The sequence below is a fragment of the Gastrolobium bilobum genome, unplaced genomic scaffold (assembly GCF_033153095.1).
Source record: "Gastrolobium bilobum isolate Gb01-03AN ecotype WA unplaced genomic scaffold, APGP_CSIRO_Gbil_v1 utg4519, whole genome shotgun sequence".
NCBI classification, from domain to species: Eukaryota; Viridiplantae; Streptophyta; class Magnoliopsida; order Fabales; family Fabaceae; genus Gastrolobium; species Gastrolobium bilobum.
Window position 1 is genome coordinate 322010 of NW_026898712.1, and position 254325 is coordinate 576334.

A 254325-nucleotide genomic window follows, 5' to 3' on the forward strand; every position below is an offset into this window, starting at 1 on the left:
AAAAATCCATCTATCCAATTTGTCTGGATTTATGAGAAACATAGATATTCGCACTGTTTAGAAACCCAATTTGAAGGTGGGATTTTTCATAAAATCGGTTATCTGGCTTTTAATGCACTGTTGATTTCATAAAGTTACCTAATTTTCCCAGTAAAGTTTTTCCCCACCAAACAACTTTTTTTTACATTTTTCTACCTATCTCACTTTATCTATCTTTCCAATCATTTCTCTATCTATCTCATTTTCCTACTATTCCAAAAAAAAATTCTGAACCAAACGCCCCCTTAGGGTCTGTCCTGCAGTTGGACCTTTTTTGGGTTGATGCTAAGCAAGTATCTCACACAGTCAATAAACATAGTATCAGTAACATGTAGGTGCTGCTCCAGTGAAAGACTTCTCTGGAATTATGTACTTTAGCTGATCAGTCTCCTGTGTACATTACCAAACATTAAATAAAATTGAAAACAAGGATTGCATTTTTGTCATGAATGTAAAGCCATTTTTTTTTTTGGGTGCTTAGTAAGTGAAAATATATGTATAGACACCCCTTTCAATTGCTCTATTTCCTTCTCATCCTAAATGCATGTACATATGGCTAATTCATCTGTATTACAATTTTTCTTCACTATGTCTCTTACCTTTTTTGATAATATAATTAAAATGATCTCTCTCTTTTTCTCCATGAAATGATGGTGGATCTTTATTGACTACAGCCACGGCAAGATTAGAAGTTTAGCACCAGTGGCGTAGCCACTCTTATGCCAGCAGGTGCCTTGGCACCTGCTTGGTTTTAAAAATATTTATTTGTTATATATAAATATATAATTAATTATAATTAACTAAGATTAAATTTGTAATTTGGCACCACCTAAATAAATATAATTATATTTATGTTTTTCAATCAGAAAAATAAAACCTAATACCCAAACCTTTTTACCTAACCCATCAATTAAAATTACTTTCAAAGCCTTAATTTGTGACTTATAATTGCAATCATAATAAAGGCTCAAATTATTCTCAAAGAGGAGATGCTACTTACTTAAAATAATTCGTAGTGAAGGCTCAAATTACTCTCAAAGAGGAGATGCTACTGCAGCTTATAAGATGATCACTTCCTTTAAATTTATCTTTAATTTATTTTTGATGAAAGAGATAATGAGCATCACTAAAATTCTTTTTCAAGCATTACAACAAAAATCTCAAGATATTTTGAATGATATACAATTAGTTTCAAGTACAAAGTAACTTATTCAAGAATTACGATATTCTATCCTTGAAGATTTTGTCAGTTTAAAAGAGCGTCGTTTACAATTTTAGGTATGCATTTTTCTATTATATTTTAAATTATTTATTAAATGTTATTAAGCATATATTTATTATATTTGTGTGTTTTCATATCCTTAGGACAATGCTTGGTCCATTACTTATTGGGATAGATTATTCTACCTACCATTTTTCTGCCTACCTTTACTTACCACTCTTCAATACCATTGGATCATAATCTCAATTATATTTATTATTTCTTTCTCTTATTAAGATTCTGATCTAACGATGTTGGAGAGTGATAAGCAAAGGTAAACGAAAAAAATAGTAGATAGAATAACCTATCCTCTACTTATTATGCTGTGAGAGGAAAGTGAAATTCTTATGTTTGAAATGCTTATTGAAAAGGTTAGTGCCTTTTTATATGTTTGCTTTGATATATTATCATTGATAATTGTTCATTTGAATTTTCAATGTTACGTGATATTATTTAATACATGATTTAGATAACTATGTTAGAATTTATAGTAAATTTTTTTCCTGATTAGTTTGTGTAATTATAATAAATATTTTAATAATTTAATATGTCAAAAAAATTTGGCACCACCTAAAATTTTGGTGTGGCTCCGCCACTGTTTAGCACAATGCGAATTAATAAAAATTCCAGCTGTAATAAAGAAAATGCAGAAATGTGTACTTGACTATCAAATTAAGATTTTAATAAACTTAAATTTTTAGATAAATGAGTCAATATGACATGTTTTCGGCTGCAACAACAAAAAAATTTACAGCTAAGATTTCATTAAGATCAATATTGAATAATGGTTCTTCCAGCTCACTAACTGAAAGTCGTTACAATTAGTTCAAAGTCATTGCAGTTGGTTCAAGTGGTTTACATTTTTGTTAGTCTGTTATAATGTATTAATAGTGCTACTTACGTCCATTTTTAATCATTACTTATCTGAAGTCAAGTGTGACTTTGGAATATAAATAAAGTTTGTTGTACAATCAAGATTCCTATTTCAAAAAATTCAATTACTCAATTACTCTTCCTTTCTGTGTTTCTCTCCTTCTCTGTTTCTCAAAATTCTTTATGGTATCAGAGCTTAAGTGATCACAAGGTCACGAGTTCGATCCTCACCGCCCCCACTTTCTGGTGGAATTAAAATAAAAGCACAAAAGGTAAACCGAAAATTGGGCATGTACAATATCCACGCTTCAAGCCCAAAGGCTCTTGTGTGAGGAGGTGTGTTAAAGAATAATATAAACCATTAAAAAAGTCCTCACCCAACACCTTAAGGTTTTGGATTGAAGTGGTTCTTTACATGGTATCAGTCATCTTTATGGTTCTTTACTGTTAATATCAAAGTGGTTCTTTACCATGTGATATCTGTCATCTTGCTAAACAATGTAAACTGCCTTTTCCTGTTAGTTCATCTTTCACAAACCAACCATTTGAACTTTTACATACTGACATATGGGGACCTTATTCGATCCCTTCCTTACATGGGCACAAATATTTACTTACCCTTGTTGATGATTATAGCCGTTATACATGGGTGATCATGATGTGTGCAAAGTCAGAGACAAGAAATTTGTTACAAAATTTTATAGCACATGCTGAAAAGCAGTTCCAATACAAAGTGAAAATTATAAGATCAGATAACGAGCCCGAATTCATCATGACAAAATTTTACCACAAAATGGGCATCATTCATCAATGCTCATGTGTAGAGACTCCACAACAAAATGCAGTGGTAGAACGAAAACATCGCCACATATTGAATGTAGCAAGAGCACTCAAATTCCAAGCCAATTTACCTGATAAACTTTGGAGTTATGCTATCACTTATGCCACCCATCTTATAAACCGAACCACTACTCCAACCCTAAAAAATAAAAGTCCTTATGAAATGTTATATAAAGAGCCACACATTCTAATCCATTTAAAGGTATTTGGCTGCCTTGCATATGCCAGCACCTTAGCTGCCAATCGGACAAAATTTGACCATCGTGCACGCAAATGTGCATTTCTTGGCTTTCACCCACATACAAAAGGCTATATCCTATATGACCTCTCCTCTCACTCAATTTTCATTTCACGTCATATTTTATGAAACCCACTTACCATTTCCACAAACAACAACCACAGATAACACTTTGGTACAACTGTGTCCTCCTTACTTCCCTGCCACCCATGAACACAACCTCATACCACAATATCCCACCACTGACACTGGTTTATCAAACGCACCAACCATTGCTCCTTCTGTATCTGAAGCTTCTGATCCTATCAGATTTTCCTTTCGCACCAAACAACCCCCTCAATATCTCAATGACTATCATTGCAGTCTCTCTGTATCTTTGTTTGGCCATCATTCATCAGGTATTTTTCACCCCTTAGCTTCTGTTTATTCCTTTGATTTCTGTTCACATAAGTATAAACATGCATGTTTGAATCTGAGCACACAGCAAGAACCAAAATCTTACTTAGAAGCTTCAAAACAAATCTGTTGGCGTGATGCAATGCAAACTGAGCTAGATGCACTGGCTTTAAACAACACATGGTCTCTGGTTGATCTTCCAAATAATGTCAAACCCATTGGCTGCAAATGGGTGTATCGTATCAAGCATCGTGCATATAGCTTTATTGAAAGATACAAGGCCTGTCTAGTAGCAAAAGGATATACACAACTCGAGGGGATTGATTACTTTGACACTTTTTCACCTGTGGCCAAGCTTACCACTGTTCGTGTTCTTTTTTTTTTGGTTGCAGCACGTGGTTGGCAACTTGAGTAGCTTGATGTAAATAACGCTTTTCTCCATGGAGATTTGCATGAGGATGTTTATATGGTTCTCCCTCCTGGCCACCCTTCTTCTCATAACAAAGTTTGCAAGCTTCAAAAATCTTTATATGGTTTAAAACAAGCAAGTCGCCAATGGTATGCAAAACTTTCATCCGCTCTGATTTCTATCGGCTACCAACAATCTCAGGCAGACCATTCACTTTTCATTTGAAAGACTATCTCGTCATTCACTGCCTTGCTAGTATATGTAGATGACATATTACTTGCAGGTAATGACTCCTACTAGTGATCCTTCGATTTTCGTGTAATATTTTCTTTTTATTTTTTATTTTTTAATAGATATGAGTTCCACATAAAATATGTCTAAAAAATGAGAAGATTTTCTTTACCATGAAAAAATCGAAACCCATAAATTAATTATCCAGGCCGTTTTGTTTGAACTTGTAGCTTTATCTATGTAATCACATACTGTATTCTGCCTCCTGAAACGCTTATGGGCCTCAAAGCTTCGAAACTCAACTCAAGTATTTTTTGGCCTTTTATGTTTCTCATCTGGAATAGTGATAAGGTGAGCCCAACTAGTGTGTTGACCAGCTTTGTGCATACTTTAACTTTGTGCATAGTGATAAGGCACTTTAAGGTAATATATTTATGGTCACTCTTGCTCCTATTTGTCCAAACCCGGTCACTATGTCCTAATTTTAGGAACTAGCCTTTCAATTTCAGGTTGGGTTTGTTTGGGCACAGCCCATCGGTTATTGCATCATGGGGAATTTGAAGCAAGTAAAAATACTACACTATCCGTGGATGCCCTTGATGGAAAAGGATGCAATGTAATGACTTCAACTAGAAAGATTCATATGTTACGAGTCATTCTTCACATTCAAATGATAATTCTTATGGACCTATGAATCATTATATATTTTTTTTAGTAGTTTGGACTTAACTCCATAAGTAACTATTAGTTAGTATTTTTTAAATCTTATTTATATTCCCTAAACTAAATGACTTGTAACGAGTGTTGGAGTTGCGAATATAGTACAGACAAATTGGACATAACTTACATTGGATGAATTAAAATAAATCACTCTGTCATTTTTTCTCTTCCCTTTCTCTTTTCTATTTTGGTTGTGTGTCAATTTCTAACACTGTAACCTTTTTTTTTATTCTTCTTGTTACCAGAGGTTTCCCCGTTTTTTTTAATTTGAATACTAAAGAGGCGTTTGGTAGAGGAGAAATATTTTTGTACCAGAGAAATATAATTACTAAGAAAGTGATAGAAAAATGAGTTTGGTAGGAAAGTGAATAAAAAGTTGTTTGGTAAGTCAAAAAATTACCAAAAAATTGATTTAAATTTTCTAAGTCTATGTTTAGTTGAAGGAAAAATATTGATGAAAAAATAAAGTTAAATTACCACAACAACGCTTAAATTACCATAACAAAGGTCAATGCCTTGGACCCTCTTTCCACAAGATGGCAAATGTTGCCATTAAGAAATGTCATTTTTCTCTCTTACTTGTCGTTTTTCGATTTTTCTGATAAACAAGTAAATACCACCTAGAAGGTGGTATTATTCTACAGTGTTTTTTACACACACAAAACAATTACTAGGCAAATCATTATTCTACTTAAATTTTTGAAAACTTAGTAACAAACATAGACATATAAAATATCACATCCATTTGCCTAGGGATCTTCTACAAAACCTTCTACCAAACACACCCTAAAATTATTTATCTTTATATGTGGTTTTTTGTTAGTTTAAACTTTTGACCTTACAAAGGCACCATAAACTCTTTATTTAAACTTATTTATAATTCGTACCAAGTTATATGAGTAAAATATTAATAAGCTTATTTGGGTTATACAAAAAAAATTCTTTTTTAATTTTCTTTTTTGAATAAAACTAACAATAGTAATACTATCAAACCATATGTGACTGAAAAACAAAGTAATTACAAGGGCGTGACAATACAATAGAAAACCTTATATGGCTTATTAAATATTTTCGTTGGAGCTAACAATAAATATTTTAAGAAAATTGTTAAATGATAGGGATTATTTTTTCACAAAAAAGGAGGTATGAATTAGTGGGTACTCATTTTTGCGATTATATTTTAAAGTTTGATTACCTATGTATGGTCATCAAAGAATCTTATTGTTCAACCACTTCGTAACAATCCTAATTAAAAGGTCTAAGATACTCAGAAGTTTAAGATAGCAATTAATAATCACGTATATAGAACTCACTAAATCAGACAAATGAAGCGTGGTGTGGATTGTGTGAGTTGAGAACATAGATGAAAATATAATTAGGTGCATGCTTTTTTATGATTAAAATATTCTTATAATAATTATAATTAGAAAGTCTTTCTAACGACTATTTTATTTTTATGATTCAAATTTTAATTGCCTTAATAATGCGGCCTGTGTTTAATCATTGCTGATAGATGGCTAATTCATTTTCAGCATTATTATTAAAATTAAGGATTCAAAACATAGGAGTGCTACGAAGTTATTATAAGCATAAGAAATAAATTAAACTATAATAAGCTCAAATTACAAATAAAAAAATAAAATCGGTAAACAAATATCATGAATTATTATCAGTAAGAAAATATCATGAATTATTATGAAGCAAAATTATGGATTATTTTATAAAATAAAAGTAGCAGATATTAAAATTCACAATCGGTTATTTTGTTTTTTTAAAATTAAACATAAATATAATACTAAATTTAATTTTGAAGATTTGACGTTAGTAATGTATTAAAAATAAATTTATAATTACGCGATAGAAATTAAAGTCTTTACATAATTACATGTTTACTTTGACGCCAGAACAATTTATTTTTGCAGTACAAATATGATATAATATTGAATTATATTTCTTTTATATTGAATAAAAGAAATAATTTTTTTACGTACGTAAAAAGGGATAAATCTCACCTCCATTTTTCTCTGTCTCCTGTATATGAATTTTATTTATATTTATATTTTTATTATATGAGATAATTACTTTTCTACGATATAAAAAAATTGTTTTCCTATAACATTTTCCGTCGAAAGGAAAATTGAGTTTCACATTTTCGAGAATGGTAAGAGAAAAAAAAATAAGGTGGAGAGAGAATGGCATATGTATATTATATGAGTTTAATATTTTAGATATAAATTTATCTTTTATATATATATAAAAGTAGGAAAAAATATTTATACTTTTAAATAATATAATTTTGTGATAATTTAGATCTTGACCGTTAATTTTTGTCAATTAATGATTATAATGTACTAGGTCAAACTTATTAATTAATTAGTAATTCACAATAAATTATAATCATTGATTAATGAAAATCAATAGTAAGAATCTAAAATGACACTAAGTTATATCTTACAAAAGTTTTTCCATAAAAGTAAATAGGGCACATTTTTTTTTCTTTTCACATTGTGGGCCCCGTATATTTTTATGTGTATGTAGAAGATAAATTTATCTCGTAATATATGAGAAACATTGAACCCATATTATATAGAATTTAATGTTTCTAAATAAGTTATCTACATTCACTCTCAAAACATGTCGTTTTGGGTTAACTATGTATGAAGTAGGATATTCTTACTACCAAATATTATTACTACCAATTTAATATAACTATGTATTACCGGTAATATATTAAAAGCTATTTTTTTTTTCTCTTCATAAACTTTTCAAAGATTGTTTGCTGAAAAAGGGGATTCAACGGCTAAAAAGTGATAGGTTACTAAAAATATTTGATAATAAGAATATCTTACCTCATATATATATATATATATATATATATATATATATATATCATCTTATATTTTCTACAATTAATTAAGGGATTAGTTTCCCAATGATATGAAGAAAAGGGGTCAACTAAAAAATATATAGCAATAAAAATTTAAATGCACAATAATTATAAAAACTATTTTTACTATATAGTGTCTAGACTAATTTATATCTATATCGATTAATTTATTTATTTAGTCTTAAAAAAAAATTATAACTGGAATTCGAACAGATAACTTTATGTATACTGAGATATCATATGCATGTACCTTATTCATTACAAAGTCAATTATTGAGGTCAGGACCTGTCTTGTATTTTAACCCATGCTTTTCGACTTAAAAATCTTTGGGAAAGAAAAAAACAAGAAGGGGGTTAAAGAGCAAAATTTGTCACTTCAAAAGTAATTGGAAGGAGGGAACAATGTTCCCCAGCAAGGTATTTCTCAACAAACAAATAATTCCTATTTATGGTAAGACATTGGAGACAGTACAATCATGTAGGCCACATAACGACACCATTCCACAGCTCACTTTACTGTTTCACCTTTTTCTTTCAAACTACCTTATTAATTATTAAGTAAATATCTTTTAGGTACTTAACAAAAAATATAATTTTTATTTTAGTCTCTTATAAAAAAACAATAGTCTCGAGTTTTCTAAAAAATTTAAAGTGGACTCATTTTAGTCTTTTGAGGAATTAATGTGAGCCTTTTTTTGAATTTATGAGGTATTACGATTTTAACTAAATTGATCTATTTTAAATTTATTAAGGACCTCGAGATTATTTTTTTTTATAAGGGATTAAATTGAGAACTGTGTTTTTTTATTAAGAGTATTACAACTTTATACTTAACACAAAAAAACAATACTTAATTCGGCTTACGCTAGGTTGAACCTGTACTAATATATTTAATAAAATATGTTTGATTATTAAAAAAACTTGTTTAGAAAATAAATAAATCTACAGACCTTCATATTATATATTTTAATTAAAATAAATAAAACAATTATTTAAATCATGTTAATTAATAAAAAAATATTTTATATATTTTTTTATTCTTGATAGGTATTAAAAGTTTAATAAACTTAAATAAGTTAATAGGTCTAGGTCAGGCCTTTTGATTTTTAAATATAGGCCAAATCAAGTTTATAATTTAGTCTATATTAGACTAATAGGTCAAGTCAGATTCAAAATATTTTGTATGAGTTTAATCTATTCAGACTAAAGTCTTGTCTAATCTAATTCATATATACATATATATATATATATATATATATATATATATATATATATATATATATATGATCCTTTGATACTTGTATCAAATTTAAAGTTTGTTACCTTATCTGAGAACTGTTAGATAAAAAAGATCAATGGTATCACATGCTTATAAATCAGAGTCGTTGATCTTTTTTGATCTAACAGCTCTCAGATGAGATGTCAAACTTCAAATTCGACACCGATGTCAAAAGATCTTACCTGATATATATATATATATATATATATATATGTATATATATATATATACTTTTCTCTAGCCGCTTGACGTTCATCAAATAAATTTGGAAAATCATAATCATAAAAAGGTGGGTGAAAGCATTAAATGCGAAAAATTATAATTAATCAACGGTGTAATATTTATTATTGGACGTATAGAAGCCAGAGAAATATATGTGTGTGTATAGGAGTAAACATTTCTACAACCACTTTGGATAAGATTATTTACAGCTACCATTTATAATTATATATTATCGGTAGTACATAGCTACAACATTAAAGTTGTTTTTTTTTTCTCTCTTCTTAGTCACTTTTCAGAACCTTTCTGTTGATGTAGAGAGAAAAAAAGTTAACTTTAATGTTATAACTATGTATTACAAGTAGTACATAGTTATAAAGGATAATTGTACATAACCTTATCAAAAATGATGGAAGAAATATATATGGGAAAAATGTTTCAGCAGTTAATGCAGATAAGTTATCTGTATTTATTCCCAAAATGACGTCGTTTTGATATTGAAATCTTAAAAAATTATAAATATAAAGACTATTATAACTCTGAAATAAATTAAAATTACAAATACATCATGATTTCCGCCCAAAAATGACGTTGTATTGGGCTTACTGCACATCACTTATCTGCAGTAATTGCAGAAAAAACGAACCCAATATATATATATATATATATATATATATATATATATATGATCAAGATTATTTTACAACGGTACAAGATCAATAAGTCTTATTTTAAACTTGTGAGAATGATCAAACTCTTGATCATTCATGAAAAGACTCATAAATTGGCCAAAATATCTAAGCCATATCAAGGAAAAAGCTAAGAATTGTTTTAATTTATATTTTAGACATTCTCCGTTTTCCGTATACGCAATTTTCTTCTTTTCATGATAAAGAAAAACTTTTTCCACAGTTCAAGGATCGCATTCCTCTGCTTGGACATGATCCCAGCATACCAAAGAATAGGAATCGTCACAAAGTGAACGGATACAATACAACTACATTCTCTCTCTATTTTTATTCTACGGAAAATTATTGATGTTGCTTGACTTTAGTGATTATATTATAAAGTGTGACAGTGGGGACAAACAAGAAGCACTATAAAAATTTCGATCCTACATATATAGGCAAAAGAACGATGGAAGATACTACTAATAATAATCAATAAAGTAGGTTCTTCACAATTATGTAGCTGAGTATTGGCGGCCCCCAGCTGCAAGCCCTAATAATATAGGGTAGTGGATTTGTTGGCTAATTGTTCTGGTCAAGTGGGGGTGCCCTGTCTGGTGCCCTTATCAAACTATTAGTATTGGTGTCATATCTTCCTACGCTTCATATTGTTGAGTTTCTTTTTGGTGCTTATTTCAGGGTCATATCACCACTAAGGGATCCACTTTTGCCAAGAAAATTTAAAACGAGAAATGAGATGAATGCCTTAGGCCTTAGCATTAAAAAAAAAAAAAAAAACTTTCTTCATTATGAATTACTGTTAGTTATAGGAAAGTAATGATCTGATTTCAAGATATGGTTGAAACGTATCAGGGCAAGTTTTGGAGAACAGCAAATGAAAAATTTGAAAGAGAAAGAGTGTGGTCATATCTCATTCACCCTTTATGCGACAAGCATGTTGTGCAATGAAGCTCAAGGAGTGAGTGAGATTATTCAATTGGGGTAGTGAGAGTGATGTTGAATATATTCGTGGTCACTTTAACACGACCTTACAATTACGATCAATAGCGGTTCATTTAGCGTATGCTATTTGATTTCATTTAGGATGGTTGTTGGCCTTAGAATAGACCAATCTTCACTTTTCGTAACATTAATATTTTTAAGCTTCGATTTTGTTCCATTGATAAGATTTTTGATTTATATGATGATTAGATTTGAGTCTTAAATCAAATATTTTATTTTATTTTATTTTATATCTTCGAGGGGATTATATTTGAGTCTTTTTATTTAAGATTTATATTGTAAGAAAAAATGAGGTAATATTCATGTTAATAAGGCTAATGAACAGAACAAACACTTAATTGATTAATTTGCTTTCTGGTCTGTTAGGATTGTTGAATTGAAGCATTAAGAGTCGCTTCAATTTGGAACCCCATCACCAAAGGCAGTGGCATCTATGGCCTACCCCACTACTTTATGGTGAACGTATTGCCACGAAGAGGTAAAACTATAGCACATCACGTTCAAAAAATATAGAAAATCCTTAGTGCGACCGAAACGTCAAAGTCTAACTTTTTCTTTGCTAATACACACGCACACACCTTTTCTTTAAAAAATAAAATAAAATAAAAATTAAACTGTGCCTTATTAAAATCTCACCGTCTGAATTCTCTCATTCGGTTCAATTTGGGTTCAAAAGTGCTACCCTCATATATATAGAAGATAAAAATTTTATAAAAAAATATATTAATCTTATTTTGGGTTTAATACTTCTCCTATAAGAGATAACTTTATTTTCATCCATATATATAAGAGTGTATGGAGCCTATACAAGGAAAAAAGAGGAAAAAAAAATGAATTTCACTCACTTTTGAATCTCTTAATTTTTTGAGTTTTTTTTGAGAATATTCCTCTGCCTATAGTCGAAGATTAATCCCTTTCGAAGCATAGATATCATCAAAACAAATTTTGTCTCTGTCAATAAAATCTTTTATATACACGTAACCAGAAATTGAACTCTATCAGCATGCTTAAATCATCGAATCCCTTAATTTTTTTGAATTGATTGGTTGTTTCTCTCTCTGTTAAATATCTTAATAAATATTATCCTTTTATAGAATTTAATGAATTAGTATTATCTCTCTCTCAAGTTAAACTTTATTTATTTTAGAATTTCATCCAATTCAAAAACCATTTCCATAAACTAGTTTACATATGTTGTGTCAATTATATTACAGATATTTCATATTAACTAACTGACTTTAAAACTTCACGAAAAAAATCATGGGTGATAAAATTTAGATACTTATAAATTTTTATATGTCTAAAATTTTTTATTTATTTATAAATAAAATTAGTGTATCAATTTTTTTATCAAATTCTAATTCTGTCAATTCAAAATAATAATTTATAGTTAATCACATAAATAAATTTTTTATTCAATACAATAATGCTATTGCAGAAATAAGGAAACTAGCAGGTAGAATCATTATACAACTTCCCTTTCTTTTACAAAGCATTTAGGAGGCGTTTGATTGAGGAGAAATTTTTTGAATATTAGAAAAATGTAATTACTAAGGAAATGGTTGGAAAATGAGTTTGGTAGAAAAATGTAAAAAAAGTTGTTTGGTTGACCGAAATATTACCAGGGAAATTTATTTAAATTTGCAAAATCTATGTTCGGGAGAAACTTCGCACCTGTTTTTTCACTTCTCTAGTTATATCAAAATACCACATCTCAAGTGGTATTCTGTAACATTGAATTTCATTCAAAAATCAACACAAAAGTCATTTCCCCGTCTATCTTATTTGCCTAGTATTTTTTTCAAAAACCTGAAACAAACGTAATATTTTTCAATATCCTCTTACACTTTCCCATCAATCCCAAAATAAATCTTCTACCGAACACTACTACCTTATAGTAAATTATTTATGTCATTTGATTCTATCAAAATTGCGTATCATTCACTGACGTATCTTCTTTTGCAATTTAGTTGCTCATTCTTTCAGTAGAAAACTATTCTCTCTACACTGCTGAATTGAAAATAGAAAAGAAAACATTTGTTGGTCAAATTGATTAAATTGTCCCCAAGAAAAGTCAAATTAATATATTGTGCAGAGTAAATCAATAATAATAAAAAAAGGAAATGCATGTTTAAATATTTTATAATATTATGTAATAATTAAAGGGATAATGAAAAAAATGTGATTTGAAAATATTATATAATATCTTGTACTGGAATTGTTTCACTTTATAAGGGCATAATTAGGATAGTTAGCTTTCTAAGTTCATTAAAAGAAAATTAGAAAAAGAAGCACTGCTTTAGTGGTGGTTCATTGCTTCAACGATTGCCACTGATAATGTGGAAGCAACAACATAGGATTGGGGTAATGTGTTATGATTATGGCTTTGGAAAAGCATAATAGAGTATTAATAAAGCTGGAAGAGCAAGAATTTTACGTCGTAACAAAAGGGAAACTTAGAACTCTTCCACACACTCCTCTGACTTTGGATTTCCTTTGGAATAATAATCAGTATCTAACATTAAATCCTTCTAACCATCCAACAAGGGAATTTTCCAATTCATAAAGAATTTTCTAAAAAAAAAAAAAGATACACAATAAACGATTCAAACAACTTTCATATGGAAGAATAAAAGTCATCAGAGAGAAAGCTTAGGAAAAGGGATCAAAATTGATTAAAAATAAAGCAGAAAGTTCTGATGGGAAAGGGCATATATAAGAGAAGGGGATTGGTTCAAATAATACATGTTTGATTTCGCTTGATCAAGGTTTTAGATTTAAGTTTTTGTTAATGTAAAATTTTTATTTTGGGAAAACTAACTTTACTGTAATATGGATGTTTCCGACTCAAACATAATTATCTCCCGTAAAAAATATTTGTGATTAAAAAAAAAAAAAGAGGACAAAGGACTAAGAATATAATTCATGCGCACTAGCCACTAATAAGAGATGGTCCATGCCCATATGTACCAGGAAAAAAATGAAAGTCAAATATTATCAACTTTATATGAAAAGTGACTCAGGAATGCAACTGAACTGGTTTCAACTGCAAGGCAGGAGAGAGTGGACTTGTAAAGCAGTCTTTGTATTCTTTATTTTTTTTTCATTTTCTTATTTTTGTGTTTAATTATTTTGTTCAGTTGGTGACTCTCCCACTTGAAATTGGACTTAGATGCGTTTGGTTCGCCGAATTCTTCAGGATCTATGAGAAAGTAAATTTTTCTAAATTTTGTATTTTCAGATATTATCATAAACTGAATGTAAAAATCATATTTTTGAAAATCGAGATTCCCGGATAAATTTTTTTTCTCCTCTTCCAAAACATAGAGTAGAACTTAGAACTTAGAAGAAGAAAGCCAGAAATGCAGATAGAATGTTATTTATTGCAGTGTAGGTCTTCTTCAATTTCATCATTATATCTATTATATTTCCTAAATTTATTAAAATTCCATTGTATTATTCACTTAAAAAGATCTCAATTTAGGATATTTACAATAAAGGGTAGAGTAAATTAGAATAAGAATTACCAGCACAACTAATATAATATGAATATATGATTAAATATGTTTAAAAGGTAGACAATAAAAGGGTTGCACTTTATTCTTTTTACTTTTTGAGGTGGAAATACTTTAGCAGAATTTGAATTTTCTTATATAAAATATTAGTTAAATACCAAATAACAATTTAAAAAACATATAGAGATGGTAAATAAACGCTCGTCTAAATGTATAAACAAACTGAAAATATCGTATTAATTTGGAATTCTCATCAAACTCAAAAACAAGATCATTAACATTCAATTAAAGCTCGTGGACAAATTGAAATCCTAAACAGATGTATTTGTGTTGTTGAGAATTGGGCCCTTAGCTCAGCTCTTGAAGTAGGCTACATATGTATCTGGCACCTCCATAACGTAAAGGAGTTCAATCCAAGTATAAAGAAGCACTACGCCAAGAGGCGAAACTAGAAAAAGATGTTTGGTGGAAAAATAAAAATTGCAAGGGGTTAAAGTTATTGAGTTTAGTGTGTCTCATTTAAAAGGATAGAAATCGTATACTTTTAGCGGTCATACTTTGAGTAAATCTAAAAAGTTACTTTTTTTTTACTTTACACGTTAACGATGTGAATGGAGTGAGAAAAAAAAAGCTACATTTTAGATTTATAAAAAATATGACCGATCGTACTTTGTGTAAATTACCTAAAAAGATATAAGCTTGTATCATTTAAAATGATACTTCTTTTTCCCAAAGTTATTATATTTAAAAAAAGTGTTTCACCTTTTAAACGACACAACTTGTGTCATTTTACTCTCATAAAAAAGTGAGATTCATATCTTTATTTTTTTTTGTCCTCTCCCCCCATGATTTATCTATTTCTTTCACTTAAAATGACACAACTTTACATCTTTTAAAATTGGAAAAAATGTGTGTCATTTTAAAAGATGTAAAGTTGTATCATTTTAAGAGAGAGAGAATGAGATAGATAAAGAAGGAGAGAGAGTTGACAAAAAAAAAATAAAGGTGTGGGCTCCACTTCTTTGTGAGAGTGAAATGATATAAGTTGTGTCATTTAGAAGGATAAACACTTTTTCCTTTAAAATTACACATACTTTTTCCATATTCTATAAATAAAACTAGGGTTTCATAAGGGTTATGTTGTAGGAAAAATGATTGAGTAATGTTATAGAGATTCGTTTTGCATGCCATAATTTTCTTTTTTTCTTTTTTCTTCAAAAAATGTAAGCCCCATAAAATATTATATGTGTAGAAAAATTTGTTATATCATTTTAAACGACAAATGCAAACCCCATAAAATTAAAACCCAATGGTATGTTCTCAGGTTTTCATAATGCCCCCTCATGTTAAAAGTAGTTATGCACAGTGCACTTACAGGGTTATAAAAATCGACCCGGATGATTCTATCAGTTGACCCGTAAATTGGATCTTTAATTGGTCCACTTTAGGTATTAGACTGATTATATATTTGACTTGATATGTTCAACCAGTATCCTTTTAAAAAAAAAAATCAATTTTGTGAAATTTCGGTGAATTATCTTATATCCCATACCATTAAACCAACTCTAATTATTAACTAAAATATTTCACGTTTTATATTTATTATATATATTTAATTCATATTATTGAATCAATAACCTATTAGTTAAACTGATGATCTATTGATGTAGTATTTTAACCGAGTCGATAATTGGTCAGAATTTGATAGCAGTGGCACTGACTACACCTCAACACCTTATTTATAAATTAAAGCGGATGCATGATTGAAATATTCAAAAAAATTAAAAAAAATTTAAATGAAATTATGATGTCTTTAATACTTCAAGATTAGTTGTTTTAATTCTTTTTCTGTATTATTTTATGGGTTTAAAACATCTGCTGTCAGCAGAAGTTTATTTCTTAAAGCAGACACAACACTTCAGTGGGATCCGTCATTACAAAAAGCAAAAATAAATAAAGGGTTTTATTAATCTCCTTTCACATAAGATAGTTATCTTATGTGGTAGAGAAAAAATGGATGGGTCCCACCATTACAAAAAAAAGAAAAAGAAGAAAAAAGTGGGGTGCAAAAATCGAAGTGAGAGAAAATGAGATAAGTTACCTCATGTAAAAGGAGATTAATATTTCCCATAAATAAATTAAGCCAGCTCAATTTTTCATGGGTCTATAGCAGGAGAAGTAAGCTTTTGCTATCACAGTAGAAGTTTTAAACCCTTCTTTTATAGGCATATATTGATTTGTATCACAGTCACATATATATATATATATATATATATATGTGTTTTATAATTCTCATTTAACATGAGAATTCAAATTTTTCTACACACCCTTCGATTTCCGTGCTGACATGGGTCCTATATATAATTTTTTCTAACACATGGGTCCCACATGCTTTTTATCTCTACAACATGAGAATTGAATTCTCATTTAACATGAGAAAATCAAACCCCTATATATATTGACTATATAATTTAGGGAAAACATTTTCTCCTTTTAAAGGAGAAAATTTTTCTCATGTTAGTGACACATTGTATAAGTGGGTCCCACAAAATAGTAGAAAGAGAAAAAAATTAAAGGTGGGACCCACATATGCTTTGAGTCACTAACATGAGAAAAATTTTCTCCTTTAAAAGGAGAAAATGTTTTCCCTATAATTTATTGGTTTGATGTTTTTATTGTAAGAAGAGATAAATTTATCTTATGTGATTTTAACCTGATGTTATTTTGGAGTTTAGAAAAAAAATTTGTCATGATAACCATTAATATAATTTTAAAATTATAAATTATAAATATCTTTCGCTCAATTATTAAATAATATTGTTGTGGGGTCACATGAGTGTTTTTTTTTCTCTACTAGCAATTAATTCGGTCAAATCGGGCATGAGCACTGCGGCAGCAAAGCACTCCTTTTTTAAGTTTTTAACACATCTATCTATATAGAGCTCAAATTATATATATATATATATATATATATATATATATATATATATGGAAATATTATTCTCCTTTTGCATAAGATTACTTCTCTCCTACTCTCTCACTTCAATTTCCGCACCTCACCTTTTTTTTTTTGTCATGGTGGGACCCACCCATTTTATCTCTACAACATAAGATACTTATTTTATGTTGAAGGAGAATAATAAAACCCATATATATATATATATAAAAGGAAGATTATATTTATAAATTTTTTATTCAGAAACTCTTACAAACTACACTAAGTATGACCGGTCATACTTCAATCAATAGTGTATGATCGATCATACTTATTGTAATTTGTAAAAAAAAAATTGTAAACATATCCTTTTCTTATAAGAGTAAATATCCTTTTTAATTCTCAGCAAATTTTATGATGCCCGTTTTAGTCCCTAGCAAATAAAGCGGGCATTTCGTGGTCCATAATAAATTCAAAATGGGCTCATTTAGTTAAAATCGTGATCTTTCATAAATTCAAAAAAAGATCTATATCAGTCCCTTAAAAAGATTTAAATGGGTCCACTTTAAATTTTATAGGAATCACGAATAACCTTTTTATTTGCTAAGAACTAAAGCGGACATCGTAAAATTTGCTGAGGACGAAAAGATATTTACTCTCATTATAAACTGCTAATTCATTAGAACTCAACATTGATTACAAACACGCACGAACTTTTATTTTAGTGTGAAAAGCAAACCATCAACATTAGAGATTCGTGAGCTGAGAGATCTTCCAACTGCTGATTCTCTACTTTTTTACTTTCTTCATCAGAAAATTATGCAAATCGTTTGTTTCCCCAGAAAATCTTAGCCAGTTATATTCGGTGGGACAAAAGAATGTATGTCTTTTTGGTCCCCACAGATGCCACGAAAATGACAGTGCCAGGAGGCTTGTACTAAACCCTATTCTGATATTATATTGCTCGTTTTGCCATGTGTGTGTATAAATTTTAGTGTAATAAAATATAGCAAACGACCAAAGATAATTGGTTCAAGTAGTATATATTTGATTCCGTTTAAGTAAAATTTTGAGTTCAAGTTTTTGTAAATACAAAAAAATCTCTTTAAGAGAATTAGCCCACTATAATGTGGATGTTCTCTGTTCGAATAGAATTATCTCCCGTAAAAGATATATAGGGTTTATAAAAAAAAGAAGAGCAAACGTTTTAGCGGACGCAAATTGTTACACGTACCTTACGACCTTTTATTTCATTGTTTTATCCTATGCAAAAAAAAATATAGTGCCCATTTAATGGACATTAGACTGATTCTGATACAGATGGCAAAGGATATGTAATTTTCATCATGATAATAATTTAATAATGACATATGAAATCGATCTTTTCATGTTAAATTTTCATATGTGAAAGTGTGACCTCTGTTTTTTTTTCATTAACATTAAATATGTGAGATTCAATTAAAATTTATTAAAAGATAGATACAAAATTTTTATATCACCGGTTCATATGATATTTCCTTAAACATAAAGTATACTGGATACATATTCTCGTGATGTCAAATTGTCAATTAACAAATAATCAACTTTACTTAAAATGTTAAGCACTAGAAATCAACTTTACTTAAAATGTTAAGCACTAGAAAATCAACCTCACTAAGCATTCAAGGATTTTCAAATTGAAGAAGTAATCTTCAAAGAGGATAGTCTTACCTCATTATTGAGTATTGAATTTCCCTAGCCAGTTGGAGAGAGATGAGTTCTACTGCCTATCATAATAGCCTCGGTTCTAATTGATGGGCCAAAAAGAAAAAATTAAACAAAGTAGAAGTATTAGGTTCTATTCTCTTACTAGCAAATAAAAAGTTAACATTTTCACAAGAAAAGAGCATACGAAGCATTATGGAGTATAAAAGTTCGAACAAAGGACCCAGGCCTCTCTCGTTTGTATCATTAAAAATAAAATAGTTGTATTATTTCACAAAAAGAACAAAAAATAAATAGTTTTGGTACTAATAAAGTTTGGCGTGGCCGCGTGGGTATACTTTCTAATACACACTGATCCAAAATTAAAATAGAGGCGTGCTTTTTAGTATGGAAAATTTAAACGGAAATATAAGTATTGTTATAGGAATGAGTTTTTTTTTTTGTTTTGCAACCGTTTCATAACTATATACTAAGAGTAATATATAATTAAAATGTTAAAATTGCTAACATGGATAAGAGAGAAAAAAATAAGTTTGATATTATAACAATCTACTATCATTAGTACATAATTAAAAACGGTTGCAGGATATCCTATAACAGAACATTCGATGGACCCAAATTTAAAAGGAGAAAAGAGAGTGTTGCGCTGTTCCATTGTTAAAACAATTTGGTGGGAGTCACTTGCTAGAGCATCAAATTTATTTATTTTTTAATTATCAACTGGTATTAGAAGTTTCAATTAATTTGATTTTGGGTTTGAAGCTTTCCATCCTTTCGGAAATGGTGCAATTTTTACTTAGAAGAATTTAGTGCCTATTTGTCATGTCTATTTTTTCTTCTCTTCTCCTCAGTAAGCTCAAATTGGGTCAAACAAGATTTTATAAAAACTCTTATAACGAAAAAAGTTTTTTTTATAATGAAGAAAAAGTCAAAAGTCAAAAGTTTCTAGAAGGATTTTTTTTTTTTTAAATTGTATCAATTTTTTTAAATAAACAGATTTTCAATAACTTTTAAGCAAAAATGTTTATATAATCTTCAAATAATTTTTAGTTTTAGTTTTATTTTATTTTTTTAACTTTATCTTAAACTTTTAACTTAAAAAAAAATGTCAAACAGAATCTTACTCAAATCAAATCAAAATAGACTTGAGTTATAAGTATCTCCTAATTCTCATTCTTATTTTTATTTAAAAGACAATTAAATTTTGGTAAATTTTTTTGCTAAAAAGGAATTGGGATGGTTGCTGACGCATGTCATGGATAGGCCGATTCATCCTTAAAAGGATGTTATCATTTTTCGGCATATTTAAGCTTAAAAAGGAATTGGGATAATTGATGAGTTAGTATAATCTTCTTAAATAAAATTTGTTTGAAGATCAAACTCACGCCCTTTTTTCAAGGTAAGCAACTCATTTTCATTGCTGATCTTACATGTGTATTAAAAATGTAATTATAAAAAGGGTAAAGGATTTCTCCACGGGGATAAGTTATCTCCGGTGAATTCAAAACGACGTCGTTTTGAGGCGAAAATCAAAGTATTTTTGTAATTATAATATATTACAGGGTTATAGTCTTTATCATTATAATTTTTTAATCTTATAACTCAAAACTATGTCGTTTTGAGCTCACTGGAGATAACTTTATCTCCGGTGATCGGAGAAATACTTTTCCTTTATAAAAATAACAAATTTACAAATATCAATGTTGATAACTTTTAGGAAAACGATAAATCATATATCATATATCATTATGAAAATATTTGCATAGCTTTTCTAATTTTATTTTTCGATTTTGATGTTGGATCAACAATTTAGCTCAAATAATAAAGAGTTTTATCTAATGGCGGAGTCGGGCTCAATTTTGAGCCTTGTTCAAAAATTTATATGTGTATTTATTTTTCTTAACTTTAGTTAGTTTATATCATAATATATTTAAATTATATTAAATAAAGAGCACTTGAGCAGGCAGCATAAAAAAGAATTATAATTTTATTAAATATTTTTTAATTTACTAAAAATATTTTATTTTTTATATAAGGAAAAATTGAACACATAACTTAATACAACTTATCCAAATCTCTCCCAAAAAATATTTTAAGTTTTAGATCGGGCTAAATTACAAATTATTGTCCGGACCAAATTATAATTTTAACCAATATCAAATTATAATTAATATATAATTATATGGGAAAAAAAATTCTGCAGTTAATGCAGATTAGTTATCTGCATTTATTTTTAAAATGACGTCATTCTGGAATTGAAATCTTAAAAAATTATAAATATAAAAACTATTATAACCCTGAAATAAATTAAAATTGCAAAAACATCATAATTTTCGCCCAAAAAAACGTCGTATTGGACTTACTGCAGAAAAAACGAACTCTAATTATATATAATAAATATAATTTATTGAAATTTGGTCCGGACCAAAACCATACTCAAATTGTATGTGATTGTGCCATTGGTTTTATCAATGGGTAAAACTAATCTTATATTGCATAAGATAGTGTACTTCATGTTGTGAAACAAAATCAAGGTGTGACTCACTAAGAGCTTGTTTGGATACTCTTAATTTTAAACTAGAAGCTACTTATAAGCTAAAGTTAAAAAAAGAGCTTAAAAAAAAAGCTAAAAGCTGTTTGAAAATTACATAAAAGTTTTAGCTTAAAAATTACTTAAAAGCACATATTTCAAGAAAATTATATCTCTCTCTAGCTTTATCACTCTTCATTTAAAAAAAAAGCACACAATTCAAGAAAAATAGATAAGAGCTTAAAAAAAGCTTCTCCTAGGAGCTTTTAGTTTTCAACTTTTTTCTTCATTATAAAAAAAAGAACTTTTCGTTATAAGAGCTTTTCCCAAAACCTGTGTGGCCTAGCTTATGCTTATAAGTAGTTTCTAATTTAAAAAAGAGAGGATCCAACAGGCACTAAAAAGAAAAAAGAAAAAAAATCAAAATGAGACCTATCTTGATTTTGTTTTATAATATGAGGTACATTATCTTATACAACATAAGATTAGTTTTACCCTTTATCAATAGCCTAAATAATCTAAAGTCTAAAGTTAAACTGTTCGTGGGTGCATGACTGCCAACAAAATTAAATATCAATATTGATGCCATTATGTGAAAATGACTATTCATGTTATTACCGTACATTTATTTGCATCGAGCTTGTTGGCTCTTTATCAACGACTTAACCCAAAGCAATCCGCAACAGTACTACAATGTTTGAATTGCAGCATGATGAGAAACCATTTTTTATTTTTTTCTACATGAGATATATATCCTCTGAGAACAAAAATTTGAGACTATGCTAAGCAAGGAAATGATTAATAGGGGAAGATAAAGGTATATACCTATCACTTAATTGATATTTGAAATATTATTGGTTTGAACATGGGAAAAATAATAATAAGCATAGAAGAAAATTCATCTACTCCTAAACCATTGATTTGGTTCTGCCCCCCACAACTTCTTGTTTCGTTGAATGACACTTGGATCTTTTGGTTTGTCTTCGTATATATGTTGTTCTTTCTGAAACCAATCTCCCTCTCATTATCAAACACTGTCCTGCGAATCCTATGCTGCTCACCTTTCTCTATCACACTGTACATCTCACTTGATTGGCGTCAATCCTATCGGAGTTTCTTCACTTGATTTAACATTATTAGCTGTATGTTCATATTTTGTATTTTCTCTAAACATGCATGTCCCAGCTTATTAATTGTTCATGCACATGTGAAAAGAAAAGGAAAGTTCAATATGATTTGTTTTTGTTACATGTGTTTAATTGATCTAAATGGAGTTATGAACTTATGATTAATACGAGTAGCTTTCACCTAACGATTAGGAAATTTTATTTCTTAATAATCTAAATCCTAAACTCTAAACCCTAAATAAAAAATAAATTACAGTAAAGAATGTCTAGCTTTATGAACAGGGCTAAAGTAAGAAAATTACGGTCATTTTATTTTCAGAGGGTGAGACTGAAATATAATAAAATCATCCTAGTCCAACTTCTCTAGAGAAAGGTTAGCTAGTTAGTCTGCACAAACATTACCTTCTTTGTATGTATGTATGTGACGAATGTTCCAAGGTTTTGAGAGCCATTCTTGTCAGTGGCGGACTCAGAAAATTATTTATGTCCACACATTTCGTGACGGGGGTTGCCCCCAAAAAAAATTTTTAAATAAAATTTTAAATGCATTAAAAAATAAAAAATATAAATAAGAAAAAAAAAACTTCAACTTAACATAAAAAATTATTCTCAACACCTTTTTTTATCAAGCTAATTTGTTATATGACATCATTAAATATCCAATAAAATATATGTCATCCTATTTCATCCCACCGTATTCCATTCATTTCCATTTCATCCTTCATTATATATCCAAGCAAAGTCTAATCTAACCAACATTATACTTTACTACTATACTTAAAAAAAATAATTATGGAATTCATGTCTGCACTTGCAGACATGGGCTACTAAACAGGCCTGCCTCTAATTCTCGTATACGAGTCACTTATAGGATCATCACCTAACTTGATAGCATATGCTGAATCAATTTCTAAAATTACTTCCCTCTAACCACCTTCTCAAGCCGGTTCAAGCCCTTTCAGAATTTCCCACAGCTCAGTTGTAATTGCATTGCAGTAACCCACTTTGTAAGAAAAAGCTTCCAACCACTTACCATCAGGACTTCTAATTAAACCACCACAACCAGCCCTACCTCGATTACCTCTAAACTCTCCGTCCATGTTAATTTTGATCCACCATCCTCAGGAGGAATCCACATATCCACGGGTAAAGGTCTGCAAACATTCTCCCTATCATCTGTTGTGTAAGTTGAAATTACTTCCAAAGTTGTTGACTTAGTCATCTTAGGCTTGTATCTGTTATTCATCAAACCTGAAGCGTGATTATTGGATAAATTAAATGATTAGCCTAATGGTACTCCTAATTTATAGGCTAATTAAATGATTGGATACTTGATATTGATCCAATTAGGTATAATGGGTATCTAATGAGGCAATATATAAAGAAACTAATAGTTAGGGTTATGACCACCGAGCATGTGAATCAATGGTAAAGGATTATTCCAACTTAACTAGTGATCTCAAGTTCCAGTCTTTGGGAACATGGCTATGCTAAAACTTGGTAGGGAGAGTTTTACTGCCTAATATCAAAAAAAAAATTAGGATTATGATCTCTAACATATAGCTTCTTTTTTCCCATCTAAAGAGAGATTACATGCTAAGAAAACAAGAGTTTGATTAAGGTAGATCAAAATTCGGAAAGGCTAAAAGCACAAACAAGGGTCAAGGACAACTCGTTGTTTCTGTTGGAATTTATGTTGAAATTGTGTAGACAATCTATTGGTTATAAATAAGAAGTGGGTTAAGAAAGAAAAGAGAAAAGGGAAGTTGAAGGGGTGTGTGGGTTTAAGAAGTCCAACATTGGACAATTAATAGGAGGTGAAAGAGTTTATAAGCTCCCACCTCACACTCCTAAATTGGCCCTTGGGTCACTACATATTTTGTGGAGGGGGAGGATCTAGGTGGACTTAGGTTCACCACACGCGCGCCGCCGTCCGTCCGGTTCGGTTCGTACGTGTTAAAAAAATATTTTTTTTGTCCAAAATGCCCTTATAACTATTCGTTGCTTCCCTCAAGTTTTTCCAAAACCAAACGTTTCTACCCATCGGTTTTTTTAGCGTTTTGAACCGAACCAGATCTTTACCTTTCACGAACCGGTCACCGGTTGTATCTGTTCACCGAATCAGTTACCGTTCGCGGCCGTCAGTCACGGCAGTTCGCCGCCAGCGGCGATTCATCGTGACCGGCCAGTATCTATAAGTAGACACTGACCCCCAAAAATTTTATCCGATTTTCTGCACTGTTACTCTGCCAGAATTTTTCCTTCTTCCAGTTTGCATTTTCCTTTCATACTTTCGGTGTACTTCCTGTGGCAATTGTTGTGTTTGTTTGGGCTATTGACTGGTAGTGCCACCACTCTTCAGACGAAATTCGTTCTATCTTGGGAGACTCTTGTCAATCAACCTTTGGCATCAGTGAGAGGACAAATTGTCTTAAGTAGACACATTCTATGGGCTCGAATTTAATCCTTTAATTCTGCATACGTTATTTATTCTGTCTCATCATCTGACATCAAGTAAGTCTGTTCTGATTTTTATAATTGCACTGTGTTTGATAATTCTGATAATTATTCTCTTCTGTTCTTTACATGGGTTCAAACCTCTTAATGATATAATATCACCCACTGTCTTCTAAATAACAGTTTCCATATGTGTTTATTGGGTGATGATTTTCATCATAAAGTTTTAGAATTAATTTTTCATCATTAACAACGTATAGATTTTTGGGTTGAAATAATTTCTTTACGTGGCATTAGAGTTTACGTGACCAAGTGGTCATGAGTTCAATATCATTGTCTCCCATTTTATTAATAAATAATTAAATATTTTAAAATTTCATAACATATATAAGTAAACTTGTGCATTATTTATCTTTCGAGCCTAACTGCCTCTTTTATGAGAGAATAGATTAGATTAATAATTAATATAACATAAAACTATGAAAAAAATATTTCACATATCACAAGAGATAAACTTATCTTTAACAATCCCAAAACTATGTCGTTTTGGGGATTGAGAGAATTAGTAAAGAATATTTTAGAAATTTTGTTTGTTTCTTTGTTGTAGAAATTTTACGAAAACACCCATCATTAATTTTTTCAACTCTCAAAATGATGTAATTTTTGAGTTAGTGGAGATAACATTATTTCCTATAGTAAGAGAAATGACAAACCCTAAAACAATTAATATAATATGTACTTAACAGTTTAAACTTTTGGATTAATTCATATCATCATAAATCTTAATTTTAAAATTACATGCAAACTTAAATCAACTAAAGTAAACTTTAATGGAAAATAATTAAGATAATATTTCACTTTTCCTTTTGTATTCTCATTTTAAATAAAATAATTAACAAGAAAAAAAGGAGCACACAGTTTGATATATTTAATCCAATTTTTGTTAATTATTAAAGGGAAATCAGCTTATCATAAGATTACTGTTCATATATGCTGATAGAAAATCATGATAGAACCCACTAAAAAAATTAAATAAAAAAAGTAAATAAATACAATCTCCAATATCGATTTCTCTGGTATAAACAGTAATTTTTCTAAGACATGATGAGTTGATTTCCCATTATTAAATAGTTTGAAGTAATTAACTAGGTGTAAAAGCAGGAATTGACTGATGGAGTCAACTGTGATATAACAAGGTGCAAGGAATGAAAGAATAGCAGGAAGGGTGGTAGGGTGGTGGGCACTATGCAAAGCAAATTCATATCAAGCTGAACCTGTTTGGTATTTTGTAGTAAGGAAAGAAAAAAGAAAAAAGAAAAAAGAAAAAAAAGCAGCAGAAGACGTTGGCCAGAGCCAACACACAAGGTAACAACAAATTTGCATGTCAAATCCATTGCTTTTTTTACCTTTCTCTCTCTTTGCTTAATGTGGGGTAGGAGAGAGAAAGTGGGAAAAGAAATGTAAAAGCAATGTGATGCTGATGGGGGATTCTTCTCCAGGCAACAGTGGTTTCATACCCTGCCAATATTGTGGTGATGAATGATATATGTGCGGTGGTGGTTGTAGGAGTGTTCTTTCCCTCTTCTTTTTACTCAACCCTTTTCCAATTTGAAGGGACCTTTGACCCTTTCTCCTTTTTTTTTTTTTAAGTTTTTATAAATGATATTGGCATATGACCAAAATATTAAAAAAATAAATAAATATTCTTTTGGATCCCTAACAAATAATACGGTTCCCATTTTAGTCCTTTATAAAAAATAATTAGTCGATTGGTCCCTATGAAATTCAAAGTGGACCTATTTTAGTTATTTTGAAGGACTAATATAGGTCTTTTTTGAATTTGTAAGGGATCATGATCTCAACTAAATGAGTCTACTTTAAATTTCCTAGAAACCTCGAGACTAATTTTTTTTGTAAGGGACTAAAATGAGGATCGTGTTTTTTGTTAAGGACAAAAAAAGATATTTACTCTAAAAAGAAATGATATTTTCATATTATATATTTTTACATTATTTAATTTAAATTTAATTTATAAATAAATCCATAAATAAAAATAAAATATTAGGTTAGGTTGCATATAAAAATAAATCCAAAATAAAATAATATGAAAATCATAACTCAAAAAATTTAAGGCTCTGTTTGATTTCTGTTTTCGAAAACAGTTTTTTAGTTTTCAGAACAAAAAAAATTAAAAAACTTGTTTGGTAAGACTTGTTTTGTAAAAAATATTTTGAAAACTGTAACTATTTTTTTGTTTTTAAAATCAAATTTAGAGAACATGTCTGAGTTGTTTTTGTTTTCTGTTTTGATTTTTAACTTTGAAAAAGAAAAAAATATAGAAAACAACTGTTTTCATAATTATTTTACAAAACAGTTTTAAGAAAAAAAAAACCATAACAGAGTCCCTTATATTTTTTTTTCCGTTCTATTTGTTTCTTTTCACTCCCCACTCCCAAAAGTTACACATTGACTATTTGACTTGGACCCCTTGACCCTTATGAAAGCTAGCTAGCATTTGACTCGATGATTTCATTTTGTATTATTTCGGAGACTCAAAACACAAGAGGAGAGTGGTGGTGTTAACAACTAAAAATAAAGTTGATTGGCTTTGCAAACATTATTGAATCAACATTCTTCTTTCAATTATTACATTTGAATTTAATTTTTTTATTAATAAGTAATATATGTGATTTTGTTTTAAAATTTTACTAAAATTAATAATTTATCATAATCTTAAAACAAGAAGAGTCTTCCTACACTTTAAACATATTGACTTTTGCTATCAAGGAACACTGATTATAGTGGACAATAATAAACTCAACCGAATCAATTATGCACTCCCACATAAAAAATCTCCATTATCTCTTGGTAAACGCAAATGGTAAGTCAGTGGTAGCAGTAAAAAAAACACATCTTAATGCTTAAACAATGGATTTATTCACCACTCCTTAGATAGCAAGGTGCTATGAATTCTAGATGCATTCATTAAGATTATGACTAGTCCCTACACAAATTTACAAATAACTACTTTACGAATTTCGTTTTTCCATGTCTATCTCAATATTTGAGGGCAAGGTTTCTATTTATAAGTTTCCTACATTCATAGGGACTGAAACTCAACAAATATGTTGAGGGCAATATTATACCATGCGTAATATTTTATACCAGATTTTATTGTAACTTCTTTTTTTTTTTTGTTGAGTTTTAAAAATGAAATAATTAAAATTTGGGTTGTTATTTTACCGAAATTATAACTATAACATGTTATTAATAATTTTAAAAAAGATTGGTGCTGAATCTTCTTGTATTCGTATAAAAATTATTTTTAATAAAATTTAGGTTGTTAATTGTTATTCATTTTAACAACCATAGTTATTACTATCGCACAATACACGATGTGATTCAGAATTTTTGCAACACATATCGATTGATTGTATCGAAATAAATCTTATATCAATTGTACATTATTGTATCGAATTGTGTATTGTACGATGCAATATTGAATTGTGTATCGTATGACGCGAAAATCAAACCAAAATTGACAATTTTCATATAAAAAATTCTGAAAAATTATTATTAATAAGGGGAAAAAAGATTTAATTTGTAATTAAAATATAAAAATCAACCAGCAAAAATCATTTATAGATATTGATAGTATTAGTCTTGATAATTAATGAATGTTGATTGAATTATTTTTAAAATTTGAATTTATATAATATTTTATGAGTAAAGTCCATTTTGGGACCCTAATAAAAAATACGGTCCCTACTTTTATCCCTTACAAAAAAAATTAGTCCCAGGTCCTTAAAAAATTTAAAGTTGACCCATTTAGTTGAGATCGTGATTCCTCGTAAATTTAAAAAAAACTCATGTTAATTCCTTAAAAGGAGTAAAATGAGTTCACTTTAAATTTATTAGGGACCTCAGAACTAATTTTTTTTATAAAAGACTAAAATAAGACCATATTTTTTGTTAGGGACCAAAAAAATTTTTATTTATATTTTATGTTTATAAATTATTTTTTATTATATTTTTATATCTAATAATCTCATCCCGTTTACAATATACAATACAAAAAAATCAATCAAACGATACAGAATAGGTATTTTCCATTCATCAATCTTATTGACAAGCCTTAATTCATAAGGAGGGTGACTTTGGTGGTTGGGCCAGTGAAAGTAAGTGGAGGCGGCATCTCTCCCTATCTCTGTGAAAAGAAAAGCAACCATAAACATGATGATGAAGACGACGAGGACGACGCTGACACTTTGATACTCAACTCCACCCTCCCCCAGTCTCAAACACCAATTACAACAATCAACATTATATAAAAGATCTCCCTCAACTCAACTCAACTCAACTATCTGTCACAAAATAAATAAAATAATAATAATAATCTCATGTCGACTATACTTTATAGTTTATACTATACACATAGTAACAGAGAGAACAAGAGAATATGTGCGCATTGCTCAACACTCACTACTAAATCAATCTCACAATCTTCTCTGGGTCCCACCATTTTCATACCCAGTTCTGTTATTCCCGTACCTCTCTACCTACAATTTATCTTTTCTTAAGGAGTTTTTTTTTAAGTGTCATTAGTTTGTTAGTTAACTAATAATTAATAAGAAAAAAATGTTTCTACAGATAAATTATCTGTATTTATTTTCAAAACGATATCGTTTTGTGGAGAAGGTTATACTTACAACCTATTTTCTTTACAACCTCTTATAATCATATATCTTAATCGTTGATTTTCGTCAATTAACGGTTAAGATTTTCGTAAATTAAATTTATTAATTAATTATTAATCACAATAAATAATAATTGTTGATTGGCGAAAATTAAAGGTTAAAATATATGGTTGTAAGAAGTTGTAAAGAAAATAGGTTGTAAGTATAACATTTCCCTCGTTTTGTTATTGAAATCTTAAAAAATTATAAATATAAAAAATATTATAACTCTGAAATAAATTAAAATTACAAAAATACCATGATTTATGTCCGAAAATAACATCGTATTGAGCTTATTGCAGATAACTTATCTGCAGTGACGGCAGAAAAAACGAACCCAATTAATAATTAATAGATGGATGTGTATGTGGGTAAAATTAATGATGTAAAAGAAAAAGAAAAAACAAATTTGTAGATAATTAATCAAATAATAAATATTATTAATCAACAATTAGTTCTGGTTAACCAGGCAGATAGAAAAATTCTGTTCACACCCAACGCAACCCCACACACACACACACTATGTGTTGTCACTCCTCACACTAGCTAGCATGAGTATATTTATAGATGCACTGCAAAATGCAAAATTGGAGTCACCACTCCACAGACCACAACACAAAACCCCTTTTTCTAATTTCTAAATTTCGCTGAAAAAAAAAACACCTCTTGTTTATTTGTTGTTCCATAATAACGAAATTTCACCCACCCCTCCAAATCATAATCAAGTCCAATTCTATATTTTATATTATTATTATTATTATTTTATTTTATTTAGTATTTAATTGTTTCACAAGAGAGTGAGAGTGAGAGTCTCATAATTTTATGACCGCCGGCGACGATGCCAACGCCAGTGGGAGTAGCCAGGCAATGTTTGACGGCGGAGGCAGCACGAGCACTTGACGAGGCGGTCTCCGTCGCCCGCCGCCGTGGCCACGCGCAGACGACGTCACTTCACGCGGTGTCAGCTCTCCTGTCGTTGCCGTCTTCCTCCGTGCTACGCGACGCGTGTTCACGCGCACGAAACTCCGCGTATTCCCCACGGCTTCAGTTCAAGGCACTTGACCTATGTCTCTCGGTGTCACTTGACCGTGCACCTTCTTCCCATAACAACCTCTCCTCCGACCACGAACCACCCGTTTCTAACTCCCTCATGGCCGCTATCAAACGGTCACAAGCTAACCAACGCCGTCACCCTGATAACTTCCATCTCTATCATAACCACCCCCAACAACTCCAACAACTCCAACAACCACAACAACCACAACAACAACAACAACAACCGTTTTCAGTTTCATCCGTTAAGGTCGAGCTACAGCATTTAATTTTATCAATCCTTGATGACCCGGTTGTTAGTCGGGTCTTCGCAGAAGCGGGTTTTCGGAGCTCCGAAATTAAACTCGCCATCCTCCGTCCCCTCCCTCATCTTTTCCGTTCCCGCGGACCTCCTATTTTCCTCTGCAACTTGCCGGACCAGCCTCGCCGGAGCTTCAGCTTCCCGTTCTTCTCCGGCTTCGGCGAGAAGGAAGTGAAAGAGGAAGATGAAGAAGAAGTGGACGTTAACAACTTCAGGAGAATCGGTGAGGTACTTGTTCGGAGCAGAGGGAGGAATCCCCTGCTTCTCGGTGCATGCGCGAACGATGCTCTACGTAGGTTCACGGAAGCCGTGGAGAAAATGAAGGGTGGAGTTTTGCCTCTGGAGTTGTGTGGTTTGCGCGTGGTTTGCATTGGGAAAGAGATGGAGAATTTGGACGGTGATGTTTTGGGTTCGAGGTTGAAGGAGGTTGCTCTCATGGCGGAGAAGAGTGTGGGACCAGGTTTGGTGGTGAGTTTTGGGGACTTGAAAGGTTTTTTGAACGATGGGTGTGTTAATAAAGTGAGACTTGTTGTTGGGGAATTGGCCAAGTTGTTGCAACTTCATTATGACAAGTTTTGGTTGCTTGGTGCTGCGGCTAGTTATGAGAGCTACTTGAAATTCGTGGGTAGGTTTCCTTCTATAGAAAAAGATTGGGATTTGCAGCTTCTTCCCATAACCTCTGTTAGGGCTTCTTCCTTGCATGCTGAATCATATCAGAGACCTAGGTCAAGGTAAATAAATACCCCTACCCACTTCTTTGTGTCAGTTTTGGTGCTTTGTTTATATTCATCTCTCTGATATGTTTTGCTTCCAAATCATAATTGTCAAGTTCCATTTCTTTATTATTATTATTATTTTTTAATCCAGTTCTTCAAATTTGGTGTCTTATTATGTTTGTGACATGCCTGCCCCTTGTGTATATTTATTGTTTATTTTAACATATTTAAATTTTGAAGCTCTGTTGCTAAGTTAATATTTTTATTTATTTCTTTTGTGTTTTTCATAAGCGAGACTTTGTTCATTTGAATTTGATGTTTATCGGTTCTTTAGTTCAGTAACGTTTATCTATGTATCTGATCGCGCGGGTTATCCCCTTATTGTATATTATGGTATTTGAAAATATGAGAAGAATATGGATTTATTATATTACATGCCACTGTATTTATTTGTTTGTTTGAGAAAACCAATAAGTTTAAGATGAGTGGAAATTTGTTCTAGTGTTCTTCCATGAAATTCCTTTTGGAGGCCTCTTCATCACTCCTTCCTTCAGTTTTATTTGTTTAGTGCCACTTGATTCCTTGCGGTGGCACTGTGAATGACTAAGTTTCTTCATATACAGGAATTTAATATTTCTGTTTATGATGTAATTTCTCTTATAAAGTGTTATTGACATGTACATGAAGCAACAGCCTCCCTAATGATTCCCCCTTCAATCCCTGATTTATGTTCGTAACTTGAGTTTGATGACAACCGTATACGCATTGGGTTTCCGTTAAATTGGGGTCTTGCTGTTACCAGAAGAATTGATATATTGTCTTCTGGTAATGACATTTAAAAGCACATAGTTGGGTTGTTCTGTACTAAAAGCGATGCTATGGTGATCACTTTATCGTTATTATGAATTTCAAATGGTTGTAAACTCTGCATCTTTCTCATAGTAGTTATTTGTCTAAACTAAGTTTTCTCCTTTTACAGCTTAATGGATTCATTTGTTCCATTTGGTGGCTTTTTTCCGTCACAGTCTGATTTGAAAGGTCCCCTAAATGGCTCACTTTATTGTGTTCCCCACTGTCATCAATATGGTGAAAGGTGTGAACACGAAGTCCTTGCTGCTTCAAAGGAAAGATTTACTGCTTCAGCTGCTGAACCATACCAACCTAACTTACCTCCATGGTTGCAGATTGCAGAGTTTGGCACAACAAAGGGATTGAATGTTAAGGTGTGTAGCACTCAGACACATCCATTAAATTCAGCATAAATTATTTTGTATAAAGCTGGGGAATTTTTTTTATTGATTTTGGTTATTTACAAACCCCAAAGTGAAGAAAATTGAAAGAAACAAGATTTAAGATCAAGCTATGGCCTGGAGGAAAAAATAATTTAAGGGCAAGCGGGATTAGGGAAATGGACTTTTTTCAGCCTTGTTTCTCGGATTTCAAAGAGTTATTTGGGCTTACTGATTATTTATCATTTTCCCCTTCCCCCCCCCCCTAAAATACAAAGAATGTGCAATTCTTGAAATGACAAGCTTTTCTTTTCCTAAAATAACTGTTCACTCCAGCAACATGTGCTTAAATTCAGTATTTAAAAGGCTTTAAAAATTTCACTAGCTCTTTTCATTTGTCCCGACATATGTGGCCCTAGTACTATATTAACAGCGGATCATTGAAAATTTAACTGTTGGTTTTTGTTTGAAAGATGCAATATTATTTGATTAAAAACCGATCCACATGACAAGTTATAAAATAACAATAACAATTTTTGTTTTACTGTTGTGATAAATAAATTTTAAAAATTTCGTTAAGGAAATGTTTAAAATGGGTTGACACTTGGCAGATCCATGCCTTTTATTGCACAGGAAAAGAGAATAAACAAGTTGCTGTGTGTTGAAGTACAAATTTCAGATTGTCTTCACTGATTCTGCCAGTAAATCTAATGGCTCACATTAGCATCTGTAACCTTGCTGCATTATAATCTAATTTACTTGCTCGTGTCTTGTTTCGGTAGGTGGTAAGTTAGCATATCGTCAACCAACTTTCATGTCCTATAAGACATCCTTGCAGAATTATTAGTGAATGTTACTGTAATTCTGTTGATCGTATAGTAAATTATCTACAATTTTAATTTATACTCATCAATGAAGTCCTCTTCATTTTGTTTGTGTAAAAACCACTTTTCTTTTATTCAGTGCAGACCAAAGATGATGGTGTTTTGCTGGATAGTAGTGAATCTGGGCCACCGCATAAGAACTCGGAGAAGACATGCCAGCATCTGCACCAGCGATCCCCTGATGCAAATACTTGTCCAACTGTTGTGGGGTTTCATTGTACTGACAACAAAAAGGAAGATGCTGACAACCGCAGCAGCAAAATTAGAGAAAAATCGCCCAGTGAATGCATCGATCTCAACTCCCATGTACCTGTTGATGTGCAAATGATGTCCACATCACAATCAAGCAGTCCTTTTCCTGCGGTTTTCAAGGAAAAGCAGGAGAAATATACTTCAAAACTAACTGACATGTTCCAGAAAGTGGATGATCTTGAGTCAGGTGATGGGAGATCATGCAACTTGTCCAATTCAAGTGTGTGTGATGGTAGTCAAATGTCTCCCACATCTGTGACTTCTGTAACCACAGATCTAGGCTTAGGAATATGCTCTTCTCCCACCAGCAACAAATCTAACAAACCTCCTGTTCAATATACAATGGAACCTCCAAAGGAAATCCCGAGTCGATTTTCTTCAAACTTTAATTCGGCTGATGGGAATATCTTGAAGCATCCATCCCAGTCTTCATCCTGCCTAAGTTTTGACCACTGTGGACAAGTTGATGCAAGAAATCCCAGAATTCTTTTTGAAGCTCTTTCTAAGGAGGTAAGCTGGCAAGATGAAGCCTTACGTGTTATCGTCAAAACAGTAGTTTACAGCCCAACAAAAAGGGTTAAACACCACAGAGCAAATCAGCGTGGGGACATATGGATGAATTTTGTTGGACCTGATAGGCATGGTAAAAAGAAAATTGCTGTTTCTCTAGCTGAGTTATTTTTTGGAAGCCGGGAAAGTTTTATCTTTGTGGATCTAAGTTCTGAAGAAATGAAAGGATGCAATGTGAAATTCAGAGGGAAGACTACCCTTGATTTTATTGTAGGGGAGTGTTGCAAGAAACCCTTGTCGGTGGTTTTCCTTGAAAATGTAGACAAGGCGGATGTGGTAGCTCAAAGTAGTTTGTCACAAGCCATCAAGACAGGAAAAATTACAGACTCACATGGACGAGAAGTTAGTGTAAACAGCACAATATTTGTGACTTCCTTCTCAGGTTACCAAAATAGTTCGATGCCAACAAGAGGGGAACCTTCCAACTATTCTGAGGAAAGAATACTAAGGGCAAAGGGGGGAGCTATCAAGATAAAAGTTGAACATGTGATTGGAGACATCAGAAGCCAAACCATCAGCGTAGTTAACAGTTCAATAGGTGCTATTCCTAATCTGATTTTCATGAACAAACGAAAGCTGATTGGTGAACATGAATTTCATGATCCGCATTTACTCTCAGATACGGCTAAAAGGGCACATACAACATCAAGTTGGCTTTTAGATTTGAATCTTCCAGCTGAAGAGAATGAACCGAAACAAACAGATGATGGAAACTCTGAACATGTCTCAACTGAGAACCAAAACCTTTGGTTGCAAGATTTGTATAATCTGGTTGATGAAACAGTTGTTTTTAAACCTTATGATTTTGATGCACTTGCGGATAGAGTACTGAAAGTGATCAGAAGTAACTTCAAACAAATTCTTGGATCCGAGTGTTCTTTACAGATTCAGTCAGAAGTCATGGACCAATTACTTGCAGCTGCATATGTCTCAGACAGGGATATGGTGGTGGAGAACTGGGTGGAGCAAGTTCTCTGTGGAGGATTTACAGAAGTAAGGAGAAGGTACAACCTCACTGCCAGTTCTATTGTGAAACTTGAGACATGTCCACAGCAAGCTTCATATGTACACCTTCCCCCAAGGATAATTTTAGACTGAGTTCCAACTAGCTAGTGTTGTCTTTACTATTTGGATGTATAATTTAGCTGTAGCATATAGTGAAACTTAAATCCTATTATTTTGTTGGGTTTTTGTCTAGGTTTTATTTGTGTATAATATGTATCTGCTGTTAGTGCTTTGTGTGATTATCATTGCATTTTTAAATCAAATGTCTTCTTTGTTTTCTAAGTTGTTGTTTGATGTAATTGATTAATACATATACTGATGAATCAATTTAGACTAAAAAATAAGAGGTCTTTATGGGTTGTGATTAAATCTCATACAGACCAGTTCACAATCACACTAAAACTAATACAACAATTACACCAAAGATAACTAAACTGATTATAAATGGACCAGAAACAAGATTACAATGACCAATTCACCAAGTTCAGCAATAATATCAAATAACAGGGAAATTACAGAGTCATATGATTCAGCTCCTTCATTACAAATTTAACCAAATGGACCATTTTAGTTCTAGTGGTCTGGACATCGTGAAATTTGCTGAGGACCGAAAAGAGTATTTACTCTTAATTTTTTTTTTCTCAATATATATTCGCATCGTGTTCCTATAAATAAAAAATAAATACAGAAAAATATCGTGTCATGTTGGTATTAGGAATATTTATATTTATGTAAATCTACAATTGGTCTATCTAAAGGAAAAAAAAATATTTAATATTACTTTAGACAACTTTGTCTAATGTTCATCGAAATGACGTTATTTTGGGATTAAAAAATTAAAAAATTAGAATGATAAAGACTATTATAACCCTGAAATAAATTAAAATTACAAAAATATCATGATTTTCACCACAAAACGATGTCGTTTTGGTGAACATTAGATAAAATTATCTAAAGTAACTTTAGAAAAAATCCTTATTTAAATTAAATAATTATGAAGTTATATATTTATCCTCCTTACATTCATATAAGAAACGTGGTCGCGTTAATGAAATAAAATATCACATAATATGTGTATTCTTTTTCCTTCCCTCGAAACCCTAAATTTCAATGCTATTTGATTTTTGAGGCAAGCTTTCTTGGTCTCAGATGTCGACGAATTCTATCCCTTTGTTTGAGAACCGGGTAAAGTTAATCTTTTGTGAGTTATTTGGTACTTGTTCATTTTGTGTTCCAATGGAATGTAGAAGGGTAATTTCATCTCTTTCTCCCTTTTTTCTCTCCGGGGTTTTGGGCTTCATCCAATAAAACGTGAAGTAATGAACTTGGAGTTGAAATTGGGTAATTGTTACTCATTGTGTTTAAAATCAAGATTACAAGATGTTTCATTTGTTTCCCTGTAGAAAAAGAGAACTTTTGCTTGTATGTGCACCCCCCAATGAGTCATGGGTGGTTGCTCTATCAGCAGAGGAAGTTCCATACAGAACTTGCGGGTGGGATCAATTCTGCAAGAGATGGAATGAACAGTATTTTGTTGCTTGGCTAAGTAGGAATGACAGGTATTATGTTTTTGCTCTAGATGTTATTCTAATCAGAATTCAGTTATGTGGAAGAATCTCCTAGCTTCTGAAGGATTTTGTATTGATGCATTTCTTTATCTCTTAATTATGTAAAAACCCTGCCTTGAGGTTGTGGGACATATATGTTTCTCACCCATTTGCTTGAGATTCAAAATGCTGCGGGTTAAGTAGCATAATGTTTTTTGAATGACTTATAACCCTATCTTTTGTGCAAGATCAGAATTTAGAAATGTTTCTGAAATATTGCTATGGAGTAAATTTGGTATGTAAATTTGGTATGGTGATGGATGAATGATAAACTTGGGAAATGGTATCACTGGCTTGTGGTTACTATGCATCAGTTGTCATTCTTATTTTGCTGTTCAGTTTGGTGCATTATGTTTGGATGGAGGTGTTTGGAGAGAAAGAGAAGGAAGGTGAATTTTTCATTTTAAGTAAATATTTTCTTATTTGAGAATCTTTTCAAAAAATGAAAGGAATAGAGTAAGATTTTATCATATTAGCTTCCAATCATCCTTCATTCATTTACATTTTATAACTCTTTCAATTTAAAAATGAAAAATCAACCTTTCCTTTCCTTTCCCTCCAAACCCCTTCTCCATCCAAACATATTAGGAAACACCCAGAGAGATTGGAGGGCTCCACTGGGTTAATGGTAATGACATTTTCCCCCCTTTGTTTTTACTTTCTTCTATGAGAATTTCTGAGCTGATCCTCTTTATGTCTGTCTTTCTTTTAGTAATTTTTCTCTTTTTCCACTAACAGAAAACTGCATCGGAAGTAACCCTCTTGCATTTGTCTTATGGCAGTCATTTCCCTTGTTCCTCTTTTGTTTAAATTGGCATTAAGTCGGTTCTGTCAATTTATTATTGATTTTTATATGACTTCTGCGAGGATTATTTTTACTTTTATTTGGAAAAAAATATATTTTTTGGGAAGGTGGGGTTATAAAGTGCATTATGCATGTGTGTTGTATGAAAAGAAATGTAAAGAATTTTAGCTACTTAGGGTTAGGGACATAGGGTCATGCTAATTGTTTTCTGAAAACTAGATTGGTTTGAGGCATACCTTGGATGTGATAGTTTAGCATGATTCAGAGCAAAAGGGAGATAGTCAAGGTAGAAAACAAGGTTGTTCTAGGTGCAGAGTTGGCAGAATTTGAGTGCATGTGGTCGTCCCTCCTGAATTCACACCCACAGATCTTGCTGACACTCCTCGGTGAACTGACTCTATTGTTAATGTAATTATCATTCTTTCTAGTATTTATCATAATCAAAATAAAACATTCTTGCAGCTTACTGAACTAAATCTCAAACATTCCCCAAAGTAAATCATACTTTTGAATGTGTCAAACATTCACTGTCTCTCATTCTTTCTCATCCTTTTTCTAGTAGGCAATAAGGGTTGGCTCAATTTGTAGGATCAAACTGCACCAATAAAATGGTCTCAGGTTCGATTCCTGCTAGTAATCTTTCCTATATAGGTCATTTGTAAGTACTATTGTAAGCTCTTGTGGCTTGTAACATGCCCTGACCTTGGAATGTGTCAACCTCCCCTCCCCCTAAACTTTTTCCATCAAAACAGAAACCTACTCTCTTTTTTCTGAAGAAGTTTTTTCCCCGCTTGTAATAATTGTTATTCGTTCAAGGCATGAATAAATTTACAGTTATTGTTAACGGCAAGAGTCTATTCAGCCTGATGAACGATCTGCCAACTGTCTTAGAAGTTGTAACATAAAAAAAGCCTACAAAAGTCAAGCCCGCTGTGGAATACTTTCAGATCAATCGTGGATGAGAGTGATGCAATTTTTATATTTCTTGCAAGACATTCAGTTTCTTACCTACATTTGCTTTGCAGAGATCAAATGACGAACACATCAGAAGCAATTCCAAATCACTCGATGAAAGTAATAGGGAGGATGAGAAGGAGTATACTGAAACCCTATGTGGGAGTTGTGGCAGCCGGAATTACAACTACGATGAGTTCTGGATTTAGAGGTACTTAAGGAAGATGCTTTTAGATATTGGGATCTATTTTGCAAAAAGGTGGAGAGATTGATGAGGATGTAAATCATAGTATCATAGTAGGGTGAATGAAATGGCGTAGTGCATTTGGGTTTTTACGTGACTACAATATTCCCCTTAAGTTAAAAGGAAATTTTTATAGAACAGTAAGGCCTGCAATATTATATGAAGCTGAATGTTGGCCAGTACATAGGGCAACATGAGCATAAAATGGGAGTAGTATAAATGAGGATGTTAAGATGAATGTGTGGTTATACGAGGATGGATAAGATAAGAAGTGAAGATATTTGACGAAAGATAGGAGTAGTATCGGTGGCTGAAAAGATGAGAGAACATAGATTGAAGTGGTTTGGGCACGCAATGAGAAGGCCCCTGGATGCTCTCGTAAGAACAAAAGTTTGTTACCAAGAGCTCGACACAAAGAGAGGTAGAGAGGTAGACCAAAACTTACTTGGGGGAAAGTAGTAAAACAAGACTTGATGGAATGAGATATAGATTGATGGTCGGTGTGTCTTAAGACAGAATGGAGAAAAACGATAAGATGATGGAGGGTTAGACTCGTTATTTCTATGTTCCAGATGGGCCCTTTTTAGTTCTTTTTCTCTTCATCTTCCCCCTCTCCTTATTTTTTCCTTCTTTTCCTTTATCTTTTTTCCCCTTCTTAATAATTTTTTTTTTTTTTACTTATTTATTTATTGCACAACCTTTTATTTTTACTTATATATATATATATATATATATATATATATATATATATTATTTTATTTTTTTGTCTTACTTTCTTACTCTTTTTTTGCCTCCTATATATCTCTATCTTTAGTTTACCTTTATTTTATTTTTTTGTCTTACTTTCTTACTCTTTTTTTGCCTCCTATATATTCTATCTTTAGTTTACCTTAATATAATTTTCTTTTTATTTGTTTACCTTGTTATATATATAAATATATATATATATACACACACACACTTAAATGTCATTTTTATCTTTTTTCAATTTCTTCATATTTTTCATTTAGTTTCATCTACTATCGACCCCAATTAGTTTGAGATAAAAATGTTGTTGATGTTGATGAGTTTTGGATTTGTTGTGACATGTGACAAATGTTGATGTGGAAGAACTTATCCTAATCCGATCTTTCAATTCAGGTTTAGGATGAACTTTTTACACCTTGGTGATTGTTACAATGACCTTTATTCGCATAAGAAACAAGTAGGGGTGTAAATGAATAATGCGACCTACGGCATGATTTGTATCATGTCAGACTTGGCCTATTATATTCTTGTAAAATAGAACAGGCTCAAGCTTTTATAAAGCTTATTTAGAAAGCTGGCTATAGATTTCTTTTACAAAGCATGATCTATAAGTCTAAAAGCTTCTCATATTGTTTATTTTAAATAAAATAAATAAAATTATGATTTAAACAATTTTGAATAATAAAGTAATGTTATTGTATTTTTTTTTTCAATTCTTGGATGTTTAATAGGTTTAAGCAGGCTAACAAGTTTAGGTTAAGATTTTTGTTTTTTAAATATAAGTTGGGCCAGATTTATAATTTAACTTATATCAAGCTAAAAATCCAAGTCATACTTTTATACAAGTTTGATCTATCTAAGTTAAAGCTTAACCCAACTACTCAATTCATTTACACCCTCGGAAACAATAACCAATGCCCTAATTAAGCTACGTTGTCACAACTAAATTACCAACTTGATTGATAAGACCTTAGTTTATGGGTAGTTAGCCAATGCAAAACTAGTTCAACTAAGAAAACGAGAAATGAAATAAATCTCCAAATTTTATGAATAAAAGCCAAATCTGTTTTTCTAATTGATGTACTCCTTTTTAAAGAGGCAATTAGAAGTCAATCAGAATTTAAAATTCTGAATATAAAATAAAAGATAAACATAACTACAGGAAGTAACGGAATTTTTTTTTTTTCTAAAAAAATATGAAGTTAAGGATAAGAATGAATCATTCAACATTTCAAAATCCTTATAATATATGGTCTACATCTACTATGGGATTAAGATGCAATTTGCTCGGGTGAATTAAGTCCTTCAGCCACACCAATGATTTGAAGGATATTTGAGACTTGTATTGGATCTCTCTATTCTACGTGAGGTTGTAGGTCCTGAACTAAGTTGTTCAAGTTTTATTTGAAATGATTGGCCGTGCTTCGTGATTGGTCCCCTAGAAAGTTGTAACATATTTCTTGGGCCATCTCTTCTCCCGAAATTTTTTTGTGGACATCATATGTATCTAATTGGATATATTTTTTTTAAAAGAAAATAAAAATTCAATGTAATGGGAAAATAAATTTTCTAAAGTGGTGAAAAATTTACCAAATATGAAAAAAGAGAGTACCCATTGTAGTGCTAAAGTTTTACTTGTCTCCCGGGTTTGGACTCATATGGTTTCATGGAAAGTGTGTGAAGATCACTCTAAGCAATACAAGTAACTTTCTTTTAAAGCTAAGAGGGGCAGGAAGTAGAGATCTACTTTAGATGATTGTTTTGGTCGCTGATATTGTTAATATAATGCATTTGAGTTGTTTCGGTGTAAGGAGCAAGAGTATCATTTTCTGTACAGTAGTGCTTAGCTGTTTCTTCAATGGCTGATTGAGCATTAAGAGTCCGTTTGGATGGATTTTTTTTTTCTTCAAAAGCTGTTTTTTTTTTTAAGAAAAAAAAAATTCTCGAAAAAAGTCTGTTTAGACGTCTGTTTCTAAAAAAAGCAGAAGTCATAAAAAAAAGTTAAAAATCTACTTTTATTCGGAAGCTAAAAATGTTAACTTTTAAAAAAAGCAGAAGTCAAAAGTCAAATATTTTTTAAAAAATCTAAATAGCTGTAACTTTTATTGAAAGTACTTTTAAAATAAGAAAGTGATAAAAAGAACTTTGTTGAAAAAACCAGCCGATTGTTCTTTTCTGACAAAAGTTTTCCTCAATTTTTATAGAATCCGAACTCAAATGACGGGAGCTGAACAATTTTGAATGTAAAAGTTCCAATGCAGTAATACTCAAAAGAGTTAGGGAATAACTTTTTATGTATGCAGCGCACCAGCGCGTTAGTCCATGCCTGTACATGTAACTTAGAGTTAGAGTAAAAGATTTTGCCAAAACTTTAGTAATCTCAACTGTAAGTTGTACATATGAGGTGATTATATTTATTATCATTTTGGGCCTATTATTTTTATTATCTTATTGGTTATTGATAGATCAATTTGAAATTAATGGTTAAAAAATAAAAAATAAAATAATTGTCGCTGATTTCAGATTGATCCAATGGTAACCAATCAAATAGTAACAGTAGTAAGAGTAGTAAGATTAAAATTATAGCAAGTATAACTTTTTCCATAATAAATAAGATTTTATTTAAGTTTTATTAGCTCAACTTATTAATGTCTAATGAAAGATGGGTTAGTTAGATGTAATTGTCAGTGTGCTTTTAAAAGATGCCCTTCTTACACTTCCATCTAATAGATACCATCAACTTATTTTAACAATGTGTTAATGTTGCATGACCATCACGTCACAAGCATAATTTTTTTTATATAAAAAAAAAATTCTTCTCCTAATTTCTAATTCTTGAAAGCTAACTTTCCCCTAACTTAACTAATGAAAAAAATCGTTGTCATTTGATGGAGAAAAGAACATAATAAAGAAAAAAAAAGTAGTTTATTTTTATAGTGTTTATCTCAGAAGCACCGATACGTAACTTTTTACAGAATGTGCGTGTCAGACATGTGTCGGACACGTGTCTGATATAAGAGTGTTTGCGGTCTGGATTAGATCGATTTTGGAAGCAAAAATCATCTGATTCAATCCCTTCGTTTGATCATGTAATTATCCATTCGGTTTTAATTTTTTTTTAAATCTGATCCGATCCAATCCAATTTTTTTCGGTTTGGATTGGATCGGTTTTCGGCTTTTTAAAAATCCTAAAATTTGTTTCATGATTATTATGCAAATAACATCTTTTGTATATTTTTGTTGATGAGATGTGATTAGGTTTTTTCTTGAATTTAGTGGATGAGTTAATGGATCTTGGGTTTAGAAATTTTTGGGCTACGATTCAGGAAAGACCCAAGTAGGTAGAGGGAAATTAATATATTGGATCGGTTCTCATCAACCAATTTGAAAACCTATCCAATCCAATTAAAATTTACGATTTTTTGTCGGTTTTTGGTTTTTCGATTTTCGTTTTATTCGGTTATCGATTTTTCAGTTCGGTCACTGCGGTTTGAATTGGTTTAGATCGGTTGATGAACCCCCTAGTCCGACATGGACACGCTCCGACACGTTCTCAATTTTTTTCGACACGCATTCAATTTTTTCCGACACGCGGTCAACTCTTCGACACGTTTTTTTTTACTTCTTAATTTTATTTTATTAACTAAAAAAATTTATAAATAAATTTTTTTGTTATGAAATTTACATGAAAAATTAACAAGGTACGCAAAATTATTTTTGTTTAAATTTATGTTATGAAATTTGAATATTTGATTGGTTATATGACTTATTATAAGCTGTTATATATATCAAATATAAATTATGTTATATATATTAAAAATATTATTTAATATCAAAACGGGTCCCAACGTGTCAAAATATGACATTTTTTGGAATTAACGTGTCGGCGTGTCATGTCTCTTGTCAGTGTCGGTGCAACATAGGTGTTTATAAATAATATTTTGAAATTTTCTCAAAAAAGAGATCAATACAAACATATTCTACCAACTTTTTTTTGTCTATCTTTGTCTACCATCCTAAAAGATCATTAGATCAAAATTTAAAGAGGAAAGAGAAAAATAAATGTTAATTAAGATTCTGATCTAACTGTCTTTTAGAGTAGTAGGCAGAAAAAAAAGTTAGATAGAATAACGTATCCTTGCAAACAAATAGTTATTTTACATAGACAAAGCATATTCAAACCTTAAAAGATTTAGAAAAAAGAATATGTTAAATCAGAATCTCGAGAGGAGAGAAAAAAATAAAAACTAATTGAGTGGTAAGCAAATGTATGCCCAGAAAGAAATAGGTAGAATAACATATCCCTTATATATTAAAAAAAATAAAATAACGTATCCCTTAGAAAAATTAAACACTATCACTCAATGACATCATTGAAGAACTTGCTGTGTTACACATGTATAAAATTACAAATTATTTTAGACTGTGTTTATTAAAAAAATTAAATAAATATAATGTATCAAGTACATGAACAATTAATAGATTAAATAAACGTGCTACTGTCATTTTTATCGCACGTGGGATTTGACTCTGTTTTTCCAGTATAATAGATACAAATGTCTCCAAAGTAAGGGCATTGGCCCCACAAAAGCAAATCATCAAACCTTTCGGCAAGAGATTAAATTTAAAATTCTCACGTTATCTCACAGAACCATCTCCAATGTTCTATTTTATCTATTGGTTTAAATAAATCTTTGTTCGATAATTTCATTTGTTTAGATTTTATTTTTGCATATTTTTTATGTTACTCCACCTATGTCCTCTACTTTAGGTTTCGATTTTTCAGAATCAGTACTTTAACAAATAAAAATTAAATGAATAAAAAACATAAAGATTTATATATTAATAATAGAAACCAAAACTTAAACTAATAAAAATATATGAATCAATATTCAAACATTAAAATTTAAATATTCAAAAAAAAACATTAAAATTTAAATAAGTAAAATTAAGAACTAAAATAAATTCTTTTCTAAGATTCAGTGCATTAAATAAATACAGTTAAATAATTTCTGGATTAATTTGTACGTCTTCGTGTCCTTTATTGGTATTACTTTACTTCACGGCGACTTTCTTGTCATACTTGATTTCATCTTAAAATGTCAAAATAATATAATAGAACTAGTAAAAGATAACGAAAGTATTTTAAAAAAAAAAGATAACGAAAAACATGTAAACATGATTGCTCTTTTTAATGAAAAGAATGAAAGAAATTAATGGAAGTAGGAAAGCTTTCTTTCTCACTTGTTTGATAAGAGGGAGAGAAGGTTCTAGTATCTCATTTTAATATAGAATTTACACATATGAGGTGATGTGAAATTTATAATAAGAAGATCCATTATCAGTTTAGTCATTTATAAATCTTCAATGATAAATTAACAATTAAATTAAAATAATATTTTTTATTTTTCATTTTATGAGCATGTCAATTAAAAATAAGAAAAAATTGATCATTTCAATAAGATTTAATGTTTTGAGTGAGTGAGTTTTATTATAAAGAAAGAACACAGAAAAAATTAGTAGAACCTATTTACTTTTATATGTATGTGACAAAAGAAAAAACATTTGGCAGAAAAAACAAAAATCTTTTTCCTTTTCAATAAATAACCATTAATTTTTTATTAAAAACATATAAATGGCAGATATTTTCTCAACCTGGTAGCATTACTAATAGGGCTGGAAGCAATGTTATTAAACCTGATTCAAGCATCGATCAAGTCGGGGTACGGGGTCACTGGTCAGACAGGTTGACCCGAATATATAAAAATTATATATAAATATGAACATATAAATTTAATTATATTTTTCATATCTAAAATGAGTTAAACAAGGTTCACTAAATAAGCTCAAAAATTACATAATCACACTTTTACAAGTTCATAAAGCACAAATAAATGAAAATACACACTATTACTATGTCAATTTAAATTACAACTCAGAATTCCCATAAACATATCTCTCAATGACATTCAAAAGGTCAGATGTTGTGAACTTATATTTTTTAAATTCATCTATATTGAAATGACATATGTGATATTCTCTTAATTTATTGTTCTGCAAATTCCTTCAGTATTGAAAGCTGAAATTTGAGGTCATTGTATAAGAGTATACTATTAGCAAATAAAAATATAAAAAAATTTAAAATGAGTTTTACATTTTTGTTGGACAAGATGAAATAATTTTTTTTATTATAAAAATACATGACTCAACCGAGTTACTAAATTTGTCCGAATTTTGATCGAATTCGATACATGACCAATTCAATAATCAATTCACCGAGTTCAGGTCGAACTCACTGGTTTCACAACAAGGCTTAAATAATGGCTTCAAAGGCTTCAAATTTTACCAGTAGGCTTATGCATATTTTGATGGGACAGTTTTCCATTTTGTTGTGAATAGGTGTAGTTTATATCTGGTCGATCTCTTCCTCAATAAATTTACATGATTAATGTTTAAAAAATTTTATTGATAAATGGATGATTTATCTTAACTTTTATAGTAAAGAAAGTTGTTTTTCATCTTAATAATAATAATAATAAATTTCTCCTCTCCTCTAACTTCAATGTTTAAAAAGAAGTTGCATATCACTTCATATTTTAATCATCAATAAAGGTCAAAAAATTAAAAAATGTGTCTTTTTTTTTTGGTGGGCAAAAAAAAAAGTGTCTAGTTTATCATATCATCTCTAGGAGGATATTTTTAATATTATGGAGCAGGTACTCTTTTATTAAAAATTAGAATAAAAATGAAATATATTTGACATATTAACCAAAAAAATGAATGGAATAAGTACAGTTAATTTGTATTTTTCTTTCTAATTTTAACAACTGATATATTAAGTTGAGTCTTCAGTAATATAATTGAAAATATTTTCCATCTCTAGGCTTTCCTATTTCAAAGAGAATGAAAGGTTACCCAAATCAGCAACTGCTTCCACCACTACAGATTTGGATGGTTTTTTTTTTCTTGAAAAAAAGAACTTTTCAATTTTAGTTCATTTGGATATATGTTTTTTAAAAAAAACAGGAGTCACAAAAAAAGTCAAAAATTTACTTTTTCCAGAAGCTAAAAATTTTAACTTCTAAAAAAAGTAGAAGTCAAAAGTCAAATATTTTTTTTAAAAAACTAAATATTTTTATAAAAATATAAATAACTTTAACTTTTGTAAAAAAATTTCTAAAATAAGAAAAAAATAAAAGTTACTTTTTTTGAAATGGAAAAGAAACGGGCTCTTAATATTAAACAACCAGTGTAGTTTACGAAATTCGAAGTTTCAAACCATCTAACTTCTAAACTACCCTATTACCCCTACATAATGGACAACGTAAAACTGTTCATATCAAAGTTAAGCAATGTTGATTAGGGCGTGATTCATTTCACTACGAGACAACATGATTAGCATTTTTAAATAATCCGACGAAGATCCACTTAATATTTAATAGGGAAATAATAATCTCATGCTACATGAGAGTAAATCATTTTCCTACACAAATTCGTTTTCCGTGTCAATTAATTTTTCTTTTTCTTTTTAATATAAAATATGGGACCCACATTTAGCTTCTCTCTACTTTTTTTCTCTCCTACAATCCTACAACATAAGAAAACTTAAACCCTATTTAATAATATCTGTGCAGTTTCAATTAAGCACGTGATAAAATTCAGTTTTTGAATATGTATATATATACTCAGACAAATGATGAGCCAAAACTTAATATATAGGTGACAATACTGACTTTCGACCATTATTGGTGTTTACAAAATTGTGCGAGATAAATTCCAATGGTGACATGAATATAGACAGCATGCGTGGGTTTTAATTTAAGAGTAGTTTTTCCGATGATTAAGTCAGGAACAATAACTTCCCTTGTTTTTTTTCCTTTTTTTGGGGAAGAAACAGGAAAGAAATAACTCCCCTTGTTGAACTACTGGGCGATGATCATTAATATGAATGAGTAGGATGTCTATGTAAATGTTTTTAGAATCATGTTTGTTATGAATAAGAAGTTTGAGTTAAAAAGATACGTCTTTTTGTCACCAAATAAATATCATTCAAATCGTGACCTTTCATTTTTTATAAATATGAAACGAATCATAATTTTCAGTTTTTTTTGACTTTTTCTAATATTTTTTTGCATATAAGTATACATTTGCATCTTCTTATTCCATCATGATTCTTCAAGTATTCAGTTGTGTTCGAGGTGGCTTTTGATTATTAGTGTCATCATTCTTCAGACAATTTTTGTTCTATTCTAAGAGACATTATCCAACGTCCTTAAGTCCCATTAGAGGGGACAAATCATCAAGAAAACAACTTTGATTGGGCTCATAATTATTTACATTGATCATTCAATCTTAGTGTGAAAGGTCTTGTATTAAGTAAATTAAAAAAAAAATGTGGGCTTAAATATTAATAATGCAATACATATAATATTCGATATTTATATTAATCTGTATTTATATAACTGTGAAATCTCTTTGCAATATAATAATTTAGAACAAAACTAACTATAATTTCTTATTGCCAAATTTATTATATTTGTGTAACACAGGTTCATCATGAATGGTGACAAATTTATTATATTTGTTGTCATATGACCATAACGACGTCCGTCAACATCATATGCACGACTCCATTTCTCCTTTGATGTTATCAATCCAATTTGCCACATCTTCATTATGGCTACGAAATTCCTCTAACTTAACATCAAAGTTGATTTGGGAAGGAATATAACCTGCATGTAAACATGGTAGGAAACAATAACAACCAGGTTAACATAAATTGCATTGGTTGTATATGATAGTAAAGGTGATACCTATGTTCATCAATTGTTGCTTCCATTCCACATTTTTTAATCGTTGGTTGAAGTTACTTGCAACATGTCTAAGGCAAAAAACACGGTATGCCTTTGGAGGCTACCAATCAAGATGTGGGTTTCCAACTGCCAATAATATACTTCGGTGTCGATCCGAGATTAGGCAGATACCAATTTTTTGCGTGACATACAAATGTATACAAGCCAAAAAGTATTCACATGCTTCCTTTGTTTCACCTTCTACAACTGCAAAAGCTAATGGTAAAACCTCATCATTTCCATCCTGCGTTGTGGAAATCAACAACGTACCTTTGTACTTCCCGTATAAGTGTGTGCCATCGACTTGTATAATGGGTTTGCAAAAGTTGAACGCAGCACGACACTGCCTGAAAGTCCAAAAATCCCTGTCGAAAACTCCGTAACCATTAACAACCCGATGATTAACCACATGGTCATTTGTTGAATATGATAAACAAAACCCTCTGAAAAACGTAACATGTAATCAAACCATCTAGGCAAATAAGCATAAGATTCGTCCCAGTTGCCGTAAATCTGCGCCATGACTTTTTGTTTAGCCTTCCATGCCTTCTTATAAGATATAGTAAACCCAAAATTGTTTCGGATTCTTTCTTAGATCAACTCAACTGATACATGTGGTTCTTCCTTCACCATATCTGCTAAAACATTACATACATAACTTTACTTAACAACCGATGGACATAAACCCTAAAAAAATACACTTACAGAAATAAAATATCTCACCTAGGATAGTTGAAGCAATAAATGTCGCATCAAGTTGTCTGTGATCTTGGGACAGATTACTGCTGGCACAATTATGAGGTCCCTCCCATCTAATCACCACCCATACAACTCCATTTTTCGGTTTTATTGCTCTCATTCATCACAGACAACCTTGATCGTGGCTCCTGCACCTCATAACTAGCTTTAGAGTTGTACTCTCAACAACAACAACTTCTTTATTACTTTTCATGCAATAAGACTTCATTGCTATTTGCACTGCTTCCTTAGATTCAAATTCTTGTTTAACAAACAACTCATCCCTAATGGTCCATTTATTAATATAGACCCCCTCATTATATTCTTGATCCTCATTCGGAAAATCATAATTAATGTATGAGTAATGTGAAATGCCACTCAAAACGGATTCGGGCTACCATCACCTACACAACATAAATAAAAATGAACACTGTAGTGAACACAATAAACCTTAACTAATAAGGAAAAAATTGGTTAATAAAGCATGTGTTCTCTAACCTTGAACCATGTTTTGAAACCCTTCAAAACCTATTGATGACAATCCTTGACTGCTATTTCCAAGTATCGTCGGAACTGTGGATGAAAATCCTTGAGTGGTGTTTTCGACTATCGTCAGGGTTGTGGATGGATTACCTTCATCATCATCTTCGTTATTTGACTGATCGTCATCAGGCTCAGCAGCTAGACACACATCCTCATTTTCTTCTTCTTCATAATCGTCGTTATGGTCCCATATTGGAAACTCTTCATCCTCAAATAAAACATTGTTGCATGCTGCTAGAGGTGCAGAAGATGACACATTCCGACAAGGGATTTCCGCGTCTGCTGTTATATTCAGATCAAGTGACCGAATCGGTATTGCCAATTCCTCGACATTTTCAACATCTACGTATAGCTCAATAAACTTTCTTGCATTACTCTGATCGGAACTTATTTCTGATTATTCCACAAAGATATCTAATTTAATATCGATGGAATCATCATATGTAATTGATATTGATGTATACTCATTATTGCCAGCAAGAGCTCTTACAGTCACTTCAGAAATAAATTAATTCCCATGTAACTTTAATTTTTTATGTATGTTTGTCTTTAACTGCTCAAAACTAGTACCACGTGTAATTCACATTGTTCTTTTTTCACCTTCAAAGGTTACACCACGACAACACAGTACCTTTCTACCGTTATAGTATAGAAGTGCACAAACTGTTTGTAAATTTGAACTCATTTTTTGTGATAGAAGTGCACGAACTGTTTGCGTAATTTGGTAAACAAAATCTGTGATAGAAGGTGAAATAAAAAAAAATTACATAGACAAAAGAATATAAGGAACAAAACACAGTTATTATCAGAAGAAGAAGAATAGACTCTGATAACAAAAATATTTCAAGATCATAACATTAAACCACATAACAACACCCTAGCCAGTTATACATGGGAGAAGAATGTAACACCCCGTGTATACCCGGATTGTTAACATATCATCGTATTAAGCCACTCTTAATTAAAAATGCAGAATATCTTTTTATTTTCAATTATGACGTCATTATACTTAGCCAAGTTGATTACTTAATCATTTTCATAAAAGCCTCGCCTGTATGTAAATTGCAAAAGACAGCTAACGGAAATACCTCAATAGATAAATAAGTGAATATCTAAGTCGCGGATCTACGACACGTAGTCCGGACAATATCCTAATACATTAATACAACTCGCATCTAAAAACATAAAGTCAAGTCAATTTGGCATGGACAAACCTCATGCTCACCAAATAGACAACATAACCAACAGAGTCTCAACACAGTTATCCATAATGCTAATGACATAAACGCTACAGACATAATCCAGCATCCAAGCATAGTCAGCATACATAAGTAGATAAACATCAATCAACTAAGCTCCGACCTCTTGCCGCTAGAGGTCTCAACCCCTGGATTACCTGAACCTGAAATAAGCGCCCCAAACGTGGGGTGAGATATCTAAACAGAAATCTCAATAAGACAAGGGGTCCTCAAGGATCTTCCACCCCAAGCTCACTTACATGTGCAATATAAATTCCAAAAATAGTTAAATAGTATAAGTTCCAAAATAGTGCAATGCAGCATATAATCATGTCATGTGTGTTATAACTAATCTACTGGCCAGAGAAATGCAGGAATACGTCTATTACCCACACTAGTGCAAGACGCCACTTGCACCCACCCACAGTGTCACCGTCTTGTATGATGCCACATACTCAGGCTAACCGTCCAATCAGAACAACACATACATATTATAAGCAATTGCACATAAAGCTCAACATCATTTTCAATTATCAAAGCATGTAAACACATTATGCATATAAACCATTCCCCCATGGGGTATGGTGGAACCACACAATGGCTAAATCGAAGAAACAAAAGCTTACATTGCAAGCTACCAATCCAAGCCAATAGTCCAACCAATCTCAAAGCCCAAACACAGCAGAATCACAATCTATTTTGGACCAACAATCATATCAATAATCATACTCAACAAGTATAAGACACAAAGACAACGTCTTTCCTTTACATTTCATGTCTTAAGGCTTCTCACAAAGCCACAAGCTCTTAACCACTTGATTCTAACTTAGATAAGTTATTACATAAGTCGCATTTCATCAAACTAGGGTCCACAAACCCATAACAGCATTCTGTATGAACAGTGCAGCTACTATTCTTCAAAAACCTATAATATCCGGATATATGTCGGAGGCATATCCAGATATCAATATCCGGATATCTCAAAGACCATATCCGGATATCAATATCCGGATATCCATATCCGAATATTTTGCGACAGAATGCAGTTTCTGCATTTCGCGAGATATCAATCCACAGGTGGTTCATTTCACGATTCCAGAGGCTTAAACATGCATTTTAAGGTGTGTTCAAGCTTACCCAACCACAAGTTATTAACTTTAATTCAATACATGCATCAAGATTCCATTTTTAACCATTAAAACTCATGCTCAAGGTTGATGATACTTACCCAAGCTCAAAATAGAGCAAGAAGGAGCTCTTGGAGCTCTCTCAACAGCTCCTTAAGTCTGATTTGCAAGGAGAACAAAAATGATAACAAAGCAAGGTCCTTTCTTCCCAAAAATTGCTTCTTGAAGCCACCCAAGCAAGGGACAAAGGCTCATTCCCCACAAACAGAGAAGTCAGCCCACAAAACACTCCCAAGTAGGGCCGGCAAAATGGGCTAAGCCCGCCGGGCTAGCCCGCCCCGCCTGCCAAATGGGGCGGGCTGGGTTGAGTTTTTAACCCACCAGCCCGTCAAACCCGCCCCGCCAAACCCGCCAGCCCATATGGGTCAGCCCGCCAAGTCCTTTTTTTTTTGTAGGTTACCCAATTGTTATGTAGCTCTGTATCTTAGATTTCTCTGCATGCAAGTGGCTTTTTTGAATTGTTGTGGACTGCTCATACAACACTTTGTTACTTGTTTTGTTACTCTATTTTATCCTGATATGATTTTATTTTTTTATTATTATTTTTGGAATGAAAGATGCATATTTATATGCAGATTATTAAACACTGATCTTCTTAGTTTCATAAGCACATTAGGATTTTATGCAGATTTTTGTATGCTTTTATGCAAAAAAAATTATGTGATTTTATGCAGAATTTAATTTTTTGTATTTTATTTTTATATTTTTTTTATTTTAGGCGGGCTGGCCCGTAGCCCGCCAGCCCACTCATAAAACGGGCCGGGTTACTCCTTTCAACCCATTTTGTCAAAACGGGCCGGGGCGGGCCAGCCCATTTTGGGCGGGCTAGTGACGGGCCGGGGCGGGCTGGCCCATATTGCCAGCCCTACTCCCAAGCAGCACCCTCAACTCAGCAAAAGCTGAACTTCATCCTCACAAGGCACTCACTCTAGTGTTTACAAGGTAAAAGAGGAAGAAATCAAGTGAAAGGTGACAACTTGGTGGTTTTCCAATGAGAGGAGAGCATGAACAGAGAGGAGGCTGCTCACAGCTCCAAAAACTCACGTAGAACTCAGATTATGGCCTAGGGTTATGTGCCAAAGTTCTATTTATAGTCAGTTTAAACTTAAACACACTTATTAGCGCTAATTGTTACGCTTAGCAATTTAATCCCAAACTTTGAAATCTGACCTGCTCATTTTTCTAAGATTTTTTATATTTTTATTTTATTTTTCGCAACAACTTTTCGGTACGCGCTTTTTCATAGACAATATCAGTTCTAGCACCAGTTCTCATTATTTTAACTTGAAACTTGTTTTATAAGTCCTATATATTATTCTAGTGACATATACACACTTTTCATAATTTTCTGGGATACTTCACCGGTACGCATTTATACCGAGTAGTAGAACCGGTATCTGCACTTTTCGTCTGAAAAGCGACTTTCAGCATTATTAATCACTTACCATAATTATTTAAGCCTTATCATAATGATTAGGGTCAATTATAGAATTATGTCCTAATTTCTCATAATTAATTAATTAACTTCCTTAATTAACGGTGCAGGTTCTTACAAGGAACACAACCGATATTAACTAAACAATATGGGTATTTATAGCTGCAGAATAGCAAGAAAATTTTACAAATGATAACAACACTCACTCAAAATGTGACTTGTTTTGTGTGAGAAAAAAATTTATTTACAAACGTTATGGCAGGTACCATTTTCAGATGTCAGTTGTCTTACTTGCAAAATGTTGGTTGAGCTACCGTTTTCATAAAGGGGCATGCTAAGTGATGCGTTCAGACGTCCGTTAATGTAGTTGTCTTACTCGGAACACGGTTCTAAACGTACCGTCTCTAAACGCGTCTTAATCAGTACCCTTTTCATATTGTCACATCAACATACACGGTTGGTGCAATGCTGTTTTTAGGCAGACCAAAAACGTTAGGTCTCCTCTTGTTTTACACACGCGTCTAGTGCAGGGACGTCTTACGTACTTCCTGACACCTACAAACAGTCCTATGCATGGCGCGTTCTTCTCAAATGAAACACGATAGGAAGGGTGACATTTTCTTAAACTTTTTTGCACCTAACGAGTCTTAATACGGTGCCTAACATAGCACGTTGTCATGCATTAGTATGGTTAATAGTATCCTGATAGGCTTATTCAGGTCAAATTTTTGAAATTTAGAACTATATAAGTCAAAAAGTCGTTAAATATGCTATATAAAATAATTAATATTTAATTAGGAGAATTAATTTATGACATGATATCAAAATGATCTATGATCAATTCCATCATTAGCGTCCCAATTTTTTTTATATAAAAAGTTAAATTTTAACACAAAGTATTAAGCTCAAAAGTTCTTGTGTGAAGAAACGCTTAAGTTTTTGAAAGAGATAATTCATTACAACCATATAATTATATTTTAAAAAAAAAATAGGTTGAATTAATATGTAAGATTTGGTTAATAATTTTTAATTTTGTTCTTCAATTTTAAAAGTTCATGATTAGATTCATATATCTTAAATTTTTTAATTAAGTCCTTACTGTTAAAAAACATCATTATAAGTTTGTAACAATAATAATTAATGGACCTTATTAAAAATTCTTAAAACTACGAGCACCCAAAAAGTTTGTAATATGTGGTCCGTAGAGTTTTGAAAATCTCTACATGGAACCCTACTGTTATACTATAGGCTTATAGAGTTATAGCATTGTATAATTTTTTAATAATACTTTAACTGGTAGGACCCAATTGAAAAAAATTAAAATTCTAAGGACCCAAATGCAAACTTTGAAGATATATGAATTTAAAAAAAAAATCAAATAAAACATGGACCTACATGCTGAATAGTGTCTTTTAATAAAAAGTTATTCTTTTTTCGCTTTACACGCCAGTGATGTGATTGAAAAAAAAAAAAAAAAACTAACTTTTCATATTTACATAAAATTATACCAGTAAGACTTTGTGTAAAGTCACTAAAAAAATACAAGTTTATGTCCTTTAACAGGACGTTTGGTAAAAGAGATATTTTTTTTTACCGAGAAAAAAAGATTTCCGAGAATATAGTAGGAATTTTTTTCCCAGGTAAGTTACAAAAAGATATTTGGTAGGTCCAAATTTTTTTCAGGAATGTTGAATTAATTATACTAATTTCCTAGGAAAATAAAAATATCATGTATCAGATGGTATTTTATTTGAGATTCTATAATTAAAACTAAAATAATGAGGAAAAAAAATTCAGAGAATATTTTCACTTTCCTCGTACCAAATATTAGAAAATAATTTGCCTCGTCCTACTTTCCCAACATTTCTAAACAATATTCATACTAAACAGTCATAAGGTGGTGTTTGGTAGAGGAGAAAATTTTTTTTATTCGAGAATCTCGATTTTCAAACATATGATGAAAACATTCAGTTTACGATAATATCCAAAAACTAAAAATTTAAAAAATTTTGTTTCCCAAAAATCTTAAAAAATACCATCCATCAAACGTTTCCTAAAAGGATACTTTTTTTTTCCATAAATAAATGGAAACATCTTTTTCATGAACAGAAACAAACAAGGGGCAAAGAAAAAGAGTGGAATTCGTAATTATTTTAGTAGTACAGAGAATGAATTTGACACGGGCCTTTGTTAAGTTATTTGTCATATTAAATACGGTAGATATGATGATACAAAAGATCAACCTTCAACCCCCTATCTTTTGTACTTAATTGTCACCACAATTGTCGGTTGGGAAATGGGGACAAAACAAAATCTGTATAATATTCACTCACCTAGGAAGAATCTTTTTTGGTCCCTCCAAATTTAGCCATTACAAGCCAAAGAAGTAAACAACTTTTTTTTTTTTTTTTTTGGAAAGTTTCTAAAAACAATTTTTTATTAAAAAAAATTAAAAATTAAAAAAAAATTAAAAATTTGTAATAGTTGTTTTTATTTTGTGTTTTGATTTTTAACTTTCAAAACAAAACAAAACAAAAAACATACAAAAACACCTATTTTCATAATTATTTTACAAAACAATTTAAAGAAAAAAAAGAACACAATTAAACAGTAATTTCTAATCAATTTCATATCTAACTATGTATATACATATAGAGGCAGGATCTTTTGACACCGGTGTCAAATTTGAAGTTTGACACCTCATCTGAGAGTCGTTAGATAAAAAAAGATCAATGGTGTCACATGCTTACAAATTAGAGTCGTTGATCTTTTTTGATCTAACAGCTCTCAGATGAGATGTCAAATTTCGAATTTGACACCGGTATCAAAGGATCCTACCTATATATATATATATATATATATATATATATATATATATATATATATATATCCAATTTAACTATATATATCAACGATAGATACTGTTCGAAATGGAGTTATTGCAATGTAAGCAATGAATGCCCTTGAACATTTATCATCTTGGAGATTTTAAAGATTCAACTTGAGATTTGCCACGAGGTCCTCTCATTCTAATGAAGAGCCTGTATTCATCGAAGGTCATTGTCGGGTAGAGTGCTGGCCTGCACGGTGTTACCAACTCTTTTATTGGTTCTATGGGTATATCACTTTTGGGGTTGTAGAAGAAGGCCAGGGAAACTCTTTCTTTATCTGAATTTACTATCACTCTGTGCTCCACACTCTTGTAGATTGCATTGCTTAGAACCTAATCAAACAAAAAAAAAAAAATCAAATTAACCAATACAGTTTTGTGATACTCATGTTAAAATTAAAGCTGCAAAAGATATATACGTTCATATTAAAAACCTACACTATACAGTTTTGCTAGCAACCCTTAGTCCTTTCCCTTGTTTCTAAAGTAGGAGGATCGTGTACATAAGGTGTTAGAGAATAATATAAACTATTAAAAAATCTATCATCTAACAGCTTAAAATTTTAAGTTGAATTGCTTCTTTACATAATATAAGAACTTCAGTGATTATAATGTTATAAATTCAATCCTCATCGCTCCTCATTTATGAAATTAAATAAGCACAAGATAAACCAAAATTTCAAGCCTAAAAAACTCTAACGTGAGTAGTACGTTAGAAAATAATATAAATTATTAAAAAAGTCTTCACCAACAACAAAAACTTTTGAGTTGAATTAATTTTTTAGCTAAGACGCACTATTGGGTCTCGTTATCACAAGGTGCTCTGTTAACATTGTGAAAGATGATGCAAAGTGGTATTGCAATGATTGGTAGAATTTGTTCTAGTTGCACATGATGAGGTTATAACAAGGGAATTTCAGAGTCACAATTTAGCTAATAGCTAGTATAAAATGATTCATTCAATAATGTCATGCCAAGAAACCTATGACTTCATCCTTAACCCTTCGGCCAAATGTTCATCTACTTTATGTATATGCGCTTAACTTTCAATATTGAAATGATATTTTATTTTTATTTTTAAATACCATACTACTTTTAGTGTTAAAAAACCAAAATGAACCCTTAAAGAAATATCTTTAATGTTAAACACTATGAAGGCCACTTATCCACCGAAATGAATGACCAATAAAAATAAAAACAATAATAGCACTTCACATGTCTTCCCTCCACGTGGAAAGATCCATGTGTCATGAATCATGGCCAAGCATTCCCTCTATATGGATAATTGTGTGTGTGAGAGAGAGAGACAGAGAGATTAATTACCTGAATTTGATCACCAATATTGACAATGAAGGCATGGCGAGCAGGCTTCACAGTAATCCAATTATCACATTTTCGGACTTGAAGACCAGGTACTTGGTTATCTGGAAGCAACATAGTCATACCTCCTGGGTCTGAGTGTGATGACAAACCCAGTGTCAGCTCTGGCCTTGGACACTTTGGATAAAAATTCACTCTTAGACACGACCCAATATCCTCACCCCCAAAAGCTTTTTGAAGAAACCCCTCTTCCAATCCAAGGTTTATTGAAAGAACCTTCATCAACCTCCCACCAAGCTTCACCAACTCTCTCCCATACTCATCAAACACTTCCCTACACAAAACCAATATATATATACTATTTATATATAAACTAATTAAATGAAAAATTCTTCATGATGTTTGTTTATTAATTGTGTCTATATATTATTACCTGCAAGAAGGAGGCATAGCTGGCCATTTGTTGTAGTCCTTAAGTGATAAGGGAAGGTAGTGAAGATAGTAATAATCACTCCAATCAAGAATAGCACCTTTCTCAACTCCAAGCCTGCTACCATACCCTTCATAAGTTTTTGGTGAGTTTGCATATTGCTGCTTCACCTCCATAGGCAAGTGAAAAAATTGACGCCATGTTTCCCTAGCCTTGTCCATCAAATCAGGGCTAACACCATGGTTTATGATTTGGAAGAAACCCCACTCATTGCAAGCGTCTGAGATTTGCTTAAGGATTGAGGCTTGGGTATCTTGGTCACCATATAGACCTCCGAGGTCTATGATTGGGATATTGGCATCAACATCATCACAAGAAGAAGAGCTTATTGATGGCCTATCAGTAGAGGGCTTGATATACCTTTCAGGGATTGAATCTTTGCAACTTTTGGACAAAGATTGAACCCTGATTATTGGTTCAGGCCATTCTGGTTGGTTATTGGACATTGTTGCTACTGCTTCTAGTTGATTGGTGGGCTTGCTTTTTACAAGGTAGGAGATACACACTTCATGTATCAATAAATAGTAAACTATGATACACTTGGTGTGGTGGGAATGCAAACAATTCCATGTGAGTTAGTCCTACTATAACGTGGATGTTTTCAGTTCGAACAGGATTGTCTTATGTAAAGAATACACGTGGTTTATTAAAAAGGAAAAAAAGTAAACTATGAAACATGTTCATTGATTTTATTCAAACAATAGGGCCAGTTGTGTTTGTGTCAAAGACAAAGAGTTGGGTTTAAGCCAGAAGAAAAATTTAAAAAGGAGAAAAAGATGGATGTGTTTTGGGATGAGATTGAGATGTGGTGCAAGTTAAATGGAGATTATGGCATGGGAACTGAAAAGGGCATGAACAAAACGTGAAATTTGTGGGGTTTTAAAAAGGTATAAATGCTATGCTAGTGAATTCCAATATAGATAGAGACACGAAACAATTTAGTGGGATTTATTTTTGCATAAGGTGTTTGTAGACTTATAGGCGGAGTAGGTTGTGATGTCTTTGATGAAGTTGACAGAAAATAAATGCATATTTAAGATATTTTTTAAGTATGATAATTAAACAATTATTTAGCTTAAAATAAATTCAATAATCACTTATGGTTATGGTCAAAGTGATATATATGCTGACTATGTCAAGTATGTGGGGGAATCCGGGTTTAATCTTCAATTAGTTAATTAATTGGTATTCTTTAAAGATAAACGCATTTACTTTCCTTTTGAAGTGGGACTAATGATAAGCTGCACATTAATCTGAACATCAATTATGCATGATTTGGGGTCCAATTAATCTGAACATCTCACGAACAAGCGATAGTTTACTTCTGGGGTCCAGGCCACCACCCTGTAATTTTATTATATGAGTAAAACAAAGAAAATCAAATAATCAATTATTAATTTTTTTAATTATAATTATATATTCAAAAGTTCTTAAAAATTCAAGTTTTGCTTCCTTCTATAAAATTTATGAAGGCAATAATCATTGTCGGCACCAAGTTTCGTTAAAGAAATAAAATAAAATAGACATCAAGCTTGTCGCCTTTATTTCTTAGTACAAAAAGTTACAGGCTTGGATTTAAGTTGTGCCAAAATATTTGGTGGGGGCAGAATGGCAGTGTGCAATTTTATAATAGGTGCATGCATAGACTATGCTCTTTTTAATTGTTTTTTTATTTTACTTTTTGCACGTTGTTTTAGATTTATTATCCAAACTTTTTTTTTGAATTAAGTTAAGGTTTTAAAATTAATAAACTAGTGACTTGTTCAATAATTTTGCTTGAGAGCATTAGTTAGAATTATGAATCAATCTTGTCGCATCCCACAATCACAAGACAAGCCACTGTGCCATGATAAATAAAACTGTGAGGAAAGCATAGTTTCACCCACACATTAGATTTACATAGAACTAATTACAACTTGACAAAAAGAACATAAAGTTTACTAAAACTAAAAAGGGAGTTATTAATCTTATGTCACATGAGATAGTTATTTTATGTGAGTGAAATAAAGTTGTGGGCTCATAATTTAAAAAAAATAAAAAAAGAAAAAAAAATGGGCACAAAATTCCATGAAAGTGCAATATAAGATAGTTGTCTTATGTGACATAAGACAACTATTTCCCAACTAAAAAACTAGAAATCTAGTGTTTGTACTTAAGATACCATTTTAACAAGATGGATATAATATCTTACACATTCCTCGGTGTGTTTAGTACAAGAATTTTTTTTTAATATCTGGGAATTTTGATTATTGAAAAAACAATAGAAGTTGAGTTTACCCCGAATGTTACAAAAAAAGTGTTTGGTTCGTCAAAATATTATCGGGAATATTGGGTAAAGATTATTGTTTTTGTCTCAAAAATTGTTGATCTCCTTTCCCTTTGTGTTGGAATCATGATTACCATATTATTTTTGATAATCATAACAATAAATTTTCTTTGTATACGATATTACTGGTAATTTAAGGATATTCGAGAACTGGGTTTGTTTACTTCTACCACACATGACAATTTACATTTAGTAGAGAAGATGTATCACTAATCTTTCAAATATCCTTGTACCAAACACATCTTACATCTATAAATTTCGATAAGCAAGAGATAGAGAAGAAGGGAGAAGTGATATTTATTTGAATTTTTCTTCAAAAATAATAGGTGTATAAATTTAGGTGCTCAAATATAATTGCTATATATGTTCGAATTGGCTTTTTATCCTTCCAAGGCAAATTTCAAAAAATATTTATCGATTAAAATATTTACCAATTAATGTGAAAAGAAGGGCATCCTAAGCATCTTCAAATAAATAGATAAATAGTTTGTCAAAATGTTTAACGTCATTCATTTTCTCCTAAGATTTTTTTTTTTCTGGCTCTTTGAACTAGGGATTTTTTGAGGTTTTAATATACCAATTTGGTATTTGATTCATGGTATTTATTAATGGGAGTTGTTGAGTGACGCAAGGGGATCCAGTTGCACTGAATGTCGCGATTCGCGAACCACCCTCCGCGTCACTCACACATTCTTTTTTCTTTTTTTTTTCAATTGAGTGATGTCTCTCTCTCCCCACGTGGCACAATCTCATTAGTCCTGTTACTCTAAAATTTTGGAAGACAATAACTTTTGACTCGGATATCCAAATTAAATGATATTTTTTTTGATTTCACATAACTTTTCGAGATCTACGCAATGACACCTCATTTGACATATTTTATCTTCCATTAATATAGTTCAAATTTGCAACAATAGTTCTACATTTTTATAAATTTGAACTATGTTTGTGAGAAATAAAATATGTCAAATGAGGTGTCATTGCGTAGATCTCGAAAAGTTATGTGAAATAAAAAAAAATTATTTGATTTTGATACCCGAGTCATTGTCTTCCGAAATTTTACGGTAACGGAACTAACGAGATTGTGCCACTTGGCACAATCCTATGAGTTCCTCAAAGAAGTGGGCGTCACTCAATTGAGAAAAAAAATGAATGTGTGAGTGATGCGGGGGGTGGTTTGCTGCACTCAGTGTCGCTGGTCGCCCTCGCGTCACTCAACTTAGGGGTGACAATATGGGTTGAGCCCGGCGGGTCAACCCGCCAAAACGGGGCGGGTTGGGTTGAGATTTTCAACCCACCAACCCATCTCAACCCGCCCCGCCTAGAAGTGGGTCAAAACGGGTTCAACCCGCCGCGGGGCATGTTGACTCGCCGGGTTTTAAATTTTATTATTATTTTTTTTAATTTTTTACAATTAGGTAGTATTTCATTAATACTTAAATTTTTGTGATATTCAATTTTTTTTATCTTAGTACTTTCTAGAAAAAATAAAGAATAACAATTTTATTTATAACAAATGTTATCTATTTATAAATTCCTAAAGAATGTTTGACAAATATTAGTATACATTTAAGATTGAGACTAAAAAAAATATAGAGAAGTGTGAAATAAAATAAAATAATATTAAAAAAATTCATAAAATATAATTTATTTTTGAATTTTAATTAAATTTTTTTAAATTGGTGGGTTGACCCGTCAACCCACTATAAAACGGGGTGGGTTCATTTTTACAACCCATATTTTTTGGCGGGTCAACCCGCCCCGCCCCGTTTTTGGCGGGTTGGTGGCGGATCGGGGCGGGTCAACCCAAATTGCCATCCCTACACTCAACGACCTCATTGGTAAATATCGTAAATCGAATATCAAATTAAAAAATTAAAGGGGTAAAATTTTCAAATGGGTCAAAGAGCCATTTTTTTCTCCTACTAATGACTTGTGGTATAGGTGGATCCTACTTTGAATATTTTTTTCTCTACTATTTAGTAGACCCTATTTATGTCATGAGTCATTAATAGGAGAAAATATTTTCTCAAAGTTTAAATTGATAAATAATTATAAAATTCATATTAAAAGGGTAAAAAAGACTTTCGATTTAGGATCCCGTTATTATTTGGAACATGTGAATTTGGTAGACGAAAAAACTTTTAATGCGATAAAAACACTGAATATTAGGTGCAAAAATATTATTATGCAAAAATATTATTATAATCATGTACTAATGATATTACATAATTATAATATTAAAGTTATATATTTTTTTTTTATTTCTCAAAAAATCATGTAAGCTAATATATGCTCTTCCCATTAATCGATTGCACTCAGTATTCGGTGCTTCCAGCAAAAGCTTTCTCTTGGTAGACGGATTATCCCTTGCAAGAAGTTCTGCTGAATCTTTTTGGGGCTTCCAAGGAGGGGATTTTTTAAAGTGACCCGGGGCCAATATTTTTGAGTGGTCACTTTTCTTCTTTTGAAAAAACGTGCTTTTTCCAATTCTTCACTTTTTTTTTAAATTTCCTCCCACTTCCTTGATCTTTACTATTTTGGATAGGGACCATGTACAGCGGTAACACTAAAACAAATCTCTCCAAGTAGCAATTGGCCATTACGGCATTACCACTACTTACAACCTACGAGAATGTTTGGGTTGTAACGTGGTCCCCTAAAACCAAAAAGATATAGGTAGTGTTTAGTAGGGTTTTTTTTTTAAGATATTCATGCATTTGAGATTGGTATTTTATATTGTTCTTGTTTGGTAGAAGATATTCAAAAAATTTGCCAGCAAATTGATTTGCCCAGCTTTAGACAATTATGAGGAAATTGGGATCAAAAATATTGTGCAACAATACCATTTCCAATATGGTATTCGAAGATAACCGGTTTATGGAAGAAAGATGACCAAAAATATTGTGCAATAATATCACTTTTCCCGTAATATTTTGGTTAATCAAACAATTTTTTTTTAACTTTCTTATCAAACTCACTTCCCATCATATTTCTATTAATTGCATTTTACTGATAAAAAAAAAAATTCCCCTATCAAACGCCCTCGTAATGAATTATTGATATCTGGCTTGATAATGAAAATTATATTTTATGTAAAATTTAGAAAATATCATATTAAATTTTATATAGGTATAAATTAAGGATAAAAGAGTTCTCCAGTGAATGAAAATAAGTTATTTTCAGTGAGCTCTAAACGAAGTTGTTTTGTGGCAGAAATCAATGTGTTTTTGTAATTATAATATATTGCAAGGTTATATTAGTCTTTATCATTAAAAAATTTTAATTTTATAACCCCAAAACGACGTCATTTTGAGCTCACTAAAAATAACTTTATATCGGGTGACTGCGGAAATATTTTTCACATAAAATTAATTATTTTCTATAATGTTTTTTCTTTTTTTAACTTCATGATAACATATAAAGATAAACATCATCTCACTTAGCCGTACTTCGCACCGCCAATAGCTTCAGCACCACTCTCTTGCCATCATGGGCTTTTGGAAATTTTTTAAGGTGCACTTTGATAAGGACAGAAAAAGAAAAAAAAATTATGAGAAAAATATTTATTATTTTAAATGACACAAAATTATGTCATTTTGATAAGTTTTTATATTCTCTTTTCTTTTTATTTCAAATTTTATAAATAAGAGAAAATGACAAAGCATATCAAAATAATATAATTTTATTAAAAATGACTTAAAATTATGTCATTTAAAATGATAAACATTAATTTATCAAAAAAAATTGCCAAACACTAAATTCAAAAATTATATATCTGTCATATTTTCAAAGGACGATGCACGATACATGGAAAATTAATTTAATTTATTTGCTTTATTTTGAAGTTTTTATAATGAATATTTATTTAAATTTTAATAGGACATAAATTTAGTTTTAAGAAGTATTTTTTTTATTCAAAAAACTAGAGCATGATTAAATTAATTATTAAACTAATCATATTTTTTAGGTATTAATTATTTATTATATATTACTATATTTCAAATTATAATGTGGTACTACTAATCTAAGTATATTTAAATAAACAGTTTTACGAGTAATTGTTTCTTTTATGAGCTTTACGTATTATTTATATAAAATTAAGAAAAAGTGTTTGTCATTTTAAATGATAGAAAGTTATGAGATACAGACACAGAAAATTTAAATTTTAAATAAAAAAAAAATCACTCACTTTCTCTCTCCCATGATTTCCGTTTTTTTGTGTCTATCTCTCTCCTAAAATGACATAACTTATATCATTTAAAATGACAAACACCAAACCCATAAAATTATTTGATTGAAGTCACAATAAAAGTTTTCAGCATAAACAACAAGATTAAAAAAAAAAAAAGATAACAAAACGCACAGCCGTTTAGCAGTTTCTGCCTGCGCTTCTTTGTTCTCTGTTGTGCTTTCCTTCACTGGCTACCTTACTTCTCTTTCTCACCGGAAAGCAATAACGACGGTTCTATCAGTTCCAAAGTTTCACTATGCTTTCAGGTTTCTCCTTTTACCTTTTTCATTTTACTCTTATTTCAGGGTTTGTTACCTGGTACTTATGCAACCTAGTTGTTTGATGAAATTCCTAGCTGACATGATTTTGTGATTTTCACTATTCTTTTTTTATTTTTTTTATTCTTTTATTGTTTTTCTTTTGTCCATCTTCCAGTTTTGTAATATGCATTTTGATAAATCAAGCTATTTATCAAGAATTAACAGTAATTCTGCATTGGCCCTGCTGGGGAAGCATTACCCAATCAATCTCTTTGTTCTGTTAGTTTCATAAAAGATCCTAAAACAGTAGTTTATTGTGCTGCTGAAATTTGCAAACTTGTAGAGTCTTGTTTTAACAATTCATTTATACAGGAGGTACTGCATACATTGCATAAGGTTTTGTTCCTGCAGATTATTTGACTGGTTTCTCTGGAGATAACAAAACATTAGTTCTTCTGATTGACCCTCCCTTCCGCCATTGATAGTCACTAGAATTTTTAGGAATTGCATACCCCCAATGTTATTCAGGTTTTATCAGAGGAAATTGCTGTTTATACTTTATAGCGGCGTAGTTCTCCTTAAATATCATAGCGCCTGTCATAAACTCATATTCAAATTATTTTTTATATTGCAGTCATAGAAAAAGAGTTTTGTAGTCTCAAACGTCGTTCTTAATAACGGCTCAGTTTTTTGACAATTATGTCATGGCTGGTCTAGTTCTACATATTTTTCAAATGTATCTTGAATGCATGTAACTATCTTGCATTTTCAAGGTATTGTCAGTGACAATAAATTTTCCATGTACTTATATCTAACTCTGCATGAACTTTTTTATTCCTCTGACCCGGCAATATACGTTGTTCTTTTTGTATAGGTTCAACCACTGGGAGTTACTCGCAACTTAGAGTCGCACATTTCCACAAAAGGCCAGTTCCAGGTAGTCTGATTCTTTGTTAACTGAGGATATTGTCTTTCTTTTGGTATATGTCTCAAGTTTGCTGGAACCAAACTGGCTCCTCATGTAGACTAGATTTCATGTCTTAGTTTTCATTGAATATGCAAGGGGACTAGGTCATAATTCATACATGAGCCATTATTTAAATGTTTTAACATATGATGTCTGTAGGTTTGAGAGGAGGGAAGCTGCAACCTTCTAATGCAAGGTTCTCTCTGAAGTATAAAGTTTCCTGCAAACTTACTGAGTTGGGAGATGATTCATGCTCGTCAAAGGAACTCGAAAAGAGTAAACCTTTGGTTAAGATGTGTGGCATTACATCAGCTAAAGATGCTGCTATGGCAGCCGAAGCTGGTGCAAATTTTATTGGAATGATTATGTGGCCAAACTCAAAACGTTCTGTTTCACATTCTGTTGCAAAGGAGATATCAAAAGTTGCAAGAGATTATGGAGCAGAGCCTGTGGGAGTATTTGTGGATGATGATGCAGACACAATATTAAGAGCTTCTGATGCATCGAACCTTGAATATGTGCAGGTATATTTTTGCCTGACGTTTATGTATGTTCCATGACAATTAAATGCTTGATCTCGTAATATTTGGACAATGCAGCTCCATGGATATGGTTCTCGGGTAGCTTTTCCATCTTTAATTCAGGAAAATCATGTAATATATGTTCTACATGCAAATGGGGATGGGAGCCTTTTAAACACAATTTCTGATGAAGAATGTTCTCTAGTTGATTGGCTTCTTGTAGATAGTGCAAAGGGTGGCAGGTAAAGGCATGCTTCTTATATAGCTTAATGCCCATCTGCTTGTTAGATTATCTCTTTTTTCTGCACAGTAATATCTTAGAACACATGAGACGTCTTTGCAGTGGCAAAGCATTCAATTGGGCCCAGTTTAAACTACCAAAAATCAGAAGCAAGTATGGTTGGCTCTTAGCAGGAGGGATCAATCCTGAGAATGTTTCTGAGGCTCTATCTACTCTCAAACCTGAAGGGGTGGATGTCAGTAGTGGCATTTGTGCATCAGATGGCATCCAGAAGGATCAATCAAGAATAGCTTCCTTCATGAATGCAGTGCATTCTGTTCAGTATTGATTCACCTTAAATTATTATGAACCTCGAGAAAGGAAATGTTGTAATTAACCACATAATGTCTTGTTACAGTTTTCTTTTCTTGTACCAAAAATTGAGATCTACATCAAACTTAAACCAACAAAGCTGAATTTGAAAACAAAAACTGGTGGACATGAGACACGAGTTGTGGCTCATCCCATTGCATTACCTGATCCACAATCTTTCATTGTTTATATTTCTATTAAACAAAATTGGGTTATCATTTTCCATATATTTATCTAGGGGGGGTCGTTAATCCTACTTTTGGGATCGGCTATGTTTGGCTTTTACACAGTGAAGTTGCCTCTTAGCTCTATTATGATGTGTACATCCGAAAATTGATCAGATGGTGAAAAGAGGTTGAAAAATGATAATGAAGATGAGGGGGGAGATTTGGGGAGAGAACCCGACGTTGATGCTCTTTGTAGTTTGCCTTTGAAAATAAAACGAGCTCCTATATATATATATATATATATATATATATATATATATATATATATATATATATATATATTTCTTTTAAAACTTACCACTTTTTGTAGCTATTCATCCATATTGCCTTAACTTGGAAAAAAAGCCACGTCCCCACCATCAAACCAACAACCAATGGAAGTGAAGTTGGCAAGTACATAACAATAAACAAGAGGCTGGTGTACTCAATACCCTTAAAAAATCACAAAGGATTCCTTAGCTCTTACTTTTCTCCTTCATAAAGATACTAATAATTTGAGAGTTGGTTTAAAAATGTATTACCAATTAATTAGCCTTAACAATAATTGTTATTTAGGCTTGGTTCTAGTTATGTCAAACACAACTAGTTGAATGGCTAAAGAGTGATAATCCAATAGTCTCGAAAGGAGCTTCATCTCCAACCTTCAAAAACGGAAAAGAAGCTTATATGGTTGCACCAACTAAAAAGATGAAATATCCACAACCATGATGAGTAGGTGAGGTTGAGCAAATCAGGGTTTCTGAATGGGATCCACCGAGATAGAAGTAGACCTAATTAAAATGTTATGTGTCCTCTCAATGAAGGTAAAAATTAAAAAGCTTTTTGCAATCATGCACATAAAGGTGGAAATAGGAGGCATTATATAAGGGAATAAAAACAATGGTGATCAAGCATCTGCATATCACATATCACAAATGTTAACATATTGAGGTGTATTTTTATATGATGGCTAAGCTGATCTAATTTATGCAAAGTCCATTACTTAATTAAGCTCCCTGTTTATAATACCTTGCCCTTAATTAGGTAAGGTCAACAACAACACCCCCTCCCCCCCCCCCCCCCCCCCCCCCAAAAAAAAAAAAAAGTCTCTGACCATCAATGATCAAAACATAGCCTTGCAATCTGAGACTGGTAGACAACAACATTCTGTCTAACAAAGAACCTGAACTCCATCACAAAGTGCACCCTTTCAACTGACTTAGACTAGGACCAACTCTTTAAGGCTTTAAGATCACTCCTCAGCATCCCTCTCTCTCAAGTATTGTCCTGAAAAAGAGTGAGTGAGAGATGTTGAAAGCAGTTGCAAATGGATTATAGGAATTAATAATACAGAAACAAAGAACTGGATAATGTGAGAATGACCAACTCTCCTTCACCAATTCTCTCTTCTGTCCCAGTTTCTTCAAAGACAACACCATTTCACCAAACCCCAATTAAACAAACACAGCCTAACACTAAATTATTCAAAAAAAAAAAAAAGTTTCTTTATCCCAATGTGGTTCATTTATTTCTTTATATTTCTCTTTCTCCCAAGTCCTTGCACAGGCTCAGACAAGGGCCTTCTGTTATTCACTCTTTCTCTCTCTGTCTCACACACACATGCAGCCTCTTCGCCGTAAGAACCATCTTTTCAACTCAGAAACTGTTGTAATGAAAGGCAGAAAGAACAACAGCATCTCCATTTTTGTGGTGGTCTTCTCCATGTTCCTCTTTGGGGTCTTCATGTACAACGAGGACGTTAAGTCAATAGCTGAGTTCCCATTCTCAAGGCCCAAAGCTCAAGAAATCCAAGAAGGGAAATTGGAAACAGACGATTCTGTTCAAAGGGATAACAAGAATGAAACTGTCACGGTAACGGTTACCAAGAATTCAAGTGCTCAACTTGAGAAAAACCAGGATGAGGATTCTGAAGGAACCCAAGAACCGATTGATTTGAAGTCCATTGTAGCAAAGGAGAAAGAGGAAGAAGAAGAACAACAACAACAACAACAACAAGAAGAAGAAGTAGAAGAGGTTGTCTTGCCTCCAGAAGAGTGTGACTTGTTTACAGGGCAGTGGGTTCTTGATAACGTGACCCGTCCTTTATACAAAGAAGACCAATGCAAGTTCCTCACTGCCCAAGTGACATGCATGAGGAATGGAAGACGTGATTCTCTCTATCAGAATTGGAGATGGCAACCCAGAGATTGTTCTTTGCCCAAGTAATAAGCACTTTTGTTCTTTCACTTTTTTTCTTTTCTTTTCTCAATGTTCTTCAGTTTTCTGTTTTACTTTAATGATAATAATAATAATGGTCTTGTTGATTTAAATTAGTATTAACTTATTTAAGGTTCAAACCGAGACTTTTGCTTGAGAAGCTTAGAGGGAAGAGGCTTATGTTTGTTGGAGACTCTTTGAATAGGAACCAGTGGGAATCAATGGTTTGTCTGGCCCAATCTGTTATTCCTCATGGCAGAAAGAGCTTGAACAAGATTGGTTCTCTTTCTATCTTCAGAATTGAGGTTTGTCTTTTTCTTCTCTTTTTTTTTTTTTTTATTGGTGTTCAAGTAGGGGAAATATGGCTGGCCATTCTTGTCCACATAATGATTAATCACAAGCAAAATAATGAGACTGATAAAGTGATGATGTATTCTTCTTCATTAATTATGACATTTATTGGATAGAATCAGTGTTAGACACTACTAATTTGATGACCAATTTGGCTTATTTAAATACCAAGTCACTTATTTATACTAATTTGCCTTTTGTCTGCGAGCTCTGTCTTTGGAATATTGTCACAATTTCCGGTAGTTAAGGAGGGGCAAGCTGTGTCCAGGGACAAGGAATACCCTATATAATAGGATAAATTTTTTGCGGTTCCATATTACACACTAAATTGAAATGTATATGGTCATGTATTTATGTGGCATAAGAAAAGAACAAGTTGTCAAAAAAATGGGTGTAAATATAGTTATGATTGATTAGCTAGCTGGTTGTGTGTCTGCAGGATTATAATGCTACAATAGAGTTCTATTGGGCACCATTCCTTGTAGAGTCAAATTCAGATGATCCAACGATGCACAGCATATTGAACCGAATTATCATGCCTGAATCAATCGAAAAGCATGGAGTGCACTGGAAGAACGTGGACTATCTAATCTTCAACACCTACATATGGTGGATGAATACTTCAAACATGAAAGTTTTGTAAGCACGACATCATTTTATACTCCAAATCTATATTCTTTCTAAGTATGTTATTTTTGGGAAAATTTCACTCTCCTATGAGTTTTGTTAATTATCATTTATCCCCTTATAAAATTTTTGAATCATTTACATCCTTATTTAAATTTCTTTATCATTTATCCCTTGACTTAAAGTTTCTTTATCACTTACCCCCTCACTTAGGAGGGTAAACGATAAACAAACTTTAAGTCAGGGGATAAATGATTCAAAATTTTAGAAAGGGATAAATGATTATAAAAAAAGTTACAGATTTTTTTAAAGTTTTTCCTTTATTTTTTCGAGCAAATTCATGAAACTGATTTGTGTTTGTTATGTTTGTGGGGTGACATGCAAAAGACGAGGTTCGTTTGATGAAGGATCTACGGATTATGATGAAGTTCCTCGGCCTATAGCATATGGGATGGTCCTCAAGACTTGGTCACAATGGGTGGATGACAACATTGATCCAAATCGCACCAAAGTTTTCTTCATGAGCATGTCCCCTCTTCATATCAAGTAATGCTAAACTCTTAATTTCTGCTTTTTCATTCTTTTTTTTTTTAAAAGTGATTAATTCTTGGGTCAACAACCAAACATTGCTTTTGTAAAAACCAATGAGTGTCTAATTTTTAGCTCATGCTTTTACATCACCTTTAATGGGTTAGTTTTCTTTGCTGTCCCCCCTACCCACTTTTTGGGGTATACTATTGGGTTATCAAATTTGTCTTTTTATGAAGAGCTTAACTACTAACAAATCCTTGCTGTGATCCTATTTAATAACATGGTTGGTGTTTTAACATGAGATCTTTGGTAGTTTGGTTGGTGACCCACTACTCCTATCAATACTTTTATGTTTGCAATCTTTATAGAGTGGACTTATAGATTATGAATTTTAACATTTTTAATTTATGCATATATGAATTTGTAGGAGTGAAGATTGGGACAATCACAATGGTATAAAATGTGCAAAGGAAACCATCCCAGTTCTCAACAACATGTCCACCCCATTACAAGTTGGCACAGATCGTAGGCTTTTTGTTGTTGTCAACAATGTGACACAGTCAATGAAGGTTCCAGTGAACTTTCTTAACATCACCACCTTGTCAGAGTTTAGAAAAGATGCACATACCTCTGTTTATACTATTCGTCAAGGGAAGATGTTAAGTCCAGAGCAACAAGCTGACCCGGCTACTTATGCAGATTGTATTCATTGGTGTCTACCTGGGTTACCTGATACATGGAATGAGTTTCTTTATACTATGATCATTTCTCGATCTTGACCTACAATGTATAGATATCTTCACATATTCCCCCTCCTTTTTTTCTTCCTCATTTTCCTCTTCACATAATTGTTATTATTTCTCTTTTTACTTCAAAACATTTGTTTTTTTCCCCTTCAATGCCTCAACTTTTGTTAGTGTTGTCTCTGTGAAGTTCTTTGAGACATTTCTTTTAGCTTTCTTTTCTTATAGATTGAGAGACCTAGGATTATTGCCTTTTTACCCTTTTATTTCTTCCTCATGTTTCTTCATCAAGCCAATTGTACACTGAATCTTTGAAGAGAAAATAAAGTAATTACACATTTTACGTGATTGCACTTAGTCACATCAATATTTTTGTATAAAGGTTTTTCTAATTTATGTTTCAAGTAAACAAAAAATGTATATTAGGATATCACGAAAAAAGAATTGGCAGAATTATAAATCAACAAGATTTTGTCATGTAAGAAAAAGAAAAAGAAAATTAGAATCTGTTTCAGTAGTTACAGTGTTTGTTTTTAAAGAATTATGCAGTTGGATGCGCGGAAGCGTTTATACCGTTGCGGTTTGGGATGTAACGAATCATCATCGTTTTATAGTTATAGATCTTCCAAACTATCTCTCAAGGGAGAATAGGGTTGGTGTGTGGACATTCTCACTATCATGAAGATGATCTTATCTCAACCATAAAGTAAAGACCCTTGGAGGGTGACGACTATAAATGTAAAATATATATAAGTTACAAGAAACTCTAACCCTAAGTTTGGACTCTTAAGTTTTTTTTGGCTCTTTTTACATATTAGGTCCAATTGAAATTAGGGTTGGCAAAACGGCCCAACCCGGCCCAACCCGCATGCAACCCGAAAAAAACGAGTTGGGTTAGGGTTGGCTCGAAAAAAAAAACTAGCCAGAAAACCCAAGGTTTGGCTCGCGGGTTGGCTAAAAAATATGGCTCGTGGGTTGGCTTGAAAAAATAGCTCGCGAGTTGGTTCGAAAATTGCTCGCGGGTTGGCTCGTTTTCAGCCTATTTAGATGAACTTGTAGTATTAATGCACCAGCTGTGCGGCTTCCATCAGCTTAATTAAACAAAGGGTTACAAGATAAGAAATAAAAACAAAATATTCTAGTTTTGAATTTTCTTCACAACAAATTTGCACCAACATCAAGAAACAATCAGAACTACTTGCTACCAAGTGTTGAACCAAACAGAGCCAACACAGCCTAACAATATAAAAATAGCAGGGATGTGAGAAGATTAGGGACATAGGTTTAGAAGAGGAAAAAGGAAGATGACATCATGTGTGGGTTTTGTTCATTTTTGTATATTATATTTTGTATTTTTTTATATAAAAAAATAAACTCAACCCGCGGGTTGGCTCATTTTTTTCAAGCTGGCTCGGGTCGGATTGGCAGCTCATTTTTGCCAACTTAATCTGACTCATTTTTTACGGGTTACGAGCCAACCTGACAGGTTGACTCGTTTTTGCCAACCCTAATTGAACTTTAGTGAAAGAGCAAAACTCAACATCTAACACATAAATTTTATAGACATTTCATAATATAAAAAAGACATTGCCAAGTGCCAAAAGCTAATAGGAAGGTTAGCGTTCCTATTAGCGATTGTGAAATTTTTGGAACAAATAATCTCATCGAAATTTATATAAAATTTTACAAAAAAAAAAAGTGTAAGAACTTATAGAGGAAAAGAGAGTATTAAAATATTTTATCAGAATAATATTTTTGCAGTTACTGTAGATAAGTTATCTGCATTTACTCCCAAAATGACGTTGTTTTGGGATTGAAAAATTAAATAATTATAATTATAAAGATTATAATAACCCTGAAATAAATTAAAATTATAAAAACACCATGATTTTCGCCCTAAAGCGATGTTGTATTAGGCTTACTGCAGATAACTTATATGCAGTAACTGCAGAAAAAGCGAACACATAGTTTATTTCTATTAAAAAAGCATATATTAGGTCAATAATGTACTGGTTCTTAATATGAAGGGTATGTGTGATAAAAGAATAATATTGAATGAGGTAGTGTTATGATTGTATTTAAAAAAAAAAAAAATATTTCATTAATGGATAAAGAATTTTTCCGGTCAATGGAGATAAGTTATCTCCGGTGAGCCAAAAACAATATCGTTTTGGGACAGAAATCAAAGTGTTCTTGTAATTCTAATATATTACAAAGTTATATTAGTCTTTATCATTATAATTTTTTAATCTTATAATCCCAAAATGACATCATTTTGAGCTCACTGTATAACTTTATCTCCAGTGATCGGAGAAATACTTTTTCCTTTATTAATTATTAAAATAATTTAAAAATAATATAGATAGAACTGCAAAGCCCGTTTAATCCTTAAAGTGAGGCCCGGCCCATTCTATTTTCCATTACATCGCTTCACCAGCCGCGTTAAACTTAGTTAGGGTTTTTTCCTGCGGTACCTTCTCTCATCAGAGCTTTCAGCTATTGGATTTGTCTTCCTTCTCAGCTCGTAACCATTGTTGTTTTCTTGTTTTGTGCAGAATTATTTTTTCACAGCTGATTCGAAAAAGCCTAAGTTTCCAATATGAGGTGTTTACTTTCGTTTCCTACTTGTCCCTCTGTTCTCTTATTTTAGCGTGTTTATGCGTTTTGCTATTCATCATTTTTCATTGATGATTTGTGTTGGTTGCATTTCGTATGGTGTTTCTGATGTTGAGCAAAATTGTTCAGTGCAATGACGCGCTTGAAAATCTAGGGTTTCTGATCTGTTTTTGTCTGTTGACTGTGCAGTAAGCTTCAGAGTGATGCTCTAAGAGAAGCTATCTCAGGAATCATGGCTGATTCCAAGGAGAAAAATCGTAAATTTGTTGAAACCATTGAACTCCAGATTGGGCTGAAAAACTATGATCCACAGAAGGATAAGCGTTTTAGTGGCTCTGTCAAGTTGCCCCACATCCCTCGCCCCAAAATGAAAATTTGCATGCTCGGTGATGCTCAACACGTTGAGGAGGTATCTATCTGCTTTCAAACTGTTCTGTGGATAGGATCTTCAATTAGGTGCTTTAATGAACCCGAGTTGCAAATTTGAATCTTCAATTAGGTGCTTTATTGTATTCCATTTAGTGGTGTGCTAGTTAATTTTTTTAATTAATGATTCTTAGTAATGTTTCATTTTCTTGAAATGATACAATGCGTATGTAATTTTATGGCCCCGGTATTTGAGAGCAATGTCATTCATTTAGGTTTTATGGTGGTGATTTTATAGTGTGTGCTTTAGAGTTTTCTTAAATAATAATCATTCAGTTGTTGCCAATTTTGTTGTGTTAATGTTTGTTTCTCTAATCTGCAGGCAGAGAAGATAGGATTGGACTACATGGATGTTGAAGCTTTGAAAAAGCTCAACAAAAATAAGAAGCTGGTAAAAAAACTGGCTAAAAAATACCATGCCTTTTTAGCTTCTGAGGCAGTCATAAAGCAGATTCCCCGTCTTTTGGGTCCTGGTCTCAACAAGGCAGGCACGTTTTGGTTTTCTTTAGGATTTTGACTTTTGAGCTTTTTGCACATTCCTATTGTACTTGGTGATTTGTTTCTGTTTTTATCATTTAAAATGAGGCATTGCAGTCTTTTTATTAATCTCCGGCCACTTTTGTTCTATATATATTTTGTTTTGAAGTACTAACTGCATAAAAATCTCTTTAATGACTTCTTGTATCCTCTGGTTGATGCACTATCCACCCGCTTCCCTTGCCTGTAGTGAATTGCTTTGTTTGAAAGAATTTCTGTATTGTCTGTTTCTTTCACATTTCAATTATTGCTTTAGCTGATTTTGATATTTTGCATGACTTTCCAGGGAAGTTTCCTACACTTGTCACTCACCAAGAATCTCTTGAGTCAAAGGTTAATGAGACTAAGGCCATGGTAAAATTTCAGCTAAAGAAGGTGCTCTGCATGGGAGTAGCAGTGGGCAATGTTAGCATGGAAGAAAAGCAAATCTTCCAAAATGTGCAACTGAGCGTTAACTTCCTTGTCAGTTTGTTGAAAAAGAACTGGCAAAATGTGAGTAATACACTCTCATGACATATAGTAAAATCATTAAAGCTTTTATTTTACTGTGCTTTTTTTTAAAGCTATATACTTGTATGTTCTTAGATTTGGTGTAATTGAGGATTCATCTAGTATAAGAATAGTCTTCAATATTAGATGAGCCTCGGTTGAATCCATGCTTTTAGCTCCTGGGTTTTACCTTCTGGTTTAATGGTTTGTAAGATAATACTCTGCTTCTTTGGCCCCTACCCTGCCCTTCTGCTTTCGACAATAAGCTAGCAATAATGCCCTCAACTTCCATTCCTAGTATATCACTGTACATAATGTGACCTCAAATCACCGGTTTGGCAAATTCTGTTTTAGTTTGCATCTCTTTGTTGAATTTGTTGCCTCAGATAACTTCGGGAATGCTTGGCAAGACCTGATTTGCGAATAGTGCTGCGTGTTGAATTGTTTTCTGCTGTTTCATGTTCTTGGAATATTCAATCTGGTTGAACCTGTCAATCATGTAATGCAAACTATTGTTGGTTTCAGGTTAGATGCTTGTATCTGAAGAGCACCATGGGGAAATCTTACCGTGTATTTTGAGGAAATTTTTTTTCTTTCCAGTTCAGTGAATTTGTAATCGCGCTTAATACATTACCTTAATAGCTGGATAGGAATTTTCTTCTTGTTACAGTTTTGTTGGATGATTTTTATGATTAGTGTTCCGTGATCTTCTTCTTTAAACGTTGGACAATATAGGCGTGCTATTTTCGGGCTACCCGTCTTTACTTGCTAATTGCTATAATAACTCCTTGCCTACTGCTTCTGCTCTTAATTGCATTTATCCATTTTGGTGTGTTCAATGGCCTGTTATTTTGCTGAACTAATGCTAAAATCGGGTTGAAGTGTCAGTTGTTCTCATGTTGTTAAGAGATAAAAACTTGAATTTAGTAGGTGATGGTTGTATTAATGGGTTTATATTATGTTTTTCTAATGCCTCTTTTTTTCATTAACTTGAAGGGTGGATATTGTGTATTTGTCTATCTATGTTAAGAAGTTTTTTAATATTTAATTATTTATTAATATAATGTGGATGTGAGGATCGAGCTTTTGAATATTTGATTACCAACTCAATCCAAAACTTAAAGCGTGTTAGATGATGGTTAAATTAATAATTTTATAAAAATAATTTAAGCGTATGTCAATCAATGCTAGACATTTACTATTGTTATAAAAAAATTATTAGAAGGTAATTTTGTACATAGCTGATAACTAGGCAATATTTATTCCATTAATTTCGAAAGAGTTTCTTTTATAAAAAAAAAAAAGGTACAATATATTTGCTCCTTTTATATTGTAATTTTGGCTGGAGCTTAAACTTTGCTTCATTTAAGATACCTTGTTTCTTTACCCAAAAAAAAGATACCTGTTTCAAGATATTTGTGAAAAAGTTTTATTATTCATTTTTTACAATTTTTTTCGTCAATATGTATTCATATGAAATAAAATTAAAGTATTAATAAAGTAAGAAATTATTTAAGATTTTAAGTGTACTTATACTTTTTAATAATTGAGAATATTGACTTTAATAAGTAAAAGTTTCAAGCAATTAGTATTTCAAAATAAATAGAGGTTTTTTCCCCATGTTTATTTAGGGAGTGGATTCTATTGTATGCTAATTAGCATGACCATGTTACGTGGGACAATCATAATTATACATGAGTGAGAAAAAATATAAGGATAGGAAGTTACACAATTATAATTATTGATTTAATTATTAATGGTTAAGATCCTCCCATATGACATTATCATGTTAAATTACACGTGAGATGATCCATTTTCGTTTATTTATATATTGAGGCAAGACAGTTAGTGATATCATGAATGTAAAGATTCCTTTATTTTAGTGATACGATTGTTTGGGGTTAGACAAAAGCTCCTAACTTCCTATGGTTAACAAATATAAAATAAGGGTTATATTTATCTTATGTTAATAAGATATACAAGTTTTTTACATACACAAAGTAAAGGTGAGTCTCACATCTATTTTTTCTCTCTCCTCTTACACGTGGATTTCACTTGTAATTTTATTTTTATAACATAAGATAATTAATTTTTTACAACATAAAATAAATACAACCCATAAAATAATGTTGTCATAGTAAGTTCCATTGTGTCTGTCTTTTTTAAGCACTCAGATCATATCCCTTGTCCTACTGTGTGCAAAGAATAAAATGAATTAAGTTATAATTAAATGGCTAAAATTGTATAAAAGTACGGTGATGTGTTGTAAGTATACGTGAATAAAAAAGATGTATTAGATTAAGATTTTAAAAAATTATTTTGATTAAATTTTTTTAAAGATTTTAAAAGATTATCTAAAATTGTAGTGACTTTAAAGACTTTTTTTAAAAAAAAAATTATAATTAAAATTTATAAAATTAAATTTTAAAGAATTTTAATAGAATTTATAAAATTCAAAAGCACAATATGAATTCATAAGATTTTAAAAATTCATATAAATTTTTAACAAGCATTCAAAATTAGAGTTAATAACAAAGAAATATTTGGTTGTGCTAAAACGACAGATGAAGACATGACAGAGAAGATTGCTTGCAACAACATTATAAAAAAAAAAAAAAACGTTTCAAAAGAAGAAACTAGGGCTGGCAATATGGGCCAGCCCGCCCCGGCCCGCCACTAGCCCGCCCAAAATGGGCTGGCCCGCCCCGGCAATCCTAATGTGCTTATGAAACCAAGAAGATCAGTGTTTAATAATCTGCATATAAATATGCATCTTTCAATCCAAAAATAATAATAAAAAAATAAAATCATATCAGGATAAAATAGAATAACAAAACAAGTAACAAAGTGTTGTATGAGCAGTCCACAACAATTCAAAAAAGCCACTTGCAAGCAGAGAAATCTAAGATACGGAGCTACATAACAATTGGGTAACCTAAAAAAAAAAAAAAAAAAATGACTTGGCGGGCTGACCCATATGGGCTGGCGGGTTTGGCGGGGCGGGTTTGGCGGGCTGGTGGGTTGAAAGACTCAACCCAGCCCGCCCCATTTGGCAGGCGGGGCGGGCTCAGCCCATTTTGCCGGCCTTAGAAGAAACATGAGAAAATATTCATTCTGATTAGCCAAATTAGTCCTTTCTTCTTTCTTTGTTTTTTAGTAATCACTATAGGTATCTTTTCTTTTTCTTTCTTTTTTTTGGTAAGTCTATAGGTACCTTTTCAATATGGGTAGCGTTGAACTCCGATGTAATATAAAACTAACTTTTCAATATAAAATGTGAAGTTGTTTTGATTTTTGTGTACTGGCACAAAAGTGTAGAGCTCATTTTTTGCGGTCCCGACCTTGGTGGGACTTGTCTAAAAATGAAAACAAAAAAGGACTGGAAAGGAATTTAAACAATCAACCAGACAGCGGACCTCCCGGCGGCAAAATGATTGGATCCACCAATCACAGGAAATAGGGTTCCGCTCCTCGGAATAGTTAATTCGATCAACAATAGAGTAGTTGGGAGGGAAGCTGTTGAGAAGTCTCATAGGTTTCGGTTCCGGGCCACTTCGCGATATTGTGCCAATTCAAGTTTAAGATAAAGACATAAATAGAAGAGAAATTTTCATTTTTTGGTGAAGGAGCATCCAATAAAACATGCACCGGGTGCATGTTAAAAAAATCCAAAAGTGTATAACTATTCAAGTGGTGATAAGAAACACAAAAATCGAAAAATTAAAATAATGTTTTAAACAAGGTTTTTTTTTTTTTTTATGATGAACCCTAAAATTTGATAATACAAATTCTGCTTCAATATTCCACAAAAGCACATATATCATATATGAATAGAGAGATCTTGACACGTAGAACAAAAGCCCTAAAAGTTCTCAATTTAATAAAAAAATTCATCTATTAATTATACAGTATCAACTTTTATAAAAAAAAAAATCCACAATTTTCTGATTCCAATTAACAACAATTCATTTGTATAGTTTTAATAAAAGGTTAGGGTAGATTGTGAAACACTAAATACAAAAATCTCAAGAAATTTCAGGAGTTATGATGAGATTGAGAGAGAGATATATTATTTATATTTTTCACTAAAAAATCTTCATAAAATCTACACTAATAAAAAATTCATTAAAATTATCAAATTTTTTAATACCACAAGATTATTTTTCCTTTGTTTAAAATTTTAATTGAATACATCGAATTTGGACAAACTTTAAAACAATCTTTTAAAATCCTAATCGAATATCACATGACTTTTTTATAAACCTTTAAAATTTTAATTGAATAATCAAGAATTTTTTTATCCAAAAATAATCCATTAAAATTCTATAGAATCTTAATCTAATATAACGTCTTAAGATTTTTCTAATGAATTTTTCTCTATGAGTATATATTTTTTTTTTTTTTGGTTTTTGTTCAAAAGAATCGCACCATACACATTATCCACGAGAAAAGGGAAATTTTTTTAAAGAAATAGCAAAAAAAGGTACGTGACCATTAAATCCTTCATACTATTAAGGGAAAATATGAAAATTGGTATGTCGTTGAGATGTATGAGATGGTCAGTTGGTCACCACTCAGTTATTTGTATCGTCTCTTTTTTAAATTGTAACTTATTTTTAAGTTAAAGTTAAAAAAAAATTTAAAAAAAACTAAAAGCTATTTAGTGATTATTTAAAAAATTTAGCTTAAAAACACATATTTCAAGAAAAATCTCTCTCTCTCTTTATCTTTATGGCTTTTCATTCCAAAAAAAACACACAATTATAAGAGCTTAAAAAAAACTTATCATAGAAATTTTTAACTTTTTTCTTCATTATAAAAAAAGAACTTTTCATTATCAGAGTTTTTCTCAAAACTTGTTTGGCTTAACTTATGCTAAAAATAAGATGATCTAAACAAGCATTAAAAAGCTTAAAGCTAAATAGGTTTTGAGAAAAGCTCTTATAATGAAAAAAAACTCTTTTTTATAATAAAAAAAAAGCTAAAAGCCAAAAGTACATAGAATTTTTTTTTTAAACTCTTATCAGCTTTTCTTGAATTGTGTATTTTTTTTAATGAAGAGCAGTAGAGATAAAGAAAGTTTTTTGAAATATATGTTTTTAAGTAGGGTTCGTTTTTTCTACAGTCAATGTAGATAACTTATCTACATTGAGCCCAAAACGATGTCGCTTTGAGGCGGAAATCAATATATTTTTGTAATTATAATTTATTTCAGAATTATAATAGTCTTTTTTATTATAATTTTTTAACCCAAAACGACGTTGTTTTAAAAATGAATGTAGATAATTTATCTACATTCACTATAGAAACATTAAAGCCTTTTAAGTAACTTTTAAACTAAAATTTTTATGTAATCAATAGGGGTGTTAACGGGCCGAGCCAAGCCGAGCTTTGGTCTTAAAAGGCTAAGCCTGTATTTAAATATATCAGCCTGACCAAGCCTGTTACCTGTTATAAATATAATTATTGGTGTGTGGCCTGACTTATTTACAAAAAATAAAAGTCTGGTTTAGCCTGTTAGCCAATTTAAAAAAAATAAGAAAACAAAAAATTATCCAAACAGAATATACAATCTATGTTGTACCGACACCGATACGGGACACAAGATACGACACGATACGACACTCTGACACGTTAATTTTAAAAAATGTTAAATTTCGGCACGTTAGAACACATTTTGATATTATATAATATTTTTAATTTGTGTAGTGTATATTATATTTAATATTCAATAATTTAACAAAAAATAAAGCTAAACTTCTAATATCCATCAATTTTGCAAATAAATATAAGATATCCCAAATATTTATATTAAACTCGAATAAAATAGTAATAATAATCCAACGAATCTAATAGTTAAAACTCAAAATGCAACGCAAGTACGCAACGTAACCTTTGAACCTTTTTTGAGTCTTTGGAACGAGTATTGAAGTGTCGAGAAGTGTCGAAGTGTCGGTGAGTATCGGGAAGTGTCGGACACGACACGTTAGGGATTTTGAAGTGTCAGTGCTTCATAGTATATAATCAACAACACTAGTAATTTCATAAATATTCATAAATTCAATATATATCCAAACCGCATAATATAGAACAAAATCATTCAAAAAATCTGTTTAACCAATAAAATGGGGTGAAATGGATTGAGAATAAATAGAGGACTATTACAAGTAGTATAAAAAATATAAGAAATAATATACTAGACCAGTCTAAGAGTCTCTAAGGCCGAGCTTTTGAAATTGGAGCCTGATACCTTTTTATTAAACGAGCTTTTATACAAGTTCAAGTCTGGTGGTAACAACCAATTTTAGACATGTAAGCTCAGCCCTTCACGAGCCGAGCCAAAAGCCCCTGGTTTGTTTAGCACCCCTAGTAATCAACAAACAATTTTTAACTTTTTTTTAAAAAATAAATTAGCTTTCACTTGTAAATAATTTCTAACTTAAAAAATTGAAGATCCATACAGATTCTAAGGTACCACTTAACCTGCTTAATAATATCTTGAGAACAATAGCCTAAATTACTATGCAATTTCTACCTTGATCATTGCCTATGCGGATAGCCAACGAAATCTTCAACATATGATCATGCTCCAATTTTTTTTAGATAAACTGGAGATATCTTAACGCATTTTTTTTTTAATTATCTTTTTTTTTTAAATACGACTCTTAAAACTAGCTTCTTATTAAAATAAAAAATATATTGAATCACTTTTACTGAAAAAAGTATGGGCAAGACTAATCTTATCTCCTTTCGAAATAGAGGCAATTTTACTCTTAGGAGATGTTTGGTTCAGGAGAACTATCAAGATTTCTAGTAATCCATAAGTGGGATTACTTGTTTGCTTCGTTTGGTTCAAGAGAACCAAAAATTTTCCCACTTTTCATGATTGCCTAGCCATTGTCTTTGACGTGTAAAATTGCAGCAAAGTTATTGTGCGATTTGACCAAAATTAATGTGGTATTGTGAGAAACATAGTGAAATGACAAAAAGGGGGTAATTTTGTGACAATACTACCCTGTCCAATAATGTGCGATTTGACCAAAGCTTACCGTGCAAATTTTGTGACACTCGATGGGGACAGTGTTTTGTAACGTTGGGCAAAATTTAAATAAAGGTTATTTTGGTCATTAATATCAATTTTTTCATCAATATTTCACTTTCAACCAAACATGGACTCATATAATTTAACTTAATTTCTCCAGCAATATTTTGGTCAACCAAACAATTGTTTTTAAACTTCCCTACCAAATTTACTTTCCTATCATTTTTCTAATAATTACATTTACCTGATTAAATTTTTTTTATCATGAACCAAACACAATCTTATTCCCAACAAAAAATTTAGTTTACCACACCAAAATTAAATACATTATTCTTGTACCTAGAAGGATTAGACCCCCACCCGAAAAGTATATATATTTTTATTTATTAGAATATTTAATGACAGCTCGAACAGCAAAACAAAAACATCTATTCCTACAGGAAATAGTACAACACCACAACTAGTTCATTTTGTACCCGACAATCCCTAACGCCAAAAAGTAACACCACTGATCCACACAAATCAGAACCTTGTAATATTTCAACAATTTCCAATATCCCATTTAACAAAGTATGAAGTAATACAAAGTTACAAACCCTTATTTGAACCAAGACGCGTACCAACGTAGTACATTCCTGGGAATGAGAAATTTGGAGCGGCAAAACATAACAAGCAAATTACGAATGGCCCTTTCACTTTTTCGTCTCAGAGGTTCAAAGTATTTGGCCCCTACTTTGTCCCCCCCCCCCCCCCCCCCCTAAAATTTGGTAAACTTTAATACGTCTGATATATCATCTCAAAAATAGGTAGAATCAAAATTTAAATACATAATTCTTTTAATAAATTCATGTCTAGTTAAATAGTAAAAACAATATATAAATTGTTACAAAAAAAAATATATATATAAATGAGTTTATGTATAACCACGAATACTCAACATTATTTTATATACAATCCAAATAACGTTGTGTTATCTGCTAAAAAAAATGTTTAACTAATATATATATATATATATATATATTGGTATAATTAATTTATGGTTCTAAATTTGCTTTATTAGCCCGTAAGAAGATGGGATTGCTTTTTCTTATGTCATTGGAGACAAGATTATCTCTTATAGAGACATCTTCAAGTGAATCCTACACTATAACAAAAAGAAAAATAAAATAAAATTGATGATTCAAATTTCGAAGAGTGACATGAGGTCCAATGACATAAGAAAAACATTACCTAAGACGATATACCTGATACATTATCGTTTTATTTTCTTAAGAATTCAATTCCTTTTCTTTCTCTTCTCCCCCGCTTTATTAGTGTCAGAATCTTCTTTCTTATTTCTACCTCGTAGATCTCCTCGGGTTGTTTTCGCTTCAGAGGGTCCAAGTTGCTTCCAGATCTCGCAGTGATTTGGATCACTCTTTTGACTCTTCATCTTCGAATTCAATCGCCACTGCAGATCCGTCTCTTCTTCGATCCAAGTCACCATGGCGGCGGCAGCCAACGCTCCGATCGCCATGAGAGAAGCCCTCACTGTGTGTTCTCCTTCACTCCTTTTTTTTTCTGTTTCCTTAGCTCAATTCGCAACTCTACTTCCCTACTCAACAGCATCAAGTACACTTGATTTCGTAATAACTATTAATTTACAGTTATGCTTTGCTTGATTCTGATTTTCCAAATCGAGTATTCCGCCATGGTTTCGCTTGATAGCTTAACGAAGTTTACTGTGCTACTTTACTTTAATGTTTTTGAGTTTGCATAGATCTGAATGTTTACTGTTTTGTTTCTGAACTGTTTTGAGTTATAAATTCGATCGTGAAGTTGTTGCCTATGTGTGGTGAATTGTTTGATGCGATTTGTGTGGTCTGATTTGTGATTGCAGTTGCCAAGCATCGGCATAAGTCCGCAGTTCATCACTTTCACGCATGTGACGATGGAGTCCGACAAGTATATATGCGTTCGAGAAACTGCTCCGCAGAATAGTGTGGTTATCATTGATATGAACATGCCAATGCAACCTTTGAGGAGACCTATTACTGCAGATTCTGCTCTTATGAATCCGAATTCTAGAATCCTTGCTTTGAAAGGTAGGCTACAATACCTTTGTATTCTTCTCTTGAGCTTGTCAGTTGTGTTTGTAATGTAGCTAGTAATGTTGTGGATAATCTCACTGCTAGAATTTCATTATTGTTGATATCAAGATTTACGTGGAGCGTAAATTCTTTGTTTTTTACTTTTTTGGAGATAGAAAGCTTAATTTCCTTATGATTTTGCCATTGATGCAACCTATGAAGAACCGACACTTCAAAAATCTTGATTGTCGTGTCCGGCACTCACCGATACTCCGACACTCCAATACTCGTTACAAAGACTCAAAAAATGATTCAAAGGTTGCGTTGCGTTACGTTTTGAGTTCCAACTATTAGATTCGTTGGATTACGATTACTATTTTATTGAGTTTAATATAAATATTTGGAATATTTTATGTTTCTTTGCAAAATTGATGTGTATTATAAGTTTAGTTTATTTTTTGTTAAATTATTGAATATTAAATATAATATATACTGCATAAATTAAAAATATTATTTAATATCAAAACGTGTCGAAATTTAACATTTTTTATAATTAACTTATCGGAGTGTCGTCTCGTGTCCCGTGTCAATGTCAGTGCAACATAGGATGCAACTATTATACGAAACAAATCGCATAGTTTCAACTAGTTTAACTATCAGCAGAATAACGAGTCTGTAGATATCCGCTGCAACGTGGTATTAGGACTTAGTCAAGCAAGTCTACGACCTGAGCTAATTTTGGTTTTCTGGTCCTTGGTTGTTTCTGATACTGTGATACATTAGTTCTATTACTAGATTGTCTATAGCATAGTCAAGTATGTGTGTTCACGCGCTCAAGCATCTTTACGTATATATTCATGCATGCTGATCACTTGCATAATTGTGAAGGTCGGATCTTTGATTTGATTTGAGAATACGGAATCACTTGGCATTCTTATTTTTCAATTCTATATATGAAATCAAACTGCCAAATCGGAAAAATTGGGTTCAAAAGATCAAGTCAATAAATATAATTATATTGATTGAAGAAAACGGTGGTACTTTTGCTTTCTCTCTTCCATACTAGGGTAAAAGGACTATTAGATCGGATTGGTGCTAGGAAGGGAGAAGTCTTGCTTTGTGGGTTAACCTATGCCTTTATTCTTGTATGGTTTCTTGAAGTTATATGAACTTTATTGTTCATAATGCTATGAATCTGATAAATATTTTTCTCCGTGCTTCCATGTTTTCCAAATATATTTACCATTCCCAATTTCACAATTCACATGAGGCCAATTAAGGAACCATTTTTTTAAGCCTTAAAAAAAATGATTCTACAATATAGCTTTTTCAGAAGCTACTATTTTTAGCTTGAGTAAAGCACTGAAATAGCTTTTTCTTGAGGTTTTTGCCTTTTTCTTTTCAAAAACCGAAATTATTATTAAAAATATTTAAACATATATTTTAATTAAAAATAACTTTTACTTAAAAAAATTACAAACAAACACACACACACACACACACACACCATCATTTGACAAGTTGTTCCTAACAAAATGAAAACAATCAATGTTAATATGGCCTGATGTGCATAATGCTTCCAGCTGTTGGCAGAAAACTCAAGATTTTTTTTTTTTTTTTTTTTTTGCTTATGTCATGTGCTTCTGTTTGTGCTGCACCTCAGTTAATATTTGATTTTGGATTATATTCACTGATAAGCTAATTCCTTCTCGTGAAGCCCAACTCCAAGGAACAACTCAAGATCACCTACAAATATTTAATATTGAAATGAAAGCAAAGATGAAATCTTATCAGATGCCTGAGCAGGTAACTATTATGTACATTATATACATGAACTGTAAAATAATTGATGATAAAGACAGATTTGTTAATCCTTGTGGAATGCCCTTATTTCATGTGCAGGTAGTCTTTTGGAAGTGGATTAGCCCCAAATTGTTGGGTCTTGTTACACAGACCTCTGTATACCATTGGTCAATTGAAGGTAAGATAAGGATAGACTGTAATTCTGTGTAACTCTGGTCTTGTGCTGTCTTCCAGTTTATGCATTGTTGTTCAGTGTGCTTATAGCTTGTCTACAAATTGTTTACTGGTATATTTGTTCATGATATACGTAAATTGTAGGTGACTCTGAACCTGTTAAGATGTTTGAGAGAACAGCGAATTTGGCAAACAATCAAATAATTAATTACCGGTGCGACCCTACAGAAAAATGGTTGGTCTTGATTGGTATTGCTCCTGGTTCCCCTGAGGTATATCTCTGGTGCTTGCTATAGTAAGTAGGTTATCATGGTGATAACATTTCAGAAATACTTAGGTTTTCCAATTAGCTCATGTTCCTTGGTCTTTTTATCTATTTCCATTGGATTTACATGTATGCACTCTTATGACAAACATTAGATATAAAATGAACAGCTTAAGCTATTGGATAATGAGTCCTTGGAATGGTATTAAAGCCTGGTCAGGAGTTTGATCCTTGCCGGACCCCATTCTTCTAATAAAAGTTGAATTTTAGCACAAGGTAATAATGAGCCTATGCATTGCCAAGCTCCAAGCTCAAAGGGTTTTTGCATAAGGAGGCATGTTAGATATAAAACTATTTATCTTTCAACTGATAGCTTAAGCCATTGGGGTAGTTGGTCCTTGAAAACAATCATGATTTATTTTACTATAATGTCCTGAGCCTGATCTACTTTGGTTCATTTTATATATTGTTTTGCATTATAGAGGCCACAATTGGTTAAAGGAAACATGCAACTCTTCTCAGTGGATCAACAACGCAGCCAGGCCCTTGAAGCACATGCTGCAGCATTTGCTCAATTTAAAGTGTGTCTCTTTATGATTCTGTGTTTATTTTCCTTTATTTCTTTATTTAATATTTACACAAATAATTTCATACTACTATACCATGTTACTGTTTGCTGTCAAAATTGAAGTGTTATTTTGGACAGGTTCCAGGCAATGAAAATCCTTCTGTTTTGATTTCTTTTGCCACAAAGACGCTTAATGCTGGGCAAATTATATCCAAGTTGCATGTTATTGAGCTGGGTGCACAGCCAGGTCTGCATTACCTCTTCTGTATTAATCTATGGGCAATATGACTGTTAGATAAATCTGTATTGTAATGCCAATTTTGTTGTACCATGTTGAGTTTCCAAGCTTGTTTTTTTCCTGTTAAACCAGAACTTTAGATTTACATTGGTCATAACTTGTATCAAATAGAGGTGTGTGTGTGTGTGTTGGGGGGGGGGGGGGGGGGGGGGGGGGCTCTTAAGTTTTTTTCTCAATATTAGATAACTGAAAAGAATGACCTTTCTTAAAGATATATCTAGAATGGCACCTTGGTTGTGCAATTTAAAATTTTTCAACTCAGAATATCTATTTCATAAACTTCAAATTGTGGATGGATGAATTAAAGTGATCATGTAGCAGACTAGTGGTATGGAGGAGGTTACTCATCCTTATTAATAGTTTCAGTTAATGAAATATGTTACTTTTTGTTGTTAGGCTATGCTCCAGGGGTTACTTTATGTTTGAATTATAGGAAATTTTGAATAATGTGATCATAACAGGCTTCTGTTGGGTTTTCAATTTAATGATAAACCTGTGAAGAAATCCAGGAAGCAGTATATTGAAATTAGTGACGGCGTTTGCATATGGATAGGGATATTGTATTACAACTAAATCATGTCTATAATTTTATCATCTGTGATTCAGTTGATCATTCTTCTGGTATTTAACTTTCCAAATTTGTTGGCAGGGAAGCCATCATTTACAAAGAAACAAGCAGATCTTTTCTTTCCCCCAGATTTTGCTGATGACTTTCCAGTTTCCATGCAGGTACCGAAGTTGCTGGTACTTGTTGTTCATTTTATTAACTGTTCAGATATTGATTCAGTTTTATTTTTGGCAGATATCCCACAAATACAGCTTGATTTATGTGATTACCAAACTTGGTCTCCTATTTGTCTATGATTTGGAGACAGCTACCGCTGTATATAGGAACAGAATTAGTCCAGACCCTATATTTTTGACATCAGAAGCTACATCAGTGGGAGGCTTTTATGCCGTTAACAGGAGAGGCCAGGTGTTATTGGCTACTGTTAATGAGCAAACAATTGTAAATTTCGTCAGTGGTCAAGTATGTTACTAATCTTGTTATCACTTTTATGATGTAAAGTGGGAAACAAATTGGCATTTTGACAAATTTCATTTGGTTATTATCACAGCTAAACAACTTGGAGCTAGCAGTTAATCTTGCCAAGAGAGGAAATCTTCCTGGCGCTGAGAAGCTGGTATGTCAATATTTATTTAGAACTTAAATATTTCTTCATTAGGGTGTTGTCAGGAAGGTCCCAGTAAATTGAACGTTATGTGTGATCAATTTGGTGGGGTTTCATATAATTTCTAAATGCTAACTTGTTTGAAAGTTTGGTTGCATGGTGGCTATAGAAAGTGCAATGTTTTAATAAATACTTGCTAATATTTCTTTTTAGTATTCACTAGTTTCGGTAATAACATAGCCGTTCAACATAAATATCCTTTATTACTGATATTTATTGTATCTGTTTTGAACCATCAACCTTTTATTATGGATATATTTTCATTCTTGTAAAAGATGGTAATGGATATTCTCATGTCTCATTTAACATACCAAGTCGCGTGAGACAATCTCAATTGTCTGTAAACAAATCAACAATTATCATTTTCTTACTCTATCCTAACATGCTCTCTCTCTTTACTCTCATCACCGTTGATTTGTCTAGGGACCAATGAGATTATCTCACATGATGTGGTCATGTTAAATGGGACATGAGAGGATCCATTCCCGCAAAATATAGATGCTTGGGCCACAGGAGTTTATGTGAGATGACTTGAATGCTGTATTGCCATTAATCTATTTCTTCTTAAGTCGTTGAGAGGGTGTATGTGAGTGACCCGAATGCTGTGTTGCCATAAAATCTGTGCCATTTACTTTTTCTTTTCTTTTAATGAAGTCTAGATGTTATTTGTTATTTGGTATTTTACAAGATTTTTGGAATTGGTTGTTTGATTGGATCGTGTATTGGACTCCTTTAAAATGGTTTCTTTTTGTAATTACATTTCCTTTTTATTTAGACTTTAACATGTATACTTGTTGACATTACAGGTTGTGGAACGTTTCCATGAATTATTTGCCCAAACAAAGTATAAAGAAGCAGCTGAGCTTGCTGCTGAGTCTCCACAAGGGATCCTTCGAACACCTGATACAGTTGCCAAATTTCAGGTTTCTTATAGGATGTTGTAGCTATCAATGATTTTGTTCATGCTCTTTCTGCAACAGAATTTACCTACAGTCATCTTTTCTTAGGGATAAAGGAAATTGAACTGTTTTTAGGTCTGTCCAATTTTTTGGGTCGATTAGACTGTAATGGTTAAAGTGTCACATTCTGTTCTATGTGGCAGAGTGTTCCTGTGCAAGCTGGGCAAACTCCTCCTCTATTGCAATATTTTGGAACACTCTTAACGAGAGGAAAGCTGAATGCCTTTGAGTCATTAGAACTGTCACGGCTGGTTGTGAACCAGAACAAGAAAAATCTTTTGGAGAATTGGTTGGCAGAGGACAAGCTTGAATGCAGTGAGGAGCTAGGAGATCTTGTAAAGGTTGGGTTGCATTTGAAATTTTGAAAAACTTTAAATTGATCTGTTTATTTTTTCATTTTGTTTTTCTTTCTTTCTGATTGTTTGCCTAATGGTATACTCCTTGCTGAATTTGCTTATTGTCAAATGGTGTATTTGTGTTAATTTTGATAAGTGTGCTCCATTGTAGACTGTGGATAATGATCTTGCTTTAAAAATATATATCAAAGCCAGAGCTACTCCAAAAGTTGTTGCTGCTTTTGCTGAGAAAAGGGAGTTTGACAAGATTCTGATATACTCGAAGCAGGTAGAGGGCAGGTTTTATGAAATAATATTGAAGTTTGATTCATAAGATTCTTTTGTTCTTCCCTTGTTAAATTATTTAATGTTGTTATTATGGTCGGTAGAATATTTTACTTAGCCTGTATTATGAACATTGCATATCCTGCCCTTTTCATTTTACTGGAACAAATTTGTCCTGAACATTTTCATTACTTTGTTGCGATAGGTTGGGTATACACCTGACTATCTCTTCCTTTTGCAAACGATTCTCCGGACAGATCCTCAGGTATGTGAGAAACCTTTGTAATTTTGAACTATTTCAACAAGTTTACTTTTTTCATTTTAATTTGCAGAAAATTTTAGTTTTACAAATTAATTCAACAACTATTTCATTTTGATTTGCAGGGTGCTGTTAATTTTGCATTAATGATGTCTCAAATGGAGGGCGGTTGCCCAGTTGATTACAATACCATAACCGATCTGTTTCTTCAGGTTAATTATCTACTGTAATTAATCCATTACAGTGATTAGTTATATAATATTCCTGCTTCATGATCATTTTTGTAGTACAAAATGTTTCTTTAAGTGGCATTATCTTTATTAGACTCGAAAGCACATGGACTGCCATATCATTTCCCCTCCTTATTTTAGCAATATGCATTACTGGACAGTCCATTTATTAGCTTCTGGTTACTTTTTTTGTCCTGCTCAGAGAAACCTGATCCGTGAGGCAACTGCCTTTCTCCTAGATGTTTTGAAGCCAAATCTACCAGAACATGGGTTCCTTCAAACAAAGGTTTCGGTCTTCATTTATCATTTGTTGTAGGCATTTTACTCCTATGGTTCTTTCTTTGCAATGATTCCATCTTGTGAATTGTTGTTCAGGTGTTGGAGATAAATCTGGTAACTTTCCCCAATGTTGCTGATGCAATTTTGGCTAATGGCATGTTCAGCCATTACGACCGTCCTCGTATTGCCCAACTTTGTGAAAAAGCTGGTCTTTATGTGCGAGCTTTGCAAGTAATGACTCTCCAAATGTGTTTTTCTCTTACCCTTTTTCCAGTTTAAGCTGATAATCACCCTCTTGCTGATTGCATTATTTTTGGTGCAGCATTACACAGAGTTGCCAGATATAAAACGCGTGATTGTAAATACACATGCAATTGAGCCACAGGTTTATGTTCCCTATTGCTTTTATAATTTATATAGTTTAACATCATGGTAATTTCAAAACACACACTCATTATTTGGTTGTTGCAGTCACTTGTTGAGTTTTTTGGTACTCTGTCGCGAGAATGGGCATTGGAGTGCATGAAAGACCTATTGCTGGTCAATCTTAGAGGCAACCTGCAGATAATTGTGCAGGTACAGAAGTACTGTTGTCTTCTATAACTTGGAATTATTAATAATTAATTGATAACTGAAGCTTACTTATATTTGTTCAGGTTGCTAAAGAATATTGTGAACAATTGGGCATTGATCCTTGCATAAAGATTTTTGAGCAGTTCAGGTCGTATGAAGGACTGTATTTTTTCCTTGGATCATATTTGAGCTCCAGGTAATTCTTTCATTTTGAAAAAACTGTTTTGGCTTGTGGACAAATGATTCCACTCGTACAGGAGATAATATCCAATGTATATGTGCTAATATATGTTTATCTGAATATGGGACAGTGAGGATCCTGACATTCACTTTAAGTACATTGAGGCAGCAGCAAAGACGGGACAAATCAAAGAGGTCGAGCGTGTGACTAGAGAATCAAGTTTCTATGATCCTGAGAAAACGAAAAACTTTCTAATGGAAGCTAAGCTTCCTGATGCACGACCTCTGATAAATGTTTGTGACCGATTTGGATTTGTTCCAGATCTAACACACTATCTATACACAAACAACATGCTTCGCTACATTGAAGGTTATGTTCAGAAGGTATTTTATTTTAGTTTTCATTTCTATTGTAGTTCCTTGTTTATTTCTTGAGCGCTATCTACTCTCTCTCTCTCTCTCTCTCTCTCTGCCCCAGTCATAAGTTTGTGCCTCGCTTTATAGGTGAACCCAGGGAATGCTCCTTTAGTTGTTGGGCAGCTGCTAGATGATGAGTGTCCAGAAGATTTTATCAAAGGCTTGATTCTTTCTGTTCGTTCATTACTGCCAGTGGAGCCCCTTGTTGCTGAATGCGAGAAGAGGTGGTATCTGTTCTCTAGTTCTACTTATTGCTGTTTTTCATCCATGTTTCTGATTTTTTTTCTATGGTGCTTTTTTTGCCATGCAGGAATCGGCTTCGTTTGCTCACACAGTTTTTGGAACATCTCGTAAGTGAGGGAAGCCAGGATGTACATGTTCATAATGCATTGGGTAAAATCATCATTGATAGCAACAACAACCCAGAACATTTTCTCACCACCAACCCATACTATGATTCTCGAGTTGTGGGTAAATATTGTGAGAAACGTGATCCCACCTTGGCAGTTGTAGCCTACAGGCGAGGACAATGTGATGATGAACTTATCAATGTGACAAACAAAAATTCTTTATTCAAACTACAAGCAAGGTTTGTGGTGTATATGTATCTTTCAGTAAATAATTATCCTTGGCTTCAATGCTTACATGTTTATATTGTAATAACAGATATGTTGTCGAGAGGATGGATGGTGATCTTTGGGAGAAAGTTCTTAACCCTGATAATAGTTACAGAAGGCAACTTATTGATCAGGTTGTATCTACTGCTCTGCCTGAAAGCAAGAGCCCTGAACAAGTATCTGCAACTGTTAAGGCTTTCATGACTGCTGATTTACCTCATGAATTGATTGAGCTTCTTGAGAAGATTGTGCTTCAGAATTCTGCATTCAGCGGGAACTTCAATCTGCAGAATCTGCTTATTTTGACAGCAATAAAGGCTGATTCATCCAGAGTTATGGATTATGTTAATAGACTGGATAATTTTGATGGGCCTGCAGTTGGAGAAATGGCTGTTGAAGCTCAGTTATATGAGGAAGCATTTGCAATTTTCAAGAAGTTCAACTTAAATGTTCAAGCAGTCAATGTCTTGCTAGATAATATTCATAGTATTGATAGAGCAGTGGAGTTTGCTTTCCGGGTTGAAGAAGATGCTGTTTGGAGTCAGGTGGCCAAGGCTCAACTCAGGGAAGGGCTAGTAAGTGATGCAATTGAATCATTTATACGAGCTGATGATGCCACACAATTTTTGGATGTTATCCGTGCTGCTGAAGATGCCAATGTTTATCATGACTTGGTGAGATACTTACTGATGGTAAGGCAGAAGACAAAAGAACCCAAGGTGGACAGTGAGCTTATTTATGCATATGCAAAGATTGATAGGCTCAGTGACATTGAGGAGTTCATTCTTATGCCGAATGTGGCCAATCTTCAAAATGTTGGCGACCGATTGTATGATGAAGAACTATATGAGGCTGCAAAAATTATATTTGCTTTTATATCTAACTGGGCCAAGTTAGCAGTCACTCTTGTGAAGTTGAAACAATTCCAAGGTGCTGTTGATGCAGCAAGGAAAGCTAACAGCTCAAAAACATGGAAGGAAGTTTGCTTTGCATGTGTTGATGCAGAGGAGTTCCGTTTGGCCCAGATATGCGGGCTCAACATTATTATTCAGGTAATATGTTGATTTTTGTTAATTCTTTAATTAACTATCTTTTGAAATGAACTAGAGAGTTTTTCTTTATTCAGCTGTCATCCCGATTTCAATTTAGGAAGTTTGAATATTTTGAGCTTTCAGAGTGTAATGGCAAAATAATATCCATAAAAGTATGCTGGGTGCTTGTGATGATTGGAAGGTTTTGTGAGCATTTCTTTGCTCTGCAGTTAGTGAGCTTTTAGTCTTCTCGATGCTTTATATGTCAACTTTTGTTGTGAATTTTGTAGGTGGATGACTTGGAAGAGGTCAGTGAATATTACCAAAATAGAGGTTGCTTTAATGAGCTAATATCTCTTATGGAGAGTGGCTTAGGATTAGAACGGGCACATATGGGCATCTTCACAGAGTTAGGAGTTCTGTATGCCAGATACCGTCCTGAGAAGCTTATGGAGCATATCAAACTATTCGCAACCCGACTCAATATTCCAAAACTCATAAGAGCTTGTGATGAACAACAGCATTGGAAGGAACTGACCTATTTATATATCCAATATGACGAGTTTGATAATGCTGCAACAACCATCATGAACCATTCTCCTGAAGCATGGGATCACATGCAATTCAAAGATGTTGTTGTCAAAGTTGCTAATGTGGAGTTGTATTACAAGGCTGTTCACTTCTATTTGCAAGAGCATCCAGATCTTATCAATGATGTTCTGAATGTCCTTGCTCTTCGAGTTGACCATGCACGTGTTGTTGACATCATGCGAAAGGTACCATTAATACTGTCAAATTTTTTAATAGATCTTAGTTTATATCCTGTTTTATGCATCACTCATTAATGTTTTCCCTTAAATGTATTATAGGCTGGTCACCTCCGTCTTGTCAAGCCATACATGGTTGCAGTTCAAAGCAACAACGTGTCTGCTGTTAATGAAGCCCTGAATGAGATATATGTTGAGGAGGAAGACTATGATAGATTGCGAGAGTCAATTGATTTGCATGATAACTTCGATCAAATTGGCCTTGCACAGAAGGTGAGCTCCATTTATTCTTCGTAATAACTATCTTTCAATTCAATTGCAGGAACCTGATAGATTATTATAATTACTTACCTGTAATGCAGATTGAAAAGCATGAGCTTCTTGAGATGAGACGTGTTGCTGCTTATATTTACAAGAAGGCAGGTAGGTGGAAGCAGTCTATTGCCTTGTCAAAGAAGGATAACCTTTACAAAGATGCCATGGAGACGGCTTCACAATCTGGTGAACGTGAACTTGCTGAGGAGTTGCTTGTTTATTTCATTGATCAGGTACCAAATTCAGTTTCAACGACATATAATTCATTTTTTTGTAATATGGCCCCAGCCTATATGATTTAGGGTCGACTCTTATTCACAGTTAACATGTTTTATTTAAAGACTAAGATGCTAAATAATCGAGTTTTGTTTATTGCATATGGGTGCTTGTTGCATCCTTCATAGCAGGGTGCAGTTCTAAAGCCATGCAGAGAAATTATTGGCAACTGGAATTACTGACTGAAGGATTGTGATTTAATTATTTGTGAAGCCTAGAGTGACAATTTATTCTTGTTTCATGTTATTAGCTTTATTGTCAATGCTTACTGACTGAAGGATTGTGATTTAATTTTCTTACCTTAATGTCCAAACTATACCTTTGTAATGGTGATATTCCAATCTTTTATTTACAATTGTGCATACAATTGAGTAAGGTCAAAATATCCTTATGTCTTTCCACATGCTTATGCAGGGAAAGAAGGAATGTTTTGCCTCGTGTCTATTTGTTTGCTATGATTTGATCCGGGCAGACATTGTTCTTGAACTGGCTTGGATGCACAATATGATTGACTTTGCCTTCCCATATCTCTTACAGGTTTTTGTTTCCTCTCAGCTGCTTACTTGTAATATATAATGCAGTTGACATGCATGTCTTTTTCATCATTTTATCCAATACTCTCTTTCACTGTCTTTGCTCTTGTAGTTTATCCGTGAGTACACTGGCAAAGTTGATGAACTAGTGAAGTACAAAATTGAAGCACAGAACGAAGTGAAGGCTAAAGAAAAAGAGGAAAAGGAAGTAATTGCGCAACAGGTAATAACTTAGTTGATAATTTCTATCTCCCTCTCATCCGTCCTTCGAAAAAAATATTGAACTTTATGATGGTACTGAATACTGATTGAATAAAATGTTTCTGTTGCAGAATATGTATGCTCAATTGTTGCCTCTTGCTTTGCCTGCACCACCAATGCCTGGAATGGGAGGAGGAGGCTTTGCCCCTCCCCCTCAAATGGGTGGAATGGGAATGCCTCCAATGCCTCCTTTTGGCATGCCACCCATGGGCATGCCATCCATGGGCAGCAGCTATTGACACGCATGCAAACCATGGCAGGTTCAGCAATGAACTGAAGTCTATATACGAAGAGCAAAGTTGCAGCTGTGGAGTTTTCGTAGATTTTGTGGGATTTTAATGGAGTATTCTTTCCTTGCTTCTGATGGAGGTGGAGGTTCAAGTCAAAATAATTTCGAGTTTCTGTTGGGGAGTGTGTCATAGTTTTGTAATATTTTTTTTTGTAGTTGAGGCATTTTTTTGGGCTGCTTGTACGAGCTAGCCGAGGATTTTCTGTATTTATCTATTAATTTGGTCTAAAGTGTAATACGAAATAGACCGACTTCGACTACTAGCCCATGTTTGTCATGGCCTGTTATTCCACTTTTTCTTGTTATGGAAGCTTCCTGTGTAAAGCTTGTTTGGCATGTTGATTGTCGTATACGTGGTTTATTGCGACTTAATTTCATGTTTAATCCGATTTGGTTGTGAACTCAATTCACATTTCTGGTACTGACAAAGCACTTTGCTTAGATATTGCTGCTTGAGCTCTTGCACCCGACATTTTTGGCTACAATACTCATCGCTGCTAGTTAGTCTTTGTGAACAGTGCCTATGGTTCATTTGTTACGCATGATAGAATAAACCTCATAATATAAAACCTGTAAGATGTTATTTGTATAAGATTTAATAAACTTTTAATAGTATTTGTTGTTTGGTATGAGATTATATAAGATATTATATTGGATGAGATAATATTATTTTATGTTTCGCGATGCATTATCTGACACTTAATAGAACAAAAATTAATATTTTTTACTTAAAAATATGCTATATTTATATAAATTTATAATGTCTTGGTTAAATAAGTTCATAACTACAACATCAACATCAACAACACCTTTATCCCAAATTAATTGGGGTCGGTGGTAGATGAACCCACATGAAAGATACAAAATGGTTGAAAAAAAGTAAAAAAAAAGTAAAAAATAAAAAATAAATAAATAAATAAATAAATAAAAATACACAAATAAAATAATAAAATAAAATAAAATGAAATAAAAATATATGTATATATAAATAAATAAAAGTAAAAAAGAAAGGGACAAGAAGAAGTGGGGGAAATGAAGGGGAAAAGGACTAAAAAAGGACCATCTGGAACATAGGAATAACAGCGAGTCTAACCCTTCACCATACTTATAGCTTTTCTCCATTCCTTTCTAAGACATACTGTCCGCCAATCTATATCCCACTCCATTAAATCTTGTTTTACTACTTTCCCCCAAGTAAGCTTCGGCCTACCTCTGCCTCTTTTTGTGTTTAGCTCTTGGTAACAAACTTCTGTTCTTACAGGAGCATCCATGGGTCTTCTCATCACGTGCCCAAACCACCTCAATCTATGTTCTCTCATATTCTCGGCTACCGGTACTACTCCGACCTTTCGTCGAATATCTTCATTTCTTATCTTATCCATCCTTGTGTACCCACACATCCACCTTAACATCCTCATCTCTGCTACTCCCATCTTATGCTCATGTTGCCTATGTGCTGGCCAGCATTCCGCTCCATATAGCATTGCCGGTCGTACTGCCGTTTTATAGAATTTTCCTTTTAACTTCAGGGGAATTTTGCGGTCACACAAAAATGCAGATGCACTACGCCATTTCATCCACCCTGCTCTGATTCTGTGATTTACATCCTCATCAATCTCTCCACCATTTTGTAAAATGGAGCCCAAGTATTTAAAAGCATTTTTTTTGGGTACCTCTTGACCATTTAGATGCACAGGTTCTTGGTCCTCATCTTGTACCAGAGAAAACTCACACTTCAGATACTCAGTCTTGCTTCGACTTAATGTGAATCCTCTGGATTCCAATGTGCTTCTCCACAATTCAAGTTTTCTATTAACACCCTCCTTGCTCTCATCAATAAGCACAATATCGTCTGCAAAAAGCATACACCATGGCACTTCCTCTTGAATATCTTTTGTTAGTTCATCCATAACTAAGGCAAATAGGTAAGGACTTAGAGCCGACCCTTGGTGTACACCTACCGTGATAGGAAAATAACTTGATGATCCGTTGCAAGCTTTTACACATGTAGTAGCCCCATCATACATATCCTTGATTGCCTTTACATACTTTAATGGAACCTTTTTCTTCTCCAGGACCCACCATAAAACTTTCCTTGGAACCCTATCGTATGCTTTCTCAAGGTCTATGAACACCATATGCAAAGTTCCTAACTACGATCTAGAAAAATAATTCATAATTGCTATGTACATTAAAAAAAGTTCGTCAACAAAAAATTAATAAATTTCTAGTGAAAATTTAGATGAAACAGTGGCTGAGAGATTTAGAGGACTTATAGGAGATTTGGATCTTTGTGATTAGGGGTGTAAATGGGCCAGGCTGGCCTATTTAATTTATTAAAATAAAATAATAAAATAATATTTATTTTATGTGGCAAAGACGCAAAGTATCAAATACCAATATCTCTTACTTTTTGTGCTATTTTATTTTATGAAAGGAAAACTTGTCTAATGTCTCCAAATTTTACATGCTGTTGCAGCTTAATACCAAGGAGTAATGGGTACCTTGCTGGATTATGATGTTACTGATGAAGATCTTTCAATAATACTCTTATTTCTCCTGTCTTGATGGTGGTTTAAAGATTTTTAGATAAATGACATTCTCTTGTAGACTTTATTTCAGCTTCCGGTAATTGTATTTTTTTTTATTTTCTCCATTTCTTTGACTCTATTCCTCTATGATATACATTCTAGAGCTGGGGTATTATGTTGACTCCTTCTTGTTTGTCATTTTTTTCTTATGAGAAGTACTAGTGCATGCATGAATGGAACTTTCTTTGCTCTATACAATTATTTTTTTTGCTTAGTATCTACAGTGGGAGGCCTACAAGGCCTGTAGGCCATGTCGGGCTTTCTTATTTTTAAAAACGGGCCGGACTTGGCCTACAAATAAAGCCTTTAATAGGCGAGTAGGCCAGATAGGCTGAATTTTTTTGACGTAGGCTTGGGCCAAAAAGGCCAAAGCCCAGCCCAGTCCATTTACACCCCTGTTTGTGATGATTTAAGTTTATATGATATCTGTATGATTTTTTTAAAATATTTAGATCTGTATATATTAATTTATTATATTTTTAATATTATGTACTCCACTATTACTACTTTGTTTTTTGGTCCCAGATCACTAATAATTGACTTAAAGTTTCTTTGTTTTGTATACAAAATTTATTTTGATATTTATGTGATTAAATTACTAATGACATGTTTGAATTCTATTTTTTTTTTTAAAAATAACTTTCAGAAAAAAAAAAATATTGTTTGATAATGTCTATTTTGTAATAATAATTTTAAAAATTATAACTATTTTTTAGTTTTTAAAATCAAATTTAAATAACATATTTCAGTTATTTCTGTTTTATATTTTAACTTTTAACTTAAAAAAATATTAATTCAGAAAACACATTACTTTACAAAACAATTTTTTTTTTAAAAAAAAAAAAAAAAAAACAGAACAGAACATAATCAAATGGACCGTAATTCCCCTTTGTTTTTTCACACTGAAAAAGCAGCAGTCGGTGTGGTCACGCGCTATGTGGCGTGTGTTAAGAGCAGCAATTTCAATTCTGAATAAACAATCTAGCTGTAAGAGGAAAACCACTCTTTGTGGCTATCCATGGTTGGGCTTTGAAAGACAAGAACATGGCTCTATCTTTAAACCCCATCATGAGCTTCAGCTCAACGGTATGTGGTTCCTGTTCTCCTACTTCTTCACCATTCATTTTACTTGTTGGGAGCTATTATGTTTCTCTTTTGGTTAGAGTCATTTCCTCTTGTTTCATTGGACCATTCCTGGTTTTCTCAAATCAGATGTTTTCCTTTGGTTTTGAAGCATCTGAGGATTATTTGAATACCCCTTTTTGAGCATCTCGGACTTTAATTTGTTACACGTATTTGTGGCCACTGTTTCAACATGTGCTAGAGTTAGAGAAATATAGAAATATTAATACAGTTTAACCTTATGGTTGAATTGATTCTTCATGTGATATTATCAGAGCTAACAGTTTAAGCTTTTGGATTCACCTTGAAGCTTTACAGCCAGCAAAGGTTAAACGTAAGTGGAAGGAAGAAATTTTATAACATTTAGACTTTAGAGATAAGCAGTTCTTGGCGCTGATGAGGTTACGTGAATTTATGAAGTTCTGTGGTGTTCTCTATTACTCCAAAATTTATTGCAAATCTGAAACGCTTCTATGAAAATTTTGTCCTGGATTTTTGTTCTATAGGAAAAAAGTGAGAAACATAAATAAAAAAGGAAAAAATAAATGATAGATTAATTGGAGAAATTATTAATTTTGAATTTATGATGTGCAACTCAAAGAATTGTGGTTCCTTGAGATGATTCACCAAGCTTCTTCTGGTAACATTGGGAAGGATATGGAGATAAAAAGTTTATGGATTTCTGCTATAGTAAGAAGATTGTGTTTTATGGTATGGGGATTGATTGGGAGAGGTGGCTGTTAGAGTTAGGGGTTCAGGAAAAAAAAAAGCTGAAATATAAGTATTGGGTTGTAAGAGATTGGAGGCACTGCATACAGAACTTTAGATGGTAAGGATTATTTAACTTGGAGCTTTTATGGAGGTAAGCAAATAATAATAATGCTTTGAGAGTATTCGTTAGGTGAACTTCTCATGAAAGCTAATGTTCCAGTGTATTATTACTTTATGTCACTACTCTGAACTATAGACAATCAAATTTCCTTGGGGGTGGAGCTTTGGTGGGTACCTAGTTTGTTAACATGCACCAAACCAATGCGTCTGTCTGGACTTTTCTATTACTGTGAAGACAGATTTATTAATTGTAGTTCTATAGTTAGTTATGATCCGTTCTTAAGTTATGTTTTGGTTCAGAGAGCTTTTTGATGATAAAATGAGGGTTTAGCTACTGGTCAGAATCCTTTATATGTCATGAGATTATTCTTGATAAGAAAAAGCACCGACTTATATGTAATGAGTTATCAATGGTTATTTTGTGTTTGTCATCAATTACTTCAGTATAATTTAATCGTGTTATTATTGGCTGTTATTTTTCTGGTCACTTAACACAAGTCTTTTAATTCTCCATTAGAAGTTGCAAGCAAAGTATCAGGATGCATCAAGATATTCTATTGGAGCTTCTTTACCAAAGGCCACTCAGTTTACAACACCCTTCTTGGTAATGTATGGATCAAGAATGCTTGCCAAGGAAAAAAGATTTGGCCATTGTTTTTCAGTTGCAGATAGTGATCAGCTCGCAGCAGACGCCAGTAGTGAGGATTTTGGCAGTGCTGAAAATTCACCTGCCAACAATGATCAATTAGCATCCATGAATCCTCAAGATGAAAATTTCCAATTGCAAGATAAAGTTGCTGCTGATTCAGGATCCCAAACATCAAAGGGTTCCAATGGTTCAGTTATCCAAAAGCAAGGGTCAGCAGCATCTCCTAAATCACAATCTACAACTAAAAGATCTTCCCTGACAGCAAGAGAGAGGTTAAGGGCAGCTCGAGTCCTCAACCGGTACACGGAATCAAAAACATCATCAAAATCAGACATGGGCAGGAGGAGAGTGTTGGATGCTTCAAAAGAAAGTGATAGAGGGAAGAAAAGATCTAGACTTCCAGAAGCACCTACTAATTTGTTTGATGACAGCAAAAGAGGGATGCCAAAGCAAGGCTTGACTTTCGATTTTCCTGGGGGATTAGATCTGCTTGTCATTGCCTTTTCATTTGTTTTCATCAGTACAGTGATGTTTGCAACAACTTACATTGTGTGGAAAGTTGGTGCAATCCATTTTAATGAGTACTGAGATGAGGGGTTAAGTTACAAATTCACCATAAATATAGTAGCTGATTTACATCTTTGGACAAGCTACAGCTTCATCAAACTTCATGGACTGATGTTACTGATCAGTTTTTCACATTTTAGGTTCTCAGATTCTGTTTCTTATTGTTATTATTATTTCATAAGCTAGGAGAGAGATTTACTTCAGAGGGGATGTACAGGTGAATATAACATATAATGCTCAACATTTACACCTATAGTTCCTCTTGAGGCTCTTGTCCTTCTTTTACTTTTTTATATTGTTTTTAATTGATTCTGTTTTTCTTCTCATAGTTGTTATTACATAAAAAGAAAAGAGAATTATTGTGGAGTCGCTCACTTAGTTCATTAGTGTTCAGTGTTTTTTCTTTCAAAATTATTATTCCAATAATTAATTTCTGCAATTTAAACACTATTCTTTTACTTATTTATAAATTTTAAAACTTAGAATTAAGAATGAATGGTTTGTATTCATTCACAGTTAGTAAATCAATTCTAAGTAGATCTATTGTAACAATAGTTGCTGACTAATTGGGACGAAATTAAAGTTTGAAGGTGTTTTGTCTATTTATAAAAGATGTAAGTCTAGGGTGGCTCTATACACTTCTCCGTATAATTACAGGCTATATTATAAAATACATCTGGCTCAGTTGACATTTGTAGTTAATCACATTTCTGTGTGGTTAAATTAAATAATTCAGGTGATTACTTTTATTAATAAATTAATACTTCGAAGAAATAATTAACAAATTGTAATTAATCAATGAATTTAAGTTAAATAATCTATAAATGTAAAAAAGTTTTATGATATTACCTAATAATATGTTGCCATATTATTTGATAGAGTTAACATCTCATGTATTATCAAACTCATCAATTGATGTGACAATACATTATGGACGTTAATAGTGTATCAAAATTAAACTCGTAATTAATTTTAATAATGTTTATGTTGATACAAGTTAATTACGGCTAAAGCTTTTAATTGTATGATACTGTTTCACCAACCAAATGTTTTCTAGAATTGGCCCTTCATAAATTATAGACATATTATAAACCACAATACATTATTACTACTTCCATAAAGTGGTTGAAAATTGTCTCCACAAACTTAAAATTTTGGTAAAAGAAGCAAGTTACAATAAGTCGATGCGAAGTAAGCTCGGCTCCAACTAAAGAGGCGAAAATCGCTTTCACAAACTTAAAGCTTTGGCAAGAGAAGCCAAGTTATAATAAAGTAAAAAATAAGTAACAACAAAGTAAGTTGGGTTCAACTAATGAAAGCCCACGACGACATATGCCGACGAAACAACTTAATCCAAGGTCTGGGCCATGAGTTTGGACCCCACAAGTTCCCCCATAGAGGTACGAAACTAGGGCCATGGCGTAATTGTCGCCCATGTAGATACTATACTCCATGTCAAAGTAAGTTGGGTTCAAATAGCATAACTGAATGCGAAAAGAAGCAAAAGGCTATAAGACGCGCTCGAACAACTTGTTAAAGGATGCACCCCATGAGGGTCAGACAATCAGGTCCAAATCATGTTTGGAGGACCTGTGAAATCATGGGGGATCAGATCACGCCAAGATTCCCTAAAGCGGGTGAGACGCCAACAAGGTTGCAAGCAACCCGGCTACGAGACTAAGTTTAGAAATTCGACTATAGCTCCGAGCTCTAAAAGCCCTAAAATGACTGCGTAATAATGAATCGCAAGCATCTACATAAAGACTATCACTTTTCAGTAAAAGATGAATTATTCTGCAACATTCTGCCTACACTAAGACGTCAGCAAATCAAGTCGAGTCTAGACTTAAGGCCCCAGTATAGAAGCTGTGGTGGATAGTGAAGACCCACGATTGAACGTGTCAGACCTGAATTCGGGCTACAAGTCCTGCACCTGCGAGCAACCCATAAGGTGACATTGTTGCCTTCAAAAGTGCTAAAGCCACAAAAATCAAGCCAGACCTAAATAATTTGCATAACGAAATGCCAAAAGAGGCTCAACGCCATGGGTCCAGACCAAGTAACTTGAACAAAAGGTGCATCACAAATAACAATGCAAAATTTCAAAATGACCATATAGGGAGAATAAAGGCCAAGAACAAACCCGGTGATGTACTTTACAACCTAAAAAAGGACTCAAGGCCCCCACAAAAGGAAAAAGCAAAAAGATTACAAAATAAGTCGGCATTCTAATATACAGCTACTCGTCTTTCTAGATGACCCAAACAGACTCATGAACGCAGTCCAACATGAGGAGGCCGAAAAAATCACAAGAACGCGAAAGGAACGTGAAAGGCCCTGGTCAGCCAAAACAAGGCAACACAGAAGCACGAACAATGCGGTGTATAGAAAGACTGGCTACTCTAGAACCAAACATCAACCAAGAAAGCAGAAACAATAGAAGCACTAGCAAAACTGCAGGTAACTTGGCACCAAAGTCGAACGCGGAATTCAGATCTAGTCGCACTGATAAGAAGTCACTCACAATAGAAAGATATGCATGGTGGCCCAACAACACTTCAGCCCGAATGCTGAGACTGCCAAATTGGGGGGCACGTGTAGGAACACATCTGTCAAAATGGAACGAGGAAGAGCAACAATCTCCATAGGGTGAGACCCCTACAAACGAATTCTGAAGCTCAAATCAAGGAAAAAGGCCAAAAAGTCATAAGAAAAGACAAAAGATTTCAGCCTAACACGACTTTGTTATGGTGCACAAAACGCGAAGGCAACATGCAACTCCCAAGGCACATCCTACCAGTCAGAAAGGGGCACAGTTAAAGGCATAATCGTCGAATGGAATAAGGAAGGACAAAAGATTTCAGCCCAACACGACCCAGAAAACCCAGTCCAAGGAAGTCAGCCAAGACATAAATGCTAGAAAGATCGGCTAGTCTCAAGTGGGACCTCAACCAAAGAGGTCCCCAGCTCACGAAACCCGGCACAAAAGTTCAAAGGCCGAGTTAAAATTTGAATCATAGAGTACAAAAAATAAAGTCGCTCAGTTTGAACCAGGAAGTACCCGAAGAACAGAATCCAGAGCGAAGACCAATAAGAATACCTAAATTTTAGAAAAAGCACCGCAACTCAGAAAAGCAGGGAAAAGACCTCGGCAACGAGGTCAAAGGAAAAGCCCATCCACTTTTAATATGGGCCTAAATCGAAAAAGTTCAAGGGAGAAATTACCGGAAAAAGAAGCCAGCACAAGAGACTAGAAAGAAGAGTCTAGACTCATTTGGCAAGTCCCAAACCAATGCACTGAACAAGGACCAGGACATGACCCGATCCTAGCAGCAAAGCTCAACGAGTTTGATATTGAACACAACTAAAGACAATAATTGCAATCACTGACCCGATTAAGTAGGTCAAAAAGGGTTTCAACCCAGAGGAAAATTATCGGAAAAAGAAGACAAGTTCATCATCACGAAAATGACAATTATTGCAGCACGGTAAAGGCCCACATTCTAGAAGACTCAAGAAAAATAAACAACTAAGTGGGATATTAAGGAAAGATTTATTAATTATACTAATCCTAATGTGACTACAATGAATCAACCATTGGACCCTCCAAATTTCATCAGAGGTCCAAAATTCCACTATTCAGAGGTAAACTCTATAAATAAGAGGTAAATCTGACAGGTTCACTCTCTCTCTCTCATTAGCTGTCATTGTGCATACACACCTCTCCTTTGACTACTCTGTTAGCTTTGTGCACAGTGATTTGCTTACCTTAAAGGTATCTCATTCATAGATACCTGATAGAGCCCTATATCCAAAATCAATCCATTACTCCCTGAATAGAGATTTCTATCCTAAACATAAAACATTCCTAGATCTAGGATCAATCAACCAGTCCCTGGTAGAACACACTGATTTAGCTTTTTATTACTACAAGAGGTCAATGTACCAAAACACTGGAAGTTCAACTGGTCAAGTTTTAGGTTATGGCCCCCGCAACAACAATGATTTTCCATTCGTTGAACTGGGGTCGTTCTGAGATATAATGGTAGTGGGTATGGTAGAAGTGGTGGAACATGAGGAATCTAAAACGAGAAAAGTTTCTTTGGTATAACATTTATTTAAACTTTTGACTTTATATATTTATTTCATTTTCGTCCCAGTTCTATAACAACGGAAATTTTGATTTGAGTAAATTACAAATGGCGGCTATTTTTCTTTCAATTATTTCTCAAATCAATATCATGTTGTTTCTTGACAAGTTAAAATTTCGAAAGACGTGCTGTCTATGTTCACTTTCATCCTTTTGGTTTGCCACATTTTTCTCGTAACACTTCACTTGCCGACTATTTGTGTGTATATAAGATAAGATATATATTGCAGATATGTTCTGAGGTAATGGGACCCAAAAAAAAAACCTTTAATCTGACATATAAAATGGAGAAACAGAAGAGAAAAATAAACGATGAAAAAGAAATGAAAGAAGTAATAAGTTATCTAGCATCGATACTGACACGGGATACGTGACACAATATGATACGATACTTCGATACGTTAATTTTAAAAAATGTTAGATTTCGACACGTTAATTTTAAAAATGTTAGATTTCGACACGTTAGGACATGTTTTGATATTAAATAATATTTTTAATTTATGTAGTGTATATTATATTTAATATTCAATAATTTAATAAAAAAATAAAACTAAACTTATCATATTCATCAATTTTGCAAAGAAATATAAGATATCCCAAATATTTATATTAAACTCAATGAAATAGTAATCGTAATCCAACGAATCTAATAGTTGGAACTAAAAACTCAACACAACGAAATCTTTGAACATTTTCTTGAATTTCTATAACGCGTGTTGAAGTGTCAGGAAGTGTCGGACACGACACGTCAAGATTTTTGAAGTGTCGGTGCTTCATAGGTAATAAGTGTCACTTCAACCCACAACTTTAAGATTTAAGGTGAGACTTAATTAATTATTTTGTTATTTTATGTCTCTAACACATTATCTCACGTAATAACTTTTTGGATTTGAAGCCTGAATATGTCATAAGTCCATTTTTTTGAGCTATCTTGTGCTGTGCAGGTCTATTTTTTATTTACCTTGTGTTTTTCTTAATTTCATCTGAAAGTGTAGACCGATTAGGATCGAATTCATGACCTCCTAATCTCTCTAACTTTAATATCATAATAAACGTCACCTCAACCTAAAACTTTAAAGTTTTAGAGTAAACTTATTAATTATTTTGTATCTTTTACGTCAACACGGACTCATAACAAACCACACAATTTGTTTTGAGAGATAGATAGAGAGGTTTACAAAGTGAGTGGTTGATCAGAAGTCTTGTCACCCTTTAAGGTGCTCTTTATTATGAGTTGCAATTTTGAGTTGAGTATAGGGTCCTACGTTGTGACCCAGCAGTGATTGTAATTGAGGCTTCTTTGTTTGCTAGCTTGTGCTGTAGACAGACTAAGCAAGCTTTTCAATCAGAGTGACACCAAAGTGTAAAAAATAGGTCTCTTTTACTCAGTCTAATGCTTTGAACTTCCACCTTTCAATCAAGATGCATGAAGGTAAACCAAACCTTGTCTTTGAAGGATGAAAAGTTGGACTTGTATGGTTAAATGGGTCCCCCAGGTGTCTTAAACTTGAAGGGCAATTCTTTTACTAATGTTGCTACAACATGCGTTTGTCCAATTGCATGAGCAAATCTTAGGTTTTTCTTTTTTACTTAATTGATCCTGTGTCTTTCTCTTCTTTGTATAACTTTTTTTCATCTTGGTGATCATGGCAGAGACTAAAACATTGGTTGGAATAATTGTACAGGGATGTAGGCGAAAGTGTGAAAGCTTAATTCCACCAAAATTGACAATTCGATGTGGAAGATCTTAAAGTATCTTCAATTAATGGGATCCACCACCATAAGCCTACCACTTTGAAATAATCTTCATTGCTTACTTTTTACTTTATCAAACAATTAACCAATCTTAATATTTTGTCTTTAAGGTAAATGCTAAGAAATTCTAACATACAGTTTCACTGCTATTTTATATGAAAATCACTTAATCTTAAAATGTAACCTTATGAGGCAAAAGTTCAAGATAAGTAAAATGACACTTTTGAGATCATTGATCAAGAAAGTCTATTTGTTAGATACTATTTCAATTATGGTACAAATTCTTACTCAGCACGGATACTAACTAATATTAGATTACTACCCTCATTCTTATTCTTTTACACTTCATTTTCCACCCTCCTTATAAAGTCAAGTTCGTTAGATTTATTAGAGGGAAAAAAAATTATTGGTGAAGTGACAGAAAGATACAGCCAAAATCGATTTTCATTTTGACCAATCAAAAGTTATTGCTTATCACACCAATCACTATCAAGATAAGAAGAAGATCACCCATTATTAGTGCAGCAAACAGTGGCTGCGGATGGGAGATAAAAAGCTCTGAGAGAATGGGAGAAACTTTAGAATGGTTTCCATTGTGACTATGGAAAATTACTATGATTCTGGCTTGCATCTGGGTACCAACTTGGCTCAATGCAGTGATCATTCTCCTTATTCAATCCCTACACAAATACTGCCTCATGTGTCTGACTTTTCCTCTCTTCAATTTGGTGAGTTCCACTCATGGCCAGTAACCTTTGAAGGGGCTCCAGAAGAGAGAGCAGCAAGTGCTTCTAAGAGTCACAGTCTAGCAGAGAAAAGGCGTAGAGACAGGATCAATGCACAGCTTGCAACTCTAAGAAAACTGATTCCCAAGTCTGATAAGGTAAACCAATTTTAATGTGTCTCTTTTCAAGAGTGGCATAGTTTATAAAGTATTACCATTTAAAGCTTATAACATTTTGATGTGTCTCTTTTTACGGATGCAATAGTTAGTAGTGTACTTAGCCCTCACACAAGATAATTAATGGAATTTGGAAGTGACATATATTTATGGTTAGCAAAGTCTTATAAGGATTTGAATTTCACTTACCCATCTTAATGAAAGATAGAATATTGAATGAAGCTAACAAAAAGTGTATATATAACATTTGTGTAATTGTAGATGGACAAGGCAGCTTTACTAGGGAGTGTGGTAGACCGTGTCAAAGATCTAAAGCGAAAAGCAATGGATGTTAGCAAAGCCTTCACAGTTCCAACTGAAATTGATGAAGTATCAATTGACTATGACACTATTCAAGATGAAAGTTGCACTAAAGTCAACAAGTTCAAGGACAATATAATCATCAAAGCTTCTGTTTGCTGTGATGATCGACCAGAACTATTCTCTGAACTAATCCAAGTCCTCAAAGGCTTGAGACTCACAGCAGTTAAAGCTGACATATCAAGTGTTGGTGGCAGAATTAAAAGTATATTGATACTTTGTTCTAAGGATAGTGAAGAGGGTGTTTGCCTTAGCACTCTCAAACAGTCCCTTAATTCAGCTGTGACCAAAATTGCTTCACCATCCATGACATCTAATTTTCCCACTAGAAGTAAGAGGCAAAGGTTCTTCTTGCCTTCTCATTTCGTACAGTAATTAACTGCAAAATCATTCTCTTACCCCTTTTTTTTTTTTTTGCTTTGGAGAGGGTCATTTCATTGGGGGCAATTATTTGCTTTATTTTTCAGTATTATATACCTATCAAATATATAGTTTGTCCATTAGGAAGCTGAAATGTTGATTTTGTACCATCAATTAAGGCAAACAAAGTTAAAGAGTGATAAGAAATTAAAAGGAAGCAAATTAAGCAAAAGCATATGCAAAAAGTTAAGTAAAGAAATCATGTGTATGATATGTGTTATACCAAGAGAATAGAAAAGGAGCAACTTAACTTGATTTAGATCTCATCCAATTGGGAGGATCATTGAGTTGCTCGCTGATTCTTAGAAGTGGAAAAGTGGTTTAGTGTTAAGTCATAACTACATTTGACTTTTAGAAGTGATTAATGGATTCAGTGGCACGTCCCCACAAGTTGTGCAAGTTGTTCGTGTTTAATAATGATAACATCCCACCAATAGTATAACTGGTAAGAAGCTCGTGTCTCTTAATTAGAGGTTTTAAGCTTGAGTCATGAAAATGAAAAAATGGTTTTGGGATAGCTATCCCCTACACGAGAGTACTTCAATCGGACTAGTTCAGAGAATGAACCGGTTAAGGAGATTAAAAAAATGAGAGAACACCCCATATTCTCTTTTTTGATACATAGAAACAGCTGCTAGGATTAATGATATAATAAAGCAGCCAGTGGCATTAATTACATAAAAGGACCAAATCCATGTTCAGATTATCCGTATTAAAACAATGGGTTTGCATTTGTCATTTAACATGACACAACAAATTTTTCTACACACAACATTTTGTGGAGCTCACACTTTTTGAAGAAAAAAGAAAAAAAAAAAGAAATTACGGCACGCAAAACGAATCTCTATAACATTACACAATCACTTTTTCTACAACATAACTCTTATAAAACTTTTAAAACAAAAAGAAACTTCAAGAAAATTCATCCTTGCAAAATATATAGGGGGAAATTAAAATTGCTGTTAAAATATGTAAATTTCCTCTCTCCCGATGTACGATGTGTCTCCATTTTAAGTACTTCTTATTTTTAGACATGCTGAATTTTTTATGTTGGATTATATATCTAAAATTCTAAAGTGATCTGAGAATTATTTTTTTAGGGTAAATCGATCTAAGGATCATTTTTACTGGCCAAAAACAATTGATAGTGTAGTGAGAGATGGTAAAATTCGATAAGGAAAGCAAATACATGAATCCAGGATGTCAGCATCCTCTTTAAGTGATCATGATGTAACGTGAATGGTTCACGATTACTGGAATATCGAGATCGAATAAATAATTGTTGACATGGGTTTAAATTGAAATATTTAAGGGTTTTATAATTCTCATGTTGAAGGAGAATTGAAATCTTATGTTGTAGAGATAAAAAGTATGTGGAACCCATTGTTAGAAAAATTATATATAGGACCCATATCAGCACGAAAATCGGAGGGTGTGTAGGAAAATTTTAATTCTCATGTTGAATGAGAATTATAAAACTCAATATTTAAACACCTTATTTTTTATTTTATTTTTTGTAACATTTAATCACCTATTTTTATTCTTTTATCCATAAGCAAGTTTTGCTTCGACTTTCGTACAAATTACTGGAAAATATAAAAAGTATATCTTTTTATAGTACAAGAGCTAACCTAAATCTATAAATATATCACCGTACGCCTAAATAATAGATGGTCCTCAGAGCTTCATATGTGATGCTCATTTTGGCTTGGATCAAATTGTTAGCTTGCTTGTCCACATCCAGATTGTGACAATATGTAACTATTTCATACTTGTATTTATTTATAGCAACAAAATAAAGATCAAAGACAGTCAGACAGATATTATCATACACGGACACTGGACACTCTATCCTAATTGCTGCCCCACACAGTTTTGACACCCTACTCACCTCAATTTAATCCTAGAACCTTAAAAATAAAGTATTTAAGAAAGAACTAAGAAAAATTCCAATACAGAGCTTTTCTTAACAAAAGATGTGATTTATAAGGAGGCTTTCTCTACTGTTAACCAAGGCAAACCACTTACCTCAAACGAGATGGAACTCAAAACATGCTAAGGATGGAAAGTTATAAATTGTTAATAATTTCCTGAATTCTTCCGTGGAATTCTCACACACCTTCAAACCAAGCCCAAAGTGGTTATGTACAAGAGCGGTTTTATGGTTCTTGCCAACAACTCTCCTCTTCAAATTGGGAATGTGGGACCATTAGAGGGAAGAGGAATGGGAAGAGACGTAGGCGTCAAAGACAGGCTCCCCCTCCCAATTGAGGGCACAAACACTTCTTCTTAAGTGATAAAATACACACACACTACCCTTCATACAAATTTCTCTTCAATGTGGTTTTTCTGATTTTCAAATATATAAACGATTGATTGGCGAGTGAAATGAGGGATTTTGAATTTTGAGTCCCAGATGAAAGTTAATGCTACTAAGGAAGAAAGGTTCATGAATCACGTCTACACATCACTTGGACTCATTTGCGTGTAAAATTGCATCGTTTATTAACTGCGTGGCAAGTTCACTTAGCTAGATTGTTCATTATTAATGAAACCACAGTTAAACTGTCTAATTGTACTGCCTAAGATAATTATAACACGACGGCTAGCTAAACCAAGAAGCAGGTTGCCTAAATCAGTGCTGGTTGTGTGGATATCACAAAAAATCAATACATAAATAAAACATGCGTTTGGTCCAGTGAAAATTTTTAGATATCTACTAAAGTGTGAAAATGATAAAATAAAATCATTATATTCTTACTTTGATGTTTTATGATAAAATTTAAAATAAAAAACAAACTATTCATATTTACAAAATTAACAATATAATGAAATGAGGATATTGAATAAAATGAAATTATACATATTCTATTAAATTTCATTTTACTCCACCTAAGCAATCAAGAAATCACGAGGATGATCAATCACATTTAGGAAACTCACCTTTCGTTCCTCATTTACGCAATTGTTCGTATATACCATACCAGCTATGATCTATCAACCAAGGACCCTTTCTAACACGACTCGACAAAGTATTCAAGTAATGGTACTGTAAAGACTTAAAGCGGCATGGAGACTACACATAACTCTATTAGAGTTTGATACATCACATTGAGACCTCTGAAGACGATCCCATTCGATACATGAAAAAATACTTCGGTATTTTCTCAGTTGGGAACATGATTTTATCCCAAAAACAATTTGTACATATCTAAACTAGAATCAGTAAAACCAGATATCAATTAAGGTAGACACAACACTTGAAATTATGCTTTGTACTAACAGATTGTAAAGAACACCCCATTTGGCAAGATCAAAAACTCAATAAACAAAGAAAATAGCAATATTAAAGAAAGTTAAGGTTTATAATTACAAAAAAAAAAAACAGTTCAGGTTTATAACAGGGTGGGATTCAAAGATCACAAACTCAAAAATATATATCCAAAACAAATAATGAAAATAGCAATGCAACAATATCAAAGATGTCTCCATAAACATTTAAACGGCATTTGACATTTTCCTCCTCAGTTCAAACTTCAAATAAAAAACATCCAATATTATGCAAACCTAGACGCACCAACTTTCCATTACCAGCTCTTTTCTTCAAGAACATCCAACTTTAGAACAACAAAATTGTTTTGCTCAATGCGTGCTACCATAATCAAACACATGGACGGAATCATTCGAATTGTAACCAACAACTTCATCACAGAAATTAATACGTACGTACAATGTCAATCTATATATAACCCAAGATAAACCGCATAAGACAAAGTGGAGCGCGAAATTTCCAAATTCCAATCACGGAAAAACAAAAATCAAGCACGAGAGAAAAAGGGATTCAAATATTAAAGCTAGTTTAATTCGCACGAAGAACGTCTCTTGGTCTAAGAATTATGCAAAAGAAACCAATAAAAACGTAACATAACATTTAAAAAAAAAAGAGAGAGACAGGTACTACTCTCTTACTTAGGAGTCCAATTCGAAATAAAAACAATACGAAATGAAAACAAAACTAGAAGCAATTGTTGTTAGGGGAACACAAACTACTTGGATCTTTGTCTCATCTTTCGGCGCTTCCTCTTCAGCCTCCTCATACGCTTCTTCTTCCACTGTACAAATCCACACTCCCAATCAAATCAAAAACCCTACGACGACAACGACAACAACAATGTAAAGAAGAGAAAATAAAAACGAGGTAAAAGGACCTTACCTTAGCCCTCATGGTGAGAACAAACCGAACCTCTGAACCAAACCCTACTCGTCCCAAACAAAGACAAGGCTGCGGAGAATTAACAGAGATTGGGAAAACTGAGAATCTAGGTTTCAGGAATTTATAGCGAACCAGAAAACCTAGCAAACAAATAAGGATGTCCCAGCCCATTACGTTTTTTTTATCACGGCCCAATACTTGTTTTTCTATCCCTAAACCATAGCTGCATTTTTTTTTTAACTACAAAGCAAGTATTGAAACTCTAATTCTAAAAAAAAAAAAAACGCAGTGTGGGTTCACTTCTTCTGCAGTTAATGTAGATAAGTCATTTACATTGAGCTCAAACGAGGTTGTTATGTGGCAAAAATCATAATATTTTTGTAATTATAATAGTCTTTCTCGTTATAATTTTTTAATCATTCAATTTAAAACGACATTTTTTTGAGAGTGAATGTAGATAACTTATCTACCTTCACTATAGAAATATTAAAGCCTTACATCATATAATTATAAATCCTATACACCCTCTCTGTACTATTAGAATAATTTTAACTTTTTCTATAGCAATTATATCAATTAATAAAAATTGGAAATGTTGAGGTAAATGAGTATCTCTTAATAAGTATAGATATGATACAACAACAAAAAACAGAAATATAATAATTTTTTAAAATCATAGAACGGCATAGAAAGTTAGTATAAAATTATTTACCCAAAAAAAAAAAAGTTAGTATAAATTTAACATAAAACAAAAATTTTAATTTAAAAGAGAGAATCAATGTATTGAACATAAGCATTAGCTATCGTAGGTATGATAAAATAGCATCATTTATTTAATTATTATACTATTTTCATTTGTATTAATATAAAAAATAAGAACATAAAAGTAAAAAAATGCATATTGATATCCAATGTGTTTGCGAAGTATGTAACACAGTTTTTTTTTTTTTTTTCAAAAAAAAAAACTATTATAAAATGTTTCCACTTCTTAGAATATCTCAAATTGCTATAAGAATGACAACATTGTGGGTCGACTCAACTGGTTGGATTGTATTTGATAAGGCTTTGGGCTCTTCAAGTTAGGTTTGACTATTATTCTACTTGGTGGTTATTAGACCTTTTGAAATCCGAGGGTCCAAGAACTGGAGGTGACTTGCCTTCACGCGGAAATAAATGTTTTATAAACGAAAAAATGTGTGTATTTTAAGTGAAAAAAAAAAAAAAAATCACGGGGGAGAAAAAGTAGACGAAAAATAAAATAAAGGTGTGAGTCTCACTTCTTTATGAGAGTAAAACGACAAAAATTATGTCATTTAAAAGGATCCATATTTTTCCCTTTATTAATAGCCACTTCTTTCAATATTTTATCCATGTGTGACAAATTAGCAACCATGTGATAAAGTGTTTTAGAATTTTCTCATATTTCAATTTTATAAATTTTCTTAATATTTCTTTTTCTTTAATTAGATTGTCTATTTTTGTCAATGATGCACCATTGTAGTTTTTTCAAAGGTTCGTGGAAAAGAAAGGGAAAAGACGGGAGAAAAAAAGAAGACGATTTGGAAAGAGGTAGAGAGAAATAAGATTGAGGAGGAGGGAGAAAATCAAGGTGAGGGAAGATTTTGGGCGAGAAGATTGGAAAAAGTAAGAGAAAATATTTGAATTTTTTTATTATCATTTTCATTACTATTATACCATTATTATCATAAGATGTAACAACCACGTTATTGCAAACAATAGAGTGATAGACTATCTTAAAATAAATAAATAGTGTACCAAAAAAAAAATATCGACTACAAAAATAAGGAAAAAGTTCAAATAACGTTGTGGTTTGTCTTTGAATCATTTACACTTTTATGTTTTTTTATCATTTACACCCTTCTTTTTTTCCATCCAAGTCATTTTTAACACTATTAGAAACTTAATCAATATATTTATTTTATCTTTCTTACAAAAAAGAACCAAATCCCAAAGGTCTAAGGTGTAGATTTACATTATAAATTTATCCCAAAATTTTGGCTTGTAAAGAGCCAAATGGCTAAGGCCACAACCTCTGATGCATGGACACCCTCTTTGGGGGAAAAAATTTGCATGTCGGATACCGATATGCGATCAATATTTTTCGACACGTAGTCAATGCTCCAACACACAATTAACGTTTTTTGACACGCTTCCGACAATCGGTCAATGTTTTTTGACATTTTTTTTATATCCAATTTTTTTTTTATCTTTTCAACTAAACATGAAAAATTCATTTATAAATCAAATATTTTCTGTTATGGAATTTGACCTAAAAAATTAACAAGGCATGAAAACTTATCTTTTTTTATACTTATGTTGTGGAATTTGAATATTTAATTGATTATATAATTTATTATGAGTTGCTATATATATTAAATGTAAACTATATTATATATTAAAATATTATTTAATATCAAAATGTGTCCTAACGTGTCGAAATCTAATAATTTTTAGAATAACGTGTCAGCGTGTCATGTCGTGTCTCGTGTCGATGTTGGTCCAACATAGGCCACAACTATAGATTTACGAAGAAAAGCCAAATATCAAATGACAAAGGCATCAAATATCACTTTATAATAATTCCTAATACTTCCCTTAATTTTTATAAAGAGAAAAGAAGCTGAAAGAGTACCCATCAAATAAGTATATGCAATTTTTTTCCTTTTTCAACTCACCTGGTTAATGTTTTTTTTTTTTTTTGGTACAACTCACCACGTTAATTATTAAGGTTATTTCACCGTCCATAATTATTAGATCCAAAAAAACTCGATCTTGAGATTTTTCAGAAACTAACTACCATTGAGGTAGTCAATTTCACCTTCATACAACACCATCTTTTCTTTTTTCTTTTTTGAAATTTTTATGTACAAAAAAAAGTACAGGCCAATTGAATCACCCAATTTTTTATCTAGAAAAACAATGAATGCACAAAGCAAGATGAAACTTTATGAACCTGGATTTTCAATGATTTGATGAGATCTGAAAGCTTGTAGGGGAAAAAGAATTGCCAAAGGTGATTGATTGTTTTCAATTCTATACGACAAGGATGAGGATGTTGCTTCGATTTGCTAGAGCATAAAATTTTGGAGATGGAAAAGAAAATTATGGTATGAAGGTTTGGGCTTCGTTCTTTAAGCACACGAGGGACTACTTTTCACTTGCCCGGTAGCTTCCTTTACTAAATTTGCCACATGTAATACAAATGTAGGTAAACAAATGTGCCTACTCGCCGATTTTTTTGTAGTGAAATATCAAAATGCTATTTTTGGAATTTAGAGTAAGGTACCTTTTGGGTCCTAAAAAAAATCACATGGCCCATTTTAGTCCCTCAGAAAAAAAATCGATTCGTGGTCCTTCTAAAATTCAAAATAGACTTAATTAGTCAAAATTGTGGTCCATCTGAAATTCAAAAAAGACCCATGTTAGTCCCTTTGAGGGACCACGAGTCGATTTTTTTTCTAAGAGATTAAATTGGGCTTTGTGATATTTGTTGTGAACCCAAAAGGTACTTTACTCTAGAATTTATAATCCAAAATACCACTGTTTGGAAACAAATTAATGAAATACCACAAAACAAACTCGTTGTCAGTAGGTAGTTCTCTTTTTACACGTGTCATGCAGGCAAGGACCATTTGTCAACAACAATAGGTCTAGGAATCGTTGTAGGTCCCAAAGGTTCAGGACCAGCTATTGCTGACAGTGGGTCATTGCCTACCTTGGCACATGTAAAACGCATAGGACCTGGACCCGCCATTTAACTTAACTAGTTTCACATTATGTTATCACGTGGCACAATCTTGTCCATCCATCATACATAACCACAGCCCTCATCCCCAACACATTTTTCAGGCCATTTTCTTCAACATGTATACCTTTGCTTCAAGTATAATTTTCTTACTTATGTAGTCATTGTTTTACCCACACATTTAAAAAACGAGTTCAATCGTGAATCCTTAATGGGGATTGTATACTACAATGATAGAAAATATTATGGTTCTCAAGGTATTATTTTCGAAACAGATTCAAGAATAATTTGCATCAATCCCTGTTGTAGCTATTATGTTCTAAAGAAGACAATCCACAAGAAATTAGGATTACAAGATAAACAATTAGTTTCTTTCTTGACAGCTAGACATGACACTGGTGATGGGCAATGGCTATGTGTGGAAGTTATTGACGATGATCATGTGGCATGTATAATTGATGCAATTGTTACGCAGACTAGGACGGGATTCATTGATTTGTACGCAAAAATAGATTGTGGCGAACACTCTGCACAAATCGTCATTCCCTTCAATTCAGTCAATTAACATTCATAAGGAGCCATTTTTTAAAATGAAGAGAGGTAAGTCTCCTTCCTTCCACCATAATAACCTCCACTAATTATAAGTCAAATGACTGTCGAAAAATATTATATGATCCTACTTGGGGTGCATAAAATGATGAAGATGAGGTTGACGAAGGCCTACTTTCGAACAATGACTCATTAAATAGCAACGTGAAGGGCGATTTTGATGTTGAACCATCTCCACCTGTCGTTTCGAGGAATGTTGCAATATTTCCTCAAGTTGCAATATTTCCTCAAGTTCCATCACCACACATTGTGGGAGGATATCACTAGTTAGTGTATAAAATCAAAGCATTTATTTAACATATGTATTGTATTTGGTTTTTGCATGTGATTGACCTATGTGAATATGTAGGTGATAGTAGTAGTCCATTTTAAGCTGATATTGAACATTATACATATTTAAATAGGCACACCCAAATCAAGAAAGGCTTAGCATTAAGGGGGAACATCCAGTCAACTAACAACTAGGACAAAGTGGAGGTGGAAAGTGTCAACTACGAGAGGTAAACATCAAAGTTATCAAAGGCAATAATGTAGCATTGTAGCGGCTTCCCGACAAAGTACTTTTTTAATTTACTTTTTTTATACCAACCTTAATTACTTTTTTGAGGCTAATAGACTCCCCCGAATATTTTCACAAGCTTAGAATTTTTGAGCAGGTTATAGGGCTGATCCTGAGTATGAGGCGGGTCAATAATTAAGTTTTTATGTTCCTCCCTAAGATGACATTGGTGGAAATCAAATCGAAGTCCTTCTGTGTGGAACGATCCCTAACTATTCCCAAATCAGTGGAAGCCAATCAACACCATCAGTCCTCCCTGATATTAGTTCACCATTTATGGGAAGACCAAACAAACAAATATTGAACGTCCTTCAGCTTGATCGTGATCTTACCCTGTAGCAGGTGAAATGTTTGTGTTTCTGGGTGCCAACGTTCCAAAGAAGCAGTGACGAATGCGTAAAAAGGAAAAAATAACATATTATAAATTAAATTAAATTAAAATAATGATAAAAAATTATAATTATTTATACAGACCTTGTGGTTTCTAAGTGTGGCCACGTGAAGGAAACCAACCTACCTCTGGAACTTATGGGCGTCCTCCAATATGTGAGTGTGATCATGAGATGCAACTTGTCTCACATTTTTCATACAACCTGCATCACCATTCCACACATGCGTGGAGATATGTTTCTCCTATAATATCTGGAGAGAGGTATCGATAGGGTCTAGATCATCCAGGCTCCGCATAGACTGTGTGGGTGACTGATCAAGATTCCTACCTTTAAAATGAACGGGTGATGCACAAGGGGATGCGATATCTCTAATTAATAAATACTGATAAATTAATCACAACACTAATTAATAAATGAAATATAAATTAAATTATCAAAATAATTTTTCTGCGAATAATACACTCAATTTTTGCACTATAATATTAATTGTATACATTAATAAATTATTCAATTAGTAATTCATTTATACATTTCTAATTAATTATTAAATTACAATAATTAAATATTTGACATAATTAATCTGTTAATTTATTATTTAACATGTATATTTAATTATTAATTTTTACAGTGATTATTTTTTATTTTAATAATTAATAGTTGATCTTAAATTTAGTAAAATAAATTAATATGCTACATTACACTACACTATAATACACTAGAATATATTAAATAAGTTAATATAGTAATTAGTAATAATGAATATTAATGGATTGACCAAAGGTGAACATTAATATGCAATGTATAAAATTTGCAAAATGAATTACGTAACATACTTCTAATCATTTTTTTAAATTCGTTAATTTCATTCAGGAACAAATTCAGATGTAACATTCCTGCATCATCACTAGGCACCATGATTGGAAAATCCCAAATTATGTATCCAAAAGACATGACTCTAATATTCTATGGATATGATTACTCCAATCAAGCAATCACGAAACCTCTTCCCAAAAGTCAATTGCCAATAATCATTTAGCCCATTCATTTATTATAAAATCGTATGTATTTATCACAGGCACATGAGACATTTCTTATGTACACCACATAGGGTTTATATCCTACACTTCACTATCTTACTAGATCACTTTACTACACTACATTACACTACCCTACAATTAATATTCTACTTACAAAAATTAAATAGCAGAGGAATATAAACTTACTTGGAATGAAGCTTTAGAGAGAATGGAGATTTCAAGAAATATAAATGGATGAAAAAACTGTGAAGGAAACAAGGTATATATAGGTGGGAAGTACGTAACAGATTATGTCATGTGTCCATAGATGACAAGACCAACTATTTGTCCAAGCGGGTCATGGATCAACTTCTACCGATAGCAGGTTCTGAAGCTGTTACTGTTAACAACAAGTTGTTGCTTATATGATAGCCTGATAGGTATAAGATGGGAGCCACAATTGCTGACAACGGATCTTGTTTTGTGGCATTTCAACAATTTGTTTATGAGCAAGCAGGATTATATATGTTATAGTGCGTCGTTTTGTAACCATTATTTAATAAATATGGGGGGAAATGAAAAAAGCACTGTGGTGCTAATATATAGCAAAAATATCTCTGGTTCAAAGCACATGTGGAAAGTATCTCCAGATTAGAGCAGTCAGTCCCGTCATATATGTTGCCAAGTTTAGTCCCATCAGTTATGTTGACGGGACTGCTTTCCACTTCACCAATCCGGACCAGTGTTGCCATGTGGCAATTCTTGTTGAGTCTTGGCAACAAATATGACAACACTCATCCCTTAGACCCACGTCTCCCACTCCTCCCTGCATTTCTGGTTCTTGGCTCCTTCTCTCTAAATTTTTTCCCTCTCTCTATAAATTTTTCCTCTGCCTTCTCTCTAAAATCCTCTCCCTCTCTCTCTAAAAAGCCCACCTCTCTTCTCCTCCTCCCTGCAGCTGCGCCCAGGTGCACACCCATAGTTCTCTTTGATTTTATTTTATTTTATTTTAATTGTCTTTTAAATTATGTTATTTAATGTGGTTATTAGTTTTTACATTATTTGATAGGAATAAAAATCCTATTGTAAAATGTAATAAAAACCCTACGTTAAAGTTTATTTTAATAAATTCCTGGTGTACACTGTATTTTTTAATTAAACGTGAATTACACTATAAGACAAAAATTATATTATATAAAGTAATAATTAAATTAGAGAATAAGAAAATAATGACTACCAACACAGAGTAAAAAAATACAGATGAACACAAGTTGTTCTGAAGAATGCAATGGACGACTAAGGGGATATATATATATACAAAATGTGGTTTTCGTATGTCTCAATTGAAAATTCACATGTGTTTTTATTGTTTTACCACCACGTTTGTCAGTATAATTATTCTCTTTTTTATTCACGGGTTGCTCTCTTTTTTATTCATGGGTGAAACTGTTTTGGATTCGATATGATACTTTGCTTTGCTTTTTCTTCGTGTGTGAACCTATTTCAGATTCTTTGTGTATTTTACTGGAGTCGCTGCGTATTTTACTGCGTACCGTCACTTTATGTGACAAGGCTTTGGGTCCCGTCAACGTGATTGCCACGAATGGCTTCCTAAGTGCTGTCACATTTATTGTCAAGACTCAACCAAAAATTGCTACCTAAGTGCTGTCACATTTGTTGCCAAGACTCAATAAGAATTGCCATGTGGTAACACAAGTCCGAATTGGTGACGTGGAAAGGAGTCTCGTCAACATAACTGACGAGACTGAACTTGGCAACATATATGACGGGACTGACTGCTCTGATTTGGAGATACTTTTCACATGTGCTTTGAACAAGAGATATTTTTGCTATATATTAGCACTATGGTGCTTTTGCCGGGGGAAATAAGTATCATGTTGCAGAACAATATCTATGTAATGCTATAGAGACAACAAATGTGAGATTCGCCATTTTTTTTTAAAAAAAAAAAGAAAAAAAAAGAAAATGCAGCACAAATATCGATGGGTCAACTGAAAAAATTTATATTTCCAGCAACATGATACTAGCATAGACCATAAATATTTAATAAAATGATAATGGTGAAGCATGATTATAAAGAAAAAATTTGAATTAGATGACAATTGTCATGTACCGCTAAGATCGACAACTGTCAATTAATCCATAATTTTTTTTGGGTATGATCCTAATATTATTGTATAATATTATTGAAGAATAAAGATAAAATCATTCATTATCCTTAAGTAACAAAAGAATCATTTAAAATAAATTTATCTCTAAATGAGTAAATAAGAATATATTTATCACTAGTTTAATTTAAAATATATTGCGATCTTAACTTATAAAATGATCTAAAAGTAAATTAAATTAAATTTCTTAATTTTAGAGAATAACTTACTTTGAAAGCTTTTCTTAAAAGAAAGAAAGAAACTTTTTCTATAAAAGTAAAGGAGGGGCCTTTTTCTTGATTGAACTGGGCAATGCCTTGCTTTCGGTTTACAGTCAATGTACATGGCCCAAGTGAATTGCTTTTTTTATATTTATGATTTGTCTTTACTTTAAGGATTGGAAACATTGTTCTAAAAACAGTACACCTAGCGGGACAAATGAACAATTAATTTGCTTCACGGAACTATCACATGGTGCACGAGCTCGTAACTTGAATTTAAATACTCATGTCAGTAATCAATTGTTCAATTCACAGTACACTCAATAAGTATCCTCCATCACCAATATCATGGCACATTTCCGCAATGAACGCTACTGTCTGATCAAAGAAACAGCATGCCAAATTCGAGAGTTCAATTTTCCAGCACGACATTATCCATACACGGCCAGGTTCAATTGCTTTCCAACAGAAGTAGGTGTAAGAAAGCAACGTCAAACTTAGCAATAAGGAGAGAGATAAAGAGATGAGGGGACACAGTGCTTAATTTTGGTAGTCCATAGCTTCAATGATTATAATTATTATTATTTTGATCAGAAATTCAAAATAAAAATTATAAACTTTAAATGTGATATAGAACTTCATATTATTATACTATATACTAAAATATATCAAACCATAAATTGGATAGGAAGAAGCTCCTTAAGAGCAGCATCTAGATTCATCTTTTTTTGAGGACCCAATCTCAATTAAAATATCCACTTACATAAGAAGCAGGACCACATATCCTAGTACTAGACCCAGCCACAGCTGACTCAGAAGAGCAACATCTTTCAGGACTTTTATCAAACATGAGACGTTGGGTGAAATTCCAAGACCATTTTTGAAGCCATCCAACGTGGGAACACAAACTCCATTAAATAATATCAAAAGACAAATCCACTTTCTAATTTCTTCCACCTAGATCATGTGCAATTGTCTAAAGTTTGCAGAAACAATTTTTTTAAAAACATGTCAAACTAGTAAAATTAATAAATGTGGTAAGAAAATTGTATACTAATATATGATTATCATTTAGCAGGTATATCTTAACACTATTTTTTTTTTACAACGATTTACAAAAAGGGCACATAAAAATTAGGAAAGTTATGATTTTTATTAATAATGTGAAATAAGATTAAGACCCAAAAGCTAAAACTGGATGTTAATTCTAATGGGTGGTTCCTGAATCAAAATGTTTGGGAAGGAAGATTCAACCTTTAAAGAAGCTCTGCAAAGTGGGCAACTAGAGTGATGAGTGAGCCACTTATCAACACACTCGCAATGGAAACAGTGGTTACACGCCGGCAAAACCTTCACTTTCTCGCCGTCTCTGAACTCGCCAAGGCAGATACAGCACTCCGTCTCGTCCAACGCGCCGCCGTTGGGGTCCGACAGCTCCTGGTGCAAGATAATGGGCAGCTTCTTTATCGAGGCGGGGTCAAGCCCCTGCGGCGGCGGAGGCGGCGGCGCGTGGGGAGATAACGCGGTGGAGGGTAGGTGGCCGTGGTAGCGGCAGACCCAGCGAGTGTAGAGGAAGAGAACGGTGATGAGAAGGATAACGGAGAAGAGCACGACGATGAAGAACAGGGTCCTCCCTCGAATCTCGAGGTCTCTGTCATCGAGTTCTGTGTAGTGCCAGTTCAATGACCGGGAATCTTGGCTCGACATGGTTATATGATTCAACAGTGAAGGAGAGAGACGCGACGGCGGTGGCGAATGGTGGAGGAGAGCTCCGACTGCGGTGGCGCATCAGAATAAACACTAACTACACTGCACAACACAACACAACACACTCTGCTAGTGATTGCTGCTCTGATTAGTTGAAGTTAGTGACAACTGTGAAGTGAGAAGTACATTATTTATAGAATTATAGTTAAGTTCGGTGATTAGGTGTACTCGCAATCTCTGCGCGTGGATAATAGTTTTCCCTTTTTCAGATTTGTTATATAAATTTCAATTTTTTTAAAGATAAAAGAAAGAAAAAAGAAAAATAGAAGAAGAATAAGAAGGAAAAAGTAGAGGTGGAAAGTGTCATCTAAGTAGAGGTAGACATCAACGTTATCAAAGGCAATAATGTAGTATTGTAGCGGCTTCGCCGACAAGTACTTTCTTTTTTTTAAATACAAATCTTAATTATTTTTTTGAATTGAGTAGCCTCTCAATAGTTTGAATCTTTGAATTAATTACAGGACTAATCACAAATATAAAATGAGTGAAGAATTAAATTTTTTAGTGAAAATTGAATCGAATTTTTTTCACTCACTCAACTCTTTTACACTAACTAAACTGAGTGATTTTTCCTTCGAGACATCTAGTCATCTAGACCGGCCATTATTTTCTCTTATTTTAAATAACTGTCGTATAAAGTTTTATTCAGAATTTATTATATATTTATGCTTATCACTTTGATGTTTTAATTCATTTGTCATGTATAGACATTAGAAAATTATTAATTAATTTTTTTATTTTGGTTTATGTATTAAGTTTATGTATTTTTAGTAATTCTATTAATTCTTTACTATAATCTTAAAATAATAATAATTTTAAAAAGGAAGGAATGTACTATATTAAATTATCATTTCCTAGATTAATACTTTTTCAGGTTATGCTGGTAAAATATTTGAAAATAAATAAAATTAAAAAATAGTTAATATCATCTTAATTTTTAAAATAATAAATAAATAAGAAATTCGAACTCTTAAAACGACATCTACTTCGACAAGATAGAAAAATACAACAGATGTTCAAGGTATAGTCAATCAGTAAGACCTTTTGGTATGCTCTTTAGAATTAAACTTTTAATAAAGTAATGATAATTTTGTAACCAAAAGAAAAAATTAATTTTTCATAATGTTATTCGGTTGACCCATATTCTAAAATCTTAATTTCAATGATTAAGTAGTGGTCTTTTGATGTTAGCATTTTTTTTTGTCTAGTACTTAAGTTAAGATATTTAAAGTTTACAGTGATAGAACACTTAATATCTAGAACAACTTTTTACGTTATTCTCTTTTGTCATAATTGTGCCATTCAAATTAAAAAACGACGTGTAGCATAAAAGATTATGCTGAAGGAGTTTGTGTAAATATAAATATGTATTATTGGACAAGTTTTTGAAGAGTTAGTAAATTAAATTCATCGAGAGATTTTTTTTTATCTTTAACCAAGATATTTTTACTGGTACTATAAATTTATCGCTCATATTAAGATCAGTAATTTGACAAAATCTTTCCAAAATAGTAATTTAAAGATTTAAACTCCGAAAAATATAGATAAAAATTAATAAAATTTAGTGTGTAATGTGCGGAACACTGACAAAAATATCACTGTTCACCAACTTTTTTACCTAAATGCCACGCGAACAGTGTTATTTTCCAATCTGCCACGGGAGCAAGTTCGCTACCTGGTGTAGCGAACTCGGTTTGCTGACGTGTCACATTTTTAGTGGATAACAAGTATCAATTTAAATAAAAAAAATAAAAAAAATGAAGTTAGCCTACCATGTAGGCGAACTTGGTTAAAATCAAGTTGGTGTCAACTAGAAACGTGACACGTCAGCAAACTGAGTTCGCTACACCGAGTAGCGAATTTGCCCCCGTGGCAGATTAAAAAATAACACTGTTCGTGTGACATTTAAGTAAAAAAGTTGATGAACAGTGATATTTTGGTCACTTTCCAGTAATGTGCAACATACACACGTGACCTGACACACGTATTTTTTTTTTACTAAAAAAGGGACAGTAAAAGAAGATATTTCTGTACATGGCGATTAAGTGATTAAAAAAAAAGAGTAAATATCTTTTTTTGATCTCTAAGAAATTTAAAATGGATTCATTTCAATTTTTTTGGGGGTTAATATGGATCTTTTTTGAATTTGTGAGGGACCACAATTTCAACTAAATGGGTCCATTTTGAATTTTTTAGGGACCACGATGGACCTTTTTATTTGCTAGAGACTAAAGCGGTTATCGTAAAATTTACTGACGACAAAAAATGATATTTACTCTAAAAAAATATTCATTGGAAAATTAAATAACACGTTTTATGTGAAGCCGAAGTTTACTGTCAGACAAAGCAATATCACCGTGACAAACAGAATCTTCAACTTTATCCAAAGTGATTAAAAAAAATTCAATTTTTTATTTTATTTTTTCGCTCCTAACGTTATCCATTTAAATTAAGGGAAAAATATTTATCTTTTTAAATGACACAATTTATATCTTTTTATTCTCACTAAGAGGTGAGACCCACATTTTTATATTTTTTTGTCTACTCTCACCTCTTTTATTTATCTCTTTCTCTAACTTAAAATTACATAACTTTACATCCTTTAATATTATACATATTTTTCCCTTAAATTAAACTTCATAAGCCATAACTCGGAACAGAAATGTGACACGTCAGCAAACAGAGTTCGCTACAGTGCCCAACGAACTTGCTCACGTGGCATATTGAAAAATAACACTGTTCGCGTGACATTTAGATAAAAAACTTGGTGAAAAATGACATTTTGATTGGTTTTCCCGGTAAGTCTTGCTGTGTTAAGGGTCCACTCCTACAGTCCTACTCAATAAGCAAGACTATTCAAAATTTCGGCGCGCCCCATACCTTGCTAATTTCTTTTACAACCACGTACACAATTAGCACTCTTTCCGGGTCAGTTTGATTCATGTTTGAGATAAAATAAATAAATTAATCGTATACGATTGAGTTGATTTTAGTTTAATTTATTAAGATTTTTTAATCTATCCAAACTAATTCAATTCCACCAAAATCAGGTTAGTTTGATTCAGGTCATCAGATTTAAGTAAAGATATAATTTATTTTATTTTTCTAAATTTTATTCTCATTCATTATTTGAATTTTTATTATTATTACAAGATAAATTATTAGTTTATTCATCCTTCAATTGAGACAGTAATTAAATAAAAAAGTTTGATATTATATTTCACTAACATTTATTTCTTTTCATAATAATATTTTTATATTCTCCATTAATGTTTGGAAAAAGTGTTTGTCCTTTAAAATGATAAAATTTATATCCTTTTACTCTCACAAAGAAGTGAGACCCACACCTTTATTTTTTTTGTTCACTCTCTCCCCTCTTTTATCTATCTCTTTCTCTCACTTAAAATGACACAACTTTACATAATTTAAAATGATACACATTTTTGCCTTAATGTTTTATCCAAAATATAATGATAAAGTTTCATGGTAAACATATAATCAAATGTACTTAGTAACAATTTGTACAATAGGTGAGTGTGTCTGAAAGAGATAAAAGAAGATAATAGACTTATTTACTAAAGACTAAATACATTATTTTGAAGATTTAGGGAAAGATTGATCGGGTTTAATTTGAGTTCGGATTTCGAGTTTAAAAATTATAAAACTAAGAACCGACCCCAATGCTAATTGGTTTCTATTAAATTTATTGTGGATTACACTAATTATCCAAAATAATTCGTACCAATCCAATTAATTTGGTTTTAATTATCTAGTCATACTTCTTAATTATTTAAAACATGAGACAATAAATCTAATATTACAAAGTTAGTTCAAGAGCTTGGACTTAAGTTGCACAAAAATTTTTAAGGTTAAATTACTGAGTAAGTACTATAGTTTTATTAAAAATTAAATAAGTTCATTTAAATGAGTCTTGATTAGCAAATTGTCATTATCGTTTGCTAAATTACAAGGATCCATTATATATATATATATATATATATATATATATATATATATATATATATATATATATATATAGATATCTATTTAAAAAATAGCATGATTAAATAAGTCTCTATATTTCATATAAATTTTTTAATAGGTATCTGTTATTAACAAAAATTAATTGTTGATAAAATTTAAGAAAATATTTAAAAAAATTTAAAAACATAAAGTTAGATTTTTTAAATTATATTAAAAAATTTAGGACCAAAATAATAGTTTTTTTTCTTTTATGGTAGGTCAAAATCTCTTTAAAGGTCAATTTTAGAAGTTAACAGATGAAAACCGTATGAATGTTAAGTAGCTTCAACACCAAAATCTATTTAAAGCAATAATTCATTGGGTTCTATAAAAGTTATGTTGTAGGAAAATTGATTGTGTAATATTATAGAGATTCGTTTTGCGTGCCGTAATTTTCTTTTTTTCTTTTTTCTTCAAAAAGTGTAGACCCCATAAAATATTGTGTGTATAGGAAAGTTTGTTATGTCATGTTAAATGACAAATGCAAATCCCTAATTCATTTTAGCTTTATGTTCTAATCCGGCAAGATAGCCTTGCCTAACTAGTTCATATGGTCGTCCGACGTACGTGGAGCACATGAATACTTTGTATATGTATCCTTTCACACTTTTTATGTACTGCATGACTTTTTACACATCCGAAGTAATACGGCCACACATCCAATGGGGTTAGTGGCGGCCCCAACAAATTTTATTTATACCTGCATAATTAGTGAATGGGTTCGGAAGAAGCGTTTCATTTTTTTTTAAGATATTATGAATAGTTTTGCATAATTTTTTTTTTAATAATCATAAAGTAAGCTGCTTCTAAAGCGAATTTTTTTGATGCTCCAGGTTCCGTGTGGTCCTTGCATTTAGGGAGTGCCACTTGGACAAAAATTTATTTTTTATATTCCACCTTTTCTTTTTCCTCAATAATTATCTGATTTTGATTGGTCCGGACCACTGAGTTAACAGTCCGGGAGCTCCAAAATTTCTCTCCTTCTAGAGTTCTAGTTATAGTTTTACATCTCCTTTAGAATGTTAAATTTTTAATTGATGATTTGTTGTTGTGATATTTAGCCAAACCCAGATGATAAATATGCAAGAATTGAGGCAGCTTGAGAAAATGTGATACAATAAAATGACCATTCAGTGACTACTTTTTTTCTTTCTTTCAAAAGTTAGTGTGTGCACTTGCACACACTTGCAACAATATAGGTCCGCTAGTAAATGGGGTCCACTGGGTTGGAAACAGTTATGACATTATACTTTACACACTTAAAAAGAATCTCCAACATCTTGTATAAAGTGACCTACTCTCCATGTTTCCATCATCTTATCCATTTGCTTGCTTCTTGTTGTTGTTACTATACTAAAATATCTCCATGTTTCCAATATCTCAGCAAGCCATAATTGTAGCTTAATTACACCTCCTCCTTCACGCCAATGACTCTTGAATTTTGGTCCTTATCACTGCCTCTTCTATCCCCGTTAGATCAACATTCACCTTGACGGGAAATAGATTCATAATTCCATACTCTGATCGGTTCACTTTCTCTCTTTCCCAAATTATATCATTGACCTCCTTAGTTAAAATAATAAATAAAGTATCTGAGAAGTTAAAATATGAATACCGCACATAAGGTAAGTAGTTTCAAATTGCATTACCCTAAATATTTCCCACCATATTCGTTGTCCCCAATCGCACAATCAGATTTGGTCAATTTGCACACGAATGTCAAGATTAGAGTTAACGTCAAGGTTTTGTATGTGTCACGGACGTGTAAAACACAATTGTGTTAGGACGAGAAAATCAGTTTTGAGTTTTTCATTATTAATAAACCAAATAGTTTCATATACACTAATAGTTTGAGATCTATATGGACCTCAGTGTGAGTTCAGTGTCCCAAATAAAATATTAAAAATTGTCTTGTGCTTAGGTTAGATAAACACTTATACAATAAAAATTCCATTTATCCCTCACAACTCATTTATATTAGGCTCATAAACTCAATTAAGGGGTGTAAACATGTGGGATTGAATAGATTAGTCTTCGGCCTAAATAGTTGTAGTTTATGTAGAATATTTTTAGTCTGTCTTATCCAATTAATTTGATATAAACTAAATTATAGGATTGACCTTACTTATTTTAAAAGATTAAAAGCCTAACCTAGGTTTATTAACTTATTTAAATATATCAGACCTTCAAGATTTATTAAGTATTAAAAAAGTAATTAAAATATTTTTTTATTCAAAATTATTTAAATAATAATTTTATTATATTTTAAATAAGGGATTTATTAATCTCATGCACTAGGAGAGAACTTTCTCATGCAATAGAAATAATCATGTGAGAGACTCACTCACTATAAAAAAAATAAAAAATAAAAAAATAACACAAAAATCGATATATGTGTAGGAGAGAAAAATTTTCTCCTACAATATAAGAGTATATTTTTCCTCTAAATAATATGATATGAATTTACATGTAAATTTATAGGTCAAATCTCATAAAGGTAAGACTATGACCTCTTTTTTAAATAATTATTTTCAAACTTGAAACTATTACTTAATTATTTAAGCACGTAAATTGAGTCGTAGATCGCTCTAGACTTTCTGGCCTATTTAGAGCCTGTTTGGTTCACCTTTTAAAAAAATTGACTTTTATCTCTTCTTTATTTTAAAAGTGTTTTTTACAAAAGTTAACGCTATTTATATTTTTATAAAAATATTTAGTTTTTAAAAAAAATATTTGGCTTTTGACTTCTGCCTTTTGTAGAAGTTAAAAATTTTATTCTGAAAAAAGTAGATTTTTGACTTTTTTTGTAACTTCTGTTTTTTTAAAAGTAGACATCCAAGCGAACTAAAAATGAGAAGTGCTTTTATTTTAGAAAAAAAGCAGCTTTTGAAGAAAAAAAAAGCTCATCCAAACGGCCCTTGTACTCTTAAACCGAACTCACACAAGCTCAAACTAAGATCGAGTGTGAGTTATGAAAATGAGCTCGCGTTCGGCTTGAATTGAACAGTGAACTAAGTAAATTTTATTCGGAATTTAGCATGAACTGAACAATTAATCAAACTCATTTCAACCAAATGTCTAGTTTAGTCACATAAAAAAGGCGACGACGTAGACAGAACATGCATGCGAATAATCACGTACTGCAAGACGACATATTAATTTATTGTCCTGTGTTTCTGTCTTGTATTAAACATGAAAATAATTTTCAAGGGTTGACGCATAGATATAATCGTATGAAACAAACACGAAAGCCCGACATGTAGTGTGGGTCTGATATTTAGGGCAGGGTATCTGAATTATCATGTTTCATGCCATACAAAAAAAATTTGATTGAATTCTCACATGTTTGATGTCATATAATTTTTTATTTTATTTTTTTTATGATTCATGGGCAGATTAATCATCAAAAATTTAATTATTACTTTTTTAAAATGAAAAAAATAATAATCATTTCAATGATCTATCGGATAAATGATTAGATTTTTAAGGCGACGTAATAATGTTGAATGAGAGAGGATTCATTCTCTCTAACTCTCTCTGAGTATGACGAGGACAAGGCAAATGTACGTAATTTTCCTTTTTTTTCTTTTATTATTATTATTATTAGGGGAAAGATCCTTTTATAATTTTTTTTTACAAATTACATAAAGTATGACCGGTTATACACTCTTAATTAAAATATAACCGATCATACTTAATGTAGTTTGTAAGAATTTGTAAACAAAAAAGATGTAAATATAAGATTCCACTTGTTATTATTTGGTTTCTAGATAGATAGGAATAACGTCGAGGACACTCTTGTTTCCTTTTCTTTCTTTTTAGCTAGTTTTTCTGAGAAGGTCAAGGGTAGCTATTTCTGTGAGTCTTTAACTTTACAACACGGATATGGACCCATTCGAAGCCCAATTTCAATGAAAGTTAGGCTAACTTAGCTATCCCCTGAAGCATGATAACGATACAGACCGATTTGTAAGAGACATTGCCGTTAGTGGCACATATGGCAATGACTCAAAAACAACTAAAGGTTGGTGACCCAAAAACAAAATCTATACCAAAATATGCTAAGGCCCACAATATCCACTATCGATTTTGGCACGGTTCCTTATGTCATAGATCAATAATATCACTTATCAACTTTTTCTTTTATTAGAGAGTGATCTAACAAGGGAGCCAATTGAACTTGACCGTACGGAATTTCTCTGGTCATTTATGCTTAAATTATTTTCTTTAGAGCAATCAAGGAAACAATTTTTAACAACCTCAAAATCTGTTCATGACATTTGCTCTAAGAGCATTTATTTTTATTTTACAAAAAAAACCAAGAAGTTTTTCGAAAAATATATATGTAAAGAACCACTTCAAAATAAAGGAAAATTAAGCTCCTTCGGTTCAAGGGTCATACCTCCATCATGCCTTTAATTTTAATAAGTTTTGTAATTAAATCCCACCACTTATCCTGTGCCTTTTCCATAAAAAACGTTACGCATGTTTGCAAATCAAATGAATCAATTCCCTGAATGTTCAACTTCATTTAATAATGCTTTTAATCTTCTCAAAGTAAGCATAAAACTTTAAAACATTCATAAACTGAAAATAATAAATAAAACGATGCCAATCATCTTTATCTCAGTCCAATTACGCTAAACAAAAAAATAATAATCCAACACAGACCAACCATTCATTCATATAATATAAGGATGTTAATTCTCATTATGTGACAAGTTCAAGTGTATATTAACTCTGCAAATATTTTACCAGGATTTTTTTTGTTAATGACATTCTTAGAAAGAGAGAAGCCCTAAGTGACTGGTATGAACCTCAAGGTCACCACCCCAAAAACTAGCTCAAAGAGTAGGAGTGTCTAAGCCCTAAGCCCTTATAAATTCCACATTAGTTGGTAACCCTTTCCTTTTTGGCTCCTTTACTCACTTATTAGTATTCAGTAGAACACCCCTTTGGGAGGTATGACACCTTAATCTAGTCTATAGGTAGGCCTTTACGTGGCCTCAACTTTCAATGAAAACACCAAGTGTTACGAACATTAAGATCACCACCCCAAAAGTCAGCTCAAAGGGTGAGAGTGCTCAAAACTCTCAATGAAAACACCAATTGCTACGAACATTGAGGTCACCACCCCAAAAGTCAGCTCAAAGGGTGAGAGTGCCCAAGCCTTATTAATCTCACATTAAATGTTTATACAACCAATGTGGGACTTGTAACACTTGTAACAGTGACTCAAATTACAAAACTTCTCAACTAATTATTTGAATTTTCTTCACTATCGAAGTATAATATTAATTCAGAGTTCAATATAATTACTAAATTTGTACGCAGTATAGTATTCCCAAACTATAAACGCTCAATCTTCAGGACAATTCCAATAACCTCCAAAATATCTGAAGTACTAATTAATTAACTATGATAAACTATAAAGTAAACTTAAATGACAATCAATAGACTTAAGTACGATAATTAGGCTTCCCCAACTGTGCAATTAATCCTACTCCATCTTATTTCATTTCTTCCCTACTCGGGACAAGTTTCAAACCATGTATATGCATTTGATTTAAAAAATGATACACACTCCCTATTTGATGGTAATGATCACAAAGAAGCTGAGGGTATAATTTTTTTTTTGCTGTTTCACCATTAAACTTACAAATAATAGTATAGGAATTTCATTACACTGAATTATGTATGATTGCATTTCAGTCACCATAATACATCCCCTAAGTTTTTTCTTCTTAATTTGGTACATTAATTAACTCTTAAGTGATTTATAAAAAAAAAAAAAAAACCACTCTCCGTTAAACCCGACTAGCGAGTGGGGTGGAGGTAATCCTTGTACGCAGCCTTACCCTTGCATAATTGCAAAGAGACTGTTTCCTGGATTCGAACCCATGACTTTTCAGTCATGAAAGAGCAGCTTTACCATTGCTCCGGTGCACCTCCTTTTTCTTAAGTGATTTATATTACAAGAAAATTATTATTCAAATAAATCTAAAAAAACGTGACTTCTTTTAAATTGAAAAATCTTAAATGAATAAATTCTCAGTTAGGAATATGTGAATCAAGAAATATGAAGCTGACATTCCCAAATTATGAAATCAAAACATCGTATGTAAATTATGGATGAACATTTTCAACATATAATGTAACAGAAACATATATAAGAATTTCATTTTTGGGCCAACCTTTTCTTCAAGTTCCGGCAGTCACAAGTGAGCTTCAAGCAGCCTCGGAAACCCTAGATGTACATAGCTTGAAGGCAACCCTGATTACATGTAAATTAGAATGCATCATAATCAAGCAATCATACGTACCTCAAATTTTCAGCTTAACATAGCACACAAAGCTTCCCATAGAATAAGATGAGACACACACACACACATATATATATATATATATATATATATATATATATATATCTTCAATTGCTTGCCAAAGATAGTACACACCAGCACAGCACTAACTTGAATTATTCATATTAATACTCTCTCTCTCTCTTTATATATATGATCTTTTCCTTCCACACTATTAGATTTAGATGAATTGCACCCAAAACAGTGAGATATATATAACTTCGAAAAAAGCTAGTCACCACTTTCTTAAAAATCAAAGAAGAAAGGATCATTATAATCCCATAAACTAGAAGGGTATTCCTCCTCAGCTGATAACGGCCACACAGACGACGGAGATCCAAGTCCTGCCGCCGCCGCACCACCTAACTGAGCCTCCGGTGCAGATAAAATTAACGAAGAAGACAAGCTTGACCCTACTGATCCCACCAAAGAGTTCATATCTTCGTACATGCAATTCTGGTTCTGGTAGTGTTCATTTAACAACTGATTATTATTCTCTACAAGATTATCATGATGATGATGATAAGAGGTGATTTCTCTGTTGGATCCGGTATGAGCAACACTTCCATCAGATTCTGGTGATTGATACTTTTGTTGCACTTGCACCACTTGTTGAGGATGATGATGATAGTGAGTACTGTGATGTAGCATGTTGTTGTTATTATTAGGGCACATCACCGGTGGTATATTATTACACACGCCGCCAGGGTAAACACCGTATGTGGCGGAGTTCAAGACAAGCGGTACATGAGAACTGGTGGAGAAGGTGAAGCCGAAGCCAGAAGGACGAGGAAGAAGTGGTCGAAGGGTTTGTGAAGAAGAGGAAGAGTTACGAGAAGAGGAAGATTGTGAAGAAGATGAAGAAGAAGAGGAAGGAGGAGGAGGAGGAGGAGAGGGTTGAAGGTTGAGCTGAGCCCTAGAACCATAGAGGATGATGGCGGCGCGGTCGTAGGCTCTGGCGGCGTCCTCGGCGGTGGAGAAAGTTCCAAGCCACTTGCGTGTTCGCTTGCGAGGCTCTCGGATCTCAGCAACCCACTTGCCCCAGCTTCGTTGCCTCACACCGCGGTATCTAAATTTGTTGTTGTCAGGGCCACCTTTGGCTTTGCATTTGTTGCGGTTAGTTGTTGTTGTGAAGGGAGTGGTGGTGGTAGCGGTGGTGGCGGTGGGTTTGGTTTCTTGGGGTAGTGGGGATATTGATGATGATGAGTTTTCGTCCATTGATTGGTGTGTGTGCAGTGCGAGCTTTAAAAGAAGAGAGGGTTTTAGTTATGACTACTACTGAAGAGAAAGATGGAGACCACTCTGGCTAGCTGCTACCTCGTTCAGTGTTATTATTGTTGATTAGTCCAAAGAGACTGCTCTTTCTCTTTCGTATGATGTTGCTGTTAATTGTTTCGTTCTCTCTCTTTATCTCAATGGTGAAATAGGTCGGTGCTAAGGGGATTGCTGTGTAGTGAAGAAACTGATAAGCATAAATGCACTGGGAATTTGGAATCATTCATCGGTTTTGTTGATTTTCTCCTTTTTTCACATTTCAAACCACAACAAGACTGGTTTCATTTTTTAGATTAATTATTAAATTAAGACTTGTTTAATATGAGTTTAATTATGATTAGTGAGTTTAAATAAATATCTAGCTAGATTCATTTCACCAACTTTTCAATATAGATCCATAAGTTTCTAATCATCGATATTAATTAGATGCTTGGAATGTTTAATTATCAAATAAGTTTATGGGTTTAAAGTATCTCTATGAGATAACTTATATCAAATAAGCACAAAATGAAGTTGTTTTGAGATTAAATAAGATGTATTTTTATAATTTTAATTTATTTTACAATTATATTAAACTTTATTATTAATTTTTTTTAATTTTCTAACTCTAAATAATGCTTTTTTTTGGACTTATTAGAGAGAACTTTTTCTCAGTTACTAGAAAAACATTAAACCCTAAGTTTATTCCATATATTAGTTAGTAATCACATTATTTACTATTCTTTTTTAATATATTTTTTATTATGGATTAAATTTCATGTAAATCTCACTAAATAATTTAAAATTTAAGGAAACTTATATAAAAGTTATTCAAAAATAAAATGTAAAAAATAAAATGTGAAATAATATATTTAATTTACACCTATTAAGCGACCATTGGAAGTTGATTTATTTTTAAAGGTAAATTTACCCCTATGTTGGAGAATTTTGTTTTCTCTTCTTATGGGAATTATATAACGATTAAATAAATTGTCAAATCTTGTTTGGATGCTGAAAAAATAACCGACGAAAAGAAAATCTTCAACGTTAATGCTGGAAGTTTTAACGGAAGGAATGGTGCTATAGTGCGGTAGCCACTTCCACTTAGAGTTCATACAGGAGAGTTGGCTCAGAGTCACTCTGGATGGACGATACATTATTACACTGATGACCCTCAATTATTTGCACAGAAGTCGTATGAGGGAACGTTTGGATTCCTATGCTCATAGTTCCAATTACCTAGGTAAGTTTTTAAATTCTATATCTCCATTTAGATGATGAGTTTAGAGGCATTTGGTACAGAAGAAATTCTCATCTGTTTGAGAATCTCAATTTTTTAAAATATAATTTTTACATTCAGTTTATGATAATATTCAAAAATTAAAAATTTAGAAAAATTCAGTTTGCCAACGCCCCCTTGATGTAAGTTTGCAAAAAAAAATTGTGAATGGTAATGAATGCGGATGAATGATAGTAAAAGAAAAAAAAAATATTGAAATAAATAATTAATAAATTATAATCATTGATTCACTTTTGTATAATTATGATCAATCACATAATCATGTAATTTTTTTTTTTATATTAAAGTATCCATTTTCAAGTTTAATAGTGTTTTTTTTAGTTTACCAAATTGTAATTACGTCTTTGAAATGAACTAGCTTTCATTATAGAATTAATTTGTAATGCAGAGCGAGTCACTGACGAAAGATATTACTAGCAATTCAGCTGTACCATCATTTGATCTTACTCATTTTTTTTGCAGTTACTCATTTTTCTTACTAGCAATTCAGCTGTACCATCATTTGATGTTGAATTTAACAGTGTGAATCCTGCTTTTGAGTCACTAACGAATCTCGCTTTCTCATGCTCTAACAGTGACTCTTCCATTTTGTCAAAGACCCAAATCGCCACGTAAGTTTGGCCTTAATGTGAACATTTGGTTATACGTTGTCGTTCACTAGGACATTGCTTGTTACTGTTGACTGCTCAATGTAAGTTTGCAAACGTGGTAGTTGGGGATCGGAAATATGAAAAACTCCAAAGCAATGACTGTTTCATTTTTCCGTTTTTTTATATTTGTTTGGCTTCTTATCTGTGTTTATTAATAAAAGTATACGTTTTTTTCTTTTTTATTTTGCCAATAAAATTTCACAAAAGGAAATTTCATCTGTTGGTGAACTTTATCCGCTTGTACATTGGCGTACGTGACTCTTGCAGGAAAATCAATGAATGAGAAAAACTAAAATGGTATATTTAAATAGTCAGTGTGGATAATATGATACATATTTTTTTTTGTAAATAATTACGAATTGTAGATTAGTTGGTAAATTGGGTTTCATAATATTTACGAAATTCAAAATTAATCCAAAGCACTTTGTAATTGACTTAAACTTCACACAAAAATTCGGATAAGTCTTACGTGGAGCTGTCTTGTAACAAAAATATTTCTATCATAAAGGACGACCGAGTAAATTCCCAATTTTTTTTAAATATTAGAGCATTATCACGTTAGTATATTAAAAAAACTTTTATCAACAAATTCTATAATATCTTGAATATTAATATATCACTATATATATCTTTCATTTAATTTTTTTTTTCTAAATTAATCATTCCAAAATATAACATATTAACTAAATTCTTTCTTCTGTCTCACTATTTTAATTATTTATATGAAAAAGTTTAGTGATAATTTTTTAATTGAGATAAAAATTTGATAAAAAAGTTCCTGAAAGTATTAATGTAATGACACTTTTTTTTTTTTTGGAGTTACCCAACCCTAATTATCTCTTTGAGACGAGTTGGCTCCCTCCGGTATCTCCACGAGCTTCGACTCTTTGAGCCGGCTATGAGACTAATACGGAGTGCGAGGGAACAATGATGGCTAAAGGTTCAGCCCCCTCCCCAAGAATGCATTCAGCGGGAATCGAACACATATCCAACCCCACTAACTCAGCGCCAAGTTACCAACTGAGCTGCACCCAATACCCATGGGGTATGTAATGACACTCTAACTTAGTGATAATATGGAGACTCTTATTTTCCAAGTGTAAATTGAGAATTTAGTATAAAAGATTTTATCAATTAATATATTTGTTAGTTGTTAAATTATTATGGGGTGTTAACGGGTCGAACTTTGGTCTTAAAAGGCTAAACCTCTATTTAAATATATCAGTCTGTCCTAGCCTGTTACTTGTTATGAATATAATTATCGGCTTGTGAACTGATTTATTTACAAAAAATAAAAGCCTAGTTCAGCATGTTAAAAAAAAATAAGATAACAAAAATTTATCTAAATAAAATATACGATCAACAACACTAATAATTCCACTAAGATTCATAAATTCAATGTATATTCAAATAATATAATATAGAACAAAATTATTCAAATAGTTTGTTTAACAAATAAAATGAGGTGAAATGAGTTGAGGAAAGAGAGAGCTATTATAAGTAGTATAAAAAATATAAAATAGAAATAAAAGTTAATATACTACACCAGTTTGAGAGACTCTGATGCCGAACTTTTGAATTGGAGATTGAAGCCTTTTTATTAAATGAGTTTTTATACAAATTTAAATTTAATTCTAACAACCAATTTTAGACATATAAACTGAGATCTTTAGGAGCCGAGTCAAAGAAGTGACTCAACGCTCAAAATATTTCAATTGAGTATCAACAAAAATATTGTTAATGTTCAGCAATGTAAAACAGTAACAGAGAGCTGAAGAAAGATGTGGGAAGGACGCATTTCATAGAAGGAAAATATACGGTAAGAGACAAAAAAAAGGTTCACATTGTTTTTGAGCAGATTGCATGTGTAGATGTCAGTGCAGCAGCCCCTTGCCTTGGAGGAATTCTTTACTCCTTCTAGATAGGGAACATTTTTTTTTTCTCTTCATTAAAGATCAAAATCATTTATTTGTTAAGGTTCCATTACTTTCACATGTTCTAACATTATTTTAATGGCATAAATTTCCCCCCAAAAAAAGAAGGATGACGCAAAGAATTTTCCCCTTAAATAAATTTCTCACACAACTATTAAGTTATTATATAAGTTCATTTTGGAATCCGATAAAATTTGTATAATAAATATGTTATCATTCTATATTATTTTATACATAATTTAAAAATGAATATAAAACACAAGTCTGAAGAGAGAGAAAGAGAGAGTGCATGTCTGAAAAGATGCTCTCAACGATGGAGAAGTGGGAACCTTTGCCTTTTCATGCTGTGTCCTCCACTTTGGGCTGAAAAGCATCGATCGGCTTGGGTTTATAAAGTTGGAGACTTGGAGGTAATTAAACAATTCTTTATTACTTCCAATTTGATGTTGTTCTTGTTTGCATCCATTGTATGCCTCCTTAATTTCATTCTATAACATTATTGTCATGGCCCTTTAATGGTTTGCCTAATAATACATTGAACTCAAGTTTGTTCAACATCTTGAATTTCTGTATATGAAAAAGGATGGTACTGTCATATATATGGTGGATTTTATCCAAATATATTTATGTATATTAGTTGCAAGTTTTGAGTTTTGCACTCTTTCACAGAAAACAGAATCTTACAATTCTAGAATAATACAATGCAATTTATTGTACATGAGTGATGGGTATAGAAACAAATAGATGGTATTTGTAATGTGTTGATGTTTCCAATTGTGAGCTTTGATCGATGGGGAATAGAAGATAAAAAAAGTCTTTACAAGCAAATTTTTTATGCAAGTATTACAAATTTATTTTAAGTTGAAATAGTTAGCTTCTAAAATTAATTACAATATGCTTCAGTGTTTAACATATTTTATGTTAAATTACAGAAGGCCTTAGGTTTAACATTTCAAGTCATTATTTTTAAAAATAAATATTTTATTTGTTTTATAATATTTGTCTTTTATAAAATTTATTTTATTTCAATCTCCCTGTTGTTTTAACAAATCATGAAAATATTAATTGTTTTTTTTTAACTTTTATCATTTCTTTATATTTCCACTGAACAAAATATAGAACATTGATGAAGGACTAATATTTAAATATTCTAAAGAATAATTTTATCAAATGTAATCATATTTTCTTTTTATAATTGAGGTTTTTTAATAATTTTTTCAATCTTGTCTAACTATCCTAAATGACAGATATTTTTGAAATACATACAAATCCAAATAATTATGGAGTCAAATTGGTAAATTTAAAGAAACAAAAAATGATTTCATGTAAAAAAATAAATACAAGTGCAAATAAGATTTTAGTTCTTGTAATTTCAACCAATTTTAAAATTGATTCTTATATTTATTTTTTTTGGATATAAGCTATTAGTATTTTGACGTATTTAAACTTTGATCCCTTAAAGACTAATATCACAGTAATAAAAATTATAAAAATTGATTCTTAATTTCTTAATAAAAATTAAGATTCAACTACTTAACAAATAAAATTTATAAGGACTAACATCCAAATAAGTAAAAAAAATATAAAGATCGATATTTTAACGTCAGGAAATAAAATTTAAATGAGTAAAAAATATATATATTATTAAAATTGTAAAAATGAAAACTTAAATAAGAAAATTATTATAATATAGATTGCTTAGATGATCCCAAAAAAAAATAAAAGGGTTGATAAATAGTTGAAGTATTAAGTGGGCCATTTCTGTGAGGAAGACACGTATAGCCCAGCGTCATGTCTTGGGTTCGACAAAGTTGAATTCGATTTTTCTTGGTTCTGCTTTCCCAATTTATAATATGGTAAGCCCAATATTTTCTTCATACACACCGTTACTTGTTCATTTGATGTGCGTTAATTAAGGGCCCAAAGAACTAACTTTTACTCTCTCTTTTTCTTATAAAAAGAAAAAAGAAAAAACCAGACATTAAATTAAAAATTATATAAAAAGTTGAGTTTAATGTTTCTATAGTAATGTGTTCATTTCCAAAATTACATCTCTGATTAAAAAATTATAATAATAAAATATATTATAATTTTGTAATAAATTAAATTATAAAGATTTTTTAATTTTTAATTTAACATAATATCATTTTGAACTAAAACGAATAATTTATCCGCATTTCACCGAAAAAATAACCCTAGAAAAAGTTTTGAGAGTCGAATGATTCTGATCCTGTCATCCTGGCAGCCGTCTTCACCGACCTAATAGTCAATTTTGTCTTTACATAAAAAATTGATAATACCTATCATCTTGTATACTTAACCACACAATACTGAAGAAAATATTTTTTGAAAATAAGGAAAAGTGAGAAATATATATATAGGGTACATTTTTTATTATATGAGAAAAATTTACCTCTGTAATTTTCAGATAAAATTATTTAAAAATTAGTAAAAAATATTAAAAAATTTGTTACTAGAAACATATAAAATTTTCAAAACTTCCTTGTTTTTTTTTTTAAATTTCAACACAACATCGTTTTTAAATTACAAAAGATAATTTTATCTCTTAAGAGATAGCTTGTGACTGGAAAAAAAACTCTCACACACACATACACACACTTTTATATATATATATATATATATATATATATATATATATATATATATATATAGTAGCGAATCCAGAAAATCAATGAAGGATGGACACTCAATAAGTTCAAGTACATATAGATCTGGGCCTGCTCTGGAATGCGACTTGCGAGCAGCTACCGGCAGATTGGGTCTGGTTTAGATTTGGATCTGGACGGATTGCGACTCAATTGGATCAATGATGGAGGAAGAAGTAAATGTTCCAATTTCAAATAACGAAGATTGAGGTTTGAGAGGAGATGAATCAGTATGTAGATGTAAATGATGGGTCTGGACTAGAGCTCTCTGCTGTTAGGTTTGAATAATGAGAGTGGAAGAGAAAAAAACTCACGAAAAAATAAAAGAGAAGGAGGAAAATTAAATTGAAAAAACTTGAATTATTATAAGAGAAGGACATTTTTGTATTTTTGCATGAGATTTCAAGGGTGGGCACTTGCCCCCTTCTCATACACGTGGATCCGCCTCTGTTAATATATATATATATATATATATATATATATATATATATATATTCGAATGAAACTATGTATAATAAATATGAATATATCATTCAAAAGTGATAGAAATTAAGAATGCATTTGGTATAGGGATAAATTTCAGATCACTTTTGCTATAAGAATTTTGAAAATTTTCTTACAAAAATTAGCTTATCAGGAATTAAATTTGTGAAGAAGAATCCCATGAAGAGAATGGTGGATTGGAGTGGTATAATGAGCTTCGAGCAATGGAAGTAGAAGTGAGTAACTAATGGCTCAAGATTTTTTTGAACGGGTTATTTTAGCAATGGGGCTAAGGCTGTCAAAACGTGCTTGGCTTGGCGGGCCGACTTGCCTTGCGAGTCAAATAGAGCGGGGCGGGTTCATGTTTTGGCAGGGAGGAGCGTGCCGAGGCGGGTCAGTGTAAAACAAGTTCAGGCCGGTTAGCCAACCTTCCCGCCAGTCGAGTTTTATAGCTCACTTTCAAAAGCTGGTTCGGGTGGGTTGACTCATTTTTTATTGGGTTGATAGTGGGACAGGGCAAGCCATCAATTTGCCACCTCTAGTTGGGGCAGTCATCAACGAAGACAAAGACAATTTTTTTTTTTTTTTTGGATAATTGTCAATTTTTTTTTCAGTGTTGGATGGATTATGTAAAAATTTCATTTTAATTTTAAATTAAGGAAAAATTTTGATCATGTGTGGATTGAGAATTATAAATGTTAGTTTTGTAAAATCAGCTCATATTCCTAACAATATTTAACAATAAAAAAATATAGAACATGAAATTTGAGGCAATATTCTTGAAAATATTTTGGCCTATCAAATAATTTTTTGATAATTTTTGATAAATTTACTTTCCTAATATATTCATGAAAATCGTGATCTACAATAACAAAAAAATTTAAACCAAATATTCTGGAAGAAGTATTTTAAGTTTTGTTTTAGCAATATGATAATATATGAAAACAAACTGAAAGTCAATAAGATTCTAATTGATTTCTCTAAAATAAACTGAGTGATAACTAAACTAGTTCTTATAAAAGGGTACCAATTAAGTAGAGGCTAAGGGTCTAGTGCCACACGGGACAACTGAAAAGCTATGGGTAGACAGGCAGTAGGAGCTGGCCATGATACAACTGTAGGTAGATAATTAAGATATTACAGAACATGAGTCTAGGATCAATGAACCATTGTTTTATTAAACTCACATCATGAATAGCATATAAACTACATGATAAAATTTATTAGAGCACATGACACAATCTTAACAAAATCTTTTTCTTGGATTAGTTTTGACCGTTATGGTGTCATCCGAGTAAGAAAGGCATATGCTGATAAGAAAAGGGAGAAAGAAGTAACAAGAAATGCTGTAATAAAGAATACAGGAATTTTATAAAGAAGTAGTCTTGAAGGCTTGTGTTTTATCCAAAAAGTAAAATCCAAGCGAGGGTTACGAGATTCGTCTCAAAGGATTTCTGCTAGATATACACAACACTCATGCAGTAATCAATCTTTGTTGACTTCAGAGAAACACTAGCAGGAATAATTTTTCTTTCCACAGATCATTCATGTGATGTAACTTAGCTTTTAGTGGACTTTTATCTCTCAAAATATCCAAACCAAGGCTGAATTTACGTCACATGATCAATCATGTTAACCCGTTTGATCAGAATCATTTTTATCATGAGATGACCATGTGATCTTCTTCTAAATTAGTGTTTTGATGCAGTCTTAGCCTATGGCAAACAAGTTTTTCATGCAGATGAAGATGTCTTTCTTGTGTTCAAAATACTTATATTTATAGCGAAGGGGATGACCAGCTTTTGGGCTGTTCCTGCAAGCAGCAGCGGACCTGTTTGGTCGCCCATGTCCGCAAGTGCGGACATGAATGCGTGGAATACTTTTTTTTAAATAGCATGATTTGGTTAAATTAGGCTTTGCTTGGATATATAACGAGAGATGGAATGAAATGAGATGGCATATATTTTATTGGATATTTTATGATGCCATATAACAAATAAGCTTGATTAAAAAAAAAAGTGTTGGGAATAATTTTTTTATGTTAAGTTGAAGTTTTTTTTTTCTTTTCTTATTTATGTTTTTTATTTTTTAATACATTTAAAATTTTCTTTAAAAAAAAATTTCGAAGGCGCTGCCCCTGAACCTCCGTCATTAAATATATGCAGACATAAATAATATTTTCTGGGTCCGCCAGTGCCTGCAAGTTGCTTGCAAGTGCTGAGGCGATAAGCTTTTCCATTGGTTATTGAATAGGTGGCCTGAGATAAGTTTTGCAGTGGAGTTTGTGGAAAGTGGCATTCTGAGATGCATGCGTTGCTTGCTGAGATGCAGGTAGCTTTTTTCATAATGAAAGTTTCATAAGTGGGCTATTTTATGGTGAAAGCTTTCGCAATTGGACTTCTTATTTATTCAAGATCCCAGTGTATCTAATACATATTTTTGTTTAAATAACAAATTCAATCCAAAAATTTACACGATAAGGTGAGATTATATTAATAATTTTATATTATAATTTTTTAATATAATTTTTCACATAAAAGCTTATTGAACTTGAAGAATGAATAATATACTAGGCTCTACTTATTTGTGCTAAGGGCGGTGAAGATAGAGTTTATAACCACTTGGCCACAGAGACTCTGATATTACGTAAAAAACTAATTCTATTAAAAAATTTAAATGGTTAGGTAAAATTACGTTAATAGTATATATTATATTTTTGTAATAATTTTCTGATAACCTGAAAGGGGTTCTTAATTTTATGGGATCAATTAAGACTTGTTACTGATCCCAGAGAAAAGTTTGTTTTTAGGTATTGTTTTTAGGTATCTGCTCCTCAAGCCCCAACAAATTGATTCTTTGAAGAGAAAGAATGAAACTAGCAAAAATTCAAACATATAGATCGAACTTTTTGGCAAGATGCAAAATAGTTTACAAAAAGAGGAACACAAATAGTTTACTATTGCTAATCTCTCTTCCTGTTCTATCATCTCATGTTGTAGTATATGTGAAATAATACCACCGTTAACGCCCTACATGTTATATATAATTTTGACAACAAAATGTTCATAACTTCATATCAACATGCAGAACCATGTGATATATTCCTTCTTGTAGATAAGAACAAAGACGATTAGTGCATCTTTTTCTTTTTATCAGCAGATAATATTATTTTGAGCGTCCATCTATCTTGTCCTGAAATTGGTTTTGCTTTCTTTTGTGAAAAGACGTGATGAGCATGCAGGACAAAAGGAGACAGCCAGAGGAAGAAGGAATAAAAAAGCAAAGAGTGCAAGCACATCCATCAAGATTATAAGCCCTATAAGATTTTGATCACTTTTGTGCTAAAACCATAAACAATACTTTAATTAAACCTTTTACAAAGACGAATATCATCCTAATCTTAATTTGGACACGACAGCCTGACCTATAATTCGTTAAAAGCGACACACAAAAATTATCTTTTCCAATTGTGTAGTTCTCATCCTTATATATATATTGTTGGCTCCGTGGCCATGATAGATCCGGTCCAATTGATGGGTATCTTAATTTCTTATTTAAAAGAGATACCTAGTGTTACGGAGTTGAGGTCACAATTCCAAAAATTAGCTTGAATAGGAGTGTCCAAAGTTTTATAAACCTTACATCGGATGTATGGGCAACTAACGTAGGACTCATAACATTGTCACTCCTTTAAGGGCCGACGTCCATGATGACTTTCACTCTATCCGATGGTAGCCCTTTTCCTTTAGGCGGCTTCACTCATCTATCAGTATTCATTACAACACCTCTTTGGGAGATATAGTACCTTAATCCAGCCTATAGGTGTAGCCTTTTCTGTGGCCTTAACTCCCAATGAAAGCACCAATTATTACGAACTTGAGGTCAACACCTTAAAAGCCAGTGGCGGAGCCACTTGTATTTTAGTTAGATTAAGGTATAGCCTTAATACTGATTGAGTTTTTAAAAATAATACAACCTTCCTGAATTGTACTAGGTGGGTCTTTTGATATTGGTTGAGTTTTTCTTCTGGCTCTGCCATTGTCAAAAGTTAGCTCAAAAGGTGAGAATGTCAGGGCTTTATAAATCTCACATTTGTTGTATGGGACTTGTAACACTTTGCCGCCGCCAGTTTAGAGAGCGAAAAGAGAGAAACGCAAAGGAGAAAACGTAAGTCGGATTTAGAGACTCTCTAAAGAAGAAACTCAGTACTTTTGCTGAAGAAGGAAGAAAGCCTATAGAGTAGGATTCCCATTTCTTTACAGAAAGAAACACTTGTTCGAGAAACTTTGTGAGTAACTTATCCTCTAAGTCCGATGGTTACTGAATCATAGTGAATTCTTATAATCCTATTATTCATAGTGAAATTTTTTTGAACTAGGTCCCATAATTTTTAGATTTTTTACGTTAAAAATTTGGTGTTCTCTATTATCCCTATCTCTCTTTTGATTTCATTTTACTGTTTGTTCATTGACGCTTCCACAAACTAAGTTGGTGAAAGTCGGGCTATTTGATATCAAGAAGCCGGATTGTAAGTGACGGACTCCACGACACCAACATGTTCAACCCTTTCTATGCCAAAATAACTAAGAACCATGTGTATCTCTCTCACTACGCAGGATATATTCTTTATCTTGTATAGGCAGGATAATAATATTGTGTTTTTAAAAATATAAATGACAATATTTAGCTAATTTTGAATTGTGACATTTAGAACTGATCGGATCAAATACAGTATGGACTGGCCTATATGTATCGAGCCCAATCACACATGGTTGAATGATCTTACGTAGTTAGTAGCCTGGGCCTGATATTGCTGTTGGAGAGTGCTTGAGCTTTGTCCTCGTTGGCGTGTTGCACCAAATGAGGGGTACCTGCGAAGACACTCTGATGCTTAAGTCAGTATCAGAGGCAGATGTTTTTGTGTTGATTAAGTAAAGATGATCGTACCTTGGTGGTACATCGTTTGCTTATATAGTAGTTAAGATGCCGCCTTAGTTAAGGCGGCTTGGCTTCTGAGTTGCCAGCCTTGGGCTGCAGGTCAGTCAGGGGACCTGAGTAACCTTATCTTCCATAATGTCTAGTAGTAGAGTTGTGGCAAGCTGGAGCTGTCCGTTGTTTACTTGAGTTAAGGCGCGGTGGAGTTGCCTTGGGCCTTAAGTTTACTTTCTATAGAAGGTTTCATACGCGATGTGGGTATCGCGTCTTGTGTGACATGATGAGGGCATCGCGTCTTGTGTGTCACGGTGAGGGCATCGCGTCTGTGTTTGTTCTTTGCGCTTTGCTCTGATTTTCAATGGGTCTGGGCTTCCTTATGTGATTTTGGGCCCTGGTTGAGCCTATATTTTATCCGAATCAAGAACGAAACTTGGGTGCTTGCTTTATATATAAGGATAGCATTCGAGTTCTGATCCAAAAAAAAAAAGTGTTTTGTATTAATTATAATTTTGGTAACGAGAGGTGTAATCCATATCCGTAGATATGGAATCAAGAATGGATATTTAATTAGAAATAGAAAAAAGGAACAGTTGACAATTCTTTTCTTGCTTCTGTATATTATTAGCATGAGCACAAAAGACACACCCTCATCAACCTATTCCTAAATTTAGGACACTAGACTAGGATACAAGTTTCTTTATATCTGCCACAAATCTGGGCGACAATATTCCTCACAAACAGACAAAAGGATCACTCTACAATTAAGACTATATACTTATATTATATCCCTCTTAATCTCTTTTTTTTTTTTTACAATTTATTGCAAATACGATCAACGAATTGATAAAAATTTGATATTTTTCACAAAATTTTCATTGAGTAATTAAGATTTTACCTGCCTAACAACATATTTCTCTTCCCTTTTTTAGACCTTTAGCTTTTATTTTATTTTTTTTGAAAAACCATCTCTTCTTACATTTTTACCCAACACATGAAATGTGAAGCTTAAGCATGAAATTTGACTAGTACAATAATATTTTTTTAATTGGTATATTATATGATTCGGCTTGTGACATATATATTCTCTCAGTGGCCTATATATTCTTTTTGAGTTTGAGATTTGCTCACGTCGAATAAAGTTACGAAATATATAATATCGACCGGTTTTTTTCTTGAAAATATTCATCATTGGCTTTGGCGTATACCAATGTGCATAAACTGCATATATTGTTTATGTGAGCTATATATATAACATATCTTACATTGGCATCCTACTACTAGAGTGTGCTTTGTAAGATTTTATATCATTTGCGACCTCCCAGCTATAGGACCAAAGTTGTGCAAGAAGACAGAAATTCTAGTCTTTCTTTATTTTTGATGTTGAAAAAACTGTACTGTAATAACCCAAGGATGTCTTTAACATAAATGTAAATCACAAGTTTAATAATAAACATTGATTCCCCTTTTTTGGGTTTGAAAACATATTGATGATTTAAATCTTGAAGAGTTTGGTACACCGATATTTTCACGTGATAAAGGATAAGACAGTTAAAGTTAAAAACTTATACACGAGATACTAATTTGTGGAAATTTTAAATTTCGAGGAATCTATCACTCCTACAATGTTAATATTCTAAACGCATGCGTCTAAGATGTGGAAATCTATTACGTACGATCGATGTGAAGATAACCATCCACTTCCTATAGTTGCTACACGTACATGAGTGGTTTTTTCTTCTTAATTTCTCTTAAATACCAGCACTGAGGTTTCACACCATTCCTTCTTAGGAAAGAAATTCTATTCATGTGTGATTGAACATAATATGCTGAAAGGACAACAAAAACATTAAATATGAACGTAATCAAGGTATATATGAATGGATATAAAGAATCTATTTCCTTATTCTTAAATTTATAAAAGAAGAATCCAAGATATGACAAACATTCAGTTAGTGCGCAAAACAATAGCAATACTCTGTAAGTGGTCACCTAGTCGTCATTTTGTCCCAATTTAATGGTAAACTGATTATGTTCCTGCGAAAGAACCGAGTGCTAAGTATTTGGAAATATAATCCGTTAAAACAAAGGCAAACACACTTTCACTATAGTAATTTGTACATATCTAATTAGTAGAATAGTTTCCTTTTTACTTTTAGACCCCACGCTCAAGTTGTTCCCAATCATGTGGATCCATGCAACGAAATGTCACATATATGCATGCCTATCATTAAGGTATTGCTTTTCCTCCTTTTGTATTTTAATGTTTTTGGCCCAATAATTCTACTAGGTATAGGAACATGAACTAGACAGACAGATACCAGAAATGAAGCAACCACGATCCAACTTGTCACAAACACATAAAGAAAAAAACAACAAAAAAAGATTTTTCAGAGGAATTTGAGTACGCGTAAATTTGATTTTTTTTTTTTATCAAGGGGGAGATGGACATGACTGGCTAACAGTTCCCCCCAACAGACAGAAAGCAAAGTTCACTATTTATTTTTTGATATTTCATTTTTTTATTTAATTTTTGCATAAAGTGATTCCCTGCAGACACACAACAGCACAGGGTCCCCAATATTACAAATACCACACCATCTGGCACATGCACTTCCACTCGCACCCAAAACCTTGTTTGTTCTTTTGCCCTTTCTTTTGTGTATGCATTCATTCACCACACACCTTAGTTATCAAAGCTCCTTCAATCTTCTCATCTCTTTCCAAACGCTAAACCAACACAAACAAATTAATATCACATGGAAAGCTCAGTGCGTATCAAAGAAGCTGTGGTTGTGACCCCTTCTGATCCCACCCCAAGTGGTGTCTTATTACTCTCACCACTTGATTCCCAACTCTTCCTTCGTTTCACCATAGAGTACCTCTTGGTCTATAGGCCCGGGCCGGGCTTGGACCAGGTTGCCACCGTGGCTCGTTTGAAAGATGCATTAGCCAAAGCCTTGGTTCCTTATTACCCATTCGCCGGAAGGGTTAGGGCCAGGCCCGATGGCCCGGGCCTCGAGGTGGTTTGTCGAGCCCAGGGTGCGGTCTTCATCGAAGCCTTCTCTGACCGTTACACTCTCAACGACTTTGAAAGAGCCCCCAAAACAGTTACCCACTGGAGGAAACTCTTGTCCCTTTACGTCCCCGACGTTCTCAAAGGATCTCCGCCGCTAGTTGTTCAGATCACCTGGCTCGCCGACGGCGCCGCCGCGGTCGGCGTCGGAATCAACCACTGCATCTGCGACGGAATCGGCAGCGCTGAGTTTCTCAACTATTTCTCTGATTTAGCTTCTGGTAAACGCTCCGATCCGAAACCGAAACCGGTTTGGGATCGCCACCTTCTTTTGCCGCCGGCGAAGATGACTCGGTCTAACCCGGCGATTCTCCCCGAGTTCAACCGGGTCCCCGATCTCTGCGGGTTCATGAACCGGGTCACGAGCGGTCTAAAACCAACTTGCATTGTGTTCGACAAGAGACGACTCAACGAGCTCAAGAGCATCGCTCAGTGCGCGAGTCAACCCGGCGAGTCGTTGTTCACGTCGTTTGAGGTGCTTGCGGCGCACGTGTGGAGGAGCTGGGCGAGAGCATTGGGTTTCCCAGCGAACCAGAAGTTGAAGCTTCTGTTCAGCGTGAACGTGAGGAACCGGGTCAAACCGGGTTTACCCGAGGGGTATTATGGGAACGCGTTTGTTCTGGGTTGTGCGCAGAGCAGTGCTAGGGAGTTAGCGGAGAAAGGGATGGGGCACGTGGCGAGTGTGGTGAAGAGAGCGAAGGAGAAGGTGGACAACGCGCACGTGAGGAGCGTGGCTGAGTTGGTGTCCGAGTCGAAGGCGAGTCCTGACTCGGTTGGGGTTCTGATAGTGTCGCAGTGGTCGAGGCTGGGTCTTGAGAGGGTTGAGCTTGGAATGGGGAAGCCGGTGCATGTGGGACCCATTTGCTGCGATAGGTACTGTTTGTTTCTTCCGGTGAGGGATCAAAGTGAGAGCGTGAAGGTCGCGGTGGCTGTCCCCACCGCCGCCGTTGACAGTTACCACCGGTTTCTCAGGGACTCGCATTTATGAACCAACCTCTGTTTTTTTTTTCCTTTGTAGGTTGACTTGTGTAGGTATTCTTCACATGTTTATTTAAGAAATATAGAAAATATAAATTCTTATTTTCTACTTCATCAATTATAAAAGAAAAATACTAGTTTAATGTTGAAAGAGATTAATTATCTAATACTTTTTTGGAGAAGGATATTGTGACAATCAAGTTATGTTACTATTAAGTGACTACCAATCAATCTTATTGTTAGATCGATTATATTGATCCAACGGTTATATTTATTTTCATCTTTGTATGGTTATGATTTTTCAAATTTAATACTTTATATTTATTTTCACCTTTGTATGGTTATGATTTCTCATATTTAATGCTTTCACTTTAAATATGAGGAATCATGACCATACAAAGATGGAAATAAATATAACCATTGGATCAACATAATCGATCTAACGGTGAGATTGATTGGTAGTCACTTGGTAGTAACATAACTTGGTTGTCACAATATTTTTCCCTTACTTTTTTTAAAATAAATAAATGTTAATTTACCTTTTGATGTATGAGTAGGGAGGATATATTATTTCATATAACATATGAAAAACATATCCCATTATAAAATACAACTAATATTATTTATGGGGTTATGTTTATTTCATTTTACATGAGATAAATAATTTTTCTACACATACAAAAAAGGGTTGGATCTCACCACTATTTTTTTCTCTCCTCTTACCTTTGTGTCCCACATATAATTTTATTTTTATAACATGAGATAATTATTTTCTTAGCAACATAAGAAAAGTATTTCCATTATTTATTTTCATAACTATTTCACAAAATCATATTCTTAACTTTTTAAAAAAATTCACCATTTCAATGATACTATCAGGTTAATATGGATTGAGTTGGGATGCATAACTTCCAAAATTATCAATACTTTATAAAATCAATAGATATATTTATCCATGGTTTAATCAATTTAACATATTAAATTAATAATCAGACGAAAACATTGCTATTAATTACGGTTATTAAATTTATGGGCCAAAGCAGTAAGTTGGGGGAATGGGTGATCTGATTTCGGAATAGAAACTAATTTGATGCGGTTCCCACTTACTTTCCTTTTCTCGAAGTGACACACAAAAATTTCTTTTCCTGGTACGACTCTTTTTTGCAGCAACAAGATCTTGTTCGCTTTATATACATTTGTACACAGCTTGACACCTGTGTTAAAAACAAAATCATTAGAAAGGAAATTCCCCCGCTCCATGTTCACTATTGCCTTTTTGCTTGAAAATATCTAGAGTTTTTTTTTCTTTTTTTTTTCCATAATTTGTAACATATGTATAAAACGTGATCGGAATTCGGAAGGAAGATAAGAAGGGCAAAATAACTTTGATGAAATTTAGTGACGGTTTGATGGGTCTTTTTTTTATTATTATAGCTTAAAAGTAGCTTTTCACTTGAAAAATGTGTCAAAAAGGCTCTTAGACAGTTTAAATTTTTTTTAGAAGAGAAAAGAAAATTTATAAAAATAAAATGATTCTTATGAAAAATAGCTTATGCAAATGTTTTTCTTAATATTAAGTATTCTCCAAACTTGTATCACTTGAGTTTAAACTTTTGAATGAAATTTAAAATATAATAAACTTTGGCACTTACTTTTACTAAAATTTATATATTCATTTTTAAGACAATCTTGAGAACTTAAAAAAACTATTGTAACATTATTATTTCGGAATAGGAGATTGGTACTATTTTTGATCTATGTGAAATTTCATCACCCACAACTAATTAATCTCATTAGTGGCTCTTGTATCACGGATAAGAAAGGGGGAGTCCATTATCAATGGGTTAAATAACAATACACCAATAAGTAGATTAATTTGACATTATATTTGAATTCAAAAGTTTAAGGTATCAAGTTCATTAATTCTTTTACTTATATAATTATCGCATAATCTATTCCTAACCAATGTATGACTTCACCACCCATATTTGATTTTCCAAAGCTTACACCGTTGGCAAATGCTTGGGCTTGTTGGTAGCTTTTTTTGTATATTATTTAGAGAGAATGGATAGTGCATAGGAGGGGAATGGATCCTCGTGTTTTGTTTTAACATAGTTTTGTCATGTGAAAAATTCTAATAAGCATTCTTAGAATGTTCAACAATTAAAGTATATAAACTTTGTCATTAAAAATATGACCGTTAATCTATATGAATGACTACTATTTTTCCATATGATATGATAATGTTAAAATCTAGAGATGAGAAAATTCATTTGTCGTATGGAGAGACTTAAATACTCAAGCCATTACATAAAGGAGAGAGGATTATTCATTCCCCAAATGTTAAGATATATATCAATGCTGAAGTTCGCATTTAAATGAGAGTAAAATATAGGGGATGGGATGTATATACGATGACTTAATCTCTATATTTATAGAATGGACACATGATATTCTTTTGGACGAAATAAAAAAAAATTATAATAATTGTGGGCTTCAATTAATTGTAGTTTTTCTTGTTTTAATAAAAACGGGCAATGCCATGATCCATATAGGGGTGCAGTATAAAACCCAGTTAATTAGTGATCTTTTTGATTTGGACTTGGATATATGTAAACTGATTAGTGTGAGTAATAATGTAGGCCTAACTCATAGGCCCATGACGGGAAAGAGACTAGGTTAATAAGTTTAGTTAGGCCCCCTCTGCATTCACAACGTATTAAAAAATTGTAACTCCACAACTTGCCCATTGACAGTTGTGATCAGAGAGTGGTATGAATTACAGATGAAGATCATAGTCTTTCCAATCTTGTAGGAGCATCAGAGCAAACAAGAACAAGAAAGCCTTCAAGAAATCAAGAATCACGCGAATCATGTCTTCAACAAGTAAGCCTAAATTTTTTGGTGTTCTAATTTCATATAATCATATTATGAAATTTCTTACACTGTAATGTTCGTTTTTTGTAGTCAATATAGATAAATTATCTACATTGAACTTAAAATAATATTGTTTTGAGACGAAAATCAAGATATTTTTATAAATATAATTTATTTCAGGATTATAATAGTTTTTCTCATTATAATTTTTTAATCATTTAACCCACATTATTTGAGAGTGAATATAAATAACTTATCTACATTCACTTTAGAAACATTAAAGTCAAACAATAATTACTGTAATCATTAGTTGTTTATATATATTATAGTTATTTATATTGTTTTTAAATAACCAAATTATGGTAGTTTAGTTGGTGCCAGAGAACTGAGCAAGTGAGGATAAAAACATGTGCTCAGTACTTTTCATTATCATCTTTTAGAGAGATTTAAAGTCTTAATCCCAAAACTCACCTCAAATTAAACTAATCGATAAGGATAAACTCATTAAAATATCTTAAAAAAATACAATATTTGTTTTTAAACATGTAGAGGAATATGGTCGGGTCCGTTGTACGAGGCTGTCATTCAGGCATCGTTGCAATTAGTGCTTTATTTTGATTATAGACTACTTGTTAGTATAATGAGATGCCTGTAAATAATCATTTTTTATTTATTACTCATGTCATAAACGTTAAAATTATTTATGTAATTTTCCATAAAAAAAAGTAGATTGTGTCTTTTGTTTTTCAACAAGATATGCATGACGCATAGTAGAGAAATAAATAATTTAGTAGCTTATTCGTAAATCGTAATCTTTTTAAAGAACTGGATGCATCCATCGAGAAGCGTGGAAAAATTGCATATTTCATAAGCAGCGACATTTCATTTCACTATTATGAACCACTTTTTTTTTTTTTTTTCCTTTCATGGTAGAGATAATCTTAAATGTACTCGATGCTTAAGGCATTTGACTTTTTATGTAATCATGATTCATGTCTAGTATAATTGACTGTATAACTGCCCAATGACAATAATATATGATTATTATAATAAATATGGTACGAAAAGAATGCATTAGATACTTCCGGATAATTATTCTCTCCCTCTTTTATGTAATATTTTTCTTCAATTCCACTCGATGTTACACCGGATGATCCTTTAGGTGCTTTAAGATAAGGTTTGGAGGATTCCTTCAAACTAAAACAAATGTCTACCATTATAATAAAACCAACAACAATATGCATGTATAATTCTTTAAACAAGATATGCTTTTGAAATGAATTATTGTGTTTTCAATAGCTTTCTTGCTGAAATTTTTTGCTCTTTCCCCGTATTTTACAAAGCATCGTTTTCGCATTTGCGTAACTCGAAATACAGTGTGATAAATATTCAAGATGATATCAAATTAATTGAGTCGTTATGAATTTCGTGAAAAAAACACCGAGGGTGAAAGAATAAAACATGAAAATAATTCATTTACGCCTGTAAGCTCTTAGAGACATGAGATGCATTTCATAATGAAATTTTTAAAAATATAGCAACTTCTACTTCTTCTTAATATTAAAAATATAATTTTGTAAGATAAAAAAATTAAATAGATAAAAAATATAAAAGACCATAAATATATACCAAAACACGGTCATTTCATATAAAATTATGTCATTTAAAATGATAAATATTTTTTTCATATATATATATATATATTTGTTTTTAATTATAAGTTATGGGCCAATAGCCTGACTCAGGCCCAACACACCCCTCCGTTTAGTCCAATGTTTTGGACGGAACAATATTTCATCGACATCCAGAACGGTCCATTGTTTTGTTGTCTGTTTTCTTTCAAGCCCACGCTGATAGCATAAACGACATCCCTTGTAGAGTCGTTTCCGCTGAAACCCTTACGGAAGATGACGTCAGCGCCGGTAAAAACCCACCTGTCCGAATCCGATGCATTGCATTTCCCCAACCCCATGAATCATTCGTTACCTTTATCCTGGGTAGAGATATTTTTTTTACTTCAAAAGAAATATGGTTGAGGATTTGGTAAAAAAAAATTTATTCCCGATAAATTACGAAAAAATGTTTGATTGGTCAAAATTTTGTCGGAAAAGTTGGGTTCGTTTTACTGATGTTATATTTGGTTGATGATAAAATATTGATGAGATAATTATTTGACGCAACATATTATATTCAGAATCTAAGAATCTAGAAAAAACAAATACCAAAGAATCAGTAAGATAATTATTTGTCTTTGTGTAGTTGAAAATAAAAATAGTTAGAAAAATTATTTACTGAGATTTTTTTTACAATACTCATATCAAATATGATAATTAAATATTTCTCACCACACTTCCCCGTCATTCCATACCAAATACCCGATCAAACGTAACATTGGAATAAGCTTACTGACTATACACTTATGATTTACTACCTTAAGTTTTATTTTATTTATGAATTTGAGGAGTGACAGAATATGCCTAGTTAATCTTCGTATTGACCTCTTATGTTTTTATGTGTCTTCTATACTTGTTGGGCTTTAGACTCATGTCTATCAAATCCATCTGTATCCAAAAAAAAAATTAAATTAAATTTCAGATAAAGTTGTCTTGGCATGGGAAATCTGGTTATAGAATATATTTTTGAAGGGAAAAGTGTTTATCCTTATAAATGACACAACTTATATCATTTCACTATCACAAAGAGTTAAGACTCATACTTTTACTTTTTTTATCAACTCTCTCTCTCTCTTTTTATTTATCTCTTTCTCTCTCTTAAAATGACACAACTTTACATCCTTTAAAACAACACACACTTTTCCCATTTTTCAAATACAATTAAGTTGTGTGTGATTGTTCGTTCCAACATATTATGATTCAGGTTTAACATAATTCGGATTGGATCTTCTCGTTAGTTATTTAATATGATCATGTCATGTAGAAAAATTATAATTATACAAAAATAAATAAATGATTACAAAATTATCACTATTAATTTATCTTTATATGATTAAAATTATGTTTACCAAAAAAAAAAAAAATTTCTTCTGCACGACATGTCATGTTAAATAAAAAATGAAAGGATTTATTTCCAACCTCACATTCCTCTTGTATTTGGTAAAATTGCTCTCCTGTTAAATATCTTTCCCATATGATTTTGTACTTTTTCTTGAAACAGGGAAAAAGACGTAATCAGAAATCTGATGAACTTGACCAGTGTCAGAAGTACGATGTACTCTTCGTGACAGCCATACTTGGATCTGACTCCACAAATAATTTCTTCCCTCGTAGTTTGGTTATTAGTTTGATTACTGAGATGAAATGCATCACTACCAGTTGTATGGTTTCAATGTTTGTATATTCACATGAAATAAGTTGCTTTTGAGAATCCTTTTTATTTGACTACTTGCAGTGTTGCATAAAGAACAACATGGATATATATATATCGTTACGCTCTATATTTAATGTTAGTACCATGCTTTTATGTATTCAAACATTATCAGATATGTATTCTGAAATGAAATTGTTAAATCAACACAAGCAGCCTTAGGACTTACCAATGTGATATCAATTAATAATTCATGTAGTTTGAAATTGAACGGTAGGCATTTTGTTTTGGGTCATATCTTGTTACCATCTGAATCGGTAAAGAAAAAAAAATAAAAAAACTTTCGGTCTTGGGGTTATTCTTTGGATTCCCACTATGATAAAGCTTTAAGGGGCCATTGGTGGGGTTTCGTTACCGGGGAAAATCATAATGGGTGCTCCATGTTGCATTAAAACAGTACGATTGGACCCACTTATATTGTGAAGCAATCGTTCAAAGATAAGCAAGAATCAACTAGGAAGTGTTGCTTTCTTTGTGCTGAATGGTGTCTCACACACTAGTAGGTAATGGTAATGAATGTTCAGGTTCAGGCTATTCTGGTCTCCATCACCAATCTGTCAAGACTAGAAGAAACTGATCTCAGTTCACATTTTTTTCTTTTTGATGGTCTTACATAATGGGAATTCATAGAAAAAAGAGTTGATCGGAGAAGAGTTTCATGGTCACTTTGCAAAATTATGCAAGAGGAAGAAGCACCATCAATGAAAATCCTAGTGTTATTACAAAAGGGAAACTAAAAGGCCAACATACCCTTAATTTTCAAGCAGTTCCTAATTCCTGTAATAGTATAGGAACTGTGAAATTTGACACATAGTAATTAATACATGTTTTGTTGAGATCACTTGACATATACAACAGAGTAGCTTCTTTTTGATTGATCTAAAGATTCATAACAATTACATTAAAAAGGGGACAATAACATTTCATAACATTAAAATATTATATGGGATTTGATTGAAATCATCCACCGCTTCATGTCTTGTCAATAATTGAGATGAAGAGTTGTGGCAGAAGATATCATTGAAATCACTGCAAGTGGAAAAGTCAGGGAATGGAGGCAAGGTAACATGGGCATGCAAGATATCAGCAGAAGAAGATATGGTAGCAGCAGTAGCAGAAGCAGAAGCAGCATGACAACGAGCAAGACGATCCTTAGCAATGGCAAGATCATGTTGAAGCTCCACCATCTTCCTTTGCAAAAGTGCTATGGCACCAATGCATCCATAAACTGGGTCTCTTAGCCTTGCCTCTGCCTCATAAGCAAGAGAATTCACCGTGTCCTCTCTCTGTTCTTCTGGGACTTCAATGAGGATCTTGCTTACATTGCTTGCTCCAAATACCTTGTGAACCTTTGCAAATTTCTTACACTCATCAGAGCGAAAGTATGGTGCAAAAATACAATTGGGTATGCATCTTCTTTTCAATAACTTGCAAGCTGCACAAGAAGAGCTTGAACGGGGCTCATAACCCTTCATGGCTTTCACACTTTCCTATATTTCTCTCTATCCTCTATCCTTTGCACCTCATAAATATATGGTCCTTTATGTAAGTATTTTCCTCTCTTTATATTTATAGAATTTAAATATTTAAGGTTAATATAATAATTAATAGATGTTGATTATTATATAAAAAAAAAAAATGTATATAAATAGCATTGATATCTCTTTCCCATGAGTCTATTCTGTGAGCAATTACGTGTCATAGCCTATTAGCTCAGATGGATAGATCATGCTGGTAACGCAAGGTAACAGCAGGTTTGGGACCTGCATGGGCCAATGCTGTCTTGTTATTGCATTTTCTATTTGCTCTTTTTTTTTTTTTTTTTTTTCCGAAATTTCATTTGCAATTTCGGTTTTCTGGTTAGTATTAAATTTCTAATTTGGTATATCTTTCGTTTCAACTGGGAGTGAAAAAGTAAGTTCAAATAATTGATTCATTAGGACAATGGGTGGGTTTGTGTTGGTAGTTTTCAAGTCAAGACATGATAGTTCATGAATAAAGATGTGATATTTTGATTGATTGAAGGAAAGAAATATTCTCAATAAAATACAAATTATCTCTTGGTAGAGACTAGAGAGAGCGAGAGGTATAGTCTCATGAAGGAAACTGATGGGATCAAAATGAGTACTTCTAGATGTAGTTTGGTAGTCCAGCACAAGTGGAGCCAAATATCAAGTAATTGTGTATTTTGTTTTGTGCCCTCTATCATCAAATATTTATTTTTTGTTTAATTAGCTCTAATGAGCTTTGTCTAACTTTTAAGTGTCAATTCAAGTTATTATCATGGGAGCACTTGTATTTGGTAAACCTTTCTATTCTCATAGTTGAAGATAAACGTTTTAAATCGCAAGTTATAATACATTTGATAACCAGTGTAAATGGCTTGACTTATATCAAGTCAGGTTTGACATAATAAAAAGAGCTAAATTAAAAGTAAGTCATAAACCTACTTTTGTAAGACCTTATTTGTATTATATTATTTATTTTAATTTAAATAAAATAAAATAAATATTTTAATAAATTTAATTAATAAAATAATTTTTTTTAAGAGCCCTAGACCAAACCTTTTAATTTTTAATATGGGTCAAATCAAACCTATAATTTAATTTAAGGAAAACTTCAAAAATTCTCCTATGAGTTTTCTTAATTATCACTTACCCCTCACAAAATTTTTGAATCATTTACACTCTTATTTAAAATTTTTTATCACTTGCCTCTTTGACTTAAAGTTTTTTTATCATCTACCCCCCTCACTTAGGGGGTAAGTGATAAAAAAACTTTAAGTCAGGAGATAAATGATTCAAAATTTTGGAGAGGGGATAAATGAAAAAGTTATAAGAATTTTTTTGAAGTTTTCCTAATTTATATCAAACTAATAAATCAAGGCTTAAAATATTTATCATACATTTGACCTAATTGGATTAAAATCTAATCCGACCCGATTCATTTACACATTTCATATGACTTTTCTTACTCTTAAATCAATTTCGTGTCTTCTGGAAAAAAAGAAAAAGTTATATATATTTGGGTTGTCTTATTTAAGAAGCAAAAAAGTTAGATAGCTGTTGATGATGTTAAAAAAAATGAATGGTGAAGATTTGATTCTCGGGAAGTCGGTGTAGAAAGTGACATTATCATTATTAATGCACTCTCATCATGAACATTTAATATGAAAAAAAAAATCATTTTAAAACAACCTATCTATCATTTTAAACTTTGGAACAAATTATTTTGTAGCATGATAGCAAAGTAAGGTGCCAAAGGTTTATATCAAAAACTGAAAATTAAAAAAAAAAAAAAAAATGCCAAACTTCGATGATTGATGATACACTTAAAATTGACACACTATCATTAGCCGTTTGCCTCGCACCAAAATATTTGCTTAAAATGTGAAGAATTGAAACATTCATCAATAAAATATTCATCACCTGATGAAGAGGGTTTGATACTATTTTAAAAATCAACATAAAATGACTTTCTATCTTTAACATATTGCGTACCTCGATTCGGATAAGCTTCCTATTCTACCGTTGGTTGGAAATGGAGACATGCGATTGAAGAGTTTATATGAATAACACTGTTAAAAAATGACACTACAACTATTAAGAATTTAAAATAAATTGATAAAAAAAACTTTGTATTATTTTTTTACGATGAAAACATGATATTTGGGGTGAAGACTGAAAAAGAAAAAGAATATTCGATTTTTATTTTCTCAGACATACAATGTCAGTGGAACATGGCCTTTTAGAAAAAGATAAAAGAAGACAATGAAGGTAACTGTTTAAACTTTTGATTGTACTGAGAATGGTCATTATAAAAAGAGAGAACAAATGAGTAAATGTCACCTCAAACGCTTGGTGGAACATTGAAAAGGGATATAGATGATAATAATGCAGCCTCCAACTCTTTAGAGGGAAGAGTCCACTTGTTTAATGCGTTTTTTTTTCTTTTCTTTTTTCTTCTTCCTCATTTTCTATCCATCAAAACATACAATTAATCTGAAAAAAAGAGAGAGGAAAGAAATAAGGGTAAGAGTAGATAAGATTACCCATTAAAGATTTACGGCCTAGTTTACTTTTATCTTATTTAACTTAATTTAATTGCTAAATAAATTATATTTAAGATTTAGAAAAATAAGTTAGAGTCCTTTTTCTTTTTCTCAAAAAAACAAAAAAAAAAACTTTCTTTCTTGATAGACGAGATATTGTTTTCTTAAGATATTATTAGATTCGAAAGTATGAACTTCTTTCAATTATATTTTTTTTTCATACACAGGAATTTTATAATCAAGTCTAAGATTCAGTGTTATTAAATCTGATTCGGGCGTTGATTCGGTAAGAATATTAGATCACTGATTGGACTGGTGAGTTATTGGTTGTCCCGAATATATAAAAATATAAAATATAAATTTAATTATATTCTTTGTAAATAAAATGAATTAAACAAGGTTCATTAAATAAGCTTAAAAATTACTCGATCACACTTTTACAAGTTTATAAAGCACATATAAATAAAAATATATGCATTATTATGTCAATTTAAATTGCAATTCAAAATCCCTATAAGCATACCTCTCAATGACATTCAAAAGGTCAGATATTGTGAACTCATATGTCACATTCACTTAATTTATTATTCTACAAATTGTTTTAGTGTTGAAAGCTGAAATTCGAGGTTATTGTAGAAGAATATATTACTAGCAAATAAAATTATGAAATTTTTTAAAATGAGTTATATATTTTTTTCTGACAAGATGAAATGATAATAAAAATTTAAAATGAGTTCTATATTTTTTTTCTAACAAGATGAAATATATTTGATTTTTTATTTTTGATTTTTTTTTAATAAAAATGCATGACCCGACTGGGTCACCAGTTTTGACCGGAGTTGACCAGGTCAGATACATGGTTGGTCCGATACTTGACTTGATAATTGGTTTGCCGGTTTGGGCCAACCCAGGTCGGTCAGGCCGGATTTCATAACACTGCTAATACCACATATTTAAAAATACCTATTTAATATACTGATATATTTATTAATTATTTACATATATAATAAAAATTTATAATAGATCCACAAATTATAGATCATATATTAACACGAATACTTTTATTTTATGTGTTATATAATATTTTATAAAAAAAAAATCATATTTTTACCTATTTAAGAACTAGAAATTCTAGGATTATTAATCTACTTGAAGGCCTTCAAATGATGTAGGCTTTTAAATAGATTTTTCAGTTATACTAAACATTTAGGTTTTCACAAAAATAAGCTGAGAAAAAAAAAACTATATTTGGTAACAACTAACAAGGCAAACTGAAACCAATATTTTACAAAACATACCTAATCTTAATCAAGCAAAGCCTAACTTAACCCATTTTTACCTCTAAAAAATTGGAGCCTCTTAAGGGATTGTTAGATTAACCTTTGTTAGTATTTTTGAGTTAATCTATGATGAGCGTAAAGTTGTGACAAGAGTTGTATTGATATAGACTTGAGTGTACAGTAAATTGTACAAGTGGTAATATAAGTACCATTTTAAATATAATTCAATATTATAAATGTTCATTATAAAATTTAACATTAGATATGTTGTGAAGTATGTGATTTACCTTGCATTGATCAAAAGAATTTTGGACCTGGGAACTAAAGGAGTTTTCTCTTCTTCATTTTGGTTATTATTATTTATTATTTATTTATTTGCCTTTAATTTGACCAAAAGAGTTGTGAAGAATGTTATGTCTAAGTTGACATAGTAAGGAAATTATTGAACAATAAGTTAGTTCCATTCTATTCCATGCTATACCTCAATTTGGGCGGAAGAAAAAAGTATTGGATGGAATGAAATACGATACATTCCATCAAGTTTATTTCCATTCCATCATATTTAAACAAGAGGAGAGATATTCTCACTACTAAAATTTTTTACTACCAACTTACTACCTATTTAATCACCATTAGATTAACATTTTCTTTCTCTTCAAAAACTTTTTAACATTCTCTCTCTTTAATCCAATGGTGATGTGATGGGTAGTAAATTAGTAGTGAGAATTTTTTATAGTTAAAATATCCTTACTCTTTAAACAATCCAGACAATAACAACTAATATTATTCCATCAATCCAAACATCGCCTGTAGACATTTCTCCATTACAATAATATAGCTAAGCGTACTCTCAACAGAAAGCAGCAGAACAGGAAATTGGGTGTGTAACTTTGTAGATATTTGGTGGATCTCAAAGGACGACAGTATATGTATATAATTACAAAAGAGGTCTGTAATTAATTAAATAGATCCATATTCATTGCTTGAATTCCTCTGAGTGTTACAATGTCAGTTACATGGACATCACCCCAATCAAATAAACAAAAAAAAGGTAAAGGAAAACTCGAAGATTACAGGGGAGGAAGAGACACGGATTTTACAAGGCTATCGACATATTACAATAAAAGCCTAAAACAACTAAATGTGACAAGGGTTTAACATTTGTTCAACCTGTCATTTTGGTAATCGCAATTATTAAGGTGAACTCCAAGACAAGCTGTGAACCATGATTCACGCAGGAAACATCTGAAGTGGTCAGTGGTCTATGATTCTACCAAATCTAGCTGAATGTGACAACCTTCTATCTTGTAATTCCAGTGCCAACTTCCACTGTCCAACATACCTTGTTCAATCGGATCTAACTGGATTGCTAGACCTGAATTAATCCAAACCGAGATTCACGAACTTGAATCAGTAACATTCTTTAACTAACAGAACAAAAACAATTTGACTAGGGATTACAAGACCAACATTCTCATAATAATCATGATAACAGCACTAACATATATTACTTTAGGTGATTAAAACATATTTCTAAAGTATAAGAGACCTGGGCTTCCTGGCACGATCTTAAGTTTGTAGCCATCTGGAACTTCAAATACGTGGTTTCCCTGCATCAGTTAAACAATAGCAAAAATAAGCTTGTTAGTCGTTAGTTTATATGTATGAAATATCCACCAGAATTAACCAATAGATTTATTTTATTTTTTAGGCTACATAATTAAAAGAGCGATTAACATCTTTGTTATGAGACTCTGCTGCTTTTCAAGATTCTATAACAAATGACTACTGGTCAGTTTGATGGTTTAAAAAACAGCAACCTTTGAAGAACTTAAAGGGAATTTTTAAGTCAGAACATAGAAAAGAAAGTGTTCAATGATTAAAAGATAATAATGTTTTAGCAGTGGATGGCGTTGGGGGGGGGGGGTCCATGAAGGGAATAAATCTACTGTGTTAAGCAATGCCAGGACGTCCATCTTACCATGCACCCCTATCTTATACCAACTACAAATGGGTTTGGGTCTGTCACGAATCAATTATCTGAAAATTTAAACTGATAGGTAACAACAGGTGAACAATTTTATATTACATCTCTAACTGTGTCCAAGTACAAATCTCTTACATGGACCGAGGTATCTTAAGCTCAAAACCAAAAAAAAGGTGGTATAGTATGCAATACTTGCAACTAAATTTTTAGAGAGACAAAATAAAATCCAAATTTAAACTTAACCTGTAAGACAACATCAGTAGCCTCAAATTCAGCATTCCCATGCAGTATGATCTGCAACATCTCAGACCGCTGCACATCATGTTTCCAGTATATGTTCCCACCATACTTCCAATCAATTCCCTTGTTTAACACCTTGACATTCTGCAATTTACATCTTCCACACCTAGCAAGATAACATGATAAATGTGCTTAAAAATGTTTTATGCTTGCAATCTAGAATAAATTTATGCCAAAAGGCCTGAATTTGGAGGTAAGATAAGGGGGATACAGGATCACGACAGTTCTTATTGATACAGGCAGCATAGTACCTTTGCCCATAATGTAGTATGGATTCACCATTCTCATTAGTCTTCATTGAGCCCATAACATTTTCAGCTATTATGATCAAGCTTCCATTGAGCTGGAATAAAGGGACAAATATCAGCTCACTATCTTAGCAACTCCATGCCATATAAGTTTACAAAATCTATTTGAGAAGTAGAACCTGAACATTCCTCCAAAAGAACTCTGCAACCTCTATTTGTAACTCAGAGCCCTCCGATATGGAACCACCATAAAACTGATTACAAGAAAGAATTTCAAAATAAGTTGAATCCTTTGTTTCAATAAAGGGAAAAGAGTATATAATCACCATGAACTTTAATCCTTTTGCAAATCGACATTATGAACTTTAAAATCTTCCTACTTTGTCCCTAAGCCATGACTATTCGACCAATCGAATTCTTTCATCTAGTTTATTGCCTTTAAGTCACCAACCTTTCATTTCTGTAGTATCTGCACCGTTCATTAAATTATACATTAAAATCCTTATTTCATATGTATTCTAGTCTTTAGAAAATAAATAAATAAAATCTGGAAAATTTATAATATAACAAATAATAATAAATTACGTAATAACTTTAATAATTAAAATATAAATTAATATTTATCTGAATATTTTTATTCTAGTACTGATTTTAATAATTACGATTTTTGGGGTCTGATCTTATTTAATTTTTTTTGTTTTATCATTTATTCATATTGATTAATATATATAGTTAATAAATATTGGTATTAATACTAACAAATAGATAGTATAAATCATAAATTAAATAAATAACCAATTTTATATAAATAATAAATGATATATTATAAATATTATTATTACTATTATTTTTAATAATAACTTAATAAATCAAATAAAATAATAAAATTAAAAAAGGTTAAAATAAAAAATAATTCAATATTTTGATTAACTGAATTATTATATATTTTAATTTTTTTTTTGGTAAGCTTATATATTTTAATTAAATTATTATATATATCTTATATAATTATATAATTATTCCAGATTGATTTATTTATTTGTTTATTAATTGAAGTATATATGAAATAACGATTTTACAGAATAATTTAATGCATGTTATAAATATTATACAAATGAAAGCTTAGGATTTCGCGCATTATAAGTCCGGTAGTGAGTTAACGACAACACCGAGGAATCGATTAGTGAAAGACTGAAAGTCCCAATTGAAAGGTTATCATGCCAATTTTAAAAAAATAAAATAAAAATCAATACATTGTGCTTATATACTATTTTCCCTTCACTGAAAGATCGACACAATTCTCTATCGTAAAGTTGTAGAACTATCATGTTTTAAGTAAATAGTATTAAAGAAAGGACTCCATGACTACATCCAAACAGTAGGAAGGGAACTTTGTGTAAAAGAGTTACGTTCATGTGAATCATGTCATTCATGTGTGTTACAACGCCACATGGGTGGAGACTGGACTCAACGTGAGAAACACGACCTATTTAATTAATCATGTCAGGCACCTTTTCATAAACAAGACAAATATGCCAGAATGCGAATCGTGGATACTTTATTTGACCCATTTATGGATAAAACATGAACTCAACCTGTTTAGAACACGTGTAACCCATTCACTGATAGAACTCAATTAAACTCACTACATGTAATATTTAGACAAACAATAGAATGTGAAAATGACAAAATTATTGATAAATGACCATTGAAAAATAACATAATATAAAGTGTTACCTTTTGTCTTGTGACTTCCCAAAGAGGTCCAAGAGCAGGATGCAGAAGGATGAGAAATGGTGGTCCCGAATCAACATAGTGCTCATTAGCTTCAATCTGCAGCAGATAGAAAACACAACATAAAATAACTGAATGTAACTAGAAAAGATAATTATCCAACTGTTACAAGCTTACATGCATTATCAAATGAACTTACAGTAAAAAAAAAAAAGGTTTAGCAATAGCATAATATAATCTGGAATTATACCCAACGAAACGAAAACTAATCAATTTATGCATACAACACATAATAGTATACATAAATACCTCAGGAAGACGTATATCACATCGTGACAGAAGATCATGAGCATTTCGTAAGATATCCAACAGAGAGCCATCGGGTGTCTGCATATAAATGCAAACCATAAGAGACATTTAAGAGCAACTATCATTGACAAGTTCAAGACATAAATCGTGGGTTTTGTCTTGGTAAATGTTTGAAGAATTTAAAAATAAGCTGATACTTCAAATAACATCTAGTGTGGTTCTCTGACTTTCACCGTTGCTCTAGAACACATCAGTAGGAAACTCAGATGGTACTACCTACTAAGCGAGTACTTTCCAAATATCTTGGGAATATTAAGTGCAAACCCACGAACAAGAAGCTAAAAGGACGAGATATAAGAGTACAAGAACTGTATGGAGCTTGAAATCAATTCAACACAATAGAAGATTACATGTGTCCTCAGTGTTTAACGGTCCGAATCTAGACATAAAATATATACTTCACACATGATCAGCAAATCAAACCTGGTGTAAAGACTTGTCTCCATGTCTTCTTTTTTTCTTAGCAGATGAGGTAACCCTTCTTCGTTCATTATACACAATAAATGTATCTAGCTTATCTGCTCCCAAATATATAAGGATCTCGTTAACTCAATTAAATGTGAAAGGGAAAGGTAAATGTTTCATCAGATCAAACAAATACATATAAGATATACCTTCCACACCATTATAACACCTAGATGAATATGTATTGGAATAATTGTCTGCTATATTTTGCATCGTGCACTCTAGTCTGCCACCAGAGACACTAGTAAATCACAAATAAAAAGGGATGAGTAAATAATATATGCAATACAAGAATCAGCAATACAAAGAGAGTGATAACATTTCATTCACAGGAAAAGGTAACTTGGAGAAACTATGAGCTATACAGAAAAAAGGAAGAAACTGTAAATCTACCCTTATTAATACTAATACATAATGAACATTATAGCAGATAATCACTGAAGAAAATAAGGATGGATTTTATTTTTAATCCAGGAAAGGAAACCCATCAATTTCAATTTGTGGTTGTTATTTATCCAAAAACAAAATTTTCTATTTCTCTTAGAACAGATATATATAAATTATTGTCTTATAAAGATGGAAGATTATGAAGTGCTTCGGTAGCTACTGCTTTGGAAGAAATTTTGAAACAAAAAAAAAGTTATTTTAGAGAAAATATAAATGATTCAGTTAATGCCAATTCAATCACTTAAATAAAGAAATTTTTTAAATAATTTTTTTTTATAATATTGTGTTGACAAATTCATAGGGAAAACACATACCTATGGCGTCTTCCAAACTGATCTACATAAACTATTGGCTTTCTTGTATTTATCACCATTCCTGGTAAACTATTTTCATTTCTACTTGATCCAACTAGCTCCGCAGAAGGTAAATCAACATATAAGATGTTTGTATTGGCTGGGAAATCTGCCTGCAAACTTGATTACAGAAAATAAAGTTGATATTTGGGTTATAGATTCCAAATTAGAAAGCCTAAAAATACAGACAGAATAAACATTTCTGATATAATAAATTGAAACCTACAACAACAAATCAACTGACATGCAATTGAGCAAAACAAAAACAAGTCTCCATCTTCAACATATAAGAGTAGAAGAACACAAACAAAGGCTCCAACCAGGCATGTCATATTTCTCAGGACGTGTGATTGGGTTTTTTTTAATCCAATTGTTAGTTATCATGACCTACGAACCTATCACTGGTGCATGACTACATATGACTGTGCAACAGTGATAATCTCCTGAAGAAAAGAATCCCATGATATCAAATGCATTTATTTTAACAATATATACACGGTCCTGCTGCACTTGAGCTTGTAACTGTTCCCACATGCAGGTTTATAAGATGCATGCCATTCTCAAATCAACACGAGTTTGGGGATATTGCATTCTTCATCATCAAAGTTATCCATTTGTAATAGTGTGTCGCGCTAGAAGGGTACTATAGCTTAAGCATTGCACATAATTTGAAGCTACGCAATATATCACTGAATCTGGGAACCAAATTTGACCATATTAAGTCAGTCTAGATGATGAGGTAAATCACATTTTATAAGATGGATGAAATATTGAAATCAGTCATCTACCTTTTTGTAGCAAGAGGTTTTTCAGTAATTCCGAACTTGTCAAACTCAGTGTATTCAATGCAAGATACACCATATTCCCAGTTCCCATCAAGACTTTTCTTCTCCATCAGCACATTAATTCCTTCCGTGGCACCTGAGTTCCGCTTACAGGATGCAAACCCCAATTTCTGTTAAAAATGTACAGTTAAGAAGTGCAGTCAATCTTACGCAATTTTAGACTGTTTTGTTCAATAAATATTACAGAAGTTTGCTTCTTCTTCTTTTTTCTCTTAAAGTTCTTCAGGCATGAGAAACTATTAAATCAGGGCAATGCAACATGCAAACAATGTATTTAAAGAATTAATAGATTGACTGTGGTATATAACTTCTTTCAGGGAATATTACTCACCAAAGTTCTGTAATTTGTTGATTTACCCAAATCTTAAACATAAGGAATTTTATAGGATACAAGGTAAGAAATTACAACTAAGGATGACAAGACATTACTTACCCATTTATTAAAACATAATTTCATCCCTATCAACATAGTGACAGAAAAGAATGACATGATCAATTAAAACAACCTAATCCTACCTTTCCTTGACGTAGACCAATCCCTGCTAAGGCCAGGAGGGTTAAATCTGTAGCTGCCACAACGTTACTGTAAGGTCACCAGCATCAGTGAGCTGTGAAATCAAGTTTCTCTACTAGAAAACTGAAAAAAGCAAACACTCGAGATATCAAACATAACAACAGACCTGACTTGGCGCACAGTTGCACCTTTTCTTCCTTGCAAATAAAACCATTTGAAGATGCCTTTGTCATGAGCAAGTTTCCAAATGACACCATGACCACCGGGCTTGCTCAAGGGACTGAATGGTTTGGTAACCAACCATTGCCCATCTTCTGCACCAACAACTGGAACAAGAGGCTGCCAATTCACAAATTAGATATTTAGAGATTGTCAAAGTAAGATTATCCCTTCTGAGAAGCAACGGCATAGATTTACATAAAACCTGCTCAAAAAGTTGGAAAGTTGATCGACCTCTTCCAAACCATGAAAGTCTTTCGCACAGAGAAGTGATGTGTTCGTGGTTGTTCTTTGCGGAACTTGTCATTATTGCAACAGGAGTGATACATTGTTTCCCATATAACTTGAAGTACAAGAATTCTCTAGCCTTACAATGTAAAACAGCAGAATTAGATATTTTAGATCCAGCAAAAATGACTAATCTTGTCTTATTTTTATTATCAAGCAATAAACATATGAAGTATGATTCTGTGTTTGATAATTTGAAATCTAATACCTGAAGATCTCTTATAAGACCTTCCAATAAAGTCCTTCCACAATATGGTAGCATTGCAGCAGGCAAGCATTCACCTGTGCTAGGATCAACTAAACCAAGCCTGTCTGCAGAGCCTCCCAGAGGATAAATTTCACCTAGGTCTGGCAAACCCTAGAAGGTCAAGATCTTATTATTCCAGGTATCTATGAAGCATCTCTGGCTAATGTAAATTATGAACCAGGTAATGTAATTTGACTAACCTCTATACCCCATAGAGCGGCTTGAGATGCATACTCTGTACTTTCAGAAAGGTCAAGCCCATTAGGTGGATCGATTCCCATAATTTGGCATTGTTTCACTTCATGCATGTGCTGAGACAAGTTTACATTCTGACTCTCAAAAAAATTTTCGGCAAGAAGTTCCAGTATTGTTATTTGATATCTGCAGTGTACAATTTGAGCAACCAAATGAGCAGAGATGCATATTGATAACTTATTCCTCAACTACATTCCCCCCCTATTAAACCTGGTTTTTACCAAGAAAAAGAAAAAGGATCAAAGAAGCTATACAAATTCTTCCTGAAACATTGTATACTTTCCGAAGGATAAAAGAGTTCAGGATTTAATAAGAAGACTTCGCTGTGTTCAGATGACAGGTTAATGAAGGGAATGAGAACAAGTTTGCTTGTTTAGGAGTTTATAAAAAGAAAAAAAGGAGATTTATTCTCACTCTCTTTCCTATATAAACCCGATTTTTGTTCCCACAAAATTGGAGAGGAACGCGGGAACTAAAATTTTTAATGGAATTAAGAATTATAGTATTTCCATTCCGTTCTTTTATAATGTAACTCTGAGACAAGGTAATAGAATTCCGTTATGTTCCCTTATTAATCTTCTAAAGAAAGGAAGTTAAGTTAATTTTATTTCATTGTGTTTTCTTCCATTACTTGTCCACTCCCACTGGTTCCGTTCCGTTCCGTTCCATTCATTAATGGAAAAACATCTAAACACAGTGAATGCTAAAAGTAGAAAGTGAAGAACTGACCCAATAATTCCTCCAACGCAGTCATAGAAACGCTCAATTTCAGCCAAAGTCTCTAATAACTTGTTCAAGTCCTGAATCTCATGATCCTCCAAAGCCATCCCTGTCTTCCCAAAACCAGCACTGGCATTGACGCTATGCGAATCCAAATTCTCGATCATCTCCGCCAGAGCATAAAGCGCGCTCTTCACGGAGCTTGAATTCGCAGACGAATCCAACGATTCAGCTTCGCCCAAACACAGCACGTGCTCTTGCCCCGCAGCAACCAAGCACTTGAGCAAGAACAAGTCTTCAGAGTCCAATTGGAGAGCATCACAAACCCTAGAAAACCAAGCATTCCGTTGGCGGGAACCGAAAAACCGCCTAACTCTGGAATCGGCGTCGATCACTCGTAGCTTCTCCTCGAGAGTGTCGCAGCCGGCGAGCTTTTCCCGGAGAGCGCCGAGCGTCGCGATTTCGCGGCGGAAGTTGAATCCGGGCGGAGGAGTCGACGATAACTCCAAGGCCTCCGTGGAGACTCGCGCGACGCGGCAACATGATGATAGAGATGAAGGAAAAGGAGAAGAAGAAGAAGGAGATAGGTGTTTTGTGAAGTTGTGTGAGTGTGAGTGTGAATATGAAGCTTTGGAACGAAAGGAGAAGAGGAAGCGAGTGTTATGGTGAATGAGAGAAGTTGAAGAGTGAACCATAGTTTGGTTGAATCGAATAGAATGGAGAGGTTAGGTTGTGTTCTCTGTTATGAGTTGGAAGCTAAGCTAACATTTGTTTGATGTGGATGTGAAAATGCAATAATGGATAAATAAATAAATAAAAAGGAATTTGAAGTTTGGAAGGTATCAGCAAAAGATGCTTATAGCATATACCAATGAAGGGTTTTAGAAGAAGGAGGAGGAGAAGGTAGTGTTTCTTTACCGTCCATGATTCGCTTCGCTTGTGGTGTTAAGAAGCATATTCGCAAGTTGGCCCTATCCCCTTCTTCCTTCTGGGATTGGCTACTCGAATTTCACATGTATTATGCATGTTCTTTCCATTTTATATTTCTGAGAATGTCCACATTAAAATTGTGTTTAATGGGAAAATATTTTCGGTAATAAGTGTCGGTTTGAATTTTCTTTAAGAAGAAGATAGACGAAATAAATTTTGAAAAAAAGTTCTTATAATAAAAAAAAATTATAATTATAAGTTTTCTGAAAAAAGGCTAAAGTCAAAAGTTACTTAAAAGAAATTTATTTTTAAGCTCTTATTAATTTTTTTTAAATTGTGTACTTTTTTTTAAACAAAGAGTCATAAATAGGGATATAAATGGGCTAGGCCGGCCTACAGAGGTCTACGGCCTACGGCCTAGCCTATATTAGGTCAGATTTAGCCTATATAAATAGTAAAATAGAGTAGACCTAAGCTTTTAAAAAACCTATTTAGAAAATAGATCATAGACTTTTTTTTACATGTCGGACCTATAAGCTTACAGGTCGGCCTATATCATATTATTTATTTAAAATATAATAAATAAAAGTATTATTTTAATAATTTTGAATAATCAAATAATATTATTTTAGTTATTCTTTTAATTGTTGAATGTTTAATAGGCTTAAACAGGCTAACAGGCCTAGACCAAGGCTTCTATTTTTTAAATATAGGTCAGACTAGACCTGTAATTTGAGGCCTATACAGGCTAATAGGCTAAGCCATGTCCAACTTTTTTTCACAGGTCTGACCTATTTAAGTCAAAGTCTAGTCTAGTCTAACATATTTACAACCTTAGCCATGAAGATAGAGAAAAGGACTTTTCTTAAAATGCATGTTTTTAAGTTAAATTGTTAGCTTTTTTAAAGTATTTTTTTAACATCAACTTAAAAGTAGCTTCTAGTTTAAAAAAAGAGAATATCCAAATAGGCTCTAAGTATATACACTCGGTACCTCTTTTATTAAATATGAAAAAAATAACACATTTATATTATCTCTATTTTTATGGTTATTTCTTTTCATATATTTTTTTTTTAGAAAAGAAAGTACCTATTCCATGAACATTGAAAATGCACTCGTTGTATGGATTTCTTTAATGAAATTCAGGAAAAAGTTATAAATAAAAATTTTAAGGTTAAATTGTCATAAAAAGAATATATTAGTACTCATAATTATATTGGATAAGTTGTTAGTTTTAATTTTTGGTGATTTAAACGAGCTGACTTGGTGGTCCAAGAGATGTACTCTTTAAAAAACTCTTACAAGGCAAAATTACAAACTACAAAGTAATTAAATACGGGGTTTGAGATACCAAAATAAAAATAAAAATACGGGGATTGAAGTTATAGTGTAATCTCTTGGAACTCAAAGTCTACAATTATTCACAACAGACCAAGCAATGAGAAAAATGTTAGAAACTGAAGTGAAAATAGAGATAAAATTGTGAAAAATAATATATGAAAGTGAAGATTATATAAAGTAAAAGTACACATAATAATGTCTTCAAGTTTCTAATGAAATATAATAGTGTCGATTCTCGGTAAATTTATTAGTTGTAAAAGATTTTCACAAGAAGTAACATATGATTGTACCAGCTCAGTTGGTAACTTGGCGCTGAGTTAGTGGGGTTGGATATGTGTTCGATTCCCACTGAATGCATTCTTGGGGAGGGGGCTGAACCTTTACCCATCACTGTTCCCCCGCACTCTGGATTAGTCTCATAGCCGGCTCAAAGAGATAATTAGGGTTGGGTAACTCAAAAAAAAAAAAAAAAAAAAACATATGATTGTAGCTTCCACTAAACAGAAGTATTGATGACTCACATTTTAGTCAGGATTTGAAGCGATATATATAATAATATAAGGGAAAAAATCAATTTTTGTGTCAGCGTTACTTTCCTCACACAACTAACCTTTTTTGCTGACAAAATTTAATGTGAGTCCACCACAGTTTTTAAAGAAAAAACAAAAAACATTTGGTTCACATCTCTTACTAAATAATGCGAAATAAAGAAAAATTCGTGATGTTCATCGTTACCGTATACAACAATAGATAGAATTTCAAATAAGCAATACTATCATGTATGCACAAACCTAAAATTTGTTAATATCATTTTACCAAAAAAATAAATTAAAATTTGTTAATATCATGTTTGGAAAATTGTTTGGAATCTATAGAATTACGTTTGATAATGTGAAATTAATTAGAATTTTGTGCCAAAATATTTGATAATTTAAGAATAAAATTATTTTGCATCAAAATTATGATTTTGTTGGGTAACTGTAAAACTAACATTTTATTATTTTGCAGTGAAGAAAAATTCAATTAGATGCGTATTGGTAGGAAAAAAAATTAAAATATTATTATTTTAATAAATAATTACGGATATATGACAGTTTGAAAACTATTTTCGAATATGTAGCATTCATTCACGTCCAAAAAAGCAGGACAATTCACGTCCAAATGAGGCGTGAATGACGTGCGTGACTAATCACGCCCCATACAGGCGTGAATCACTGTATTTTTCAGTCCCATCTGGGCGTGACTCAACCCACTCTCCTGCCCATTCTAGGCGTGAATGGCTTCAAATTTCCTTATATAAATACCTATCATCTCCACATTCATCACAACTCTTCTACATCTTAACTTCTTAGTCTTCGATACAGTCTCACTTGCTTATGCATACTCTGTTTTGTGTTTTTTATTAATATAGTTAAGAATGAGTTTACATTTTGATTTTGTTCGTGTTGTTTTATGTTATAATGGTAGGAAATCGAAGGTCGACGTAGTGTCATTTTTGAAGGCGAGAAAAGGCCAACTCGTATCATGCGGAACTCAACAGTTAGCGAACTACATCAAAAAATTCGTCAAAAATTAGCGCTTGAAGGTAAGCAATCTATCAATATGGTCACAGCAAGAATATCGTGAGAATCACAATACATTAGTATGCAAGTTGTTGACGATGAAGACGTAGAAATTGTAATCGGAGAGTTTTTCAACCAGTCAAGGAAAGATTTTTTGGAGTTATACGCGGATATTGCCGAAGCAGAGGATGTTGCTTTACCCATAAGGTCAGTTGATTTAGATTTTGCACATAATGCATCATCATCTGCTGCTCCAGTTGTTAATCTGTCTGTCGAAGGAGAAAATGACCCTACCTGGGTTATGGAAGATGATGGTGATGATGACGATGATGAAAATATTGCCACGGAAGATCAACTTCTTGTTGAGGATGCTAGTGCTTCAGACAACGATGATGAATGTGGTATTCTTGAAACTCAAATCCTGGAATATAATGTCGTGGGGGAGTCTCATGTCCAGGAACATCACGACGTCGCGTCCACTCAGTTATCGCCAATTTCAGAAGGTATGCCAGTAAACAATGAAAATATGCGTTTATGATAGTCGCTTTTTGTAAATTTGTTTAATTTCCTACATGCAGGTGACGATGTTGTGCATATGTAGACCGAGGTGACAAGTATCAGACGTAGACCGAGGTGACTCGGACGATGACGAGTCAGCCATAATACTGTACTATACACAATAACAAATTAATTGGTTTCCTTAATATATTAAAAAGTCATTAAGTTAATTACATGTGCTACAAAAAAAATTAAATTACATGTGTTACAAAAAATATTAAATTACATGTGTTACAAAAAAATATTAAATTACATGTGTACAATATTTCTAGGTCACTAATATATTCCTAAGTCACTAATATATTCCTAGGGTTTATGACACTACTTTAACATATTCCTAGATCACTATAATAACAGTTATATGTGCAACACTCTAAATACTATTATAACATGTATAATATTATATTTAAAAAAATGATAAAGCAGATATGAAGACTTACTTGTTCGACAGGGCTTCGCCGCGCAAAATGCTTCACAAATAATCTAGAGAGAAGTCAGGCCAACTTTAGAGAGAAGGTGTGAGGTGGAAAAGTGAAATGGGGGGGGGGGGGGGGGGGGGGGTTTATAGGCCAAGGCATTCATGCCTGGCCTAGGCGTGAATTGTCACTCCTATTTTGGGCATGAATCATTCACGTCTAACTTGGGCGTGAATTGTCCTGCCCTTTTTGGACGTGAGTAAATGTTACAGATTCGAAAATAGTATCCAAATTGTCACCTATCCGTAATTATTTATTAAAATAATAATATTTTAATTTTTTTGCCCGTATTGTAAGAATACTTTTATAATTTAATTTTATATTATTACTTTAACAATATTTACATATATACTTTTACTGATAAGTATATATTTGAAAGTGAATGTTATCAATAAAATTAGAACCCGTTTGTTTAAAAATTTTTAAAAGTTATTTTTATGATACGTCTTTTTTATAAAAAAAGCTATCATTTTAATTTCTCAAAAAAATATTAAAATAAATTTTTTATTCTAATAACTATAAAATTTTAAAGCATATTTCTAATTAAAATATACAAACGAAAGAGCCCCTAAACAACATAAATTTTATTTAAATAATTTTTTAATATGTTACAAACTTACTTTTTAACAAAATCAAATTCCTAAAATTAAGTTGAAGGAAAATTAAATTTACAAAATATAACCTAAATGCACACTAAATATTCTAACAAATTAAATGTTTATTTAACCCTACATTTAGATATTAATATCATTGGATGAGGGGTTGAAAATATCAATCCATCTCATTTTAAAGTGAGTTGACGGATTAGCCCACCAATAATATATTAAAAAAAAGGAAAAAAGATAATTGAGAATAATTGAACCAATGCTCTCATCTATTTTCTGAAAATGATCAAAATGGTTCTTTCATAGAGATTTTTTTATTTTTTTTATTTTTATTTTTATTTGTAGTGTACACAGCGACTGAATCTCTCTTTCAAAAGCAGCTTCAAATATTTCAAGCTTAAGATATTTTAAGCTTTATTTACTAATCAAGTATAAAATAAAAATTATAGATGAAATAAAGAAAGGAAGAAGGTGGTGTTGCCTTGCATGCCTTTGATGACAGACCTCAGGGACAGCAAACAGAAAGAGAGAATATTCAGTTGGAGGTAACAGAAAAGGAAAGAAGTTTGTTAACGGAGATATGTTCGAAGATCACAAGAGGAGAACTAACAAGTAACATCCTGGGAAGGTAGTTTTAGAAAGAGAATCTGAAAGAACGAGAAGAAAGCAGGAAAGGATTAGATGTGTTTAATTACATAATATATTTTTTATATTTTTAAATTAAAAAAAATTAACATGGGGTCAACTTGTCCCAAACCGTCATTAATCTGTTTTAACTTGCTTACAAATGGGGCGGGTTGATGGATTGATACATGCATGTAACCCTACCCGTACTGTTTTGACGAGTTAGCGGGTTGATTCGTCGGATTCAATCGGTTTTGCCACCTTTTTCCATTGTGATCATGACGATTTATGCTTTAGTTACCTATTGGTTCTGAGAGTAGTTGGACAACATTGTGTAGGTATTGGTGTGTGATAGATGAGTTAAGCAAATATATATACTGTTGATTAAGATTATGTTAAGTCCCCTCACTAGAATATATATGATAGATAAAATTCTATAAATTGCCATGCTCTGGTCGCACAAAGGCTACCATATGGGATATATGTCATTGAGAGAAATACTCTAGCACATGCAAATCAGGGTTCACTCCATTTAACAGAAGAGATGGTCCAATCAAGTATTTTATCTCCCAAATATTGGTATGACTATGATATTTTATCTATCATATATGCTTTGATTGGTATTTTGATTTTGTTCTTAGAAAATTCTTACATATCTGACATTACATTTATGCTCGCAGTTGCAGATGAATCACCATATACGTCTTTGTTACAAGTTCATGGTTGAGCATTCAAATTAACGATTAAATTGATAATGATGAGTTGCAATGTCAGAGAGATATAATATAGAACCATTGAAAGTTCATCACTTATCAGCTTATGTTTTTAGGTTAAAATAATTCTTTACATGATATTTAAGTGGTGTCGATTCTCACGGCTCTCATTTTCTAATTAATGAAATTAAAAGCACAAGGTAAAACAGAAAAAAAAAAAAAGAACATGTATAATATTCACGCTTCAAGTTCAAATGACTCTTGCGTGAAAGAATATTAAAGAGATATAAAAATCATTGAAGACCTATCATTTACCTGCTTAAGTGAGAGTTTTCTTAAATTTTTTTTTTAAAGAAATAGCGTCTTATACACGTAACCATCCCATATTGGTACTTTTTATTTTTATTTAAAAAAAAAAAAAAAACTATGATGGTCAATCAGCTTAACTCTATGTGCCTTTTTAAAAGTTAAAATTTGTTTACTTTTTTTTTTCGCTAGAATAACCAGACCTGCCAAATTTGAATTCTGTAACTTGCACGCACCATAGAGGTCAATAGCTAGGAGAGAATATATCATCAACAATTCCCAATCAAAATGGACAACCTTCATTGGTTTTCTTAAAAGAGACATGAATCCAAAACAAATCCAACCACTTGGCTAAAGCTTATATGAATCTTTTCAAACTTCCCAAACTATATATATAAAGCATATACTACACCACAATTTTTCAAGCAAAAACCTACACCTCATAGTTATGACTTCCATAACAAACACCTCATTCATCACACTCCTCTATTTTACCTTCTTCATTTCTCTACCATTCTCAACCTTTGCCTCTTACAATGTGTCTGCTCTCTTTGCCTTTGGGGACTCCACCATGGATGCTGGCAACAACAACCACTTCAACACTCCCTTTCGTGGTGACCACTTACCCTATGGTCGTGACCTTCCTAACCATGTCCCAACTGGGAGATTCTCAAATGGGAAACTATCAACAGATTACCTTGTTCACATTCTAGGCCTTAAGGATCTATTACCTGCTTATCTAAATTCAAAAGTGACAGATCACGATTTGCTCACTGGGGTTACTTTTGGTTCTGGAGGTTCTGGCTTGGATAACAAGACTATAGGCATCACCAAAGTTTTGGACTTGGCCACACAATTTGAGATGTTTGAGGAGGCTATGCAGAGGATAAGAAAATCAGTTGGAGAAGAAAAGAGTAGAGATATAATTGAAAATGCTTTGTTTATCATTAGCATTGGGACTAATGACATGTTGTACAATGCATATTTTTTACCAGTGAGGTTGTCACAGTATGGTAATGTTTCACGTTACCAAGATTTTCTACTCCAAAATCTTCTATCTTTCGTTCAGGTTTGTAGTATTTTTGTTACATATTGTATACATCTTCCCTTTTAGGTATTTTTACATTAGAGCCCCTTACTTTTATTTTTTTATTTTTGTGGTAGATTGGTAGGCAGTACAAAATTATGATTAAATATAGGATCTAATGTTTCTCATGTTGTAGGAGATAAAATTATCTTTTACACACATGTAACAGTGTGTGGGGCCCATGTGAAGAGAAAAAAATAACATGGGTCCTATATACTTTTTTGTGCATGTAAAAAATAAAATTATTTCTTACAACATCAGAAACAATAAACCTTTAAATATATCACATATGTAAATTAATACATCTATAATTGAAATAATTTTTTAATATTATGTAGTACTAAGTACGTATATAGTGCAGCACTAGAGGTGGTAAACGAATCAGGGGTCTTTGGCTCGGCTCGTGAAGGCTTGAGCTTATATGTCTAAAATTGATTGTTAGAACCAGGCTTGGACTTGTATAAAAGCTCGTTTAATTAAAAAGGCATAAAACTCTAATTTAAAAGCCCGGCTTTAGAGCCTCTCAGGCTGGTCTAGTATATTAATTTTTATTTTATATTTTGGGATAGGTTATTCTACCTACCATTTTTCTGTCTACCTTTGCCTACCATTCTTCAATACCGTTAGATCAAAATCTCAAAAAGAGAGAGAAAAATAAATGTTAATTGAGAATATTCTTCTCTTTCTTCAATGCATTTCACCTATTTTATTGGTTAAACAGACTTTTTAAATGATTTTGTTCTATATTATGCTGTTTGGATATATACATTGAATTTATAAATATTTATGTAATTACCAGTGTTGTTGATTGTATATTCTATTTGAATAAATTTTTGTTGTCTTATTTTTTTTTAAACAGACTTTTATTTTTTGTAAATAAGCCAGGTCATAGAGTGATAATTATATTCATAACACAGACCGATAATTATTGGAGAGTGGTAATAGGCTTGTTGACACGTTTAAATACAGACTTAACCTATTAAGACTAAAACTCGGCTCGGTTCGTTATGCGGCACCCATTTTCACTCATTTCTTTATTTTTAATGTTACGTGAGTTTCATGTATTTTTTTAGTTTTAATAAGAAACTATGTATTATTGGAAGTATTTTTAGATTCAAAATTTAGCCAATATCATGTTATCATGTATGATATTGAAACCAAAAGTTGAGATTGCAGAGACTCTACGGAGCAGGAGCTCGCAGGATTATAGTAGCAGGGCTTCCCCCTATGGGATGCCTGCCACTACTAGTGACCTTAAACAGCATCTTACCCGCAAAAAACTGGTTCCAGCGCGTGTGTAATGTCCAACAGAACAGAGATTCTCAAGGCTACAACACCAAGCTTCAGTCCCATATTCAGTCACTGCACGCCACTCTTAAGGGTGCCAAGGTTGGCTATTTCGATATCTATACTCCCATCTTGGATATGGTCCAAAATCCAGCCAGTTATGGTAATAAAATTTCACTGAATTTTTTTTCCTTTTTTTTTTTTTTTCTTTCATTTCAATGGTTTGGTGCTTTAATGTCATAATTGGGTTTGTTCATAAATATATAACGATGTGTTGATTTTGCTTATAAATTTCTGTAGGTTTTCATCAAACACACAAGGGATGCTGTGGGACTGGGCTCTTGGAGATGGGTCCTATTTGCAATGTGCTTGACACTACTTGCCCTGATGCATCTAAATATCTGTTTTGGGATGCTGTGCACCCTTCCCAAGCTGGATACTGGTTTCTAACCCAAAATGGTCGTAAAACCGTGCTTCCATACGTTACTAGTTAAATTATTATGATTTTTGATTATTATTTGCATGTTTTTTTCTCGAAGGTCAATAAACTAAATAATTAGCATTTTCAGTTATATATGTTGTCAACGATTTTATTTTATTTATAAATTTTCTGGTCATCGCAGATCTAAGACATTTGTGGCACATCCGTGTTTCCATGATTAAATGGAGTTCTATCTCATTATCAAGAGAGAAAAATTATAAGTTTCTCATGAGTTAGACAAACCTGTAATAACTTGGACGATTTCCTCCAAATGCTTGCTTATGTGATGAACCCAACAAAGCTGTTAAAGACTTACAACTTACAAGTAGCATAATGACCAACAATCGGATTTTTCTTGGGTAAGCAACAAACAATCATAACTTTTTGGTAAAAGAGCCCCATCAAACTCAAATAACGACCTCATGTTTCTGATATCCCATATGCTTAATTATATTGGTGGTTGTTGGCTACGTACAAGTGTTTTAAGACACGACAATACAAAAATAAAATTGGAACTAATTGATGACCACATTTTGCATCACTAGAACACGAAAACCCAGTCTTTGTTACCATTATCTCATTCACAATGTGAGATCCATGGTACTCCTGGTTCCCCTTCCTGGAAGCTATTGATCTCGAATTTATTACCCTCCAAAGCCCTTTCGTGTTTACTTTCATTTGATGGAAATTTCAGCAACATATTTAAATCTAGGGAGTGATCCGACGTCTTCCTTTTCAGGCTTTTCCACAGGATAACAAGAAACTACCGAAAGATATTACCTCATCTGCACCATGAGAACAGATCCTGCAGAACCTGCTCGGGTTTAGCTTCACCATGACATAAGTAACATGAACCAATTATCCAGATCTTGCTGATGCCTTTGGTACGTGGCTTGGATGTTTTTGTTATTAGTATAAATAATACCGACAGAAAATCAAATTTTTACACCTTAATACTTACAAAAAGCTTCACGAACCACACATCAAATAAACAAATACAGCCGATTCGCTGTTTTTCCATTTGGAAGACAATACGCAGAAATATCCACAAGGATGATATCAACCAATGTTAGGGAGTTATTTGCAATTTAAGATGAACAAACAATGTTTGACAATTCTCAGTCCCAATCGAGGCCTTCTAAAGTAGCAGTACACGAGTGCATGAATTTCGAATTTCATACACCTTTGCCATGCAAGAAGAATCGGCTTATATGTTATGACCCCCAAGGGGTAATGCCTACTCAAAAAACTGACCCTATAAATCCCCCAACAGTGAAACAATGCCCTTTCTTGATTCTCAGTCTGGATTGTAAACGACAAGGAAATTAAAATATAGTACTAGCCATCCAGCGACAGACAGCAATGATGTTTAATGCTTGAGAACTACATAAAATGAAAAAGAATATCAGTTGTGAACTCAGCCTTTATGAAGGAGCTGAGAAGCTGAACCGAAATCCTGTTTTCCCACGATCATGCTCATCCTGCCTGAGTACGTAGGAGAAGTTACCCTGAAACAATAAGAAGTATATCAGTGAAGTAATCATATTAGGAGGGAGGTCAGGTGAGGGATACATCAGAAAAGAGATGAATATTTCTGATAAACAAATCCAACCTTGAAATCACAACTGGTTGTTTCCCTAAATTATATTAGTACATAATTCAAAGAGTAGAAAAAATTATATTCAGGTGCTTCACAACAAATTCAAACCTTGGATCAGATTTTGGTGCAGATAATATTAGGAGCAAATATTAAGGGCTGAGTTCAGAACCTAATCTTAAGGAAAATAAAAGAAAGAAAATTACACAAGCAACATGATTTCTAGCTTGAAAGGTTCTATAACTTCTTTTACTTCCCTTCGTAGTATCTAACGTCCAAATACAACAAATAACACTAACTACACCAAAGTCCTCCATGTTTCCCCCCAACAGAAAAAAAAAAAAGGTTATTTGAATTCCTGCTAAGTTAAATATAAAGAAATTGAAACAGAATCCAACCTCTAGGCGGAAAAGTCTAGTAGGAATAACAAATCCACATCCCACCGATGTTCGAAAGGATTCTAAGAAATTTCGAGGAGAGAAGAGCTTATATCCATTCTGAGTTAATTTAGCCATATTCCCAGCACCAGCAAAAACATGGCCATGGATTCCATGTTCTCTCAACCATCTAACTGGGAAATCAAAAGAGAGGTCTGCAAAAGCAGTAACAGCAAGATCTCCTCCAATGAAGTCCCATTTAGAGGAATCATCATGGTCATTATTAATTACATCTCTGCTTTGCCTTCGAGGTTCAGTAGGACCTAATCCCCTAGTTTTGAATCCCCACAACGTTATTGGCCCTCCTAGGGTGCAAATTGGAGAGAAATCACCACCTAAATAAAACCTTTCAGGAAGGGGAGATGGCTTGTTCATGAAATCATGCCCCCATGGAAAAACTGCACCAGCAGAAATCCCAAGGTTCAGTGCTGTATTATAAAACCCAAAGGGGATAGCATAGCGAACATCAAACTCCTGCATTAAAAGAGTCAAACAAGTTAGTCAAGAAAAAATATATCTAAAAAAAGAACAAAGAAAATAAAAGAAATATTAAGACACACGAGGGTTATTACAGCAGCAACTTTTATACATGTGTGTTATGAATATGCCTTAAAGACACGCCAATAGTCTTTATCCCCCAATATTTACAATAATCAAAAGCATTTATAGACAGGTCGTGACAAAATTACATTATATACAACCAAGTTCATAAAATATGAATTCTGAATTACCAATTACAAAATTATTTCAACAATCATTATACTGCTATCACTTAACATAAAGTTTATCATGTTTTATTCATGACCCATACAATTACATTGCAGCAGATTAATTAAAGAAGAAGAAAAGGATTTAATTGCACCTGGCGCAGAAACCGCAAGCTCCGATGATCTGGAGTAAGGCCGCCAAAATGAGTGGTAGAAAGAAAAGCATATCCTTCTGTAGGCCTAATTGGTGAGTTTCTACGGTCAATTTTAAATGTATGCTTCAATGATGATAGCAAACCATGCCCAAGTTGTCTCCTAATAGACCTGGATGACATTTGCAATGGATCTGTTAAGGTACGCCATCCAAGAGTGTATACTAAATCATGGTGCTTTGTTGAGATTAAGCCAAGAGACAAGCCCATCAATTGCTCTTTGTACGAAGAAAACTCTTGCCAATCTTGGGAAAGCATGGATAGTCGTGCTACAAGAGGAGTTAACAATCCTTTAAGTCGAGGGGCATAAACCCCTACACTCACCTCTGTAGCTTGGTTGGCACCATAGCCCAAAGAAGCATCCCATAGGTCACCATAACCTAACAAGTTTTTGTACTTAAGAGCACCTTCAGCAGTCCAAGAACTAGTCTACAAAAGCATTGCAAAATTTCCAAAATGGGTTTAAAAAAAGAAAAGAAAAGATATAAGCAGATTAAAGCCAATAAATACTCAGCAGATTAATACACAGCTTTCAATAAAACAAGGCTTGAAACGAAAATTTTCTAATCCATCACAAGGAAAAGATTATAGCTGATATTCATATATGCCATAAAACGTAGCCATGCATACACGATAATCCTCAATATTTGATCAACAGGCAACAAATCATATCTTTGTCCCAACCTATTAACGTTTCAAAAATCCTAACAAACTAACAATATATAATTGGCGCGTAATTTTCTTCTTAACACAAGTAGCAGAAATTTAAAGCCAAGATAGAGTTCAGTCATGGAAAGAAAAATCAAAATGGAGCTCCAAGCAAATAAAGTAATTTGGAGTCTCTTCCTAATTTCCACTTATCCACTATAAAGTATACCCTTTCAAATTATTTTCCAACCAAATAGGCTGCAAAGAACATCCAAAATACTCCTGCTCATCCCTAAGCATAATACCAACAGCCAAGAAGTAAAACGAAAGTAGATATTTGTTTGTTTTGCTGCAACTATACAAAAGCACTAATATTAAGAGGCCGTGAAGCAGAAAAGTCTGCTTCCCTTAAACAATTAATTCTATAATCTGGGAAAGGCGGGTCAAATATATCTAATGCCTTCATAGAGAATAGTCAATCTGGTAAAAGTCGGGTCAATATATATCTAATACCAGTAAAGCAAAAAGCTTCCCATTCCCAGACCAAGGATGATCATATTGGACCAACATCTAGTCTGTGATAATCAGCCACAGCGCCTTTTCCTCAAAATGCAGACATTTTACAGCCACTTAATTTATGATCATTGTCTAACTACCTCGAAGACAAGCTTCTTCTTCTTCTTCTTTTAAAGATTACAGGTTTGCTGTTTGCACTACAACATATGCATCTGAAAAGAAAAGCTACGACCTCAGACCTAAGATGAAAAGCATTTTCGTATAAACTATTAATAACTAAGGTTCGGTTTTTCTGCAGCTGCTGCATGGAGCAAAAATATGCCGCATAGACCAAAAAAGGGGTCCCATTGGTCCTTTTATAAAAAAAAGAATTACCAAGATTCGAAGTGGATACGAAGTCGTAGCCTGGTAAATATGTGTATTTTTTCTGCCACAGCAGCAGAAATGATTTTGCCAATAACTAACAAGTTCCAATATTGCACACATGTAATTATGTTCATCCCTAAAATGCCACCAACATTAGAAATTTCTCCACAATGCCTAAAATAATACCAGCATTAGCATCTATCAGTTTAAATGAATCTAGAGCAATCTCAAAATCACATAGGAAAACAATGGAGGATAAGATTGTACCGAGGGTTTGGTATAAACGCCAAATTCACCGGAGATTTTGTTAGCGGCCTCGACGACGTCGACGATGACATTGGCAGTGTGAGGCAACTCCGGCGGTCCCGCCTCCAGGCTGACCTTGCTGGAATCGAAAATACCAAGGCTCTGAAGCCTGGCGAGGGCGATTTCGGAGGCGCGAAGAAGCTCCTGCATGCTGGTTGCATCCTCGATCACCTTAAGCTCCGCCTCGATCACCCAATCCTTCGTCTGCGTGTTGCCACGAATCAGCACGTCGTGGACTCGGATAGGGACTAGCTCCGACGACAATCGCCGCCCCAGGGTTTCCAGCTTGAACCGCTGCTCCCTCAACCTCGACAATCGCAGATTCGGTTCCTCCAAAACGACGTCGTCGTCTTCTTCTACTTCCTCTTCTTCGTCTTCTTCTTCTTCTTCTTCGTCGATTTCGTCTTCTTCTTCAGCTGCATTGGCATTGGAATTGTTAGGGTTTGGAGGGAATGGAACTTCTTCGTTTCCTTCTTCTGAGTTTTCCATTGATCGGATTCGGAGGCAGTTTGCTTGTCCGAGTGTGTCAGCGAAACCAACGCATAAGGTTTTGCTTTTCTTTTTTGTTTTTCAATTTAGGGGTTTATATCCTCTAGTTACGGGAAAAAAACTCCGCAGATATAATAAGGAGGAGTGAGAAAGAGGAATCAGAAATGAGAAATAAAAAAATTGGTGGATCCAGCTTTTACTGTGTTTGTGGGAAAACGAATCAATGTTCTCCAGTTGATAATTATCATAGAGATTGCATCAATAATTAACGAAGGGTTCGCTTTGGAGATAATTTATCTATATTGAGCTCAAAATGACGTCGTTTTGAGGTAGAAATCAAGATATTTTTGTAATTATAATTTATTTCAGGATTATAATAGTCTTTTTTATTGTAATTTTTTAATTTTTTAACTCAAAACGATCTTGTTTTGGGAACGAATATAGATAACTTATCTACATTCACTTTAAAAACATTAAATCCATTACTAAATCTATTAACAAAAAAAAATATGTTGCTCTCATGTTTAATGCTTATTAAATCACGGGATAGATTCTTCTGCTTATTTTACTTATCTCTCAATATTTATAGATTATAATTTATAGAATAAAATCAATTCTTTTACCTTTTTTTTACGAAGACGTCACTTTTACAAACTGAACCCTAAAACTTTTGGGGAGTGAATATATGGCATCGGATTCAAACAAGAAAATTATTTAAAAAGTTACTGCCAACTAAAGTGATTAATTATATCTTCTATAAACCCATTGCAAATTAATGCATGCATACAAAAAATAAAAAAATTTATAATAAGACACAACAACACAAATCTCAAAAGTTTTAGGAACATTAAAAATTGAAGATAAATTGTGATTTGCGAATAAGGCTCTTAAAGCTCATCACATTAGTGAAGTGTTCGTGTGCCAGTGCTCACAAAAGAGAACACGAAGATTTTGTCATGCCAACATCAATTGCAGATAGTTCGTTGAGAATAGTATCGCAAAAATAGAAAATGAAAATTAATCACAATTCAAATAAATGCAATTTAAAGAGAAGTGAACCAATGTAGTCATCTCGCTTGTTGTCACGAGATTCGGAGCTGTGATTCAGAGTTTGAGAGTTCAGTTTGTAAAAGAGACGTCAAAGTGTCTTCGTCATTGCAGGGATGACTACATTGGTTAACTTCTTTTTAAATAGTGTTTATTTGAATTGTGATTAATTTTCATTTTCTATTTTCGCGACACTATTCTCGATGAACTGTCTGCAATTGTTGTTGACATGATGAAATCTTCGTGTTCTCTTTTGTTAGCACTAGCACACAGACACTTCACCAATGTGATGAGTCTTAATTCGCGAATCACAATTTATCTGCAGATTTTTATGCTCCTGAAACTTTTAAGATTTGTGTTGTTGTGTCTTATTAGAACATAGATTTTATTTTTTGTATGCATTTTTTTGGTTAATTTGCAACGAGGTTTATACAAGATATAATTAATGACTCTAGTTGGCAGTAACTTGTTTTAAATAATTTTCTTGTTTGAATCTGATGCCATGTATTCACTCTCCAAAAGAGATTAGAGTTTTAGGGTTCAATTTGTAAAAGCGACGTCTTCATCATTGCATGGGAGGAGAGAGAAGGTGGGAGGCAGTTGGAGAAAGAAAGAGATAAAAGAATTTGTTTTATCCTATAAATCTCCTCCGTTGAATGAAATAGTAATCTAACGGTATTGAGAGAGGTAGATAAAGTAGGCAGAAAAAAAAATAAGCAGAATAACCTAAAATATTAATTTTTAAAATATTTAATACTTATATGCATAATAACTTATGTGCAAATAATTTCACTTTAATTACTTATCAATTATCATAAGAATCACGTTAACAAACACAGGCCAGTCCGATTGCTTTTGGGGTTAACACTCGGGCCAGCTAGTTAGGCCCAATAACATTCGAGCCGGAGATGGGCCAGCCCATTACCTTCGCAAGAAAAAATAATCTTCAATCTCAATTCTAAAGAGCGTCGCTTAACCGCCCAGACTCAAATTCAAATTTCAAATCAGGTTCACCGCCACCACTACCAACCCTTCCTCCGCCGCCGCCGCCGCCGCCGCCGAGGATCCAATTTCAAAATGGCGAACGTCGATGAACTCTTAACTTCCTTGACCTCAGACATCAACACCTACACCGGCAAAGATCCTCTTCTCCCTTGGCTCCGGTACACCTCAATCTCTCTCTCTCTCTCTCTCTCTCTCTCTCTCTCTTAACTTCAGGTTTCTATACTCACTCATTCCCAACGTTGCAGGGGTATACGAAAGATGAAAGATACTCTTCCTTCCCAAACCCTTAAAGAAAATCTACCTGGTTTTTTACAGAAATGCGCTCATACGTTCGAGCTCGATCGACGTTACAGAAACGACATGCGTTATCTTCGTGTTTGGCTCCACTTGGTAACCTAAACACCTTTTTTCAGTAAAGTGATTTGTAGAAATGGGGTTGGGGAAATGATGGTTAAAGTTTATTTTTTTTTAGTGTTATTTTGTTGGATTTAGGAAAAATAATTTTTTTGATTGAGTTGAAACAAAGGGATAATGAAATAGTTAGTGATATTTCCTGCTCTGATTGGTAGATGGATTTTGTGGATGATCCAAGAGCACTTTTGAGAACCATGGAGGTTAATCATATTGGGACAAAACGTAGTCAATTTTACCAAGCATATGCTCTTTACTACGAGAAGAGCAAGAGGTATGATGAGGCAGAGAAAATGTACCATCTGGGAGTGAAGAAGTAAGTTCTCTGCTGTAATCAGCATCTTGTTTGTGTTGAGTACATTAGGGGTATGTAAATTAGCAATGAACTTTGCACAAACAAACATTAACATGGTTCCTTGATGGCTGCCAAGTGGCAAGACAAACAACTCTCCTCTATCCTATCCTTTACCTCTCAAATATGATGAAGATGTGACACTATATTTTACCATCCAGCTTAAACACTCATCTTTGACTGGATCAGGCATCCCATTCAATTTATTCTAGTGTTTGATGCTGGTTTTCAGTGAAATGGGGACCGTTGTCATTAGACTATGCTTGAAGCTTGGTGCATGTATCATTTTCAATGAATTTTTCTTTTCTCACAATTTCAATTCAGCAGATTTGACACAGTAAATAACTATTTAGTACTTTAATTGGTATTCTCAAAAATCATGTTTATATGACCTCTACTATTGAACAGCCTTGCAGAGCCTGAGGATGAATTGCAGAAATCATATGAACAATTTCTTCAACGCATGGAGAGAAAGAATAATAAGAGAATCCAGGTAGTGACTAGCTTTTCCATTATGTGTTCATCTGTGATGTTTTAGGCATCTCTTTGTTAGTGAATAGTGATATTCAGTTAGCTAATTTATAAGAATCTACTACAGCATCAGGAACTGAGAGCTGCCAGGAGACCTCCTCTTAAAAATAAGACTGAGAGAAGCAACGGAGCATGCAATGTTGAGGGTGTGCACATGAGACCGCAAATTGCAAGTTCTGTAAGTAAAGGTGTAGCTGATGATGATAGACACATAAAGACTAAAAACGATGAGTGCAAAAGATTTCGTGCTGATGATACAGTTGTAGTCAAGTTTGTTGACACTGCCATGGTTGGGAAGTCTGAAGCAGAAGATGCATGCCATCATGGATTGGTGGATCCTACAATAAATATGAAAGAGGCCATGAATGCCATTAACAACATGTTCAGGGAGCCATTAGAGACTGTTCCGTTAGCCAGGAAATCACATAAAAAACATTCAAAAGAAGATCGTAGAACACAGAACGAATTTGAAATTTTTGTTGATGAAAACATGGATAATGGAATCAAACCAAGCGGTTCCTTATCACATCAGCACAGGACTGAAGCAAGCCAACCTCGCCAAGAACCGCTCCAGATATATATTGATGATGAAGGATGTTCTGAGACCAATGTCATAAATGTGAATTTGACTGAAGGTTCTTCATCATCAGCTTCACAACTACATGGCTTTGTTTTCCCCCGACCCAAGGATCTTCCTTATGAAAAATCTAGTGATGTGGTTGCAGAAAGCTCCCGTAATTCAAAGTTCAGAGAAGATACAATCGTTCGCAGATTTGTCGGTTCCACCATTTTGGATGAACCAGAGGTGGAAAATGTTTGCCACCACGGTTTAGTAGACCCTACAATCAACTTGAAGGAAGCTATGAATGACATAAATAACATGTTTGGGAAGCCAATGGATTTTGTTAGGAGAAAAAGGTCAATGAAGCAGGAGAAAGCACCCGAGAGTAACAATAGAAAGGAATTTGGTGGGTTTTCAATCCTTGCTGATGATGACCTGGAACAGCAACAGGGTCTGCCACAACCAAAATTACCAGCAAAGTCAAAGGAATCTGATTTATTTGAGCCAACTCTCCACACAAAGGAAGCCATGGACGACATAAACAAGATGTTTAATATGCCTCTGAACTTTTAGTAACAAGGTGATTGATGAGTGAAGTGGAAAATTGACACAATGGTTGGTGTTGTCGCCATGTGATGGTTACATTCATTTAATCAGTCTTTTGCAAGTATAAGGTAACGCTGCCTACTATAGACTACACAATGGGTCAACCTTCTCTAGACCTTTGCATAGCTGGAGCTTTATAGCACCAGGCTTATTCTTCTTTTTAAAGGTGATTGCTGAGAGCTGATTGTAATTTGTAAGCAGAATTGTCTTTGATTTTTTTAGGTATTCAAATGAGAGGTTTCTATAGCTCTTTTTCTAACAAATTTTCTGCCTTTTATATACTTTCTGTGCCTATGGAACTCGAAGCTAGGACAGTAAAAAACCCATTGAAAAAAGATTAAATTACCCAATTGCAATTAAGTTAAACACAAAAAAAATACCAAAAAGGAAACAAATTTCAGATTGAATACTTATGTAACACAAATTATTGGCAACAACAAAATCATGATCAAGCGAATCTCAACTTAGGTAAAGATAAATTGTTTTGAGACACTAGTAGTGAGTCTGTGAGCAATCAGAAGGACGGAAAGCCAAGGGGCCAGCAGCATATATAACAGCCTCGTAGTTGCTTCCATGCAATATTTTGTTGTCATAACGAAGTGGAGCCCCATTCAGACCATAATTAACATTCGAGAGAAGGTTGCAACTTTCAAGAGGAGACCAAACAGGCTTCACATAGCATGAATGGAGGGGATGATCAAGTATATAATGCTGCATCTTGAACCCTTCGAGTGGTGCATAAAGGTAACCACTTTTGTCTGTATCAAAGACCTTAAAGTAACTAACATGACCTGTATAGCTTTTGCAGGTGACACTTACTTTGGCTGAAGGAATGGGCTTGGCTCCAATCAAAGACCAGGTTCCAAAGTGCTCACAGCTCTGACAATAGACCGTAGCTTCTACCACCACCTCTATTTTCTTCTTTGTTGTTTTTGGAACATCTTCACTTGCTTCTGTATAAGGGAGAGCCACTAGGAGAAGCAGGAGAGAAAGGATACTGAAGTACCTGCCAGCCATTTCTTGAAGGGGTGAAGGGACTAGGAAGAGTTCAGAGACAATGCTTGCCAATTGAAGAGACATTTGATAGTTTGATATATATAGCTGATAGCTCATTGATAGTACTGGGGGAACATAGGCTTAATTGATAAAACAGATCAACGTGCCCTCCTCTATGCTTCCACTAAATTTCATACTTTATATATATACGTGAAGGCCACCTTTTGCCATGTTCACATATATTCATGTTAATATGTTAAATGTAAATAAATATGAGTATAATCTTGTTAATTATACTCTATGCAGATGACTTTGTAAATTCTAATTTGTCATGTAAAACTAGAAATAGTGGCATGCTAACAAATTAGTGGAATCAAGGTATGCAGCACCGATACTCACATGAGATACGGGACACGACACCGATACGACATTCTGACACGTTAATTTTAAAAAATATTAGATTTTGACATGTTAGGACACGTTTTGATATTAAATAATATTTTTAATTTATGTAGTGTATATTATATTTAATATTCAATAATTTCACAAAAAAAATGGAGCTAAACTTATAATAGCTATCAATTTTGCAAAGAAACATAAGATATCTCAAATATTTATATTAAATTCAATAAAATGGTAATCGTAATCCAACGAATTTAATAGCTGTAACTAAAAACGCAACGCAATGCACTCTTTGAACCTTTTTTTGAGTCTCTACAACGCGTGTTGGAGTGTCGGAAAGTGTCAGACACGGCACGTCATGATTTTCGAAGTGTTGATGCTTCATAGCAGTGTTGTTAAATCCGACCCGGGCATCGATCCGGTCAGGGTACTGGGTCACTAGTCGAACTGGTGGGTCACTGGTCAGACCGATTGACCCGGATATACATAGATATATAAAAATATGAACATACAAATTCAATTATATTCTCCATATCTAAAATGAATTAAACAAGGTTTACTAAATAAGCTCAAAAACATGAAGCATGAATAAATAAAAATGCACGCTATTACTATGTCAATTTAAATTGCAACTCATAATCTCCATAAACATATCTCTCTCAGTGACATTGAACTCATATTTTTCAAATGCAACAACATTAAAATGACATATGTCACATTCTCTAATTTATTATTCCGCAAATTGTTTCAGTATTGGAAACTAAAATTTAAGGTCATTATAGAAGAGTATACTAGCAAATAAAATTATAAAAAGAATTTAAAATGAGTTCTATATTTTTTTTCTGATAAGATGAAATAGTTTTATTTTTTGATTTTTTTTAATGCATAACCCGACCGTGTCACCGGTTTTGAACGAGCTCGGCCGATTTTGTTTGAATTTTGACCAGGTTTGATCGGGTAGATACATAACTAGTCCAATACTTGACTCGAACTGATTTGATGACCGGTTCATCGGATTTCTGGTCAACCCGACCGGGTCGGGCCCGATTTTACAACAGTGCTTCATAGGAATCAAGTACACTGTTTTTCTTTTCAAATTAATTTCTGCGAACCAATGATGAGTCTAGTTTGACCACTTAAATATTTAACACAGTATGAACAGTAAATTATTAAGTGAATGGTTCTAATATAATTATTGTAAAATTATTTTCATTATCTATTTATCAATTGAATTACTTATCATGTTAAATATATTATTTAATTAATTAAACAACTTAATTAAAATTATTAAAGATGTTGACGCCTTCAAAAAATTTTATCCTAATATACATCGAACACTTTATTCCTGAATTCTTTTGGGCCGTTGATTTTTCTAGAATGATGGGCAGAAATGCAGAATGCAAGATGTTGGGTCAAATAATATCATCTAAAATCAACAACTGTCGTATAGCAAAAACAGCTGCCGTTTGCAACATCTGCCGCCATCATATAATAGTAAACAGCATTCAAGTTGCCGTGGATTTATTTAATTAAATTTTTTGCTGAATAAAAAATTTAGTATGAGAAGATGTTCTTGTTCCAAGAAAACGACAACCCAATAACATTATTAAGAATTTGTAATGAAAATTATAAATAAAAAATTCTCAGATTCAAACGCAATCATGCAGTTGTTGCCATGGAATTTTTCTTCGGTCCATTATATTTGGCAGGCTACAGATTGGTAATTTGCAGATGCCATATGCTAACAAATCTTGTTCATACTTCCTACTTCAAAGTCAACAAGCCCCCGTTAAGACTTTGACTTTATCAATCAATATTAAACTTCAACTTTCCCACCTCGCAGCCTTTACCCTCTTATTCATCACATACAGCTTTATTAAATGAAAGCAGGATTATGATTATTGAACAATTAAAAATATTTTTCTTATGTTTATGTTACTGAAACAAGATTATAAGAAGAATAAATACATAATTGGAGAGAAAAAAAAAATAGAAGTGAGACCCACCTTTGTTATATGTGTGTAGAAATTTAGTTTATCTCATGTTGAATGAGATAAATATAACCCTTGAACAATTTATTGCTCAGAACAAATTGTAATATATTATGAAAGATAGCACATTTGGAATAGGGGAAGAGCAAAGGGTAGTAACAGCACAAAATATAATTAAAAATATCTTTAATTCACCAAATAAACTGATATGGGGCACCTTTTTTTGCTAGTGCAATTCCATAGACCATAATTAAAGAAGCACCCAAAAAAAAATTCACATTTTGTTTAACTTATCCTTATGTACATGTGATTTGTCACTCTCCCACATTAGATACAAGAGGTATCAATCTACAGGTGGGTACCTTTTTGCGCCTTCACCAATGGAAAAAAGGATAAGAATGGAGAAAACTCCATACTTAAGTGTCTGATTTACTGATTTCAGCTTGCATCTAAAGAAGAAATCTCAATCTCTGCCCACCAAAGTGGAGAAAGTTTTGGAACAGCTGCTTCAGGTGTTATTTTTGTTATCTCTCTTAATCTCATACTAACATCTTTCATTGTTGGTCTCTTCTCTTTATCAGGATGGACACAAGATTTAATCAAAGTAGCAACTTGTTCCAGTTGTTCTTCTTTGAAGGAAGATAGAGTTGGATCCACCATTTCCTTGAGGGGCCTATCCCCTTGTAAATAGTGTGAAGCCCAGTCTTCAATTGAGCCATGACTATCCATTGAATAAGGGAGCCTGCCTGTTACCATTTCAAATAATATAACACCAAAGCTGTAAACATTACTTGATAATGTCATGTCAGTGTGTTTTTTAGCAGCAGCTTTTATTATCTCAGCTGAAGCTAAGAAATTTAAATCCGAGATTTTCGCAGCATAATCATCAGTGAGCTGTACAGATGAAGAATTCAGGTTACTATGGGCCAAAGGAGGGTCCAACTGGTGCATATGTTGCAGGCAATAAGCCGTGCCCATAGCAACTCTAAGTCTTGTTTCCCAATTCAAGTGCTCAGCTTCTTGTACTGAAATTCCCAACAAATCAAATACATAAGATGTTTATAGTATGATATAATATCTACAATAAAGTCAGAGAAATGCCTTAATGGGTGGCCAAAGCCATGTGTCCTTGTCTATAATTTTGTCTATCTCATGATATTAATCTAATGTATCAAAAAGTTTGCTAGTATTCAACGATCAGAAGTGATGCTATTGCTACAGAAAAACACAGACTGATAATAAATTAGTCCTAATCTGAATGGAAGCTTCAATAAACTGAATGTATCAACAGATGGAAAACTTGTTGACCAGAAACTGAATGCATGTAAAACCAACAAATTGAAAGTTGTTGACCACGAACATGGATACTCTCAATCATCAATTTACTTTCTATGTAATAATAACACCAAAATGATAGGTACTCACTGTGTAGATGCTCAAAGAGTGTTCCATTTGGGGCATATTCAAAAACCACCATTCTGGTAAAAGGCTCATCATCTTCTTCACAATATCCAAGAAGATTTACAAAATTCTTGTGGTTCACTTTTGATAATGTATCTATCTGAAACCATAATGGCTTAAAATGTTAGTTACAAAGCGCATAATTGAAAATCTACAAATAATTTTGTTTGTTTTTTGGGTGACGATACCTTCTTCCTAAATTGAACTTCTGAAGTCTTTGACCAATTTTTGGATGATGCCTCTGTAACAGAGGCCACAGCTATTTCAACACCGCTAGATAAAGTCCCTTTGTAAACTGTACCAATGGATGAAGTACCAATTACATTACTGAAATCCTCACATGCTGCTTCAAGCTCTGATCTCTTTAGCTTTGGCACACCTGCATATGTAAAACTACGTCATACATGTACAAAGGCAGATATCTTACAAGTGAAATATTATAGCTCAAACTCAAAGTCAATTGAATGCAATCATTCAAGCCAGATCACTTGGATGACCGAGGACCCAATTAGAATAAGTGAAGTTTCTCTCCTCTTTTTCTCATATTTGAGGAATCCTGAAGCAGTGTGCACGTGTACATTAACTCATACCTACTCTTTTCAGCCATTGCTTTACTTCATTAATTTAGAAGAGAAAACATGCTTAGATTTACCTGTCACAAATGCCTTCTGAAGCTGTCCACTTAATCCCGTGGCCCAAGGTTTTACGGTAGATACCTTGTTGGTTTTACAGAGATACATGCCAATGCTTGAAATGAGAATAAATACAGCACCACCCCCAACTCCAGCCAAAATAGCAATTCGATGGTTTGATGAGGTACTTTCAGATCGTGTTGCAGAGCCAGGGGTCGGTAGGGGAGAAGAAGCAGAATTATTTTGATCAGGGGAAGGTGGCTTCAGTTGTGGTGTTGCTGAGGCAGATGGGGAAGTCGAAGGAGGATCTGGCAGAGGGGAAGCCGAAGGAGGCTCTGGCTGAGATGGAGAAGGGCTTTCGGGAAGTGGAGCAGCTGCACGATTATGTGTATCTTCACGATTATAAGGATTTTCACGAATAGGAGTTTGCAGTAGGCTCCGAAGACCCTTTTTATTTTGGCCAACATGCCTTCAAAAAAGAATGATAAAAGAATTAAACCTATGATATACAATGGAAAAAATGGACACAACTTAGTATATGGAGAACAAGAAATATGTGACAGACTCTCATGTCTTATAACTCTAGACTAGAGAGGACCCCTTTCAAATGCTTAATGACATACCGTGTGATGGATCTTCCTGTACAACCTGGCATTTTATCTGAACTAATAAGCTGGTTTTCATCTACTTGACATTCAGAAAGCATCTTCAATTCATTAATTTCCGGAGAGATACCATCAAGAAGATCATTATTGTCCAGCAAACTGCAATAAGAAGAAACTGAGTACATAGTAGCAAAAGAAGTTTAAAAGATGAAATTGAACTGTTCAAAGAGTATAATCCTACAGTATTGTTAGTGAAATATTACTGCCAAGATCTGTAGGTAGAGTTCCACTGAAGTTGTTGTAGCCCAAATCCAAAACCTCCAATTCATTCAAGTGTACAATTCCTTCAGGAATGATCCCATAAAAAGAATTGTTCCGTAAAATTCTGCAACATATTCGTCACGATGTTATTGGACAGTAGAAAGTATTTGAAAATTGAAATTATTAAGGAATTAGCGTCAATAAACAATGCAACTAGGTAACAAGCAATTACTTACATGGACTTTATATGAACAAGTTTCTCAAGCTCAGGTGCCAGACTGCCTCCAAGACAAAGGTCTTTCAAATTCCTGGGCAACAAAATATATTCTCATGATTAAAACTCCGTAAGTTTAAAATGAAACAACATCTAGCATGCTAGTAGTGCAATTTAACCAACAATATGAACACTAGTCATTTGATTTAGCAGGAGACTGTTCTTCAAAATTTGTAAAGATAAATCAACCGTCTATGGAATTGATCAGTTGATTCAGGACGAAGGCAAATTTCAACTGTGGAGATATTATAATATAACAAAACATCATGATATATTTCTGCAGAAGTCACAACACATCACTGAGTAAACAATTTTCCCAACAACAGAGAGAAATTATATCAAAACTGAAACTTGGATCTCTCATATGATGACCCAAATGATCCATTCATTTTCCTTTCTTTGCTCTGGCTTTGGCCATAAATTGGAAACAGAAAATCATATATATTCAGTTTCTGAAAAACAGATCACAAAATCACCACTTACAAGATCACCACTCTTCCATCTGAGCACTCAACTCCAAACCAATTACAAGGGTCAACAGCTACTTCATCATCAACCCAATTTGACAAAGCATCAAAAGGGTCACTCACTATTCCTTGCTTCAACTTCATAAGAGCTTTACCTGCACATAGAACCCATTTCTCAGTTTTTTTTTTTTTTTTGCCCCTAGGCACCCACAATGAACCACATGAGAAAATACAAAAATTGCACAAATTAAACATTCCCATACCTTCTTCATTCAAAGAGCAACTCAAAACAATACTCTGAAACAACAAACAAAACGCTAGAAGGCACAAAAATCCATCATGATCCCTCAAGTAGCTGAATTTCCAGTTCTTGCTCATTCTTGTTGCGTATAAGCGTCAACTAGGGGAAGAAAGCACGACCCAGATTAAGTTTTTCTTGAAAGAAACGAACTTGAACAGAGTTGATTCCCAATGATTTTTCAGTCTTCAAAAGTATCGAAATTTTGTAAATTGCGAAAACGTTGTCAAATAGGCAAAAGGTGTTATCTAAAAACAATGTTCTGACGCCAAACAAACGAGTTTGGACCCAACCAAGTATTTGAAAACGCGTATGCTCATAATAACAATTCTCTTATTATTATTATTATTTAAAATACTTCTAATGACTAAATCTAATCCTAATCGCAAACCAAAAAAAAACACTAATAATTAAATCCAAATGACACCATTTCAGAGGCAGAGTGTGGGAATAGATCATATGTGTCATGAATAGACAATAGTTTATACTAATCTTATTAAACCCGGTTCGGTTATTGACTCGGTCGAGATTACTGGTTTAACCAGTGAGTTATTGGTTCAAACCGCATGATTCAATAAGTATATGTAAATCTACAATTTATATTAAAAAACTATAAATATACTTAAATACTTGTAAAAAATATACCAAATTCAAATATTTTAATATAAAAATAATAAATTACACATCATTGTCAAATAAAAGATCAATCAAACATATAATATTTGTGATACTAGTGTTTCAGGTTCAGTAAATGATATCTCTAACTATAAATCAAATCAAAATTCCCTGAATATTGCATAATCAAGATAATATTAGTGTTGTAAGTACATAATCTATGTAAGTTAATAAGCTACAAATTACTCAAATGTTTCAAAAGAAAACAAATCATTTGTGTTTGAGAGTAAAAAAAAAAAGACATTAATTTATAAAAATAAATTAGTTTTTTTATATATATATAGACCGGTCCGGATCACTGGTTGAACCGACCGGGTCATCGATTTTTACGAAAACCAGCCGAATCGCACCGGGTCACACTGATTCTGTAACATGGCTGATCCAATATGAAAATCAGACCAATTACATAATCGATTCACCGATTTTCGAATCGACCTAATTAATTCGGTCTGATTTTTATAACATTAGTTTATAGCAAGGTTGCTTAGGAAGGTTGAATAGTAGCCATGTGTCATCAATGGAATTATATGACACGAATAAATTAGCTGTGTTTGTAGGTGAATTAATATACGCATAGCTGTAAGAAAATTTTCTTATTTTATTATTATTAATAGCAGAAGGACCAATATCTACATTGGTGGAAGTCCTCCTCTCATTATTATAAGTGTTGAATCATTTTAATCTAATTATTTTAATTTATTACTCACAAATAGTTTGATATAAGTAGATGAAATTATTAATAATAAATTGGTATCGAAATTAATAAATATAGTTAAATAATTAACTTAAAAAGTATTTTAATAATTTTTTTTATAAATACAAGTATCTTTCACGAGAAATAATCCTATTCGGAAACGAATGCATGATTAATGTTTTAAACCTCTCTCAGAATAGTACTGGAGGATCGAACACATGCTCTAACTCTTACTTGCTCAGCTTTTATGCGCTAACTAAACTATCATTATTTGATAATTTTAATAATTTAACTAACTTGATATTAGTTCAAAAACTGATATTAAATCAACATTAAAATATTATATGTTAATTTTTATTATAGAAAAACGAGCTTAATAATTTTATTAATGATTTAAGGGTGAAAGAAAAGTCTGAAGTAATAGATATTAATTCTTCTCCAAAATATTTATGTAGTAATATTTTTATAATTATTTCAATGTAAAAATAAAGAAAAGGAAAATTTTAAAAAATTTATTTGATATTCTTCAAAATATTAAATACATTTCACTTTTTAGTTTTTTTTAAATAATTAGAAGAAATATTAGTATGATACTTTAGAATAATTTAATATTTTGATAAAAAAAAGCATCTGTATTTAATAATTTTCAGAGACTTTTTAATTATTTCCTTTTTTAAATAATTAGAAAGACTATTAGATTGTGATCATGAACAAAATATAGTATTATTGAAATAAAGATTAGTTTAAAACTTAAAATAATGAAAGACACTTGTGTTCTTAAAAAAAATTGGATTTTTTTTTGAAAAAAAATGTATTTACAAACTTCTTTTTACAAATTACACTAAGTATGACCGGTCATACTTCAATCAGTCATATACTCTTGACTAAAGTATGACGGATATAGTTTAGTTTATAAAAATTTATAAATATAACCTTCTTCTTTTTTCTTTTTCTTTTTGTAGAGAAAGTTCAGTATTTTTCACAAAAAGAATATCTCGTTTATGTAGAGAGATGAGATGAAATGGTGAATTTTGGAGCATATGATGCGCCGGTGACTTGACTTGACTTTGGCTAAATGATGTTTATAAAAACAATTGTCTCTTTCTCTCTCTCTCTCTCTCTCTCAAGTTAGACTTGGTAAAACACTCCATGGCCGATTTTGATGGCGATGCCTTCTAGTTGAGCTTCCTCGAACTTACACTCTTTAATATTTTATAGAGTATCTAACAATTAAATTTTAGTGATTTCAGAAAATAATTATGCAATTTTTTATTTATTTTTTTCGTTTGGATTTTTGCATGAGCCATTTTCTGATTTGCCGACTTCTTGTTTGAATAGTGTTTACTTGCTCGAGTCCTTAGTCCTTACGTTTGTTTGAGATTGTTTCTTCTTCTTTTTTTCTTCTTTTTTTCAGAAATTGTTTGAGTAGTACGTAGTATGACAAAAATTGTATAATGAACTTTTAAAAGGTAGAATTCAATGGTAAAAAAAAATCAAAATTTATTTAGAAAGGACTAATTTTAATATTTAGAGGTAGCTTGGATTTTACAAAAGACAACGAGAAACCATTGCAACAGTAAATTACATTAAACTAGAAAATTGGTTTCTTATTTGTCTATTAAATTATTAATTAATGTCGTTTAGACTACAAAGATTAATACGCGATCTACTTTACTCCCTTTAATATAAAAAAAAATCATTTAAGAGATAATTTTGATAAAAATTGAGTAAAGATCAATGTAAAATTTGGCATTAAAATAAACAGATTGTGGATTCGATTGAGGTTCAAGGGTACCAAGTTTCAACACTAATCCAATCACATAGTTTAAAGATTAAATCAATGATGCAGATTATGATTACGTAAATCTGAAGAAAAGCGCCGACTTAAAATATAATTTTTTTTTTTGTAAGTATAAAATATAATTTTCAAATTTAAAAGAGATGCATATGAACATCCTTTCTTTCAGGCCTTTGGGACAACCTTCCAGCTCTTCAAATATAATATTTTTATGCACATTATTTTTGCTTTCTTTTCCTTGTTTCACACTTGATTTCAATCATATATCAATAATTTCTATGTCAAAGAAATTAAAAATAAATGTTGCAGTTGTTCATCACCATGCTCGTCTTAAGATATAAACTATTAACGTTAAGAATGTGAATCAGCTGATTAGAAGTTATTTATTCCAGTTATCCACTAGAATTAGCCCTAGTGGTGTGGGGTGTGTGTTAGGTGTATGTAGTATAGTGGTGTGTGTTCAATTCCCATGTAATACAAAAAAAGAAGAAGTTATTTCAGTTTAACTAATTATCTGAAGCTCGATCAAGTCTTTGTAATAGAAAGAATTTTGTTATCCATGTGGTTCTATTGACTCGAGTCAGACTAGTAAAGTAATCCATGAACCGATGAATAATATTCAAACAAAAACATCAACCCATAAAAAATAAAGAAAAATAAAGAAATTAAATGCTACATATCAAATGAATCATCTAAATTTCATGTCTTTTATTCATTTGGTAGATGGTGAGGGTACACTTATATACCATTATTGGTATTACTTTTAGCATAGATTTTCATAAGATGCACGCAAATTTCTCGCAGGCACTAGTTTGAAGAATTGGTTCTTACAATGGATGGGATTTATGGTAGAATTTTAGAAAGATGATGTTTTCATAACTTGGTTAAGGATAAAGAACGTAAACTTGACATGTTAAAGAAGTGGAACTACATGGTTGTTGACATACGAACAACTTTGTGCGTACTAGGTGGCCTTTTTCTTTCATGATGACACCATTTTCCCTCCTTACTAATTTGCATGTCAACACTTTCACCATGTTTTTTTACAACTCTTCAACATAAGAGCTATTCACCTCTCATTTCTAAAATATCTCGTCAAAGTCCATGGGCGAAATAATCAAATAAAAGTGCTAAATTTCTTTCTTTTATGTTCTTTCCTTTTTCCTTTTTCTTTTCTTTTGTACGCACAAACTAATATTTTTTCAGCCAAATAAATTAATTGTCTAAAAGTAGGCCACGTACTTCATCGAGAATTGAAAAAAACAGGTTAAAACAATTACATTATAATTTATTTATTATAAATTCATTAAAGTTTGTTTCTTGTGGAAAATGTTTCTATATAGAAATTCGTAGTCTCACAATGACGTTTAAGTATAATATATAAATAGGTTTGAGTATCTAGAAGTTAGTAACTAATTGATTTGAAAGATTTTTATTCAAATATATACATTGAAAATTGTATCAATTCATAAGTAGTTTCTCATTTTACATTATATATTCAAAAGGTTGGACTGATAATTATTTAATATTTTATTTAAAAACGATATTATTATTTTTCTAAATTTAAATATGCATTAGTCTGCAATGTTTGATGAGCGAAATTACTCAATAGATCGAGAAAAATAAAAAAGGAAAAAGTTTACGTGTTGGTAGAGAATTAGAAATAACCCTCTGTTGGCATGGTATCCAGCCCCTTTCACCATTAACGAAAGTTACGAGCAAATGAGAGGAAGATTATAAACGCAATGATCAACCACATTCATATTTTCATTCTACCAAAAAAAAAAAAAGTTATGTTTCATAAACAATTAGGCAACAAGGGAACATCATATACAACGATGGACCAACCAAAGAAAACATATAGATCGATCAAAAAATTGGGTAACAACCCATGGATCAAAATGACGTGTCATCTTAATTTGTGGGCCCTAAACTTTCATGATTTATTATTTAACCTCCTTGGCATATTAATGTCGTAAAATGGTGGTAGCTTGCGAAGTTCTATTATATGACCAAAGGTATGTACACGCAGTTAATGACAAATATTTTTTGGTGAGTTTATAAGTATAATCTTTGTGAAAGTATGTTTTAATGAATACCTACGTTTAATAAAAGAGTATTTTATTTGGGACATAATTCTTTATAAATGCATGTTTAATTTGATTGAAATATAAATCTTTATGAGTAAGTTTAACTTGACACATAATATTTTATGAGCCTCTCTTTATCCTCTAACGAGTTGGGTGGAATCGAACCCATTCTTTTAAGGTCTTGATAACCCTATCAAAAAATGAATCATGCATGGCACATTAAGGTCTTGATCTACCTATCTATATTTTTATACCAACAACCAAATCTTCCTGGTTCGTGCCATAACATGACTTCTAATCAAAACATGTTTGAGCGTTGATACTAGTACATCTTGTAGTTTAATACGCCATTAATTCGGAAATTATTAGTTCTAAATGACTTTAATCAGTTGCTGCCAGCACTAGCAGCTTTTTGAAAACCTATATTATATATATATATATATATATATATATATATATATATATATAGGTAGGATCCTTTAACACCGGTGTCAAATTTGAAGTTTGACACCTCATCTGAGAGCCGTTAGATCAAAAAAGATCAACGACTCTGATTTGTAAGCATGTGATATCATTGATCTTTTTTGATCTAATGGTTCTCAGACGAGGTGTCAAACTTCAAATTTGACACCGGTGTCAAAGGATCCTACCTCATATATATATATATATATATATATATATATATATAGGGTTAGGATCATTTTACACCAGTGTAAGTTACACTCTCAATATTGTCCACTGATTCTACTTATATCTAAGGGTTCAAATTTTTTAGTAATGTGAGTCCTTGGATACAAGTGGATCAATGGTTAAGATTGAGTGTAAGACTTATAACTCTTACACTGGTGTAAGAATATCCTGCCCCTATATATATATATATATATATATATATATATATATATATATGAGATAAGATCTTTTGAAATTAGTGTCAAATTTTAAATTTGATACCTCATCTTAGAGCTGTTAGATCAAAAAAGATTAATGACTCTGATTGATCATTGATCTTTTTTTATCTAACGGCTATCAGATGAAGTGTCAAATTTAAAATTTAACACTAGTATCAAAGGATCCTACCTCTCTCTATATATATAATCATTTCTGCAGCTGCTTTACGTACAGCAACGACAGGTGTATGGTTATGATTCTCCACATTTATGCTTCCCTACTTCACTAAAAAATGATTCCCCACATTTAATGCTTTCATCCTTTGTATGGTTGCGATTCTCTGTATTTAATGTTTTCAAGTATATATATGGCAAGTATTTGATTGTTGCATGTACATCAGCTGCAGAAATGTAAACTCCTATATATATAGAGAGAGAGGTAGGATCTTTTGACATTGGTGTCAAATTTGAAGTTTGACACCTCATCTGAGAGCCGTTAGATAAAAAAAAATAAACGACTCTGATTTGTAAGCATGTAATACGATTGATCTTTTTTTATCTAACGGCTTTCAGATGAGGTGTCAAACTCCAAATTTGACACCGGTGTCAAAGGATCCTACCTCATATATATATATATATATATATATATATATATATATATATATATATATATGGTTGTTAATCTTTATTCTTTTCTTGTTTTTTAAAATTTCATAATTTAGCGTTTGATAAAGTTGAAAATTGGAGAAAACATGAGAGATCTATTTACATATATTATTGTGGTTAAATGTAATAACACATCCCCCACCCCCAACAATATCAAGAAAACTCTTACTATTAATATAAGGGAACTAGTTTCTCCGATTGTTTGCTTCTGGATTATATATATATAAACAAAGGGATTAATAGGAGATTATGTGAAGAGAAGAGAAAGAAAATGAAACATGGATTCCACATATTTTTATATGTTTATCGAAATATTAATTTCATAAAAAAATATAATAATTTAACAAAAAAAGGACAGTTGCATACATTTATAATGTTCTATTACTGTGTCAAAGGCATACATCACAGGAAAAACCAAAAGCATGTGTTTTATTAGCCGAAGTTGTAGAAGTCATGAACATTATCAACAAAATTAGCGGCCGTGAGATTATTTATATCACAAGTAGCACAACTACCTTATGTTATTTAATTTAGGCACAAGTAAGAACATTGAATTAGTAAAGCAAATTAAGCATTAGAGTAGAAAGAAAAAACAAATGCTTGAATTAATCCTATCTCTTTTTCATTACTTATTAGCTAGTTGCTAATGTTGGCTACCTTTTGATTTGTAACATAAGACTTCTTCATAGAAAATAAAAGAAAATGCATTGATTTTTTTTTTCTCATAACCGTGCAATATTTGTTGTTATTCTGTTTAGACGATGCTACCATCAGCTTGTGTTCATAAGCACCTCAGTTCCTTATTGTTCATCCCAAATTAACAGAAACTTGAATTTAAAAATAAATGTAACCCACACGTGCTTGGTTGAAGATAAGTTAAAGTTCGACATTATAAGTGATTAAGTGCTCAAGCGTTTTATAACAAAAACCTTCTAATTGTTGGTTACTTAATTGTTTTAATGTGAAGGTTGGGCTTTAAAAAATGAATTACGATGAAAATAAATATGACTGCAAAATTATAAATGGCGATTGAATTCTGTAAAATGTTAAAGGCTGCCAGTGCAACTTCTAAATCATGTTAGAGAAAGAAGATCGTTTAGGGAGCGTTTGGTTGAGAAGAAAATTTTTGAATACTAGGAAAATATAATTATTAAAAAAATGGTAGGAATGTGAGTTTGGTAAGAAAATGTAAAAAAAGTTCTTTGGTTGAAAAAAAATTACCGAAAAAATTAGGTAAAATTTATAAAGTCTATGTTTGGTTGGAGGTAAAATATTGATGAAAAAATGAGTTGCAATTACCAAAACAACCTATTTTAAAAAAAAAATTGAACCACCAAATAACCCTTTACCCGTAAACAGATGAGTGATTGTGGGTTGGACATTTGCCAACGTCCATATCTAAGTTTGGGATCTCTGTCTTTGGACATCGTCTATCCTTAGTCCGATTGGCAACCATCAGAGGGCCACCGCGAGATCGTGTTATGTAGACTCAATGAACGCAGACAAAGAAGGTAGAGGTTTTGCTGCATTGCACCGGTGTTGTAGATGTTAGGGTTCGACTTCCAAGCTGGCACCATAAGCAAAGAAAAGGCATGTTATCTCCTTTCATGTACAGATAAAAAATGTTGAATGTTTTGAGGTATGCTCATTGCTTCTTTGTTCTATTTGGTTATAGGTTTGATTGTTGTTGGGGTCAAACAATTATTTTCGTACACAGTTGTTGGTTAATAGAGGAATTGTTGAAACCCTTACATATTCGAAAAATGAAGGAAATATACGTAAGACATGAATTTTGTTAAGGATTATTGTTTAGTCTATGTTACCGTGGTGGGTATTTTGTATTTGTGTTCCAAAATGGTGTTGAAAATGTATAAATTTGTAAGTCATTTGTTTCCCCTGTTGTCTGGGTGTGTGAAATGGTCTTCATGTTGCTGAGATATTGATATGCGTCTAGCATATGATGCTTTCTAAGCTAAAAGAAGCAAGGAATTAATCAATAATGGTTATGCTCCAAAAAAATACAGTTGAACAAATGTTGCCATGATGGGTACGCATATATGATATTTAAAATTTGTATTGTACCTTGTTATAAACCTGATATTGAAATTTTTTTGTTGGTGTATCTTTGTGAATACAGTTTTGGAGGTTACTATATACATTTGTGTTGGCTTGTCGTTTATAAGGTGAACTGAATTGACGGTCTGTTTCTCTCTCTCTCTCTCTCTCTCTCTCTCTCTCTCTGCAGCAGTAACCAAAATATAAAGTGACTCATGGGAGGAGTTTTGGAAACGATAACAGTAGGATCATTGACGGAAGCATGGGTGGATGTGGGTTTGGAATAGGTGGAGGTGAAAGCGTCACTTCTAGGCATTCTTCGTCCTTATCCCCATCCAAGGTAAAGATGTGCTATTGTGGAGTGTCGGATGCGTTGCGTATGTCTCATACGGCAAGGAATCCAAGAAGACAATTTCTTGGATGTCTTAATTTTAGAACACAGCACGAGTGCCATTTTTTTGAGTGGTATGAAGAACCGACTTGCCGTAATTGTATGAAGAACGAGAAATTGTTGAAATTACAAGGTGTTTTGCTAATTGTAATTGTTATAAAATTTGGGTTCATCTTCACTGCAATGTTAAAATATCGTTGACTTATATTTTAATGGTATGTTGCATGTGTTGCATTACCATATTTGTAGTTACGTTGTGTGGAGTTGTAATTTAGAGGAACCCTCGACGTGGAAGCTATTGATGTAGCATTTCTTCTTTAGAAATTATGTACTTTGTGTTTCTCAGAACGTAACTAACATGTTTGTTTGTTAAATTTGTATTTTAACAATGTTATGAACTGTTCAGATGTAAATATGTTGAAGAACAAAGAGTAGTTGCAGCTTATCAGGGTATTGGATGGTTTATGTTGATCCACACAATGTGTAGGCACGGTGTAAAATTTCAATTGAAACAACTGCAGTTTATATATTTTTGCCTTTATAGATGGGTTGAACATCGGTTTTAACCTACAAGTGAAATATCAGCTTGGTGTGTATCCCATTTCTAAATATATGTAGCAATTTGTAGCCTTCACCAAAATGACATGGTTAATGGTCGGAAACACAACAGTTTATGCTTGCCGTGTAATTCTACTTACAAAACGTTGTTCAATGTTTTGCCTACTAACAATGGTGTAGTTACACTCCTGTTTAACCTGCCATTGTAATTTCCTACGACTCCACATAGTTACCTATAGTTCAAATTTATTTTTCAAAGCTAGTACTCGTCATATGGTATGCAATCTATCATCGGAAGCCCAATAATTCGCTGAACAAGCAGGTTCGAGGTGAAACATTGTGTGCATTCCTGCCACATACGTGCCTAACCTAGTCAACTTGCAACTATAGTTACACTATAACCAAAGGCAGCACAATCTCAGCCACGCTTAGCATGTACTTGTGACCCGCATAGTTTGCAAGTTGGTTAAGGCTTACAACACCCACTATGGATCGGGGTTGAGGTTAGCAGACATTGAGATTCACAATTGAAGCTAGGAACAGTTTTATTTTTCAATTTTAGTTTCAACTTCAAACCAAACACGTCTTAGATAAACCTCTTACGACCTGTTTGCAAGTTGTATAAGCTATTTTAAATAAACCGAAAATGACTCATTCAAGATGCATAAGAAACAGAAAGTTACTGGAGCGTTGTGGACCACAGTTGACGGCAAACAACTGCACTACTGGATATGTAGCAACACAGTGTCCTCTAAGACTCAGTTGTACACAACAAACTCACGGGACTTCACTGTCGAAACTTGTCCTTCAGCGTTGCTTCTCTCCACGACACTCTGCTCCAACCATAAACACGAACATATGAACGATGCTATGAAATAGAGACTCAAATCTGAAGGTCAAATCTCAAGGTCAAGTCTGAAGAACCTTTTTTCACCTACATGCATTTTGTGAAATTAAAATATAACACCATGGATAAGGGAAAAACACAATCTTTGTGGGGGAAAAACTTCAACACAACCGAAATACAAAATATTTCCTTACCTCACCTCCCACAGTAACCAACCTTTATGTTCGGTGATGGTTTGGTTTGGGTTTCAAACCAGACACAGGAAGATTGTGTTATTTGGCACATCAGATTCCACTTGCATTCACCAATTCAAATTCATGTATGCAACTATGGATATTGAAAAGTGAGCTGTAATAAGTCTGCAATTAGATTTGGTGGGAGATATTCACTTTTGCGCTCTAGGTGAGGGTATTTTCGTCAGCAAATTATAATTTTTTGTGCCATTTAGCTAGACAACGCGAAATACCACATCTGAAGTGGGATTCTGTTGGCGTCTATTTTGGTGCAATTGACATGCAAACATGGATGGCTGGGAAAATAATTTCGGTAAGAAAATATTGAAATCTGTTCAACCAAACATGGTAAAACTAGATTCCCAAATTGTCAATGCCTATCTATCTCATAAGATAGCTCGTACCAAACACAGCCTTAGGCTTGTACTAGTTTCTAGTGGATGCTTTGCATACAGATAAACTTGGTAATGCAACCTGTTGATATTATTCAAGTGTGCAGCCTTTTAATAGGCAATTGGCAAAACAGATACACGATTTGTTACAGAGCTTTGTTACAGAGAAATGATAAGAGATAAAAACAACTATCTAAATTATCTAACTATCTAGTAACAAACTAAAGAATCTGCAATATAACAATCTAACCGTATAATATATCTAACAGTATAATATCCTAACAAATATTGATATCCTAACAATCTCCAACACTCCCCCTCAAGTTGGAGCATGCAAGGATGAAATGCCCAACTTGGGAAGGAATTCGAAGAACGGACGTTGTCCCAATGCTTTAGTAAACAGGTCCGCAAGTTGGGATCTTGAACGGACGTGAGCAGTGACAATGTTGTTGGCAAGAATCTGTTCTCGCACGAAATGGCAATCTATTTCGATGTGTTTTGTCCGTTCATGGAAGACGGGGTTGGCAGCTATGTGTAAGGCGGCTTGGTTGTCACAAAATAACTCCATAGGACCTGAATGTGGAACACCAAGGGAAGTAAGAAACGATTTGAGCCAAACTAACTCCGAGGTAGCTGCTGCCATGGATCTGTATTCTGCTTCTGCCGAAGAACGGGAGACCGTGACTTGTTTCTTAGTCTTCCAAGAGATTGGGGATGATCCTAGCATAATAAAAAAACCAGTAATGGATTTGCGAGTGAGAGGACAAGATGCCCAATCCGAGTCGCAGTAAGCATGAAACTGTAAGTCACAATCGGACTTAAGAAGTAAGCCTTGGCCAGGATTCCTTTTGAGATACCGAAGGACACGAACGACAGCTTCAAAGTGAGCTTGCTTGGGTTGTTGCATGAACTGTGATAAAATATGAATGGCATAACTCAAATCAGGTCGAGTGATGGTGAGGTAAATGAGTTTACCTATAAGTCTTCGATATCGTTCAGGATTGTCAAACATAGGGCCATCATCCAAGGCGAGGCGATGATTCTGTTCGATGGGAGAGTTCGCAGGCTTACTCCCACTCAAGCCTGATTCGGACAGAAGGTCCAAAGTGTACTTACGTTGACAAAGGAAAATGCCTTGCTTGCTACGAGCAATTTCAATACCCAGGAAATACTTCAGCGGACCTAAGTCTTTGATTTTGAAACATTTGTTCAGATACTCCTTGACTGCTTTACATGCTTTAGGATCATTCCCTGCCACTATTATATCATCAACGTAGACTATGACTGCTAGGAAAGCGTCCCCTCTTTGGAGAGTACAGAGCGTATAATCTGCCCTTGATTGTATAAAACCACAATGTGTCAAGGAAGAGCTGAGTTTGGAGAACCAGTTTCGTGGTGATTGCCTCAGTCCATACAAGGATTTGGTAAGACGACATACTTTGTGATTGCCTCAGTCCATCATCGGAGCTCCCCCTATCGTCCGTAGTGGGTTGCACTATTGTGGCAGTTTCACATGACTGCTCTTCAGCGTTTTCTGCAACTACAACGTTTTCAGTTTCATCAGGGAATGATGTAGGCAGCTGAGGGACAATAGGTTCATTCTTCTTTACTCGGAATGGAAATTCTTGTTCTCGAAACTTGACATCTCTTGACACAAAACGCTGTCCAGTCTCGATATCTAACAATCTCCAACCCTTTTGTCCTGTTGGATATCCAATTAAAATACATCGTCGAGAGCGTGGAGCGAATTTGTCATTGGGTTTGGGTCTGAAGTTAGCGAAGCACAAACATCCAAATGTTCTCAAGTAAGTGTATTCTGGTGGGGTTCCATGCAATATCTCATGTGGTGACTTTCCTCCAAGAACCTTTGTAGGTGTTCTATTGATCAGATGTACAGCTGTTAGAATGCTTTCTTCCCAGAACTCAGCTGTCATACCTGCATGAAATAATAAAGCACGCGAGACATTAAGAATGTGTCTATGTCTCATCTCTACGCGTCCATTTTGTTCGGGAGTATGTACACACGTTGTTTGTTGTAAAATGCCTTTTTCACTCAAGAGTTGCATCATTTTATTAGACTTAAATTCAGTTCCATTATCAGAACGAATTATTTTGACATTTTTCCCAAACTGATTCTGCACCATAGCCATAAATTTACACATTCGATCATAAGTTTCACTTTTCTCGGCCATCATATATACCCACACACTTCTACTAAAATCATCGACAATAGTTAAGAAATAGTAAGCACCCGAAGAGGAAGGAGACTTGTAGGGTCCCCAAGTATCACAATGAACCAAATAAAAACTTTCTTTACTGCGTGAAGTACTCAAAGGAAACACAGATCGAGTTTGTTTGGCACATTGACAAACATCACATGCCGCACCAGTAACATTTTTATTCAACGAAATATTAATTCCTGGAATCAAAGACAACATATCATAAGATGCATGACCTAGTCTACTATGCCACAGCTCCATAGATTCTTCTGCTCGAACTGCTGAAGTCGAAGCATGCTTGGGCTGAAACACATACACTCCTTCCTTGAGCTCACCCAAACCAATCTCCCTCTTCAGTATTTGGTCCTGCAAAAGGCAATTTTTATCAGTAAAGGTTACCATCCTGCTATTATTTCGCAATAGCTGTGAAACAGAAATCAGATTGCATCTCAATTGGGGAACATATAACACATTGGATAGTTTGAATTGTGCATTAAACATCATTGTTCCTTCTTTTTCTGCAAGAGTAACAGATCCGTTTGGTAAAGTGACGGACAAAGGATTAATCTTTCTAATTTTAGTCAACAAATTCAAGGATCCCGTCATGTGGCGAGAGGCTCCGCTATCAATAAGCCATTGAAAGTGTGTAATCTTACCAGACAATTTATCATTGGATGGCTGTTCAACCAAGGCAATGAGCTTGTTCATAATTTCAGGTGTCAACATTGAATTCGCTGTGACCTGCGGAGGCACATTATTCTGGTAAGAAGCTGCTGCTGCAGCTTGTTGAAGTGCATCACCTTGATAGGATGCTACGGCTGGTTGAGAGCTTTCCCAAGTCTGCATGGCATGAGCTTGTTGATGTCTTCCTCCTGATCGTCCCCTTCCACGTCCCCGTCCACCAAATCTGTTTGCTGGAAATCGAATGACGTTCCAACAACGTGAGGGATCATGGTTGGTTTTCCCGCAATGAGGACACGGCACTCTCTCGGCTTGTTTGCCAGAGATCGTGTGCTGATCATGACTTTCCATCTTGTCTTTCAATCCAACCTGAGCTACATATCCTACCACATTTTCTCGTTCTTCCTGATGGCGGGCAATGTTACGATGAGTTTCTTCTTGCGTAACAATTACATACACTTTGTTGACATTTGGCAAAGGTGAGGTGTTCAAAATCTGTGAACGTAAATTGCCAAAGACAGCCTCATCAAGTCCCATGAGAAATTGATAAACACGGTCATGTTCCTTCTCTTCTTCGATCTCCTTTGCGTAAGCACACTTGTCTCCACAGTCACACGTCTTGCGGGTTTTACTCCCTTCAAGTTCGTCCCACACAGCTCTTAACTTGGTATAGTATTCACCCACACTATTTCCAAGTTGTTTTATATTAGCTAAACTGGTCTTGAGTTGATATTGACGTGGAGAATTTTCCACGGCATATCTCTCCTTCAAATCATCCCACAAATCTTTTACTTCATCAAAACATTTGATGAATGGCTGCAATTTCGCATCAATGGAATTATGTATCCAACCATTGATCATCGAATTGCACATCTCCCACGCTCGCCATTCTTCCCCGTCATCTTCCTCTGGTTTCTTTACGGTTCCAGTAACGAAACCTAACTTATTTTTCGCTCTTAGTGCGTTTTTCATGAGCTTTGCCCAATTCTCATAGTTGGCTTCTCCACGCAGCATTACAGTTGTAAGCAAAATTCCCGGATTATCCGAACCTGCCAGATGAAATGGCGATCCAGGATCCGAGGGTTTCATCTTGCTGCTGGCCATCTTCCGTAGGGCAAGCTTTCGCACTTTTCCTCACACTGCGGAAGCGTTGTTTAATTTTGGTGCGCTCTGATACCAAGATAAACTTGGTAATGCAACCTGTTGATATTATTCAAGTGTGCAGCCTTTTAATAGGCAATTGGCAAAACAGATACACGATTTGTTACAGAGCTTTGTTACAGAGAAATGATAAGAGATAAAAACAACTATCTAAATTATCTAACTATCTAGTAACAAACTAAAGAATCTGCAATATAACAACCTAACCGTATAATATATCTAACAGTATAATATCCTAACAAATATTGATATCCTAACAATCTCCAACACATACCAAAAACTGAAAAAGAAATAGCCCACCAATGCTAGTGTTGCGCCAATACACTGCTAAAATTCATAATTGCAAGTCAGCAATTTAAATTTAAACTTTTATATATCATATAGGTAATATGTAACGAATTGATTTAATATAAATAAAGTGGTTAGAGAAACTACTTTGGCCAGCATACCAATTATATATAACCATACCGACAGAAGCAATTCACACGGTTTCTGCCTTTCTGGTCATAGAATATTAATGATTGATTCGGCAATAGAATAGAAGTTGATTCTACTTAACATATATAGTCGGCCATGTGTTTTCCTAGAAGCTTGATGATAACAGGGACGAAATTCATAAAAATGGGACGAAATTTTTGGCATACATTTTCAATGAAAATGACGTGAAGTTATGCTCGCAACTTATATTTTCAATGCATCCTACAAATTCTAGATGTAGCGCTATGCCGCTTGAGTCTTTGAACAGACTTTATTTTCTTCATGACTACTCTAATTATAGGATTCATTTCCAATGTTGGGCATTCAGATACACGCGGTTTCTGACATTGAGTACTTTCCAGTTCCGTTGTTTATGAAATTTCTACAGGCGGTGGATGTTTAATGATATTGATGTTACAGTAGAAACTTTTATATACGCCAAGAATATGTATAAGTATACCCCAAACCAATCTACAAGTTTTAAACCATTACTTTAAAATATGAAATATATATCAGACACAAAAAATTATATAGTCATTTAATACGAATAGGCCTAATACACACAGCTTATGTGCCCTGCGTAATTACAAAATTTCTCTCATTCTAGTTACAGCATTGATATTCTTCCATAAGCCTTAGGTTTTGCTAGACCAAGCATTTGTTCCTTTGGGTCTTACAAGCATGCTAAATTTCAAGGTCAAGAGTCTTTACTTGAACTTTGTGCAAAGAATCTTGGAATATACCACTCCAAAAGCTAGCTCAAAGGGTGAGAGTGTCTAAGGCCTTATAAACTTCACATTAGTTGCTCATACCACCAATGTGAGACTATATATCTCAACACGCCCCCTCACACCACTGGGCTTGAAGCGTGGATTATGCACAGACCCAATTTTTGATTTACATTTTTGCACTTTTTATTTCAATTCTACTTTAAAGTGAGAAGCGGTTAGGATCGAATTTGTGATTTTGTAATCACTTAACTCAAATAGACTTGCCACTTGAAATTGGCTTCATTCTAATTCTATTGAGATGTTGACTAACATAAATATATGTGAATTCTACTTATTTCTCATTCTTTTTTGTCAATTTTTTTTTTTCAAAAATAAATTACAATCTAACTGAAACGAGGTGGTGTCATTTACAAACGATGGTGAGATGAGAATCAATTCAAAATTTGTGTTACACAGAACTCGGCCAATGCAAGCAGAAACTTCTCCAATGGTAGAGGAAATGAAGAATTGGGCCAGCCCAAAAGAAAGTCCAATTATGATTGTGGCCCAATAATATTGTAATGACCAAAAACAAAACCCTCAATTATGATGATGATAGGATTGATTATTAGAAGGAATATTTGAAATTTTCAAATATTTATTCACATGAAATTCCCTGAATCAAAGCAGCCTATATATAAATCAAAGTTTTTAATTTTATTAACAAATTGCGAAAATCGATATATTTCTTTCATTTCCTTTCTTATTTGTTACTTACGACAGGCAATTATTTGCTGTGTCGCGGGAGCACGAAGAAACATGCAGGACACCTGATCAAACCGTTAACATTACAAGATATACAGCTCCTGAACCCGCTCTTCTCCGTGAAAACCTTATGGCTTCCATCACACTCGTCGCACACAACGAATCTCAGCCCTCCACACGAATCACACGCGTACGGCTCCGATCTCGGTAACCGTTCGATCAACGCCTTCAATTCACCGCTCTCGTGCATCCTCCTAACGTCGTCGGCGCCGCCGATGTAAACGCCGCCCACGAACACGCTCGGAAGCGGCACGTTCCGGCGGCCAAGGATTCCCTGCAGCTCCTCGAGGAACCGGTTGTCGATGCACACGTCGCGCTCGTCGATCGCGACGGCGAACCCTCGGAGGATCGACCGGACGGCCCTGCAGTCGTTGAAGGTGCGGCGAACGACGCGGAGGCTGGTGTAATAGACGACGACGGCGTCTCCGTGGTCGGATTCCGGCGGCAATGCGACGGAGGAGCGGGAGCTGATTGAGCGGAGGAGGGAGGTGGAGACCCGAGGGCGGCGAAAGAGGGAGGGAGATTTAGGTGATCCGGGTTCGGGTACGGGTTCGGGTTGAAGGAGGGTTTGAATGTCTTTGAAAGAAGAGCAGGAGAAACTGCAGGAACGGGATCGAGATGGTGGAGGAGGAGTGGTTCGGATACGCCATGGCCACATTAGTGGTAGTGGTTGTTGTGAAAGAGTACTGTTAGTGTAGTACAGTAAGTACAATGAAGAGAGGGGCACAGAGATAAAAAGGAGTAGTTGGGGATTCATAAATGGATAATGTGTAATTCAGGCTAGGTTCTTTTCATTACTAGTTAGCATATTCAGAAACCTTCCTTGTGAAGCAGAAGCTTATCTTTATTTTATTTTATTTTTTTAAATTTCAAATTTATTTATTTTTTTAAATTGTTAAAGGTGTAGCTCGAAGTTTATTGCAAAGTTTTTTGAATTCAAACTTTATTCTCTGTCACTGTAAATTTTTTGTGCTCTTTGTATTCCAGGGCCTTCATCGTGTGGGCTTACTAGAGGAATCATTTGTGTTATTTCAATGAGGTGCAATGTTTGTTTGCATACAGTGGGCATGCTGAAGAGAAATAGTCTGCATTAGGTAGTGGTTTTATATTTTATTATATATTATTATAGGATTTAATGTTTTTTTCTATAAACACATAATTGAGAAATATTAATCTCGTCATTATATTTACTACGAGACTTCAGTATCTAATATAGTTGTTAATTTAGTAAAAAAATCTTTTTAATATATGGCAAATAAATAGAGGTAATTGACTATGATCAAAATTAAAACAATTTATACTATAGTGGAATCATATTTATCATCATACTAGTTAAATAATTTTAGGTAAAGCATAATTATTAATGAGAATCTGAAAAGTATTTGAAGTCATTTATAGTTAGATCGGAAGAAATGTTTATAATTTTTATATTTATCTTTAACTGTCTTAATATATATAGGGTTCGTTTTTTCTGCAGTTACTGCAGATAAGTTATCTGCAGTAAGCTCAATACGACGTCGTTTTGGGACGAAAATCATGGTGTTTTTGTAATTTTAATTTATTTCAAGGTTATAATAGTCTTTATATTTATAATTTTTTAAGATTTCAATAATAGTCTTTATTTCAGTGTTTTTGTAATTTATATTTATCTTCGGCAGCTTGAGAAACGATAAGCCCTGCTTGAGATAATTTTATCTCCGACTACTAAATCACAACCGTACAAAGATAGATCAATGGTAATAAAGGAAGAGAGAGAAAATGGAAATCGTAACCATTCAAAGCTGAATCAATTAATATAAGAAAATAAATAAATAAAATGACGTAGTTTTGAGGTGGCCGGAGATAAATTTATCTCAAGTTGCCGGAGAAATATTTTTCTCATATATATGTATATAGAGAGAGCAGGATCATTTGACACTGGTCTCAAAATAAAACGTTTGATAATAAATCCTAACCGTTGATTTCTGTTAATCTGACGATTATAATTTATTAGGTCAAATTTATTAATTAATTAGTTATTCTCTAATAAATTATAACCGTCGATTGACGAAAATCAATGTTACGATTTGGTGTCAAACTTCTAAATTTGACACAAGTGTCAAAAAATCCTATCTCTCTCTCTCTATATATATATATATATATATATATATATATAGGGTCAGGATCATTTTGACATCAAATGATAGGATTATATCCTGCCCTATATAAGGATCTTTTGACTCCAGAGTAAGACTTTGTTGATTTATGTCCATCCAACGGTTATAATTTATTGAGTTTTACTAATTAATTAACTATTAATTTCAAATAAGTGACAATCGTTAGATGGACGAAAATCAACGACTGTAATGAGGAGTAATACTTCAAAGTCTTAATCTGAGTCAAAATATCTCTCTTATATTCACATACATACATATATATATATATATATATATATATATATATATATATATATATATATATATATAGGCAGAATCTTTTGACATCGGTATCATATTAAAAAGTTTGACATTAAATTCTAACCGTTGATTTTTGCCAATCTGACAGTTATAATTTATTGGGTCATACTTATTAATTAATTAGTAATTTTCAATAATTATAATCGTCGATTGACATAAATTAACAGTTAAAATTTAGTGTCAAACTTTTAAGTTTGACACTGATATCAAATGATTTGATCCTCTTTCTCTCTCTCTCTCTCTCTCTCTCTCTCTATATATATATATATATATATATATATATATATATATATATACATATATGAGGCATGATCCTTTGACACCGGTGTCAAACTTAAAATTTGACACCTCATCTGATAGCCGTTAGATCAAAAAAGATCAACGACTCTGATTTGTAAGCATGTGACACCATTGATCTTTTTTGATCTAATGACTATCAGATGAGGTGTCAAACTTTAAATTTGACACCGGTGTCAAAGGATCCTACCTCTACATATATATATATATATATTCAATAATTGCAAAAGAGATAGTGAGAGAGGCACATGATGAATCAGAAACTTACACTTAACTTATAGACACACACTTAGGGGTGATAATAAGGCTAGGGGTCTGTCAGGAGCCTTAGGCCCGACCTGTTTCAGCTTGGCCCGACCCGTCTTTTTTAGTTATTGGGCTCAAAATTGTACTCCTATAAAAGTTTTTTTGTTTAAAAGGCCTCAAGCTTCTATTAGTAAGCCCGACCTTGGAGTCTGGGAGGCTGGCCGTTACATTCAATTTATTTTTTTATTTTACTTTTTATATTAATCATTTCAAGTCCTGTTCTCTCTCTTCTCTTCGGTCCAAGCTCTCTTTCTCTGTGTTCATTCCAAGTTTCTTCTCACCCATTTCAAGTCCCTGCTCTCTCTCTTCTTCTCACCCCTGTGAACTAACTATCATCTAGTTGTCTACTTCATCTATATTCCTTCATTGTCGTATGCCATAGCTGAGGACCATCTATTTCTGGTTTACCCATTTTTACATCACACTCTTACCCATCGTCACTTGTAGCTGTTAGTCAGAGCTGGTTGGTTTGAAGCCCCACTTCATTCGACGCTGCTCTTGCTCTATCACTTTCTCAGCGACAGCAACCGGTTGAGTCAGATTTGGTTTTGGGTTTGGATTTCCAAACCCTAACCCTTTCATCACCCAATCTCGATTCTTAGTTTAGGCTAACTTGGGGTTTTATTTTTTTTATTAATAATTTCAACACCATTTGTTGTGGATTCATCCCTGTTCTAACAGTGGGGCATGATTGCATATTGTAGTCGTTTATTAATAAAAAAAATTTGGTGTAGTGTAGGTAGTCCCGCGTTGGGTTTATTAAGTATTGTTTCTGTCATTTCTACATAGTTTTGTCTCTTGTAATTTATAAAATAGACGCCAATCTCCCTGTGTTTTCTTCTGAATTTATGCGCATAAATGGCATACCATTTATTTATTGGTCGATCTTTTTAATGTTTAATTTGAATGGGGATTACGATTATATGGCTTAATTTGGTCCTGCAAAGTTTTTTTTAAAGGGTTTTCGTTTTATCCTTTAACATAATACAACAAACTTTCCTACACTCACAACATTTTGTGGGGTCCATACTTTTTAAAACAAAAAAATAAATAAAAAATTAAGGCACGCAAAACGAATCTCTATAACATTACACAATTATTTTTCCTACAACATAACTCTTATAAAACCCTTTTTATAATTGTCGTTGATTATGCTTTGAGATCAAAGTGGCATGACACACCTTTAGGCGTTTAAGCTGCGTTTTGCATATAATCAACACTGTATTAAAATTTATCTTATAGTTATTCGGTGGTTGAAAAATATATATATTTAAGCTTTAATAGTATGAATCTTCCTTAGTAGAATTCAGTATACCACAGTCATGTTAGAAGGTTAAAGGAATTTAACCATGACAGTTAAAATACCTGATCAAGAAACATAAATCTCTTTGTTGTACTTGAAATTTCTGCTTGTCAAAGCAAACCGGCGCCTACTTTATCTAATCAAATTATTTTACATGAAGAAGCAATAATAGAAAGCTCTGTCTGAATACTGATGGCAAATGACGAGACGGAGAAAAACTATAACCATGACATATTTCTTCAGAAAGTAGTAAAGCAAGACATAATGGATTGAGAATTTAGGATATAGATTGGCGGACGGTGTGCCTTATAACAAAATGGAGAAAAACTATAAGCATGGTGGAGGGTTAGACCCGTTGTTATTCCTATGTTCTAGATGGTTTCTTTTTAGTCCTTTTTCCCCTTCTTCTTCTTCTTTCCTCATTGTTATTCCTATGTTCTAGATGGTTTCTTTTTAGTCCTTTTTCCTCTTCATCTCCCCCTTCTTCTTCTTTCCCCTGCTTTTATCACTTATATATATATATATATATATATATATATATATATATATATTACTATTTTATTTATTTTTATTTTATCTTTTTTTAACCCTTTCGTATCTTTTATTTAGGTTTATCTACCAACAACCCTAGTTAATTTGAGATAAAGATATTGTTGATGTTGAAAAGTTACAGATCCCACTATAACCGAAAGGCAATTCGAGAAATAGTCTGCACATCTGATTGTATAAAGCTGATCTGATGATTTTGAAGATGAGAATATGAAATAATTTATTATTAAAATGAATTATTAGAGTAAATAATAAAATTTATAAATTCAAGTTCAAAATAAAGATAAAATTATAAAATAAATATAAAGACTCCACAAAATTAAATATCTTAAAAACAACTCTTTGCGAGAGTTTTTTATTTTTTAATTTTTTCATCATTATACAAAAATATCCTTTCATAATAAAAGTTTTTATAAAATTATGTTTCATAAAACTTCAGTTTTTTTTTAAAAAACTAATATATAAAATATATCAAAGTATCAAACAGGAACTAATATATATATATATATATATATATATATATATATATATATAAAAGCTTGTTATTTCTCAAGCTGCTTGAGATAATTTTATCTTCGGCTACGAAATCATAACCCTACAAAGATGGATCAATGGTGATAAAGGAATAGAGAGAAAAAAGAAATCATAACCATTCAAAGTGAATCAATTAATATAAGAATATAAATAAACAAAACGACATAGTTTTGGGATGAGCGGAGATAAATATATCTCAAGCAGTTTGAGAAATATTTTTCTCTATATATAAAACACATAAATAAGGGTTTCTTTCTATAATCCTTTCTCTCTTGTCAGAACTAATGGACAAACATATTTAGAAGGGGTTAAACATGCAATACTGCAATATAACAAGCATTATACAGGGAAAAGCTTAATGCCTGTAGTAATTAAAGAAACATAATAGAACATTAAAAAAATGAATAGCAATATTTATATCAAGGAAGGAAATTCAAATCGTGGTGACTTTTAAAGGAGTTCAAACTAATTCACCTTCTCCCTAGCTCTCAACAATCACATGTGTTGGATAATAAAGATATTTATATCGAAACATGAATTCAAAATACCACCCACAAATGTTATTAAAATCGACCCGACCAGACTGGTTGAATTGGTTGAACTGAGAATCTGGCCACTGACTCATCCGATTCAAGTAATTAATGATCATGTAATCTAGTCAAAAACTGGTGCAGTTTGAATTAGTTGCTAACTCGTTATTGATTTTCTAGTTGAATCAACTTTTGAAAATCATAGCAAAATATTCCCCCACAATTTTATTGGAACAGTGACTAAAATGTCACTGTTCATTAAGTTTTTTAACCAAATGCCACGCGAACAATGTTATTTCTCAATATGCCACGTTGGCAAGTTCGCTACAGAGCCCAGTAAACTTGGTAGCTAATCATTTCGTTACACGTGGCACTCTTTCGTAGAAAAAGTTGAGTGTCACGTGTCCAAGTTTCGCTACTACCGGTAGGGAACTTGATAGCCAATAATTTCGTGACACGTGACATACTTTTGCAAGAAAAGCTGTCTGGACGAAGTTCGCTACCAAGGATAGCGAACTTGGTGCGCTAGGTGGCACAATCTTGTTGCCCAATCAGAATTAATGTACCAATCACAAAAACAAAACGAAGGAAAATGACTATTAATTAATGTACCAATCAAAATTAATATACTAATCACCAATCGCGATTAATGTACCAATCACCAATCACAATTAGCATACCAATGAGATTAACTTTTGACTGTATCAATCATAATTAAAGTATCAATCACCAATCACTTCGGAGGGCCATAACTTTTGATTCGGATATCCAAATCAGATATTTTTTATTTTATTTCACATGATTTTTTGAGATCTACTCAATGACACCTCATTTTGCATATTTTATCTCTCACAAATATCGTTTGAATTTGTTACAATAGTATCACAAAAAATTAATGTACCGATCACCAATCACAATTAATGTACCAATCAAAATTAATGTGATTGGTGATTGATATATTAATTGTGATCAAAATTAATTGTGAATTGTGATTGATACATTAATTGTGATTGGTGATTGGTACATTAATTGTTACTAATACATTAATTACAATTAATAGTCATTTTCCTTCGTTTTCTATTTTTTGAGTGTGATTGGTACATTAATTCTGATTGGGCAACGAGATTGTGCCACCTAGCGCACGAAGTTCACTACACCTGGTAGCGAACTTCGTCCGGTCAGCTTTTTCTGCAAAAATTTGCCACGTGGCACGAAATCATTGGCTACTAAGTTCGCTACCAGTCATAGCGAACTTGGACACGTGACAGTCAGCTTTTCCTGCGAAAATATGCCACGTGTAACGAAATCATTGGCTACCAAGTTCGCTGGACACTGTAGCGAACTTGCCCGTGTGGCATATTGAGAAATAACACTGTTTGCACGTGGCATTTGGAGAAAAAACTTAAGAAACCGTGGCATTTTGGTCACTATTCCAATTTTACTTTTGTGATTCAAATTTGACATTTAAGGAAAGAAAATGAAATACTAATCTCTAAGTTGGATCACTTTAATTGTCGTACTATTTATATATTTATTATGTCAAAAATGTTTTTTTCTTCTAAAGGACGGACATTTTGTTTAAAATAATTATTTTTTATTTAATATTTAAATTAAAAAATCTCTCATTTACTCCCACCATAATTATTTTATTGTGTAACTATTTTTTTCACCGTGAAACATTATAGTTTTGACTTAAATGACATTACTCTATATCATTTAAAAAGATAAATACTAATCTCATATATTATAATATTTACATAAATTAATTTAACTCATTGATTTGAACGAGTAATCTATTGAGTCGTACCCCAACCGAATTAATAAGCTTCCCGGATTTAATAATATTGCCATTTGCCACCAATGAATTGCACATGGTCTGTCAAATAGTACCAAGAAAAGCCAGAAATCATGTACATGCATGTGTGGAGCTTATATATATATATATATATATATATATATATATATGAGTTTTCTTTTTATCCTTTAAAATAACACAACAAACTTTCCTACACTCACAATATTTTGTGAGGCTCAAACTTTTTAAAACAAAAAAATAAATAAAAAATTAAGGCACGCAAAGCAAAACGAATCTCTATAACATTACACAATCATTTTTCCTACAACATAACTCTTATAAAACCCTATATATATATATATATAAAAAAAAACATATAAATGCATACTTTTTATAAATGCCTGTCCAATTACAGTATGCATTATAATCCATAATTCAAACAGAAAGTGGTATATAGACAAACACTTTTTAGATCTTATGAAATTTTTCTTATACAACAACTTTGTTCTTTTTGTGTGAGAAAAGAAGACACTCTTCTTTGGCAGCGAACTAAGAGAGGGAGAGAACAAAAAAAAAACCATGATGAGAAGAAAAATTTAAGCTTAAGCTTCCAATTCCAATTCAAGTTCTGTATAATTATCTACCTACACCATGCGTGCGGAGGCGTCTCCGCCGGAGGCCGCTGCGTTTGAATCATATTTATTGGTGATTCTTTCCGCCCTGCTCTGTGCCCTCATATCGGTGGTGGTGATCGTCGCCGTCGTCCGATGCACGTGGCTCCTGCGTGGCACCGGCGCCGGAAGCTCTTATCGGCAAGCTCTGGCGAACAAGGGCTTGAAGAAGAAGGTGCTCCAGTCGCTTCCCAAGTTCGCCTACGTCGACAGCGACCCGAGCAAGTGGGTGGCTACGCCTGAATGCGCGATTTGCCTGGAGGAGTTTACCGCCGGCGACGACATTCGGGTGCTGCCGCATTGCCGGCACGGTTTCCACGTGGGATGCATAGACGCGTGGCTCGAGTCTCACTCGTCGTGCCCTTCCTGCCGGGAGGTTCTGGCGGTGGCAAGGTGCTAGAACCGCGGCCAGCGGCGGTATTGTATTTATATAAATATGCGTGCGTCTATGATAAATAATGAATAATGAATAAATATGCGTGTATTTATATAATGAATAACCATAATGAATTCACGACGAAAAATGCGTGTATGATAAATAATGAAATAAAAATAATCTATATCGCTTAGAGGAAATTCTGTGTTTTGTTTTGATCACGCGGAGCGCGCGCGTGTTCCACTCACAATTCATGTTTTTAAGCATACCAAGTTCAGTCTTTAAATTTAATTCATTTAAATAGATAAAACACACACACGTGTTCACATATACATATATGGAAAAAAGACTTCTCATTTTGCATAAGAAGTCTCATCTTTTATCACTCTCACTTCGATGTGTGTCAATCACTTTTCTATGAGAAATTGCAAGCCCTATATATATATATACATATATACATACATATATATATATATATATGGGTAAAGGATTTCTCTGGTCAATGGAGATAAGTTATTTCTGGCGAGTCCAAAACGACGTCATTTTGGGACGAAAATCAAGGTATTTTTGTAATTATAATATATTACATAGTTATATTAGTATTTATAATTATACTTTTTTAATCTTATAACTCAAAACGACGTCGATTTGAGCTAAGTTATCTCTAGTGACTGGAGAAATACTTTTATATATATATATATATATATATATGACAAAAGTATTTCTACAGCCACTTTAAATAAGCTTATGTACAACTACCGTTTATAACTATGTTCTCCCGGGAGAACATAGTTATAACATTAAAAGTTGCTTTTTTCTCTCTCCTCAATTACTTTTCAGAACCTGTCTGCTGACGTGGAGAGAGAAAAAAAACAATTTTTGCGTTATAACTATGTTCTCCCGGGAGAACATAGTTATAAACGGTAGCTGTAGATAAGCTTATCTAAAGTGGCTGCAGAAATGTTTACCCCTATATATATATATATATATATATATATATATATATATATACACACACACATGAGTTTACTTTTTCTACAGTTAATGTAGATAATTTGTGTACTAAAAAAATATTGATAATTTATCTACATTGAACCTAAAACGATGCCGTTTTGAGACAAGATTCAAGGAATTTTTGTAATTGTAATTTATTTCAGGGTTATAATAGTCTTTTTTATTATAAGTTTTTAATTTTTCAACCCAAAACGACGTCGTTTTGGAAGCGAATATAGATAATTTATCTACATTCATTGTAGAAATGTTAAAGCCTATATATATATATATATATAGGTACGATCCTTTGACACCAGTGTCAAATTTGAAATTTGACACCTCATCTGAGAGCCATTAGATCAAAAAAGATCAATGGTATCAGATGCTTACAAATCAGAGTCATTGATCTTTTTTTATCTAATGGCTCTCAAATGAGGTGTCAAAGGATTCTATCTCATATATATATATATATATATATATATATATATATATATATATATATATATATAATTGTCATGTTACTGTAAACATGTTGTTTTTTTTTTTTTTTTTTTTTTTTTTTTTTTTTATAACAGTAAACAGCGTTTTCCGTCATGTTCCTGCTCTCCCATCGAAAGCAGCGTTTTTTGTTTTCTTTATTTTTTTATTTTTCTCTTGCGTGGGACCCATATCTCACTCTATCAGCAGGAAAAAAAGTAATTGGTCCTGTTACTTGATACAAATAAAACCCATATATATATATATATATATATATATGGGAAAAGTATTTCTACAACCACTTTAGATAAGCTTATCTACTGCTACCCTTTTTAACTAAATATGATCGGTCATACTTAGTTATAAGAATAAAGTTGTTCTTTTTTTTTCTCTCCTCATACACTGTCGGCTGACATGACGGAAAGAGAAAATGCAATTTTAAAGTATGACCGATCATACTTAGTTAAAAAGTGATAGCTGTAGACAAACTTATCTAAAACGGCTGTAGAAATGTTTTTCCCTATATATATATATGTATGATAAAATCATTTCTGCAGCCACTTTACATACAGCAACGACAGGTGTATGATTATGATTTCCCGCAATTACTGCTTTTAAATATATATATGGTAAGTATTTAATTGTTGCACGTACAACAACTGCAGAAATATAAACTCATATATATATATATAGATAGATATATCCCTCCCTTTGTCTATATGTACGCGGACGTGTGTGCCTACGTGTGTATTACTATTGGATCAAACTTTTTGGCCCACAATTTTTGAAAGAAATTTTGAAGAAAAAAAATAAAAGTAACTTTTAATATTATAACTATATAGTCTTTCGAATACATAGTTATAGTGGACAAATCAGATTATTCTTACACCGATATAAGAATAAAAAGTCTTTTGATCATTAATTTACTTGTTTCAAATGCCTCAAAAATATCTAACAAACTAGAGGTGTTAGACATAAATAAGATCAATTAAAAAAATTAAAAAAGTAACTTACATTTACATAAAAATAATCCCGCGCTATATATATATATGTGTGTGTGTTTAAATTATTTTATGTTGACGAAGAGAATTTTTTTATGCAAGTGAGACATGAAAAGCCGTGCCATTTTTTTATTTTTATTTTTTTAAAAATGATGGAACCCACATAACTTGTTTATATATAGCATGCGGTAAGTCATCTCCTACTGTAGGAGATTAATAAATCCCTCTCTATATATATAATCTACAGAATTCAGAAATCTCATTCGTATTGCCTGTCAAAAGAATTTACCTTCTTTGTTTTAATTTTATATCCGTATTAGAATAAAATAAAATGATGAGTAACCATACATTGAAGAATATATAGGATATGATGAGCAACAATATTCATCAATCAAAATTTCATGAACTTGGACGCCAGAAACTCTTCCTAGCAACAAGAAACTGATTTTGATGCAATGTAATAGACCAATGAAGTGAACGCAAGACCGGACCAAGCTTGCTAATAATTTCCATAGAGTCCTGAACCAGGAGATACCCATCTGGCCTCAATATGCGATCTATCTCCACAACTACATCTACCATGTCACATCTGACAAACATTATTGCAAAAATGTGAGAATCATATCTTAACACATACTTATGCTAGATATAGTAGAGCTAGACTCACAGAGTTTCAAATAATAAAATGAGAAAGGACATAAAACATTTAAAAAACATGAATAGGCATTAGTTTAGTCATACCTTTGCTCAAGACTTTTGAAGAGAAAGCTAGAATGAAGAAGATCATATGTGCGAGGGTAGGTATTCAAAGACTCGCACCAATCATGATACGTTCCTATTAACCCTCTGTCATATATAATAGAAAGAGTATCTGGCATATCAATAGGTACTACATTCATCACCCACACTGGTAGATCAATGATTGCGGCAGCAAATCTGAAAAAAAAAATAAAGATTGGAGGATAACCAACCAATTTGTGTTGATGTTATGACAGATAATGTAAATGTCAGAGAAGAGTGACATAATAAAGCTATACATGAGTCTGCAGGAGAGATCAAGCATTTGGATCTACCAATAACGTCAAAATGAAAGCTATATTCTACTAAAAGAATTTAAAGGGGAGAAAAACCACACCCCCCCCCCCCCCCAGTTAAATCTCAATTAGCAAGGGTATGGGTGAGGATAATGCTTATACGCAAACTTACTCTCCATAAAACTCCAACTAGAGAGTAGGGGTAAGGATGATCCTTGTATGCAGTCTTTAAAAAAACTATTTTCAGATTCGAACCCGTAATCTTTTGGTCACAAAGAGAGCAGCATTACCACAGCTCGCAATTAAAAGGGAAGAGACAAAAAGAAAAAAATAAAGAAGGTATTCTCTAACTAAATATACTTTACCCTGCATAACCAGCATTCATGTCCATGATATTTCGAACACTCGACCAGTTTATAGAAAGACCATCCCTATAAACATCTGAAACTATTTCAGACCAACGTTTGCTGTCCTTATAGAACATCTCGGTGGAATCTGATTCAGTAGATAAGCTAGGAGGTATACTGGTAAGTCTCTGGGGCCAAGGCATGGGCCAGCTTTGCAGGTTACCCGCATTATCAACTGGAAGAGGAGTAAGGCAACTGCTGAGTGTGGCATACCTAACAAAAGCGTGCAAAGAAAATTAGCAAAGATAGAAATTAAACTAACAGCAGTAACAATATGTTTAGCATTGCTTGCTATGGTCCATGAACATTTTCTATGGTCTCCTTTTAAACAATATATACTAAAAATTGATGCAAAATGTTTAGTTGATCTCACACTGTATATGAATATCAGAAAGCCAAAACATCAACACAAAGAACTATAAAAAATTTACTCGATTACTTCCAATTCATGTTGACATTACATTACGGTCCAATTGTAAGGTACGGGACTTGGAGTCCTACATCGCAAACATAAAATTTTGGTGTGGGGTTTATATGGACTTTGAGCTCTCCTACCTTACAAGCTAACTTTTTGAGTGAGGTTCTCCTAAGGTTTGTATCAACTGATAACTGCAACTTGTGACATTGGCATTCTAGTGTTTGCCCGGGGCTAGTTTATAAGGTATGTGATGGGACCACAAACTAGAATTTGGTGGAAATATAAATGTCAGAGAAATACAACCAAAAAAGTGTAGCATATACCATGTGCTATTTTTCCTTTCGTTATTTGCACATAAAGGAGGATTGTTCTCTTTGCGTTTCCCGTAGCAGGAAGATGAAGTAGGCTTCTGGTATATAACAAGCCCAATTCCAGATAAATCAAGAGTCTTAGCCACAACAGTCCAGCACATTGCTTTTGTTATAGTCACCATGGCTGCGGAACACAAGGACAACAATGTCTATCTTTAGAAGAATTTGGATGTTTTCTAACATTCTTCAGGAAATCAAAAAACCCCATGTTTGAGATGAATAAAATATATATTTTTCCTTAAACATAAAAAAAAAAAAAAACCACTCCCCGTTAAACCCGACTAGCGAGTGTGGGGTTAGTGGTGTCATGGTCATACCACGCATTAAATAAGATATCTTGTCAATAAAGATAAAAGTTTAAACGTTAGGGAGAGAAGGAGACAAAATGACAAATAAAGGCATATGCATGAAGGTGGGGTGTGAGAGACAAACCATTCCATACTTTCTGATCTCTTTCATCATCACGATAAACAGGTGTTGCAGACCATGCAAAGAAACCACCAGGTCTAAGAATCCTATTGAGCTCAAATAATGGTTTCCCACCTATAGTCATGAACCAGATTTTTGAGCAAACACTTTTTGTCAAAGATTATATAAATGGAACATGTAAGGCAATTATAGAAGGCTGTCCTGATATGGACCTAAGTCAGAAGATAGGAAGTACCATTTGCATCCCAATGCACCCTGCATCGTGCGCAATGGATCAAATCGAATCCGTTGTCAGGAAATATCAACTTTTGAGTTCCAATGACAGAAAGAGTTGCAGGAATTCCTCGCTCCAAAGCAAACTGAATCTGAGCTTCATGTTCATCCTTTGGTGCAAATGACATAGTTATAACATTTTTGTCCAGAAGATAGCCACCAAAGCTAGCAACTCCACAACCAACATCTAGAACAACCCTGATATTCTTTCCCCATTGGATTGCTGGTAGTGTCTGGCCAAAAGACATTCAGAAAACCACTAGACATAGTAAGCATTCAAGAACTACATCAAAATCTAGTTCTAATAGCAGAACATGTGCAAGCTACTAATTAAGTCATGCATAAATAAAAATTAACATTGTTTGGAACTCATAAAACAAAAGGAAACAAATTTTATCAACTTTTATAGCTCCTTCGGAGTATGACCAATCCTAAGCTCAGATCTTCATGCCTTTTAGACAAAATATCAATCTGTAGGCAAAGCAGGATAAATTTGTTCTTATGGTGGCCTAGATTCAAATCTCTTGGTTCTTAGACTAACACCATTATTATGATAAGAGGCTCACTCTCTAAAGGAATTGTTTACAGGTGAATAAAACAGAAGAAAAAGTTCCATCTCGGTCCCTATCCCTCTCTCCTCCCAAATCTCCTCTTTTGGTCCTTTTTCAAGAGTTTATTGCAGTTTCTCTACTTCTATAACTATACAACATGGGGAAAGAAAAATAAAAATTAACGCACATATGACATATGATAGTTTAGGCAAATTATGAGAAACCACATTGTAATATATACCTTCTCTATGAACTTAATGTAATGGTCAACTCCTTCTTTGAATTGAGTACCACCTCCCGGAAAGCGAAGATATTCACCCGACTTCACCACCCAGTTTTGCTCCTTCTTGTATTCAACAAGCTTTGGATGAGGGACATTATCATACCAAATCTATAACCAGAACCAGAAGTACATTTCATGAGGAAAGTTATGACAATGCAAACTGGAAGTGAAAAGTGCCGCCAGAAATTTCTAGCAAAGTTTCTTTCAATAGAAGATCAGCAAACAAAATGCAAAAAAAAAGATATCAGGATAAGAATTTTCTTAGAAGAAAAGGTTATACTATACTATCTTTAACCAATATCAACGCATCAAACGTTTTCTCCACTGACAAAAATCATATGCAACCAACCAACCAACCAACCAACCATTAAAAACTAGAAATTTTCTTACCGAAGTATCAATCTCACCATGTCTCTGCTCTTAGGCCAAGGAACCCTGACTTTATACCCTTTGGGAAGGGGCAGCAAACAGTGGGGACTAGAATCAGGACAATGCCTCTCCCTGTGTTCCATGTGCCTCCTTGATTTCAGAGCCTTAATGGCCTTAAGATTATCCAAACATGGTATATAATCTACAGCCACAGCACCCTTACAAAGCTTCCAATCGATATTCACATTGCCGAAAACCACCTCCTTCTGAGGTAAACCTTGGTCTTTCGGGGCTGTAATCTTGGTCATGTTTCGGGGCAGTTCTTGGTCTTTAGGACTTGTGGAAGAATCTGCGAGTGTAGGAGCTGGTTGCGCTTTGACATCAGGAGGATAGAAGCCAATTGGGTCGATGGTGGAGGTGGAAGTGATGTTGGTGAAGAAGAGGATCGTGACGCAAACGAGTAAGACCAAGAGGGTGAAAATGAAAGGGTACTTTCTTTCTTTGAAGAGGGTTTCAATTGAAATTGCCATTCTTGATACTATAAAGTAAAACAGAAAAGAGACAGTGACAGAGAGATATAGCAGTACTCGTTAAGTTTTTGAAGATCTAACTCTGAAAAATATATTATGATGTAACAAAGACAAGAGAGAGAGAGAGAAGGACTTGGCCTTTACGAGGAAGAAGTTAACATGTAGATCAAAGGTTGTTGTTTTCAATCACCCAATTGATGGGGGTTTGAATGTCTGCAATCTTTTCAACATGGGGTTGTCCTTTGGATCTCAAATGACGTATTTTTAGAGGTATTTGGTATAAGTTATTTTTTGAGATTTTTAGAAATTGAATTTTTTTAAATTTTTAATTTTCGAATATTATCATAAATGGTTTGATATTTGTCATTTTATAAGTTATGTCATTTTATGAGAGAGATAAACATAGAAAAACAGAAATCATGGAAGAGAGAAGGTGAGTGATTTTTTTTTTAATTTAAAATTCAAATTTTCTGTGTCTGTATCTCTCTTAAAATGATATAATTTTCTATCATTTAAAATGACAAATACTTTTTCCTATCATAAATTGAATGTTTTTATCATATTTTTTAAAATGGATGTTTTCATCATATTTTTTAAAAGTGTAAATACCCTTTTTAGTTCCCGGAAATATCCACAAAATCTTTTTCAGTCTCTGGCAATTAAAAAGGACCCAATTGGTCCCTAAAATAACAAAAAAAGGGGGCCATGTTAGTTCTTCTGTGAAGTCCACTGTAACGGCCAAACTAACTGTGCCCAAGTGGCACGTTAGTGTGCTGACGGGGCTTGGATGTGGGACAACATGGAAGAAGAGACGACGTGTTTAGGTACCTTTTAATTTTTTTTTTCCTTTATTTCTTCTTCTTTCTTTCTTCTTAACAGACTCAGTGAAACTTCACCCATTTCCTAATTTCTGATCTCTTTCTGGAACAGCAGCAGTGGAACACTAGCAACACAAGCTTACCTTTCTCTTCCTTTCCTCAAGAGCTTCTTCGTTCAATAGCTTAGCTTAGCATCTTCTATCTTCCTTCTAAAAAAATGGGGATTTAAACAATGCTTGCTCAATGTTTTTTTATGCTAATTCAAACCGAACCGGTTTTAGTGGTTTCATTCGGGAAATCGGCGAACTGAATTAGTTTTATTTTTTTATTTTTCTGAACTGATTTTAGTTCTGAACTAGTTGAGGACCAATTATAAGAGGAAAAAAAAATACTAATAGTTAAAGACTAGTTTCGCTTGGTTCTCTGAACAGGTTTAAACGAAATAGTTCGGTAATAGTTATCCTTAATAAGTGCATTCTCCTTATGTATTAATATTATTATACTTGCATACGGGTAATAGTTAATATTACTAAGTACTCCAGCTTTGTTGATTACTTTGTACTTCAATCTGATTCAACATACATGCATTTTATAACATTACATATTTATGTTTGTAATGATCATGACTCTATTCTTTACCTTCCTTGTTTATTTATCTTTTTGTCAAGCTAATGATGTGATTTTGTGTGAGATGACGATTGAATAATATTAGTTTTAGAATGTAACGAAATAATGAAACTAATATGACTGTATTAGTTTCCATTTTTCAAAGTATCAGTCAACTTGTAGAGATGCTTTACTATCTTATATTGCAAATAATCACAGAATTATCACTACTTGCATTTTACCCTTTTATTTTAACAATAGATGAGAGTAGCTGGTTGACACTTCTCTGTTGGAAAATTACTGCCTATATTTAATAGTGATTGTGTACAAAAATGGTGCATTAGTATGTTCAACGCAAATTCACTAAAACTTAACCCTAAACCACTAAAAAAAAAAATACTACAGTCACGGCAAAACTCAACTCTTTATGACTTCGATGAGTTATATTAAATCATTCAATATAGTAAGCAAATAACCACATTCAATGGCAACAAGATTCTAATCCAAGAGTACCTACTATGGTATTTCATTGGGATGGACTTGCTTTCATGATTTTGTACTTGAAGCTAAATCAAAAACTCAGGAATGGAAAGATCCCTTCATTAAAATAGCAGGCACAATAAAAGTTGTATAGTGCATAAGTCAAAATTCAACTAATAAAATCTCAAGACAAAATGAAATTAGAAACCAAAAGCATTCAATGAAACTACAAAACACCCACGTCTACTCATTCCAAAGATATTTAAGCAGCAGTAGTTTGTTGGGCACCGATCCTTTTCCTAGCTTCTTCAATCACTGATAGCTTAATACCCTTACCCTTGGGAAGAGATACCCATGGTTTTGTGCCCTTGCCAATAGTGAACACATTGCCCAAACGAGTTGCAAATTCATGCCCAGTGGCATCCTGAACATGGATTGTCTCAAAGCTTCCCTTGTTCTTTTCCCTGCTCTTGATCACTCCAACTCGCCCCCTGTTCCTTCCACCAGTTACCATAACTACATTCCCAACATCAAATTTGATGAAGTCAACAATCTTGTTTTCCTCTAGATCCAGCTTAATGGTGTCATTAGCCTTTACGAGAGGGTCTGGGTAACGGATAGTCCGACCATCATAGGTGTTCAGGTACGGGATACCCTTTTGCCCAAACTGCACTGACCGAACCTTGCAGAGCTTAAACTGCCATACACACCACATACAAGTAAAACCCATGAAACTATAATCATTAATAGGAAAGTCAATTATTTATTTGGTTGTAACTCCAAAATTCAAACAATAACTACACAAAATCCTGAACTTAAACAGCATGTTCACTTCATCAACACTAGATTGTAGCCTACACACAAGAACTTAACACAATGAAAACTTCAACCACAGCCTGTTATTTTATATAATAATAAGAATTACACTTAAGAGTAATTTTAGTTTGGGGGCAGATGGAAGAGAAATATTCAGTAATCAAATTAAAGTACCTTTGCCTCATCATCCCTGACTGAGTGGAGACGGAATCGGCCTTTAGTGTCATAAAGCAGGCGAAAGTTCTCATTGGTTTTAGGGATAGATACAACATCTGCAAAGAGACATAAGATTTGTTATATATACATACACACACACACACACACACACACACACACACACACACACACATATATATACATATACATCCAGCCAAAACAATAGAACTATACAAACATAAAGTATGGGGAGGAGCCAGGTAGAATCCTCTGCAACTTAATTAATTACACAAATTCCAGCTCACAATTGCAAGGCATTGGACAATCTATGCAATAACGGTTGACATTGACAATGCATTGTCACACTGTGCGACAGAAACTATATCCTGCATTCTCTTGGAACAATAATCCGTGGGATTCAGTTAATAGTTAACTTACTCTTCAATTGACCAGATATATATATATATATATATTAAAATACCCAGATACCTAGAGTCCAAGAAAGCTTGCTAAGTACATCAGAACACATCAAGCTCAAAACAAAATAATAATAAAATACTATAGAAATAAAATAATATAGCATAATATGTGTCCCAAAAAGGAGATATTCTATAGCTTATTGCCCTAACAAAATGAAATGTGCAGTTATTCTGAAAATGGCCATGTAGCATACATACCCATGAAGCCAGCTGGATATGTCTTGTCTGTCCTGACTTTGCCATCAACAAGGATATGGCGTTGCATCAGAATGGCAATAACTTCACGGTATGTTAAAGCATACTTCAATCGGTTTCTCAAGATGAGTATGAGAGGGAGGCATTCCCTAGATTTGTGTGGTCCAGAGGAGGGTTTAGGAGCCTATAGAGGAATAAAAAAGGATCACGTCAGTCTCCCTAATGCACAGTTTAAAGCTGGTCAAAAGATGATGAAACTTTTACTTACAAATGCACCACCCAGTTTATCAAGCATCCAATGCTTTGGAGCATTGAGCCTCTTCAAATGCTTCTTCAATCCTCTAGCCTGTTTCAGCAATAACCATTAAAATTCAAAGCTAACACAAATTGACAAAGAGATTCAAACATCAAGTCTAGCATTAAATTTGAATAGAACTTCGGGCCGGATCATATGGATTCTAAGCTGCCATGAAATTTTTATAACAAACACAAAGAACAGATTATGTTCAAAATCCAAGCTTCCTCTGGTTGTGTCCAAAAAATACAATAAATCTTGTGCAAAGTGAAATATAGAGAAGCCTCATGCACACTTTTCAAGACATGGATCCATATACGATTATAGCATTAGAACTCCAACTAAAATTAAACGAACAGCAACACCATGTTTTGAAATAGGTGATCTAAATTATACAGATATGGCGACACTATTATTGCAAAGCATCAAACTTTCAGTTCAAATATAACAAAAGGCGGATTAAAACTCGCAATGTCATGAAAATTGAAGATGGAATTCGAGCAAAATGCCAAAAAAAAAAAAAAAAAAAAAAACACCCAAACCAATTATGATGAGATTCAAAAAGCGTCAAAATCAGAAGTGGTAGGAGGAGCACACGAACCATCTTGGGTTTGCGAAGAAACCTAGTGCTCCACTACTACGGCAGCAAACTGGAAATTAGAAGAGAAGTTGCGACTCTTAAAATGCGAGAGGTTCATAAACCCTAATTGGTTAATGCTGGGTCATGGGCCTCATGGACCTTTTTACTATTTTATTTTATTAATCTCCTTTTACATAAGATAATTATCTTATGTTGAAGAGAGAAAATATGTGGGAATGAAATATCACGAGAAAAATAGAGTCCTATTTTATCACGAGAAAAATAGAGTCCTATTACATAGATGAACCATAATTAATTATAATTTCTATATGATGAAAGAAAGAAAAATGTCACGAGAAAAATAGAGTCCTATTTTATCACTATATACTACTAACTTGAGGAAATGAAATAATTGGGAATCAGCTAGGCCCAATCTATTACACTATAAGGCCCACTGTATCCGTAATTAAGTAAAGAGGAATCTCCTTTCATATAAGATAACTTCTCTCATTTTCTCTCACTTCGTTTTTCGTACTCCACCTTTTTTTTTTTTTTTTCTTGTAATGGTGGGACCCACCCATTTTCTCTTTTCAACATAAGATAATTATCTTGTGTAAAAGAAGATTAATAAAGTTCGTAGTCGAATATAAACATTTCCCCTCCTCATAAATAAAAATAGATGAACCATAATTAATTATAATTTCCATATGATGAAAGAAAGAAAAATGTCACGAGAAAAATAGAGTCCTATTTTATCACTATATACTACTAACTTGAGGAAATGAAATAATTGGGAATCAGCTAGGCCCAATCTATTACACTATAAGGCCCAACTGTATCCGTAATTAAGTAAAGAAGAATATTACTCTCCTTTCATATAAGATAACTTCTCTCATTTTCTCTCACTTCGTTTTTCCTACTCCACCTTTTTTTTTTTTCTTGTAATGGTGGGACCCACCCATTTTCTCTTTTCAACATAAGATAATTATCTTATGTAAAAGGAGATTAATAAAATAAAATAGTAAAAAGGTCCATGAGGCCCATGACCCAGCATTAACCAATTAGGGTTTATGAACCTCTCGCATTTTAAGAGTCGCAACTTCTCTTCTAATTTCCAGTTTGCTGCCGTAATAGTGGAGCACTAGGTTTCTTCGCAAACCCAAGATGGTTCGTGTGCTCCTCCTACCACTTCTGATTTTGACGCTTTTTGAATCTCATCATAATTGGTTTGGGTGTTTTTTTTTTTTTTTTTTTTTTTGGCATTTTGCTCGAATTCCATCTTCAATTTTCATGACATTGCGAGTTTTAATCCGCCTTTTGTTATATTTGAACTGAAAGTTTGATGCTTTGCAATAATAGTGTCGCCATATCTGTATAATTTAGATCACCTATTTCAAAACATGGTGTTGCTCTTCGTTTAATTTTAGTTGGAGTTCTAATGCTATAATCGTATATGGATCCATGTCTTGAAAAGTGTGCATGAGGCTTCTCTATATTTCACTTTGCACAAGATTTATTGTATTTTTTGGACACAACCAGAGGAAGCTTGGATTTTGAACATAATCTGTTCTTTGTGTTTGCTATAAAAATTTCATGGCAGCTTAGAATCCATATGATCCGGCCCGAAGTTCTATTCAAATTTAATGCTAAACTTGATGTTTGAATCTCTTTGTCAATTTGTGTTAGCTTTGAATTTTAATGGTTATTGCTGAAACAGGCTAGAGGATTGAAGAAGCATTTGAAGAGGCTCAATGCTCCAAAGCATTGGATGCTTGATAAACTGGGTGGTGCATTTGTAAGTAAAAGTTTCATCATCTTTTGACCAGCTTTAAACTGTGCATTAGGGAGACTGACGTGATCCTTTTTTATTCCTCTATAGGCTCCTAAACCCTCCTCTGGACCACACAAATCTAGGGAATGCCTCCCTCTCATACTCATCTTGCGAAACCGATTGAAGTATGCTTTAACATACCGTGAAGTCATTGCCATTCTGATGCAACGCCATATCCTTGTTGATGGCAAAGTCAGGACAGACAAGACATATCCAGCTGGCTTCATGGGTATGTATGCTACATGGCCATTTTCAGAATAACTGCACATTTCATTTTGTTAGGGCAATAAGCTATAGAATATCTCCTTTTTGGGACACATATTATGCTATATTATTTTATTACTATAGTATTTTATTATTATTTTGTTTTGAGCTTGATGTGTTCTGATGTACTTAGCAAGCTTTCTTGGACTCTAGGTATCTGGGTATTTTAATATATATATATATATATCTGGTCAATTGAAGAGTAAGTTAACTATTAACTGAATCCCACGGATTATTGTTCCAAGAGAATGCAGGATATAGTTTCTGTCGCACAGTGTGACAATGCATTGTCAATGTCGACTGGTATTGCATAGATTGTCCAATGCCTTGCAATTGTGAGCTGGAATTTGTGTAATTAATTAAGTTGCAGAGGATTCTACCTGGCTCCTCCCCATACTTTATGTTTGTATAGTTCTATTGTTTTGGCTGGATTTATATGTATATATATATGTGTGTGTGTATACATATTTATATATGGGTGTGTGTGTGTGTGTGTGTGTGTGTGTGCTTTTTATCTCTACAAAATGAGAATTGAATTCTCATTTAACATGAGAAAATCAAACCCCTTTATATATATATATATATGTATGTATATATAACAAATTTTATGTCTCTTTGCAGATGTTGTATCTATCCCTAAAACCAATGAGAACTTTCGCCTGCTTTATGACACTAAAGGCCGATTCCGTCTCCACTCAGTCAGGGATGATGAGGCAAAGGTACTTTAATTTGATTACTGAATATTTTTCTTCCATCTGCCCCCAAACTAAAATTACTCTTAAGTGTAATTCTTATTATTATATAAAATAACAGGCTGTGGTTGAACTTTTCATTGTGTTAAGTTCTTGTGTGTAGGCTACAATCTAGTGTTGATGAAGTGAACATGCCGTTTAAGTTCAGGATTTTGTGTAGTTATTGTTTGAATTTTGGAGTTACAACCAAATAAATAATTGACTTTCCTATTAATGATTATAGTTTCATGGGTTTTACTTGTATGTGGTGTGTATGGCAGTTTAAGCTCTGCAAGGTGCGGTCAGTGCAGTTTGGGCAAAAGGGTATCCCGTACCTGAACACCTATGATGGTCGGACTATCCGTTACCCGGACCCTCTCGTAAAGGCTAATGACACCATTAAGCTGGATCTAGAGGAAAACAAGATTGTTGACTTCATCAAATTTGATGTTGGGAATGTAGTTATGGTAACTGGTGGAAGGAACAGGGGGCGAGTTGGAGTGATCAAGAGCAGGGAAAAGAACAAGGGAAGCTTTGAGACGATCCATGTTCAGGATGCCACTGGGCATGAATTTGCAACTCGTTTGGGCAATGTGTTCACTATTGGCAAGGGCACAAAACCATGGGTATCTCTTCCCAAGGGTAAGGGTATTAAGCTATCAGTGATTGAAGAAGCTAGGAAAAGGATTGCTGCCCAACAAACTACGGCTGCTTAAATATCTATGGAATGAATAGACGTGGGTGTTTTGTAGTTTCATTGACTGCTTTTGGTTTCTAATTTCATTTTGTCTTGAGATTTTATTAGTTGAATTTTGACTTATGCACTATACAACTTTTATTGTGCCTGCTATTTTAATGAAGGAATCTTTCCATTCCTGAGTTTTTGATTTAGCTTCAAGTCCAAAATCATGGAAGCAAGTCCATCCCAATGAAATACCATAGTAGTTACTCTTGGATTAGAATCTTGTTGCCATTGAATGTGGTTATTTGCTTTACTATATTGAATGATTTAATATAACTCATCGAAGTCATAAAGAGTTGAGTTTTGCCGTGACTGTAGTATTTTTTTTTTTTTAGTTGTTTAGGGTTAAGTTTTGCCGTGATTTTGCGTTGAACATACTAAACTCACACCATTGACTTAACTGGGGTAGTTTTGTATGAATTTCATGGGTTTTTAATGGTGCACTAGCCTCGCTGCATAAGGTAAACTTTTTCACATCTTGTCATTGTATGAAGTATTGCTATAATTTTTTTTTAAATTCATCATAAAATGTGTAACTTTGTTAACAACGTGTTTCTTCATAATGGATCCATCACTATGAATTTCAGTTGCTGTAAAGCTGTAATGCTAGTCTAACGTTTAAGGCCATCACGAATGTTTATAAACTACTACATTTAATATTATTTTCATTTCAGAGGGTTCTTTCTTCCGTGCGGTTTTATTCTTTTTTAATAATAAAAACTGCGCAGCAAAATGTTTTGGCAATTATTTTTTCTTAAAATGTTTTAAACGAATTCTTCAGTCAAGGTGATTTTCATGGAAGTGTAGAATCTGATGCTCAAACACCCAGAACGCCAGCTTCTTCTGGTGGCAGGATTCTTCCAATGACATAAGATCAAACGTGAATTTAGGTACAGAATCAAAGTTTCGGAAATGGTTTCAACGTGAAACCAAATAAGAAGAATGTCAGATGAATAAACTTGCGTTTAGTTAACTAAAATTACGTTTAGGTGTATATATGTTAGTGAAGGTTGATGACTGAGTGGGGACGTCATTTTCACGGTCTCCGCATATGGCTTTGATTATGGAGCTCCTGGAGAGCAATTTAGAAACCAAGTCTAAGATCAGCTTGAACCCTGCTTTGGGCTATTTTTTCATGATCAATAATAGAGCTCTACGTATAAGTCATAAAACATATGGTAGAATATAGTGAATGGAAACCATTGTTGTAAAGAACCACTTCAATCAAACTATTATATTATGGATTCGTGCTGTATGGATTCCTACAACCCAATGAGATTATATTATGGATTCCTATATATTTCCTATATGTGTTAGAATAATCCACACTTCAAGCCCAAATGCTTTTGCGTGCGGTAACTATTCTTGCTGTATGGATTCCTATAACCCAATGATCTCCTATCTCCTGAACTTTTTAACTACAGCTAAATTCTATTTTTGTTGATTATTGGTTAGTAAAATTTATTGTTATTACACATTATTTTGTAGTACACTCTTATAAATATGAATACATATCTATCTTACAATGGAGTATACTCAGTCATTTCATTTAACTACAACAAAGTTTTTAATTGAATGGCAACGTCGGCATCCAACGTCTCAAACTTACATGTTTGAGACCTCTCTAACAGCCTCACACTATCTTTTACTGCATTTCTTTTAAATTCGTTGCAGCTGTTTCCTTTCATTGCAATTTTGGATTATCTGTAATGGTGATTCTGTCACTATTAGGTTGTAATTGTCTTTTCTTCCCATAAATATATGAAAAATCTGTTTATTCAGGCCAATATTCCTTGTTCCTTTGTTGTTATGTGTCTTTGGAATTGAAGGTTCGTAACACATTCATTTGGCATATTTACAACGCTCAAAACAAATTTGGATCAAGCTTGAGTTTGACAATGAAAAGTTTGTTATTGGTGCAAGGGTAGACAATTTTTATTTTTTTTTTATAACTTGAATTCACCGTTGTAAAACTTTATATTAAAACATCACTTGTTCGGTATGATGATTTAACTTTCCAAACCGTTTTATTATAAATTAAATTCAACTAAATATATATACTTTTGTGCAAATATAAAAATATATGCCTTTCTGAAATTCAAAGTAAATGCTCATTTATAAAACTATCTTTTTTCAAAAAGACCAACCAATTAACATATGTTATTAGGCAAACTCAAATAGACGAAAAATGTTACTCCTAAACAAAACATATAAAAAAGTAACAATCATCACTCTTAATAATGAGATAACAGAAAATATTGGCTCGTCAGAACCTTGCCATAGACTATAACAAAGAACCATTCTCGTTAGTTCAACCACAGAGAGCAGAAGTAGAAACAGAAAACGGGAATTCATGGTTGGCAATTATTGAAGCGTTTGACTTGTCATTCTCAGTTTATCAAAATTGCACCATAAAAGACAATGTTTCCAATAAACTCCCACTGTCATACTCGCTAGTCATGATCAAAGTTTCAGAAGTCTGATCAGTAGGTTCCCATAAAAAAGCGTGATTAGTTCAAGCGATTACTTGGCATTTGCATCTTTCCATAATGGTTCTCAACATCAACACAACAAAATACGAATTCGATAATCAAAATCTAGTATTTTTAGAAAATAGAAATCGTAAGTAACAATTGCGGATGTTAGTTAAGAGGACCGTGATCAAATAATATAAAATAATCAATGTCAGCCACGTAAATAGCATGAGAAGAGAGGGAGAGATGGTAGCATTTTTGAAATGACGGTAAACTGCTAGTTTGGGTTAAACACCCTCTTCAAGAAACTCCAAAATCGCTTTGCAAGTTACAAGACATCTCAACATACAGTAATTTAAGCTGGTATAATACAATCGCATTTAAAAACAGTTTGAAAAGAATTAAATCAAAGACAAAATTAGTAAAGCTCGGGTGTGCTATCTATGCCTTACTATACCAACAAGTTTATTGTCACTCCGTTATCCCAGGACCATTGTCCACATCAACTTCGCCCATTCCGGTATCTTCTTCCTCCTCACTGTCTTCATCGCCACTGACCTCCTCATTGTCTTGGCGTAGCTGGGCCATGTGCTCAGCAAGCAATTTATCATCCCGTTCACTCACCTGAATCACAATGCCATGTCAAACCTCCAAAAGAGAAAGAGACTAGAATTCTACTTTCCATATACTGACATCAAAAGATAGAAGAGGATCCAAAGGCAGACGAACAAAATTTATACATAGATAGATAGATATACAGAGGGAGGATAGAAGAAGCAAATATAAAGGATGTTGACACTCACGGCTCTGGGTTCCTCCTTCACCACAAGTTTACCCTTGTGTTGTTCTAGTGATTCAGTGCAAGAAACAATGGCATTGTTGAGAACCAATATTCCTTGCTCCTGTCCAGACGATAACAAAATACACCAATTACTTTCAATAGACAGGTTACCAATTGGAACTTTTAATGCGAATCTACAACTGCCTCCTGTATAGTGGATATTGTATACCATATATGCAAATCTACAAATACCATGTAGGAAAAAAAAATTGATCCCGTACAAATAAATCTATTCTCGTTAGGTAACAGGAGTTACCAGACCAAACATCATATATAATATATTCAGTAACTGCAAAAGAGATAGTGAGAGGCACGGGGAGGGGGGGAATTTGGTTAAAAAAAACACAGCAGATATTTTCAGGAAACTTCCAGACACACACTCAATAATAGGTTTGAAAGAGATACTCCCACGAGTTTTCATTTCCACATCTTTAACAACAAAGCAATATAATTTTACAACACCACATGGTCTTTGAAGGAAATAGGAGTCAAGGGAGAATGTTCAGTAGTGAGTCCTTTCAAGCTGTCACCAGATGAATGGCTTATATGGCAATCATAATAGGTAAATATAACTGCTACCGTAGTTGTACAACCAAAATACCCCCAAACACAATTTACAATGCAAACTTTAGTAGCAAATTTATACATCCACAACTTATATAATCTTGAAGCCAAAGCTTCAAAGGCGAAATGTGCACTAAATTCAGGTCAAAAGCCAATTATCATATCAAAATTTATGTGAAGATTGCACTAACCTTGTCGAGAGTTTGAGTGGTAAGTACGTAAAGTGGAGGAGCAACAAGTTTAATTTTGACAGGGCAGTCATTATTTCCAGCAGCTTCAGCCCTCCGCATTGCTTCCTGCATAACCAAAGGACTATAAATTTTGAGAATACTTTGAAAGATATGCCATAGGCAATAACCCGAGAACACAACATAAAAGGGGGAACTTTCTATCGAAAAAAAGAAAGAAAAAAAAAAGGGGGGGGGGGGGGACAGAAACAATTAAAACCTTAATGTGAAGAACTCCATCAAATTGAAAACATTTCATTTCGATATCTGCCCTAATTTTCAAGGGTTGGGGAGTCATTCGTCTTCTAATATTCTTTACTAGAGAATCCTTCACTTCTTCTGATACAGCGGGTACCACTTTGGTCACCTATGGGAGACAATAAAAAATACCTTTAGTCATCAACAACATTTATGTGGCAAGTATTTCTCTGATAACAATATTTACCTCTTGCCCATCAGGGCCAACTTCCTTGGCTTCACGGGTGAGAGTATTCAGTACTGTATCAGGATCAGTCACAATTATTTTGAATGCCTGCATATAATGAAGTTATTGTGGTAACTACAAAAGTTAGAGAACAATAAAAGGAATTTAAAAAAAAAAATTCTGACCTCAAAAGCATGACCATATTTGCGATATAAAGGCCATCCAATGTGAATATACAGCTCCTGCACAAAGCCACTTGAATTTAGTTCAATAAACAGAACTGAAATAGTAGCACCACCAAAAGGAAAATTTTTTAAGTATACATGTTATAGACTATGGACTGGCAGATACAACTACCGAACTTGTTAAGATTTTAGTTTCTATTATTAATGTTCTGTATATAGTTGTATCAATTGCTCTAGACAAATATTTTTACCATTCTTCCCTGTTATAAATAAGACTTCTCTGCACAGTACTAGTCATTGACATTCACAGAAAAAACTGTCTCTCTCAATGATCCCTAATGCTCTTGACAGAATTAATGGGCAAACATGTTTAGAAGGGGAAAATAATGCAATAAGCCAATACTGCAATATAAGCATTATAGAGGTAAAAAGCTTGACGCCGATAGTAATTAAAGAAACATAACAGAGCAACAAAAAAAAAAAGAATCTCAGTTTATATCAAGGCAGAAATTCAAAATGCCACCAACGAACTGCTCACTATCACCACTATTGTCTGTCCAATAATACCAAGGAAATCCAAAAATCATGTACAGGTGTGGAGCTTATATAAAAAAGAATTACTTCACAAAAATACATACAATTACCAGATGCCTATCTAATCATGGCATGCATTCTAATGCAGCACGTCATTCAAACATATCCATTCAATATATATCGTGCCAGTGGTTACTTTAAAATACAATATCTTAAGATAAAAGGCGCATGGTTCATGGAATCAGAGTCATCGAATGAATGGACAAAACAATGGTGCAAATGTGCAATACAAGTTTGATTTCACGCATAGTAATATACTGACAATAATCGTAATCAGCATCACTTTGTCTCAGCGCGCACTCAGCTATTTTAGTTACCTTTGATAATATTATTATTTTTCTGTTTCCATGGGTGGTTTTGAAAGAGAAATAGACTTATTGGTTCAAACATGTCAGAATACTAAAAATTCACATTTCACAAGAGAGAAAAATCCACCAAGAAATTGGAAGGACCATGAGTTTGAACAAGAAGCAATTGACCAAAAATATTGAAAGTTACAGTAACATCAATCACCACTATGAAGCAAAAAAACGGTAAATATAAAAATTTAATGAAAGAAACTAAGGAATGAGGGGTTTAGAAGTTTTGATACCTCTAAGTCGATATTCAAGGTCTCGGCAACGTGTCGCATGATTGAGTGTACGAGTTTGCTCTTATTATACCTTTCCTCACAGGCTTGAATGTCTTCTTCAGAAACCCTACGCTTGCTGAGATCGATGTAACCTTTCTCCTTGTCCACACGAAGAACCATCACGGGTTCGATGCGCCCAACCTTGATGAGTGAGCTCACGCTCCGAATCCGACGGCGTGAGAGCTCCGAGAACAAGATCATGCCCTCGATGTTGTTGTACTCCAACAGCGACACGTAAGCGCCCATGTCAGCTATGTTCTTCACCTGTATCATCACCGCCATGTCTACTTCAGGGTATTTCGCTTCGTACATACGACATTCCAGATTCGGAGCCATGATTTTGCAAATTCTTCGTTTGTTTGAGTGCGCTTCTCTCAATCACAGTAAACAAAACACCCCTTCTTCTTTTCTCTCTCTCTCTCTCTCTCTCTCTCTCTCTCTCTCTCTCTCTGTGGTTGCGTTTTCGTGACAAGAGAAGTGTGAGTGATTGAGGGTTTTGTAAGAGTAGCTAATGAAAAGAAAGAACACTTGCAGTCATAAAGATAATAGAATAAATAGATTCGACGTCGTTGGGCTCTTAAATTACTTCGTGCCCACTTGGCCCAATCAATTTTCAGCCCGATGGTTTAATAAAAAGAGATATTTTCTGTAGTTAAAAGATTTTTAAAGATTAGATAGATGAGTTTCTTAAGCATGCTAACAACGGTTCGATTCCTCGCCGTGCGTATGGAAAATGCTTTGTTAGGAAAGGCTTACCCACTTAATGTGATCTCTCATCTCGAAAGGATTAGTCATCGGCTAGAGGATACCTTGGAAAACCAAAGATTTTTAAATATTAGGATTTTAAAAGATTTTTTCGACATAAATTTTTTCATAGATTTTAAAAAATTATTTAGAATTTGAAGAACTTAAAAGTCTTTTTTTTAAGGAATATTAAAAAAAAGGAATATTACATGATTTATAAGGAATACAATCAATTTTCAGCCTGATGCTTCTAACGTTTATAAGGAATATTACATGATTTTTTTTTTTACTTTTATATTTACGTTTTCGCATAATCAGTGAGAAATGAGATTAAAAGGAGTTAATGTTATTAATTAATAAATATTGATGATAATAACAGTAAAGAAAATTATATAAACATCTACCAACATTACTTTATAGATAATGTTACGTCAGATACAAAAGGAAGTTATTTTACGTAGGTCCTACAGTCTACTGGCATTACATAATTATACAATACAAAAGTCTTATCATAATCTAGTCTATAGGTGTAGGTCTCCACACTCTCAGCATAAAATATTGAAGCAGCTCCTTGATTTTCTACTACAATATAAAATTTCATGCGGTCCTCGTAAGAGTAAATATTGATACTCCATCCTTCTCCTGCTAAGCTTAGACTAGGCATTATGATTTTCTGGAAAGGTTAGCATAAAACCAAACACACGTGAGATAAATCTCAGTAATATTGAGGTTTCTAACTATAACCATTTCCAGCCGTAATAACAGAAGATACCATTCTCTCAGATAATTTAATAAAATGAAATAATACATTGTGTAATATTTAATTGAAGCTAAATAATTTTCCAACTTTGTGGTTTTCTGCATATGAAAGATTTATTGTGGAGGAGCTCAAACCACGATAAGGCGTCTCTTACCCTATAATCGTCTGAACCCACACTTTGTGGTTCAGTTCGTAGCAGTCTTCATCAGTTAAATTTACACATTCTCTTCGTAATTATTTTGGTACCAATTAATTATTCCAGTAGGTGAAAAAAAATAAAATTTAAAAGGAGCTAAAGGTATTGTAAGAAATGAAATCACCGAACAAAATCAACTACGGTAACGAAATAAACTTGAACTACAGAACAAATAGAGAGAAGAGTTTGGAAAAACGACACAAGCTTGTAGATAAATCTTCTATATAAAAAAAAACGAGAGAATATTTTTCATCACCCAATATTACCTTATGTCTCGTCGCTTTCCTTCTTTCTTTTGATTTCTCTCTTTCTCTCTCTCTTTTCTTTTTCTCTCTTCTCGCTGTTCTTTTTCTATTCTTATGGATAGCGATATATATATATATATATATATATATATATATATATATATATATATATATATAAGGAGGCTTGCTTACGGTTTAAGTTGCATTTCGTTAGATTTGAACGAACTAGTTAAATTGAAACTAAGTAATGATTGCTATTGAGATAATAACTCTCCAAGTTAACAGTTTTTAGAAGAATTTCCATAAGCTTTCATTAGGTGATTCCACGTTAACAGTTTTTATCAATATTTATATTATTATAATTTATTTTATTATTAACATATTATATATAATATATATTTATTTTAATATTTAATTACTTATTTCTTTTTATTATTATTATTATTATGTATATACGTAAACATATATATATATATATTATATATATATACATGTCCATGCTTTTTGCGCCAAGTTTATTAGAGAGTTGGCGCAAAATGCGCCGTATACATATATATGTCTACGCTCTTTGCGCGCCCACTTGTTAGAGAGTTGGCGCAAAACGCGCTCTTATTTCTTAGATAGTTGGCGCAAAAGGCCTCTTGGCGTAAAAAGTGCCGCCTTTGCGTCTATTTTTTTTTTTTTGAATATTACATTTCTTCTCTTCTAATTAAAATTTTGTCCTCAAAATTTTGAATTACCTGTTAAGAAAAATTCTGGATAATTTAGTCGTAATTCTTCTTCTTTTTCCACGTTGCTTTATTTGGTGAAAGTCCTTCCCACAATACTTTGATTAATGAAATTGCTTTATTTCTCAGTTGTTTCATATTTTTACCAAAATTTGGATTGGTCTGGTCTTAATAGTCAGATTCTCTTTAACTTGTACTGAATCTAAATTAAGAATGTGAGAGGGATCTGGGACATATTTTCTAAGCTGAGAAACATGAAAAACATTATGGAGATTAGAAAGATGAGGTGGAAGAGCAAGTTGGTAAGCAACTGACCCTATTTTTCGGAGTATTTGAAATGAACCAATATACCTAGGACTCAATTTTCTAACTTTGAGGGTTCTACCTACACCTGTTGTAGGAGAAAGTTTAAGAAAGACATGTTCTCCTTCTTCAAAAGACAAAGGTTTACGCCTGTTATCAGCATAATTTTTCTATCTACTTTGTGCCTTTTCAAGGTTTTCCTTTATCATCTGAATTTGTCTCGAGGTTTCTTGGACTAATTCTGGTCCCAACAATTGTTTTTCTCCTTTTTCATACCAACACATAGGAGATCTACACTTTCTTCCACAGAGTGCCTCATAGGGAGCCATTCCAATACTAGAGTGGTAACTATTGTTATAGGCGAACTTTATCAATGACATGTATTTATCCCAACTACCTCCTTGTTCCAAAATATATGCTCTCAACATATCCTCTAGAGTTTGAATGGTTCTTTCTGTTTGACCATCAGTTTGAGGATGGTAAACTGTACTCAGTCTTAATTTAGTTTCGAAGGCTTGCTGCAATGATCCTCAAAATCTAGAAGTAAATCTAGGGTATCTATCTGACACAATACTTAAAGGTATACGATGAAGTTTGACAATTTTTTTTATATACAACTGAGTTAATCTCTCGATAGAATATTGAGCCTTAATTGATAGAAAATGAGCAGATTTGGTGAATCGATCAATGATTACCCAAATTGCATCATATCCTTCCTGAGTTCTTGGTAAACCCATCACAAAATCAGTTGCTACACTTTCTCACTTCCACTCCGGTATGTTTAATGATTGAAGTAATCCTGAAGGTTTTTGATGTTCAATTTTTATCTTTTGACAAACCAAAATTTTTGAAACATATTCAGCAATATCTTTTTTCATTCCGGGCCACCAAAATGTCTTTTTCAAATCTTGATACATTTTAGTGGATCCAGGATGAATTGTGAATTTACTGCTATGTGCTTCATTTAAAATTTCTTTCATCAATTCCTCCTTTCTAGGTACAACAATCCTTCCTTTAAATTTTACTAAACCATCATCTTCTTTGGTAAATCCTTCCTATTCCAATATTTTTTCTAAACTAAGATCCTCCTGCTGATCTTCTTTAACTTTATTTACTAACTCATTTTCAATCCTTATTTCACTAATACCTAAACGTCGAGGCAATACAGTTACAGATAATCTCATGTCTCGAAATTTTTCTAATAATTCCATTTCTTTTATCATTAAATATGACATATGAAGATATTTTCTACTTAAGGCATCAGCCACCACATTTGCTTTTCCTGGATGATATTTGAGTTCAAAATCATAAACTTTCAAAAATTCCATCCATCTTCTTTGCCTCGTATTCAACTCTTTTTGATCAAACAAATATTTAAGGCTCTTATGATCACTAAAAATTTCAAATTTAACTCCATATAAATAATGTCTTCAAATCTTGAGTGCAAAAACTACTGCAACTAATTCCACATCATGAGTGAGATAATTTTCCTCATAAGGCCTTAACTGCCTTGACCCATAAGCTACAACTTTTCTTTCTTGCATTAAAACACAACCTAACCCTTTTCTAGATGCATCACTATAAACCTCAAATTTTCCTAAAGGATCGGGGATTATTGAAATCGGTGCAGATGTTAACTTATTCTTCAAATGTTGAAAACAATCTTCACATTCTTGTGTCCAAACAAAAGGGATTCCTTTTCTAGTTAACCTAGTTAAAGGTAATACAAATTGTGAAAATCCTTTAATAAATCTCCTATAATATCCTGCCAATTCTAGGAAAATTCTAATCTCATTGATAGTCTTAAGTCTTTCCCAATGTACTACAACCTCAATTTTACTAAGATCAACTGTCACACCTTCTTTTGATATAACATGTCCTAAGAATTTAACTTCTTCCATCCATAATTCACATTTTGAAAGTTTGGCATATAATTGTTTATCTTTCAAAATTTGTAATACTATCCTCAAATGCTCTTTATGCTCCCCTTTATTCCTAGAATATATTAAAATATCATCTATAAACACCATTAAAAATTTATCTAGGTAAGCTCTAAAAATCCTATTCATATAATCCATAAATACAACTGGAGCATTTGTTAATCCAAAAGGCATCACTAGATACTCATAATATCCGTACCTAGTCCTAAAGGCTGTCTTTGGAATGTCTTCCGTCTTATTCCTAATCTGATGATATCCTGACCTTAGATCTATTTTAGAAAATATTGTGGCTCCTCTCAACTGATCTAAAAGCTCATCTATTCTAGGCAAAGGGTATATATTTTTAATGGTGACTTTGTTTAGTTGCCTATAATCCACACACAATCTCATACTTCCATCTTTTTCTTGACAAAAAGCACTGGTGCTCCCCAAGGTGACACACTTGGTCTGATAAACTATTTTGAAAGAAATTCCTCTAATTGTTTCTTTAGTTCAACAAGCTCTACAGGTGACATCCTATAGGGTGCAATAGAAATTGGCCCTACTCTAGGTATTAGGTCAATGGAGAATTCAATTTCTCTGTTTGGGGGTAAACCTGGAATTTCATCCGGAAAAACCTCTGAGTATTCAGAAACAATAGAGATATTGATTGCATCAGGTTTAACCTTTGCTTCTGAAAGATTAAAGAGAACATATCCTTGTGCTCCATCTAACAAACTTTTCCAAAGTTGGGAAGTTGACAAAATAAAGATTCATTGGGAAGTTCTGACTTCTTTGTGAAAATTATCTTTTTATTATGACAATCAATGACCACACAATTTGCAAACAACCAATTCATACCAAGGACTATATCAATATCAATCATAGGCA

At 33.0% G+C, this 254325-nt stretch overlaps 24 protein-coding genes and 2 long non-coding RNA genes across 34 annotated transcripts; 13 read left to right on the forward strand and 13 right to left on the reverse strand.

Annotated features, from left to right (window-relative positions):
• The first annotated feature begins 30696 nt into the window (after nucleotides 1-30696).
• Nucleotides 30697-36355, forward strand: LOC133318585 (protein SMAX1-LIKE 8-like). The gene is made up of 3 exons (XM_061520593.1): nucleotides 30697-32172; nucleotides 33137-33380; nucleotides 34355-36355. The coding sequence occupies exons 1-3, from the start codon at nucleotides 30926-30928 to the stop codon at nucleotides 36188-36190; spliced, it is 3327 nt and encodes a 1108-aa protein (XP_061376577.1). The 5' UTR covers nucleotides 30697-30925; the 3' UTR covers nucleotides 36191-36355.
• Nucleotides 36356-37156: 801 nt separating this feature from the next.
• LOC133318619 (uncharacterized) lies at nucleotides 37157-41027 on the forward strand. Of its 4 annotated transcripts, XR_009752493.1 has the most exons (6): nucleotides 37157-37282; nucleotides 37501-37656; nucleotides 38729-38917; nucleotides 39069-39127; nucleotides 39535-39674; nucleotides 40848-41027. It is a non-coding gene; the product is annotated as an uncharacterized LOC133318619 (long non-coding RNA). The 4 variants fall into 4 exon arrangements; XR_009752490.1 differs by lacking the exon at nucleotides 40848-41027 and having other exon boundaries at nucleotides 39535-40398; XR_009752492.1 differs by lacking the exon at nucleotides 40848-41027 and having other exon boundaries at nucleotides 39072-39127; nucleotides 39535-40398.
• A 16319-nt stretch (nucleotides 41028-57346) lies between these two features.
• Nucleotides 57347-59707, reverse strand: LOC133318608 (jasmonate-induced oxygenase 1-like). Of its 2 annotated transcripts, XM_061520625.1 has the most exons (4): nucleotides 59091-59707; nucleotides 58879-58991; nucleotides 58661-58791; nucleotides 57347-57670 (listed from the first exon to the last, which is right to left on the reverse strand). In XM_061520625.1, the coding sequence occupies exons 1-4, from the start codon at nucleotides 59591-59593 to the stop codon at nucleotides 57422-57424; spliced, it is 996 nt and encodes a 331-aa protein (XP_061376609.1). In that variant the 5' UTR covers nucleotides 59594-59707; the 3' UTR covers nucleotides 57347-57421. The 2 variants fall into 2 exon arrangements, with proteins under 2 accessions (XP_061376609.1, XP_061376608.1); XM_061520624.1 differs by having other exon boundaries at nucleotides 58661-58991; nucleotides 59091-59703.
• A 6124-nt stretch (nucleotides 59708-65831) lies between these two features.
• LOC133318627 (N-(5'-phosphoribosyl)anthranilate isomerase 1, chloroplastic-like) lies at nucleotides 65832-68197 on the forward strand. The gene is made up of 5 exons (XM_061520650.1): nucleotides 65832-65973; nucleotides 66842-66904; nucleotides 67094-67458; nucleotides 67534-67697; nucleotides 67799-68197. Exons 1-5 carry the CDS (start codon nucleotides 65964-65966, stop codon nucleotides 68022-68024), a joined length of 828 nt encoding a protein of 275 aa, XP_061376634.1. The 5' UTR covers nucleotides 65832-65963; the 3' UTR covers nucleotides 68025-68197.
• A 1645-nt stretch (nucleotides 68198-69842) lies between these two features.
• Nucleotides 69843-72876, forward strand: LOC133318614 (protein trichome birefringence-like 28). 2 transcript variants are annotated; one of them, XM_061520637.1, is made up of 6 exons: nucleotides 69843-70050; nucleotides 70288-70475; nucleotides 70604-70775; nucleotides 71261-71460; nucleotides 71836-71994; nucleotides 72407-72876. In XM_061520637.1, the coding sequence occupies exons 1-6, from the start codon at nucleotides 69874-69876 to the stop codon at nucleotides 72756-72758; spliced, it is 1248 nt and encodes a 415-aa protein (XP_061376621.1). In that variant the 5' UTR covers nucleotides 69843-69873; the 3' UTR covers nucleotides 72759-72876. The 2 variants fall into 2 exon arrangements, with proteins under 2 accessions (XP_061376621.1, XP_061376620.1); XM_061520636.1 differs by having other exon boundaries at nucleotides 69843-70475.
• A 2297-nt stretch (nucleotides 72877-75173) lies between these two features.
• LOC133318602 (large ribosomal subunit protein uL1) lies at nucleotides 75174-77591 on the forward strand. 2 transcript variants are annotated; one of them, XM_061520614.1, is made up of 6 exons: nucleotides 75174-75192; nucleotides 75278-75326; nucleotides 75528-75747; nucleotides 76087-76252; nucleotides 76588-76793; nucleotides 77316-77591. In XM_061520614.1, exons 2-6 carry the CDS (start codon nucleotides 75322-75324, stop codon nucleotides 77367-77369), a joined length of 651 nt encoding a protein of 216 aa, XP_061376598.1. In that variant the 5' UTR covers nucleotides 75174-75192; nucleotides 75278-75321; the 3' UTR covers nucleotides 77370-77591. The 2 variants fall into 2 exon arrangements, with proteins under 2 accessions (XP_061376598.1, XP_061376597.1); XM_061520613.1 differs by lacking the exon at nucleotides 75174-75192 and having other exon boundaries at nucleotides 75193-75326.
• Nucleotides 77592-85094: 7503 nt separating this feature from the next.
• Nucleotides 85095-98228, forward strand: LOC133318625 (clathrin heavy chain 1-like). The gene is made up of 30 exons (XM_061520648.1): nucleotides 85095-85364; nucleotides 85712-85916; nucleotides 87619-87707; nucleotides 87804-87882; nucleotides 88023-88150; nucleotides 88626-88724; nucleotides 88850-88958; nucleotides 89659-89738; nucleotides 89812-90039; nucleotides 90128-90193; nucleotides 91048-91164; nucleotides 91344-91541; nucleotides 91708-91824; nucleotides 92026-92085; nucleotides 92205-92291; nucleotides 92512-92595; nucleotides 92685-92819; nucleotides 92911-92973; nucleotides 93060-93164; nucleotides 93245-93357; nucleotides 93473-93725; nucleotides 93846-93982; nucleotides 94069-94347; nucleotides 94425-95427; nucleotides 95697-96182; nucleotides 96276-96446; nucleotides 96536-96721; nucleotides 97179-97301; nucleotides 97410-97520; nucleotides 97630-98228. Exons 1-30 carry the CDS (start codon nucleotides 85317-85319, stop codon nucleotides 97795-97797), a joined length of 5127 nt encoding a protein of 1708 aa, XP_061376632.1. The 5' UTR covers nucleotides 85095-85316; the 3' UTR covers nucleotides 97798-98228.
• Nucleotides 98229-101403: 3175 nt separating this feature from the next.
• On the forward strand, nucleotides 101404-103971 carry LOC133318604 (uncharacterized). Of its 2 annotated transcripts, none has more exons than XM_061520617.1 (2): nucleotides 101404-101524; nucleotides 102909-103969. In XM_061520617.1, the coding sequence occupies exons 1-2, from the start codon at nucleotides 101483-101485 to the stop codon at nucleotides 103626-103628; spliced, it is 762 nt and encodes a 253-aa protein (XP_061376601.1). In that variant the 5' UTR covers nucleotides 101404-101482; the 3' UTR covers nucleotides 103629-103969. The 2 variants fall into 2 exon arrangements, with proteins under 2 accessions (XP_061376601.1, XP_061376602.1); XM_061520618.1 differs by having other exon boundaries at nucleotides 101419-101524; nucleotides 102912-103971.
• A 6089-nt stretch (nucleotides 103972-110060) lies between these two features.
• On the forward strand, nucleotides 110061-111408 carry LOC133318626 (transcription factor bHLH51-like). The gene is made up of 2 exons (XM_061520649.1): nucleotides 110061-110395; nucleotides 110675-111408. The coding sequence occupies exons 1-2, from the start codon at nucleotides 110096-110098 to the stop codon at nucleotides 111146-111148; spliced, it is 774 nt and encodes a 257-aa protein (XP_061376633.1). The 5' UTR covers nucleotides 110061-110095; the 3' UTR covers nucleotides 111149-111408.
• Nucleotides 111409-115097: 3689 nt separating this feature from the next.
• LOC133318635 (uncharacterized) lies at nucleotides 115098-115517 on the reverse strand. The gene is made up of 2 exons (XR_009752495.1): nucleotides 115407-115517; nucleotides 115098-115305 (listed from the first exon to the last, which is right to left on the reverse strand). It is a non-coding gene; the product is annotated as an uncharacterized LOC133318635 (long non-coding RNA).
• Nucleotides 115518-124817: 9300 nt separating this feature from the next.
• Nucleotides 124818-125987, reverse strand: LOC133318633 (RING-H2 finger protein ATL66-like). The gene has a single exon (XM_061520657.1). It carries the CDS (start codon nucleotides 125842-125844, stop codon nucleotides 125326-125328), a length of 519 nt encoding a protein of 172 aa, XP_061376641.1. The 5' UTR covers nucleotides 125845-125987; the 3' UTR covers nucleotides 124818-125325.
• Nucleotides 125988-136535: 10548 nt separating this feature from the next.
• LOC133318596 (ethylene-responsive transcription factor ABI4-like) lies at nucleotides 136536-137507 on the reverse strand. Its single transcript, XM_061520608.1, has one exon. It carries the CDS (start codon nucleotides 137505-137507, stop codon nucleotides 136536-136538), a length of 972 nt encoding a protein of 323 aa, XP_061376592.1.
• A 14640-nt stretch (nucleotides 137508-152147) lies between these two features.
• Nucleotides 152148-153612, forward strand: LOC133318628 (alcohol acyltransferase 9-like). The gene has a single exon (XM_061520651.1). It carries the CDS (start codon nucleotides 152268-152270, stop codon nucleotides 153570-153572), a length of 1305 nt encoding a protein of 434 aa, XP_061376635.1. The 5' UTR covers nucleotides 152148-152267; the 3' UTR covers nucleotides 153573-153612.
• A 6844-nt stretch (nucleotides 153613-160456) lies between these two features.
• On the reverse strand, nucleotides 160457-161307 carry LOC133318584 (LOB domain-containing protein 21-like). The gene has a single exon (XM_061520592.1). The coding sequence runs from the start codon at nucleotides 161296-161298 to the stop codon at nucleotides 160747-160749; it is 552 nt and encodes a 183-aa protein (XP_061376576.1). The 5' UTR covers nucleotides 161299-161307; the 3' UTR covers nucleotides 160457-160746.
• A 4820-nt stretch (nucleotides 161308-166127) lies between these two features.
• LOC133318583 (UTP--glucose-1-phosphate uridylyltransferase 3, chloroplastic) lies at nucleotides 166128-175066 on the reverse strand. The gene is made up of 17 exons (XM_061520591.1): nucleotides 174155-175066; nucleotides 173371-173551; nucleotides 173132-173281; nucleotides 172841-173002; nucleotides 172583-172755; nucleotides 172419-172485; nucleotides 171846-172012; nucleotides 171019-171177; nucleotides 170407-170498; nucleotides 170216-170310; nucleotides 169733-169810; nucleotides 169427-169522; nucleotides 167869-167943; nucleotides 167693-167784; nucleotides 167385-167547; nucleotides 166704-166764; nucleotides 166128-166529 (listed from the first exon to the last, which is right to left on the reverse strand). Exons 1-17 carry the CDS (start codon nucleotides 174838-174840, stop codon nucleotides 166417-166419), a joined length of 2610 nt encoding a protein of 869 aa, XP_061376575.1. The 5' UTR covers nucleotides 174841-175066; the 3' UTR covers nucleotides 166128-166416.
• A 6642-nt stretch (nucleotides 175067-181708) lies between these two features.
• LOC133318597 (GDSL esterase/lipase At2g40250-like) lies at nucleotides 181709-184128 on the forward strand. Its single transcript, XM_061520609.1, has 3 exons — nucleotides 181709-182329; nucleotides 183524-183797; nucleotides 183935-184128. The coding sequence occupies exons 1-3, from the start codon at nucleotides 181709-181711 to the stop codon at nucleotides 184126-184128; spliced, it is 1089 nt and encodes a 362-aa protein (XP_061376593.1).
• A 530-nt stretch (nucleotides 184129-184658) lies between these two features.
• Nucleotides 184659-189588, reverse strand: LOC133318617 (uncharacterized). Its single transcript, XM_061520640.1, has 4 exons — nucleotides 188866-189588; nucleotides 187012-187497; nucleotides 186111-186623; nucleotides 184659-185623 (listed from the first exon to the last, which is right to left on the reverse strand). The coding sequence occupies exons 1-4, from the start codon at nucleotides 189391-189393 to the stop codon at nucleotides 185540-185542; spliced, it is 1611 nt and encodes a 536-aa protein (XP_061376624.1). The 5' UTR covers nucleotides 189394-189588; the 3' UTR covers nucleotides 184659-185539.
• A 1929-nt stretch (nucleotides 189589-191517) lies between these two features.
• Nucleotides 191518-193874, forward strand: LOC133318579 (uncharacterized). The gene is made up of 5 exons (XM_061520588.1): nucleotides 191518-191603; nucleotides 191691-191835; nucleotides 192015-192172; nucleotides 192617-192726; nucleotides 192934-193874. The coding sequence occupies exons 1-5, from the start codon at nucleotides 191518-191520 to the stop codon at nucleotides 193872-193874; spliced, it is 1440 nt and encodes a 479-aa protein (XP_061376572.1).
• A 525-nt stretch (nucleotides 193875-194399) lies between these two features.
• Nucleotides 194400-194924, reverse strand: LOC133318598 (non-classical arabinogalactan protein 30-like). Its single transcript, XM_061520610.1, has one exon. The coding sequence runs from the start codon at nucleotides 194922-194924 to the stop codon at nucleotides 194400-194402; it is 525 nt and encodes a 174-aa protein (XP_061376594.1).
• A 2515-nt stretch (nucleotides 194925-197439) lies between these two features.
• On the reverse strand, nucleotides 197440-201571 carry LOC133318601 (probable inactive receptor-like protein kinase At3g56050). Its single transcript, XM_061520612.1, has 9 exons — nucleotides 201260-201571; nucleotides 201013-201151; nucleotides 200492-200563; nucleotides 200236-200379; nucleotides 200013-200153; nucleotides 199410-199858; nucleotides 198946-199136; nucleotides 198722-198857; nucleotides 197440-198321 (listed from the first exon to the last, which is right to left on the reverse strand). Exons 1-9 carry the CDS (start codon nucleotides 201372-201374, stop codon nucleotides 197735-197737), a joined length of 1974 nt encoding a protein of 657 aa, XP_061376596.1. The 5' UTR covers nucleotides 201375-201571; the 3' UTR covers nucleotides 197440-197734.
• A 17012-nt stretch (nucleotides 201572-218583) lies between these two features.
• On the reverse strand, nucleotides 218584-219428 carry LOC133318636 (uncharacterized protein At5g39865-like). The gene has a single exon (XM_061520660.1). It carries the CDS (start codon nucleotides 219408-219410, stop codon nucleotides 218616-218618), a length of 795 nt encoding a protein of 264 aa, XP_061376644.1. The 5' UTR covers nucleotides 219411-219428; the 3' UTR covers nucleotides 218584-218615.
• Nucleotides 219429-227074: 7646 nt separating this feature from the next.
• Nucleotides 227075-227494, forward strand: LOC133318599 (RING-H2 finger protein ATL8-like). The gene has a single exon (XM_061520611.1). It carries the CDS (start codon nucleotides 227075-227077, stop codon nucleotides 227492-227494), a length of 420 nt encoding a protein of 139 aa, XP_061376595.1.
• Nucleotides 227495-230340: 2846 nt separating this feature from the next.
• Nucleotides 230341-234606, reverse strand: LOC133318623 (probable methyltransferase PMT23). Of its 2 annotated transcripts, XM_061520646.1 has the most exons (9): nucleotides 234414-234606; nucleotides 234115-234368; nucleotides 233666-233815; nucleotides 232836-233106; nucleotides 232604-232714; nucleotides 232124-232295; nucleotides 231341-231595; nucleotides 230683-230877; nucleotides 230341-230530 (listed from the first exon to the last, which is right to left on the reverse strand). In XM_061520646.1, exons 1-9 carry the CDS (start codon nucleotides 234604-234606, stop codon nucleotides 230341-230343), a joined length of 1791 nt encoding a protein of 596 aa, XP_061376630.1. The 2 variants fall into 2 exon arrangements, with proteins under 2 accessions (XP_061376630.1, XP_061376629.1); XM_061520645.1 differs by having other exon boundaries at nucleotides 234115-234606.
• A 1988-nt stretch (nucleotides 234607-236594) lies between these two features.
• LOC133318581 (small ribosomal subunit protein eS4z-like) lies at nucleotides 236595-239127 on the reverse strand. The gene is made up of 5 exons (XM_061520590.1): nucleotides 239053-239127; nucleotides 238425-238502; nucleotides 238160-238340; nucleotides 237501-237598; nucleotides 236595-237207 (listed from the first exon to the last, which is right to left on the reverse strand). Exons 1-5 carry the CDS (start codon nucleotides 239053-239055, stop codon nucleotides 236773-236775), a joined length of 795 nt encoding a protein of 264 aa, XP_061376574.1. The 5' UTR covers nucleotides 239056-239127; the 3' UTR covers nucleotides 236595-236772.
• A 974-nt stretch (nucleotides 239128-240101) lies between these two features.
• On the forward strand, nucleotides 240102-242740 carry LOC133318580 (small ribosomal subunit protein eS4z). Its single transcript, XM_061520589.1, has 5 exons — nucleotides 240102-240198; nucleotides 240749-240826; nucleotides 240911-241091; nucleotides 241748-241845; nucleotides 242139-242740. Exons 1-5 carry the CDS (start codon nucleotides 240196-240198, stop codon nucleotides 242571-242573), a joined length of 795 nt encoding a protein of 264 aa, XP_061376573.1. The 5' UTR covers nucleotides 240102-240195; the 3' UTR covers nucleotides 242574-242740.
• A 2545-nt stretch (nucleotides 242741-245285) lies between these two features.
• LOC133318587 (eukaryotic translation initiation factor 2 subunit alpha homolog) lies at nucleotides 245286-249041 on the reverse strand. Its single transcript, XM_061520596.1, has 7 exons — nucleotides 248501-249041; nucleotides 247315-247371; nucleotides 247151-247237; nucleotides 246926-247072; nucleotides 246670-246774; nucleotides 245877-245975; nucleotides 245286-245697 (listed from the first exon to the last, which is right to left on the reverse strand). The coding sequence occupies exons 1-7, from the start codon at nucleotides 248873-248875 to the stop codon at nucleotides 245545-245547; spliced, it is 1023 nt and encodes a 340-aa protein (XP_061376580.1). The 5' UTR covers nucleotides 248876-249041; the 3' UTR covers nucleotides 245286-245544.
• Between the last annotated feature and the right edge of the window lie 5284 nt (nucleotides 249042-254325).

Excerpts from the sequence above, each read along its gene's own strand:
- LOC133318585 (XM_061520593.1), top strand. The coding sequence starts at position 30,926 with ATGCCAACGCCAGTGGGAGTAGCCAGGCAATGTTTGACGGCGGAGGCA. Across the intron at positions 32,173-33,136 it reads TATCAGAGACCTAGGTCAAG|CTTAATGGATTCATTTGTTC; the intron begins GTAAATAAATAC and ends CTCCTTTTACAG. Across the intron at positions 33,381-34,354 it reads CAAAGGGATTGAATGTTAAG|ACCAAAGATGATGGTGTTTT; the intron begins GTGTGTAGCACT and ends TATTCAGTGCAG.
- LOC133318608 (XM_061520624.1), bottom strand. The coding sequence starts at position 59,593 with ATGTCCAATAACCAACCAGAATGGCCTGAACCAATAATCAGGGTTCAA. Across the intron at positions 58,992-59,090 it reads GCTATGCCTCCTTCTTGCAG|GGAAGTGTTTGATGAGTATG; the intron begins GTAATAATATAT and ends GGTTTTGTGTAG. Across the intron at positions 57,671-58,660 it reads ATATTGGTGATCAAATTCAG|GTTCTAAGCAATGCAATCTA; the intron begins GTAATTAATCTC and ends TTGTTTGATTAG.
- LOC133318627 (XM_061520650.1), top strand. Across the intron at positions 67,459-67,533 it reads CGAACCTTGAATATGTGCAG|CTCCATGGATATGGTTCTCG; the intron begins GTATATTTTTGC and ends TGGACAATGCAG. Across the intron at positions 67,698-67,798 it reads GATAGTGCAAAGGGTGGCAG|TGGCAAAGCATTCAATTGGG; the intron begins GTAAAGGCATGC and ends ACGTCTTTGCAG.
- LOC133318614 (XM_061520636.1), top strand. The coding sequence starts at position 69,874 with ATGCAGCCTCTTCGCCGTAAGAACCATCTTTTCAACTCAGAAACTGTT. Across the intron at positions 70,476-70,603 it reads AGAGATTGTTCTTTGCCCAA|GTTCAAACCGAGACTTTTGC; the intron begins GTAATAAGCACT and ends AACTTATTTAAG. Across the intron at positions 71,461-71,835 it reads ACTTCAAACATGAAAGTTTT|ACGAGGTTCGTTTGATGAAG; the intron begins GTAAGCACGACA and ends GACATGCAAAAG.
- LOC133318602 (XM_061520614.1), top strand. Across the intron at positions 76,253-76,587 it reads TCCTGGTCTCAACAAGGCAG|GGAAGTTTCCTACACTTGTC; the intron begins GCACGTTTTGGT and ends ATGACTTTCCAG. Across the intron at positions 76,794-77,315 it reads TGAAAAAGAACTGGCAAAAT|GTTAGATGCTTGTATCTGAA; the intron begins GTGAGTAATACA and ends TGTTGGTTTCAG.
- LOC133318625 (XM_061520648.1), top strand. The coding sequence starts at position 85,317 with ATGGCGGCGGCAGCCAACGCTCCGATCGCCATGAGAGAAGCCCTCACT. Across the intron at positions 87,883-88,022 it reads ATACCATTGGTCAATTGAAG|GTGACTCTGAACCTGTTAAG; the intron begins GTAAGATAAGGA and ends CGTAAATTGTAG. Across the intron at positions 92,596-92,684 it reads ATGGGTTCCTTCAAACAAAG|GTGTTGGAGATAAATCTGGT; the intron begins GTTTCGGTCTTC and ends ATTGTTGTTCAG.
- LOC133318604 (XM_061520617.1), top strand. The coding sequence starts at position 101,483 with ATGGCTCTATCTTTAAACCCCATCATGAGCTTCAGCTCAACG. Across the intron at positions 101,525-102,908 it reads TCATGAGCTTCAGCTCAACG|AAGTTGCAAGCAAAGTATCA; the intron begins GTATGTGGTTCC and ends ATTCTCCATTAG.
- LOC133318626 (XM_061520649.1), top strand. The coding sequence starts at position 110,096 with ATGGTTTCCATTGTGACTATGGAAAATTACTATGATTCTGGCTTGCAT. Across the intron at positions 110,396-110,674 it reads TGATTCCCAAGTCTGATAAG|ATGGACAAGGCAGCTTTACT; the intron begins GTAAACCAATTT and ends GTGTAATTGTAG.
- LOC133318633 (XM_061520657.1), bottom strand. The coding sequence starts at position 125,844 with ATGTCGAGCCAAGATTCCCGGTCATTGAACTGGCACTACACAGAACTC.
- LOC133318596 (XM_061520608.1), bottom strand. The coding sequence starts at position 137,507 with ATGGACGAAAACTCATCATCATCAATATCCCCACTACCCCAAGAAACC.
- LOC133318628 (XM_061520651.1), top strand. The coding sequence starts at position 152,268 with ATGGAAAGCTCAGTGCGTATCAAAGAAGCTGTGGTTGTGACCCCTTCT.
- LOC133318584 (XM_061520592.1), bottom strand. The coding sequence starts at position 161,298 with ATGAAGGGTTATGAGCCCCGTTCAAGCTCTTCTTGTGCAGCTTGCAAG.
- LOC133318583 (XM_061520591.1), bottom strand. The coding sequence starts at position 174,840 with ATGGTTCACTCTTCAACTTCTCTCATTCACCATAACACTCGCTTCCTC. Across the intron at positions 172,756-172,840 it reads CTTTCCAACTTTTTGAGCAG|CCTCTTGTTCCAGTTGTTGG; the intron begins GTTTTATGTAAA and ends GTGAATTGGCAG. Across the intron at positions 169,811-170,215 it reads GAGACAAGTCTTTACACCAG|ACACCCGATGGCTCTCTGTT; the intron begins GTTTGATTTGCT and ends ATTTATATGCAG.
- LOC133318597 (XM_061520609.1), top strand. The coding sequence starts at position 181,709 with ATGACTTCCATAACAAACACCTCATTCATCACACTCCTCTATTTTACC. Across the intron at positions 182,330-183,523 it reads ATCTTCTATCTTTCGTTCAG|AGACTCTACGGAGCAGGAGC; the intron begins GTTTGTAGTATT and ends TTGAGATTGCAG. Across the intron at positions 183,798-183,934 it reads CCAAAATCCAGCCAGTTATG|GTTTTCATCAAACACACAAG; the intron begins GTAATAAAATTT and ends AAATTTCTGTAG.
- LOC133318617 (XM_061520640.1), bottom strand. The coding sequence starts at position 189,393 with ATGGAAAACTCAGAAGAAGGAAACGAAGAAGTTCCATTCCCTCCAAAC. Across the intron at positions 187,498-188,865 it reads GCGTTTATACCAAACCCTCG|ACTAGTTCTTGGACTGCTGA; the intron begins GTACAATCTTAT and ends ATGCTTTTGTAG. Across the intron at positions 185,624-186,110 it reads CTAGACTTTTCCGCCTAGAG|GGTAACTTCTCCTACGTACT; the intron begins GTTGGATTCTGT and ends TTATTGTTTCAG.
- LOC133318579 (XM_061520588.1), top strand. The coding sequence starts at position 191,518 with ATGGCGAACGTCGATGAACTCTTAACTTCCTTGACCTCAGACATCAAC. Across the intron at positions 191,604-191,690 it reads CCTCTTCTCCCTTGGCTCCG|GGGTATACGAAAGATGAAAG; the intron begins GTACACCTCAAT and ends CCAACGTTGCAG. Across the intron at positions 191,836-192,014 it reads TTCGTGTTTGGCTCCACTTG|ATGGATTTTGTGGATGATCC; the intron begins GTAACCTAAACA and ends TCTGATTGGTAG.
- LOC133318598 (XM_061520610.1), bottom strand. The coding sequence starts at position 194,924 with ATGGCTGGCAGGTACTTCAGTATCCTTTCTCTCCTGCTTCTCCTAGTG.
- LOC133318601 (XM_061520612.1), bottom strand. The coding sequence starts at position 201,374 with ATGAGCAAGAACTGGAAATTCAGCTACTTGAGGGATCATGATGGATTT. Across the intron at positions 200,564-201,012 it reads GATGGAAGAGTGGTGATCTT|GAATTTGAAAGACCTTTGTC; the intron begins GTAAGTGGTGAT and ends TTTGTTGCCCAG. Across the intron at positions 199,859-200,012 it reads ACAGGAAGATCCATCACACG|GCATGTTGGCCAAAATAAAA; the intron begins GTATGTCATTAA and ends TCTTTTTTGAAG.
- LOC133318636 (XM_061520660.1), bottom strand. The coding sequence starts at position 219,410 with ATGAATCCCCAACTACTCCTTTTTATCTCTGTGCCCCTCTCTTCATTG.
- LOC133318599 (XM_061520611.1), top strand. The coding sequence starts at position 227,075 with ATGCGTGCGGAGGCGTCTCCGCCGGAGGCCGCTGCGTTTGAATCATAT.
- LOC133318623 (XM_061520645.1), bottom strand. The coding sequence starts at position 234,606 with ATGGCAATTTCAATTGAAACCCTCTTCAAAGAAAGAAAGTACCCTTTC. Across the intron at positions 231,596-232,123 it reads GAAAGGAAAAATAGCACATG|GTATGCCACACTCAGCAGTT; the intron begins GTATATGCTACA and ends CGCTTTTGTTAG. Across the intron at positions 230,878-231,340 it reads ATGAATGCTGGTTATGCAGG|ATTTGCTGCCGCAATCATTG; the intron begins GTAAAGTATATT and ends TTTTTTTTTCAG.
- LOC133318581 (XM_061520590.1), bottom strand. Across the intron at positions 238,341-238,424 it reads ATAAACTGGGTGGTGCATTT|GCTCCTAAACCCTCCTCTGG; the intron begins GTAAGTAAAAGT and ends ATTCCTCTATAG. Across the intron at positions 237,599-238,159 it reads ATATCCAGCTGGCTTCATGG|ATGTTGTATCTATCCCTAAA; the intron begins GTATGTATGCTA and ends GTCTCTTTGCAG.
- LOC133318580 (XM_061520589.1), top strand. Across the intron at positions 240,827-240,910 it reads ATAAACTGGGTGGTGCATTT|GCTCCTAAACCCTCCTCTGG; the intron begins GTAAGTAAAAGT and ends ATTCCTCTATAG. Across the intron at positions 241,092-241,747 it reads ATATCCAGCTGGCTTCATGG|ATGTTGTATCTATCCCTAAA; the intron begins GTATGTATGCTA and ends GTCTCTTTGCAG.
- LOC133318587 (XM_061520596.1), bottom strand. The coding sequence starts at position 248,875 with ATGGCTCCGAATCTGGAATGTCGTATGTACGAAGCGAAATACCCTGAA. Across the intron at positions 247,073-247,150 it reads TTGGCCCTGATGGGCAAGAG|GTGACCAAAGTGGTACCCGC; the intron begins GTAAATATTGTT and ends TGTCTCCCATAG. Across the intron at positions 246,775-246,925 it reads ATGGAGTTCTTCACATTAAG|GAAGCAATGCGGAGGGCTGA; the intron begins GTTTTAATTGTT and ends TTGGTTATGCAG.